The sequence below is a fragment of the Chroicocephalus ridibundus genome, chromosome 7 (assembly GCF_963924245.1).
Source record: "Chroicocephalus ridibundus chromosome 7, bChrRid1.1, whole genome shotgun sequence".
NCBI classification, from domain to species: Eukaryota; Metazoa; Chordata; class Aves; order Charadriiformes; family Laridae; genus Chroicocephalus; species Chroicocephalus ridibundus.
The window spans coordinates 47,257,076-47,500,868 of NC_086290.1; the positions used below are offsets into that span (position 1 = coordinate 47,257,076).

A 243,793-nucleotide genomic window follows, 5' to 3' on the forward strand; every position below is an offset into this window, starting at 1 on the left:
TTGCTGCTTCTGTAGCTCTTCCAGAGGTGAAGAGGTTTGGAAAAGCTGCGGGTGGAAATGGAAAAGTGTAATGAATACAGATCCTAGACGCTCTTGATTTTTATGGCCACAAGCAGTGGAGGGGAAGAAAAGAAAAATGGGTGTATGTTCCTGGCTGGAAACTTCCAAGCTGCAAGTAACAAGGAGGTGTTTGAGGAGATCAGGAAAACCACCATAGCGGTTTGCAAAGCTGTTTTCTGACTTGCTTTAGCGCACAGCCTGTCATTTCAGACAGCTCAGACTCTGGGTCTCGCCAAGAGGAGAGGGGAACAGCTATACAGCACCTGGCATTGACCACAGAGGAGCAGAGTTTCGTTTTCCAACCAAGAGCGAGTATTTGAAGCACGACATGCTGAGGGAGGTGTAGAGAGGGGCTCAGATCAAACGTTCAGACTTCCCTGTAGTGCGTTGGGCTGGATATTGGCACAACCGCATCAATCCACTGGGACACCGGCAACGCTTGGCGCCAGTGCAACGAGCCTCCAGCCGGGATTAACCTTGTGTCATCAGAATGTCAACCTGCATTTAGGTACCTGAAATAAATCACGTCCCTGTAGAGCAGCAGAATGAGAGACAGACCTTTGCAGCTTTTCTTCCTGTTCACATTTGTTCTGGTGTCTCTCCCCTGCGAGTGTCTGATCCAGGTTTGCAGAGGGAGGACAAGCCTTGGAGGAGCACATGTGGGACGCAAATGCTGCAGCTGCGCAACCGATGGTCAAGCTCCCGTGGAAAGAGATTTCCAGAAGCAGGCGCCAGCACTGCTGTCCCCATGGAAAGGGAGAAGGAGGGTGCTCTGGAGCCTTTGACCCCTCTGCTCTACCCAGGCGGGGTGCACAAAGCTGGGCTGGGACCCTGTTACGGTTTGAGGAACTCACAACAATGTATGGTGGTTTAGACAGTTATTCGCTCACCCTCCACACCTGGGAAAGGGAATTGGGAAGAAACAAGGAAACCCAAGGGTTTTAAAAACAGATTTAATAGAATAAGACTAGATAATTAACATTAATAGCAGTAAAGAACCAATATCAATAGCAATACCAATATAAAATACACGAGGACTATGCCCAGCCTGTTCCCCAGCAGGAGCCGTGCACCCCCCGCAGGGACAGCCACTGTGGGACCCTGCGAGCGTGGCGGCTGCGGGAGGAAGGGAAGGGCTCAGGGCTCCGGCACCGGGGTGAGGAGTTCTCTGGACCGCCACCATCAAGGGAGGTGGAGAGAACTCATCAAACTTTATAATTTCTATTGAACGTGCTGTTCATGGTATGAAATGGCAGCTTGGGTCAAGTGCCCAGGTCTCGCTCCTCCTCCTCCCCAACCTGGCAACCCAAAACCTCTGAGACCTTCAAACCCACATGCCATAGCTGGCTATAAAGTAAATATTTTCACAAATTCAGACACTGGAGTCTTCTAAAAGTGCCGTTTTCCCAAGAATTAGAAGACAAATTAGTCCTGTGTTGCTCAAACCAGGTCAGACGCCCAGCTCCCCTGCCAGAACCCATCAGCCTCAGGAAGGGAGGTTTCCCTTGAGGCCTCCTGGGACCAGCACTGGGAAGGGACCATTGCTGATGGCTGGCTGGGAAGCACAACTTCTCCCCCCAGACCTGCTCCTGCGCCCGGGCAGGGGGATGACTGTCTCTGACAGCGTCTTTTTAGGGGTCTGAACTCTTCTCAAGTCCTTCCTCTTATTTTAATATCTTAATAGAAATTATTTCAATTTTTTTTTTGAGCAAAAAACCTTATATTGCCTTGGTAAAGTTAAGACATTCTGGCTCTTTCCTAGCAAACAAAAATTTTTGGAAAAGCAAATCTTTGCCTTTCCGTTTGAGCTCGCACAGGCTCTGCCTGACACAGGCCCTGTCCCTGGGGACATGATGCCTACCAGTACCATGCTGCCCCTGCCTCCACCAGGCTCTGGATATCCCAGAGCTGCCTCACACAGGTACCAGGGGCAGCAATGAAGTGCAGAATGGTTTTACCTTCCCCGGTGCCCCCCACATCCTCTCCACCGTGGTACCTGGGTGCTGCTCCTACGGCCCCGCTGGGTCTGGGTGAGCAGAGTCCCCGCCATCGTCCTCAGTGCTGGTGCCTTTGCTTGTTTTCCTTCCTGATTTTGGTGCTGAGAGCTAAAAATTTTTCGTTTCCCCTCTGGCACAGGACCTCTGTATTTGTGTCTTCAGCTCACAGAGTGTCCTGCTCCCGTTGGGTGATGTTGCATGTACATGCGTCCCACCGGCTCTTCCGCGGTGGTGGGGCGGGGTTGTCTGTGAGCAAAGGTGACACCGTGTGGCTGCCAAGTGTCCCCAGGGACAGGTCAGCTCTGCTGGGGACCACTTGGCGGGGTGGGAGATGCTGGGCCGTCCCAGGCTGGTGCCCCGCTGTCCCAGCCATGTCCCCGCTCGTGCTGCCTGCGGGGCACAAGTTTCTCGGGGCTCCGTGGGAGGTGGGGGCTCTGCAAACGGGAGCGCAGACAGAGCCTGGGGCTGAGAAAAAGGATGGCAAAACACAAGAGAAAACATATCCCCAGCTGCGGCTGCTTCTCCTAATGAAGAGCAGGGCTTTGCCTGAGCCCGAGGGCACGGAGGAAGGGCTGAGCAAAACTCAGTTGGAGAAGCACTCCATGCTGCAGAGCTGGTCCCCGCGTGGGGAGGCTCGTGCTGGGGGGGTCACACTGACAATTTTGATGAGCCCTGGGGACAAGGACCTGCTGGCTGTCGCTCCTCTGAGCCACTTTCCCTAGAAAGCAGAGAGCGATCCAGATGGGCACCATCGGGGGAGAGCTGCCACGGTCTCTGGCCGGGGGGACCGAGGGACGTGCCGCCAGGCCGGGGAGGTCTGATGGGTCTCGCAATTGTTCGAGCTCTGCACCGCTGCCCCCGGCCAACACTCGGGCTCTTCGGAAAGTATTTCTGAATGATTCCCAGCCATCATTCCCATTTTGTTCTGTTTAAATTTTTCCTCCAAGACAATCTTGCTCGTAATTGTTCTCAGATTTAGGAAACTGGCTCTTCCTGAGACCCAGAAAACATTGTTGCTGTTTGGGGCAGTATCCCTCTTGCTCACAGTGAGCTCCCTTGAACCACGTTCGAGCCTCGGGCTACTGCAGCGTCTCAGGCCAGACAGTGACCTCCTTTTTGCTGCCTGTGTGAGGTCCACGCCGCCACCTCCACCCCATGCTGGGCAGAAACGTTTTGGCTTCAGAAGTCAGCTCAGGCTTTTGGAGAGCCACAGGTGTTTCATGGTGGTGGGGGGACCCTGCCGTGCACTTCTGAGCATCTGCGGCACGAGGGTGCTCCTGCGGGTGCTTTGGGGCTCTCTGTTCCTCTCCCCAGGGGCAAAAATACTTCTGCCCTGTGGCTTCCCCGGCAGGAGGGTGACGCAGCAGCGTGCAATAACCTGAGCCTTCAGTAGCCCTAACCTGATCTTCCCAGCCTCTGATTACAACAGGAGCAGCTTTCCTTTAAAAATGCATCCTGCCAATATCTGGCTAGAGGACCTGGGCTAAACCAGCTGTTTAATGCACTGCCTGAGCCCTGAGGGTTGTTTTGCCGCTGCCTTTGGTCTCCCCTTCCCCACACCAACCCAGCCCAGCTCCCTGCTCTTCCCTCAATGGCTCCCATGCTCTGGGACGGGGACCGCTATGAGGGGAGGCTGGACCAGAGGCATCAGTCTCCTTCCAGCCAGCGGATACAGGGAACCAGTCCTCCGCTGTTGGGAGCCCGGTGTCTTCATTAGTGGCTGGGAGCTAGACCTCCTCCATCAGCCCATCTCCAAGACAAGGCACGGTGATGCCCGCTCTCCCTTTGAGCCACAGGACAGCCCGATCCAGGAGGCCCCTCACCCTCCCCAGCAGCGCCGCAGCGACGTGCTTGTTGCATCTGCCTGGGGCTGCTGCCAGGGTTTGTCCATCTGCCCTTCATTTGGCAAAGTGCATGAGAAAGAGCTGCCTGGAAACAGCACGGAAAGGTGGGGAAATGGGCACAGGAGTCGGACCGTGGGATGGGGAGGGGCTGAACAAGGGAGGGCAGCAAGGGGGTGGGCTGAAAGACGAGCTACGGCTCGAAGGCAGATGCTGGAGCTGGTCCTGAGACTAGGTCCTTGCTAATGAAATTTGATGGAGTGCCAAATGCAAAAGCACCGTGGACACAGAGAAGGAGCAAAATAGCCTTGTGGAAAGGCTGGGCCGGGAGAAATGTTAGGGCAAGGTCCAGGTGTTGGCACAGCAGCCCCAAAGCTGTCTATGAAAGTTGAAACGGAAATGGAAGAGCAGTTTGGGAACACAGGAGCCGCCAACGTGGCCTTGGAAAGGACACACGCTGTCAGCAGGGTGCTCGCAGCGGGGACTGGCTTGTACCCACGCCGTCAAGTGGCCATTGCCAAGATCTGACCCGACCCCGGCTCGGGGCACCCGCAGGCGCGATGAAGGGCTCGTCATGGGAAGAGGTGGGACGGGCGGGTGGAAGGAGAGCTGGTTTTATGAGGAGCTTGAAAGTGCTTGTCTTGTTTAGTCTAGGCAAACGAAGGCCGGGAGAGACTTGGCCTATAAATACATCTGGGAGTAAACAGCAGGAGAGAGAAGAGCTATTTAGGCTAGAGGACAGTGCTGGCAGAGCAGCAGATGGCTATCAGCTGGCTGTGAACATGGTTACGCCGCGAGCGAGAGGGACGATCGCCTCCTTGCAAAAGGTGACCCTCCGACAGCCTCTCCTGGGGTCAAGCAGGCGCAAAACCCTCACCTCGATGGAAATCCTTGGCCAAACAGCCTTGTCAAAAATCACACTGCATCTTCATAGCCCTGAACACCTCCGTGCCAGCAGGGTGGCAATGGAAGGGGAGCCCCTTGGTGGGACCAGCCTGGGTGGGTACCTGGCAGGGTCACCCGGGAGCATCACTGGGATGGTACTCGGAGCCCCAGGTGCCATCACAGCCGAGATCCCACCACGCTCGTTGCCGGTGTGAGCCGTGAAGCCGACGGCATGTCAATTCACCGAGCAGCTGTGGGGCTGGGAAGCTTGTGGTTCACCGGAAACTTGAAAAAAACCCAAAACGCTGGTGCGGATCCAGTTTGGCCCCAGCCCAGATTAAAAAAACAAACAAACACGACATTTCTGGTGAACTAGAAACCCTGGCGCCCGGCCAGCGCTGCAAATAGCCCGACTGGTTTCAAGATGGAGCTTGAAAAATTTATGAGGAGGATTACCCGAGCGGTTGCCTGTGGTAGCAGAGGATGGGAATGGGTCCCTCAGGAGTGCTTCCCGGGCCGGCGTTCGACCTGCGGCTGCAGCCCGGCGCGCGAGGACATGGACACGCTGCCGTGGATGGGCTGGGAGCGGTGGCCTGGCCATCCTCCTACGGGTCCGCTCTTCTTCCTCCTGTGATGCTTGGTCCTGCTCCACGGCCGCAGGGAAATCATCCTTTGGAAAGCAGAGGGGGAAAGAACAGGTGTGTGAGACCCGACTGCGCTGCCTGGAAAGGTGAAGCTGCAGGCAGACATTGTAGCTGCTGTAGCTGAAGCTCAGGAGGAGCTCAGGGCTGGTCTCTGCACAGCCATGCTAAGGTGATGCTCAAGGGCACCTTGCATATCGCTCCAACCCTCCTCGGTCCCGTTTTGACCTCCAGCTCCCTCCTCCCATCACTGCTTTGTTGTACCTGGAGCCTCTGCTATCCTGTTTCCCTTCCCAGCATGGTCTGGGATCTGTATTTCCCTTCACCTCCCCTCGACGTGATGACTCGGGGGCTCCCGCAGCATTTCACCACCCAATACCCCCTCACCGCGGCACTGCCTGCGTGCTGGGGGTGCATGGTGCTACCCCCTCACCCCCACCCTGTATCACCCTCCAAGCCCCATTCCCAGGTCTGATGTTCCCCCATCCCACGTGCTCCTTTCCTCTCCTCCCACCACAGCCACGTGCTGATGGGACATTGACAAAAGCCTCAGTGAGGGCAGCCCCCCGCAAGCCCCACTGCCCCATCACCGGGCTGCATCATGGCCGGTCCCTGCCCACAGCGAGCTTCGGGGTAAGGCTGTTGTGCTGAACTCCCGGCTCTCAGCAGGTTTTTGGCGGGGATGCCACGGTCCCAGGTGCTGATTTGTCCCCAAGGGGGTCAGTACCAGCACCGCTGTCTTTCTCAGCCAGCATCAGTGATGCCGCGCACGCTGGCAGAGACACCCTGCACCCGATCCTTGCCCTGGGTCAGGTTCACGGAGCTACCCTTCACTTTTTCTGGGACATCGTTAACCCCGTTCCAGCTTTTTAATGTTTCTCAGGCTTCCTGTAATCCCCTGTCCCCATTGCTCCCTGGGCGCTTGTGGGAAGGTGTCACCCTTCGGTCCTCGCTGCTCAGCGCCCTCAGATGCGCGGTGGGAGAGGAGAGCTGGTCCCTACCCACCGTGACGGCTGACGTGTGGTGTATAACACGACATGCAAACCCATCACAAGCGACGTGTGGCACAACGGGCACTTGCGAGCCCCAGGGAAGGAGCTGCACATCCCCGGCTGTGCCGCCGAGGGGATTCCCACCCATCCTTGACACTCACAGTTTTCTCCGTGTGACCCCATCGCTTCACGTTTCTTATCCATTTCCTCTTCCCTTCCAGTTAATTTGGACGCTGTGTTTTATTTTAACAGCTTGCGCCTTCCCCATCCCTCGAAGCCCAGGGGAAGCAGGAATGAGCTCCGCCAACGCTCGCGGCCGGGCAGTTGTGATGGCTGCAGTGAAGTGTTTTAAAAGAGATTTGAAGCATCCCTTGCACTCGGGGGGCTCAGGGCCTCCTTCCAGCTGGTTGGGCTTAAAGGTCTGGGAAATGGGGCCCTTTCAAAGTGTCAAATACACGGTGCTGTGGCGTTCCCAGAACACGTAAGATATAAACCTGCCACCCGAGCACGGCATACTCCCGTCCCCATAACGTCATCGCTTCCAGACCCCCCAGGGACCCCTCTTTAGGATGGGCCCTGCCTGTCTCGGATTCACCGCTCTGCAGTTCCCAGGCACAAAGATAGAAAGAAAGGTTTTATCTCCCGTGTGGAAATGTAGAAAGATTTTATCTCCCACCAGCGCTCAAGCTGCCAGTGGCCTGTGACTGTGTCCTTCCTTCCCTGGGGGACCTTCAAACGTCCCTGTCCCATGCCTGCATGATGGACTTCAGCTAATACCCAGCCCAGGCAGCAGAGAGCAGGGTGGGAAAGGATCACACACGGGTTTTTGAGTCACCAGCCACTCCTGCCCCTTGCACCAGCAGTGCGCTCCGCAAGCCCTGGCAGGGTGCAGGAGCCCTGACCCTCCATGCAGGGGGACACAGCCACCCTTGGGGGGCACCCAGGCACCCTCAAACCTTTGTGCAGCACCGTGCATCACGGGGCTTTGGCAGTGCCAGCAGCACTGCTGGCTGTCCTGCCCCACAGCACCCATCGCCCAGGTGCCCTCGGCAGTCCTAGCTCCGCCAGGCTCCCGCACACCCAGGAGGGCCCTGGACATCCCAGTCTCGGGGGTTGTCCCAACACTTTTCACACATGGGGATCCATGGGGCGGTATCGCCGTGCTGGGCAGGGTGACCCCCCCACCCCAGGGTGCTGGCCCACCTCCCCCGGCCCTGGGACAGTTGTGTCTGCTCATCCTGGCGCTCTGAGTCACTGCTGTGTTTTGTCTGTCCGAGGCAGCTCTGCTGGATTCAATTAGGGGCCGTGCTGCAACTGGGGCTTGGCCCATTTGGTGTCTGCCGCTTCTCCTCACCGCTTCCCTGGCAGGGTTTCTGCACCAGGGCTGGGCAGGGTGGCTCGAACCGCCCTCCAAGCCACGCAGCCGCAGCGAACACCAGCCAGGGCACTGCCAGGGGAAGCTTGCAGCGTTGGGGACAGGCATGCTCTGTGCAATGGGACACCTCAGGTGGTGGCAAGGGCACAGCCTTGCCCCTGCCCCAGCAGCACCCGCTTCTCCTGCAACAGCTTCAGCCTTTCTCCTGGGTCAACATCCCATGCCACTCGTGACTGGCTTGTCCCGCTGCCCCAAATTTCCTCGGGCTGTGCAGCGGGTACGGGAAGGGCAGCAGTGCCCAGTGCTCGTCTTTGTGCGTGCTCGAGGACCATGGCATCCCCTGGCATGGCTCTCCCTCGGGACAGGGCAGCTCCTGTCCCCGCACGCCCTGCGGTCGGCCATGGGTGCCGCAGGGTGCCATCACCTGCAGCACCCGAAGCCACCGGTGCCTGGGCTGCGCCTGCAACACCTCTCTGCTTGGGGAAGTCGTCTGGCTGCTCCATGCCAACCCCCTTTTGTTATGTGCTAAGATGCAAAATATTTTAATCCATGATTCTCTTTCGTGTTTCTTTTCTTTCCCATGCTAGATTCCTAGAAGACAGGGAATTTATGGTGTGAGTCCGCTCCAGCCGCAGAGAAAGCCCAGCCAAGGTCAACACCACGAGACAGGCAGCTCCTGCCAAGGGGGGAAAGAGCGATCGCTTAGTGCTTGGCGGAGGAGGAAATCAAACCAAAACCCTTCCAAAAAAATCTAGATATAAAACACCCCCCACCCCAAAACCGTTTGGTGGAAAAAGACCAAAAGCCGTAAGGACTGTGCCTGCCCGGTTCCCCCCGCCTGGCCCCAGCGTGGCCCCACTTCGCCTCTGCCCCAGCCCTCTCCCCTGGCACTGCGGCGGGGAGGCCAGCGAGCGGGGATGCAGCCGGTGGCACAGGGACGTCCCTGCCACCGTGCCCAGCTCCATCACTTGCCCGGTGGCCAGGCAGCTAGGCCAGCTTGTAACACCCATTTTCCCGGCTACCTTTTTTATTTAGGGGCCATTCCGGCATGGCAGCAGTGTTTAGCATCGCTCCTCAGCATCCTTCCCTGCATCCTGCCGCGGTGCCTCCGGATGCGACGCTGGGACCTGCCATGTGCGCGGGGGCCAGAGATTTCGTCTCCTTGTGGCACAAAACACTCCCAGCCTGTTCTTGGCAGCCATGGGGAATTCAAGCCATTTCATCGCGTTAGATGACGTGCTTTGGGGTGTTCTCCAGCAAATGCCCTCTGTGCCCTTCCTGGTGTGTGTGCGCGCCTCTGTGAGCACCCACGCCAGGCTCTGCCGCACGGACCCGTGTGCATGCCGGTGAGGCTGCGCGGCAGGACAGATGCCAGGGCACTGCCTGCGCTGCCCACGCTGCCCGCGCTGCCCGCAGCATGGCGAGAAGGAGAGGGGAGAGAGCGTCGGTCCATGGGGTGAGCGGCTCTGGGGAGCAGGATGGGGCTCGCAGAGCCTTGGCAAGGGCAGACGTGCTGGTCCTTTCAAAGACATAAAACAGCTACAGAGGGGAAGGGAACAGTCTGTTCTCCCGGCTCGTGGCAGACAGGATATCAAATGGGCTTAAGTTATAGCGGGGGAAAGTCAGGTTAAACACTGGGAAAAGCTATCTGAGCAAAGCGGCCAGCGTAGCTCTGCTGGTGTGGGAATGCCCGGCCCCGGGGCTGGGGAAGGGTGGGATGGCAGAACACCCAGAAGCCCTCCCGGACACCACGCCACCCCTCTCGCATCGCATGGGCATCCCCGGGCATCGGCATGGGCACCTCTGCCAACCTGGGCCAGGCCACCTGTTCCCTCTCCATGCCTTCTGTTTTGCCCACATTTTTCTGGGCCAGGGAGACACCGGAGATGGCAGGAGGATCCTGTTGCTCATGGGAGGTGATGGTTGGGTGGGATGAGGGGAGGCTGGGGACATGGAGAGGACCACGGCTGGATGAGTGGTGGATGATTCAAAGCAGCGAGGGTCACTGCGCTGGCATCCCGCACTGCTCCCGGCTCCCCTGCCTGTCTTTACCCCTTTGTTGGTGCCAAAGCCTGGATCTCCATCCCAGTCCCAGGCATGACCTACACAGAGGCCACTCTCCAGCTCATGGGAGCTGTTGGGAAGGCAAAGCCTTGCCAAGGCAGGGATGGCGCCAGGTGCTCTGACACCTGGGACGTTTCTTCTGCCTCCCACATCTGCTCACTCACTGCCATTGTCACCATCAGGAGGGACTTGGTCAGGCAGTGCCCGCAGCTTGCTGGCCCGCTGTGTGCCCTCAGCCCTCGGAGGAGATGTGTCTCCAGGAAAGAGGGGCTGAAGACCCCTGCCGGGTGCGTGCTCTGCTCTCCTTCCACATCAGGGCTTCTCCAGGAGTTCTTCGTGGACAAGCCTGGCTTGACTGGCTGGGCAGGATTTCCACAACCTGCCTTGGGACACCAGCTTCAATATTTCATAGAGGTTTTCTGGAAGCCAGAAGACACTGTGCTCTCTCCAACTCTGGTAGGCCATCACCATAGCCTGCCCAAACCAAGTCCCAGGAGCACATGCGGGAAGAGCCCCAGGCTGCCCAGACTTCTGGAGTGCAAGCCCCACTGGGCCAATGACCAGTGCTGGAAGCGTTCTCTGGCCATGGGTCTGCTGAGGGGCAGGGGGACATCTGCGCACATCTGAGCAGATGAAGTTGCAGCAGATGAACAAAGCCATGATCTGGGGTAGCACTTGGGTGCCAATGGTACTGGTCTTCTGTGTGGGTTTTGTGGGTAGGAGAAGGCTGCAGTGGTGGGGTTGACTGCTCGAAGCCCTTCAGGTAGGATGTGCATGCACCCTCAGCCCTGGCAGAAAGCTGACCAGCTGCGATGTATTCCTTCCACCATTGGCAGCCAGACAGCCTCAGAGCTGGGCACCAAACCTAGCCCAGTGGAAGACGTCTGTTGTAAGAGTTGTCCCACGGCGCAGGGGAACCCACCACCTCCAGTGCAGCACATCAGGACCCACGGTGCTAGGCACAAGTCTGCCACTTTCTCCAGCTGGCTCTGACACTTGTATGTGTGCCCTGCACCCAGCAGCACTCAGGACAACCTGTGCCCATGGGCTGGTGCCAACTTCTTCTCTGCACCTTATCCAGGGGAAACGGCGTTTCCTGCGGGTGTCCTGCCCATCAGCTGCCGGCTGCTGCAGTGACTCATGCAGCTGGTTTCCTCTCCCAGCCCCTTGCACCTCCTGGCCTCTCCCACCCTTCCTTGGCAGGGAAGGGTGTGAAATACCCAGCTTATCGCGGCCCTGCTCCCCAGCGATTGCTGTGCTTCTCATGTGCAGGCACCTCCCTGCTCCGCATCGCCCGCATCACAGAAACGGGGGGACCGGAGCAGGCGATGGGTCTCCAGCTTGGCCACAGCCCACCCAAGCATCCTGGGCACCCTGAGCACAGGCATCTACCTCCAGAGAATGGCCTCTTGGGAAGTGCTCCAACCTGGAGCCTCCCTTGGCCGTCTCCTTAGCAAAAGCCCCCTGGCACAGCCCCACACCCGGAGGTGCTCCATGCCTGTGGGGTGGGGATGGAGACTGACCCCCTCAGCTGACAGCTTGGGCACAAAAGGGCAGGTCTGGTGGGCAACCACACACCACCCATCTGGACAAGCGTGCTTGCCTATTCCAGGAGCTACCTTTGGCATCTCGTGGTGACTGCTCATCCCATGCCCAGCAACCGTCTTGGGGAGCCGAGAGGGGGAAGGCAGAAATTTCCAGCAGCAACATTCATGTGGTCTCGACACAACTCATTAAGGGAAGAATGGGGTTTTTTTGTTAAAAGTTTGGTGTCTAAGACATTGGCTTCTGTTCCTGCCTCTGCCATGCTTCACTCCCAGGCAAGTCGCACGAAACCCTCGGGGCTGCTCTGGAGAAAATGCCGTGGAGCAAAACTGCTCCCCACCGCCTTGGTCTGCAACGGGGATGGTTAGTCCAACGCCATCCAAACCGCCCGGCCGTCTGGGGTGACAGAGTCCCTCTACATTTGTCCTAGACCGAGGATGGGACTACTGCCCGTGTTTGCTCCGTTTGACTTCTGAAGCTGACTGATGTCTCCCTGTTCGAGGCCCCCTCAGCTCGGCTCCATTTAAGGGGCTTAGGAAGAATTGAACATTGCTGGAATTCTTCTCTTGCTAACTTTAAACATTCATTACTTTAAATGCTAATCCCCTGGGATTATCCCATTGGAGAAAGCAATGTAAAGCAACGGGGGAGAGAACAGCGCGTCTTCTCGCCCCTTGCACACCAGTTGACGGCTCTTTTGGGGAGGGAAGTGTGAAAATGCCAATACGAGCTTCTCCAAACCTGGCTTGATTTTTACACCTCGGTGTGGACTCTCAAACAAGCCAAGTCTGAAGTCTCTTGCTCCAGCTGGTTTTGAGTTGTACATGTCCAAAGTGTCTCCATGGAGCACAAGGGGGAAATGTGTATTTTTCCATGTGTGTGACTCAGAAATGACTGAACCCAGTCGGTTCCAATTTCTTGAAAAATCTGCTTTTGGCTTGAACCCAAGAGTGGAAATTTTCAACCAAAAAAGAGTTGATTTGAGCTCTAAATAACATTAAAAAAGGCTTAGAAGGGAAACTGGATTTCAACCATTATTATGGCAATCGCTTCTCATGGCCCTCTGACAGCAACAACGGAGCAAGTAGTGAAAGTAATTCCCAAGGAAAATTCACTTGGATTCCACGGGCAGATCGGGATTCGGCTGCAGACGCTTTGTACCGGCCGTTCGCGAGCGGGAGAGAGCTCAGCCCTTGGAACGGCGAAGGAACAGGAGTGCTCAGCTCCAAAACGCGGGGAGGATGGAGGTCAGCCCCGGGCCTTGGCACCGGCCGAGCGCAGGGCAAGTGCTTTCGGACAAAGACACAACCCTGCCTGGGGGGACATTTTTCTCGCCCCCCCCTCTGGGCTGTGCCTTCGCTGCAATACGCCCTGTTCACTTGGGGAAGATTTATTCCCTGAGAAGCGCCTGAATAATTTCAAGCCACAATTAATTAAAGACTGCTGCAATCTGCTTGCAAACAGGAAGCGAGGCAGAGAAAAAGACACAATCTCTAGAAAACCGACGTGTTGTGAATTAGCTCTAATCAGGTTAACAATGATGGATGCACTCCCCCGGTGGCTTTCATCTGAAAGCTTATTACGCTGATCGTTGCGAAGGCCCTGCGCTGGATTAGGATGAGATGGACCAGCTGATAGACTGGGTTTCTCCTGCATGTCGAGGATGCTGGATCTCCGCATGGAGACGCCGTCCAACTTGGCTGTAGTCACACCAGTAAATCAATGGCCGGGCTATAACCGGCAATGTGGCTCCCTGGCTCTGAAGGGAGGCCGGCAGATTTTCCTGAAAAGAGCAGACTGTTTATATTTGGGGAAAAAAAGCTCCATTAATTGGAATAAAAACTGAGACCGTGCGTTGCTCACCAAAGTACGCAGGACATTGTAGTATGGCACAGAGCTGCAGGCTGGGAGGGATCTCTGGTGCCTTCCATCCAACCTCCTCCTCAGAGCAGGGCTAGCTCCCAGGAGAGACCAGGTGGCTTTGGGCTTCCTCCAGGCCAGTCGTGAACATCTCCAAGGAGGATTTTCACCCTCTCTGTGAAAATCTTTTTCTTCACATCATGCCAGATTTTCCCTTGCCGCAGCTTGTGCTGGTTGCCCCTGGATCCTTCTCCGCACACCTCTGAGAAGAGTCTGGCTCTGTCTCCGTAACTCATTAGGCAGCTGGAGACGGCAACTAGAGAGTCCCTTAGCTGAAGAAACCCACTTTTCTCAGCCTCCCCTCATGCCTCGCATGCTCCAGCCCCTTATGATCTTGGCGAGCACTGGACTCACTCCGGCATGTCACTTTTTTATAGTCATCCCAACCCAAATACAATGCTAAGTCCCACCAAGAGCTAATCCGGGCATGGCACAAATTCATGAAGGTACAAATTGCCATGACTCTGCCCCACTGGTGTCACCACCTGATGCCCACAGGTTTCTGCTCTCAGCAAGTGTGGTCAACCAAGAGCCCAGCTCAAGGGGTTGAGAGGATGGGCAGGTGCTCGGGTTAAGGGGAGGACAATACCGGGCTCATCAAGCTATATGAATGAGGCCAAAACCATGGAGAGATGTGTGTGCTGTGGCAGGAGCTCATGTATTTCATGACAGGGCGTCTGGTGTGGGACACGGCTGTGGTGACGGGAGACATGAGGGGGGACACAGCATTAATGGGGGGCACGGGATGACCTCCATGACGGGGAGTGCCATGCAGAGACATAATAATACATCAGTGTGAATATGCCAGAAACCTGCTCAGTTGAAAGGGCTTTGAGGGTTGATGTGGTTGAGGTTTGACTGACTTTGGCTGCAGGCTTTGCTTTGGGAGAAGAAGAAACATCTCCAGGACTATGTAGAGAAACAGGCACCTCCAGAGGACCGTGGATGCCTCCAGATTGGGATCTGCAGCTCGTAAAAAGGAGGCTGTGGACTGAAGCGTTGCATGATCATGGTCGTGCTCAAGCATTTCTGGGTCAACTCAGAGGCTTCCCATGCTGGAGTCGCTGCAGCCACCATGGAGGTAACGTGATGGGTGGGTTGAGGTCCTTGTCTCTGTCCCCCGGGGAGCTGGGGCAGAGTGGAGGGATGCGCTGGCTGAGACATGCTTCTCCTAACACAGGCCCATGGAGCAGGGGCCCAGCACGGTCCGGGGGGCTATTCACATCAGTCATGCTTGAGTCCTTTTTTAGGCACCAGAGCAAGCAGGCTGGATATGCCCCTTAATCACGACTGCTCGTAAATCTTACTGTCACAGTGGGAGCCTTTCACTTCCAGATATAGATTGGAGAGCAAATGCTACCAACTATTCTGGGACGTGGGAGCTGATAGATGGCTCCAGAATTTACTATTTTAGACTTGGTCTTCACTGTTGGGGAGACACGGAAGAAAAGTCGGTTGCAGAACGTGCACGTTGACCGCATAGGTTTCATCTAAGACAAACTGAAGAATAACCTCTGCCAGATCAGCGGTTCAGGTGGAGTACTTCACTTTCCCGTATTGGGAGAAGTTTAGAGACTCAGCCACTGGGCTCAACTGAATTGAAGAGCTCAGAGGCTGAATGTGCCAGAGGATGACAGGGTTTTCAAGGCAAAGGTACAAAACTATTTGGTGCCCCTTGCAATTGTGGCTTGCCCACCAAAAATCACAGCGAGAATGAAGGGAACTTAAAGAGACCAGGCAGATCGTCAGGGAAATGTCGGTCTGAGGGCCTGGAAGTGTCCCATGTAAATGAGAATTGCCAGAAGTCAAGCTGAGCTGGCCCTTGCAAAGGCAGTTCAAACAAATAGAAAAAGACTTTCTAGCTAAGTCAATAAAGAGAAGGGGTCAGTATATGGAGAGACGAGTGAAGATTAATCTCAGGATGGCCCCTGTCCTAAACACATTGCATTTCTTGTGAGGTCAGTGGTGCACCCACTATAGGGTGGCTCATCACGATGTTCCCAGGAAACCAAACCCGGTGTTGGTCTCAGCCCAGGGGACCCCTACCTACCCCAGTCCTACAAGAATCGTCTCCAGCTCAACACAGCTCCCAGGGCAACAGGTCAGTGTGGGCTGGGGAGAGCCAGCAAGGGCAGGGGGCTCATCAGCCACCCACAGCCCTGAGACAGGTCTCCCTGGAGCCCTGGGAGGCTCCCGTCCCTGTCCCTGTGAGGAGGCTTTCTCTGGGATGCAGCTTCTGGAGGTGGGGTGACACTGTGTGGTGCAAAGGACAAAGTCCCGCACTGTGGGACTAACAGGAAGGATTCTGAATACAGGTTATTTTCTCAGTTGTGAAAGAAAATTAGAGGCAAGGCTGGGGCAAGGGAGCAGCATAATGGGATGTTGGCTAATTGCACACGGCTATGAGACAGCAGCAGGCACAGGAGGAGTCGGGACAGAGGGAAACAGCTATGAGTTGTACCAGGGGTTTGTGTGAGCTCTTCGGGAAGGTGTGAGACAAAAGTTCTGTGGTCCAGCAGACACGGATGGGGCCACCAGGAAAGAGATTGCTCCCCTCCAAGACCCAGGGGACTGGAGGAGCATGGCTTATTGCAGAGGGTGGGGGGAAATCAGACTCTGCATGGCAGCGTGGCTCTGCAGCAGCTGAAAGATGCTGCTGGAAGGGGTATAGAAGGGTTCAAACTGGTGAAGGACACTTCTCTGCTGCCTCGGGGCTAGGGGAAGGTAAGGGAAACGGTGGGAATAGGGAGGACCATAAGATAGCGCGTGCTTGGTTTATGAGATACTGATGCTGCTGGGAGGCAGCAAGGTCTGGCCCATGAGATCATGGTATTTATAGTGTGGATACTAAATCCAGAGATACTATAGATTTTAGTAGTGTGGATTTTCCCCATGGGGCTCATGGAGAACATGGAAACACTGACCTGGAGGAGCCATTCTGAAGGAGCTAGCCGGTAATGAATTTTAACTGTTAAGGCAATAAACAGGGATACTTGTACATCCTTGGGAAATTCAGGCACTGCCAGGAGTGAGTATTTTGTAGATGTAGGGAGGAGGAAAGCTCTTATCAGTGTGCAGCAGGAGGCTGAGTCCTTGCTCTAGTCGTAAAGGAGAAGGACCAGGAGGTGCAATCTGTCCCCTCTCCCCTTGGGCCAGGCTCAACTTAGCTCTGTTCCCTGCTCCCAGCTCCGTCCCTTCCAGCACCCCGGCAGGGATTTTCAGTTCAGCAAGACCCTCACTGCTGTCCCACCGCAGCTCTGCCGTGGGACTTGACCCCACAGCCTCCACCCCTTCGCCAAGGGGAGCTTGCACCAGGGTCCAGGCTTGGTCCCATGTGGCCCCTGTGCACATGCACATCGCCTCCAAGGAATGTGCTTTCTGGGTGGAAACTGTGTCATTGGAGAAATATTTCATATTTTCATTCGTTCACATTCCCCAAATGAAAAATGAATCGCGAAGTCTCATAAATAAGGGGCCGAGTTTCTCATTTACATATTTCTGTGGTTGTTGGAGCAGGGGCAGTGGCGGCCCTGCCAACCATGTCCTAAGCCTTCCCCTCGTGCACCTTCGCTCCCGCTGGCAGCCGCCTGCGCTCCCTGGAACACGCTGCCCCGAGACCCGCGCGCTCGGATGGGCTCCGCGTCTCTTAGGTCACCCTGCCTCCTGCCAAGCTCTTCGTGCAGCCACGGGCTGCTGGCACGAGCGTGGCGGGGAACGCGTGGGTAGCCGGGAGTCTCAGAGAAATCCCAGCCCCAAGAAGGTTTTTGGGATTCAAAGAGGGCTTTGCGGACACCAGAAAGGTGTGATGCAGAGGGGAAGCCCCATGGCATGGTCCCGGTCTGGCTCTGGTGACAGGGCGCTGGGGTGAGGACAGGAGGCAGCTGGGGAAGGGGTGGTGGGAGAAGCACATGAGAGATGGAACAAGTGGAAGAGAAGTGGACAGGGAGCCGTAGGGGAGGAGGAGGCGAGTGAAGGGGAGAGGGAAGGAGGGATGGACAGGCACAGCCCAAGGCAGCGGGCAGGTGAACACAGGTTGAGGTGGCTCTGCCTTTGCACTGGAAACATGTGGTTGTCCCATGGCTCCCACCTTGGGCACAGCCAACCACTCTGCCCTTGTTCACCATGTCCCATGCACCACCTCTCCATCTGCCCTCCTCACCCTGACCCTCTCCCCTTGTTCTGTGGACGGGGCCACTTTGCAATTTGCCTTGTCCATCCTGCTCAACTGCCCTGTGGGGACTTCGCACCCTCGGGGTCGAATGCGACACTGCCGCCGAGTGCCTCCTCTGAGGTCCAGCACTTGACACAGGTGGCTGGCAGAAAGGAGCAGGGTCTCTGGGCATCCCCTGTGGATCCCCCAGAAGTGTTTGTGGGGCTTATGTTTTCCTCACAAAAGTTCAGTATGTCTCCAAGGGGCTCCAGTGGGTGCAGGGCAGCAGGGAGCCCTTCTAGGTGCACAGTAAGACCATCCGAGGGCTGGGAGTCCTCCTAGGCTGGAAGATGCTTCCCCCCTTTGGGATACTGCTGACCCCAAGCCATGCAGACCAGCCACCCAACTTTGTCCTGGTGCACGCCTGGGTTTGGGTACAGGGCTTGGCAGGTGGAGATGCAGCACAGACGCCAGCCATGGCCACAGCTGTCCTCCGGGCTTCTTTCTCCCCAGGCCATGCTTGGGGTTTTGGGTGGGCTACCTTCTCCTGGCTCTGCAAGGGGAGGCCAGTTCATGTCATCCAAGGGTTAATGGCTATAAACTGTGCTGCTAAAGCCATCTTCTGGTTTCAATTTAACTTTGCATTTGCGTGTGGATTAGACTCAAGGATGTTCATATTCACTTAATAATCTCCCCACTTAGGCACTGCAGAGATGAGTGCTCGGTTGCCAGAGCCGGAGGAGGAAGGGGAACATTTAACACTTGTCTCCCTGAAAGGTGACCCCCATTTTCCTAGGCTTCAGCAAGCAAGGAAAGCCAGACACCTGGCCGTGAAGCTGTAACGATGTTCAAGAGGTGGACAAGAGCTCAGCAGAGCCCCCTGTGCAAGGTCTTGGAAGAGATGCTCCTCTGAGCTCTCCCCCTTGCACTTCCAAGGGTTCATCAAGAACAAAGGACGTGGGGCAGCCACGGTCTCCCTGTCGTCCATCCAGCAGATCATGATAGGATGCCCTGAGCCCTGGAGATGCTGTGTGCAAGACGGAGATTATCCACCCAAATCTGCCGAGAGAGGATCAAGCCAATGCTGCTAAGCCCAGGGAAGCCCAGCGCCAATATTGCTCGTGCCGTACGCCTGGCCCAGGCACACAGACCCTGGGACCTCGTCTTGGCTTTCACCTGCCCCTCTTGTCAGACTTCAGAATTGTGCAGAAATAAGATGTTTTTGGAGCAGGAGCAAGTGTGTCCTGCAAATTTGTCTAAACATAGCACAAGGAAACAGGAACGCTGGGCAAGGCTGTGAGCACAGCAAAAATAACACGGGGCTCGCTGCTCACAGCTCAGCCTCCTCGCCTTTTTCTGCAGCCAGGTCCCAGGGATGCTGGGCAGGCAGAGCGAGCCAGGGCTGTCCCGGAGCCAAGCAGCATTCTGGGTGCCTGACTGGGCAGGGACGTCGTGTACAGCTCTCCCCAAGCCTCCTCCTGGGGACACCACTCACCCTGGAGACTCAGAAATTCATGTCAAAAGGGGTTGCAACAGCATCAGGAGCGTGCTGGGTCTCTACTGGGCTCCTAGTCTCTCTGCACACGTTTCCAGCAGGGCTGGTGCTGTCACTGAGTCTGTCCCTAGAGGAGGGCAAGGTGCTGAGGCCCTCCCTGCTCAGAGTCCTCCCCAGCAGACCAGTACTGAGGACCTTCTTCCAGCTCATGGTCCTGGTGCCACAGCAAAGAGAAGTCATGGTGCCACTGTGAGTCTCCCACGGGACCAGGACAATTAGCTCCATCAGAGGATGTTGTCCTGTCCTTTCTGAAGTGTCTCAGGCTACAGCTCCTCTCCACTGTCCACCTTAGCAATGGCATCTGGACATGGTCCAAGTCATGGACATGGCCCAATGGACGATGGTCCATGGGCAACTCTCTGTAGGTAACCCTGCCTGAACAGAGGGTTGGATAAGATGACCCTTCCAGCCTCAACCAGACTGTGATACAGTGACTTTCCCTCTCTTCAGCCACAGAACATGATCTTCTCAGTGCTACTCCATCCTCCAAGTCCAGGTTCCTGGTGCATGGACCAGTAGGTTGTTCCTATCTCCCCATCCTTCAGTGCTTGCTCAGAGGACACAGGAGCTACGTGGCCCTTTGCCAAGGTGGCCCTGCCATTCAGCCTGGTGCAGCTGGGCGAGCATACACATTTCCTTGGGGAGCAGCAGACGCACTACTGGGAGGATTTTTCCCCATTCAGATCCCTGTGCACGTGGCTGCCAGGTCCCCTTCCCAGGTGGCCTCCTTGGGCCACACTGTCTCACAATACCGGTGATTCTCCACAAGTCTGGGCTTCCCAGGGCAGCCACATTGGCTTGCAAAGTGCCACAGGCTCTTTCTGCAGCTCCATAGCTTTCCCACTCTTCAGACACACAGAGCCCCCACGGTTCCTTGCCGAGGGCTGTTCTCCATCTCATGTTCAAATTTTGGGTTGATGGCAGCCTGGATGCGCCTTGTGCCAGAAAGGAACTGATCAGATTAGGTGGTCCTCATCAGAGCAGACAGGGTCCTCACCTCCCCGTCTGAGACTCTTTAAAGAAAGCGGAAAGGAGAAAAAGGGAGCTTTTAACATAAAACATCTGGCATGTAGAATAACAAGCCTTGCATACTAGGATGGGAGAGAAATGTGTCCTCCAGGCAGAGGGGAGGAAAGAGGAGGTCTCTGGATACGTACAGTGACTGGCACAAGAGCAGCTGGACCAGCCATCTCCAGGTGCTCACTGCCCCATGCTCCTGTGTCTCCCCGGGACACACTCAAAGCCATAGCTTGGGAATGTGCCCTGCACCCTGCAAGCCCCGGGGAAGAGCAGGCTGCAGGGTCCATGGCCATCTAGAAGAGCCTCAAACCACCTGAAGACCAAAATCAGGGACAGACCCACTGACTGCTGCCGCAAGCCGACGTCAAGCGAGGTCCCAATTTTCCTTTGGGAGACGAAAACTCAGCACCCGGTGCGGGAGGGAGCCAGGAGAGTGAAGCAGGGACAGGCAGGCTGTAGGAGGGTGTTAGAGAACAAACCGTGCCTGGGAGAGAGCTGTAAAATACTTGGTAGTCTCTCCAGCAAGCTGGCAGGAAAGCTAGTTCAGACGGACTCAAACATCGTTTCCACCTGGTCTGAGCGTGGTCCAGAAGAGTGAGGCAGTGCGCGGAGCCGAGCTGAGATCAGAGCCGCGCAGTGACCCAGACTAATGCTCCCTTTTATCACCCGGCTTTAAACACACGCTTTTATGATGTGCGAGAAAGGGGCATATGGTTCTCTAATTAACTCAAGAGTGCTGAGTTGTGAAGTGCTGCGAGGAAAAGCAGCTACAGCGGAGATGGCAGGGCGCATCGTCGGCGCGGCCCGCGCCCGCTGCCAAGCAGCCCCCGCCGCCTCGGGGTTTGGGGCGGGGGGGCAAGATGCCTTCGCCCAAGGGCACCGCCTGCTCCCGGCACCGGGGGCTTGGCCAGCCGTACCCCGGGTGAAATATTTACCCTTGAAAATTTTGAGGGGCTACACCTGAAAAACCCCTGCCTGACGAAAACGATGTTGATGCGGAGGACGTTCGCACGTGGTAGTCCCTGGGGAAGTTTGCAGCGTGGCTGCTGCTTCTTTGCTCTCATTGTGCTGGGACTTTGCTCTTGGCACTTGCATGTGGATGCCCTTTGCATCCAGCGGGATTAACAGCAGCAAGGTGACCATGGCCCCACGGCGTCTGCCTCTCACCCATTGGTGGTGGATGAGACGGTCGGGTGGCCTCAGACCCACCACGTCTGCCCACAGGGGGACATGGGGCTGGTGGGGACCTTCCTGAAACCACCGCAGAAGGAACCGTCCTTTCACCTGCCCAGGCTGGGCCTCCTCCGGGACTGGGAAACACCTTCAGCATTTCCGACAGAGCTAAAAGCCTGGTGTCTCACTGTTTTACCTAAAAATAATATTTCTGTGATTTTTATTTGTGAAATCAAAACTAAATCCCTGATAATTTGTATTCAAAGTGAAATGCTCGTTTCAGTCTAAAACATGACGGCTGGGTTTGCTTTATTTGTTCAGCCATGAAATACAACCCAGTTCCATGCTAGAATGAAAAACCCCCCAAGTTTTGCTTTGGAATAGTGAAATATTCAGTCAATATTCTCTTTGTCTGAACCCTCTTCAGCGAGCACCTCACCTGGCCGGAGGAAACATTCTGTGATAAAAGACATGTTAATTTAATTGAAATATTATCCATGTGCTGGTTACAAATGACATCTTAATTGGCCGAGTTAAGCCAAAGTGTTACTGTGGGCAACAGGATCTGGGTGGCAGAGCAGAGGCGAACTCGAAAGCTGTTCAAGAGCTTCATCCATGCATGTTCCTGATGCAAACGGACCCTGGTTTTGGCACATAGCTGGTGCCAAGGCGCTCACACCACGGGGAGCGGGCGTCCCCAACATCAGCTTGCAGGAGCAGGTGGCAGGAAGAATCGTCTCTGTTCAGTCCCTGCTCCTGGGAATAAATGAGATGAGGACAGCGAAGCCTCTGTTATCTCAGCAGGAACAAAGGAGTTGAGGGATGGAGACACCGTTGCTCCAAGCAACAGGTGGAACTTCGAGGCTGGGAGGAACATTTCGTGATGGTCGTGACCCTGAGCAGGGGGAGATGTGGAGGTAATGGGTTGCTTTTATCTGAAAGGGAGGAAATTCTGGTCCTGGAGATGTGCCCCAAACACCAGGGGCTGGTGAAGGACCCTCGTGAAGGGCCAAACCAGAGACAGCCCAAGCCCTGGAGGAGGAGGGGAGCCGTGTGGCCGGCAGCAGGACCCACCGGCATCAATTCCCACTCCCGTTCGGTGAGGCTTGTCCCCAGCACCGTCCGGCCACCGAACCCAGCCCAGTGCCCCCCGTTACCCCCCGCCTCCCCTGCGCCTGCCTGCGCTCCCAGCTCCTCTCATGTCCTCATCTGACTCCTTTTGGCCAGCCTGCCGGGAGGAAACAGCGTGCGTTGGTGGAGGGCCAGGGCTTCGCTTGTGCTGGAGCTCGCTGCCAGACTGCACGGCGAACGGCTGATCCCTCCCGGGGGGTTGTGTTTTGGGGCTCGCTCCTCAGCGCAGACAGGCCGATGGGAACTGAAGGAGGCTGAGACCTGCCAGGTCTGGGCAGCGGCTCGCAGGGCTCTGCGGGAGGGGAGCCAAAGCCCAACAGACGGACAAAGTCATGGCTACCTCTGGAAAGCTGAGACCTACGGTGGGGTTTGGTGGAAAGAGAGGAGCAATTCAGTCAAACATGCCAAAAATGCAATGCATGCTGACCAAGGGCTCTTGCCAACCTCCTCATCGCCCCAAACCAGGGGTCTAGCAGTGTTTCTCACCTCCCTCTCCAGGAGGACACAGCAAGAAGAGGCTCTGGATTAGCCCTCACACATCCCTGGCAGAGACACAGGGGCAGCTCCTCCATGTGATCCCTCCCGCCAGGTTGGTGGCATGGTCCGGAGACATGGGCGTCTGCAGGCTGATGTCAAAATGGCTGGGGTTCCCCCTCCCTTCCTGTCCTACAGAGCTTGGAAGGAAACATGGGCTGGGGACGTGTCAGGAGGGATGTTTCCAGCACCTCTCACAACGTCTCGTCCTGTCTCATTCCCTCAGTTTCCAGCTCTGAGAGCTGCACCCTTTCATCCCACGTGGTGTTTGACCTCTCCTCTTCATGCTCCCATCTTCATGCTCCCATCGTAGACCGGACCCTTGCAGAGGTGCTGGTGTCACCTCCTCAGTGGTCACCTCCTTGGTGGCTCTGCAACACTGGGCCACCCATCCCTCTCCTCCTCCCTCCATGGTGCTCTCCTTTCCCCATCTTCCCCCTGATTTGGATGCCTGGTTCCCCCTCCTCCTTGTCCCGCTAAATCTCTCCTGCATTGATGACCCCTTTGCTGCTGCAGAGAACCCGACCAGCAGTGCTGGCTGGGTCACACCAGTTGGCTGCTGGCTGCAAGCCCTGCTCCAGCTCTCCGTGACCTGGTCCAGCCACCTTCTCAGCCCAACCCCTGGTCCCCTCCTGGCCCCACACCTGCATGCCTGTGGAAACCCCCCCAACATGGCTGTCCCACAGACCTACAACCTCCTCCATGGCTTCTCTGCGTTCCTCACCGTGTTATTTTGTTAGAGCCATTAAACCCCCACGGTCACATTTCCACTGGCAGAGCCAGGACAGCTGTGGGCCACCACCCCACACCAGTGGGTGCTTCTGCAACGGGAAAAAGAATAGAGAAACTCTGCGTGGGGGGACCGCGGGTCCCTGGGCAGCCTGGAGAGGGTGGCAGAGGGACCCAGCCACCCGCCTGCACGTATGCAGCCAGCTGCAGCCCTGCTGGAAAGCACATTTTTAGCTTTTTGGAGGATTTCTGTCATTTCCCAGCAAGGAAATCGTGAAATGCCAGATCTCAGGATTGTGGGGCTTTCAATCGCACATGTGGTGCCTCTTTGGGAGTCAGACAAGAAGGCTGGAGATTACTGCTGAACCCAATCCCCCCCGGACAAGCGTTTTGGCACAGGGAACTTACCTCAAGGTCACCCCACGGCTGAGCCGGCCCTCCCCATCTCCAGGTCACCTCCAAGCAGGACAGGCCGGTGTCCTCCAGCCTCTGTGGGGAGTTACAGGTCCCCGCAAGGGGACTTTTGGGGAAAGGACATCCCCAGGGCGCTGCCTCTGTGGATCCACAGCCTGGTCACCATTGGTGAATGCATCACTCGCCTTGCAGGTTTTTTAATCCCCATCTCCCGGAGTCAGTGTGCCTGGGGGAGACTCAGGTTTCACTTCACTGAAAGGAAAACGCTAAGCCCTTCTGGACGCATAGAAAAGCTGGAGGCATAAACCTTATGGCTTAAAAAGCAGAACACAAGAAACCATACCCAGCATGTGTGCTTTTTTTTTTTTTCTTCTTTTTTTTTTTAATAATTCTTAATTTGAAGCTCTGCTCTTGCTTTTGGGGCTCTGACTCATGCTCGGGATTATCAGGGCTCTGGGAGCCATCGACTGGCATTTGCAGGGTGCACTGGGAGGGGAGGGAGACAGCCCAGCCCTGCCTGCTCTATGTTTCCCCTCAACACCACAAGGATCTGGCTGTGAGATAATAGAGCTCCACCGCCTTTTCCTTAGGGCCCCTCTGTGCTACAGACACAAACTGGAGCACAGGCAGTGTCTAAAGTTCATGTTCTGGCTGAGTGTTACCAGTTACATCTCTGCGCGCAGTTGCCCACAACTTGCTTCAGTTTTCCCCTCCTGGGTTGATATTTTCCAGCCTCGGTCTCTGCACAAAAGCGATTTGAAAGGAAAGTCTCTTTGAACACGCTTTGGCCATTTCAGGGTACGCGGGCAGTGAAAAGCAATATCTCCATAATAAACATACCCCTTTTTTTTTTTCTTTTTCGTTCGAGAATACAAAACAACCTTCCAATTTTTAAGCGGCTCTACTGCTGAAACTGCTGGGGGTCAGAGCTGACATCTGGCAGGGAATCAGTCCTGACCGAGAACGACCGTGGCGCATTCCAGTAAACACTGTGTTTCAGTTGCTGAAAGCTATATCCACCCAGGCACAGCACGTTTTGCAGCGATGGTACCTTTTAATCAACGCTTGGAAAGCTCGCAAGTCGTCTGGAGAAGGAAGAAAACAGCTACTCCAAAGATCTGCCCAAAGGTCCCCGGCAGTGGGGATGGAGGCGGGCAGAGCAGTGGTTTCATGCCTGAGCTGGGAATGGGGCTACACCACGGCCTGGAGTTACCTAGCGGCAGCAGATGTTCAGCTGTCCTTGAGAAGGACAACGTGAATGAGATGTATGGAGCCAGGACCACTAAATCCCTCCTTGGCCAGCATTGGATTATGAGAGTTCAACGATACATCACTGAAGGCTTCCCAGAACTACATAAATACCAAAGAGAATTCGATATAAATCATGGAAGGATTTAAGTTGGGAGGGATGTCTGGAGGTCTCCAGCCCAGCCCCTGAGCAAATTAGCACTCCAAAGCTGGGTCAGGCTGCTCAGGGCCTTGTCCAGGCATGTTTTGAGCATGTCCAAGGAAGGAGATCCCACCACTGCTGTCCCAGGGCTGCACCACTCACAACACAATCCGAGCCTGACAGGTGCCGCACATCCATGTGTCTTCTCACAGAATTACAGAATGGTCGGGGTTGGAAGGGACCTTCAGAGACCATCTAGTCCAACCCACCTGCCAGAGCAGGGTCACCCAGAGCAGGTGGCACAGGAACGCCTCCAGGCGGGTTTGGAATGTCTCCAGAGACGGAGACTCCACCACTTCTCTGGGCAGCCTGTGCCAGGGCTCTGCCACCCTCACAGCAAAGAAGTTCCTCCTCATGGTTAGGTGGAACTTCCTATGTTCCAGTTTGTGCCCATTGCCCCTTGTCCTGTCCCCGGGCACCACTGAGAAGAGCCTGGCCCCATCCTCCTGACACCCACCCTTTCAGTATTTATAATTGTTGATAAGATCCCACCTCAGCCGTCTTTTTTCCAGACTGAAGAGACCCAAATCCCTCAGCCTTTCTCCATAAGAGAGGTATTCCAGTCCCCTCATCATCTCGGCAGCCCTTTGCTGTCCCCTCTCCAGCAGTTCCCTGTCTTTCTTGAATCGGGGAGCCCAGAACTGGACCCAGTGCTCCAGGTGCGGCCTCCCCAGGGCAGAGCAGAGGGACCAGCACAAGGAGAGCTGGTCATCTGCAGGGGTAGGAGACAGGATGAGAAAGAGAGGCAAAGCCCGCAGAGAAGACACCATCAAAAACATCGCCTGGTTGCTCATGCATGGCAGAAAACAGGAACCTGGGTTAGGTGTCTACCCTAGGGGCTGGGGATGGTGTCTCCCCTTGCTTCCCCGAGGGGACTCCGATGACAAACATTCCCAAGAGACCTCGTGGTCCCTCCATGGCCATGGATGAATGGTGCTATTTCCATTGGTCACACCAAGGAAGAGCATCCCACCACTGCACGCGGCTGCACCTCCAGCACTGGTCCCACCAGGCAGCATCCTTGTGCTGGCAAAACCTCATCCCCATAACACCCGTGGAAAGCGACTGCCAGAGAAAGACGAGGTAATGGAAAGTTAAGGTTGGGTGGGGTACAGCTGGGGTCACAGGAGCCTCGTTAGTTACTCCATCAAACCCAACACACACACGTACAACGGATCCTGCCAGTGGGGGAGGCTGCCTAAGCCCATGCGCTCCCCTGACAGCCCCCACAGCGCTGGAAACACTCTCATGCTTTGAGAAACACCCCTGCACTGAGCATACGTGGGGATAGCTGAGAAGATCCTGCCCACCATGCTGAAACGGGTCCCTGCGGTGGCTTCCAGCCTCGTGCCGGGGACGGTATGGCTCCCTCGGCAGCGCTGGGTGGGTGCCAGGGGGATGTCCGTGGGGCCGTGGTGTGGGCTGCACGCGGGGGGATGTGGCGGGATGCACAGGGGAGTGAGAGATGGACACCCCATCCCTGGACCACGCTCGGAGTAGCCAGCAGTCCTCAAAAGGGGTGTCAGTGATTTAGCACCCAGCCAGCCAGCCAGCCCAGTGCCGACACCAAAGCCGCGGCTCTTGGATGGCTGAGGGGAGCAGGGGTGATGTTCCCCTGCCCCAGAGCTCCTGCCGTGCACCAGCCCAAGGACACACTCCAGCCTGGCCTCCCGCTGCCCTCCCGCCTGGCTGCCCCCCAGCATGCCCGCCCATGGGTTTCTGGCCAGAAAACACTGTAGCTACGTGCTGGGGTGTTGGGTGGTCACCTCCCTGCTGCCCACCGCTCGGAGCCGGCTGCAAATGTCAGAGCTGGGTCAGGAGGGAGCCACGGGGACGACTGCAGGCAGGTGAAAATAGCCCTGAGTGAGGGACTTGACAAGCCTGAAGGTTTCGCTTGCCAAAAATAAGACTGAGCGGAGACTTGACTTGATTCCCAGGTACTACAGAGCCCCGTCCGTGCCTCCAAACCTGCCTCCCCCTCCTGCCCCGTGCCCTGGGAGGCGTTTCTCTGGGACGCTGTAGCAGGCAGACTTACTGAGGTCTACATTTCAGAGAGCAGCTTTATTTTGGAGATTTCTTTTTGTAGCATCTCCAGGGGTGCTAACCTCTTAGTTAGCAGTTAACGGCTGGTGAACAAGGCAGGAAAACATAAGGATGCTCAGCCATGGGAAGAGGCAGCTTCCCTGTCCTTTGGCGCCTTTATGGAAGACACACCGTGGACGCACAAGGAACGTGATGAGTAGAGGGACGAGCAGGTGAAATGCAGATTTTGGCCGACACGGTGCCAGTGAGGCTGGCTGGACCAAACCCACGTATCAGCCTCAGCTTCCCCCAGGCCGTGACAAGGCCACGCTATTTCAGCCCCAGGCAGCAGTGGGGACCTGCAGTGGCTCCACTGTGTCCCCAACCTCTCTCTGCCCCTCAGTCCGTGCAGCTGCTCCCTCCTGGCACAAGAACCAGCTGCCGTGGCTGGTCCCTTGCAGAAACACAGCTGCAGAACGCAAATGTGATGTGTCCTGGTCGTGGCTGTCCACTTTGGGGTGTGCCATCCTCTCTCCTGCAGCTCACCGGGACGTCTGCATCTGTACGCTGGGCCCCTTCTCCACCGTCACCCACACCACAGATCTCATCCCCCAGCCGATGCAGGGCAGGGCTTCCCGTGGGCGCTGCCCTGGGCATTTCAGGATATCCCCAGCTGCAAACACATCTTAGGTCCAGATTGGGAAAATTTCTTCCCCAGGAGGCTGGTGCAGCCCCAGGACAGGTCCCCAGAGAGGTGGGGGATCCCCATCCTTGGAGGATTTGCAGCCACGACCGCCCCGAGTAGTGACGACGCTGCCAGGGAGCCATCACCGGGGCCGGACACCTCGGAGGGCCCCTTCCACCGGTGTTTCTGTGATCTGCCCCTCACACATACCTTTCCTTTGAGCGCATCCCGTGCAGGCACCATAAAGCCCCGTCACACCCCGTTAGCAAGCGCCGTTTCCTATGACAACGTTGTCAACAGCGCGTGGAGCCGGATTCGGGTCCGGGGAGGAGGGGGATGGCAGGTGCGGGGCTCCTCCGTAGCTATGGCGAAGGGGTGTTTACTTCTGTGTTTTGCGTGTCGGCGATACCCCCGGGACTGCTCTCTGTGTGCGACCGCAGGGCAAGGCTGTTTGGCATCCCCCCTAGCAGCTATGTCAGCATTCGGGGGAACCGGCCGCGACCTACACCTGCCAGCCACCGCGACGGGACCCGCATGGGGGACATGAAGCCTCCTCCCCGGAGCTGCCAGGGCTCCCAGCAAAGCCCCCAGCCCTTCACCCACCTCCGTGCTGGTGCAGGCAGGTCCTGGATGCGGTCCCAGGTCCTCCTGCTCCAGCCCTCGCGGCGGGTTCTCTCCCCCAGATGTCGCGCTATGCAGCAAACCCCCTCTTTTTCCTGTGGGAAACATTTTCTGCCTCTCCTCCTTTCTCATCAGACCGTACCCATACTCGTGCCTTCCCGGCGAGGGCCAAATTGCGCAGCTTTTCCCCGACACTTTGCAAACTTCGGGGAATGCTCCCAGCCCTTCCCTGCAGGCAGCTTGTGAAGCACTCGGCTCTGCCCTGGACAAATCGCAAAGGGCTTGGATCCCGTTCCCCGGCACGAGTGCCAGGGGCGGGGAGATCTTGCCTCGCATCTATTCTTTCTAGGTACAAAACACGCTTTCACAAGTCAGAGCCGTTTCACTGGCAAGAGATGGAAGCTGCTAGAGACGGCCAGCTGCCCCAGTTACGATTCCCAGCAAAGGCTACTTTCCCAGCACTGCTCTCTGCGTGTTTTGCAGACACACGCAGCGAGGATGCATCGCCCGGACCCCAGGCCAGCCCCAGCCGGGGGTCTGCATCCCCGCGGGCCACATCGCAGCTCCAAGGCTGCTGGAACCGCCGCGAAGCTGCTCGTTCCCGCATCCATCCGCTCCCGTGTCACCCTTCTAGATCAGCGAGCTCGTGTTTAACGACCGCGTGTGCTTTTGCTCGAGCATTACGTCATTTGGCACCGACAGAGGGGCCAGCCTGGCGGCTCTGCCCCTGCCAATGCTCACCCCCACTCCGCATCGCGGGGTGCTCTGTGCCCCCCAGCCTTTCGCAAGGATGCAGATGAACTGAAAATCAGCATCCATGCAAAGTCCACCGAGGGGCCAGTGACACCTGCACAGTCCATCCCCTCCCCGCATCCCCTTGACGTGTCCCAGTGCCGGGTGTGGAGGGCAAAAACCGCTCCGTAATTTCCACCTCCCGGATTTCCTGCGGCCGTAGCCATCAGCGCTTTCCCTAAAATAAAGTGGGAGCTGAGACAAGCCAGACAGCCAGGCTCCGGAGGGACCGTCCTGAGCATGGATTTAGCTCACACTTCTTTAAGTGGGCGTCCAGGTTCGGGACTTCGCACCTCTTGCAGGCGGAGAGGAACTGGGTGGATTTTCTGATAATTTGCTGCCAATTTCCGCAGCCATGGAAAGAGAGTGGGGAATGTTGGGGGGGGGGGGGGTGGGTCTGCTCTTGGGGAGCCCCGCGGGAAGGGAGGTGCAGACAAGACATTTCCTTGCACGTGCTCTCGCTCCCTGGGACGTGGATTGGGGCTCGTGGGGAGTCAGGTACCGGGATGAGTCGGGTACCGGGATGAGTCGGGTACTGGGATGAGCAGGGCAAAGTGGGGGCCCTGCAGTTTTGGCACGCAGCGCTCCAGCACGGCCAGCGCTTGAGGGCTGCAGGGAGAGGGGTATTTTGCGCTCCTTGCTCTTCGTCCCCCCAGTTTAACTCGCTGCCCTCCCCAGCTGCTCCCCGACACTTGCCCGGAGACCCCCGTGGGGAGGGGGACGAGGTGGCCAGCGGGGACAGGCGGTGCCTGGATTTGCACTCAGAGGTGATGGGGGGTCCGAGCCCGGGTGGCCCCGAATGAACTGGGGCTGGGAAGAGGGGAGCAGCCCCGCTCGTCTGCAAGAACCACCCCCCACCACCTCCACCCCGGCCACCCCGGCGGTGGCCACCACTAGCCACGGCCAGCCCGGTCTGGGCGCTGCGTGTCCCCAGGAGACCCCGGGGCCGGGGAGGGGGCAGCGCTCCGGGGTCCGAGCAGTAAATTTTTCTGCAAACCGCCTGGTTTCACCCTGCGGCGGCCGCCGTCGGACACCCCGCGCCCGCCACCTAACGGCCACCGCCGGGGGTGCCCCGCCGCCGCCGCGCCGGCCCCCCCCCCGCACCCGGCGGCTGCTCGCCTGACACCCCCCCACCTTGCACCCCTGGCCCCCCCCCCCTTCCCCCAGCCGGTCCCCCCTGCCCCCCCACCCCCACCCCCATCATCTGCCCGGTGCCACCCGGGACGCGAGACCCCCCCCCCGGTGCCACCCGGGGCACGAACACCCCCCCGCCACCCCCTCTACCCCCCCACCCCGGTGCCAGCCGGGGACGCGGTGGCCCATCGAGGTGGGCGCAGCTCTCCCCTGTCCCGTCACCCCCCCGCCAACCCCTTCGCCCAGGGCTGCCTTGGCAGCTCCCCCCCCCACTCCGCCTTCCAGCTTTTTTGGCAGAGGCGCGCCCGGATTGGAGAGAGCAGCGAGGGAGAGGAATTAAAAAAAAAAAAAAAAAAAAAAAAAAAAGGGGAAAAGGGAAAAAAAATAAAAAAATAACCAACCAGCCAGCCCAATCGGCTGGAGAGGCTTGTGTGTGTTTGCCCTTTCCTCATGACGTAGTGTCCTGTGCCTCTCTCCCCCTCTCCCTCTCCTTTTCCCCTCCCTCCTTCCAAACCCCCCCCTTCACCCCCCACTCCCCCCCCCGCCCCCTTCCCCTCGCATCCTTGGAAGCAACAATTAAGCAGCTCTGGGATAAAACACACTGCCTGCGGGAGCACGGGGGCATTGCTTCAAGAGATGGCAAAGCAGGCAGCTGCACCCCTCCTTCCCGGAGTCCTCCTCCTCTTCTCCATCCTCCCGGCTTCTCAGCAAGGAGGTAAGGAAAGAAAAGGCTCCTTCCCTTCGCCCCGGCCAGCGCTTTGCCCCGGCTCTGCAGGGACCCTCCGCGGGCACCGGAGCTCGGCTGCTGCCCACCCCCCCCACCCCCCCACCGCCACCACCCCCACCAGCCCCCCGGGCAGCCCCGCGCCTGCCCCGGCTGCGTGTCCCCGAGCAGGGACAGGCAGCCCCCTTTGCCCTGCCTTGGGGACATCGTGGAGGGTGGGAGGGCAGCCCCCCTTGGGTGCTACCTCCCCGGAGGGCTCTTTGCCCCCTAAGCCGGCGGGTGGCATGTGCCATGTCCGGGTGTGGCGGGATGTCGCTGAGGGGGGGTGACACAGGGCAGTCCGGGAACGGCACTGTCGTGCGAGGCACTTGTCGGGGGGAGCTTCGAGGTGCTGCATCCTGGAGAGAGTCTCGGGGACACGAGAGGCTCGGGGACACGCAGGCAGGGCGCAGGGCAGCAGGGGGTGGCTGCCCGTCAGCTCCCCCGGGGACTGCGATTGCGAGGGGCCGGGGGAGCTGGCACCCGTCACCCCCGGGGTGCGATGGCGGGGTGAGCTGGAGGGGCGGTGGGGGGGGTGGGGTGTGCGTGTGTGCATCCCGCAGCCGATGTGTGCGAGCTGCTGCGCAGTGTGTGGCCGCAACACAGCCCGCCGGGCTGCCGAGCAGCTCCACCCGCCCCAGTTGCCCACTCTGGGTGCCCTGGGTGGCCCTTGCATCGTCCTCCTTGCACTTGTGTCCCCAGCGCCGTGGTCATCCCCCAGCGTACGGGACGGGTCATGGCTTGCTGGCTGGCTGGTCCCTGTCCGGGCAGCAGTGGGGGCTGCGTGACACCCCCAGCACACACAGACACACGTGCAGCAAACCCGCTGCCGGGGCAGGGAGGCGAGAGACGCTGCAGCGGGTGAGGTCCCACGGTGGCGTGTGACGAAGCGGTGAGGTCCCACGGTGGCGTGTGATGAAGCCGGCGGCGGCCAGTGCAGCAGGTGCCTGCCTGTGGGACGGCTCTCACGTCTGGTGGTCGGGCCGTGAGCGCACACAGAGAAGCGGGGGGAGCAGCTCCAAGCACAGATTTGTAGCCCCCTGCGAGGGAGAAACTGGGCAAAGGTCTGCGAGGTGGGGCCGGCGGGGTCAGGGATGGGACGACCACCTCCAGAGAGCCAGGTGGTGGTTGCCCCACGTCGTGCCATGGAGAGTGTAATGGGCAGAGCCAGCATCAGCAATGGGGCCAGTGCCAGGGCCATCGCATGGGGCTTCTTGGCCACAGAGGAGGGAGGACCAGAGGAGGGGGAGGGCAGGATCCCACGGGCAGGGGAGGGCAGTGCCAGGGCTGTGTGTGGCAGCTGCCGGCTGGGCCACTCCTTGCCCAGGGCAGAGTCCTCGGGGCCGCTCTCAGCAGCATCATCTGCCAGTGCCCTGCAGCTCCCTGCTCTGCTCTGGCCTGGGGGGGCTCCGGCAGCATGTCCCCCGAGCGGTGCCAAGCCAGGCAGCTGCCTGGAAAGCTGAGCTGCTGGCAGTGCCTGATCCTGGGCAGCTACGTTCGGGGTCAAGGTGCCATCCCTGGTGGGATGGAGCTCAGTCCCGCACACTCTCCACCCCGGACAGTGATGCTCTGCGCTGGCTTGCTGAACCGCGGTGGCTTTGCTCCCCAGCTCTCAAGCGGTGGCCAACTGGGCCGGTCTCAGGAGGACTTTGGCCCCCGGGGTGGGATCCTGCAACAGTTTCTGAGCAGTCTGGGGTTGTTGGCCCCGCTCCAGTCCCTGGTTCAGTCTCCAGGGGTGTTTGCTGGTTTGGGAAGCAGCTCATAGAGGAGGTGGCCCTGGCTCTGGAGGTCATCCCAGTGCTGATGGGGAACACTGGGGAGCGCTTCCCCATGGAGGAGCGACTGGTGTCTCTGCAGCCTGGTGTGCTGCATGGCACCGGGCAGGCTCAACCGTGCTCCCTGCCCTGCCAGCCCTTGGGGACGCAGCTGGGACAGAGGCACGGCCGGTGGCACAGGGTCGGGGGGATGCCAGGGCGCTGTGGGTGCACCCACCAGGAGAGGGCTCAGGGCAGCATCCTCCGGCACCCGCTGCCAGTGCAGCTCCAGACCAGCTTGGCAGGAAAGGGACCCTTGAGGGACCCAGGGTCGAGGGAGAACACAGAGACTGTCCCCATCAGAGCAGTGCCCCTGCCACGGGGCTGAGCCCCGAGCTTGCAGCAGCTGGTGGTACTTGGGAAGCTCCTGGCAGCGGGTCGGGATCAGCCCCTGCTGCTCTGCGCCCGCCGGGGGAGCAGAGTTGTACTGGGCATCGTGGGGACGTGCGTGGCCGGATCAGGCTGCAGTGTGGGGAAGCTGACGTATGTTTCCCTAAAAGATGCCAAGTGCAGCATGTCCCAGTGTTTGGAGAGGGGCATCCGTCTCTCAGTGCTTCCATCCATCCCTCACTGCTTCCCGTGCCAGAGCACAGGGCATCCCCTGGGAATGACACCGCCAGAGAGGGGAGGAAAGAGCCCCCGGGGTGGTCCCAGTCCTGCAGGCTCTGGGACCACGGAGGGGGCAGCTGGGGTGGGTGCAGAGATGCTGGCACCGGCTGTGCTGGCATCCCAGCCTGGGCACCATGGAGACCTTCCAAGGACACACAGAGTCCCCAAGGTGCCCTGGGGGCAGTTGTAGGCCTGAGCTGGCATCTCCCCTTCCCAGCCGGGCACGTCCCCAAGGCACCGACCTGCTGGGGCTGCTCCCTCCGCAAACAACTTGCAGGGTGCAGCGCGTCCGCCAGCGCTCAGAGATGAAAGCTGAAGCCTTGGGGGGCTGGAGAGGAGCCAGGCTGTGGCCAGCAGCTCCCCGCCCCCCAACCCCACTCCCCCCCGAGCTGCTACCAGCGAGCTCGGGCTGGGATGCAACACGGCTTCAAAGTTGCTTGGAGACTGCATGTTTCCAAAACCGATTCTCCCAAGAAAAAGAAAACAGCGGCGTGAGGGAAGAGGGGAAATGTCTGTGGTGGTTACACACTGAGCTTCCTCCAGCAGCGGTCGCCCACAGGCGCGGGGAGGGCGGCGAGGTCCGAGGTTTGGCCGCCCAGTGAGGGGGTGAGCTGGTGTCCTGCGGTGGGTCCTGGTCTCGGGCTCGAAAGCTGTCAAACAGAGAAAACATCTGTATTTCTGGCCTGTAAAGAAAGCCGCAAGCGGTGAGGCAGGTAGAAAGGGCGCAGAGGATACGAACAGTGGTCAATCAGAAACAGCAGAGGTAACGGAATAGTGTGGATATTGCGAATAGCAACCCGTGGTGCAGAGCTACGGAAGAAAAAGTCCGGTTTCTATAAACAAGGCTCCACACCTGAGCATCCTACCACAGGACGCAAACTCTCCTGCCCCTGGCTTGAGAAGACATCCCTGGGGTGGGTGCTGGGATGCTGGGGACCAGCCCCCTGCTCTGCAGGCTTCCAGCCAGCCCCAGCCCAGGAGACAAGCTGGCATTTAGGAGAATCCCCTTCTCCCAGTGTCCCGGCAGGCTCGGAGCGGGGGCAGAGGCAGCGGAGGGCTCCTGCTGTCCTGGGAAGCTGGTGACTCAGTTTCCCCTTCCCCGATGTGCCAAAGGAGGGAGAGGCCAAAGGCGGGGTATGCCATGCCGGGAGGAGGATCCCGAGCTGGGCTATGGGCTCCTGCCGCTGAGGCTGGGGACGGAGGGGGCTGGGGAAGGACAGGGACTGGCCGGAGAGTGGTTTCTGTAGCCGGTGCTGAGCGCGTGGTGCTGCCGATGGCGGGGACTGGTGATGCTGGGGCGAATTTGGCTGCTCGAAGCTGGCTCAGCGACCCCCGTGCCCCCTGGCAGCCCCACACCGGGCACTGCCTCCCCACTGGGATGAGCCCGGCTCTGCTGGCGCCAGGGCAGGGTGTAAAAGAGTTTGAAGAGAAGTGCTGCGCTGGCTGTGTTTGGCAGCAGAGCTGGCCAGGGAGAGCAACGATGGGGAACAGCCTCCTGCGATGCTCCTGAGTGAAAGCCTTGGCTCCCCAAAGCTGTGTGGCATCCCGGCCATCCCGCTGTCCCCTGGTCACCCCGGCTCCTGCCAGGGCTTGTGAACCCTCTCTGCCTCCTGATCTGGGCATGGGGATGGCAGATGAGCCAGCGCATCCCCTGTAATCCTCCGAAAGGTACAGACGTGCCCGGAGCCACCGGGATGGGCACAGCGCCTTGGTGTCTGGGGGGGTGCCCGGGGAGCGGGCAGTGACAGTGGCACCGCAGCAGGACCCCCCTGCCAGGGTCCGCAACACCCAGGAAGGTGACAACGATGAAGGGCTGAGTGTGGCAGCTGTGGCTGCGGGCAGGTGTCACCTGCACCTTTCTAGGGTCCCCAGGGAGGCTGTGAGCCATCCTGCCTTGTCCCAGCTTCCCCGGGGGTCTCTGCCGGGCAGCGCTGGCACAGGGGGACAGAGGGGTGGGGGAGCTCAGCCCCGGGGTGCCCAGCATCACCCCAGCACCAGGGACCCTGCCTGGCTGGGGGTGTCTGAGGCTGGGGGGCACCATCAGGGACCCTCCTGCTTGGTGGGGGACGGTCGCCGGCCCCGGGCATGGGGGTCCCCGGCCGGATCCTGGCCATCCTGCCGACTCTCGCTCCCGGCAGCGGTGGGGCGTCCCCTCCCAGCAGGGTGGGTGAGGGAGGCCGGGCGATGTGTGGACGCTTGGAGTTTGTTTGGAAACAGGCAAGAAGTTGGGATTTGTTTTTCCAAGCTGGGGGGGTTGGGCGGGGGAATGTGCCGGGAAAAGGAGCCGCTCCGTAAAGCCCTGGCCGGCAGCCGGGCCGGGCTGTGCCGTGCCAGAGGGGTGAGCCGGCTGGCTGGAGCGGTGACCGAGCACGTGTCCCCTCCGCTCCAAGGGACATCAGCTGCCCCAGGGCCGGATTTGGCCTCCGGCCCCGGCAGGGTGTTGGGAGGTGGTTTTGGGGGGCACAGGGCTGAGCCCCACTCTGGCATCACTGGAGCACGTGGGGGCTGCGTGACGGGTCCCGGTGAGGGTCCTCCACCTGCGTGTGTGTCCCGGTGGGTCTGCGGGTGTGTGTCCTGCCAGCGCGTGTGTCCCCACATCTCCTGTGCCCGCATGGCCTCACGCCCCTCTTGCACACGTGTGTGTCCTGACACACGTGTGGGTGCACCCCGGTGCCCAGTATCTCTGTGCGGCTGGGCTGGGGGTCCGTCCCAGATGTCCTGGGTGGTTGGGGACACATAAACAGGGCTCAGGGGACACCCTCGTCCCTGCCATGTTGCAGCAGACAGCTGTTGGGGTGAAGCGGGAGGCTATGGGGCACGGGGGGGGCTATGGGGCACAGGGAGGAAGCACCCCCAGAGTTTGCACCACATCTGAGATGGAGAAGAGATGCACAGCACAATGTATCCCCCCACCATGGCGTGCCATCTGTGCCACCTGCCTGCCACCTGCCTGCCACCTGCCTGCACTGGCTACCCTGCCCAGCCCCGGACCACCGTGCAGCCTGTGCTGGTGCTGCCGGGGCTTTGCCGCTGCAGCACCCAGCTCCTGGGGGTGCTGGGTTCCCCCCACCCTGGCTGGGGTGCTGGGGAGGCCACTGCAACCCCAGAGCAGGACAGCAGGTCCTCAGGTCCCAGCCATGCCACCGCAGGGTCCCCAGTGCCCGTCCACCCTGAACTCCATCCCCCCTGCCCAGAGCAGGCAGGAGACCTGGGTGCAGCTTACCATAGTGGTGCTGGCCATGGCAGACCCACGCTTGCCTCCAGCAACCCCCAAATCCTTCTGCCAGCCCCACCACAAGCCCTGCCAGCCATCCTGCAAATCCCACTGCAAACCCCATGGCAACCCACCCCCCCACACACACCTGGGTACCAAAACCATGCTCCAGCCAAAAGCAGAGCATCCCTCTGCGTTGCAGCCGCCTTGTGCCACCAACCCCCCTGCAAAGCCTCCACCCCCCGCCATGGCCCTGCTGGAGCAGGGGGGAGCACCCAGGGGATGGCTGCCTGGTGGCCTGCAGGAGACAGACCTTTGCCAGGGTCCAAACCAGCCAAAAAACCTTTGCTGTGGTGTCTGAGCACGACCTCTGAGCATGATGCCCTGGGAAGTGGGGGGACCTGAGCGCTTATTTCAGCTTCGCAGAGATGGGCAGAGGGATGCGGGTGGTTTCGGTGGGTCTCAGCACAGACTGGTCCAGCCCCCCCCAGGTGCTACTGGCCTGAGGTGGCTCTTCCCGCTGGCAGCTCTCGGCAGGCAGGGCAGGCAGCGTGGGCAGGGGGCAGCCACAGCGCAGCATGCTCAGGCTTGACTGGGACCAGCGTGGGATGAACTGGGACAGCCTCACTCCCCATGCATGACCATGCCTGGCCCTGTGTCCCCAGAGCCACGTGAAGCTGGAGGTGACAGAGACGGTGCTGGTTCAGGACAGGTTTTGAGCTGGGCACTGGCCAGACCCGCTCCATGCCAGCCCTGCGTCCCTCCCTCCCACGCAGGACCGACTCCTGCTGACAACTCCAGCCAAACGCCCTCCCCAGCTCCCAGCTGGGACACCTCCAAGCCCCGCCACCACTGTCACACTGGGGAAACTGAGGTGCGCAAGGAAAAGGGGGGACCTGCCCCTTGAGCCCTCACCCCAGGGCTCCGCATCCCACCATCTCTGCAGGGAGCAGCTCCCTGTCCCAGGAGGTGTCCCCCTGCCCCGACCTGCTGGATACACGTGGATCCTTGGGGGGATTTTAACGAGGGTCTCTTCTTTTGCAGGGGTTCCTGGTGCTATCCCGGGAGGGGGGGTCCCAGGAGGAGCCTTTTTCCCAGGTAAGGGGGTCCAGGCAGCGTTGCAGGGGGGCATCACCCTGCTCGCAGGGATGGGGCTGGTGCCTGGGGGGGTCCCCATGTACCTCTGAGCCAGCACGGAGGGCTGGGGACCTGCCAGCCAGGATCAGGGGACATGGGTACACGCTGTCTGGCCACTCAGCCCTGGGTGGCTGCCCCAGTGCCAGCCCCACCGCGTGGGGACAGGAGTGGGTGGCAGTGCCAGGGTTATCTTGGGGGTCACTAGCCCAGGGCTGGCACCTACAACCTGGCCACAGAAAGCACTCAGAAGCCACAGCCTGTCCCTCCTGTTTCAGCCAAAAGCCTGGGGACATCGCAGAGGGACTGCCCCATCCCCTTTGCACCCTTGTGACCCTCTCTGCCTCCCCGTGGATCCCCAGGAGCCTGGCACGGGCGGGCGGGTGGTGGGTGCTCTCAGGGATGGGTGCTAAGCCTGTGCTCTTGCTTGTAGGTGCTGGAGTTGGAGGTTTGGGAGCAGGTGAGTGCTGGGACCCCTTTGCCCGGGGCGTGCGGGACAGGGAGGGGGGCAGCACCCCCAGCAGAGCTGCCTTGTGGCAAGCAGGGGGGCTGCCATGAGGCTGGCCCCATCCCGCATGGTGTCCCCACCTCGGGGGATGCTCGGAGGAAGGATGGCTCTGACCCCTCTCCGCTCACTCTCCCCTAGGACTCGGGGCTGGAGCAAAACCTCTCAAACCAGGTAAGGCGCCTTTCCTTGGCTCTCTCGCCATCTCCGGCCGTGCTGGTGGCCAGGATATTTCCCAGCCGTGTTTTCTCCCACATGGCCACGGGGACCCCCCGCCCCTGACCCTGGGCACCTCCATGGCCAAGCCACGCAGCAGCTGGCACTTCCCACCCTGCCACACTAACCCCCACTGAGCCCCCCTAGCTGCAAAGGAGCCTTCCTCCCTCATCCCCCGCTTCGGCGCTCTGCCCTCCAGCCCCCCCGGACCGCCCGGTCGGGGTGCTTGCTGCCTGCAAACCTGCGCCAAAGCTCCTCGGGAAGGTGCCAAGCCGGGCAACGTTGGCTCAGCCCTGCCGGGAGCCGGCGCCCGTGGGAAGCTGGCAACACCTCCGCCTGCCTTCGTGGCCGAGCAGCTTTTGCTGGGGCTCCTGCAGCCCACGCTGGGGTTTGTCTGGCCTAGGAATGAAGGGGAGAGAGGGGGCATCACCGGGAGAGAGATGAGATGATGGCAGGAGGATGCCACCGAGCCTGGGGCACGTTGAGGAGGTGCTGGGCACGGCTGGGGGGTGCTGGGGCAGCAGGGACCGAAAGTGCAGGGGGCAAATCTGGTGCCAGTGGAGATGCCCAGTGCCCATGGAAGCCCAGGGAAAGATGCTCTTTCAGATGGAGACCCGGGTCTCCCCTCCCTGCCCACCCCAGGGGTACCCGCGGTGCCCCGGGGCAGGGGCACTCAGCACCCCCGGCCCCCTGAGCCCGCCCGTCTGCGCGGCGGGAGCGCCAGCCCGAGGCGGGGGCCGGCAACCTCCGTTTACTCAGATTTCAGCTCGTGGAAAGAAAAACAAGGCCCTTTATTTCGGCATAATTAAAACCAAACGCGGCGCGGCCGCGAAGCCCCAGCCGGAGCGGTGTCCGCGCCCTGAGCCAAAGGCAGTGGAATTTGCGCCTGGAGGGAGCGAGGGCTGATTAGCCCCAGATGTTGGAAGGCAGCGCTGGCCGGAGCCGGAGGGACTCATTCCTTCAGCCATAAACATTTCGGCTCCGTCCCCTCGTGGCCTGGCGGGGTGGGAGGCGGGCGAGGCAGAAAGGGACGGGATGGGGGACCCGGATGCTGGCGGGCATGTTTGTCACCCGTCCCTGGGGCATCCGCCTGTCCCACAGGGATGGTGCAAGGGGGACGCTCCTGCTCCTCTGGCCCCAGCTGTCCGCCCCCGCCATCCCCACCCCCCCCACCTCACCCCGCTTCTCTTTCCAGGGGTCGGAGGCCTCGGGGGACTCGGCCCACTTGGCCTGCAGCCAGGTGAGCACAGACCACCGGCCACCCCCGCTCCGGACTGTCCCCGGAGCGATGTCCCTAGGGACCCACCCTTGGGGACAGCAGGTGGCTTGTCCCCATGGGGGTGCTCTCCGTAGCCTGCCTGGTGGGTCCCGTCTGGGCTGGGCGCCCTTCCCAGACCTGAGAGACTGGCTGCCACCAACAGGCAGCCCTGTGGTTCCCCAGCATCGTGGCTGGGTGACCCCAAGCAGCGATAGGCGAGGAGGGACCTGGGGTCCCCACAGGGTCTGCAGCAGAGGGACAGTGCCAGTGTGTGTCCTGCTGGCCTGCCCGGGGCCACAGGGGACCCCGGCATGCGCAGCAGCCGGTGACAGCTCAGGGTGCCCCGGGTGGCGTTGTCACAGCTGGTGACGGGTGGGATGTGGACGGGAGCAGGTATGTGTGGGGGATGCAGGGAGAAGCCGGTGCAGGACGGGGCAGTGCCTGCTAACCACCGCCTTGCCCAGCCTAACGCCAGCCCCCCGGCACCGCCGCGCAGCCCCCCATGGCTCCCCACCCCCTGCGCCCACCGCGGGCTGGCGTGGAGGGCAGGACGCCTTCTCGCCGGCTGCTTTTTGGGGATGCTGACGGCGGTGATTCTCCTCCCCGCAGGTGCTGCGGGTCTCTTCCCCGGAGGCGCCTTCCCCGGGGGCGTCTTCCCAGGTGCTGCCTCTGCCGCTGCGCTCAAGGCTGCTGCGAAAGCTGGTGAGTGCCGGGGGTGTCCGAGACCACGCCGGGTCGGGTAACAAGGCAAAGCGGGGGCTCGGGGAGCCCCCGGGGACTCCTGGTGTCCCCTGGGAACCGGGGTTAGGAGAACTTTTTCCCTGGAGCTGGGGGTGCAAGTGGGAGTTGCCGCTCTCGCGGGGATCCTTACCAATTCGGAGGGACCCCGGCACGTCTTGGTGTGCCGGGAAAGGGGCACTGGCCAAACCTGAGCCCCCAGGAGCAGAGAGCACCGAGCTGCCTGGTCCCTGTGCCCAGGTTCAGGGGTCCCATCCCTGATACTGCCTCAGGGTGTCCCCTTCGCCCCCCAAGAGCCCTCCTGAGCTTGCCCCGAGCTTGCCCCTTCCTTTGGCACCGCTCTGGCCACCCGTAACCCAGCGGTGGCACCTCACGCTAGTACACTCCTCTTCCCAATGCCCCCAGGTGCTGGCATTGGTGGCGTGCCAGGAGTCGGTGTTCCTGGTGGCCTCGGGGTCTCCACAGGTAGGAAATACCCCTCGTCCCCAGCGTAGCCCAGCCTTGTCCCCATGCCTGCCAGGGTGGGCAGGAGCCAGTGCCCGGGGCTCAGGGGTCTCTGCCGCCCGCAGGTGCGGTGGTACCGGGCGGGGTGCAGCCCGGGGTTGGCGCGGCAGGGAAACCCCCCAAAGTACCAGGTAGGTGCGCGGCCCCGAAGCCAGGGCCCGGGGCGGGGAACGGCTCCGGCCGGGCGCTCATCCCTGGCCTTTCTCTCGCCCGGCAGGCGCTGGGATTCCTGGAGTTTTCCCGGGCGGCGTGCTCCCCGGCGCAGGTGAGCCAGCAGCACCCCAACCTGCAAAGGGGTCCCTGTCCTTCCAGCAGCACCCCAGCCTCCGAGAGGGTCTCTGCCTGGTGCCAACACCCCGGGTTGAATTGATAGCCTTGTGGCCAGCTGCACCCTGGGCATTACAACCCGGCAGAAGGCTGGGGGCAGCACAATCCTGCCCGCGATTCCCTGCCTGCCCCATCACTGCTGCCTGCGGTTTCCAAACCCTTTCGCTGGGGCCGTAGTGACATTTCCACTGCGCCAAAGGCTGGGCGGACCCGGCGTCTCCGGGGGTCTCATCCCAAGCTCCGTGAGAGCAGACGGCATCAGCACCGGGAGAGGAGCTGGCATGGACATGCCGGGGCCGGCTTGCCCAGCCAAAGGCGGCGTGGGAAGGAGGGGGAGGTGGTGGCGGCGGGGAGAGGAATTCCTCACTGCAAAGTAATTTGGGGGAGGAAAACTTGTGAAAACAAGATGTTTCGACATTGTCAGAAGGAGAAGTGTGTTGCTGGTCAGGAATGTCTTTTCCATGTCTGAAAACGTGTGAGTTATAATGAAAGACATTCGTAAAAGGGGGGAAAAAAAAAAAAACCAAACCAAAAAAAAAAAACAACCCCAACACCGAAAACCCAACCCAAATGACTGCAAGGCCAAAGTGCTGCCTGTTGCCCCTGGAGGATCGGGGCTCAGTGGGCAGGACCCCCCCCACCTCCTGCTCCCCAAAGAGCTTGCATGAAGCCACCGGACACCACCGGCGCAGGGAGCAATGCCCGGGCTTGGCTGTACGATGGCACGGGCGGGTGCTTTGCTGTCACCAGTAGGACCCACTCGTGGGTGCCATGTACCCTGCAGGCCCCCTGAGCTTCTGCGTGGGCAGCCCACCCCCCTCCTCGCCCAAGCACAGGGAACCCCAGGGCTGGAGCAAACCCTTCCCTGGGGGGTGCGGGGAGGATGGCACGGGGGGGAGTCCCAGCAAACCCCCAGGGAATGAGGGTCCCAGGGTCCGAGGGTTAGTGCTGAACCAGAGATGGGTGACAAGGATTCGGGAGCTGGGTCCAGGGGGTCTTGGGTACCAGCAATGCCACGATGTCCCCACTGTGCTCACTGGTCCCTCTGGTCTCTGACGCAGGTGTCCGCTTCCCCGGTGTAGGAGTGCTGCCCGGGGTACCCACTGGTGCTGGCGTCAAGCCGAAAGGTCCAGGTAGGTCCCCTCGATCTGCTGGGGACAGCGGGGTGGAGGGCGGCTCCAGGGCTGGCTCCAGCTCTGCCCTCATCCCCATCCTGCTGGGGCTGGTTCCAGCCCATCCTTTGGGGTCACAGCCCCACAGGGCGCGTGGGCAAGCGAAGCCGACCCCCGGGTGAGCCCACACAGACTAGTTTGGGCCCTGAGGACCGGCCCCGAGGCTCATGTGGTTGCCTTTGTGTTTCTGTCTAGGAGCAGGAGCCTTCGCAGGAATCCCCGGTGAGTGTTCCATCTCTTTCGCCCATCCTTCTCTTCCTTCCCAAGCCTGTTCATCACAGCCGCAGCCTCCCCATGCCAGAAGATGCCTCAGGCCTTTCCAAGCCGCCTGCTCTCCTCTCTTGGGGTGCCCCGGGGCGCTCCCCTCTCGCAAGGACTGGTGGCAGCCTGGGCGCGGGCTCCAGGTGAGAGTCTGCTGTTGGCTTTGCAGGACTGGGAGGTTTTGGAGGTCAGCAGCCCGGTGTCCCTCTGGGGTATCCCATCAAAGCTCCTAAGCTCCCAGGTAAGCTGCCACAGCCAGCGGGGCTGGGGGTGAAGGCACCCCCAGCAGTGCCAGGAGAAGGACCCGCCGTTCCCCAGGGCTGAGCCGTGGTGCCCCCGGGTCCCCTGGACCTGGGGGTGCTGGTGCTGGCCCTGGGACAGGAGGACAGAGCAAGGGGGCGCTGGGCAGGTGAGCCCAGCAGCAGCCCTGCCTGTCGCAGCCCTGGGGGCAGCTGCCTGGATGCTGCTGATGGTCTTACCCCCAGCCCATGAGGACGATGATGTGCCACTATCCAGCTGTTGAAAGGTAGGAAAGAGCATGTTCTGGGGACGTGCTTTGGGCCAGGCCGCCCCGGGCTGTCCCTGCCAGCTCCTCCCGGCATGAGGCGCAGCCCTTGCAGGGACCGTCTGCTTTCTGTGGCTCCTGCGTTGTGCCGGGCACCGCTGAGCATTCGCTTGGGCCGAATGTCCTGGGTCAAGGAGCTCTAGCCAAGGCCACCGACGGCAGGCAGGTGGTGGGGATGGGGCTCTGGGCAGGTCTCCCTCCCCACTGCCTGCCTAGATGAGGCTCAGTCCCAGCCCAGGGAAGCCTGGGGGTGCTCAGCACCCCTTTCCCAGGCTGGGTTGCTCCAGGGACCTCCATCTCCCAGCCCTGTGTCCGGTGCCAGCTTTGCCCATCCCCAGCTGGCCATACTCACACAGGGACAGTGGCGGGACGGGCAGTGCCAGGCGGCCAGTACAGAGTGCTACCCTCCAAGGGTCACGCTGCCAGCTGGCTGGTCCCAAGAGCATCCCTGAGGAGGAGGGCAGCCATGTCCGGCTGGGGACCTGCATCCCTGGGAGGCTGGGGACCCTCATCCCTGGGGTGCTGGGGAGCGAGTAGATCCAGGGGCATTTTCCCACTCGCCAAATAAGTTGCTGCAGGCAGGAAAGCCTTGGCGGGGGGAGCCCACCACGGGGAGCAGGTCCCAGCCCAGCACGGGCGCCAGCCCCGGCAGCACTGCCAGCTTCCCCCCACCGGGGCCCGTCGCCGCAAACGGCGGCAGAAATACTTGGCCCGCTTCGGCTTCCTCCCGCGGAGGCAGAGTTACGCTCGTTAGGGCGACTCGGCCCCGCCGCCATCGGATACCGTCTGGCCTCCCGGCCGCAGCCCGGCCCCAGGCCGCCTTTCATGGGGTGCCCGGTGCGGCAAGCACAGCGCTGGCGCATGGTGCGGCCGTGCCTGGCTCCGTCCCGCTGCGGCCCCGCCAGTGGCCCGCAGCCCGGACGGGACGCCACTGCCGGCTGACCCACTTTACGGGGAGCCTTCGTTAAATAAATCAGGGGAGAACTCCCATCCCCTTGGCCGGGGAGCCCTGTTGGTGCATCACACCTCTCGTGGGGACCAGCAGGACAGGGGTGGTGTCCCCAGCTGCATGACACCCTGGTCCTTCCCAGGAAGCTGAGTGATGCCAGTTTGTCACCTCTGAGGGCTTGGGGCCGGGCAGCGTGGGGACACACTGGGCTGGCCGTCAAGCCTCTCGCTTTGATGCTGTGGATGGACTGAGGGGCTGCCCCACATCCCCGTGTCCCCTGCACTGTCCCAGCTGCAGTAGGTCCGGGTTGAGAGGGGATGAGGGGACAGTGGGGAAAATAACATTTTCAGTGGAAAGTCTCCTTTTTGGATGATTGGCTCAAAAAACCCTAGCCAGCTCCTGCTCTCTGCTGTCCGCGCTCAGGAGGTGGCCCCGGGGCCACCCTGCTCGCTGGGGACTCAGCCTGAAGCTGTGGCTGAAATCAGGGTCCCACCCGAAGCCGTAGGGATGGGGACTGCTCCCCAGTACCTGGCCGCGCCAGGGTGGTGTCGGTCTGGCTTTCAGGGTGCCCATCGGCCCTGAGCCCCACCAGCGGTGCTGATGGCATCCCCGCGCTGGCCAGGATGCCATCTGCCATCTGATGCCATCTGAACACCCCCCGGGCGGGGGCTGTTCATGCATCCAGCTGGGGGTGGTGGGGAGCTGGGCTTGGACCCAGCGAAACCCTCAGAGACCCGTGGGCTTGGACTCTTGAACCTTGGAGTCACATCCATGTGTGTCACGCAGTGCCAGACCCTCCCGCAGCTTTGGGGGGGGTGGGGGGAGGAGCTGATGGAGTGCCCCAGGATGGGCATGGGGGGGTCCCCAAGGTGGGGGATACTCCGTGCAGGTCATGGCTGTTGCAGCCTGGAAAGCCTCTGTGTTCTACGAGGCTGCGCTGGCGCAGGACACAATGGGACAGCCTGCAGGGCGGAGGGAAATCTGGTCCCCACATGCTGGCTGGCGGGAGGGGACGGTGTCCCGCGCTCAAGGAGATGCTTTGCCATGAGCAATCCCGTCCTGGCTGCAGGCAGCCGCATCCCCGCCCTGCCCATGTGGGTGACACACCCTCCACCCGACGTGCTGCTCGAGGTGTCCCCGTGGGGGATGTGGCAGCCCGTTACCCCTCCTCAGGCCGCTGCCAGGGGTGATGGGAGCTCGGTGCTGCCAGCTCTCAAGCACACAGTCCCCGCCGAGCCCCGGGCATCCCTGCGCCATCCCGAGCGGTGGGATCCTGCTCTTTCGCAAGGAGACGTTTCCCCGGCCGCGATGTTCCCGCTCGTAATCCCTCCCCGTCCCTTCGTGCCGACCTCCTAATGAGGTCACGTTTCAGTGGAGGCTCCCAAGCCCTGATTCCAATTAAAACCTTTCATTTGGAGCTGGCTGCGGTGCAGCCATCTGGGTACAGCTCTCGCCGCGGGGCTCCCGGGGGACCCCCTGCCGAAGCGGGGTCACGGGAAGCTCCTGCAAAACCGGCTTCAGGCACTGCAGCCCTCGCCGCGGGGCTGAGAGCGAGCGGCTCTTTTTGGAGCCGCTGCTTCCAAGGTGATGGAGAAGAGCATCTCCTGGCCTGGCTCAGTCATGGGGGGTTGTATCCCGGAGGATTTAGTATCCCAATGGAAGGAGCCCTGAGGGCTGGTGCCACACAGCCGGCTGGCAGAGAGGGGCTACACCGCGGGGCAGAGTGGGCACGGCCACCGGCAGCCAGGTGCTAACCCGCCACCTTCTCTCCTCTCCAGGTGGCTATGGATTGCCCTACAGCACTGGTAAGCTGCCCTACGGTGAGTGCTCGTAGCCCTTGCTCCGCGGTCGTAGCTCCTCGCGGCTCTGCCGGCTGCCACTGTGGCCTTGTGGCCACCAAGCCCTGGGGCGGCATGAAGGGCATCCCGCTCCAAGGGCGAGGTGGCCCCTCAAGGGACATGTGTCTTGCCCTGCCCATGGAGGCTGTGGACCCGGCTGGCAGCAGTCCGGCTCTCCTGGCGTCCCGCGGCGCCAGGGCCGGGAGGTGTTAATCCGCAGGCACGTGGCGGCTCCGGCAGCGGTCGGCTGGCTGGCTGCCTCTCCGCTAGGACACGTCCTGAGCCGCGGCCAGCTGCAGGAAGGGGTGTTTGAACTGGCATCTCAACTGGGGGGATGCTGGCTCCGGCATCCCCCCCTACATCCCTGGACGCCGGCGGGGGGGAGATCCTCTGGGCCGAGGGAGCTGCTCCGTCTGCCTCGTCCCCCTTCCTGGGGCCAGTGCCTGACCTGGCTTTGCCTTTCTGTTTGTGATTGCAGGCTTCGGGCCCGGCGGGATAGGAGCCGGCATCGGGGTAGGAGGAAAGGCAGGGTACCCCACCGGGACAGGTACGCTCCCTTCCCAGGCAGCCGCAGGGTGGGCGACTGGCACGGGCATGGCGGGGAGACCGGGCATCCCAGTCACTTTGCCAGTCCTCGGATGGGATGTTGGGCACTGCCAGGCTCTCTGGTGGCCCCAGGGTGGCAGTGTCACCCCAGGGACCGCCCGGAGGGGTGCATCACCTCCCAAAGGAGAGCAGGGTGGATGCTGACAGGAGGGGCGCGTCCCCAGGGTCCCTGTGGGATGGGGGCACTGAGGTGGGAATGGTCTCGGGACCTGCCCATGTCCTTCCGCAGGAGTCGGAGCACAGGCGGCAGCAGCAAAAGCAGCAGCTAAATTTGGTGAGTTGCCCTCTGTGGCCACATCCATCTCCCCAGTGGGGCAGCTGCTCCCCCCTCCCTCCCAGACGCGGGGGTGGGGGATACGGGTTGTGTCCCTGCATCACCGAACTGACGGTCCCCTTCTCCCCTGTGGCAGGAGCCGGTGTCCTGCCCGGGGCTGGCGGCATCCCAGGGGTCGGTGGAGTGGTGCCCGGTGTCGGTGTTGTCCCAGGAGCTGGAGGTGAGGCGATGGTGGGGCTCGGCACTGGGGCTCGGGGAGGGTCACGTCCCCCCATCCCACACCCCTGACTCTCTCCCGCTACCCCGGCAGTCGGAGGGCCGGCAGCGGCGGCGGCAGCAGCAAAGGCAGCGGCGAAGGCAGGAGCTTTTGGTGAGTTCCCCACTGTCTCGGACAGATCCGGCAGCTGCCGGGCTCACTCTCGGGGTATGGAAGAGCTGTGTGTTGACACTGGGGCTGTCTGGCTTCACCGCCTGCCCCACCACCCCCTGCCCCAGCTCCTGGGGGCCTCTCCCAGCCCCAGCCCCCTGCCCCGGCTCCAGCGGCTGCTTGCCGGAGCCTGGGGCGAGGTGAAGCCACTCTGCTGATCCAGCGGCTTCGGCGGGTGGAAGGCAGCAAGGTGCAAAACCTCCCCCAGGGCTGCCGAGGGGCTTTACCCTCCTGGGGGCAGCTTCCAGCAGCCTCCTGGGAGAGCCGGGCTTAGGCACAGCAAAGCAAAAAGCAGCTTTTTCGGCGGTGGCCGGAGGCCGGCTGGCCACCTCGCGATGCAGCAGCCCAACACGGCGCAGTACGTCCCCATCACGCACGGTTTCTCCATGAGAGATGTGGTTTTGCTGTGCCGGGCTCCGGCGGGGTCTCCGGGGAGATGGTGTCTGTAACGAGCCATCATTCGTTAGCGAAGGGATGCGCTTGGTGACGCAGGTCTTGTGTTCGCTGCTCCCCTCGCCGGCTGTTTTGCTGGAGAAAAGCGGGTAGCAAACAACTGCTCCCTGGAGTGTCCAGAGGAAACACGTCAGCCCGGGGAGCAGCTGGGATTTACAACCACAGCCTTGGAGGGTCTCGGGGCTCCCCAAGCTCCTGGGTGTCTGGGTGGGCGTTGGGTGTAGGGAACTGAAAATCCCAATCCCGGGCACATCCCAGGTCCCCTGAGCAGCTGGTTTGGGAGGTGTGGAGAGCCCACCTCAAGCCCCCTGACACCAGGAGAGACCGCGTCAGTGTCACCATCAGAGGCAGGGGGTGTTTTGGGGGGGGTCTGACTGCTCTGCTTCCCTCCAGGTGCAGGCCTCGTGCCCGGCGTTGGCGGCGTCCCAGGCCTCGTGCCTGGCGTTGGTGGTGTCCCCGGGTTGGTGCCCGGTGTCGGCGGTGTCCCCGGGGTAGCAGGTGACTGTTGCAGGAGCCCTGTCCCCACCACCCGGCTCCGCGGGGAGCGCAGGAGCTGGTGGCTGAGGGTCCCTCTTTCCCTTGTCCCCAGGAGTCGGGGCACCAGCAGCGGCAGCAAAGGCAGCAGCAAAGGCAGCTAAGTACGGTACGTGCTGCGCCGTGCAAGGAGCTCCCAGCAGCTCCTCGGGGACCCCTGCTCACCCTCTCCTCCCGTGGCACTCGGGATGCCCCCAGGCAGGCGGGCGTCCCCTGGGGGTCACTCCTGATGGCTCATTACTGGAGAGCATCCCAGGTCGGGATGCGCCCAGCCCAGCCCCCAGCTGCTGCATCCAGGCTTGGCTTCATCCCCAGGGCAGGACCTTTTCCCTCTCTGGGGTCTCTGCAGGCTGTTTCATGGAGCTGAATGGACCGAACTCATGTCTTTGGACCTTGTCTGAATGCTTGAGTTTTGTGCCAAATCCATTTTTCCAGCAGCAGACCTGACCCGTGGCCTGATGCCTGTGGGCTCAGCCTCGCTGCCCGGGTGGGACCCCTGCCCAGGGTCACCACCTTCCAAAAACTTATGGGGATCCAGCAAGCGCATGCCACTTGGTCTAGCAAGACCCAGGTGCCCAACAGGCATAACCACCCCCAAGGGAGCTCCAGCGAGGAGGAGCACGGAGGGGACGAGGGACATGGCCAAGCAGCAGGGAAGCTGGGAGCCTGGGTGCAGAGAGGAGGCAGAAGTGGCCCCAGGGCTCTGCTCAGTGCTGGGGGATCCATGTCCTGCTCCAAAAGGCAGTGCCAGAGGTTACATGGCCAGATCCCAGGACCTTCTCCTGCATCATCGCTGCAGAGCCCTGGGAGTCCCCTGGGGGCAGCCATGCTCGATGGCAGCTTTCCTTTGAGGGATAAACCGTTGCCGGCCATTTCTTCCATTTCTCTTTCACATCGTGTAGAAAAAAATCCCACCCAACGTGCCCAGGGAAGGATGGGATTTAGGGAGAAATTTGGCAGTGACAAGTTAATGGGCTCTGTCCTGGGGTGCCAGGCACCTACTGAGCAGGGGACCATGAGGACAATGCCTCTGGTGCTCAGCCCTTCCAGAAGTGACCTGATGCTTGTCCCTGTGGCACTAATGAGTGCCAGCGGGTCAAGGCTGTCACTGCCCTGGGCCGCTCCTTAGTCTGGCCAGTGCCCAGGGCACCCAGCCCTTCCAGGCAGCTACTGGGGACCACCAGTTGTCCAACTTCACCGCTGTGGCCTGTTGGCTGCAAGGCTTGATGCTCCCATGATGAGGACCATCTGGAGCTCCCCGTGATGACGGGGATCATCATGGTCCCGTGTGCTGGTGACTTCCCAGCCTCTCTTTTACAACAGCAGATTTACCATCCTCACTGGGGCCACCTGGGAGACACGGGACCAGTCCCTCCCTGTGCATCTCTCCTGGGACAAGGCGGCGGGGTGCTCTCTCCTTGCCTCAGCATGATGACGAGAGCAAACAAGGTCCCACCTTTCAACTGTTGCTGCAATGAGATCTAACTTCCCTCTTGTTGCCTGCAGGAGTTGGTGTTGGCGTTCCTGGCATTGGCGGCGTTCCTGGCGTTCCTGGCGTTCCTGGTGTTCCTGGCGTTCCTGGCGTTCCCGGTGTTCCCGGTGTTCCCGGTGTCCCTGGTGTGCCTGGCGTTCCTGGCGTGGCTGGGGTTCCTGGTGTGGTGCCCGGTGTCGGAGGTGAGCAGATGGGCTGGCGCAAGCCGACAGGGTGATGCTGGCCTCTCCGGTGCCCTGACTCTCTCCCTTCTGTCCCTGCAGTGGGTGCCCCAGATGCCGCGGCGGCCGCGGCAAAGGCTGCAGCAAAAGCTGCGGCAATCGGTGAGTCACCATCATCCTTTCGCAGGGAGGGATGCTTGCAGATGTGGGTGGGGGGCACCCCTGGTGCTGCGGATGGTGGGGAGGTCAGCGGGACCCCTACCTATGGAGCCTGCCCGCTCGGCCACATCCCTGAACCTCTGCAGGAGCAGGGCGCGTGCCCGGTGTCGGTGTGCCCGGTGTTGGTGTGCCGGGAGTTGGTGTGCCAGGTGTCGGCGTGCCCGGTGTCGGCGTGCCTGGAGTTGGTGTGCCCGGAGTCGGCGTGCCCGGTCTGGTGCCCGGTGGCATACCAGGTGAGGTGGTGCCTAAGGGATGCTCGAGACATCCCCAGTGGTGCCGGCTGATGGGTGCCGGTGTGGCCACCATGGCCCATTGCTGCCCCTCACTGTCCCCCTCTCCCCCAGGAGTTGGAGTTCCAGGCGCCGCCGCTGCTGCCAAAGCAGCCGCCAAAGCAGCTAAGTACGGTAAGCTGGGATCTCTCCGGGGTTATCCCACATGTCCTGTCCCCTGCCGTCTCCCCATCCCAGGCTGCTCCCCTTATTGGGGCTGAGGCTCGGCACTGCACAGGGTCCCTGTGGGTCAGGGTGAGGGACGAGCTCTCGGAGGACTCAGGGACTGTACGAGGGATGAGGTCTTGGCTGTCAGGGGGTGCTCTGCAGAGCTGGTCTGCATGGAGGGTCCTAGGTTTACCATCCATACACCTTCTCATGCATTAATCCATCCACCCATCCTTCTACCCACCCATCCACACAACCAGCCAGCTAGCCATCCACCTCAGTATCCGTCTGTCCACTCATCTGTCCATCCATCCGCACCTCCATGCATCCATCCATCCATCCATCCATCCATCCATCCATCCATCCGTCCGTCCACTCCATATCCATCCACAGTATCCAGCCAGCCAGCCACTCTGTATCAATCCATGGTATCCATCCATCCATCCATCCTGACATCCATTTATCCACTCTACATCCATCCAGCCACCCATCCACCCCAGCATCTATCCACCCCACTGTTTATCCATCCATCCATCCATCCATCCATCCATCCATCCATCCATCCATCCATCCGTCCGTCCGTCCATCTGCCCACCCCAGCCTGCCGTGCCTTTTCAGATGGCTCCTTCCACCATCCCTCTTCCTGGACTGAAGCTCCAATCCTTCCCTCTCTCCTTGCAGGAGCAGGTGGCCTGGCTCCTGGTGTAGGTGGTCTAGCTCCTGGCGTGGGTGGCCTTGCTCCTGGAGTGGGTGCCCTGGCCCCCGGCATTGGAGGTGTCCCAGGTGAGGAGGAGAAAGGCAGGTGGTGGTGGCAGCCTTGCTGGTGCGGGGGCAGGTCTGGGACAGGACAGGCGTGAGGAAGACCTCGGTGGTCTCCATCAACTCGTGGCCATCCCTTGGGAGATGCAGACAAGGCGGGAGGGATGGGCTCTGCCCAGCATTGCTGGAGAGGACCCCCCCGGGGGACACTGACCCCCTTCTTGCTGTCTCCACTCAGGGGTCGTAGCTCCAGCCGCAGCAGCAAAAGCAGCAGCGAAGGCAGCCAAATTCGGTGAGTTGGATGGAGAAGCTCATTGCTCATGGCTCAGCCCACAGCAGGCAGCCCTGCCCACTCAGTGGGCATCTGGGGTGTCCCCAATAGCCCTGATGTGGCACAGACTGGTCCAGGGGGAGCTGGGGGCTCTGGGGGTGGGCACCCCATGCTGGGCACATCATCCCCTGAGTGTATGGGGATCACGTGGGGGTCACCCCCGCGCTGCCTCACCCCCTCTCTCCGCAGGTGCTGGGGTCGGTGGGGTGCCAGGCGCAGTGCCCGGCGTCGCAGGAGTGCCAGGAGTGACGCCCGGTGTCGGTGTCGTGCCTGGGGTGGTGCCGGGCGTGGGGGTACCCGGTACCGGCATCCTTCCTGGGGCAGGTATGTCCTTCGTCGCACCCTGGTCGGGGACACGCCTGGGGACAGCACTGGCCGGGGATGCTACAAGCCACCGAGCTACATGGAGGGGTGGCAGAGGGGGATGCAGGCAGGATGGGGGACAGTGGCACATGGGAGGGGTGCAGGGGTGACCATCCTAACCGTGGTGTCCTCCTTCCTTTTGCAGGCATCCCCCAAGTAGGGGTGCAACCTGGTGCTAAACCTCCCAAATTTGGTACGTATTTCTGCCTCCCTGCCCCAGGTCTATCTTGGACCACCACTTGGCACCCTCCTTGTGTGGCCATTTGGGTGCTGGCCTCACTTCATGTCCCCTGTGTGCCCCCTGGTGCCTCAGCAGAGGGTGGCCCAGGCGTGGGAGGTGGTGTGTTGTCACTCATGGGTGCAAAGTGCCACCCATGCCCCCTCCCCTGGACTTGCTGGGGACATTTTTCTCCTGCTCTGCATTGCCTGCAGCAATGCGTCATGCAAGGGGTGACCCCCCCCTCCAGGTCTTCTTGCTCTGGGTGCTGTGAGATGGGTGCTGGGGGTACCTAGGAGGGGTGTCAGGGCCACCCCAGTGGGTTGAGCACTGGCTGGGGTGACCAATCTGCGAGTGCTGGGCTGCAGGGGGTGCAGGGGCTAATGGTTTCTCTCTGGCAGGTGTTCCCGGGGCTGGAGTCCCAGGGGTCGGCGGCATCCCAGGTAGGTGCTGGCAGGAGCTGAGCCCAGGCAGTGGGATGCACGGGCAGAGGGATGTGGGCAGAGGGATGCTCCCCCACAGGGATGCGGGCAGAGGGATGCAGGTAGAGAGATGCTCCCACAGAGCGATGCAGGCAGAGGGATGCTCCCCCAGGGCATGGGGGAGTGGGGCTGCCCGAGGACGGACGGGCACACGTGGGGCTGGGCGAGGAGCGGATCAGACACTGCCCATCCCCACTGGTGCTCACACGGGGTCCCCATCATAGGTGGCCTTGGAGTCGGTGGCCTCGGAGTTGGTGGCCTCGGAGTTGGTGGCCTCGGTGCTGGTGAGTGATGCTGGTCCCTGGCATCGGGGGTCCCCAGGGCTAGGATGAGGGGACCGGAGCGGCAGTGGCATGCTGGCAGAGCGCCGAAAAGGAAAGGGGATGTGTGGGATGCAGGGTCGCTTTTGTCCCCTCCCGGTCCCATGGCATGGTCCCACCCCACGCTGTCCCTGTGCCCTTTCCTGTGTCTGCTGCCTGCCCTGCTTCCAGGGTGCGATCGGAAAGGAATGCCATCCCCGAGCAGGTACCGGGGCCATGGCACCACCATGGGGAGATGCAGGTCCCCATGCCGTGGGGACAGGGGATGGTACTGTATCATGTCGCCAACATGCAGAGATGCATGTCCCTGCCTGGGGACCCTCTGGGCTCATGGCAGGGTCTGGCTGCAGCCCCGGGGGCAGGGAGCCCCGGCGGGGGCTGCGCTGACACCCCTCTCTGACACAGGGCTCTTATATCCAGGAGCTGCTGGGAAACCTCCCAAGCCAGGTAAGGAAGAGGGGCTGCTCCAGGCGGGGGGGGAGGCTGGAGGGGTGACCCCCATCCCTGTCGCCATCCCCGGCCCTGTCCCAATGCTCCCCACCCTCACCAGGACTCTCCCATCCTGCAGGTTTTGGTGTTGGGGGGCTGCAGCCAGGTGAGTGCCACGGTTTGGGGCTGGGGTGGGAGCGTGTCCCCTACCACACCACGCTCGTCACCGCTTGCTGTCCCCACCCTGCTATTCTCCTCCACCGGGCACGCCACTGCCCGGGAGAGCACCTTGAAGCCATGCGGGTGCCGTGATGGGGACAGGGGCTTTTGCAGCCACTCGTGTCCCTGCAGTGAGCCAGGGTGTCCCCAGCCAGGCAGGGTTGGGGTGGCACTGCTGTCACAGGCTGTCACCAGCTGTTGCTTTTTCCCCAGGGGTTGGAGTTCCCGGCTTTGGCGTGTCACCGATATTTCCAGGTACCAGCCCCAGCCCCGGCGCCTTGGCACGCACCCGGGGCACATCTCGATGGCCGGCCAGCTCACGGGGACACGCACAGCCCATGGAGCGCGGGGACACGGCCACGGCATGGGGGAGGGACCCGGGGGACCGGGCTGAGTCGGGGTGGGGGGGTGGGGGGGTGGGGTGGGGCGAGCAATGTGGGTGCCCGGGGGGGTGCTGAGGGCTTCACTCTCCTTTCAGGTGGGGTCGCCGGCCAGCTGGGATTCGGTGGTGAGTGTCCATCCCTCCAGTAGGGCATTTTGGGGGGGGGGGGGGGGTGCATATCACCCCCCCCGCACCCATCAGCCGAGCGGGCTGGGGGTCCCGCTCACCCCGCTCTGCCTCCTTCCCCCCCCTCTCCCCGCAGGGAAGCCCCCCAAGGCCTTCGGAGGAGCCCTCGGTGCTCTGGGCTTCAGAGGTGAGCGCTGCTGGGTGACACCCCCGGCTCCTGCCTCCCCCTGCCCTCCTCCCAGCCCGACCCCCCCCGGGGGTCTGGGGGGTGCAGGGCGGGCGGGGGCGCTCACCCTCTGCATCCCCCCCCCTCCTTCAGGCGGCGTGGGCTGCGCACAAGGGAAGTACTGCGGGAGGAAGCGGAAGTAACCGCCCGCCGTCACTGATGACCTCATGAACTTTGGTGCTACTGCATGGTCCAGAATGTAAATCCCAAGCAAAGCTGAGACAACACCCCCCCCACCACCACCCCCCAAAAAAATCCGGACACCCCCACCCACCCCCCCACTTTCTTCATGCCGGGGCCATCCCCGGTCCCACGTTCCCAGGAGGGACCCGACGCCTCCGGCAGGGCCTGTCCCCATCCAACCCCTCTGTCCCGGCAGGGAGCGCGGAATAAACTGCGGGGAGCAGCCGTCCCCCTTGGTGCTATCGCTCCCTGCGGGATTTGGCGGGGGGGGGAGGGGGGGCGGGGGTGTGTGTCTTGGGGTGTCACCCCCCCCCCCGCCCCAGCCCCAGAGCTGACCCCACGGGGGGTGGGGGGGGGGGAGTAGGGCAGGATGAGGGGCACCCCACATCGGAGGGAGGGAAGGGGGTCCCGGTGGCGGGGGGGCTGCGTGGGAGGGGGATGTCCCCGTCGGCCTGGGCCCCCCCCCAAGTCCCTGCGCTCCCCCCGGCCCAGGGGGGGCCGTGGGTGGGAGGGGCTCGGTCCCTTCATGTTACTCACTTTGCTATAACTGGGTGGGACGCCCTATACAGCGGGACTCGCTTCCGACAGACTAATAAAGGACAAGTTTTTAAAGGACTCTGGCTCCATCCCGTCTCCCTGTCCCCCTCCCTGCGGTGGTGGTGGTGGTGATGGGTGTCACTGTCCTGTTGTCTTGTGCCCATGGCTCTGCCCAAGCCTGGGGACATACCGTATCCTTGGTCCCAGGATGCTGTTTGCCCCACTTCCCTGTGTCCAGGGAGACAGGGACGAGCGAGGGGACAGCCTGAGGACCCAGGGGGGGTGCCCGTGCCCTGTCCCGCAGTGACAGCCCAGGGACCCAAGGGGATGTCTGTGCCCTATCCCACAGTGACAGCATGGGGGATGAGGGGGACATTCATGCCCTGTCCCGTGGTGACAGCCTAGGGACCCAGGAGGAGGTCCATGCCCTGGGGCATGCGGGGAGACGTCCATGCCCCGACCCATGGTGACAACCTGAGGACCAAGAGGGGTACCTATGCCCTGCTCTTGGGGACAGCCCAGGGGACGAGGGACACATCTGTGTGCTGTCCCATGGTGACAGCCCGGGGCATAAGGGGAACATCCATGCAGTGCCCCACGGTGACAAACCAAGGGATGATGGGGATGTCCATGCCCTGTCCCACAGTGGCAGCCCAGGGACCCAGTGGGTCATCCATGAACTGACTGATGGTGACAGCCCAGGGGATGATGGGAACACCCATGCTCTGCCCATGGCGACAGCCCACGGTAGCTGGGGACACCCACATCCTGCCTACGGCTATGGCCAGGGGTAGATGGGGACACCCTTGCCCTGACAACAATGACACCAGGGGTAGATGGGGACACCCACCCCCTGTCCATGGCGACACCCAGGGTAGATAGGGACACCTGTGTCCTACCTGTGGTGACACCAGGGTGGCTGGGGACACCCGTGCCATCCTCACAGCAACAGCCCGGGGTGGTGGGGGACATCCATGCCCTGCCCACGGCGACAGACCAGGGTAGTTGCGGAAACCCTTGCCCTGCCAACAGTGACATCTGGGGTAGATGGGGACACCCGCCCCCTGTCCACAGTGACACCCGGGTAGATGGGGACACCTGTGTTGTACCCACAGTGACACCTGGGGTGGTTGGGGACCCCTGTGCTGTCCCCACAATGATACCAGGGGTGGCTGGGGACACCGATGTGCTCACCATGGCGACACCCAGAGTAGCTGGGGATACTCGTGTCTTGCCCATGGTGACACTGGGGTGGTGGGGGACACCTGTGCGCTCCCCACAGTGACACCCAGGGTGGTTGGGGACCCCCATGTTGTCCCCACAATGACACCCAGGGTGGCTCGGGACACCCATGTGCTCCCCACGGTGACACTAGGATGGTTGGGGACAGCCATGTGCTCCCGACAGTGACACCCAGGGCGGTTGGGGATACTCATGTCCTGCCCACGGGGACACCGGGGTGGCTGGGGACACCCATGTGCTCCCCACGGTGACACACAGGGTTGTTGGGGACACCCATGTTGTCCCTGATGTGACACCTGGGATAGCTGGGGACACCCATGTGCTCCCCATGGTGACAACAGGGTGGTTGGGGACACCCATGTTCTCCCCATGGTGACACCCAGAGTAGTTGGGGATACTCGTGTCCTACCCATGGTCACACCAGGGTGGCAGGAGACACCAATGTTCTCCCCATGGTGACACTAGGGTGGTTGGGAACACCCGTGTGCTCCCCACGATGACACCCGTGATGACTGGGGACATCTGTGTCCTACCCACGGTGACACCCAGAGTAGCTGGGGATACCCGTGTCCTGCCCACGGCGACACCGGGGTGGTGGGGGACACCCGTGTCCTGCCCACGGCGACACCCAGGGTGGCTGGGGACACCCGTGTGGTCCCCGCCGTGACAATGGGGTGGCTGGGGACACCCGTGTGCTCCCCACGGTGACACCCAGGGTGGTTGGGGACCCCCGTGCCGTCCCCACGGCGAGAGAGGGCTGTCGGGGGACACCCCCCTCCGTCCCCGCGGCCCCGCCCTCCCCCCGGAGCCCCGCCCCCGGCCCCGCCCCCGGCCGCGCGCCGGCGCCCTGCTCCCGCCGGGCCGTCGCCGCGCGCCGGCGGAGCCGCAGCGGCAGGGCCGGGCCGGGCCGGGCCGGGCTGGGCTGGGCTTGCGGGGGGGGGACCGGGGCCTGGCGCGGGGAGCGGGGCGGGGACAGGGCCTGGCGCGGCGCCGGGTCAGCGCGGCTGCATGAGGTTGATGCTGCTGTGCTGCACCTGGAGGGACGAGCCTATGGGAGAGGACGAAGGTGCGTTACCCCCCCCCGCCTCCGTCTGCCCCCCCCCCCCCGCCCCCTTCTTCGCCTGACTCAGCGCTTCCGCCGCCGCTGGGGCCCTGCGACCCTCCCCCGGCTCACCCGCGCCCCCCGGCCGGCCTGCAGCCCCTCTGCACACCCCGCATCCTCCCCGCAGCCCCAAATCCCCCTCTGCGCCCCCCAGCCAGCCTGCAGTCCCCCCGCATCCCCCCCCTGCACCCCTACATCCCCCCCACATTCTCCCCTGCACCCCCACATCCCCCCTTGCACCCTTACATCCCCACTGCACCTTTACATCCCCCTGCACCCTCATCCTGCCTGCATCCTTCCCACATCTCCCCCTGAACCCGTACGTGCTCCTCTGCACCCCCCATCCAGCTTGTATCCCCCCCACATCCCCCCCCCACTCCCCAGCCAGCCAGCATCCCCCCCTGCACCCCCACGTCACCCCCTGCACCCCTCACCAAGCTCACATCACCCCCTGCATCCTCCACTGCACCCTCCTTCTAGCCTGCATCCCTGTTGCACCCCCACATCTCCCCCTGCACCCCCTGTCCAGTCTGCATCTCCTCCCTGCAGCCCCCACTGCATCCCCCCCAACTTCACATCCAGCCTGCATCCCCCCTGCGCCCCCACATCCCCCCTGCAGCCCTCATCCAGCCCACATCACCCCCTGCATCTCCCCTGCACCCCCAATCTCCCCGTGCACCCCCTGTTCGGCTTGCATCCCGCTACATCCCCCCCGCACTGCCATCCAGCCTGCATCCCCCCTGCACCCCCAAATCTCCTTCTATACCCCCTGTCCTGCCCGCATTCCTGCCTGCACCCTCCCTGCCACCCCCACATCCCCCTCTGCACCCTCATCCAGCCCGCAACCCTGCCTGCACCCCCACATCCCTCCCTGCACCCCCTGTCTAGCTTGCATCCCCTCCTTCCTCCCTGCCTGCATCCCCCCTGCACCCCACATCGCTCCTGCACCCCTCATCAAGCTCGCATCACCCCCTGCGTCCCTTCTGCACCCCCCTTCCCGCCTGCATCTCCCCTGCACCCCCAATCTCCCCTTGCACCCCGTGTTCCGCTTGCATCCCCCCTACATCCTGCCCCTGCACTGCTGTCCAGCCTGCATCCCCCTTGCACTCCCAAATCTCCCCCTGCACCCCCGTCCAGCCCCTATCCCTGCCTGCACCCCCACGGCCCCCCCTGCACCCCCTGTTTAGATTGCATTCCCTCCTGCATCCCTGCCTGCGCTCCCCTTCCAGCCTGCATCCCCCTTGCACCCCCACATCCCCCTTCTGCACCCGCAACGCTCCCACATCTCCCCCTGCCCCCCCACATGTCCCCCTGCTGCACCCCATCTGGCCTGCAGCCCCTCTGCACCCCCGTCCAGCCCGCATCACTGCCTGCACCCCCACATCCCCCCCTGCACCCCCTGTCTAGCTTGCATCCCCTCCTGCATCCCTGCCCGCACCCCACAAACACCCGCACATCCCTCCCTGCACCCCGATATCTCCTCCCCCCATGCCTCCTGCCTCCTTCCCTGCACCCCCACATCCCTACTGTGCCTCCCACCCACTCTGCACCCCCAGACCCCTCATCCCTCCCTGCACCCCCAGGACCTCTGCAGCCACCCTGCCTCCCTCGTCTTCCTCCCTGCAACCCCCATATCCCCCCGCCGCACCCCCTGCGTGCCCTGGCACCCCTTTCCGTCCTGCAGTCCCCCATCCAAAACTCATCCTGCACCCCTCCGTGCCCCCTGCGTCCCCCAGCACCCATCCTGCACCCCTCTGTGTCCCTGCACTGCTCCTGTACTCCATCCGTGCTGCATCTCCCAGCACCTTCCGTGTCCCAGCGCCCATCCTGCACCCCTCTGTGTCCCCCCGTGCACCCTGCGTCCCCAGCACCCATCCTGCACCCCTCTGTGTCCCCCCGTGCACCCTGCGTCCCCAGCACCCATCCTGCACCCCTCTGTGTCCCCCCGTGCACCCTGCGTCCCCAGCACCCATCCTGCACCCCTCTGTGTCCCCCCGTGCACCCTGCGTCCCCAGCGCCCATCCTGCACCCTTCTGTGTCCCTCCATGTGTTTTATGTCCCACTGGATCCCTCCTTTACACCCCCCACACCCATCCTGCGCCCCTTCATACCCCCTGTATCCCCCCTTGCACCCCTTCATCCCCCCTGCACCCTCTGCTCCCATCCTGCACCCCTCTGTATCCCCCCCATGCACCCTGCAACCCCCAGCACCCACCCTGCACCCTTCTGTATCCCTCCATGCGCTTTATGTCCCACTGGATCCCTCCTTTACACCCCTTCCATCCTGCACCCCCCCCCCGCATTCTGCGCCCCTTCATCTCCCCTGCATCCTCCCTGCACCCCTCTGTATTCCTCCATGTGCTCTGCATCCCCCTGCACCCATCCTGTACCCCTTCAACCCCCCCCTGCACCCATCCTCCAACACCTTCAACCCCCTGCGCCCATCCTGTGTGCCGCCTTCCCCCCCGGCACGCTCTGCACCCGTCCTGTATCCCTCCATACACCCTTCAACCCCCCCAGCACCCGTCCCGCACCCCTTCAACCCCTCCGCACCCATGTTGCACCCCTTCACCCCCCCTTCACCCTCTACCCCATCCTGTACCACTTGCACCCCCGTAGCCCTCCCCTGCACCCATCCTTCACCCCATCACCCCCCCACCTCCATCAGTGTGTGCCCCCCCATCCCACTCCTCCGGAGCACTCAGGCACCCCTCCATCCCCAGCATCTCTGCACCCCCAAACATCTGTCCCGCTGTTCTGCGCCCCCCCAAACATCTGTCCTGCCGCTCAGCACCCTGCTGTGTCCCCAGCCCCCCCATCCCCCCTGCACCCCCCAACCTGCCTGTCCCCTGTGCTGGCTGGGCCCTGCGCCCCCTCCAGCACCTCCACGGGACATCCTGGGTCCCCAGCGCTACCCCCTGCCGCCCACAGCCTCCCTGTGTCCCCCCACCCCCGCGGGCACCCAGCACCCCCTGGTGACGGTCACGGTAGTGTTCCCACGGGACAGGGGCTCTGGAGGTGGCTTGGCACAATGAGAGCCCCTGCCCTGTCCCCAGCCTCAGGGACATCAGTGCCATGACCTTGTCCCCATTCCAAGGGGGAGTTCGTCACCCTGGGCAGAGGGACTTAATCCCGGGGGATGTGCCTGGGTGCTGCTGCGGGGAAGATGGGGACAGCCGGCAGGGTGACGCTGTCCCTCTTGTGTGTCCCCCCTCCATCTAGGGACCGACCTGCCGGTGTGTGCGAGCTGCGGGCAGGGCATCTACGATGGGCAGTACCTGCAGGCGCTGAACGCCGACTGGCACGCCGACTGCTTCAGGTGGGAGCCCGCGGTCCCGCCGGGATGGCACTGGGGACACCGGGATGGCATCGGGGACACCGGGATGTGCCTTGGGGTTGGGGACAGCGGACCCCTGACCGTGGCTGCGTGGGGCAGCACAGGCAGTGGGGTGCAGGCAGGACTCAGTGGGTGATGGCGAGCCTGCTGGAGGGTGCCTGTACCCCGCTGTCCCCCCACGCTGTCCCTTCCTGCCCGGTGACAGTGACGGGGCGCACGGGGCTGATGTCACCCGGCCCCCACCCGCCCTGTTTCCTCTTTCACTCGCGCCCTCCCGGCAGCTCAAGCAGTGGGAGCCCCGAGGAGGAGGAGGAGGAAGGTCCCGGGTCGGGGGGCGCAAGGGGTGGCCGGGACGTGGTGGGGGTCACCGTGTGGTTGGGAGTGCCGAGCGTGGCGGGGGACCGGGGTGGTGACCCCCCTGTCCTGCGGAGGATGCTGGCGGCGGTGCTGAGGAAGAGCCGCGTCCTGAGCGTCGGAGCCAAGTGAGTGGGAGTGGGTCGGGCCGGACTCTGCACCCCAATTCCCCCCCCCCCCCCCAGCCACCCGGGGTGCTCTGCCTGTGTTATCTCCCCCACACTCCCCCGGCCAGGGGTGCTCTGCCTGTGTCGCCCTCCCCGCGCTCCCTGGGCCATCAGCCCCAGCCAAACCACTGCGGGGGCCACAGCTGGATCCGGGCCCCCCCCCGCCCCCCCGAGTCTGGCTTCCGGCAGCCCTGGCCTCGCTGGTGCAAAAGCCTTCCTCTATCCGCCCTCCCCCTCTACCCCCCCCCTTGCAGCCGTGGAAGGAGCGTGGCCCTCACTCCGGTCACGCGTGGGGGGGGAGGGAGGAGGAGGAGGAGGAGGAGGAGGAGGAGGAGGAGGGATGCGGCCGCCCCCTGGGGGCGCCGTGGGGCGGAGGGGGTTAAGGGGGCGGGGCCGCGCGGTCGCCGTCGTCCCCTCCCTTTCCACACACACACACACACCCCCCCCCTCCCTCCCCCAACAAACCCCGGGGAGGCTTCGGGCTGCGGAGTCCTCGCGCGGTGACGTCATGGGGTGGGGAAATTCCGCGCCGTGACGTCACGCCTCTTTGGTATTCCACCTGCGCGCGGCGCCCGCCCCCGGCGTGGGGATGGTGGGGGGGAAAGGGGCACTGCGGCAGTGCCCGTGCACCCCCCCAGCAACCCCCCCCTGCAGCACCCAACTTGCAGCCGTCCCGTTCCCCCCCCCCGGCACCCTGCTACGGAGCACCCCCTGCACCTGCCTGTGCACCCCCAGACCCCACAGCCCCCCACACCCCCTCGCGCCCCCCCATCTGCCTGCACCACCACCACCACCACCCCCCCCCCGTCTCCCCACCCCGGTGCAGCTCCACGCACCCCGCGCAGCAGGTCCATCCCCCTGCGCCCTGTTTGCAGCACCCAGGGCTTTGCACCCCCGAGGCTGGCATGTCTGTGACCAGGCTGGCGCGTCCCTCTATGTGTCTGTGACCAGGCTGGCACGTCCCTCTGTCTGTGACCAGACTGGCACATCCATGACGAGGGTGACACATTTGTGACCATGCTGGCATGTCCCTCTATGTGTCTGTAACCAAGGCGGCATGTCCCTGAGAGTGTCTGTGACCAGGGTGGCATGTCCCTCCATGTGCCAATACCAGGGTGGCATGTCCCTCTGTGTGTCTGTCTGTGACCAGGGTGGTATGTCCCTTCATGTGTCCATGACCAGGGTGGCAAATCCCTGTGTGTGTCCATCTGTGTGTCTGTGACCAGACTGGCACATCTGTGACTAGGGTGACACATTTGTGACCAGGGTGGCACGTCCCTCTGTGTGTCTGTGACCAGGCTGGCACGTCCCTCTGTCTGTGACCAGACTGGCACATCTGTGACAAGGGCAACACATTTGTGACCATGCTGGCATGTCCCTCTATGTGTCTGTGACCAGGGTGGCGTGTCTGTGACCAGACTGGCACATCCATGACTAGAGTGACACATTTGTGACCAGGGTGGCACGTCCCTCTATGTGTCTGTGACCAGACTGGCATGTCCCTCTGTGTTTCTGTGACCAGGGTGGCACATCCCTCTGTCTGTGACCAGACTGGCACATCCATGACTAGGGTGACACATTTGTGACCAGGCTGGCATGTTCCTCTGTGTGCCCATGACCAGGCTGGCGTGTCCATGCAGAGCTGGCATCTCCCTCCCCATGCTTGTCCCTGCCCTGTGTCCCTTACCCTGTCCACTCTTGTGTCCCTGCATGTCCCCACACCGCCAGCCTGCACTGCCACCCTGGGGATGGTGACATACGGATGCGGTGGCCCTGCGGCGGGGTAGGGAACAGGGGAAGGAGCTTGCACAGAGAGCCGTGGGATGGATGGGCACTGGCTGCCCCCCGGGGTGATGATGGGGACAGGGTGACGATGGTGACGTAGTGACAAGGGGGTCCCTGTCCCCTGCCACAGGTGCTGCGAGTGCGGGGCCTCCCTGTCCCACCAGTACTACGAGAAGGATGGGCGCCTCTACTGCAAGAAGGATTACTGGGCGCGCTTCGGGGAGCTCTGCCACGGCTGCTCCGAGCAGATCACCAAGGGGCTGGTCATGGTGAGCGCCGGGTGGGGGGGGTCCCCAAGGGTCCCCGGGGTGGGGACACATGGAGCACTGACCCACGGCTGAGCTCTTTGGAAAGGGGGCGAGGTGGGGAGAGGGTGCAGGTCCCCTGCACAGGTTGGGCTCTGGGGGTGGCAGGGGTGTCCTCTGCATTTTAGGGGGACGGCTGGTGGGTGGTGTGCCCCCATGTTGGGACTGGGGGATGCAGGAGGGAGGCTCAGGGTGGTGGGATGTCCCCGCAGCCATCCCCAGCCTGGTGGCATGACTGTCCCCCCCACCCCGCCGTGGCTCAGCCTGCCCTTCCTTTGGCCCCGGTGCACCCATGGGTGCTCCCAGCACCATCCGAGCCCCAGGCGTCTGGGTCCCCGGGGCTGATGGCATCTGCCCGCAGGTGGCCGGGGAGCAAAAGTACCACCCCGAGTGCTTCAGCTGCCTCAACTGCCGCACGTTCATCGGGGACGGGGACACCTACGCGCTGGTGGAGCGCTCCAAGCTCTACTGGTACGTCCCAGCCTGGGTGGATGGCGGTGGGGGACACGTCCCCTGGCACCCCCCCACCCACCCATCTTCTCCCGGCCCCGCAGCGGGCACTGCTATTACCAGATGGTGGTGACGCCGGTCATTGAGCAGATCCTGCCGGATTCACCGGCTTCCCGCATCCCGCACACCGTCACGCTCGTCTCCATCCCCGCCTGCTCCGACGGCAAACGCGGCTTCTCCGTCTCCATCGACCAGGGCTGCGGCACCGAGCACCCCCGCACTGTCCGCGTCCGAGAGTGCGTCTGTGTCCCCTCTGCCACCGTCCCCCTCCCCGGGGCCGGGGGCATCCCGCACCCGTTCTGCTGCTGGGATCCACTCGACAGATGCTTTTTGGGGCGGGAGAGTGAGAGGGTGGGGCTGGTGTGTCCCCATCAGCTGGGGGTGGCCAGAAGGGACTGTGGTGGCATGTCCCCAGCTGCTGGGGGGTGGTTTTTGGGGACTGTGCTGGCGTGTCCCCGTGGGATGCTTGGATTGGTTCGTGGATACTGTGCCAGCATGTCCCCATCCCGGAGTGACTCGTGGGCAGTGTGCCTGTATGTCCCCATCTGGCAGGGGTGACCCATGGGCAGTGTGCCTGTGTGTCCCCAACCAGCAGGGGTGACCTGTGGGTATCATGCCTGCTTCTCCCCAACTAGCAGGGGTGACTCATGGATAGCATGACCGTGTGTCCCCATCCCGAAGGGGTGACTCGTGGGTACCATGACAGCATGTCCCCGTCAAGCAGGGGTGGCTTGTGGGCAGCTTGCCTGCACGTCCCCAAACTAGCAAGGGTGACATGTGGGCACCCAGTCCAACAAGGGCAGCGTGCCTCCATGTCACCTTCTGGTAGAGGTGGCCCGTGGGCAGCGTGCCTCCATGTCCCCATGTCACAGGAGTGACTCGTAGGTACCGTGACAGCATGTCTCCATCTCCAAGGTGACTTGCAGGGGAGGTGACAGCCTGTCCCCATTGGCTGGGGGTGGCTCGTGGGCTGTGTCCCGGCACATCCCCACCCATGAGGGTGTCGGGGCTCGGGGAGTGACCCCTGCTGCCTGCCGGCCCTGCAGGGTAGATCCAGACTGCATCAGCCCTGACATGAAGAACTCCATCCACGTGGGTGACCGCATCCTGGAGATCAACGGCACCCCCATCGGCCACGTCCCCCTGGATGAGGTACGTTTTCCCCCGGGGTGCCCCCCGAACCAGCACCACACCCCTTTCCCCTCCCCAAAACCGCCCCTGCCATACTTTTTTGCCCCCAGATCGACCTGCTGATCCAGGAGACCAGCCGCCTGCTCCAGCTGACCATCGAGCACGACCCCCACGAGCCCCTTGCGCGTGAGCCAGGGCTCGCCTGCAGCCCCCTGCCCGCCTCCTGCAGCCCCTTGTGCTCCCCGGCCCCCCTGTCCTGCGCGGAGCCCAGCGCCATGCGCCAGCGGACCGTCACGTAAGGCCACCAGGTCACCTGCCTCTCCTGTTGGGGTCCCTCCCTGAGGTTGACCTTCTGTCCGTCTGTCCGCAGGAGGAGTTGCAGCACGGACAAGTCTCCGGGCTCCGGCTCGGTGGGCTCGCCCGCGTCCCAGCGCAAGGACATCGGTCGCTCCGAGTCATTGCGCGTCGTCTCCCGTGCCCATCGCATCTTCCGCCCTTCCGACCTGATCCACGGCGAGGTGCTGGGCAAGGGCTGCTTCGGCCAGGCAATCAAGGTGGGGCTGGGCGGCCGCAAGTGTCGCAAGCATGATGGTCTCAGCTCCCTGGGATGGAGGGGGGGGTATTGTCTTACCCGCGGTGTCCCCAGAGGTGGGGTGTCAGCAGGGAGCCACCAATGGCTCAGTCCCTGCCCTCCCTGCCAGGTGACGCATCGGGAGACCGGTGAGGTGATGGTCATGAAGGAGTTGATCCGCTTCGATGAGGAGACACAGAGGACCTTCCTCAAAGAGGTGAGCATCCCCTTTCTTTGATCTCCCTGACTTGGGGGGGACACGAGGGATGGGACTGTCCCATCCTGTCCTCCGCCCTAAAATGGGAAGCTGGGCATGGCACCTGGAGTGGGGGGGGCCAGGCACCAGGGGGTTCAGGCAGCCCTGCCTGTTTAATAGAGAACATGCGGGCAGCAGGTCTGCCTGGATGGGTGCTGGGTGGCTCAGGGTGTCATGGGCACGGGGCTGGGGGGGTCCTGCAGGTGAAGGTGATGCGCTGCCTGGAGCACCCCAACGTGCTGAAGTTCATCGGGGTGCTGTACAAGGAGAAGAGGCTCAACTTCATCACAGAGTACATCAAGGGGGGCACTTTGAGGAGCCTCATCAAGAGCATGGTGAGTGCTGGGGGGGCAGGTCGGCCCCAGTGGGTAGCCCTCTCCTCTCTCCTCTTCTCTGGCAAATCCCCTCTCCTGCCCCCAGGACAGCCACTACCCCTGGAGCCAGCGGGTCAGCTTCGCCAAGGACATCGCTGCTGGCATGGTGGGTGCTGCCAGGGGATGGGTGGGGGGATGGGTGCTGGTGGGTGGGGGACTGTGGGGTTGGGGTGCCCCCTGCTCTCAGCCCATCCTTCCCTCAGGCCTACCTCCATTCCATGAACATCATCCACCGTGACCTCAACTCTCACAACTGCCTCGTGCGGGAGGTGAGTCCCACCTCGGTGGTGTCCGCCCTGGCCCGGGTGGGGGTCTCAGCCCCTCGTGTGGCTCCCTCACGCCTCTCCATCCACCCAGAACAAGAGCGTGGTGGTGGCTGATTTTGGGTTGGCGCGGCTGATGGTGGATGAGAAGAACCAGCCCGAACATCTCAAGAACCTGAAGAAACCGGACCGCAAGAAGCGGTATACGGTGGTGGGGAACCCCTACTGGATGGCCCCCGAGATGATCAATGGTGAGCCCGGTTGCGGTGCCAGGGGTGGGGACGTGGCCAGATGGGGCTCTGTCCCCACAGAGGGAACACTTGGTGTGGAAGGGACAAGACATGCTGCATGACCTTACTCATCTCTCCCTGCAGGGAGGAGCTATGATGAGAAGGTGGACATCTTCTCCTTCGGCATCGTCCTGTGCGAGGCAAGTAACGTTGGGGTTGGGGTCTCCCCTTAGAGATGGGGTCCTCATTGGGGTTGAGGCCTTCAGTTGAGGTCGCCCCATTGGGGTTGGGGTCTCCCCATGGGTTGAGGCATCCAGTTGAGATCTCCCCTTTGGGGTTGGGGTCTCCCCATGGGTTGAGGCCTCCAGCTGAGCTCTCCCCATTGGGGTTGGGGTCTTCCATTGGGGTCGGGGTCCTCATTGGGGTTGATGTTTCCCATTGGGGTTGGGGCCCTCATTGGGTTTTGGTTTCCCCCTTGGGGCTGAGCCTGCTCCTCCCTCCTGCTTTCCCCCAGATCATCGGCCGGGTGAGTGCTGACCCTGACTACCTGCCCCGCACCACCGACTTCGGCCTCAATGTCAGGGGCTTCCTGGACCGCTACTGCCCCCCCACCTGCCCCCCCAGCTTCTTCCCCATTGCCGTCTGCTGCTGCGACCTGGACCCTGAGAAGCGGTGAGTGGTTGGGGTCCCTCCCGAGGGACCACTGGGGCTGGTGGGGGGGCTGCTATGGAACCGGGGGGACATGGGGCCAGCGGAGCTGCTATGTGTCCCCCCCTTTTCGCTCAGGCCGTCCTTCAGCAAGCTGGAGCAGTGGCTGGAAACCCTCCGCATGCACCTGGAGATCCACCTGCCGCTGAGCTCCCAGCTGGAGCAGCTGGACCGAACCTTCCGAGAGACGCACCGGTGGGGCGAGGGCGGGCTGCCTGCACCCCCCCGATAGAGCCCACCCAGCCGCACCCCCTCTGAAGCTGCAGGAGAAGGAGCCGCACCCGCCGCCAGCATCTCCTCTGGCTGCCACCACCACCCCCGGGGCTGGATCCCGGGGGTTCCCCGAACGAGCCCCCCACCCCGTCTCCTCTGCACGGGCTGCCCACACCCTCCCTGGGAGCTGGCTCTCCCCTGTGCATCCCCACCCCCCCCCACCATAGCTCGACAAGCCCGGCTGGCCACACCATGGGGACTGTCCCCGTGTCCCCAAGTCCCCCCCGCCCCGGCTCGCTTCGCCTTTGCACGCCCCGGGGGCTGCGCGGCCGCCGCACCCCCACGAGCCCCGGGGGCTCCCCCCGTACAGAGCCGCAGCCTCGCGGCGGTGCCTTGGCTTTCCGTGAACTTGCACTGCGACACAGGAGGGACAACCCGGTTCCTTTTGGGGGACAAGGGGGGGTACACAGCCCCTGGCCCCCCCAGGGGAACACGGGTCCCAGGGCAGCCTCATAGCAACGCCCTCATCCTCGGCCGGACCCTCTCACGCTGCTTCTACCGGCACCCCAGGCTCAGGGGCTGCCGGCACCCTCGGCCGAGCGAGGGGTCCATGGTGGGGACACACACACCCCCGTGGCGTGGGGACAAGTACGTAGCGGTCCCTGCTGCCCCCCATGTCCCCACTGCCCATGCTAAGCCGTGACTGCGCATCCCTAGGGACAGCGCCGGGTGGTCCAGAGGGATGCGGGGATGCGACTCGTCTTGGTCCCCTTGACCCAGGGGGGTTGGGGGGGGGTTGCGCCACGCGGTGCTTTTCATGCTCTTTATTCAGGTTCATTTTTCTGTAAGATATTTAAAGAGAAGAGTTTGTATTATTTTTTCATACGATGTAGCGTTTGCCATTTGTCACTGCCTCGGTTCTGCTTTCCCGAAGGGATGAAACTGTGAAGCCTCTCCGCGCACTTTTGCCCGGGAAGTCCAAGGCGACGTCCTCTCCGGAGGCGGGAAGGGAGCTCAAACTGTGATGTACCCCGAGCCGTGAGTCAATAAATCCTTCCCTGCTCGCTGCCCGGCCTGCTTGGGAATCGCTCGCCTCCCCCGGGGTGGGGGGGGTGGGGGGGGGCCTGGCAGCTCTTGGGGAAACTGAGGCAGGAGGGGCTGGACTCTGTGCTGGGGGCGGTGCGGTGGTACTGGGCTCGGTGGCATCCCCCTGTCTCAGTCACCCCCATGGTGGCAGCGCTGTTGTCCCCCTTTGTGCTGTTCCCACCCCATCGTGGGTGTGCCCCCCTGATGCCACCATTCCTGCCTGCACCGCCTGGCCGGGCCCCCAGACCCCCACGCCCCATGTGCCCTCCCCGCCTGGCCACGGCCACTGTCACCCCACGCGATGGCAGAGCCCACGGTGGTGACAGGCTGGTTATGGAGCTCCGTGACCCTGGGTGCCGTGGAGCAGCTTTGCCTTCCAGGTAAAACAAGCCCCAGGGGACACCAAGGTGGCCTGTGTCCCACGCGGTGGCAGCCTGCGGCCATCCCATGCTGTCCCTCTGTCCTCGTCACCTTCCTAAACCAAATTAAGGTCCCCAAGGTGGGGAATCTCCATCCTCAGAGAGGTTTGAGCTTTGGCTAGAGAAAACTTGGGCCCCAAGGAGCTTGGGAGGGGGGAGGGAGGTGACAGGGAAGGGACTGGGGGACATCCCCAAGGATGTCCCCAGGGATGCTGCAGTTGGGTGAGGAGGGGAGAGCGCAGCCCAAAGGGGTCCTGGGATCCAGGCTGGACCCCCCTACCAGGAAAACCTCATGGTTTATTGCTCCAGGGATGCTTGGCCTTAGTGTGGCGGGGACTGGGGAGGTTGGGGAGGTGACAGTGACTCTGTCCCCCTCTGGGGGGTAGCTCCTTCGTCTGACTGCCTGTACCGCATCACCCCGGTGAAGGAACAAGGGCAAACACCCTGCCAGGGTCACGGTGCCGTCATGGCACCCTTGGTGACATCACACCATGCCAGTTCTTTGCTCCGGGAGCAGGACACCATCGCTCCCCAGGAACATCGGGGTGGCGGGGGATCCGTTGCTGCTGTCACCCCTGGGAAACACCATGGTCCCCAAGTCCCCGCCGCCATGGGAGAGCAGGACCTCGGGAGACCCCCAGCCTGGCAGCGGGAGCCCCACATCCCTGCAGGACCCCCAGTTGCCCTGCAGCTCCTCACCCAGCTGCATGGAGCTGCTGAGCGGGTTGTGGCTGGTGCAGCCAGTGCCACCGGGCCACTTGCTGGTGGCCCTGCAGAGGACCCTCGGTGCCGGGCAGGGGAAGAGCCAGGCTAGAGCTGGCAGCCGGCCACAGCAGGGCCAAAGCATTGGCAGCTCGGTCACCCCCATGACCAGCGACTCATCCCAGAACGAGCCACCAGCTGACACCCGCCCCCCACCAGGCAGGGAGGTGGCCCTGACACAGCCCCAGTGGCCCCACGCCACGGCTGTCACCCAGCCGAAGCCCCCCCATAGGGGTATGCAGCACCCCGTGTCTAAATCCAGCCACCGGCGTGTGCGGCACCCGGCAACAGCCTGGCAGGGCTCCTGGCCGCCATGTCCCCTCCCAGCCCAGCCTGACACCGGGGTGAGGGGCTCAACACCCCTGCTCCCAGCAGCCACCTGTCCCCTCCAGCCGTCACCTCCCAGCAGGGACAAGGGCACTCAGACCAAGCCACAGGCCACTGAGAGCTGCCCCCACGCCACCTGTCCCCGCCAGGGTCCCACTGTGTCCCCTTCCGAGGTGGTCCCCAGTGATGTCCCCAGCAGGGCTCTGCCCAAGCTCAGCCCCAGCTCAGCACGGTGGCCCTTGCTGCAGGCTGGTAGCCAGGTGTCCACAAGTCCCAGGTCCCCCCGGGTGGGCCAGCAGCCAAGTGCCGCCGAGGTGGTGGCCAAAGGCACCAGTGGCTCTGGCAAGGACATGTCTGAGCTAGTGCTGCTCGGCAGAGCCTCCCCCACTGTCCTCCCGCACAAGGCCCAGACCGAGAGCTCCAGCTGCGATGATGGAGACGAGCCATCACCCACCGGGTTTATCACCTTCTTCGTGGGTAAGTTTGGGTGACGGGGTGGGAGGGAGAGTGCGGCTTCCCCCAGCATCTCAGCAGGGAGGGCACTGGTGCTGCTGGGACCCTCCTGGGGGGGCAGTGGCTGCCTGAGGGAAGGGGGGTGGATGGGCAGTAGGGTCCTCGTGAGGCTTGAGGAGATGTGCAAAGAGAGGAGGTGCTAGGGTCCCGTGAGGGCACCCAGCTCCATAGGGATGTCCGGAGCTGGAGAGAAGGGTGCTGGGATCCCACCAGAGTGCCCAGCTTCACAGGGACACGGGGAGCTAGAGAGGGGTCACTGGGGTCCAGCAAGGTGCCCAGCTCTGTAGGGACATGGGGAGCTGGAGAGGGGCCACTGGGGTCCAGTGGGGTGCCCAGCTCCATAGGGACATAGGGAGCTGGAAAGGGGCCACTGGGGTCCAGCGAGGTCACCCAGCTCCATAGGGATGTGGGGAACTGGAGAAGGATTGCTGGAGTCCCACCAGAGTTCCCAGCTCCACAGAGACATGGGGAGCTGGAGAGGGGCCACTGGGGTCCAGCGAGGTCACCCAGCTCCACAGGGATGTGGGGAGCTTGAGAAGGGTCATTGGGATCCGGACAGGGTGTCCACTGGGACAGGTCCCCATCCTTGGCTGCAGGAAGGCTCACCCACACTGGAGGATTTTCCAGCAGTGAGCGGGAGGTGGCAGTGAGGACCTCTGGAGCCATTTCCACCAGTGTTTCTGTGGCTCTGCCCATCCCTGCTTTGAGCAGAGGCTGGACTAGAGCTGACCTGAGATCTCTCCTGTCCTAGACCCCTCTGATCCACCATCCTACGCCTGACGTCTGGCTCTGCAGGGTCTCTGTCATGGTTGGCACTGTCCCCAGAGCAGCCATTTGTGCCCTGAGCACAGCGTCCATCCTTCCAGCTCAGGCTGGGGACTTTTCACGGTCCAGGGGGAGAGCTCGAGCCCTTCTTCTGTGGTCAGAAGTCCAAGTGACCCGCTTGGTGGCTGAGGGACAGGCCGTGGATGATGTTTACCTGGACTTCAGTAAGGCCTTTTGATACAGTTTCCCACGACATCCTCCTGGAGAAACTGGCTGACCGTGGCCTGGACGGGAGTACTCTTCGCTGGGTTAGAAACTGGTTGGAGGGCTAGGCCCAGAGAGTCATGGGGAATGGAGCTAACTCCAGTTGGCGGCCGGTCACGAGTGGTGTTCCCCAGGGCTTGGTATTGGGGCCAATTCCATTTAATATCTTTATCAATAACCTGGAGGAGAGGATCAAGTGCACCCGCAGTAAGTCCGCAGAGGACACCAAGTTGATCTGCTGGAGGGCAGGAAGGCTCTACAGAGGGGTCTGGCCAGGCTGGGTCAATGGGCCGAGGCCAATGGTGTGAGGTTCACCAAGGCCAAGTGCCAGGTCCTGCCCTTGGGTCACCACAACCCCATGGACGCTCTGGGCCGGGGGCAGAGTGGCTGGAGAGCTGCCCGGGGGAAAAGGACCTGGGGGTGTTGGTCAACAGCAACTGAATACGAGCCAGCAGTGTGCCCAGGGGGGCAAGAAGGCCAACAGCATCCTGGCCTGTATCAGGGACAGTGTGGCCAGCAGGACTGGGTCAGTGATGGTCCCCCTGTACTGGGCACTGGTGAGGCCCCACCTCGAGGGCTGTGTCCAGTTTTGGGCCCCTCACCACAAAAAAGACATTGAGGTGCTGGAGCGGGTCCAGAGAAGGGCAACGGAGCTGGTGAGGGGTCTGGAGCACAAGTCCTGTGAGGAGCAGCTGAGGGAGCTGGGGGTGTTCAGCCTGGAGAAGAGGAGGCTGAGGGGAGACCTTCTCGCTCTCTGGAGCTCCCTGAAAGGAGGGGGTAGCCAGGGGGGATCGGTCTCTTCTCCCAAGGAACAGGCGATGGGACAAGAAGAAACAGCCTCAAATTGTGCCAGGGGAGGTTTAGGATGGATATTAGGAAAAATTTGGACACTGAAAGGGTTTTAAGCATTGGAAGAGGCTTCCCAGGGAAGGGGTTGAGGCACCATCCTTGGAGGGACTTAAAAGATGGGCAGACGTGGTGCTGAGGGACGTGGTTTAGTGGTGGCTTTTGTCAGAGTCAGGTCAATGGTTGGACTCGATGATCTGAAGGGTCCCGTCCAACCTGGGCGGTTCTATGATTCTGTGATTTGGGCAGAGGGGTGTCACTATCACAGCCCCATGTCCCCCCTGCCGCCGCAGCCTGGGCTGGGACAGGAGCCACCTCCTTGGGTCACGCATGTCGTCGGGACCTGGTGGCTCGATGGGGCGAATCCAGATCCAAGAAATCCCCTTGGGCACAGAGGCTGATGTAGCAGGTCGGTACCCGCCTGCCTCAGTTTCCCCTCTTGCCGGGGTGTGGGACAGGGGTGCTGGACGTGAGGATGGGAAGAAGGGGATGTTTCTGCAGCTCCCTGTCCCCCCCCAGAGGGGGCTGATGAGCGGCCGATGTCCTCTGGTCCCTGAAGGGTGAGGCTGGCCCTGGGTGAAGCCGGGCAGGGGAATCCCGGGGGCCACGCGCTGCCCCCTCACTCGCTGGTGGGTTTTGTAGGGTCTACATAAACATGGCATTTTTAAACCCAGCACCGGGGATGCTGCTCTCCCGTGCTTCCCTGCGGCACCACCTCCTTCTCCCATCACCCATCCCTCCCTGTCCCTCTCTGCCCTCTGGGGACATGTGGGTCCCATCCCTGACCAGGGTGGTGGGCCTGGGGTGGGGGACACAGGGACATGGCGGGGGGGGACAGCTAGGGCTTAGCTGGGGCGGGGATGGGGGTGGTGCTGGAAAACCTCAGTCGCTTCTGATGGGAAACCTTGTTTCTCCTTGGTCCCGCTGCCGTCTTCCACCGGCTCCGGTGCAAACCCCTTCCTGGACGCTGTTCCAGAGGAGGTAAGCGAAGGGCTGGGGCTGCGGGGTGGGAGCTTGGGGTGACACCGGGGTGCTCCTAATTTCCCCAGTGCCACCAGGTCCCCAGGCCTGGCACCAGAGACGGGCACCACTTGTGTGGTGCATCCTTTGCAAAGGGTTTGCTGGGGCTGGTGACGTGTGATGAGTTGTGGGAGGGCTCAGCGGGGGGAGGGCCCACAGGCAGGAGATCTGCGTGGCTGTGGCTTGGGGTGGGACCTCCTGGGCTTGTGGGCTTGGATGGCTGTGACTCTCCGCCCCCATTGCTGTGCCACCATCCCACGGGGCTCACCCTGTGAGGGGCTGGCATTGGTCAGACACAGGGGATGGTGGCCCCCGACAGCCCCCAGACCCCCCAGTACCCTGACCGGAGACTGGAGCTGCCTGGAGAGAGACAGCCTAGGGGGCTTAGGGCAAGCATGGGGTGACCATGGCACATGGGTCTGGGGGACTGGGAGACTCTGGCATTCGGGGTTAGAATTTGGGGGACCCCAGCACATCCATCTGGGGCTATTTGCTGCCCTGCAGGGGGCTGGCACAGGGACCAAGCCAGGCACCGGCAGCCCTTCCAGGCTCCAATCACAGGAAAGAAGGCAAAAGGCAGGAATTGAAGTCCAGGCTTTCAGGGTGCTACCCTGAGCACAGAACTCGGGGGGCACCACGGGGTGCACGATGTGACTTTATCCTCTCCCTGCTGGGAAAAATGAGGCTGCTTCAGAGAACGGGAAAGCGCAGCCTCCCTGGCTGGCTGCTGCCTCTGCCTGACCTTCGGGTGGCTTTTAGGATGGACCCTGTGGGGCTTTGTCCCCTGGGATGTTTTATTTGGGGCAGCGGTGAGGTGCTCCGCTCTGGCCAGCATTCCTCAGCCCAGCCCCCGCACTGGGAAGGCCCCAAAACTGGACCCGTTGCAACAGAAAGACCTAAAAATAGCAGTTCTCACGGCGGATGCAGAAAAGCATCCGAATATGCGGCCTCTGAACCTGCCAGCAGCCGAGGACGGTGCCGACCCCTCAGCCTCATCCCATGCCTGGCAGCCACTCCGTGGCCTCTACGACCCCAAATCTTCCCAACTGACCCCCCCTTTTGAGATCCCCCTCCCCCATGCAACCAAAGCCACCAGGACCCGCCTTGACGTTGGGGCGATGTGGGTGCAGGCTGGGAGGGGGGGCGGGATACAGGCAGCCCGCGGGGTGCAGGCAGCGAGGAGGCAAGGGGTTAACCTCCCCCTCCCACCCGCCGGATGCAGCGTCCTGGGCTGGGCTCTTTCCATCTTGTTTTGGTTTGGAGGAATAAAAGCTTTGGCAGCATCGTCCGCCGCTTCCCAAAATAACTCAGCCTCCTATGGTAATTATAGAGCTCTGGTCCCCGGTAGCTGCTCGCGGTGGCTTGTCAGCCCTGCCGTGCTGTGCCGGGGCCTGATAACGCTGCTGCCAGCCCGGGGCGAGGGAGACCAGGGTGCCTCGGGGACCTCCGGGACCTCTCGAGCTGCGCCACCCTCCCTCAGCGTCACCGTCGCTCCCCTTGCGTCATCCCCCAGCCAAGAAAAATACAGCCCCTTGCATCCCCCCCGCCTCCGCCTACTACCCAGCTGATCCCTTCAGCTTTTAATGCTCTATTTAAAGCCCGGGCTGCAGCTCGCCCGGCCTCGCTGGGCACCGGGCTACTGGAGCGAGGCCATGACGAGCCAGCAGCTTCTCCAGGCTGTGCCTGTCGGCACGGCTGAGAACTTGCAGCTCATCACAGCAGTGCCCGGCCTGCCCTCCCGCCTCACCCTGTGGGGCTCAACGCTGCTCCTTGAAGGGCAGGGAGAGCCGGGGCTGAGCTCCTGGAGCCTCCGAGCCTGTAATCCCCAGTAATCTCGGAGGAAAGCGCTCAATGTGAGGATTAGAGATGCAAACAGCCACCCTCACCTGCCTGCTCCCTGCCTGCTGCCCTGCCTGCAGCCCTCTGGCCAGCAGTGGGCAAGGAAGGGCTGCCAGGCAAGTGGGCTCGCTGCCCGGCTACCCCAGACGGACGGGGTCTGGGGGGCTGTTGGTCTGCCCCCTCCCCGCCACCAGATTGATCCTGTGTTGGTTATTTATGGGAATAAAGGGAATGCGGAATGCCTAGTCCCCGTAACATGGGAGGGGACAGCACCCTGGGAAGTGACAAGGTTTGGGGACAAGGCCAGGGCACAGCCACCGCTGGCCAAGACCCCCCCCCAGCCCCATTCATGGCTGGGAACACAAGCGCCCCATGCCACCCCGGCCGGCTGTGCCAGCGTCCTCCCCTGCCCTCGGCGGGGACCAGGGGGGACACAGCCACGTGCTGCTGCCACTCACTGCCTTTGAAAGCCTGGGCATGGGGCCGGGGGCATCCCGGGAAGGGGCTGCAACCCCTGACACAGGATGGGGACAGGGACAGGGACACAGCCCGTGGGGCTGTTGGCTCCCCCTGCCAGGTCTCCAGCTGCCAGTCAGTCGCAGCCGAGCCAAGGCAGGGCTGGGGGCAGGATCGGCCACCATCAGCCCCGGGAAAGGCTCCGGGAGGGGGAGGCAGGCTGGGATTTTGCAGAGGGAGCACTGGGGAAAGAAGAAATCCGGTGTCCCATGCCTGGTTGAGTCACTTGTACCTGGCATGCGGTGCCCGATGGCTGCTGTGTGATGCTCAGCGCCCGGTATGTGGTTTCCAGTACCCAACACCTGCTAACTGGTGTCCGGTACGCAGTGGCTGGTGTGCCCAGTGCCTCCTGCCCAGTACCCAGTACCTGCTGAGCAATGCCTGATACTGGTGCCCGCTGCCGGGGGGTCAATGCCTGGTGCTGGGGCCTTGTACCCACCGCCCGCTGCCTGCTCCCTGGGCTGGGACCCTGCGCCTGGAGCACGGTGCTGGTGCCCTGTACCCAGTACCAGTGCCCTGTATCTGGTACCCAGTGCCAATGACCAGTACCTCTGCCCTGTACCTGGTGCAGGTGTCCTGTTCCTGGTACCCACTTCCCTGCTCCAAGGCCCTGGTGCCCCCTACCCCGTGCTTGGTCCGGGTGCCCCGGTGCCGATGCTGGCACCCTGTGCCTGGTGCTGCTGACTCGTGCCAGTGCCCCGTGCCCACTGTGCAGTGCCTGGTGCCGGTATTGGGTGCTGATGCCGGTGCCCCGTGTATAGCACCTGGTCCCAGTGTGCTCGGTGCCTGATGCCAGTGCTGGGTGCTGGTACCCGGTGCTGATGCCAGTTCCCGGTGAGGTGCCAGGGCCTGGTGCTGATGCCGGTTTTTGGTGCGGTGGCAGGTGCTGATGCCAGTGCCCCGTGCCGATGCCGGGTGCTGATGCCGGTGCCTGGTGTGATGCCCGGTGCTGGTGTCCGTACCCCGTGCTGCTGCCGATGCCAGTGCCCAGTGTGATGCCTGGTGCTGATGTTGGTGCCCGGTGCTGATGCCGGTGTCTGGTGTGATGCCCACTGCTGATGCTAGTGCCCAGTGCCAATGCTGGGCGCTGATGCCGGTGCCCGGTGTGATGCCGGTGCTGGTGTCAGTACCCCATGCCGGTGCTGATGCCAGTGCCCAGTGTAACACCCGGTGCTAGTGTCAGTGCCCAGTGCCCATGCTGGGCGCTGATGCCGGTGCCCGGTGTGATGCCCCGTGCCGGTGTCGGTACCCCGTGCCGGTGCCGGTGCCGGTGCCGGTGCCCGGTGCCGAGCGGCCGCCCCCGCCCCGCCCGCCGCCCGCCCCGCCCCGGGCCGCCCCCGCCCCCGCCGGCTGCTATTTCTGCTAATCCCGGCGGCGGGGCCCGGCCGTGCCGCTCGGCAGCCGCCGCTCCCGGACGGCGCCCGGCGCCGCAGCCATGGTAAGGCCGGCGGCGGGTGGTGGTGGGGCAGCCGGGCTGCACGGCACCGGCACCGCACCGGCGGCCGGGCCCGTTCCCGCAGCCCGGTGCCCTCCGTGAAGGTGACGGTGCGGCGGGGGCGGAGCGGGCCGGGGCCGCCGGTGCCGCAGCGGGGCGGGCAGATAAAGGGGGGGGGACACGGGCGACGAGGCAGCACCTGCCCCTTCTGCCCCCCCCGCCTCCGGCGGGCAGCGTCCCGGGACCAGCCTTGGAGGAGATGGCCGGGGGGGGACACGACGCAATGAGACTCCCTGCCCGCCGCCCCTCACCGTGACATCGGGGGGAAGGCGACGCTGTCACTGAGCGGCACCTGCGCATCCCCGCAACCTGCGACACCCCCGGGGTGTCCCTGTGTGGGCGGGGTTGGGGGGGGAGCAGTGTGTGCTTTCGGGTGGCTCCGAGCGGAGCATCGGTCACCCAGCCGTGTCTTTGGCAGGTCCCCCCGGCTGCGGTCCCGGTGGCGCTGCCAGGCTGGCCGGGCCCTCCTGCGGGGACCGTCATGCACGCCTGCAGCCTGGCTGCGCTTCGGAACCATCTCTGCAGTTACCGGCAAGGTCCGGAGCAGCCAACGGCCTTCCCGGTTCGGGGGGAGCCTGTCCTGCGTCACCTGTCCTGCCTCACCCTTCTTTGGCGGTGGCAGGTCCCCAGGAGTTGCTTGTCAGGGCCACGTCCCCACAGGGACCTCGAGGCTCTGGCCATGCCCAGGGTGGGGATGGAGATGGAGGGTTGTGGCTGTGGCTCGTGTGGCAGCAGGGTTGCGGCAACCGGGACAGTCGCCCTTGGTGGGAACCATCGTGGCCGTCCTTCCCCGGCAGCCGCCGTGGGAACGGGACCGGCACATTCCTCCGGAGCGGGAGGCAGTGAAACCAGAGAGGAGGGCGGCTGGCGGAGCGTGTCGCAACCGGCGCCGGCGAATGCCTTCCCCGAAAAGGCTCCAAACTGTGGCTTTGGGGATGGACAGATCCAGGCTTGGAAACATCTTGTGGGGGGAGGACAACAGCGGCAGCTGTGTACCGGAGAGGAGCTGGGTTCGTTTGGCCGCAGATGTGGGGTGAGCTGGGGCTGGAGGTGGCTGTGGACACATCCAGAAGGACCTGTGGAGGTGGAGCTGGTGTCCGCTGACACTGGTGCCACATCCCTCTGTCCCCAGAGTGGTCCAAGGCCCACTCTGAGAAGCAGGATGAGCAACAGTCCCCCTCAACCTCTGCTCCTGGCTCTTAGTGGTCTGGTTCTTCTCACTTGTCCCCACGTGCTGAGACGCCGCCTTGTTTCCAGCCCAGACAGGCCCCGCTGTCACTTGTCGGCTCGCAGGGAGCCGTCGCGCATGGTCCCATCCTGGGGTCCTTGCTCAGGCGCTTGTAGGTCCCTTGAGCTTTAGGGTTCCCTGCAGGAAAGGGGCTGGAGCTGCTGCACTGGGGGATGTGTGGGAAAGGCTCTCATCCCGCATGCTCACCCGCCTGGTGCTGACACCCTGCCCGGCCGGGGACCTGTGCTGCTGCCTGCCTTTGTGTCCATCAAGCTGTTAAAGCTGGTGGTAGACTCAGTTTCCCAACTGGGGTGTTGCTGATGGGATGGGAGGGGAGAGCTGGGGGTGAGACACTCGGTTACAGCACGCCGGCAGGAGCGTCCCGTGCATCCGGAGGCAGCCCAGGTGTTGCCTGCCCCGGGGAAGAGCGAAGCTGGTCCCGGCAGAGCTGGGCTTTGGTGGGGGCCACCGTGCCCTTGTCCCATGTGGAGCTTGTGCCTTTGGGACAGGGTGTTTGTGCCTGGGATGCTCAGCTGTGGTGGAGCGGTGGGTGCTGTGCCGTGGGTGGCACATCTGGATGTCACCTTTGGCTGGACTGGGGGCACCTCGTCCAGCCTGGCTGCAGGGACAGCATCTCACTGGGACCTTCCCTTCCTTTCCCTGCAGAAACAGGCTGGGAAAATGCATCCCATGGGAATGTGGTGCCAGGCAGAAAGATGCAAAGGGGCAGCCGGAGGCTTTCCCAGCTGGGGCTTTGCCTGCTGCCCCAGTGCCCCCCTCTGCCGTGGCCTCTGGCTGTCACCGCGAGGGGAAGGTGTGATGCAGTGTGACAGGCGGGGACGCGGCAGAGCGAGTGCCACCTTCGCTGGAGCTGCTGGGCCGGTGACAGCCCCGTCGCCAAGAGCCGGCTCGCAGGCAGCTGGGCGCGTAATCCGCTTATGGGGACACCGGCGCTGCCCCAGGCTCTCGCTGCAGTAAATCCCTGCTCCTGCCGGGAGTGGGACGGTTGGAAAGTGGTGGGTGTTGTAGGAAAACTTTGCTACACCCGGCAGGGGGGGTCTGGGGGGAGAGGGGCACCGCTGATAGGGTGCAGAGCCTGGCTGGGGTGGTAGTGGGGTGCTGCAGCCTGCGATGGTGGGGGGAAAAAGGGCTGCAAAACAATCGGGGAGGTGCAGTGTCAGCCAGGGATGGTGGGAGCGGGCTGAGCAGGGATGGCTGAGGCCAGGAGGGGATGGTGGCATCTCTGCCACCGGGGTTGAGTGGCCTCAAAGCTGGGTGGGGGGAGAGCCCAGGGTTGCTGGGGTCCGGCACAAGAGCATTCAGGGCCCACTCTGCACCCGCCGACTCGCGGCTCCTGGCGCCTGTCCCAGCCCCAGCTGATGCTTTGGGGTTTTTCAGCACTTTCCTGGAGAACGAAGCCCTTCTGTGGCCGAGTGACCCCGCGCCTGAGCTGCTCTGATGCATCTTGACATGCATCAAGGTGAATCACCATCCCGGGTGACCCCCCACAGTGACAGCTCAGGTGCCCTCCCTCGGCTCCTCCCGGGGCACTGTTAACCCTTTACCTCCCCAAGGATGAGCCAGGGAAGCTGAGGCAGGACCTCTGGAGCTTCTGCCAGAGATCCCTGTGGTGGGCATCATCCCTCCTTCTCCCAGCCAGACCCAGCAGGCATAGCTGGAGCAGCAACTTGGAGCTGTGTGGGTTGTCAGGCACAAAAGTGTTTGAGTTTTCAAGCTGTCTTTTATGGAAAATTGGGTTTCTCTCCTCAAAGAGGGCTGGGGGCCTGCCAGGATGGCTGCGGGTTACTCCAGGGTGGGGAGTGGGAGAGGATCTGGTGTGCACTGGGATGGAGGAGGTTTTTGTCCTGGGATGGAGGTGATTGCCAGGGCTGAACGTCCTCCTGGGCTGTAGCCAAGCTGTGTGCTCAGCCCAGGGGTGCTGGTGGTCATGCAGTCCCCCAGGACCTGCCTTGCCGCCTCTCTGGCTAACGATGCTTTGCGGGTCCTTCACGTCTCCACAACTGGGCAGGAGCTGGCCTTGGCTCTCCCTGTCTGTGCCCACCCCCCGCTGGTCCTGCCCCCCAGCACCCAAGAGGGGCCGTGCCTGGCTGCTGGGTGCCGTGGGCGCCCCAGCCCTGGTGCCTGCCTGGGGTGGAGTTATGCTAATGCTGCTCCCCATCCCTCAGCTCAGCCGTGCCGCTCGGCATCCTCTCCAGGACGCGGGCGACACCGGCTCTGCCATGGCCACCTGCCCCGAGCTGCAGCCTGGGCAAGAGGTACGGGGGCAGCAATCCTCCCCGGCAGGGCGAGAGAGGGGGCAGGTGGAGATGGGGGACGCGGAGCACCCCGCTGCTGCGGGGAGGTGCCACAGCTGATGCTCTGTCCCCGGGACAGCCTTGCTGGGGGATGCGCTTGCTGCGGGACCCCCGAGGATGCGGTGCAAACCCACCCCATGGCACAGCATCACCGAGGCCATCGCTTTCTCTGGGGAGGGGGAGCCCCGAAGGGCTGGAGCCCCCATGGGATGGAGCGGCAGCGGGGCCGGGAGCCCTTGGCAGTGGTGGCATCGTCTCGCATCCCTGTGCAGCCCCCAGTCGGGCTGTGCTGTGGTGGGGGCTGGTGCTGAGCCCCCACCCCAGGTCAAGGACGGTGAGGAAGAGGATGCTGCAGTGACACAGACCCACTGAATGCTATCGACCTGCTGGGGGAGAGGGGAGTGTGGGGCCCCCACAGCCTCTGCCATGAGGGCACCCGCTGCCCCCCGCAGTCCCTGCCACCGAGCACCATGCTGGTGGCTGCAGGGGTACCGGGGAGCTGGGGGCAGGCATGCGAGTGCGCAGCCCCGGCAGCGCCGTGACCTTGTTTCCAGCCCGCTAATTCGGTGCATCTCGCCTTGCCGCCGGCACGGCTGCCCTCCCCGCCGATGGAGTGGGGACAAGGGACAGGGGAGGATGCGTGTCCCCATGGAGGACTCTTGCCTTGAGGCTCCCACCCCGGGGGTGCGGGGCACTGACCCCCAGGTGTGAGTCTGCAGAGTCGGGGGCTCCCCCTGACCCTGTGTGCCCCCCATTTGGGGGTCTCCCTACCCACGGACCTGAGGTGTCATGCCAGTTGTCGTAGCGGGGTATAGGGGACCCGAGTGCCTGCTGGCAGAAGGGCTTGGTTCCGCGGGAGCTGCTGCCGGACATGCCCTTGGGAACGCGTCTCCTCCCGCCAGCGCTTGTAAACAGGATGTGGAGCCGTCCCAGTCCCGCCGTCCCTCATCTCAGCCCCACCACCCCGCGGGGTCACCGGCTCGGGGGCCACTGTGCCTGGCCCCCCCCCACCCCCCCGCCCCCCCCATCCCTGCCTGGGGCTGCTGCCTGCACTGGCTCCGGGATGGGCAGAGGCAGGAGAAGGGGGTGTCGGGGTCCCAGTGCATGTGAGGACACGGCCTGAGTGTGGCCATGGGGTTTGTAGCCCCTTTGCCCGGCAGGTTCCGCTGCCCTGAGCCCTTTGCCTGTGGGGTTGGTGATGGCTGCAGGTCGGGTCCCCCGGGGCTGCAGGGATGGGACCCCCTTGTGCCATCACCCACGCTGAGACCCTGCGAGCGGGCAGGCAGGGGGGGCATAGGCAGACCCCTGCCCACCCTCCGCTGCCCCCCTGGGTCTGGCCCCCCCGCCAGCTCCTCCACTGCTGCTGTTCATCTCTTCTTGGTGTCTCTTCCTCCTCCCTGTCCTCCCGGCAGGCCATGGGGTGTGTGGGGGTCCTGGCCACCTCAGAAGACCCCGAGGAGCGGCGGGGTGCCCAGGGGGAAGGTCCCCATCCCTGTCCCCTGGAGCACCAGGAGCCAGCTGCCATCCCCGCACCGCCAGCTGTAAGCGCCTAGGGGGCATAGGACCATGGCCGTCCCCACTGCCATCCCCATGGCTGTCCCCAGGGTGGTGGCCTGTCCCCTGGGGTGGACATGTCCTCCCTCTCCTCCCATCTCTGCTATCCTTGGGGTGCATGTGTCTGGCTGCTGTGGCTGAGGGGCTTGTGACGCTGAGTCGGGCAATGCCACCTCAGGCTGGCACTGCCACCATTTCTGTCCCTTCCTGTTTTGGTCCCCAGATAAAGCGTTTCCTGAAGGAGGACTCGGAGGAGGCTGAGTTGACCCAGTTCCTACGGGATTGCCCACCGGCTGACAGCCCCAGGAAGGTGGAGCCCCCGGAGAGCCGGCGGGAGCCCGGCCACCCCCTCTGCGGCGTGGGCAGGGTCCCCCCTGACGAACCTGCCGACGAGAGGGACGCCAGGATCTTCTCCCGGTCTCGGCCCTCGGAATTCCAGCAGCACATCGCCGCCCCCCCACCCCCCAGCCCCAACCGCCCGCGGAGCCCCTGGGGGCAGCTGGACCCCTACGACTCCTCCGAGGTGCAGGATGTGTCTGTGGGGAGGGGACGTGGGGCGAGGGGCTGCAGGAGTCGCTGTGGAGGCCATTCCCACCCTCCCAACCCAAGGGGTTTGGGCAGGCTTTGGCCACATCCTGCAGCGCTCTGACCCTGCAGGACCACTTTGGGGGGGTGCAGGCAAGGGGGTGGCCTGCCAGGATGAGGGGACGGGGTGGGATGGTGGCGATCCCTGTGCCATGTCCCCTCTGCCCACAGGATGACAAGGAGTACGTGGGCTTCGCCACGCTGCCCAACCAGGTCCATCGGAAGTCGGTGAAGAAGGGCTTCGATTTCACCCTCATGGTGGCAGGTATGGAGGGGGCGGGGGGTGAGCCTGGCACAGAGGATGCTGACCCCCCCCCCCCGGATCCCAAAAGTCATGGAGCGGGGGGCGGGTAGCGGCTGCCCCCTCCTCACCTTTGTCGCTTTGTCCCAGGGGAATCTGGGCTGGGCAAGTCCACCCTGGTCAACAGCCTCTTCCTGACGGACATGTACAGGGACCGCAAGCTGCTGAACGCTGAAGGTGAGGGGATGGTCCCAGTGGGGGGGTGTCCTGGAGGCGGGGGGGGTGGGGGGTGGGGTGGTGGCAGAGATCCTGGGGGGCTGCATCCCCTCTCCCTGCCCAGCCGGGTTCCTCCGGGTCTCCAAAGCCACATGTGGCGCGTTGCCAGCTGCCTGCTGGCACTGGGGACTGCTCCAAGGCAGCGGGGGGACCCCCCCCCCCCGCCCCCCCGCCCCCCCTGCCTGGCACCGGGACCCCCCACAGGGTCTTTGTGCCCACTGGGAAAACAAGCCCCAGCTTGTTGAGGATCAGCTGGATCCAAGAGGCTGCGGCCAGTCGGGGTCCAGGGCACAGTGCTGGTTCAGCTGCGGCCAGTTTGTGAATTTAAAATCGCCCAAACTTGCCCAAATCCCCAGGGGCTTGAGGCATTTGCTTGATTTGTTTTGAGGAGGTTATTTGATTTGTTTCCGTTGCTCGGAGCAAAAGCCAAAACGCCCGTGGCTGCGTGCACGGGAGGCAGCGGGAGCATCCTTGAGGATGCGGGGACGTGGAGGGGTCCTGGGGGCAAAGGGGCAAGCACAGTGCCGGAGCCGTGGGGCCACACGGAGCCAGAAATGCTCCCGCAGTGATGCCTGGGCCCAGCAGACCCTGTGATGCCGGAGCCAGGCTGTCACAGGGTGGCGATGGCACAGCCACCGAGGGAGGGGCGCATATCCGTGTTGGGATGCGGGCGTTTGCGGCACAGAGCATCCTGTCTTGGTGCTGGACCCTGGCACTCGTGGGGGCTGATCCTGCAAAGCCACCCCAGCCCTCCAAGGTGGAGGGTGACACCTGGGGGTTGCAGCATCTCCCTGTGTCACCCCCATTGTCACTCGCCTGGCATGTCCCCCGCCATCTCCGTGTCTCCTGCTGCTGCAGAGCGTATCACGCAGACGGTGGAGATCACCAAGCACGTGGTGGACATTGAGGAGAAGGGTGTCAAGCTGCGCCTGACCATCGTGGACACGCCAGGCTTTGGTGATGCTGTCAACAACACTGAGTGGTGCGTCCCATGGGTGGGGGGGTCTCCCCGGGTCTGGGCAGTGCCACCACGGGTGCCAGTGGCTCCTTGGGGTGGGATGCCCATGGCCCCTCGGGATGGGATGCTGAGCCATGGGAGGCGTTGAGCTGCGGATCCAGGGAAAGCCGGGGGGTCCTGCAGGGGGGACTCTGATGGTCACCTCCCTGTCCTTACAGCTGGAAGCCGGTGGCCGACTACATCGACCAGCAGTTTGAGCAGTATTTCCGTGATGAAAGTGGCCTCAACAGGAAAAACATCCAGGACAACCGCGTCCACTGCTGCATTTACTTCATCTCGCCCTTCGGCCACGGGTACGGGCAGCCCCTGCCTGCGCTGCCGGGATGGAGGGGGGCTGCGGAAGGGGCTTGGTAGGACAGTGCTCACTGGGCTTCCCCCACAGGCTCCGGCCCATGGATGTGGAGTTCATGAGAGCCCTGCACCAGCGGGTGAACATCGTGCCTGTGCTGGCCAAGGCTGACGCCCTGACCCCCGCCGAGGTGGAGCGAATGAAGAACAAGGTAAAGGGAGGTTGGTCCAGCCTGGAGCCATCCCAGCAGGTCCCTGGGGATGGGGGTGCCCTGGGGGCTGGTGTCCCCACTCAGCTGGGGACTCTCTCCATCCCCTGCCCAGAGTTTGTCATGTTCGCAGCACTGCGGAGTACCATGTTGCCCACATGGCCACCAAGGACACATCTTCCCTGGTGCTCAGCTGGGGGCTGGAAGGGTCTGGAGGGGCGTCCGTGACACTTATTCTTGGGGGGGGCGGGGACAGGCTTTTGTGGGTCCTTGGGGAACACCAGCGCTGTGTGGTGCTTCCCACCCCATTTCCAAGGGCTAGAGTCCTGCCCTCAGTGGGGCTGTCTGCCTCCAGATCCGGGAGGAGATCGACCACTACGGCATCCGCATCTACCAGTTCCCTGAGTGCGACTCAGATGAGGATGAGGAGTTCAAGCTGCAGGACCAGGCGTTGAAGGTGGGTCTGGCTCCTCCAGCTCCGTCCTTGGAGGAGCAGGGCCCCATGGCCAGGAGGACATGTCATCCTGGAGTACCCTTGGGACTCTTTGGGGCCACACAAGCCCTCTGGCATCCCCAGCATGGTGGGGTTGGTACATATCGCACTCCCCAGATGCATCACCAAGACCCCCCCAAGTGCCACCTGCAGCTTGGTGGGATGGGGCCGGGGTGGAGAAACCCATGCAGTGACTGCTGCCATCCCACCTGGGGCTCTCTGAAGCCCGGGGAGGCTTGGGAATATCTTGGCAAATGGTGCTGGATCCAGCCGAAGAGATACATGTGGAGGGATGTGGGCTGGGTGGGCAGGACCGAGCCCTGCTAACCCCCCTGTCCTCTTGCAGGAGAGCATCCCTTTCGCTGTCATCGGCAGCAACACAGTTGTGGAGGCCAAAGGCCGGCGTGTCCGCGGGCGCCTCTACCCCTGGGGCATTGTGGAAGGTAACGCTGGGCTGTGTCCCTGGTGTCCCACCAGCCCTGGTGGGATGGGGATATCGCATGCCCCACCTCCACGCTGCTCAGCTTCTGGGGGGCACTCAGGGGGATGTGGGGGGCTGGCTGTGGCTCCCTGACCCCGGGCTCCCCCACAGTGGAGAACCTGTCCCACTGCGACTTCGTGAAGCTGCGGACGATGCTGGTGAGGACCCACATGCAGGACCTCAAGGACGTGACGCGGGAAACCCACTACGAGAACTACCGCACGCAGTGCATTCAGAGCATGACCCGCATGGTGGTGAAAGAGAGGAACCGCAAGTATGGGGCTGGGAGCGGGGTGCCAGGCTGGGGGGTGTGCAGGGGGTGGTGGTGGTGGGGGGTGTCTCTCCTCTCTTTGGGGTGACCCAGCAAGTGGTGATCTCAGGGGCGGGGCGGGGTTGGGGTTGTGTGAGGGTCCATGCTGGGCAGCGTGGTGGGCTGGGGAAGGAAGCCTCGGTGATGCGATGGGGAGGCACAATGTGGTGGGGGACCGACCGTTCCTTTGCCATTGGGGGGGCTGGGGTGGGCGCTGCTCTGGCAGCGATGGGGAAGACCCTGTTGTCCCCCCAGGGCTGGGTCTGTCTTAGGGGGGGCCGCACCAGCAGCGAGAGGGACCCTGTGTCCCCCCAGGGCTGGGAGTGTGTGTGTGTGTGTGTGCACTGGCAATGATGGGGGGGACCTTAACATCCCCCCAGGGCTGGGGCTGGCCCTGGGGAGGGATGCTCCAGCAGCAAGGGGAACCCTGTGTCCCCCCAGGGCTGGCCGGGGCGGGGATGCACCAGCAGCAAGGACCCTGCATCCCCACCCCCGCCTCAGCTGGATGTGTCTCGGGGGATGCTTTGGCAATGAGGGAGACCCCCCGCATCCTCCTGGGACTGGCTGGGGGGGGGATGCTCAAGCAGTGGGGGGGGACCCTGCATCCCTGCGGGCTCTGGGGCCAGAGCAGGAGCCAAGCAAGCAGCCGCTGCTGGGGCGCAGTTGCCAGTACCAGCTGGATTCATGGCACCCGCATCCCATTTAGCCCCCCACCCCAAAGATGCTGGGGGAAGCCTCCCCAGTGGGACTCTCCATGCAGGGGCATGGAGCGGTGCAGGAGCAAGCAGAGGCTGGGGAGGGGTGGGGAGACAACAAAGCAGCAGTGCTGGCGGGGGGCTGGCGGTGGCTGTAGGTTCCTCTAAGCTGGTCTCTCCATACGTGCCGCCGGCGAAGGCGGCATCCCTCTGCGCTGAGGCTGTGCTGCGCCGACTGCTCCGCCGACTGAGCCAGGACCTGGCCGGGGCCGTGCTTGGCCCCCGCCGTCCTCTTCCCCCTGCCCGTCCCCCGGAGCCCTACATAAAGAACTTGCTGGTATCCAACCCTGTCTCGGTCCTTCTGTGCCCAGGCAAGGGCCGGGCAGCCTCTCTCGGGGAGAGCCAGCCCCGTGGCCACCCACCACCCGTTGTCCCCACAAGTTGCCCTTGGGGTGCCGGCGCCACTGGCGGTGCCGGGAGGACACTGTGTGCTGGCGACATCGCCCCGGCTCCCCCAGGCAAGGTGGGGTTGGAGGGATGTGTCAACGTTTGGTGGCACCCAGCTTTTCCCAGTGGAGGGCTGCCCAAGGGAAGGGATACAGGGCGGGGGCACCCCCATCATCCTGCCATCCCAGGGGGATGCGATTTTTGGGGTGCAGGAGGCAGCGATGGACAGTCTTTCCTGGACTGGTGAAGCTGCTCGCCCCATTGCCAGTGCCCGGCTCAAGCCTGGTCTTGCTGCCAGGGCTAGAAGGAGCTCAGTGCTCCCCCCACACCGGGCCCCCCTACGGCAGGGAGCCGTGACAACGGGCAGTGACTTCCAAAGCGGCTCAAAACACGGCCAAACCCCCTCCCTTGCCATGGCACGCTGGCACAGCCCCCCCGCCCCGGCACAAGGGGACCCTGCAGGGCAGGGGTGACCCAGCCCCCATGCAACATCCGCCGTGTCCATCACCCCTTTACGTGGGAGGGGCTGCACCGGCAGTGGCACGTTCCAGTGACACGTGGCGGCACGCGTGACACCTGCCAGCCATGGTGGCGGTGTCCCATCCATGTCGTCACCAGCTGGGGTGGCACGTGGCATCCACAGGGACCCGGCTGGGAGAGCTGGTCCCTCCCCATTGCCGTTGGCATGGGAGAAGCCATCGATTCAGTTGGCTGCGATCCTTCGTGGTGGGGCGGCCCCAGGGATGCCTCCGGCTCCCCCCAGCAGGGATGGGCTTGAGTGGGAGCCGATGCTCGGGAAAAGGGGTGCGGGAGCATCCCTGGGGCTGGCCGGGCAGCGGGGTGCCCAGGGACCCCATCCTGCAGCGGGTCTGGGGCCATGGGAGAGAAGGCAGATGCTGAATTTAAGATGTTTTTAAAGCAGCAGAGGAAAATATTGGGCTCGGGGGGGATGCCGGCTCTGAGCATCCAGTGGGATGGTTCCCAAAATGGGAGAGCGTGGAGAAAGGCAGGCAGGACTCTGCACCCTGGTGGAGGGTTCCCTGGTACCCCTTGCTCTGGTGGTGCCTCCCTGGGTCCCCCCCAAACTGGTGCATGGCAGGTTGGGGGGAGGTGGGGGGGTGAGGTTTGGAGGGATGCTCGGAGCTGGTCCTATGTCCCCCGCCTGGAAAAAAGCCCAGAGTGATGCTGGCTCAGGGTCTGTGCTGGTGGGTGTTGGGTACCTGCAAGGTTTGGGGTCTCTGAGGCTGCAACACCCCTGGGGGACTGTCCCCTGGTGGGGAGGGGGGGGTGGCAGGGCTGTGACAGCATCCTCACCTCCTCTCTCTGCCCGCAGCAAGCTGACCCGGGAGAGCGGGACGGATTTCCCCATCCCTGTCATCCCCCCGGTGCCGGATGCGGAGACAGAGAAGCTCATCCGGGAAAAGGACGAGGAGGTGAGTGGGGGGGAGGGCTGAGCCCCGGCCCCGATCACCCCCTCAACCACGTCCCCGTCCCCAGCGCTGGCACAGCCGCTTGGGGCCACCCTTCCTTGCCCCATCCCGGAGGCTGCTGCCCCTCAGGCCAGGGTGAGGAGGTGTCAGAGGGGCAGCAGAGGGGTTCCCCCCCCACCAGCCCGCAGTTCTCGGGGATCCCAGTCCGTTTGGGATGCTTGACCCAAATACGTTTGCAAGGGAGCTCGGGTGGCTGGGGGGTGCCAGCCCCTCCCCGCCCATGATCCCTGCTCTGTTCCCTTCCAGCTGCGGCGGATGCAGGAGATGCTCCAGAAGATCCAGAAGCAGATGAAAGACTCGCACTAGCCCCCTCCTCCTCCTCCTGCCCACCCCCCCCCCATCCCCCAGATCAGAAATGTTTACATCACGCTCCATCCTGCCCCGGCCCCGCTGTGAGACTCGGTACCAACACCGCACCCGCCACCTTAAGCTGCTGTGGTATCGCCTTATCCAACCGGGACAGCGAGGGGACAGGCACCGGGTCCTGGAGTCCCCTGCACCCTGTCCTGGCTGGGTGCCTCCTCAGCTCCCCCCCACCCCCCCAGGCTGGGCACAGCTTTGTCCCCTCAGCTTTGGCTTTCTCTGTTTGGCTCTGGGGAGGGCCACGGGCCAGCTCTCCACATTGTGTCCCTTGTCCCCGTGTCACCTCGGGCTGCCTGCTTACAGCTGCTGTACTCCGCTTGGCCCTTGCTTAAGGCAAGAGGAAAGGGGGGGGATTGGTCCCAGCCCCCCCGCTCCGCCACAAGCCCCCAGCTACCCTGCTGTGGGGGACAAGTTGCCCCCCCCCCAGCACTTGGCTGGCACGGAGGGACAGCAGCTCCTGGGGACCACAGGTGACCGAGGGGATGTAGGGGTCGCCAGTGTCCCTGCCAGGGTGACAGTGAGCACCTGGGCCCTTGGCCGCCTTCATGCCAACACTGATGTGAGGAGGGACTGAAGCTCGGCGGCGTCCAGCCCTGTGTCCTCCGCAGGGTCCCTGTCCCCACCAAGTGTCGCCCCTTGGGAGCACCCCATGTCCCCGGGCGATGGGGAGAGCCATGGCATGGGGAGCACTGGGGAATCACAGTCCCTGGACAAAGTCCTTTGAACCCCAAATCAGAGGCCGGGTCCCCAGCCTGGCCTGCCCTTGGTGTTGGCCCTGTAAAGCAATAACGACTGTCCTGCCGCCCGCGGTGCCTCCTGACCCACGGCAACAGCATCATCCCTCGCTGGTGTTTTGGCCGCTGCTGCCACTCGCTTGTCTGTGGTGTCCCTGTGTGTCCGCAGGATGTCCCTGTCCCTGCTGCTTCCAGGCAGAGCATCGCTGCGTCCCCCCCAAGGATCTCGCCACCCGTGTTGCTTCCCAGTGTTCCCGTGATGTCCCCGGCGGTGTTGCTGCCCTGCAGAGCACTGCAGCGTGTCCCGCCCCAAGGCTGTCCCCGTCTGTGTTGCTTTCCCCCGAAGTACTATGTCATGTCCCTGTGTTCTCCCAGGATGTCCCCATCCATGTTGCTTCCCAGCAAAGCACCTTTGTGTGTCCCTGGGGCGAGCCCTGGCCTGCACCTCCTGGCCAGCAGGCACAGGGCATCCCTGGGGAGAGGGACCCAAACCCCCCCCCCCGCAGCTCCCTGCTCCCTTCTGGGCATGGGCGAAGACAAAAGGGGATGGCGAGGCTGCAGGGTGGAGGCAGAACTGGGGAGCAGTGGGGTCACCGGGAGCTTTCTGGCATGGGGACGCGTCCCCTCCCTGGCAGGACCACTCAAAACGGGGTCCCCCGGGCGGGTTCACCCCCGGGCGAGGGTTTGCATCCAGGCGGCTTGGCTGGCGGGGGCCGCGTGCGGCCGAGGCGTGGGGTGGGTGCTGAGGGGTGCTGGGGCAGCCTCCGGCACGTGCCACCCGCGTCCCCACACCAGCCAGAGGGTCCCCTGGCCCCCCCCGGGCAGGGACCCCCTGGGCAGGGCCCCGCAGGGTGTATTAGCGCTTTCCTTTTTTTAATCTTGCTATTTTCTTACAGAAGTACCTACCTTCGCATGACGGTCATAGAGGCATTTATTAAAGGATAAGCAGAGTATAGGTTTATAAATTCTTATAGAGCTAGTGGAAATATTTTTATCCCTCCACAACTGTTCTCAATAAATATGGCTGACCCGGCTTGTCTGCAACCCCGAGTTGTTTCCGCATGGGCACTGGGTCCCCATGTCCCCGGGCAGGCGAGGAGAGGGGCTGAGGGTGGCCGGTCCCGTGGCCTCATGCTCCTGGCTCCCATTTTTCCTGCAAAGGCTCAAAATGGATACTGGGGTGGGGTGGGGTGGGTGTGTTTGTGCTGCACCCACAGGGGCACCCAGCTTGGGGTGGGGTGGGAGAGCCCCATGGCACCCAGCTCTGGGGCTGAGGTGGGGCACAAGGAGCAGGTCCCCCCCTGCCTGCTGCTGGCTCATGTCCCCCTCCTGCGCTGCCTTGGGGTCCCATTGCCCCCGGGCGCTGCTGGTGTCGGGGTTGGGATGGGAACTGGGGGGGCAGAGCGGGGAGCCCGAGCCAGGGGATGGAACTGCCCTCCACCTGCTGCCCCCCGGGCATCCTTGCACCACCCCCCCACGGTGGGGTGAGCCCTGCTGGGAGACACGGCGGGTGCTCGGCATGGCTGGGCCTCCTCTGCGAGTGCCAAGGCCCAGTTACCCCAGTTTGGCTTCACCAGGAGCTGGCGGGGTGAAGCGATAGGAGTCGGGGGGGGCGGCAGAGTGGCAGCGGGACGGATGAGAGCTGTGCTTCTACCTGCCTTCCAGAGGGCATCGTCCCCCCGCACACAGCTATCCCCCCCTGCACACCGCTGTCCCCCCCTGCACCCTGCTGTCCCCCCCTGCACCCTGCTATCCCCCTGCTGTCCCCCCCTGCACCCTGCTGTCCCCCCCTGCACCCTGCTATCCCCCCGCTGTCCCCTCCCTGCACCCTGCTGTCCCCCCCTGCACCCTGCTATCCCCCCGCTGTCCCCTCCCTGCACCCTGCTGTCCCCCCCTGCACCCTGCTATCCCCCCACTGTCCCCCCCTGCACCCTGCTGTCCCCCCCTGCACCCTGCTATCCCCCCGCTGTCCCCTCCCTGCACCCTGCTGTCCCCCCCTGCACCCTGCTATCCCCCCGCTGTCCCCTCCCTGCACCCTGCTGTCCCCCCCTGCACCCTGCTATCCCCCCGCTGTCCCCCCCTGCACCCTGCTATCCTCCCTGCTGCTCCCTTCTATCCTCCTCTGCAACCTGCTCTCCTCTCCTGCACCCCACTATCCTCCTCCCTACATCCTGCCATCTCCCCACTATTCCCCCTGCCCCCCCCCCAACTTTCCCCTTGCCCCCCACTATCCCCCCCGCCCCCCACTCTCCTCCGCACTGTGCTGTTTGGGCTGATCCCAGCACAGGGATGTGCCCGACAGTTCTCCCCAGACCCCACCCCCAGCCGAACCCCGCTGTGACCCAGCAGACCCCGGCACAGCCCAGCCCCACTGTGCCTGGCTGGGGGTGGCAGCAAGTGGGGTGTGCACAGGAGCGGCGTTGTGGGGGGGCAGCAGTTTGGGAGGGAGCCCACGCTTGTGTAGGCCTGGCTCCAGGGATGGGTCTGGGTCCCTTGCTGTGACACCCAGCAGCAGCCATCATGCATGTGGCATGGGGCTGTACCTGTCCCCCTGCAGCCTGCAGAGCTGCGATGTGGGGTGCTGAGGAGAAACACATTCCCAGGCATCCCCCAAGCCCTCAGAGCCCCCCACCACATCCTTCCAACCATCCTTCCCTCCCTCCCTCCCTCCATCCACTCATCTATCCATTCTATCTATATATCTATTCATTCTATCCCTCCCTCCATCCATCCATCCATCCATCCATCCATCCATCCATCCATCCACTCATCTATCTATTCTATCTATCTATGTATTCATTCTATCTATCCCTCCCTCCCTCCATCCATCCCCCCCTCCATCCCCCCCACCACATCCCTGCAATCATCCCTTCCTCCTCCCTCCCTCCATCCATCCAGTCATCTATCTATCTCTCTATCTATCTATATCTGTCCCTCCATCCATCCATCCATCCACTCATCTATCTATCTGTCCCTCCATCCATCCATCCATCCACCCGTCCATCACCCCCACCACATCCCTCCAATCAGCCCTTCCTCCCTCCCTCCCTCTATCCACTCATCTATCTGTTCTTTCTATCTATCCCTCCACCCATCCCTCCATCCATCCCACCCTCCATCCCCCCTCCATCCACTCATCTATTCTATCTTTCTATCTATCTATCCATCCATCCATCCACTCATCTATTCTCTTTCTATCTATCTTTCTGTCTGTCTGTCTATCTATCCATCCATCCACCCATCCAACCATCCACTCATCTGTCTGTCTATCTATCTATCTATCTATCCATCCATCCATCCATCCATCCATCCACTCATCTATTATATCTATCTTTCCATCCATCCATCCATCCATCCATCCATCCATCCATCCATCCATCCATCCATCCACTCATCTATTCTATCTGTCTGTCTGTCTGTCTATCTATCTATCTATCTATCCCTCCATCCATCCCCCCCACCCATGGACATCCCTGCCCCTGATGCCTTGATCACCTTCACCATCCTCACCTGCCCGCACCCACACCCTTGACACCCCGTTTGGGCTCAGCAGCAGCACCCAGCCCCTGTGCCGTGGGCGTGCTTGGCCCAGCCCTGTTCCCTGCAGCCCCCTTGCTTACGGGGCTTCCCCATAGGTGGTGTTTTACTTCCATCCCATGGGCGCTGGACGCGTGGTGGGACCTGCTGCTGCCACAGCCCTGCTTGCTGCCCTGGGACGGCGGGTGCCAGGGCCATCTGCAGCTCCCGGCTTGTCCCCTCTGTGCAGAGCACCCTGCGCTCGCTGCTGTTCCCCACACGGGCAGGAAACCTGGTGACGGGGCTGGAAAACCAGCCTTTCCCCACCCTGGGGGGCACCCCCGGTCCCCTGTGCCCCCCGTCTCTGGGCGGTAGGTTCTCCCCATCCCTCATCCCCTGCACATCTTCCCTCCAGTCCCTCTGATCCTAAATATCACCATCTCCTGTGCTCCCCTTTGCTGGCACTCACCCCTGCCTTGGCTCCCCCCAGTCCGCCCCCATCCCTCTTTGCCCCCACACCCCAGCCAGCTCCATCCCCTCTGCAGGGCTTTGCTCCTGTCCTATGCTCCAGCACCTCTGCCCACAACCAAACACCTCCAGCACAGCTCTGGTCCCCTCCCTGCTCACTTGTGTCCTTCATGACACCCCCTGCACCCTCTGATCCCCTTCCCCCTCCCTGGATCCCCCCGGGCCCCTTCGCTTGCTGCCTCCAAGACTTTCTCTGGGTCTGCTCCCTCCAGGGCCATCCAGACTCCTCTGCCCCTTCCTCCGCTGCCCATGCAGCCTGCGAGGGCAACGAGAGCTCGGGCAGGCTCTGCCCCCCATGTCCCCCACAGATGGGACCCTGCCCCATGGTCCGACAGGGAAAGGAGCCCGCAAAGGGGCTCCGCTTTCAGCTGCTCCTGGTCGCTGGCAGCACGGCCGGGCTGGGATGAGCAGCAGCTGCCTCCTTCCCGAGGTAGGATGGAGCCAATCGGGTCAGCGCGGGGGTTTCAGCAGTGACTCTCCTCCTCGCTCCTGTTCTTCAGAGGAGCTGAATCACAGGCAGCAAAATGCCTCCCATCAGTATCCCCCCAAACAGACACCGGTGTCAGAACCAGGGAGATCCTGAGCAAGAGCTGTGCCATCCCCACACCATCCCTTGTCCCCGTGGGGAAGGCAAACCCCTGCCGAGTGTATGGTTGTATTATTTTTCTCTGCTAAAGCGGCTGAAGCATCTCAAAGGGGTTCCCCAGACGTCCTTGGCAGAGAGCTAAGGCCAGGCTCCGTGTTCCTCTGGTCTCTGCATCACTCAAGACAGACTAATTTTGGTTTTCCACCGAGCTGAGCGGGGCAGTCGACATGCTGGAGGGAAGGGGTGGCATCCAGAGGGACCCAGACAGGCTGGAGGAGTGGGTCCATGTGAACCTCGTGAAGTTCAACCAGGACAAGTGCAGGGTTCTGCACCCGGGTGGGGGCAACCCCCAGTACCAGCACAGACTGGAGGAGGGACGGAGGGATGGAGGGATGGAGGGATGGATGGATGGAGGGATGGAGGGATGGATGGATGGATGGATGGATGGAAGGATGGACGGATGGATGAAGAGCACCCTGCAGAGAAGGACTAGGAGATACTGGCAGGTGACAAATGGGACATCAGCCGGCAATGTGCGCTTGCAGCCCAGAAAGCCAAGTGTCTCCTGGGCTGCATCCCCAGCAGCGTGGCCAGCAGGGCCAGGGAGGGGATGCTCCCCCTCTGCTCTGCTCTCCTCATCCCCCCCAGGAGCCTCCAGCTCTGGGGTCCCCACGACAAGGCAGACACGGACCTGGCAGAGACGAGACGCTCCACAGGAGCCACCAACATGGTCCGAGGGCTGGAACGCCTCTGCTCTGGAGAAAAGCTGCCTGCTGAGGAGCTGTCAGCCCCATCCACCGCCTGCTGCAACTTCTCCTCTTGCCGTGGGTTGGAGCTGGGTCAGGAAACCACCCCTATGGGGTCCTTCCCTCCTTCCCTGCTTCGGTCCCACCTTGCTCCCTCCATTTTACAAAGATGCTGAAACCCACCTCTGGACAGTGGTGCCAAAATAGGCTATTTATTGGGCCCAAACCCACAACATTAACCCTCTTAACATCAATGTGGAAAAATGTTTGTCCTTCCTCACGGGGAAGAAGCTCTTGCTCCAAAGGCCGGGATGTATGACCCTGCCTCCTCCTGCATCCCACCCTTGCAGGTCCCAGCGCTCCAAGGTGGACCCCTGCACTGGGGGCCCTGCCGGCCTCTCCTTTCCCGGAACACCCAACAGAGCCTCTTGTGTTGGGCTCCAAACCAGCTGATTTAGCCTGGTCCCCCTTCTCCCCGGAGGATAAAACCCAGTGCTGAAGCTCCGGCGACAGTCTCAGCCTGTGCCTACCCTTCCTTGCGCTTCACTGCATGTGATTTTTGATAACATCTTTAAAAATAAAAAAAAGAAAATAAAAAAAATAAAAAAAAACCCCAAAGCCAAACCCACTCAAACCCAGCCTTTCCAGGGCAGAGATATTTCCACACGGCAAACGCTCCAATGTGAATTCTCCGATGCCCTATTTTAGGTTTCTCACCAGCTGCAGACGCCTGTGCTGGAGCTCCTGGCGAGCCCTCGGCCATGAGCGCAGTGGAAGGAATGAAGGGTTCATCAGGGCAGAAAAGGAGATCTCTGCCCTCCTTCCTTGGGCTGTGCTACCCCACGCCTGCCCCTAACGAAACCCCAACCGGCTCCTTCCCTTCCTTCCCTCCCTCCCCTGTGTTTATCCATTTATTCCTTATATTAATTCTATCATCCCCTATTGGAGAGCACCAGGCAACCCCACCTCTTTTCCCAGCATTTGGGGATGTGTGCACGGGGTGAGCCCCAGCTTGGGGTCCCCCCCGCGTGGCTCTCCTGCCCCACAGCCTCCGTGGGGCGGGGGCAGCGCCCTGCCATGCTCCGTGCTGCTCCCCTGCCCGTTGCAGGCGGTGGCGGGGGGCGTCCCATATGGCTCAGGGGTCGCTTTGGCAGGAGGACACCCGGGTGCTGCTCCGAACCCCGCGCCGCCCTCCTGAGGCACCCATGGTTGAGTGGTTTGTTTAAATCCAGGCACCAAGGCGCTGCCTCTGGTTTCTTCCCTCTCTCTCTTGCACTTCTTGGCCGCTTGTCACATCCATTTCCAAGGCCGCCTCTCCCGGGCGCAGGCAGGGCAGCAGCAGTCAGTCCGATTGCACCCAGCGCCGTCCGCCCGGTCGGGAGCACGCTGCCTGGCTGGGAGCTGCGGGGTGAAAATGCCTTCTCCTCGCCTTGCAGACGTGACGAGGATTTGGGATGCTGCGTCTGAACGCATTCAGCGAATGCTCTTGATGAATCAGGTAGGCTTTGTGTCTCCAGTAGACCTGAAACCACCAGGGCATTGCGTGCTGCGGCTCTTCCCCTCTTTTAATGGCAGCTAAATCCAGTTGGCAGCTGGTCACAAGCAGTGATCTTAAAGGTCTTTTCCGACTTAGAGGATTCTATTATTCTATGACTCTAAAATATCCCAGAATTACCTTGCAGCTGGCAAATGGGCCACAGACCCGATTCTCCACAAATAGAGACTGAAAAAGTGCAGCTCTAGCAGACAGAAGTCTTCAACACATTTTGCGGCTTCTCTGGTCCCCACAGCCAGAGTGGAAAGACCAGACCAAGAGCTGGAAGCATTTTTTTCAGGGTTTATCCCAAACGATGGGAAGCCCCCGGCCTAGCTGAGGGATGTTGGCTCTGCTCCTCACCGAATACTTTTTAGAGGCTGGACAGGAAACTTCTCAGCATACGGAGGTCTTCCCCAAAGCTTTCCCGTCTCTTCTTGCTCCTCAGTACATCAAGGCAGAAGGGACAAAGCACCACCACCATGCTCTAAAAAGTCATCCTTCACTTCTACCAGCCACAAAACACTTATTATTTGCTCCTTCTCTTCTCCTCGGCCTTCAGGCTATCAGAATACCTGGAACTGGGAATCGTTGACCGAGAGACCCCGGATCTTCGGCTTGGTGATGTCACTGCCGAGAGGTGGGTTTCTCCACTGAGACTTTGGCAGATCTTTGTGGGGTCATCGCTGCTCAGGCCAGCATTCTTGGTAAGAGGAGAGATGAAACCTGTGACTTCCCCTTGCAGCGCCTGTGGGGTGCACGCTCGTTTCTGCATCACCAGGAAGGAAAGGGAACTGTTCAGAAGGCCCTGAGGACGTCACAAGAGGAAACCACCCCCAACATAGCCAGGTGTATAAAGCTAGAGTCTCTCTTTGGTTTATCAACCGGCTTCAAACCACTCATATTTATTCAGTGGTGCGGTGCTGCTGTCTAAGAGACATGTCCTGGAGCTGCTGCTTCTAAGCCCATTGAGACAAAAATTGATCCTCCATAGTTCTGCTGTGCCAGACCATGTAAAGGCAAACACCAGAGTTCATGCCAGCTCCTACAGCTTTGTCATAGGCAAAACTGTTTTGGCAGCAGCTGCAGACAGTGCCAAAAATGACCCCCCACCAGTCTTTCAGCCACCTCTCCACCTTCATTGCCCTCAGCACAAGAAGGACATGGACCTGTTGGAGTGGGACCAGAGGAGGGCCACGAAGACGATTCGAGGGCTGGAGCCCCTCTGCTGTGAGGACAGGCTGAGAGAGCTGGGGGGGTTCAGCCTGGAGAAGAGAAGGCTCCGGGGGGACCTTATAGTGACCTTCCAGTCCCTAAAGGGCCTACAGGAAAGCTGGGGAGGGGCTGTTTGCAAGGGCATGGAGCCATAGGACAAGGGGCAATGGTTTAAACTAGAGCAGGGCAGGTTTAGATGAGCCATTAGGAAGAAGTTCTTTACACTGAGGGTGGTGAGACACTGGCCCAGGTTGCCCAGAGCAGTGGTGGAGGCCCCATCCCTGGAGACATTCAAGGCCAGGCTGGATGAGGCTCTGAGCAACCTGATCTAGTTGAAGATGTCCCTGCTGACTGCAGGGGAGTTGGACTAGATGGCCTTTAGAGGTCCCTGCCAACCCAACACATTCTGTGATTGTATGAAAAGAGAGAGGGGATGGATGGTCTGTACAAAAGCCTGTGGACAGGCAGATATTCCATGATTTCTGGTCAATACTGGGCCTCCCTGCAACCGTGTCTCCCCAGGGTGCCAGGAGGGCACCAAGGGCCTGGGGTACACGAATGTCTACATCAGCCTGGTGGCTCTCTGCATCTAAAGCAGGGATGTCTTCTGCTCTAGTCAGCTAGAAGGGTGGTCACAGTTGCCTTACGTGGCATTGTGCAGGTATTTTGCTTCTTAAGGACAGCTGTTTGGGCATAGCCTACTCAACGTGGCCCGGCTGTTCCTTCAGACTCTGGGTGTGTTGAGAGGCCCAGCCCCATCCACCCATGCTGTCCACTTGCCCCCCTGGTTTGCAGGGTATTTTCAGATCGCTGCTGCCAGGACTGGGCGGCTCCTGGCAGCTGAGGACTGCCTGGCCCAGACCCCAGCCCACACCCTGGCTGTGGTGGGCACATGAGAACAGGACAGGGACAGGAGACGGATGGATGTAATTATAGTGTGGTCTTTAATTGAAGAAGACCCCACCTATATGGCTATTGGTTCTGGGAAGCTCCATCAGATGACGTCACTGGCACATAACGCTATTTCTGGAGCTTCCTTTAAAAGACACAAGTTGCACTGTATTTTGGCAATGTGTTCCCCCATACCTGTAGTCTCACAAAACCCACCGAGACCATTTGGTGTGACCTGCCAGTCTGCTGGGAGGCTTGGCAGAAACAGCCATTCGTCCCCTGCATGACGATGTCACAAGTGATGTCAGCATGAAGTACAGGGACCAAGTAGAAATGACAGTGAAACCTTGGTCTGATGCTGATGTCCTCCTGCGACATACCTGAGGTGCGACTCTCCTGGGTCTCCAGCCAGGACTACAGGAACCTGGCAGAAGCCCTCAGTGTTGGTTGTGCTTGGAGAAACAGCACCATCTATTTGCGGCATTGTTTTATGAGTGCCTTTGTAGAGAAGACGACGTGGCCTCTGTGGTTGGATGTCCATGACCCACCAGCAGGGCTGGGGATCCATCCCCAAGCCACAAGCTTGGCTGTAGCATCCTCTGCTGTCCTAGGTCACGTTGGGTTAGACCCTGCAGCCCTAAGGTAGTGCCTGACTTCTTTGAGTTGAGGGTTGTGAGTATGAGTTGCACAACGTGCGTGCAGGCACCAGGGGAGGGAAGAGGCACGAAGGGTCCGCAGGCAGGTCAGACAGTCCCAGGTCCCCAGCTGCATCCCAGATTTGCCCCTCCCATTCCAAGGCAGGGTCTGCCCCTCTGCTCCCACGCATGGACACCCACCCTGAGGTCCGATCCCCCTACAGGTCTCAGCCCCTGCCCCACATTTCCCCACAGCTGCCTTGGAAACATGCCAGCCCACTGGGGTCCAGAGCTGTCTGGGGGGCAGAAGTCCCAGGAAGGTGTTGACCCCACAGGACCAAGGGGGAGAAAGCCAGCCTGCCCCCAGCTTTGCTCTGGCCAGGAAAAGCTGTCCCCACCCCAGCTGATCCCCACATCTGTGGGAAGAGCAGCTGGGCCAGGGGCAGGGGGACAAGGCATGGGGATGGGGCTGCCTGCAAACCCAGCTCAGCACCCCTCAGGGTTTGTCCCCCTTGTGTCCCGGGTGGCACATGTAATCTAGGACCCCCCGATCCAGCTTTACCACAGGCTTGGGAGGAATGAAAAAGATCTGCTCTATTAAACCTGCTGGAAAAAAGGGTACAAGGGGTGGTGTGGGGCATCCAAAGCACAACAAGTGGTCTGGGGCATCCAAAGGTCTCGTGGAGCATCCTCTACTTCTTCTTGCTGGCTTTCTTCTTGCTTTCGATCAGGTGCAGCCCCTGCTTCTTGATGTCTTCCCGGGTGAGGACAAGGCCATGGTCTTTGTCAGCAAAATCAAAGGGGTCTGGAGGAGAGAGTGGAGAGTAGCAGGCTGAGGAGAGGCTGTGGAGACACCTCCACTTTGCCCATGTCCCTTGGGTGAGCTGGCACATTTTGGAGGGCTGGTGGCATCACGGTGAGATTCCTCATGCCGAGCCCTCCAGTACAGGCGCTACTGACTGGCTTTTCCACCCCAGCATCCCAGGGTGACCTGCAGGGCCTGGCAATGCCACTGCTGTGACCCATTTCCAACACTGCTGGGGCTTCCCATAAAGGTCTGGAGCCCTGGATGGTGGAGCCATGTGGTGGGCACAGCTTTCACTTCATTAAAAAAAGGTGGTAAGCTGCCAAAAGCTCAGTGGTTCCTCCAAGAGCATCCAGCAGGAGGTGGCCACAGACAGACCCAAGCACTCGTTATTCTTCACAACCAGGTGATTTTAAAGACAAGGGTCTCCCTTCTTGCCCCATGGCATCTCTCCCTGTTCCTGCTGTGGTTTGACGCCCCCCACTCCACTGGCTGCCTTCGTTCTCCCACATCCCCACCTAAAATCACACTCAAAGCCTTGGAGACAGCCAAGGTCAGCCCTAAGGTGCGGAGACAACTCATGGGTTGGGGTCTGCTGGGGCAGTGGGAGACAGGCAAGGATGCCCAGAAACCCCCGGAGGCAGGGGCTGGGACAGTCGCTGTGGGACGCATCCCCACTGTGCTTCCCTACCTTGGATGCTGCTGCCTATGTCATCCAAGGAAATCTTCAGGTTCTGTGGATCATTCGCAGTTGTTTTCTCCAGAAAATTCCTGACCTTCACAAAAGTCTATGAAAGACACCCTGGGTTAACTGCTGAAGGGGAGGTGGGTGTTACAACCCAAGGGGTGTCCCCACCTTGATGTCCCCCTGGGGGGGGACACCCTGCAGTGCTCCAGTGCCACCTGGGGCTGAGCTGCTCGGTGGCTCTTCCCTGGGGCTACCTCCATCCTCCCAGCTGGGAGGATATCTTAGGATGGGCCATCCAGGAGAACCCCATGTGGCTCCCCAGAGACCACAGCAGGGACGGAGTCCCCACACACCTCGTTGTTCTCATCGGGGCTGTGGCTCTCGGGGGGCAAGTCAGCCACCCGCTGCAACAGGTACTGCAGCTTCTGCTCACAGTGCCGGAGCTTGTCCTCCACCCCGCTGGCCTTGACAGAATCATCCTGGAGTCAGAGAGAGAAGAACCTTGGTGGGGAAAATGAGCCACTTGGGGTGACGGTGGCTGCACCAAGTGTGACTGGACTGTACCATCGCACCCCCTGGGGCTGCGCTCACCCCAGAGCCACACGGGTACCTGGTCGGGCACGGTGATGCCATGCAGACGGACGAAGAGGTTGTCAATGCCATTTTCAAACTCAACCAGGAGCTCCTGGTTCCTCAGCATCTGGGCTCGCATCTGCTCCAGCCGAGCCTTTTCCAGCTGCAGGTTCATCCTCAGCTGCTCCTCCAGCACCCTGGAACCAACCACATTCACATCCACACTAATGCACAGGGGTGCAGAGACACCCCAAATCTGCTGAAAAACCTGCCCAGGTTGCCCCCTCCCCAATGGACTTCAGAGCAGAGATGCTGCCTGTGACCCAGCTCCATGCTGGTCCCACTTCCCAGGCCAGGCAAGGAGCAAGGGTCCTCCTGCTCCCCCAGCAGGACCTTTGGGTGCTCTGCCAGGACCAGAGCCAGGGGAGCACCCCGCTCGGAAAACCTCCCGCTGCAGGAGCAGTGGGTGGCTGCAGTGGGATGAAGGGGTGCCCTGCTGGGACACCCGTGATGCACACGTGTCCTCCTCAAGGGTGGTGGCCTTGTTGACACAGTTGTCCCGAGGCCAGCAGCACCTGGTTGTGTTGGGGGGCTGGCGAAACTTCAGCTCAGCCTGCTTCAGCTCCAGCTCCTTCAGCTTCTCCTTCAGTGCCTGCTGCTTCTCCTTGCACTCGTTGACATACTGCTCCAGGTCCACCGAGGACTTCTGCTGCGCCAGGAGCCTGCTGGGGATGTCCTGGCCAGGGGAGAGCACAAGGACTCAGCACACGGTGCTCCTGCAGGGTACAGGATCTGGGCCGTGGCCTGGGGGAGGTTTCTGCACCATGGACTGCTGCAAGCTCATGGCATGGAGAAAAGCAGCTCCCTCTCTGCCCACACAAGAGGGGCGTTGAGGGGCTCCAGGGGCAGAGGAGAGCAGATAACCCTGCAATGAAACAAGGTGAGCAGAGAGGTCTTGGCTCCCCGTGGCTCGAGCAGCCCAGGGTTTTACCAGAGATGGGTTTTTACGTTACCCAGAGGCGAGAGCACTGCACCGCAGCCTTGGCCTTCTCCATCTTCTCGGTCACCCAGGCCTCGCGCTCCATCTGGGACTTGGTGGCCTTCAGTTTGGTGTCTAGGATGGGAGGGAAGCAGTAGGGAAGGATGCCTGCGGCTGCGCCCCTGTCCCACTCCCCTGCACCCCACCGGGCACTCACCCTCCACCGGGTCCTGCAAGTGCAGGTTCAAGTCCATGGCGAGGTCGTACCTGGCTTGCTGCAAGGATGTTCATCGTCACCCCTCCAGCTGCTGGCACCCTGGGGGAGCTGACCCTGCAGCTCCCCACCCATGGGGGGCTTGGCACTGATGCCCGCCATCTGCCTGCAGCCCTGCCTGCCCCGGGCCCCCCCAGCTCACCGCTTTCAGATGTTTTTCGCTTGCTTCCTTGAGCCAGAGCCTGTCGATGGGCACATTCTGGGCAGCCAGGGAGCGGTACCGGAGCTCTCGCTCCGCACGGAACTGGGTTTCCATCTTGGTCATTTCCTCCTGGAGCATATCAGAGAAGGGAGAAGCAGTTGCCAAAGCTGGGATGGACCTTTGTGAGCCAGCTGAGCTACTGGGATGGCCAGTGCCAAAAATGACCCCCCACCATGTAAATAGGCTAGGAAGGAAACTGGGCAAGGAGGGCTGAAAGGTGGAGCATGCTGCCTTCACCATGGGTGGTGCTTCGGGAAGGCTGTCCCCAGCCCACCTGGCCCAAGAGCAAGATGCGGGAGCAGCTATGGAGGCATCTAGGTGCTGGTGGGCAAGCCCAGCTCAGTCTTTATCGCAGGAAGACTCACCATACTGGGTATGTGGGGCTGTCTGTGGACTCTGGAGGGTGGGAGAGGGCCCCAAGGTGCCCCAGACCATCTCACCTTGGTTACATCAGCAGCTTTGAGGGCACTCAAGGCCATTAGCTCCATGTCTTCCAGCTCCCAATGGTACCGCTCAGTCATCCCATACAGGAGGTCCAAGTGCAGAGGCAGGTGGTCCAGTTCCTGGGACACAGGGAGCCACAGCGTGTCACTCCGCCGAGCCCCGGGTGTCTCCTGTGTGCTGTGACAGGGGATGGTGGGGAGCAGGAGGACCTCACCAAGCCAGGAGTGTGTCCCACCAGCACAGCTCCTGGGGCACTTCGTTGCCTTTGCAGGGGGAGTGGGTGGGACAGTGGCACAGTGAGGAGGAGCTCACCTTCTTCAGGACATTCCTCACCGCCAGGTACAGGGTGGTCACCTTCTGTCCAGCGTGGACTTTCATGAGCATCTTCTCAATGTTGTTCTCCAGCTGGCGAATCACCTGGGGCAGAGACGGGAGCAGGGGACATGGGGTGACACCGCATGCCGAGCCCAGCACCCACCCAGGGAATGAAGGTTGGATTAAAATCCCCAGTGGGTGCTGCCACCCCAGGAAGGGGTCCTGGGTACCTGCACCTGTGCCTGGTGTCGCTTGTCATTCATCTGGACATCCTGCAACTGCTGCAGCTGCCTCTGCAGCTCGCCCAAGGCTCGGCTCCGCTGCCTCAGCTGGTACAGCAGCATGTTGCACTTGTTCACCCGTTCATAGATTTTGGCCCGGAGCTTCTCCTGGGCCACCTGGATGGGCATGCGAGAGTTCACCAGGCTGCAGGCAAGGTTCGCTGGGCAACCGTAGAAGGGGGTCCTGCCTGGAAAACTCCCCCCAGGGTAGAGCCAAGGATGCTGGGACGTTGCTCCAGGACATTGTCACTCCCTTGGCAGGAGGGGGTCTGGAAAGCTTCGTTGTGGGGGCTCTGGGGTAGGGCAGAGGTGGGCATCTGCTGATGGCAGCGGTGGGTCACGCTTAGGGGCTCTGCATAATGCAGACCCGGGGTGGGTGTCAATAAAATCGATCGGTGCCCCAGATGCAGATGATGGCAGAGAGCGGTGGCACCGCTCTGTCCCTGCAAGAGGCCCCCAGGCAACAGCAGCTCCGCGAGGCCAGTGCCTCCATCCATCTCCATGGGCTTGTAACCAGGTCATAACCTTGGGACAGGCAGCGAAGGGCAGAGACAGCATCTCTCTCCTAGGGATGCAGCTGCAGCCTGCAGGAACCCGGGCAGCCCCGGGGATGAGCAGGGTGGGATGGGCAGCAGCTCAGCTGGGGCAAAGGATCTGCTCAGGGAGCTAAAGGAGGACCTGCCCGGATGCGTCCCGCGGTGGAAAGGGGCCCTGTGGGACCACTTGTGAATGCCCCATGTCTCGCCGCACCAGCCCCATGTCCTTGTGCTGGCCCCAGGTCCCTCTGCTGTGCACCCCGTTCATCCGAGCGTCCCCGGAGCCCCAAGCCCCCTGTGAGCAGCCTGTGCCCGCCAGACCCTGCCCTTACCTCCACTGTCTTCCTGGCCAAAGCAATGCCCAAGGGCTTCTGCGCTCTACAAGCCTCGGCGACAGTGAACCTGTACTGTGGGCAGGAGAGGGGCAGAGAGAACGTCACCGTCAGCCTGGGGACGGTCACATCCTACTGCTGCCCTGCGCTGCCTGCTCCGGGAGAGACACGGTGGAGGAGCTGGCTCTGCAGGGCCAGCAGCAGGCAGGGGTGCCGCAGATGGGACCTGCCGGTACCTTCTGGACAAGGTCCAGGGCATGGATGTCCTCCTTCACCGCCTCACGCAGGCGGGGGAGCAGCTGCCTGTTCTGACCGAGCTTTTCCTCACATGACAGCGTGAAAATCTTCCTCCCTTGCTCTGGAGGACATTAAGGTGATGTTGGTACCATGCAGGACGATGCGGGGGAACTAAGAGCCCCCCCGGCTTGCCCTGGGACGGCCCCATGAAGCCCAAGGGGCAGCACCTTGTAAGGTGATGACGGTGCGCAGCTCCTGGACACGCTGGCTGAGGCTTGCCTTCAGGCCCGGCCCGGTGCCAGTGCTCCTGCCACGGCCCTCCAGCCCTGCTGCCTGCATGGTGGCCATGGTGGCTCCACTGGTCCCCAGGGTGTCACCAGGGATGGAGCCAAGCTCCTTGTGCCCACGGAACCGTTGGCGTGGCACCTCCAACTGCTGCACACCACGCTCCTGCTCCGCCATGGCCGCTCACAGCCCCTTTCTCTCTGTTTCTGCGGGCAACAGATTAATTAATAACCAATTACTGAGCTCCCTGAGGTAGCCAAAGGCTGGCCGGGAGTGGGGATCCCAGTTGTGTTTCCCATCACCGTGGTTACAGCGGTTGCACCCCGCCCAGCCGGGGGACACACCAAGTCTCACTAGAAACGGGGTGAGGACAATTTTGTACACCCAACCACACTCCCAGCGCCCTCTTGGAACCTGCCAGCTTATTTCCCATGGCAAGAGGAGTCTATTACTACCTAGATATGTACCTTTGGAAATTTCAGTTAATTAGGAAACGCCACAAAACTTCAGTTAATTACTGCAGGGAGTTACACTCCTATTGAAATGGGGAAAAACAAACCAGCTACCAATACTGATATTTATTTCGATGCTTACCATACATTCTTGCTGAACTACAAATACGACAAGAAACGCAAGCATGTACATTTATTTGTTGATAAATTAAAAGAAGCTCCCTCTACCAGAGAAAATCCTTAACGCTTGATTCACAGAAAAAGACTCCAATAAGGAAATTGCCTTCCTAGCGCCAAGCTCGTAAATCAGCTTGGATTGTTTCTGTAACTCAAGATCTTTAACCTGCAGCCATCCTGTTGTGCTCTAGGTGTTGACCATAGAAAACAAAGCAATTACAGGATTGTGGAATCAAGTATTACCGACAGCAACATCAACTGAGGCTCTCACTCAGTGTCTCATTTGCAGATTTATGAGTTGCATGTTAGCGCTAACAGCCTGCGACAAGCTAAATATTAACATAATAATCTTCAGTGCTTCACAAAGTATGCATGGAGAGATGGCCGTCTGAAAGACAAGGGCTTGTAGACACAAGGCATCTTGCCAGTCTGTCCATGCAGAGATCTCCACGTTGGGCCTGCATCCACACGGCAAGTATCTAATTATGCCGCTAAACCTTCCTAGGCAGAATTTAAACGCCATGGAAGATCACCTTGAGAGCAAGGGAAAGCATTTCAAATTGGATAAAATGCTTCAAGAATCTCCGTTTCACTAGCCCTCAGCAAAACGCAGACTCTACAGTGGCAGGTCCTTCCAAAATGTTACTGAAGAAATTTAACCCAACCTTGCACAAGCTCATGCCAATAGACTGATGCAGAAATCAGCTTCCAAGAGGAAGCCTTCAACTAAGGATCTAGTGCTACAGGCCCTCTGCACCCCACAGGTCAAACCTCTCCCTGTCCAGCTGATTTCAACTCTCCCGGCAAAAATTCTAGAAAATTCACAATGTGTTAATGGTACAAAGGAAAAGGTTATGTCAGAGTACAAACCAGAGCTCTGTCTAATCATCATCTAACAGGCAGAGTCACGCACACAGCAAACAATGAACACAACACACGCTCATCCGGGAGAGAGCCGTCCTTGGCTGGCCCACAGCTCCTGACTCGCTGCCTGCTATCAGCATGGAAACAGGGACGTAATACCGAAGGCTCCTTAATTCCTGCTGCTTTAGCTTTTAGTCACCCAAGGATATATGCTTTCCCTGGTGGTATGTATTTTTACTATCTCCTTCTCCAGTTGTTGTCCTCTCTTCCCCTCTTCTTTGAAATACGCAAGTTCAACTTAAAAAGCATTTGTTTAACACAGCTGAAACAAGATTTAACAGAATTATCAAGAACTGTGCACCGTGCCTCAGAAGCTGGCTGGAAATTCTGTGCATGTATTAGAAAGCAGCATAAAAACCCCAGAGGATAAAGGACAGCTGCCAGAATTGTTCTCTATCGCATTAAAGAGAAAAGGGGCACATACAAACAGTTACCGCTAGGGAATTACGGCCCAACAAAAGCCTGTCTGCCTCAATGGCCAGAGGCCACCGCTGCCGGTTCGAGATTCACTTTATCACGCGAATGAGAACAGCTCATGAGCGCAGGCTACCCCCCTTCATCCTACAAAGCATCGCCACGGCCAGAGATACCTCCTATACTATTAACAAAAATAATTATTTTCTTTCTTTCTGTATCTGTAATATATAAATAGATGATAGTTCATTTGTATTAAATGTAGCTAAATATATTTTACGAATAAGTTATTTGGAGAACATTTTTTCTAATTCAGCAAGTACTGTTATATCCAGTGAAGGAAATCTGTAAGAATGGTCCTTTAAAGTACTCTAATTATCAAGCAGCCAATTATGGAAGTCTAAGTCAGTTTTTATGCTGCCAAGAGATCACTTTAGACACGGATCCACACTTTGCACCTGTTTAGAAGTGAAAATGCAGCTTCCCTTTTCTTCAGGTTCCTCTCCTCGCATACAAAACTCACCCCTCAGTGACCTCTGGAATCTTCCACTCAACACTGACAACTTAGAGCAAAACTGATTGGCACCGTACCAGCCAAACACTCTTCAACAGCAACCCTTAAACTAAACCAAAGCTCGAGTAACTTCCGCACCCGGTCTTAACTCAATCCTCATTAGTGCAACTCTGACACAAAACGTTCCTACAGGCAAACCCATTTGTAAACCAAGCAAGTGTAAAATGATAAAAAAAAGACCCACACTGCATGGAAAAATCCCAAAGGATTAGTGTCAGAAAATATTTGGCAGCAAGAGATTGGAAAAAACATGAAGGCCTAACAAAAGAGAGTGGCTAATGCCAGTCATTTCGTTGGACGTTGTTAAAGTAGAATCGCTCCAGGAAGGTTGCTGTTGTTATTCAAGCTTTTCATCTCCTTCCTCCACATCTTTCAGGCTGAGCACTTCCAGCGTTCCTTTCCCTTTTGTCTCACTCCGGATCAGCTCATCAATCTCCCTGAAGCAGCCCGGGTCAATAAGGCACACCTGAAATATTTCACATTTCATCAGTCAAGCAATAATATTTAATTTTTATTAGCCCCCTTTCAAGGTGGCAGCGTTGGGTTAACAGTTGGACTCAATGATCTCAAAGCTCTTTTCTAACCTAAATGATTCTATGATTCTAAGGTCCAACACTAATTTTTGTTTAAAAAAATTACCGTTTAGTTACTGAGAAGGACTTTGCAGAGTTGACAAGCGATTTCTGTCATGTCATCTTTCCACAGAAGTTCTGCAGTTCCATTTACCCATGCTGGACATGTCCTTTGACAGTTGGGATTACTAGATTCTAATCTCCTCTCAGAAAGATTTTCACCAATACCAAATTTTGCTTTACCACATACTAGTTTTTAAAAACCTAATTAACCACTGTCAAAATACAGGCCTGACCCACCAAATAAATAAAAGTAACATGCCATACTTGCAGAGAAACTTATCAGTGTTGTGGAAGAGTCACTGCCAGGAGACATTACATTGTGCCTCTCTGCTTGAAGCAGCAAACTGTTTAATAAAGGCTACTTCCAAGCTTTCATCACTAGAATTGTGTGAAATTAAAAACTACAAACTACACCTCTAATTCAGAATCTCTGGTAAACTTGCAGGTTATCAAAACCACTTCCATATATTAATTAATCTTCTAGTAAACTGTACATGTGTAGTCAAATCAAGCAGGAAACCCAAGGACTGCTTTATCACTTACAATTTCCAGCTGCTCCTGGAAGTCTTCATTCTCAATAACTTTAATCAGTGGCTTGAGCTTCTCTTTCAGTTTCTTCCCCTCTTTTGCTGGAAGAATAAATCGCAGCCTCATGTGAGCACGTTCAATTTGCATGGTCTCCTTTAGCTGTCTGATCACTTCCAGTGCCTGTAACGGCATCAAGAAAGAGCGTTTACACACCTGCTTAAAAAACACCGCACAGATCAAAATTTCAAATCCTTTGCATTAGTTTCAGACACATTTCTCAGTACTGATCACTGCCACTCTGCTGCAGGGAGTTTGCTGTTAGGCTATTTTGATAGATTAATAAGAAAAGGCAGAGTTCTTGCAGTTTGAAATTACTTCAAATACTAAAAAAAACTGGCCGAAATACTGGTAAGTAACAGTTGTACTGTAGAACAACCGAAACCCACGTGGCTCAGACGCAAAGCCTGAGTTACTGCCTCAATTTAAAATAAGCCATAAAACTTTTATTTCTGTTCCAGGCATATCACTGTTGCTGCTTTAATGAGTTTCTTTCTTTCTCTCTTCCCTGAATGGTTAGAAAACAAAGTGCACAAGTTTCAGAGGCTGCTCATATCCAGCACTCAACTGCCCGCCAGCTGAGTAATCATTCCGCACGCTTTAGGCCACGGGGCTTTGTTGATCCCACTGTGACTGCTACCAGAGAAATTACACTTGAAGACAACACCTCTGAGCAGAAGCTGATTTTGCAAGAAAACTAACCTGCTGTTTTGTGCTCTTGTGTGGTTTGACGGAGTAGTGAATATCCTTCATGGCTCTTTCGATAAGGATTACTGTGTATGGCCTTTTCGTTTCAGGATTCACACATTTGTCAGCCACAATAGTCGCGATGTCTCTAAACATCTGCTCCAGCTGCGTGTGTCGTTCTTTGTCCGATACCTGCAGCTCCCCTTTTGACAAGATCTGCACAGTAAAAATCAAAAGAAAACAGTTAATAAACACCACATATTTGACTAAAGAGTGAAAACTCTAGTAACTTCGTTAAATTTAACAATTGCTTGAATGCTTTTGTTAGACGTGAAATGCAGAAAAACAATAATTATGACAGGCAACACTGGAAAGACTTCAGAGAAAAAAACCACCATCACCATCGAAACACTAAACTACAGAAAGAGAAGTGCAGATTTACTTGAATTCTCACCACTCACAACAAGTCCATAGTTCATACCTTAACAAGAAGGACTAAGAAATTAGATCCATTCTTAAAATGTAATTGCATTGCCCCAAAAAAGCAACTGTCCTCTTCCTTTCCATGCATCCTTCAGAACATATCTTAGGTGGGAAACTCTTCAGTGCTGGTTAACCTTTTTTCCTTGTCCAAAGGCATCAGTGCATAGAGGCTGTATGTTACACAGCACACTCAGAACTCCGTTCAGCAAGAAGCAAATATAAAATTTAAGACCTACGCCACAGAGTTACCACTCTTTTCTACCCATTTCTAAACAAAAAACCCAATCCTTTTGGCACCTATTGGTGCTGGATTCTATGAAAACTTTCCAGTAAAAAAGCAACCTACCATGTCTGTGTGACTCTTACGTAAACCCTTTGGAAAGTTTTCTCCAAGCTTTTAAAAGGCAAAGTGGTTGAAACCTACCATTTTACAGATTTCCGTTTGGTCATCCGTCCCAAATGCTTTAACAAGATCTTCCTTCTTTGCCACCTGGCCTTTGGAAACATTGACAAACACCGTGTGTGTCTGCAGGACCTCATCGAGATCTTTCTCCCTAGAGATTAGGACAGGGTTAGAAAATCCATGAAGTCAGCAACACAAGAGTGCAAGAGATTTTAGCGAGGAGGAACAAAAGTCTGCCAAGGACTGAATCAGTGGTGCCTGGGAACTTCTATTGCGCTAATGTCACTCCCCAGGGAATGGATGAGGCACGGCACAGGGTCTGGGGCGCTCCCACACAGGACTCGCCATCCCTCCACGCTTCATAGTTGTACACCATGCAAGCTCTACGTCCGGACCCCATGCGGTTCTGCCCCTCCCTGATTCCATACCCGGGCCCCACGCAGGTCTGCCCCTCCCAGGCTCCACGGACGAGCCCCACGCAGGTCAGCTCCTCCCGGGCTCCACGGACGAGCCCCACGCAGGTCTCCCCGTTCCGGGCTCCACGGATGAGCCTCACGCAGGTCTCCCCGTCCTGGGCTCCCTGGCTAGGCCCCACGCAGGTCTCCCCGTTCAGGGCTCCACAGCTGGGCCACACGCAGGTCTCCCCATCCCGGGCCCTACGGCCGGGCCCCACGCAGGTCTCCCCATCCCACGCTCCACGGATGAGCCCCACGCAGGTCTCCCCATTCTGGGCTCCACGGCCGGGCCCCACGCAAGTCTCCCCGTTCCAGGCCCTACGGCCGGGCCCCACGCAAGTCTCCCCGTCCCGGGCTCCACGGCCGGGCCCCACGCAGATCTTCCCTTCCCGGGCCCCACGCAGGTCTCCCCGTCCCGGGCTCCACAGCCGGGCCCCACTCAGGTCTCCCCGTCCCGGGCTCCACAGCCGGGTCCCACGCGGGTCTCCCCCCACCACAATCAGGCTTCACACGGGCCTCTCCCTCACACTGTCCCGTCCCCCCAGCCCCGGCGGCGGCGGCGGCGGCGGCGGCGACGACCCGGCACTCACGCTCCGCTGCGCCACCCCATGACCTTGTTGCGGTAGCAGGCGATCTCGAAGCGCTTGCCGCCGCGGCGCGCCCGCACCACGGCCACGTTGGTGAGGCGGATCTGGTTGGTGGGGGTGAAGATGGACATGGCGGCCGCCGCTCCTTCCCCGCCGCCGGGCGCGCGCGGGGCCAGGGGGGCGGGGTCGCCCCGCGATGCCTTCTCATTGGCCGCCGCAGCGCCCCGCCCGCCCCCCGTCGCGCCGGTGAAAACTGTCCGGGGGGAAACCGGGGCAGGCGGCAGGAAGGGGCGGGCGGTGGTGCGTGGTCTGAGGCGTGGGGTGCCGGGGAGTACTGGCGTCGGGGTCGGTCGGTGAGGGCCGGGGTGATGGCTGTGAGGGGGGAGCGTGTGTGCGCGCGCGGGGTAATGAGCGGGGGCGGGGGGGTGGTATGAGCCGTGAGGGGGGTATGTGTGGCGGTTATAGCCGTGAGGGGAGAGAGTGAGTGAGTGAGTGTGTGTGGGGATAATAACCCTGAGGGAGAGAGGGCGTATGTGGGAGTCGGGTCATAACCCTCAGGGTGTGTGTAATAACTCCGGGGGGGTGGGGGGGTCCTGTGTGTGTGGCGGGGAATAATCCTCAGGGGCGTGTGTATGTAGAGTAATAACCCGGGGGGGGGTATGTGGGGGTTAAAAACCGTGAGGGGGGCTAATAACCGTGAAGGAGCTGGGGGATGTTTGTAGGATCTGTGACGGGGCAGGTAATAACCGTGAGGGTTGTGTGTGGCTAGTAACCATGGGGGGGGGGGGGGTAGTAACCATGAGGGGCCCGTGGAGGGGAGGGGGGGGTAAGAGCTACGAGGGAGGTGTAGTGTGTGGGGGTGAGAATTGTGTTGGGAGGGTAAGAACCATGAGGGGGTAAGAACATGGGTGTAGGGGGTTAATAACTGTGTGTGTTGGGGTGTTTATAACTGTGAGGTGGTTACTGGGTGGGTGGGGGGATATGGGAGGCCTGTGTGACAGGGGTGGGGGCGAGTACAGATGAAGAATTAAATGGGGTGGGTGCAGGGGGGCAGGCACTAGGGTGAGGGATGGGGGGAAGGTCCAGTGGGGCGTCAGGCCTGGGGGATGGGTGCCATGGGGTGATGGCAGGGGTGGGTACAGGGGGTGAGGAGCAGCAGGGTACCCAGGCTGCAGTGGGTTTGTGAAGCCCCCTTGAGGGGTGTTTGCTGCTTATGTGGGCCATCAGCACTGGGGTCCTGACACAATGGCAAGCACTCTCTGCTTTTTTTTTTTTTTTGGGGGGGGGGGGGTGTTCAGTGTTGCTGCTGGAGGGGTGACGAGGATCCCCTCCAGCTTTTGATCTGGTACTGTAAGTAACAGCCCAGGAGAAAAGTGAGATAACAAAGTTTCCAGCCTCTTGGAAGTACTCTGTTTCAGAAAGAATACAATACAATAGAGTATTTCAGTTGGAAGGGACCTACAACGATCATTTAGTCTAACTGTGTGACCACTTCAGGGCTCACCAAAAGTTAAAGCAAGTTTCTAAGGGCATTGTCCAAATGCCTCTTCAACACTGACAGGCGTGGGGCTTGGATGATAAGGATCTGCTAACATTCAGGATTTCCTCCCCCCAGAAGACTACTGCCTTACTACTAAATTAGAAATGAAGATTTTAATTTAGAAGATTAAGATTTTAATTTAGTTTCTGTGCTCTTTTCTGATATCTGCAAAAACAAGATCCAGGAGGGCTGTAAATAACAGTAGGAGGGTGTCATTTGTGTTTCTCTGTCAATAAGCGTCACAAACAAGCCTTGTTTAAGCTTCTGAATGTTTCACATGAGATAAGTAATCACAGGCACCGGCATCGTGCAAGTGTGCTCCTGGCTACAACATTATGTTCTGAACCAACCTGAAATTCAGGGTACAATCTCAGTTGTCCTGAATCAAACATCACCCACGTGATGGAATTCTGAAAAAGCACTTTCAGTTGAATCTAGGTTTCAGTGTGGCCTTGACACTCTGGGTCAAAGCTCTCGTAACCAGAGTGGCGTTTAATGTGTACAAGCAAGGGTTCTGTTCTGCAGCAAGCTCTGTGGAGATGATTTCCCCCTTGAGATGGTGATTTTTAGCTGCAGAGATCTGCATGTGTAGGGTCTCTGGAAAACTAAGACCAGTACAATACAGTGGATGTTTCACAAGGGCTTTTTACTTTCAGATGCTTGCACAGCGCAAGTATTTTTCTGCTTTCCTTTATAACAGAACCTGGCTGCCCTATCTTAAGGAAAACCCAGAGTTTGCATATGACAGTCTAAAAAATTAGCTTGGGTATACAGATGAAATTCAGTTTACACACCTCTCAGGAGGTGAAGTCTCCATGATTCAACTGATTTAAAGCTGTTTTCTTCAGAGACCGGGAATGTCATGAGTCTGTGGGTCCTGTATGATTATTTTCTGGTGTGCTTATTCTAAATTCATACTGTATGAATCTGATCTTGCTAGATCTGTGCTTTATTCTAGATTTAAATGTCTCAATGGATACGTGGAACTTTTCCTATACTTGCCTGGTGTCCTTATGGCTGCACAGATTTTACATCTATTCTGTTGTTGCTTTTGGGATCAGCATTTGGATCATCATTCAGTTCTTCACCACCAAAACCAAAAAGAAGGTAACTGAACCCATAAGCACTTTTGTCTGAGAAGGCCCCAAAATCTGTGTGTGGAAGTGAGTAGTTGCAGGGTGAAGGTACCCCCTTGGTGCAGTGAAATGTGCTGCTTCACTGTGAGCCCACCTAGGTGGTTGCAAATCCCAAATGTGCTCGTTTGATGGTTATAATCCTCAGTCTGGATTGTCTTATGTTGGTGGGTAATTAAACATCCTCGTTGCTCTGATATTAGAGCAGATCTCAGCTGAACTATTCTCACTTTGTTACTAAGGACGTTTCAGCCTGGGTTGCTCTGTTGCTTCAAGTAAATCCACTCTGCTTGTGCCCGGTGTTTCCAGTAAAGTTATTGATGAGGCTGGACTGGTTTTAGGTTGGGAGTGGGATTAGAACATTCAGAAAGTTAAAACCTCCGTGTGTGGGTGAGTAAATTTCTGCTGCACGATTTAGGAGGTTCTTAGGTTCAGCTGTGGATCCAGTTATCTCCCAGGTGTGTGAGATGAGTTTATTGTAGCATGGCCTAGTTCAGAGAAATAGTTACTTGTGTGTCTCTCGATGTGTGAGGAGCTAAAATGCTTTGACTGTTGCATTTGTGTGGTGCCGAGAGTCTGGTCATGGGATTTGTATTTTAAGTGTCCTTGGGATTTTCCCAAGGGGTTAAAATCACTTTGAATGAAACACCGCGCTCTTTTCCTAGGGTGAAAAATCCAATGGGAATCCAGCTGCTTCTGAAGGAATAAAAGACAAACTAGTAAATGGATATGCCACCCTGCAGGCAAAGGAGGTCTATGTCGCTGGGGTAAAGATTTTCTATGGGTCCCAGACGGGCACAGCAAAGGTATAAGTTACTTTTTTCATGTGCCTGAAGTTGATTTTAAATAATGTTTTGATTCAAGTATGTTGCTTGCCTTAGAAATACTACACTGAAAGTTCATCAGAAAGTTCATTAGAAGTCACTGCCTAACATGAAAGATAAGTGAAAACTATATAAAAAATAAATATTATTCTACTTACTTCATTTAAGTGGAACATACAGTAGAGACATTGATTATGAAACATAAAATTTATTCTTGCAATATACTTTTAATTTGCTAGCAGGTCTTGTTAGAGGGAACTGATGATTTAGATGCTTTATTTCTTAAAAAGAAATTTAATTTTTGTGCCTGTAAAATCATTAGTCATGAAAATTCATGTAACTCTCTTCTTTCAGCCAATGTACTTCACTTTTTAAATGTGAGGGATTATAGGTCCAGTGTCCAATTCTTGTGTGTCATTGTTCTTCCCATGGTGGGGGGCATCTCAGGATAGCAGGCTCCAACCTTAATATAGTTGGGTTGAAGTAATTTATAACTTTCTGCATTTCTTTTTTTTTTTTTTTCAGAAATTTGCCAAAAGTCTGGCTGAAGCAGTTATTTCCCTTAATTTGCCTGTGGAAGTCATTAGTATGGGGGATTATGATCCAGATGATTGTTTAGCAGAGGAGGTAGGTACTGTATAAACATGAATAGTAAATACAAGTTCTTCTTGGGATTGTGAAGGCTCTTTTCTTCTTTCTTGTATTTCTTTCTTGTTATCCTGGAAATCCCCAAAGCTGTGTGTTGAAAATTGCTTCCCTTCTTTCTATATAAGCAAGTATGGCCCATCAGTCCTTGTCAGAAAGTACCTGAATTTTGAAAATTACTAGGAGGATCATGTAGAATATTTTGATACTGACGGTGATTTTGTTTGAGCTACTTCAAGTGGGAGTTAAGTGAGAGTGGCTGCACTGGGTCCCCCGATCTGTCTCTTGACAGTGTACACCTGGGGAAGGGTTCAAAACCGGAACAAGTAGATGGTGATACTTCTGCAGCCTTCAAAGACTTACAAGTTAAGCTTTTTGGGAGCTGTGTTTATATTGAGTAATCAGTGATGGATTTTTCTTCCATGAATATTGATAGTTGCTTGTTGAATCCATGGGAGACTTTATTGCTGCAAGAGTCTCTTCAAGACGCTGTTGATTGGGGTAGGGAGGGTAGGCGTCCAGTTGTGTTTTACCACCATGTCTCTGTTAGGTAGGGGAAGACAGCTCGATGTCCCTTGGCTAGTTTAAGATGGCTTTGCAGGGAGGAGGGCCATTCACCACCATTGGGTTTATTACCTGCAGCACCCACACCAAAGATTCTTAACCCACTTAGCAAAAATCTTGTCTTTGACTTCTTGCAACTGTCCATGTGTTCCAGCTGTCTTCCTGATGTAAAGAGTTCTGCAAACTGCAGTGATCTCTTCTGTTCTCTTCTCTTCATGTTTTCAGACAACCAGCAGGAACATTTGTGTGTTCTTGGTAGCTACGTACACAGATGGACAGCCAACTGAGAGTGCAGCCTGGTTCTGTAAGTGGTTAGGAGAGGCTGTGAATGACTTCCGCTTTGGGAAAACGTATCTGAAAGGCCTGAGATACGCTGTGTTTGGCCTGGGAAACTCAGTTTATGTTGATCATTACAACACAGTAAGTATCTCCGGTGCACCTTTCTTTGATTTCAGTGTCTCTGAAAGGCTAAGCCTTCTTAAATGCTACAAAACCGAATGATACTGGTAGTTTGTGTGAGAATTGCAGTCACTGTGAGGACTTGATTAGAGACTGGGTTTAGGGCATAGGCAGTGCAGCTTTGAAGCAATTGTGCTGCCCTTTTAAGTGGGAAAGGAGTCCCGTAAGCACTGCATTAATCTGGAAGGTATGAGAATGCATTTGGTAAATCCTTACTGCATTAATTTCCCAGCTTTGAAAGCTTTCTATCGGTGCATGAGGGTACAGTACTGTAAACCTTGCTGTCTTTTAGTCTAGGGCGCTTTTCTCTATCTTATGTACTTTGCTGTATTGTGTGGGTTTTAGCTTTCTTTCCTGATGCAAAATATGATAACGTCTTAGCCTGGTAGTCAGATTCACCTCAGTCAGAAAAATGGCATGGCTTGTCCCCAGGTTGTTACGTTTGTATAGCTGGGGACATAAGAAACGTGTTACACATGTGGGCATTTTGACCAACAAGAATTGCATGAAGAAGCTTGTTCCCAGAGCTCATCTCTTATCACATCAGTGTGATAGCAGAGGTATTTTCAGATGTGAGCCTGGGATGTGTGGGTGGAATAATTACTAAAATGATCAAAAATACAGCACTGTTCACACATTAAGGAAAGGTATAAAATCAGAAAGTTTCTAGGGTAGAATACAGCTGCAGCTGGTATGCGAAGAATCCACTACATCTGCGATTCCCTATACAATATTGCTTGCAAAGCAACACGGGGGACAGAGCGGAATGGACCTTCCACGGCCCTGCCCTGTGATAATACAGCAGATATGGGAACGAGATGGTCCTATGGAACTGATAAACTGCATACTTGCTACCCTGAGCCAACAGTCTGTCGAATTTTGACGAAATGCTGTCCTTTGTGAGAACTTTGCTCATTATCATGTCATTATAATGCCAAAACACACCTCCATCCCAAAGGCTACCCGCCTCCAAGGTGCAACCACTCCTCCTTGAGTCTGCGGCCTGAATTTTTTGTAAACTCTACCTTTAAATGTGAAGTGAGAGAATTTTACACCAATCGTAATGAAGGTATTTATGACTAAAGTCACTCAAACTCCACCTTGAGGGTAAAAAATAGTATAAAAATAGCCCAAGAAAGGGCAGATATCAAGGAAGACACCCTCGTGAACAAGTCAGTGAGGACTCCATCACAGACTGCCTTTGACTTCTGGGACCAGTCAACAGGCTGAGCCTTTCTTCCCCCCCGTAGGGATGCCTTTGGGTAAGACTTAGACTATACCGAGGGCTTCCTCAGGAAACTTAGAAATCTCTCTAGAGAGTCTCTTTCCTATATTTATAGCCAGGCTGTATTCTTTATAACTTTATCGCGCGTCTGTATAATTAACGAGACTTTTATTTGCACATGCTTTGCAGACAGTGTATTTATCACTGGCAATCCTAAAGAACCTATATATCTGTTGCTTAAATAAACTGCACTGTTTAAGTAGCTAGTTGTTCCGGTTTCTTATTGAACACGACCAAAGACTTGAGAGAGGCCGTGCTAGTTTATGAGCACGACTAGACTGAAGGTGCAGTCCACTGTTAGTGTGTCCGGAATCGTAACAGTTTAATATATTAAATGCAACTGGACTGATAGTGCTGAACTGGGCATCCCTCAGAATTTAAACCTATGTGCACCTAGCCTCCCACCTTGGTGAGGAGTGTTAGAACGCAAGGGGGTTTATTTTCTGCCAAAACCGTTTTGCCCCTTAATGCAATAGTGTGATGGTGTTCAGGCTGACCTGTGGCCATGCTCTGAGTCAGCAGGTGAGAGGCAGTCCAGAGGTCCCTGCCATGCAGTGCTGTGTGGCTCACTAGCTCCGTTTCCAGGCTTGATCCTCACTTTCTTAACTGCCTGCTTTGTTTAACTTGGCTTCATTTAATTTGCTTCTGACTTTCATCCTGCCCTAGGTTGGAAGAAATATTGACAGGTGGCTGTGGATGCTCAGTGCCAGCCGTATCATGACTCGTGCTGAGGGGGACTGCAACGTGGCCCAGAGCAAGCATGGCAGTATTGAGGCCGACTTTGAAGCCTGGAAAGTCAAGTTCCTCAGTCGGCTCCAGGCGCTCTGCAGAGGGGAGAAGAAGCCCTGCAGTGGGAAGTGCAAGAAAGGGAAGTGCAAATCTTCAAGGAAGCAGAGCAAAGAGAGCTCAGATCATGAACACGGGGCATCAGAACATGAGAATACTGAGGTAGAGCCAAAATCCGCGTGGCCTCGTTTCTGGTTTAGTGCCCCTTGGAGCGCTATTTGACTTCTCTCCTCCCTCCTACAGCCCAGAGGGCTGCTGTGGGAGCTTGATATTTCCTTGTTGTGGAGCAGAGGGGGAAGAGGGATGAGATCCCGTGGTGGTTAACAGGTAGAATAAGCCATCCAAGAAGAAGGACGAAAGCATTAGTGATGGACCTAGGCTAGATAGCATTTATAGCATTTATATGATGCTATATATGCATATATTTATATGATGCAGTCTTCCTTCTGAATATGGCGAGGTATATGTTGTGACAGATGCTCCAGGGAGTCAGTCTGGGTTCTCATCAGAGTCTTTGCTTTGTCTCATGGCCAAGTGAAGCATTTAGTTCTCTGTGAGCGGTTAATCTGCTTCCGCTTCAACTTGTTGAAGCTTAGGTGCTTTGCCCGCATCCCAAGGTTTTTCCAAAGACAGTTGGGAGAGTGTTATCTGAGCAAGTCCTGTACTTCCTCTGAATGTGTCTGTAATCATCTGTGTGCCTTCTGGAGTGTTGACTGCAGGTTTTGAATAGAAATCCCCTCTCTTGCTCTACAATGCAAGACCCAGAGCTGCTATGGCACTTTAATCCTCCCTGCAAGCCATTTATTGTGGATTTGAAATGATTGCAATGGCCATATTGAATTTTGGAGGAAAATCGGGGCTTTTCTGGCTGAGTGAATTTGAGAGTGCTGTCCACTGCAGGAACAAGAGGACTAAATCTTGCTGTTACACCAGTGCTGCTGTTCTGTATCTTGGCTGTGTACAGAAAGGGAGATGAGTCTTCTGCTCTGTGAAGAGGTTGACTTGGAAAGCAGATCTCTCACTCCCTGTGCATTCAGAAGGGGGCACCTGCAGGAGTTAAAGGGTTTTAGGCTTCCAGATCCTTGTAGTATGCAGTGGGAGCTGGGCTCCTCTGTATTGCCTCTCGTGATCGGCTAGGCATGTGAGGAAAACAGAGCAATCTGGAGGCAGGATATCTGGACTGAGTTTCAGGCAGTCTGTGTGCTCTGAACTCTTAAAAATACACACTGATAAAAGCCCCAAGTTTAAATGCATCTCATATACATTGTACAGGGTATTGGTAGACTATTCCTTGTTTTTCAGTAGTCTTGTTGATTTCGCTGGTTAGCATATATGAAGGTCTTATGTTTAACGTTCAGATACATTCCTTTTTTTTTTTTTTTTCTCTCTGATCTCTTACCTAGGCAGAGGAGTTGTTTGAAACCAGTAGCGAAGAGGAGGCTGATGCTGAGGAAGCTGGAGGCACAAATGCTGTCGTCGATGTTGAAGATCTCGGCAATATCATGAGCCACATGAAGAAAGCAAAGGTACTGCTGTTAGAATGAGTATAGGACTGTCCGGTCTCTGTCACTGATCAGTTGAATTGATTAAAATATGACCTGCTGGATTTGAATCTGTAGGGTCTAGTTAAAGGGAGAATAAAATATGAGCTATTGGAGAACCTGTCCCAGAAGAACATACTTGGAGGTGTGTTGGATCTAGTTACGGGCTAACCAGCTTGTTCACTGAGCAAATGCTGCAATGGAAACCTATTATTTTCAGTCTGAGAAATAACTTCCACAACTAACATTCAGATCTGAATGTATGTCTCTGCCACTGTGATTCGCAGTCTGGTGTCTAAACATGAATCCTGTTCCAGTATCTGCCCGTGGGTATGTCAGCTGAAATGCAGGCATGTGTTGTGCTGGTATGTTGTGATGGGGAGCAAAGCTGCAGGTGAAGTGGTAACACATTGCTGCAAGACCTTCTGTGCCTTGCTGGCTGCCGCCCTAAGGTGAGGTGCTATGCTGGCAGAGCAAGCCCGTGAGCTTGATCTAACCTGTGCTGAGGCTGTCAAGGACAATCGTAATTCCTGATTTATTTCAGGGTGTTACTATCCCTCTTTCTGTGCGGTTCTGTTCATGTTTCTTTTCTCGTGTTCAGTCTGCAAGCAGGAAACCAAACTCATTTATTTGGCTAGCACACAAAAAGGAGTGAGGATCTAAATAGCTGCTAGGCTAAGCCTTGGTGTGCTCCCCACACTTTGCTGGCCGGGCAGCTGGCAGTCGGGATGGGAAAGGTTGGCGCCAGGATGCACCTGTGATGTGCTGTGTTGCCATCTGTGGACTCTTCTTTGTCCCTTAGTGACTTTCCATGGTGGTGTCTTTCCTCGTGAACCCTTGAGCTGCTATCCATCCCCCCTCAACAAGCCCACCTCTGTCTGCAATTACACCTTCCTTATCTTGCGTGCCTCTATGGTGTGGACTTCTCTGAGCCTTTTCCCAAAGCTTAACAATTTCCTCAGCAGTTTGAGCTGAGATGGCACCACTGGGCCGCAGCAACCCAGGCTGTGGATTATGGGAGGCTGCGTGCTTAGGAGGGAAGGGGGTTACAAGGGAAGCGTGGGGATCTGCGTTCATCACCTTGGGGAGGGGGAAGGAGGAGAACACTTTGGCTGCTTGTAACACTGACGCTAGGAGAGTGGCTCTGTGGACTTGGGGACAAGGCACACTGCTGTGTGGGTACTGCTGTCCCTGAGCTTGTATTGACTTGTGTGCTGCAGCTTGCAAGAGAAGGGTGGATGTACTGTTAAGCTTTCCTTTGGGAGGGAGAAAGAATGATCCTTTCTCCCTGTGTAACTGCTGTGAGGTGGTCCTCTCCCTCCTCTCCTGCATGTGCTCACCGCTAGAGGTCAGTGACTAAAAGGGAACTGCATTTTCTGTAGCAGCCCTGCCCTGGGAGGTGATTTAGAGCAGGGAAGGGAGGTGGTGTTGTCCAGCAGTTTTATGAGAAATTAGGCATTGAGTTTTCACTGACTGACAAAATATGGCAACACCATGATCAAGGTGTAGTGTAAACCAGGAAAACAATGTATCACAGTCCAGTTTATGAATAAAAAGTGAGCACAGTAATAAAATACTTCTGCTCATAGCTTCTTGTGCCCATTGTTCTGGTAGCAAGCATGGCTGAAGTCACTATGGTATGGTTTTATACATAGGCAGTGAAAATTCATAGCTATCTACGATTTTGGCTGATGCATGATTCAAATTGACTGCTTTCTCCTTAGCTTTCTTGTTGCTGTGCTTGAGCAGTGAGAGGCCTGTACATTGTATGTACGAGTTAATACAGAAGTGTAAGTATCTGTGTAGATTAGGTTCTTGTGGCTCTGACCTAAGTAGCCTCTCTGATCTGAGCGGCAGCTTCTGTCTGAGCACAGATGCTCATCTGGAGTTGTAAGCTGTGGTTTTTTGATCTGCTGCCTTTTCCTCAGAGGAGGTGGCAAACAGTTGTTCTGCCGTGACAGCTGAATGCTGCCCTCTTGCCTCTGCAAATAGTTAAATCCTGAGAGTGCAAGTGTCGGTGTGGGACTGGAATTATACTTGTACTGTGCATGGAAGTGTGCTGGCCCTTTTGAATATGAGCTGTTGTCGGCTGATGAGCCAGGAGGCCCTAAAACGTTGGATCAGCCTTTCTTGATTGCTGCTGCCACTGAACTGTGCTGCCATAGTCATGTCCCAGGTTTTTGGGTTAATTCTGAAACCTTGAACAATGTATTTCTCATTGCTGGCCCCTTTACTCCTGTTCTGCATGGTTGATGCATGTAGCTGCAATTTACGTTTCTGGTTTCATGCTCCTGTAACCAGAGCAGGTAATGGAGAAAGGGTCCTCAGCGGTGACTTCGATGTAAATCCTCAGCTCTCTTGAACGTGGTGTCGTTTCCAGAGCAGGGGCAGGATATAGCTGTGTAAATATTTCCTGAGGGAGCCTGAACCCATGGCTATCCCTGTCATTAGCTGGGAGAAAGAATGACTTTGTCTCGGTGGTGAATCTCCTGGGGACTGTGCGCATTGCCTTGCAACAGGTTTATGCAAACACTTGAATTGTAAAATGATCCCGTAGGTGCAGTTATTTACTATAACAAAAATAAATGCTGAAGACTTGATATCAAAGAGCAGGAAGATCTGCATTTATGAAAGTAATTTATCGTGACCAGACTCTCTTGCTCCCAGGCAGGAAGATTTAGTTGTTTAAATCCAGTGCATCTTGGATTAAGTCACATCCTCACTTTAGCGGCTATGAGTTTGTACAATGAGAAGTTTTCTTTTTCAAATGAGTTGTGTTGTCCCTTTCACCACTTTTTCTCTCGCAGAATGCCGAACTGTGTAAAATTGCAGTAATCCTTACCAACACAGGCAAACGCTTTGGGTTTTTGTAGCTGAACTATCCATATATAAGCTAGCAAGTTTGGAGAAAACTTGGGTTTTTCAGGGTTATATCACCGTCACCTCTTCATATGCAGAGTTGCTTGGATTTGAAATGTGCTTAACAGTTTTTAGCATGGGTTTTGTGCATGTCAGTGTTGTGTATTAACCCCTCTGCATATGGGAGAGCGAAGAGCAGGTTCTGCCTTGTGCAGTATAGTTAATTTGAAACGTTTTCGGGTCCGTCTTTGATCTCCCTTGCAGGCATGTATTGCCTCTTGTGAGAATCACTAGCAGATAAGACAGATGTGCAGTCACAGACAGTCATAATTCCTTGTCCTGCCTTTTATGGGAAAGGCAGAGGGAGGCTGTGGAGGCGACTGTATCTAATAAATGTTTGCTCACATCTCTGCAGGTGATCTTAATTTAATTTTGTATCCATCTTCTGTTGCTTGACTTGATGGGAATCAAGGCTGAGTTTTGTTTTACAGCTTTTTTCTCCCCATATGCTGCAGTTTCATTGCGCTTTACAAGATACTGTCAAAGGGTTTGAGACAGGTACTGGATTCTTGCAGTCATTTGGGTTAGGCAGGTGGATTCAGGACTTCAAGGTGAATGCCAGAACCTCTCTTCCTGGTAGAGTTGTAGCTATTATGTACTCTTCCTTGGAAAAGAGATGGATTTTTAAAGAGCTGCTGAGGATAAAGGTACATGGTTCAAGGTGATGGTACGCTGAATCTGAGCACCAAAATTGGCACAGGGTTGGATGGCAACAGGATTGAAATGTATTAAATGATGGTGTATACAAAGGCAAATTCCACACTTTGTTTACCGAATCTCATGCTATATGGTGATAACTACTTCATAGCTGCTAAAATCCAGCCCTTTTTTCCTGATGATTTAGATTTTTGGAACTAGTTGCAGGTGATACTTATTTGGGTCCTGAACTGGAATTAAACCTTTGCATCAGCACAGGTAACACTTAGGCTTTCACAAACCAAGTTGCTAGGCTTGAAAAGCCCAACAGTGCGTAATTCGACCATGGCCTGGAGGGCTGGGGAGGTCTGAGGCTGCTTCTCTCAGGTACCTGATGACCCAAGGCTGTGGTGCTGTGACGTACAGCTTAGGTGGGTTAAGGTCTGGGATTTCTCTGCATTTACTACCCTTCCACCTGTTTATTTTTAGGCTGAGAACCTGTGCCTGTTCTCCAAATTGCTTTTAAGCAGCAGCAGAAGGCAGTGGTGGTTCTTAGGGGATTTAATAACTAAGCGAACTTTTACAATTGTGGCACGCTTTCCTTGTCCTCCAAAGTTACTCCCCCGAAATGCATGTATCAGATAAAATGTGAAATCTGATGGGTGTTTTTGTGGCCTGCAAAACTGCTATTAATCATAGGGACACCATTTCTTAATGTAGATTATCTCCCGCAGCTGGGAGATTGTGATAAACTGGAAAGACAGATCAATCTTGACTTGTTCCCAGGGAATGAACTGGCTTTATTAACCTTCATATTTATAAACTGCAGGCATGAGTAATGGTAATAATAATATCCTAATTTTTTTTGGATGGGTTGCGAAGTAATCAAACAGGCATATTTTGTTGACACAACTTTGAGATTAATGTTCTTGTTTTCTAAAACAAGAAGTTTAATGATGCTGATAGTCAGATTTGCAATGTAAATACAGAGGAGGGGTGTGTGTGAGAGAGCACGACTGAGACCGGGTTTAGGGGAAACAACGTGTGTCCCAGAGACCACGTTCAAGAAGCTTCTGTTTACTTCTATGTCCGTTTGCCCCAGGAGAGGTTTCCTGATCCCCTTTGGCACTCTTCCCTAAAAAGTCATCCTACGTTAGCCATTTTACCACCCCTGGGACTGTAAATCACGCTACTCGCAATGTTTCCCTAACAGCCTTTTGTGAGCATATGGCTGCTATGGAAGACCAGACCTTGCTGACGCTGGGTGAAGAAACTTCTAATGAAGTTGGCTGGAGTTTTATTTGAAATGGGAGAGTGAGTTTTAAGATTTATAAATTTAAGGTATAATGTTTGTAGACTAAGCCTTACTGCAGAAACTTTTAGAGCATGCAAGAATTGTTAGCTGTACTTTAGCTGAACTGAATAAGGCTGGGGTACTTAACTGTCAGATTTAGAAATGGCTAAAAATGATGTGCGCGTTTAGAGTTCACTGAAAATTTTCTCTGACATTTAATGGGTGAAAGATTCCTATAGGAAAAATGTGCTCTTATCTGCAACAGCTCGGTCTCTGGGCTAGATTTCGACCTCCGCTCCTCTGGCGCAGAATCCAGCGTGATCCTACGTTTTAAAATAAGCTTTAAGAAATATAATTTAACTGCTTGGGGACTACTTCTAGCATTAAAGTTTGGATTTGTCACAGGGAAGCTTCACCCTTCCCCTTTCCTATCTTCAAATCTTTCTTCTCTAAACCTTGGCTATTGAAAGAGGCTTGCCTTTTCCATGTAGGATTTGGGAGTACCCAAGGAAAAAGAGGAAAAAAAGAAAAAATTACTTTAAAGATAACCTCTGGCTGGACGTTCTGCCTTTGACATGTATGATTCTGGCTTCCTTGACAAGCCTTTGTAAAGGGCTTTGAGATCTATGAATGAAGACTCTTATTTTTTGCCCTGGGTGGTAGATCTGATATCCCCTGCTCTTCTTTAGTCTCTTGTAAATCAGTCAGTAAATGAGTAGTGAAGCAGAGCTGATACATACCAAAAAATTCTGGAAGTCTGAAGTCCCTCTGAGTATTTGGCTTCCTTTTTTTTTTTCTTTTTTCTTTTTTGCAACCCTTTCTTGACCACATCTGTTGTTGGAGCTGATCAGGGTTTAGCCTGCAGCAGTCCAGCCCATCTGCTTCCTATTTCTCACAGACTTTGTGCTGCATTTCTCAGGTGTTTATTTTTTCTGTGCATTTTTTTTTGAGGTTCTTGCCAGCCAAATAACACAGTTGAATGGAAGTCCACAAATCAATGCACAGACAGTAATTATCTGCTGATGGCAATTACTGGGAGAAGCATGGAGGAAGCAGCCTGTTGAATTCGTTGCTGTATCTGAGGAGAGAGTAGCACAAGGCTGTCCTGTGGGAGAGCACCAAATAAATACATTGTTTGGATAAGGTGTTATGAGATAGAGTAAATGCGTCCATGTTCCACTAGACAAACGCTGCGGATCGGTCATTCAGCAGAGCAGCTGGCAGTGAGCCTGTCCACACTGAGTCTCCAAGCAAACCTTATTTGCTGTGGCTGCCCAGCGGTCGGTATAGTTTGTAAGAGGCTCTCAACTGCAAATTTTGCATCTTCGAATTGCTCAGTGTCCTGCCCCTCTGTGTAGAGGGCAGCACCACTTATGGGCAGTGGGAGCTGCTTTTTCTTTCCTGTTACGAGCCACAATTTTGCTTCCTTTGCTGATACTTGGGCTGTCAAAGCAGGCAAAGTATCTACCCTGTTCACATCAGAGCTGAGATTCTGACATCTCTCTCTTGCTGTTGGTTGCAGAGGCTTGGCATGAGATGAGGACTGCGTTTTGCTAGGTGGTGTGTATATGCAGGTGTGATGGAGCATAAAAAAAGCCTTCTCAACAGAAGAGCATGGCATAAGAGAATGGAAGTAGCGTTATCTCAGCTCTACAGGAGCAGCAGGACACTACAATGTGGCATTAAGTGGGTTTTGAATCGCACAGAGCACTTAAACATGTGCCAAACTATGCTGTAGATTTGTCATGTAATAGTGCGGTTAAGCTTTTGCATGAGAAAACGATGTTTCTTTTTGCCGCTGGCACGGCCGGACCCTCTGTGCCAGTGCTTCATGGCAAGGCAATCTGGGTCTATCTGTGCGAGTAAGTGATCCCTGTGTAGGGGGTCATTCTGACCCTGCTCACCTGGGCTGGGCCCCTGTGATGATCAGCACTATCGAAACAACTACCAGTAGTTTTTAAAAGAGGAGTGCTGTTATGTATCATCTACTGTAAGCAAGCACGCAGAAGAGACTCAGGTGTGAAGCACAAGGCTTTGCTGGAAAAGCAGCTTCTGTGGTTGTGTGCATGGAGCTGTGCTGCGTGTGCCTTGAGAGGATGAAGCACCAAGTCATTTCTGACTCTTCTTTTGCCTGTAATTTTGGAAAGTGGGGCTTTGGATCTCAAGGGATGCTCTGCAGGGCTCTTGGATATCTGTCTTGTTTTCCTAATTGACTAGTTTACATTATCTTACAGTCAATGAAGATGGATTATGGTAGAAACCAGGCAATTTCCTTTTGACTTTAATATTGTATTCTTATGATAATCTTGTGGCCTGTCATCTACTCATTCTGAAAAGCTGGACGATGCATATCATTGAATGGGCTACAGACCAAAACTGTTAATTTGGGTGCTTGGAAGACTTGTATGCAGCTCCTGTTCAGGAATATACGGCTTGTCTGCTGCTCTCCGGTTAGCGCTGACTTCTGCTGATTATGAGCTTTGCACGTAGCCTTTGGCAAAATGGTCTTCCTGGGAAGACTGACCCAAGTGGGGAGTTGTGCTCAGGACTCTCGTGGTCTTAGGAAAAGCGTCTCTCTGCTCAACAGTCTCTACAACTCCCTGAAAGGAGGTTGTAGGGAGGTGGGGGTTGGTCTCTTCTCCCAAGTAACAGGCAAGAAGACAAGAGGAAACAGCCTCAAGTTGCGCCAGGGGAGGTTTAGACTGGATAATAGGAAAAAATTTTACACTGAAAGGGTTATCAAGCATTGGAACGGGCTGCCCAGGGAAGTGGTGGAGTCACCATCCCTGGAGATACTTAAAAGACGGATAAATGTAGTGCTTAGAGATACTGTTTAGTGATAATTTTTTTTTTTCCGGAGTTAGGTTGGTGGCTAGACTGGATGATCTTGAAGATCTCTTCCAACCTAGGCAGTTGTATGATTCTATAACCTGTGTTAACATTTTATGGCTTTAATGCATTACAAAAATTCTGCAGACGGGTGAAAGCTAAGGCAGATATGAGAACCGGCTGCTGCTTGCTGAGGTCTGAGTTGTGTCGGTGAACTGGATGCCTTCCGTTCTATGGAAGGCATTCAGGGTTTCTAATACAAAATAGTTGTCTGCAGTCCAACCAGCTTTGTTGCTCACAAGGGCTGGCTTTTCCACAAGAGATGCTGCTACTGAGAAATACACCCCTAGTTGGTACTAGCTCAGTTTGACTGGAGGCTTCTTCAAACACAGCAAATTACTGTAGAAGCAAAATTCATCGCACTTTCTTTTTTTTTTTTTTCTTTTTAAATGTGTGCATGGCGTTTTGACCACTTGAAAGATTGGAGTTGAAATGAAATGCCCTTTTAGTCCTAAACTGTAAGGAAAAGAAAGAAATGATGGAGTGGAAAAGTCAGAGCCATTTTAAAAAAAAAAATCTGCAAAATATGGCAAGGTGTTGTGAAAGGATGTGTGCTGCACGCTCTGCGTGTGAGAAAGCGGAATAGGCTGAAGTGGAAAATCTTACTGGTTTTAGGCTGGGCATTTCGGGACACTTGTTAAATCATGTTACCTGAATTTTAGTTCTGATTATTGTAGCACAGAGGAAAGGAATAAAAATGTGAATATATGGCCCAATTTTCAACTATAAGCTAGTCACTTTTGGGTGGAGACAGACACATTTTTAGTTCTGATTCTCGTTTCCTTTGAAAATCAGTCTTCTGCATGGTGTGTCCAAGGAAGTTTCCCAAATCAAACAAATGTCGACAGACTCATGCAGCAGTATGTGAAATGGAGTTGTGGTTTAATGACACCTTGTAAAATCCTTCCCTACAGCAGAGCGGGGAAGTTATAGCGCAGTGAAGCAATCCTAACCCCCCCTGGAGCCATGCAGATGTATTTTTAGAGTTGCGATCTGGGAATTTTTTTTGTCTTTGAGGATTCTGGCCAATGTTGAACCTACGAGAAAATGGACGTTGGTGGGATCATTTATCCTTCCACATTTTCACAGAAGATGCACAGTGCCCTTTCAGACTGATTCAGTTGGATGGCAGCATAAGTCTTCTGTCATTACTTGTCTGCATGAGTTTGGGTTTTAAAATGATGTTGTATACGTCCAAAAAATCTCAGCGTTGACTTTTTAGACAAAAGGAAAAAAAGATTGCCTCTGTGGGGGCTGAGCTGCAGGTCTGTCTGAATAGCATCCTTCAGATGGCAGCTCAGCTAGTACCTGCTGCCTGAGAATAGCACAAGGGACCTTCTGTTATTCTGCAGCAGAGTAAGGTAGAAGTGAATGGAGACTTCCATCTAGCTTGTCATTGAACATTCACAAAGGTTTCTATTCTAGGAGAAAAAAAAAATCTTGCCTTTGAGTGTGTTTTTTTTTTTCCCCTGTTTGGTTGTTTGTTTTTTCATTTACTTCTGGTTTCAGTCAGAACTTCTCAGGGGTTTTCCCCATTTCAGGGACACTTCTTGGAAACGCATGCCAAGATTTTTGCTTTTGATGAAGCCACCCCTTATTTCAGTAGTGGCAAGGTAATGGATTGCCACGTTCCCCATCTCTCAGCTGTCGTGCTTTCCAGCCTTGTCTGCTTTTTGCTTCAGTTCAGGCTTTTGCGCTTAGCTGGGCAGCGATGTATGGGGTGGGCACGTAGCCTGTGATTATGTAGACTCTAGTAGCTATTTTTAATAAGATTTTCTTGCTGTTGGAGTGTTTGCTGGTTCACCGATTACTTGATCCAGGTTTCTAGCGTTCGTCTTGGTGCTCACTTGCAAATGCTCAAAGCTATTTTTATTGGTGACTGACAGTAGTTGGGTATCCCGTGTCGCTGTGAGATTGGCAGGGTGTTTCAGCCGTGGACTGAGCAAATTGCAGTTCCGTCTCCATTTGTTACGGTTGGGTTGTGACAGCCAGAGCTTTGTACCTGGGGCAGGAAGGTCCCCACAGTGCCCTAGCAGTCTTCTGCTCCTCTTCCTTGTGTTCAAAAGTATCTTTGTGGAAGCCAGTTCCCTGTCCTGTTCTGTTTTTTCATGTGTTTTAGTCTTGCAGGAAGGCAGTTTGTAAGGAAACGAGTGACGGGCTGCCTGATGTCTAATCAACTTTCAAAAAACCCCCACGTGGCTCTTCCCTGTGGTGGCATTGACAGCTGAGCCTGAACTGGGGGAAAAGTTGTCAGCTTTTCTCGCTGTCCTCTTGCCACTGGAGCCTTGCTTCAGAGCTCTGCTTGGTGTGAACTTTCACTCTTCATTCATGTAATTCATGAACTTTAATACTTCATTTAACGACTCCCCAGGGAAAGTTTTGCTAATATTTCTTGCTGCCAGGCAGTCTTTTCCTGATAGTCTTGCCAACATTTTCCCTTAACGCTGATTCTGTTAGTCCTGGCTCCAGCCCCTGATGTATTACTGTTTTCTTAATGTTTGTGCCTTTCATTTGTTAGAAGATCCTGGAGCCTTTTGATGGATGAGGCTGTAAATCATGACAAGGCCAGGGGTTCCCTTTTGTTTGACCACTGGGAGGTTAAGTAGGAAAGAAGTTTAGTCAAAACTGGGATATTTTTTTTTTTGGTGTCATTTTCCTTCTGGGAGTAAAAACTTCTTGGGGAGCATGGCGGGGTTTTTTTCAGTTTGTATGTTTTGTTTTTTTTCCTCAGCCATGGCACATCAATAAATTGAGCCAGGAGGCTAAAAATGCTAAATTAAGTTAATTTAGGGAATGCTTCTTTGCATGGAGTTTAGCTTTCCTCTTTTCTTCTGTTTTTCTCACCCCTGTAGTAGTAGTTTGGAGAGCGTTTGATGTAATAAAATGGAAAACACGGGGGTATATCGGGCACCTTGACATCCTGGAGAGAGCACTTCAAAGAGGAGAAGCAGCGGTAGGATGTCCTGTTGGTCATATTTGGATGTGGCTGTGGATGAGTTTGGTAGGCATATTTTTAGGAAATCCTTTGAAACGCTTGAACTGTGATTTGTCACTGGGGCAGTGGCACCTCTGCCTTGGCACAGGGAATGCTGAGCCCTGTCTCATGTCTGTGCCCTGTCTCAATACTCTGTGCTCTTGACCTATCAAAAATGGGCTTCTGCCTGCCCAAAAAGTGTGTGCTGGCTGTTGTGCTGCCTGCATGGCAATAAAAGGGAAGAGATAAAGAGATTTTTTTTTTTTTTTTTTTGCCTTCACCTGTAGAGGAGGTCATCCTAAGTCCTCACAGCTGTGGTTTGATTGCTTTTTTTCAGGTCTGCTTCAATGGCAGTAACAAAAAAAACCCTATCAGGCTGCAGCAGGAGCTGTGCTGAGCCTTGTGGTGCCAAGAAATTGGGGGGTACCCCTAGGTCTTCTCATCTGTGGGTCCTCTTCTTTGTGAACACAGACCAGAGGATGACTCTTCAGTTTTTTTTTTTCAGCAGTGAAGTATTTCAAGGGCAGGAAAAGCTGACTCTTGTCACTACTTGCTTGATTTGTTATGGAAAGACAGTAATTTGCCTTAGATTTACTACAGGGCTTTCTGCTAAATCACCAGAACTTGAGAAGTTTGCTCAGTGCAAAGTTAACTTTGTTCTCTCTGCTCAAACTCTAAATAATAGATATGAAAGGTTTATTAAGCAAATAAGTAAAACTCCCAGGGCTGTGAATTCTATTTCCCCGCAAGAAATATCTGAAGCCAATCACCTGCCAAACCGAACAAGTCAGGTATTGCAGTTCAGAGAAAAACAAATGATTATTTTGTTTATACACTTTCACATCAGGATGGAGGAGGGGGGATATTATTATCTCTGTGAGGGGAAAAATGATTATTGAAATAAATGTTTCTGCCCTGCCAGTAAGGCAGTTTTATTTGTTCTTCTTATGTTTATGTACTTCCCTCACATATTGCAGTAATAGGCACAGGAAGCGGGTAGAAATGGAAGCCCTCTAAATTCAGAAGGACTTTTTCTGTATCTGAAGACTGTCTTGGATGGGATATCTCATTTGTACTGAAGTCAGCTGATGCATTTTTTAATATTATGATGTGCTCCATAATGCATATTTAGTTCTTCTGGGAGAATTAATTTGGCATGAGATTGTAGAGCTTGATAGGCCAGCATGTGTCCACTTGTAAATCCTGCGTAGCGTTTTGCTTCGAGTAGCTGAGAAATGTGTGCTGAGATGGTGCCTTTCCTTTGTAATTGGACAACTGGGCCTAGTTTGGGGTTAAATGAGAGCTTGTGGGAGGAGAAGCTCTTTGTTTAAGACTTAATAGTTAAAAGATGAGGATTTTAGCCCCTTCCTTCCTTATGCATGAGGGTTTTCCAGTGAGATTAATATTTTACTGTTGAGGAAGCATCTTGCTGATGAATGAAGGTCAAGTCTCAAGAAATGAGCTTTTATACTCAACAAACGCTGAGTACTTAATAGAGCTAGCCTTTCAGGGAAGTTTTGGTGCGTTACAGAAACCAAATAATTCTGCCTAAAAACTCAGCAAAGGGAGTGAAAGGAAGTAGAAGATGGAAACGCCTTTCCTTAAGTAAGGACCACGCTGTGTTACTGGTCACTAGAAAATACCTTTGTTGGACAACCTCACCGAAACCGAGCAAAGGTTTATTCAAAATGAGTAGGAAAGGTGGTAAACTCTGCCCCTAAATGTTTCACTTTCCTCTTCCAATCTTAAGCGCTTATTAGGAACTCTGTCCTTGAAACTCTGAGTCTGTGTGGGTTTTTTTTTTAAGTGGGTTGGTTTTGTATTTTTCTGTTTTTTTTTTTTTTTTTTTTTTTTTCTTTCTGAGGCACCTTTAATTTCTGAAATTTTGCTCAGGTACAAAAGAAATCTGTCTGTGTCTGCTTTCCCTGTTTGTGAAGCACACGGTTTGGCAAGTCAAGAGCACTGGTTTCCTCAGGGATGCGAACAGTTGGTGGGTAGACTCAAACTGGAAGTGCTTGTATGAACTTCTTGATGTCTTTGGCACAAAAGTGGCTTGGATGTGAAATAGCCAGAATTTTGTGAAAACAGAACGTCCTCTGGTTTTTGTTTGTTGTTTATCCATAACTCCTCTAATATTTCAAAAAAAGCCGTAAAGAACTGACAGCTTATAAGTTGTATGAAATATCAAAGGTAATTATTTACACTTTCATGCTTCTTAGTGCAGGCATGAAACAATAAATACCCATAAAGTCTCAGCAGTGGCACTTATACAGCGGAGGATTCACAATTTCTTCTGTGCTTATGTTTCTCCTGCTTGTAACTTTATGCTACTCCGTGATACTCCTGCATTTGGTTTTAAGGAAGCCCCAAGGGCTGAACCATGTCCTGTAAAGCAGCATTTGGTGGAAGGTAAAGGTCGGTGGGATGCTGCAGCTCGTGTGTCTGGAGTTGGCTGTGGGGTAGGGGGAAACAGCCTTTTCTTGCAGGGCCTTTGGTGATCACCGAATTTTGGTGGTGGACTTGTCTGCCTCTTTAGGTGACTTTTGGAGGCCGCGGCTTCTACTCTGGAAACTCCTGGGCTGTCTAACTCCTTGTAGTGATGCAGCTTTCTTCCCTGACCTGTCCCAAATAATTAGGACAACAGCTGCTTGTCACTCCAGGCAATTGCGTGTCAGGCACAAAATGATTTGTTCCCTTCGCTTTGTGCTTGGCGGAGAGATGAGGTTATTGTGCAATCGTGGAACGCTTGGGCTTAAACCCTGAGTCCCTCTCGCTCTCAGATGAGATTCAAACACCTTGTTTCTTAAAATGTCCTAGAGAATTTTATTGCTGTGCTAGTGGAACAAATCTAGTGTGTTGTGGGTTTTCTTCTTTTTTAAATTTAGTGTCCTGGATTACCAGAGGGTCAGAGTCTGATGGGAAGAGGGATAAAATGCAGGATTACACGAACGCAAGAATTCATGTGTGGGCACTTGTGTCAGTTTTAAGTTTAGCAGATCCATGGCTGAACTGTGCCACAGTGTTTAAAACATGATGCTTGAATCTAAACGGCTGTAACTTACTGTCTTTAAACAGAGAGAACGTGAGCTCGAGGAAGATGTTGGAATGAGCTTGACTCGAGAGAACGCTGGGAGGAAGGAGGAGGGTGAAAAGAGAGAGATGATTACGCCGGCTCTGAGGGAAGCACTCACAAAACAAGGTGAGGTTCTGCAAAGACCAGATGGTGGAGCAGGCTTTGAAGTTTTAGGGGTAGACTTCTAACAGAGCAAGCGAAAGATGGTGTTCTTTATGTTAAAGACACTACTCTGGATCCTCAGTCATGGGGAGGCTCTAACCAGAGGCAGGGGCTGTTTGTATCCCGTTGTTGCGGGGGCAGACTGTAAAGCTGGGTAATGCACCTCAGCGTGATGCACGCTATAGTGTGTGGAGAGTGTATCAGGGTTCACAGGGCTTCATGCATCTGCTAAGGCAACTTGAGAGAGAAGATGACAGTCCCACGTGCTTCTAGCTCCCATAGTGTAGGTTTCTCAAAGAATATTTAAAGATCAGCTTTGCATCTCTGTTTTGCATCTTAGTTCTTTTATTTCAAACTCTGATCTTGTTACTGCAAGTTTATTTCCAGAAAAGGAAGTAGTTCAAACTAACTTTAACAATCTACTAGATGACTAGATTAGTAGCTCTCCTGTGAGCTGTAGGGAAGAGTTTTGATGAACTTAATGCATTTTTTAAAACAAAGGGGAAGCATGAGAAGAGCCGGGCTGACAGCCTTGCAGTTTGAAAGCCTCGGTTCTGAGTGGCAGAGCCAGGAGAAGGGTGATGGGAGCTTCCCTATGCCGCTCAGCTGAGACTAAAGGGGGTTTAGTCTAATTTCTTTTATCTCTTAGGATAAGAGTGTGTTCAGTTTTCTTCCTTGCTAAATTAATAGTATTTCTCCTGATGCTTCTGAGAACACACTTCTGGTTATCGCATGCGGTGCAAGGCACCTTGCTGCAGAGCTGGGCTCTGAAGTTCCAGCTGTGTTCTGTGTGAGTCCAGCAGCTGTGGGATCCCAAAACCTTTTCTCTCCAGGATCTCAGCTGTTCTTCAGCCTGAGCTTTTCCAGGTGACTGGTGTTGTGTCCTGCCCATCAGGTATCTGATGTGTTTGGTCATTAGGTTTTTGCATTAGCCTTAGCACAGCTACAAAGTAAAGAGCCATTCTTTAAGTACATACTCTGAAGGAATGAAGTAAAGCCTTAGCAAGGAGTGGCAGTGACTTTGCCTCCTTCATGTCCGTAGTGGTGCCGCTGGCTGGGACCAGCGGAGGGATTGTAGGAGCCTGGTTTGATACTTGTTTTCAGCTTCAATTCTGCAGGCTGTAGTGTGGTGGCAGTTACACTGCAGCTTGCTGCAGAGGAGCTGGAGCACTCTTAGGGCCTTTTATTTTTATTTATTCATTTATTTAGTTACTACTGCTTGTGTTTGATCCAGAAGTCTAATTGTTCTGTCGGCCTGCAAAGGTGTTTGGAGGACAGGTGGATTTGGCTAGCAGGGCTGGGGCAGTGGGCTGCTGGAGAAGTGGTTGTCTAGAAATGGGCAGCAGGGAGGTGAGCATGCTTGTCTGCTGCAAGTCCCCGGTTTGGAGAGGTTAGAGGGGCCGCTGACTCCATGGAAGGCTGCGCCAAGTTCCCCAGACATCTCAGGATTTGCTTTAGGGCACAGGAACCCTAGTAGGGCTGTGGAGACTGCCTGGGGTCCTGACTTGCCCAGGCTTCTTTGTGGCGCATTGCTCTCGCCGTGCTGTGGTAGTGGCAGGAGTGGTTCACACTGGCTCACAGTCTCTATTGGTTCAGGTTTGGGGAGCGACTGAATGGTGCCTTTCTAATGATTCATAAAAAGTGGTCATTTGAAAAAATGAAAGCAGTGCGGGAGGGAAGGTCACCTTCCTACCGTAATTTTTTTGACACAAAGGCAAGCTCCCCAGAGAACTCAGATTTCCTTGTGATGTTCCAGGGACAAGAATTCATTATCCAGATAAGTAGGCATGTATTTCTCCCTGCCTTCGACATTCGGGGAAGTGCCAGCATTGGATCAACTAGTAGCATCCACTTACTTAAATCTGCAGTTTCAAAGACTTGAAACCATTGTGTCTGTATCCTTACAGCTACGACTGCCTCTGACTGGCACAACCCTCCCCTCCTTTCCTCTGCTACTTAATTCTTTAATGGTCACTCACCACTGAAGAACAGAAGGTGCCTTTCTTTTTTCACATGCCATATAACACTCTTTCCCATCGCCCCCCCACCCCCCACCGCAAATAACACCCTAAGAAAGGCTTATGTGGCTATAAAAATAAAACCACTCCCTCCTTCCCTCAGCACCATTCCCCCCAAAATAACAAGTGCAATGTAGTCAAAAGATAATCTAATTTATTTAGCAACAACTGCTTGCTTTGCGTGTAGGTTCAGTGTCTTTTCAAGATTATCCCTGAGGGCATAATTAGCCCAAGAGAAGGAAAAACTAGTACTAGTGATTCAGGAGAAAGCTGTTCTTTTAAACTGTAGTTGTGTAACAGAAGTTTGCCTTTGAACAGCATCTCTTCAGCCTACTGTAATGCCAACCCTTTATTTTGATTCACCTTCAGACAAATTTACTTTCCTGCAGGTAAAGTGAATATTGCTTAAGCAATGGTTTTATTTTAGCACCGGGGTTGAATCTCAGCTAAATACAGCCTCGCCTATTGGGTTGTATAGGTGTAAGCCCTTGTAGTTGCCTAGTTGCAAATACGTTTATAAAAGATGCTCTGTAATAGTTGCTTTTTAAAGTCGTAGCCAATCTTGTGTTGTGGGAAAACGCTGATTCCCTTTCAGTGTTCAGTCTTGCATAAAATACAAATACAGCACAAACTATTTAGTGCCTCCAAATGACAAATATAGCTGGGGAGAGGCTGACGGTTGGAGTATTTGGCTGTGTGTTATATTTGCAGTGGTAGCATTTTGCTGTGTTAATGCTTTAGTAACTTCATCTGTTTAGGTAGATGACATGAAATAAACTGAAAATAGAAGGAAAGTTTTCATATTAATGTTTCCTGGGCTGATTAGTAGATACAGCGTAACGTGTTCTCATTTGCTTTGTGCAGTTGCTTGTAGGTTCTTGAAATAATCCCTGCCGGGCTGGAAGTTTTTTTTTCTTGGCCTGGGTACCAGGAAGATTCTGTATGTGGTGAAGTTTGCCTTTCCAGAGCTGCTGATTTTTCAGGAAGTGAATTTAAATCCTTCTTTAGCTTTAGAGGGAGTCTCAAGCTGCTGTTTTAATAGGAAAGGTGACTGTGGAAAAAAAAAAAAACACAACACGCAAACATTGTGAATCTGTGGGTGTTCCTTCAGCATCCCCTGTGTCAGCTGTGCTTATTTCAGGAGTACAAAATATTGACCATCTTTTACATTTTCCTGCTGCTGTAAAGTCAGTACAGCATTAGCGCAAAGACCTGTGCTCTGGTTGGGGTGTTAACCGTCACTAGTCTTAACTGTTCTTTGATTTGCCAAATGTTTTCTTGTTAGTGATGTTCAGCCTGAAAGGCAAACAAATTGTTATGCCAAATACGAAAGCAAAGGCCGGTCGTTTCGGGAATCATGGTTTTACTGCAGCCGACCTCTTGAAATATTTGGAGGTCAACCATAATGTCGCACACTGACAGCCAGTTTCATTGTCCTTATCAAGTTACAGTTGTATTTAGTGGTGCTTCAGGTCTTCTTTGATGTCCTTCTCTTAAATGTGCAGGAATAAAACAGAGAAAACCAAACTCAAACCCCTGAAGAGGTGATTGTTTACTTAGGAGATTCCAAGGACCTGGATTTCTTAAGCTGCTCATACTGTGTATTTCCAACGTGTTCTTTGCTTTGTTCTTTTCTGCTGTAGCACTTCTAAATGCAGCTGTGCCTTTCATGGTAGGCAACACAATGGCAATGGATTAATGATGCCCAAAGCCTGACCCCGCTGACATTGTACAAATTATTCTGTTGTGTCTCTGCTACCACAGGTACAGTTTTGCTGCAGTCCAGTTGGATTGTTCTGCCTTTACTGGTTAAGTGAGCCTGCAGTTTAGCACCAGGGTGTCCCGGATACCTCTATTTTACTTGTATCCAAAGGCAAGTGATTATTAGGAGGCACCTTGTATCTGAAATAGTGTGGACTGCTTGGTTTTCATACTTTAACTTCATGGTTGGTATAAAGATATACTTTGATCTATGTTTTTAAGCTTGTATGGGCAATCGAGAGGCTGAGGCACTTTTCAAGTGCTTACCAGCCTTGCTTGAGATGAGGTTTTTCTTAAAATATTTGGTGGCTTTTGCTGTCCATTCTTGGGCTGAGGTTTCCGGTGCTGGCAGCACTGAGCATTTCCGACCATCTCAGCGTGGCTCACTGGGCTGAATTTTTTGAGCGTCCAGGCTTTGGAAGTGAGAGTGTTGCGCAGAGGTTGGTGCTGCTGGATGTGTGCTTTTACAGGCTGTGCGCTGAAAATGTTTGCAAGTGTCTTTGGGGTTCGGTGTGCTTTATGTATAGCTGTTAAACTCCAGGTGGCACTAGCAGCTCGCAGCTAGGTCAGGGATTAGTAACACTGATGCAGTCCCTGAAATGTACCACAGAATTCAAATACTGGCCATGGGAAGATTAAAAATTAGTTTTTGCAATTGATATTTGCAAAATATCAAACTATTCTTAGTAAGGTGAATAAATACAATGACCAAAAGCAGGCCAAGTGAAGTCTCCTAAACTTTCTTGCAGTTCCTTAGAAAATGTCTGTGTAAATAAACAGCGAATACACGGTTAAAGGGGAAGAATCCAGGAAGCAGAAGATGCTGAAGTCCTACAGCGTGGAAGCTGCCAAGAGCTGGTGGCGAGCTGACTGCAATACTAATTTGCTGGTGCAGATGTAGCAGCTTATCAGGAGCAGAGTAGATGGTGAAAGCTCGCTTTTGCGGGCCTGATTCTTCCCTCATGTGTAGCTGGTGGAGCTGGTGGAATTACCCCAAGTATAATAGAGAAAAACAAGCATAAATGCATTTATATTTGAAGTGCATCCGTTTGTTGGTTTTTTTAGGTTTTGGAAGGGCTTTGGGGAGTATTGGTGTTTGAAATTAAGTCTATTAAGCTGGAACAAAATACGAGATATATTCAGGCAAGGATAAAATTTGCTGTCCTTTCTTTATAACATGACACTCTCCACAGGCACAGGGATGGTTCATACAAATGGAAATGTGGCGAAGGAAATGGGCCTGGAATGACTGAAAAAGAGAGACGCAATGCAACAAAAACAAACAAACAAAAAAGTCTTGTCTGTAGCAACTTGTAGTTCTGTCTCTGACTCTCTATGTATTTGTTCTGGGTACTCAAAAGAAGAAAGTTGTGTAGGCTGGCTGCCTCCTTCCACTAGAGACTTTTCAGCCAAAGTTGACACTGATATACAGCTCTTAAAGACATTGAGTTCCTGCAGATTTCTTGAGAATTTTCGTATGAAAAAAGAGAAGGGGCTTGAGGTTCTGTCGTGGTTTGGACGGGCTCTTTTCCCCCTCACTGAATGACGTGACCTCTGAGTTGTAACCCGTGCTGTTTGGCCAGCTGGTTACTGCTGGTTGGCGCAGATGAGATTCCAGGCCAGGCATGCATCTGCTGCCTCCTGCCCAGCCATCGGGCCAGCCACAGCAGGTAGAAGATGTGATGGGAGCTGGAGCTATGGGGCAGGGCTACAGAAGGCACTGGAGGAGACCCAAAGGTCCCCCGGGGGAGAGTAGGTGAGTGTGAGGGGAAAGGCCGGGGTCCTGACAACGGAGCTGTTGCTCTGGCCCTCAAGGGGAACTGAAGCAGTGCAGGGCATGTGTTTGTGGGAAACTGGTTCTTCTGTGGGACAGCCTGGTCAAGAGTCCCATCATGTTTTCTCTTTTCCTGCTTGCTTTGCAGCCTGAATGTGGATTGCATGTGCTCTAGTCCTCAGTGGAGCTTCTGTCTTCCCAACCTCCCAGACAGGGGCGTAAGGAGCCTTCTGCTATTTGGAACACTGGGGAGGCTTTCTCTTGGGGGGCTTTATCTTGGATGCAGTGTCTGAGAGCAGTTGGAAGGTGACTACTGGAGATGGCTGATTAGTTTTGCTTTGTTGGGATTGTTCTGGTGGATGGTGATGGATGTTTGGTTGCCAAGCCTCAAAAGTCCCTTTTTGGGAGTAATGGAGCAGCTGTTCTCTTGGGATGGCAAAGCCAACGTGGGAGTTAGTGAAACTGCTTGGCCTGAAGGATGGACATCTTTTCTTCATCTCAGCTTGGGCACGAGGAGGTCTCAAGAACTTACAGTTGATTTGGGAGATTAAAATGGGATGGGCTGCCATGTTGTTGATGTCCTTGGCCTCACTTCTGTAAGGTGTGCTTTGCTACTAGTTGAGGTAGCAAACTACTTGTTGCAAACTAGTAGCAAACAACTACTTGTTGCCACTAGTAGAGGTCACCAACATGACGCGTTCATGGCAGACCTTTTGCAACAGCTCAGCAAATGGTCTAGCTTGCCACCTTGCCCTCTGTCAAAGGTGCCAGGTACAGAAGGCTTTTCCTTTGGCTTTTCTTCAGTACCGGTTGATGTGGGTGAAAATATCAGTGGTCTCTGGGGCTGTTTTTGTCCAAGGCATAATTTGACAAGAAATGATGCATTTGAGTATTGGAGGTTTTATATTCCTATTGCCTGGGCGGTTCTGTGCTGCAAAGGAAAAGGTGCTCTTGGATTAAAAGGGACATCTGTGTTTAAGTGAAAAGCCAGATTTTAGGAATTTTTTACTCTTTTTATGATCTGCTGTTGAGGCTGGAATTTATTATAGCTACTGGCATTCCCGCCCTTGAACTTTGCCAGTCTCATTTTCTTGATACTTGGTTAGGCTTGGTTTGTCTGCTGAAGCAGCTGTATTTGTTTCACTAACCTTTAGTAGGCTTTTACTACGTGTTTAGAAATGTTCAAGATGTTCTTTGTTTTGTGTATGACGAGAAGGATCTGAAGCAGCATTTCAATGGAGCTCCACCAGAAGACCCAGCTTTCTCTCCACTTCGGAACTCCAGCATTTTTGCATGGGAGGTACAGGCCTGTAATCCTTTCTCGTGTTCTCACTCCTGCTTTGAGTTCATGGAAGCAAGCCCTGCCACAAATCTGAAGCCTTTTGTACTTCTTAAAAGCACTTTCTTTTTCAAAAAAAGAGAAAACCTACAGAATAGATCTTGATGGGCTTGGCAAGGGTTTCTAGATGACTGAGCAGTGCTGGGAATGAAACTGGAGGTTTCTCCTAGCGTGCTGGGGCAGTCTGAAAAATTCCACTGTCCAGATTCCACTTCTTTCTGTATTTGTATGAAATACTGATATAACTTGAACAGGTTCCTTTCACCAGTCATGTTTCTCAGGTTTTTTTCTTACTGACTTTCTAGCTTTAGTCAGAACGTGGTTTTCTGGGTGCTGGCTCAAGTGCAGCCATAGTGTTATGACTTCCAAAATGGTCCTTAAAATGGTGGTGAGGGATTACTGCTGTGTTGCTCACCTTCAGCTCTGGCCCTTTGAAACTGCACTCTTGCAAAACAGCAGGAAATTGGAAACTCTTCCCCCCTCCTGTAAACATTCTCCTAGTGTGAAGTTCCCCTTTCTGTGCCGAGTTTCAGCTTTACCAGATAATCATTGCTTCAGACCAGAGGGCTTTCATTTATGGTGTTCGCGTGACAGAACCAGACTGATTTGCTAGCTGGATGTTGCCTTTCTCGGAAGAAAAGCCTTCTGAAAGTCGTTTGAGTTTGCGAAGCACAATGAGACATCGCATTGGCTTTTACCAAGCTTACAGTGACTGCGCTCTTCGAGAAGGATGGCTAAGTCTTTTTTCTTGTACCTTTTGGGGATTTTCCCACCACGGACCTACTTCATTCTTTCGTAATTAAATCTTCTTTTGCTTTGTGCTTTCAAAATCTTCTGATGAAGCAAGCTTTTGGTGTAGAGATCTGTACTGGAGGGTGTCTGTGGGTTTTCTTCTAGATGGTTCGCCACATTGGGATATTCAGCAGCCTTTGAAAGCTGTTCAGTATGGCTGTCTTACAGAAGCGTTTTTTCAGAGTGTGCAGATATCATGATACCGCTTCTGGTATGGACAGCTGTAGAAATTTGGTTTGTCTTAACTGTATCTGTTCTGCTTTCAAAATTAAGAAGACATAATTACTCATATATGCACATAATTCATCCAGGTTCATGAGCTTGGAAACACTTGTTGTGTGTATGGTGCTGGTAAACTAGCAAAGCCACAACGAGAATACCTTCCTCTCCTGGAACCATGACATAAGTGTGTAGAGAGCAGCGTCCTGTCTCAGTGACTTGAGAGCTCAGTAGGCTCCCTCAATGAATTCTTTGAATTTCGAGAATGGACTTTTAAAACTATTTATTTACGTGATGGAGTTGAAATGCTGCAATGTAGTTTTAAATGGCTGCAGAACAGTTTTGCCCCAGACAACGGAGCAGTGACCAGCTGTGCCGCCGGCCATCTCTTCGGTTAAAACTGTCCGTGGTCTGCCAAACTCCGGTTGGATTGTCAGGGTGAGCAATCGCCAAATCTTTATCAGCCTAGTGTTACTGCCTGATAACATTCAATTCGCCCAAAAGCTTGTTTAAAAGCTTATTTCATTTCTTATTATAGTAAAAAATGACAATTTCTGGGAAGTTTGGCAGGCTTCTAGGACATCCAGAATTTATCATCTAGAGCAGGATCAGCTAATACACAGACTTCAGATTGGATGTTCTTGTGTCTTCAGTTAGGAGTTGAGCTGATTACTTTGAGCCTGCTTAGTATTTAAGGAATCCTTTGAATATTAGGCTGTAGAAATAATAAATGGATTGGTTTTGTTCAGCCTCAGTATCTGAAGATCCACACGGACTGAGCAGAGTCCCACCAAGACGTCACACTCTTATTGTTTGGAAGGTGGTGTATCCAAATATTCACGTACAGTTGTTGCTCACAAGTAGTAGCTCTTATGAGCAAAGAAGTGCACGTGTTCACAGTGAGCCCTGGTGTATGTAGGTGAGAATTTCTGGGCCATCGATCAGATTTGGTTCAAGAACCATTTGCCTTGGCAGGGCCACAGAGAAGCTGTGGCAGAGCTGATGGGCAGAGAGGAGCCAGCCTGTGCTTTCGGAAGGGTGTTCAGCAGAAGCTGTGATGTGGAAACGGCACTGAGAAGACCCTCAGACTGGTTCTCGAACATGTTTTCTCCCATATTTGCTTTGAAACTCGGCGCTGCTTAGTACAAAGGGTTAAGCAAGAACCTTCTTTTAGCCTGAACTGGTTTGCTGCCGGGGTTACTAGCCAGCAGTAAAGCAAAAGCTTGAAGAAGCAGGCTTTACAGAGGTGGAAGGACCCCGCTCACCTAGAGTAGATGCGTAAGGAGTGTTTGGCCTTCATCACTGATAGTTTATCTAATTTCCAAGTGTGAAAAAGCATGGCACAGCCAGTGCGCACTGCGATGCCTTAGCAGGGTAACCACATTTCCTACTAGGCTTACCTACGCGTCGAAGACCTGAGTTCAGCAGGTTCGTACAGAGCTTTTAGGAAGTTCTGCAAGTACGTGCTGTTTCTTGTAACCATAGCTGTGACTCCTGGCAGCAGCAAACGGGATGAGTAAACCCCGTCTCATCACTAAAGCTGGCTGAAGTTTGTAAGACTCTGTTTTGATGTTGAACGTGTACAATTTTCTTGGCCTTTATAGGAAGCTGTGGGCGCTCCACATGGTGGAAGTTGATTTAAGTAACTTAAGAGAAAATGCCGCAGCTTTGGGCTCCGGAGCTTGGCACCTTGCTCAGTTTAGCTGCTTCCTCTCTTCCCTCAAACAACTCAGTAGCAGATCTGGGCAAGCATCTTCTATTTCCAATTAAATTTTAATCTAAAACCCATTTTAAAGCAGCCATATTACGTCTCTGTGAGAGAATAATCATACATGAATGCTATTGCTGGATTCCGAAAAATGGGAAAAATATGTTTAGGGCTGTGCTGGTTGACATCAGCAAAGAGTCTGGCTTGGACAGTCATATTAGAGGCAGGAGAAATGTATCACCCTTTTCCACGCTCATCAAGAAATCCTGTAAGGACTTGAATTCTAGCAGCGCAGGGAGGTCTCCGCCGAGATTAGACCTTGCTGGACAAGCCTGTTTGCAAAGAAATGCAGAAGAAATGGGCAGGACGGACCCAGGGTGGGAGGAGATGGTGTGATGCAGCCAAAGGCAGTTGTGAGTACTTGGCTGTGCCTCCGACAAGTGTCAGTCAGAAGCTGCCACAAGATCATCTGGGTCTCATCCAGTCCTGGATAAAGGTGTCCCCAATACTGCATGTGGCTTTGCAGACTGTCAGTTCCATGTCGGAAGTGCTGATCAGGGTTGCAGTGATGCCTTTCTCCAGGAAAGGATTGGATGATCTGCGGTGTGAAATACCAAGATTTACAGAAATTTGTTTTTCCTTGCTATATTGGCTTAACCCTGAAAATGCATGTGAACCTTGGAGTTTTTCATTTAGGGAGGGAAAGGTTGAAATATTGACCATTCCCACTGAGCTGGAGGGGGGAGAGGGAGTGCAGGACGTGGGAGCAGCCTGATATTGAAGTCACCAAAGCCTCACTTAGTCTAGCAATTGGCCCCTTTGCCGTCTAACCGGAGGTCCCCACTGCTTGCTTCTGCCAGCCACCTCCCCTGTGCTGGCCCAAGTGTTCCTACGGTTTTCTGGAGAGTCACCTCAGGGAACAGAGGAGGCTAAAATGTCATATGTCCTAATCCCCAGCAAGGTTAGAGCAGTGGGAGGAGGCAGGAACAAACATGAGGTCAAGAAGAAAGAGGACCCTGGGTAGATCTCTGCTGGATTTAAGTGGCAGAGTAACTACAGCAGTGTGTTCTTGGTGCTGTAGGATTCCTTGTTAGCCTTCACAAGGTTTGATTGTTTGTTTGTTGTTTTTCTTTAGCTGGTGCAGCTGTTGTGGAACCTACTGTCACTGTAGTTCCTGGCTGGCTTGGTGTCCTTGGGGGCAGAGGGGATGTAGGGCAGTGCCACTGTGCCCCAGGGGTCTTGCTGTGCAAGAGGCTCACGGTGACAAATGAGCAGGGCAGGGTAATTGTGCCACCTTTCATTGTAGGAGGTGAAGGCCAGTTCTTCTGCCGAACAGAAGGCTTTTCTCCTTGTGAAGTTCATGCTGGTTGGCAGGACGGAGACTTCATACCTAAAATTTGATCTCCCTTGCAAGGGTTAATATAAACATCAGCCTAAAGTGGCTGGTTGAGATGTGTTGGGTTTGGGGACAACCAGGCCATTGACGTATAAACGCTACTGTGTGAATGACACAGTGAGGCTCCTCAAATCCCTCTTATTTTTATGCTGATTTTTGAAGTGACTTTTAATCCTTCAGACATATTGGTCTCTAAGCACTTTTTTCAAAGAGGAAAATAACCCAACTCAAGCAGTTTGGGTAATAATAGTACTTAGTGCTTAACGAACGTTGTGGAATTAATCCTTCTGGACCAATAAATTTAAATGAAATTGTGTTGATCTTGGCTGGGGAGCAGGGAAGCAATGTGAAATTGGCTTTCCTCGGGGCACGGAGGAGCGGCTCCCTCAGTGTGGCTTCACCACAGCCAGTGGAGATGGAATTAGTGAAACTGGTGAACCTGTGAAGTTTGGGTTCAAGCTGAGCCCTGCATTTTGGTTCTCTTCCTCCACTCTCACAACTGTGCCATGAGCGGTTTTCCAGGCTTGGTCCGACCTGCTGAGGAGCTCTGGGAGTGGGTCTCCTTGGTCCTGGGGAAGGGTCAGTCCTGGGGTGACCACTTAGGGCTGGGGAGATCCTTCTGGTTCCCTGTCCTGCTCCCTCCCACATGTTGTCCCTGGCGGTCAGTGCAGATGTCCCACATTGCTGGGCTAAACCTGCGAATCTGCCGTCCTGTTATGGAAAAGTCTTGTGGCCACCCTTTGTCGATTCAAACAAGATGGAGGAATATAAAGAAATCTCCCATTAAGAGAAATGGGTTCAAGTTGGCCACAGTCCCTTGGTGGCCATGGCCTTTGCTGTGGGGTGCAGGCCCCCAGAATTAAATGGGGAGTGCTGTGGGTGGATGCTGGCGTCCTGTTGGTAGTGTGGCCCTTGGGCCAGCAGGGAGGAGCAGCATCGAGACGGTGATGCTTAATAACTTTGTGTACCAATTGATAAGCTTTGTGTATCAATTATTGTAAGTGAAAATCGATAGTTTGATTTATTTCTTGTTTTCAGGATACAAGCTGATTGGGAGCCATTCTGGGGTGAAGCTCTGCCGGTGGACGAAGGTATGCTCTCTTTCTCATTTCAGAAATAAAAAAAAAATAATTAAAAAAAAGCCAGAGACTTATTACAATTTCCAGGTGAAATATCTTTAAAAATGTGATATTACTTTGCACAAAACCAAATTTCATCTTCCAAGGTGTAGTTTTGCATTTCAAGCTATTAAAATCCCACTGGGAAGAGTGAGGATGCGACTGTGGCAAAGAGCTGGGAACGTCACTTTCTGTTGGTTTGGTTTTTTTTCCCCTGTTATTCTGCTGTCTGCTAAAATATCTCCCGCCTACTGAAATATATGGCAGGAGCAGAACACTGTGGAGAAAAGTGGGAAGGTTATGTCAGTGGTGTGAGGTCTTCTGAAACAAAGATCCCACCGTCGGTCATTTCGCTTGGATGGGCACACAAGGGCGTTGGAGCCGGTTGTGCTGCGACTGATACAGCTGGGTTGCCACAGTCGGTGCTCCTCCACTGGCTTTCAGCATTTGTCAAGTAAAACGTAGATAACCAGATATCTGGTGCTTGCTAATGCTGGGACTTCTTAGAAATTACTCTGTGGGCGTGCCTGTATGTGTATATAGTTGTGAGCAACGTGTCTGTGTACAGATGTGTGTGTATGTACACATCTATATGGAAAAGTCATCCTCCAAGCCCTACAGTTGGCGTGGTTTAGCCTATCTAAACCAGTCGCTTTTTAAGTAGTTTATTTGCAGACTTAAAAATGTTCCCAGTGGGGAGGCACGGAGCCCTGTAGAACAAACTTCAGCCTCTTCAATAGGTTTATCGTTTTGGCTTTCCTTTGCAGGTCCCTGAGCAGCTCAGAAGTTGAAAGCTGATCTGTAACGCTGTACATTTGGGGAGTAACATTGACAGAACATACTAAAGCCTTCAGCATTCACGGGGTGATAGACTATGGGAATCATCACCTCATTAAAATGCCAGCCCATCTCTAATTCTTGCACGGTGGCAGTGATCAGTTCCTTGGTCTCTCAGCTCTCTTTTGCTGCATGATTAACTTTGTTTATTTTTGAAAAGAGCTCTTTGAATGGCAATCACCAAAGTGGGTGGCTGCAGTGAGGATTTTCTTCTTGAAATGCCTGGTATCAATGAACCTTTTCATCAAAAGACTTGTTCTTGGGAACAGTTCAAAGAGCCCACTGCTGTATTGTCATGAATATTTGTGAGACGTGCTGATCCCACTGATGCTTCTGCTGTTTACGCTTACTAATATTTCTCTCTTCTGTCATTTTTAGCATCAGAGGGGACTATGAAATGTTTAAAGAAAAACTTGTCAAACTTCAGTGCTGCGACTGAGAAAACCGGAGAACCTATTTTTGTTAAAGAACAGGAATTTAATGCAGCACTGTAAAACCATTTCACAAAGTAAATAGCAGCTATGTGTGCTTAGATAGGACCATACTATTTTTAGCTTAAGCAGGAATTGAACGTAAAGTGTTCTAATAAATTGAGCTGAAATTGGTTACAGGCAGTGGCCTTGACTCGGATTCGTGCCAATATGTGAATATCTTCAGGGGGCTTGTTTGAGATTTGTATCAGCAGAAAGCAGGAGCAGGGCTAGAAGGATTAGTATTAAGTAGAGTTTCATAGCGATATCGTAGATTAAAATGACTGTGTTCTGTCATGTTCTGGAAAAGAGCATAAAACCTGCAAAGTTTAGGAAGAATCTGTTGATTTCGACTGTCTTATGAAACCCAAAATATAACTTGCTCTCCTAGGATTTGTGAGTCTCCTAAAATCTCTGTTGTTTGAAGGGTGGGTAGAATAAAGAGCGTTTTCCACTTTGTTTAATGTCCCTGCTGTATACCAAGGCTGTGCGTGTGTTAGGGGTTACCTGTATGTGTTTTCCCTGCTGCTGAGGGGAAACTTTCTCTTGGATCACCAGGACCCTTCAGGGTAGAGGAAGGTAGCTTAAAAGTTACTATGTCATATCTTGCATTTTCTCTTGAGAGTAGTAAAGATTCTTTCTCATTTATTATTATTTAACTGAGATAATGAAAGACAGGCTTTGCTCCAAGCAACTTGCGGGCTGAATAGAAGATAAATCCTGGTGGGAAGGCTGCTGTGGTTCCACTGGGAAGGAAAGTGCAGCGTCCTGCTGGTGCCAGTGAGGGTTTGTAAGGTCAGGGTATTTATTTAATTTAGTGCTAGAAGAAATACTCTACCAGACCAATGAAAAGAATTGAGTGTTCAGTAGCGCAGCCTTGAAATTGATCCTTGTTACTCTTTAGTGGGCTTTTACAATAATATTTCTTGCAGCTTAAGTGGCTTCACCCGCTTGCTTTTGTTGGCTGAAGCGGTTAAAAGCTTTAGTAGAGCGCATTGTTATGCTGCGGTGTTGCAAGTGAGAAGTTATCGATTATGTTAAAGTTTCTCTCCTCTAAACCAGTTGTAAAGTTGACATAGTAGATGCCTTGTTTCTGTAAGGAGGTATATAAGCAATCAGACTGTATGCTGCTCTGCCTGCTATGAATTTCTTTCCGCATCTGCCATTATTCAGACTTGCTCCGCAGCCGTGACCTCGCTCGCAGTGTGTCACAGGTGACTCTGAACACTGACGCTACTGGTGACTGAAAACTGCAAATACGCCCAGGGAGCAGATTTCAGACTTTTCCACTCCCTTTGGTTACAGATGTTGTGTTTTAACTTTCTTGGTGTTTGTTTGTGTCTTTCTCTGCTGTTAGTCGATGCTTCGAGGCCGAGGCGGCTGCTACAAACACACGTTTTACGGGATTGAGAGCCACCGCTGCATGGAGGCCACGCCAAGCCTGGCCTGCGCCAACAAATGCGTCTTTTGCTGGAGGTAAAATACTGCTGCAGTTTTACTTTGGGATGGGGGCTCTGTTCTACTCTGCCCTGTTCCTCAAAGCTAGGGCAGTGTTACTTGCGTGCCCTTTTCACTTGGGACTTGCGGGAGGAAGGGTTTGGAAGGGAGCAGCGTTGCTCCCCTTCCTGCCTGTATTCCTTCCCCTCTGAGAGCTATGGCAGAGGGTGAGCTGGGTGGGCAGGCTCCACATTTTAGAGGCTGAAGAGGATCTGAGGGCTCCCCAGTGCCACCTCCCCTCCTGCTGTGTCCTGTGCAGCCAGGTCTGGGGCCCCAGCAAGTTCAGCCCAGGTGGGGACCAGTGGAAGGAGGGATCAGAGAGGCAGAAGACAGACACCTCTCCATCTACCACCCTGCAATGCCCACTGCTGCCTGCGCTGAGCACTTGGTGGAGGTTCGGTTCCCTCTGGAGATCACTGTCTGGGACTCCCGTGGCTCCTGGTGCTCTGGAGATCGTGGTCTGGCTCGTGTTGTGCAAAGCCACCGAGGTGCTAAGTGCTGCGAGTATCTTTGTTTTGAGATTGGACCATTTTTCTTATTTCAAGTACCTTCACCCCTACTGATTCAATTGCATTTGCAGTGAGTGAAAAGTGATGACTTAGTAACTGTTGCCTTCCTAAAACAGTAGCTAATAAATGACTTTCCATTTTAGTCAGTAAAGTGACCCTTTTTCTCAGAGGAATTACTTTGTTGTTAATTCTCTGAAGGAAATGAGCTTTGCCTGGATCGGAAGGGTGAGCTGCTGCAGCGCTGCTTACTCACTGAAACGCCTGGATTTCCGAGGGAGGACTTTGCCAGGCTGGGGGAGTGCGGGATGGGATCGGTGAGAGAGACTGAGAGGCTCGGCAGAAATAAAAGCAGTGACGTGAAAGTGTACTGAGTGGGAGGACGTGGAGGTTATTCTTTGAGCTCTTTTGTCTTCTACCTTGCTAGCTAATTCAGGCCACGGGGGCTGCGCTGCCTTGGATATTTATGCCTGCCCTGGGGGGCTGGCTGCCAATAACACCCATTCCATCCCTGAGCCTGGGTGTCCAACATCCCAGTATTTTCATGCAAAACCAGCAAATTCCTCCGAGTACCATTTTCTGTCTTTCATAGGCTCTTCAAGTTTTAATAATGCAAATATTTCATGAGAATATTTAAATGCCAGCAGCGGTGCAGGAGGACTGCTGTAGCTTTGAAGGCCCTTTGAAGCCGTCTCTCATGTTAGTGTTAAGTATAAGTGTTAGACACTGGTTGTTCTGTTAAGTTTGCATTTGGGAGTCTATACCAAAATGTTAATTGGTGCTCTTGATGGGCTTTCATCATATCCTGGCTTGAAAGGACATGGCAAATGACATGTTTAACGTGCAAATTTCGCTGCTTTTCTTGAGAGCAATCTAATGACTGGGGAGAAAAATGTATTGCTACTGCTCATTTCTTGTTTCCACCGTATCAGCTAGCAATGGTGCATTTAATTCTGAGTGGTGGCTGTAGTGGTAGGAAGAAGATTGCCATGCATATTATCCCTCTGTCCCTACGCAGAAGGTACATAAACACCAAATAGAAAGCAATAACATCGCCAGAATGAGGCATTTTGTTCCTAGTATTGCACCGCAGACCATTTAACTCTGCTCCTCTTCAGAATGACCCAACTCGGTATTTCGCAGCAGCAGCCTGCGTCTGGAGTATGGGTCTGAATCAGGGAAGTCAAAGAAGTGTAAATTGAAAAGTGCAGTAATTGGGATAAATTGCCATGTGTGGTACCTTCCGTGTGCTTCTAACTTGTCATCCTGTAGCTGTCATTTGTCACCTCTAAGAGGAATCCTGGAAACAGTAGCCCTAATGATAACAAATGCTAGAATGCTTATTTTACTAATGATAACAACCCGAATGCAAGGAAGCGGGTTTTCAGGGGACTGTGCTGAAAAATGTTCTCACTTACCTTCTGTGGCTGAAATGGGTTGTGGTTGTTGGACTCCTCCACATGGACCGCAGCTGTCTGTCTTCCAACTCAGTAGAGGTTTGAGAAGAGAAGACTTAAGGCTCAGTTTGAGACTCGTCGCAAGGCTCACGTTATGTCCACCTTCAGCTTGACATAAAGCAGAACTGAAAGAAGCTTTCTCTGCTTTGGTTGCTTTTTCAGGCCCTGTGCTTGGGCTGTTACAGCCTTTGTGTGATTGTGAGCTGTGCCAGGTCAGGTTAATTTGGTGCAGGAAGAGGAGACTTCCGTACCCACTCTCCTCCCTACCAGTTGCACGTCAGCACGGTTCACAAACCCTGCAGGCAGGACTATCTATACATAACTTTTTTTGTTATTATTATTTTAAACCCACCGTGCCTTTGCGGATTCTTAATCATGTGAGACTAAACATAGAATCACAGGCAGCGGTGGCTGGGTAGGGTAAGCATGTTACCTTCTTATTAGCAGTTACCATCTGTGCGTTTGGAGACATATGAAGTGCTAGTTTTGATCTGCTGTTGGCAAGATGTTTTCAATACAGGTTTTATGCCTTGCTGGTCTTGTCATGCAGCTCTGCGCGCTAACTTGCAGATAAGACAGCTGTGATTCTTTTTTTTTTTTTCTTGATCTCTTCTTTCAGGATTTTGACATTTGTAGAGTCTGCCAACATTTCCAACTGCATAACCACTGCAGCTCTCCCGGGATTGCTGAGGAAAAGGCCAAGGAGCCTGTTTGTTTTCCTTTTCTCGCTTTGGCAAGAAATGCTGTAGTTCAGCCACTTTCCCTGGGAATTGGATGTCATCGTAGTTGGCTGGTTGTGACTGATGCATTTTGGCCCCGAACCAGGAATCACGGGTGGAGCCAGCATCCAAACACACTCAAAGTTAGGGGTTTTCGTAAAAAATATAGCTTGACTCTGCACTGGAGACCTTCCTTCTCCTCCGTGTCCCTGGAAGCGGTACGTCCCAGGTAGATATCCAGCCCTGCCAGTGTCCCCTTACAGCGTGACCGCTGGCTTGTGCTTCCCTGCCTCTGCCCATCAGAGACCCGGCTGAGAGCTTGGTGATGCACGTTTATGACGTGGCAGCTTCTTTGGAGGGCAGGAAAAGCAAATTGCTCCTGCCGTGAGGCAGCAGTCGTGCTGTGTTCAACTCCTGAGGCTTTTGCATCAAGAGTCGAGGAGGGGGGGTGGGAAAAGAAACACCTTAATTACTGCAACAGCCCAAAGTCATAATTCTTCCTCCCTATCACTATCCATTATTGCTCTTAGCTGGTCGTGCTGTGTTTGTGGTGTCTCTTTAGCTTAATTGTCTAAATGGAAATGTGCAAGTGACCAAATCTTTTAATCAATTAGAGCAAGTGTGGGGACCGAGGCTTTCTGACACTGTGTATTGCGGCACAATCACCAGGCAAACCTGATTTGATTATGTTTTCTGGCAGAGTGTCTAAAGCCCAATCAATTATTGAGGAGAGACGGAACAGCTAAATAAGATTTAAATTAATAGGGTTTATTATTTTTGCATCTGAGGAGGAGGCAAACCAGACAGAGTGAAATATCCCATAAAGAAATTGGTTCATATTTCTTCTTCTGTAACTTTATGGTGTTTATACCTGTACTTGAAGGTTTCAGCTTTAATTTGTACAGTAGACAACAGCTGAAGTTCTGTTCAGACGATCTAAATAAGTGCGTGGCCAAAAGCCAGCGATCACAGTAAGCCCTGCAAAATGTGATTATTGATCTCCCATAGGAGAGGTACTTAATCAGGTCTTCAAAAAAATTAAGAAGAAACTGAAAACATAGATTAAAACAAAAGCTGCTTCTTGTTAAGTGACTTGACTCCAGAGGCTAAATTATTCAGGGAAATGTGAAATGATATGATATCAAAGGAGTTGACACAGCAGGTTTGTGAAACTTGGAACCTGCGCCTGAAAGCTCAGCGAGTCTCTCTGCATCTCCAGCCTCCCGTCCTTGTTCCTCTAAGTCAATACTCTCTTCTTCCAGTGTTTCACAATATATTGTGACCCATGGTTCATCACGTTCTTCAGATTTGATTCTTCACTGGTTTGTTGTCCTTTGGGCCTGTCTGTCTTTTAGGAATAACCATATAAACGGGGTGGGGGACAGGACATCACAGAATACAGCCCCTCTCAGTGGTGGTGGGGGGGAAAGTCTTGGTGTCTTTGTGCTCCTCTGCCAGCACTGTAATAATCCGAGGCCTTAATATCAGTGTAATCTCTGCTTTTCATTTTGTAGCAGTGCGCGGTCTTGGACTTCAAGGCCTTTGTAGTTGTCATTATTAGCTTACATATTTATGGTATCAGTAGTGAATATAAGCAGGTTATTGGCTACGAAATGCTCACGTGTGTCTCAATAGTTATTGCAGGTGGTTGGTGACTTGGTACCCGGTTATAGTAATCAGTAATGCGATGGAGTGATTACGACCCTTGAAAGCAAACTTGTACATCTTGCCATTCAGGTTAGTTTTGAAACAGCCTTTGAGACCGTGCTGAGCATGGTGCTGCTGGGAAGGAGTGAAATACAAGCACAGGGCAGACTTTTGGGAGGTACTCAGCATTGCCTGCCCTCCTAGTAACTGTCCTTCTTTTAAAAAAAAAAAAAAAAGTGAGTATTTCTTAGATCTGGGAGGTCATCCTCCCCCTCTACCCTGCCCTGGGGAGGTCGCATCTGGAGCACTGTGTCCAGTTCTGTGCTCCCCGGTTCAAGAAGGACAGGGAACTGCTGGAGAGGGGACAGCAAAGGGCTACCGAGATGCTGAGGGGACTGGAACACCTCTCTTATGGAGAAAGGCTGAGGGATTTGGGTCTCTTCAGTCTGGAAAAAAGACGGCTGAGGGGGGACCGTATCAACACTTATAAATACTGAAAGGGTGGGTGTCAGGAGGATGGGGCCAGGCTCTTTTCAGTGGTGCCCAGGGACAGGACAAGAGGTAACAGGCACAAACTTGAGCATAGGAAGTTCCGCCTAAACATGAGGAGGAACTTCTTTGCTGTGAGGATGGCAGAGCCCTGGCACAGGCTGCCCAGAGAGGTGGTGGAGTCTCCGTCTCTGGAGACATTCCAACCCCGCCTGGACGCGTTCCTGTGCCACCTGCTCTGGGTGACCCTGCTGTGGCCGGGGGTTGGACCAGATGATCTTGGGAGGTCCCTTCCCACCCCTATCATTCTGTCATTCTGTGATGTAGTCTTTCAGCATGGGGCATCTTCCATCCTTCAGATTTCAGAAGTGTGAGTTAAAAAAGAATCAAAGAATCATTTAGATTGTAGATGACCTTTAAGTCCATAGAGTCCAGCCATGAACCTCACGCTGCCAAGGCCACCACTAACCCATGTCCCTCAGCACCACGTCTACCCGTCTTTTAAATCCCTCCAGGGATGGTGACTCCACCCCTTCCCTGGGCAGCCTCTTCCAATGCTTGATAACCCTTTCGGTGAAGAAATTTTTCCTAATATCCATCCTAAATCTACCCCGGCACAACTTGAGGCTGTTTCCTCTTGTCCTATCGCCTGTTCCTTGGGAGAAGAGCCTGACCCCCCCTGGCTACCCCCTCCTTTCAGGGAGCTGCAGAGAGCGAGAAGGTCTCCCCTCAGCCTCCTTTTCTCCAGGCTGAACACCCCCAGCTCCCTCAGCTGCTTCTCACAAGACTTGTGCTCCAGAGCCCTCACCAGCTCCATTGCCCTTCTCTGGACATGCTCCAGCACCTCAATGTCCTTCTTGAGGGGCCCAAAACTGGACACAGCACTCAAGGTGGGGCCTCTCACAGAATCACAGAAACTTCAGAGTTGGAAGAGACCTCTAGAGATCATCTAGTCCAACTCCCCTGCTAGAGCAGGATTGCCTAGAGCACATCACTCAGGACTGCATCCAGGCGAGCCTTGAAAATCTCCAGAGAAGGGGGCTCCACAACCTCCCTGGGCAGCCTGTTCCAGTCCTCTGTCACCCTCACTGTAAAGAAGTTTTTCCGTGTATTTGAATGGAACTTCCTATGTTCTAACTTGTGCCCGTTGCCCCTCGTCCTGTCACTGGGAACCAATGAAAAGTCTGGCACCATCCTCCTTCAGCCCACCCTTTAGATACTTGTATGCCATAATAAGGTCTCCCCTCAGCCTTCTCTTCTCCAGGCTAAAGAGTCCCAGCTCTCTCAGCCTTTCCTCATAAGGGAGATGCTCCAGTCCCTCAGTCATCTTAGTTGCCCTACACTGGACCCGCTCCAGTAGTTCCCTGTCCCTCTTGAACTGGGGAGCCCAAAACTGGACGCAGTATTCCAGTTGTGGCCTCACCAGTGCAGAGTAGAAGGGGAGAATGATCTCCTTCGACCTACTGGCCACACTCTTCCCTATGCAGCCCAGGATTCCATTGGCCTTTTTGGCAACAAGGGCACATTGTTGGCTCATGGATAATTTACTGTCTACCAGGACCCCCAGATCCTTCTCCTCAGAACTACTTCCCAGCAGGTCCACCCCTAACCTATACTGGTGCTTAGCATTCTTCCTCCCCAGGTGGAGGACCTTGCACTTGCTTTTGTTGAACCTCATTAGGTTCTTCTCTGCCCAGCTCTTCAGCCTGTCCAGGTCACGCTGGATGGCAGCACGGCCCTCTGGAGTGTCAGCCACCGCTCCCAGTTTGGTATCATCAGTGAACTTGCTGAGGATACACTCTGTCCCATCATCCAAGTCATTAATGAATATAGTGAACAAAAAGGGATCGAGTATTGACCCCTGGGGGACACCACTGGTTACAGGCCTCCAAGTAGACTCTATGCCGCTGATCACAACCCTCTGAGTTCTGTCACACAGCCAGCTCTCAATCCACCTCACCGTCACCTCATCTAGCCCATACTTCCTCAGCTTCCTAATGAGGATGTTATGGGAGACAGTCTCAAGTATCCATCCCAGTACCAGCAGTGGGTTTCAGTCCTCTTAGTTCAGAGGAACTGGCAAAACCAGCCTGGTCTGAAGTCCTCACTGTTGGTACTCTCATGAGTTGCTGCCGGGTGTTGTTATGTGACCAGGTAGTCTCACAAAGAGAAGACTAAATTTATCCTGATTGAGCAGCTGATGTGAAAAGCCTTAGGAAGTTAGGGAGGGTTCAGCTGCAATGCACTCCTAGTGAAAATGTGGAAGTTATGGGTTGATTTATTTTGTTTAATCTAAAATTCATCAATTAATTTTGGGCTCTTTCATCTGTCTCTGACAAACCTTTTTATTTGATTTGATTTTAAAACATGAGAAGAGTCCAAATTTTCTTTTGAAAATACTGAATATTTTGTCACTTTAAAAGCGAGAGTTCTCTTTGGGTGATCAGACATCCAAACATTTGACTTCAGCCTTATTTGCCCAACTTTTTCTCCTCTAAAATTGTTTAAAATTATCAGCATTTAGGAATAATACCATCCCTCTTGAAAAGCTTTTTTTCTCTTCCTGAATTTATTCATAACAAACCATTATTTTTCTCATTCCTGCCGCTAACAAAAGATTGCTCAGAGCAACATGAGAGATAATTGTCTGTTATTTAACAGGAAATTTCTATAGAAACATTGTGTTCCTCTTCCTCAGACAGCAGTCTAGATAGGGATTTTTTTAATTGTTGTTCCTATCAAAACTTCATTTTCTTTTTAAAGTGAGCGTCATCCGATTTGAGACAGTAAGTCTGAGAGACCTGAAGTGTCTCTACTTGATTGAAGTCTTTACTTTATCCCCCCCACCAGGCAGTTTGCAGTCAAATGCAAATTATGGCTATGTAATGCCATCAACGTGGTGATCTTTTTAATTGCACGTGGTCCTCCCTGAGTTTTCATCTCCAGCCAGGTTGGTTCCACCTCAGATGTGGCCTCCTTGAGCCATCATTCAACTCCTGCGAGCTGCTGTATAGGACCGGGACAGACCAGGACACAGCCCTGCAGATGCCTCTAGGGATCGATCTAGTGTCCTGCTGGTAACTAAAGGATTCAAGTTTTCCGCCTTGATTTGTGCTCTCTAACAAAACAGCGCTACTTACTGAGCATTTCTTTGGGCACATTATGAGAATATTGGATAAGATGGTGTCAACCTCTTTCCCTTTGCCTGCAAGGACCAGTGGTGGTCTTGGCATGAAACGTTCTCAGCAAGTTCGTGTTGGCTGTTCTGCATTCTGGGGCTTACCAAACACTTATTTAATCCAGTATGTCCCAAGGAACTGGAAGTTAAGAGGGGCTGGTATAGAAATCTTTGGTTCCTGCTAAAATGGGCATTGAATTTGCATTTTTCAGGTGTGTTTTAAATCACTTTTACATGCTCCTCACAGACTTACAGCTTATTGCTAGTGACACTGGTACTGTCAGCCAATTCATCCAACATTAACCATCCTAGTGAAAACACTTCATTTAGGTTAGGTATCTCTAACCTGTTCTCTTCCTAGTCCACTCTGGGCTCTTCCCATCGCTGTCGGGAGAAAGTAGAAGAAAAAGTTTCTTCTCATCACGGAAGAACATTAGATGTTGTTTCCTTGCACACTGGACAAGCGCTTTCCTTGGTCTTCCTCTTACTCCTCACATCATTATAGGGAAAGTCTTTCTTGTTAGCTTTTCGTATCTCCTGTGCTAGTTGTGTCTGATTTTCTGCCTTGACCTTTCTGATTCTGACCCTGTGTTCTTGTGCTCTTCCTCTTATTTTCAGCTGGAGGATCGCGAGGTTGCTGAAGAACCTGTGGTTCTGCCAGATTTGGTTTCCTGTTACTCTTCATATTTTTGCCTTTTATTGCCACAGTTTGCACTTCTGCCTTAATAGGGTTTAAAAAAAGCTATCGGTTCTCCTGAACTCCTTTGCCCTTAAACTCTTCTCCTCTGGGGTCTCACCCGCCGGTTCCCAGGGTTCACTGAAGGCTGCTTTCTTGGCTTTCTTCTGCTGTTTCCTCCCTGTCCCTTCCTGGGAGCCACGTGCTCTGTCCTTTCGGGATCGCTGCCCGCAGCATTTCCTTGCCTTTGTGTTCCCCACCAGGTATCGACATCACTGGAGTAAAATGATACTTTATACCTGTGCTGCATTTTTTCCCCTCAAAGTTTCTTGAAAGACTTCGCAATAGGAAGCATTGCTTACAGAAGAGAGCGACCGTTTTAAAAGAGGCTATCAAACAAAAGCTGATTTATTAAAGTAACGCACAAGTGATCAGGGAGGGGGATGCGCTGCCCACTGAAGAATACACCTTCACAGAGGCCAGGGGACGCTTTGGTAAGTTGGGAGACCACAGGTCTGATGACGAAATGCAAATAAAGCTGGGTTGGAGGCAGCCCTGTTACCCAGGAGAGAGCTCCGAGCTGGCAGCTCCCCGTCACCTTCTGCGCAGCCTTGGCGGTGGGGCGCTGTGGCGGTGACGGCTTGTCTCTGAAGTATCAAATCAAACCTGTTTCACACCTGGAATCTTGAATAAAATAAGGGTTTTCTCGTGTGTGTGGTTTTGAGTTTTGAGTGAGGGTTGTTTTTTTTTTTTTTTTTTTTTTTCCCTGGTGTTATTTTTGGAAGGGAAGGAACATCACACACGACTACCTGCTCAAGCCTGGAGTGGCTGGTGAGGCAGATGATGCAGGGTGTCACCGAGCCTGTGGGGGCATGGGAAGGCGACAGGGAAATTCTCTCTGTGCCAGGGACTGTGAAACAGTCTCATCAGCCAGAAGACCTTGCTTCCCCATCCCCCCCCACCATTAGAAACAAAAATGCTTTCTGCCAAATGAGCTGCTTTGTAGACATGACCTGGTATGTTTATTAAACAGTTAGAATGTGTAAAAATTCAAGGACTGTTAGACGCTAATAATTAATAGCTGTCCAGAGCCTATTGATTTTCTGCCAACTTGCCCTATTAAATATACAAGGTACAAGTTATGTAGTTAAACATGTAAGAGTTTTATAAATACCTCTTGTAGTTGGCATTCGGAAAACTTTCCATGTTGGCAGACTTGGGGAAAAAAAAAAAAAAAAGAGAGAGAAATTCAGAAAGCAAAGCTGTTTTAGCTTAAAGGATCTCTGAGACAGCAAAGCATTTTGAGAGCATTGTTTGAATCTTTGCTCTTGAAGTGGATGAAGCAATGTTTGGACCAAAGGGCTGGTTTTATTGATGCTGGGTCTAGAATTTGTGTGTTTTAGCGCTGTCAAAGTGTGGAGCTGCGGGTCTTTGTCACTTGGAGAAGTCAGTGGGAGTCATTTGATTGTCTTCAGTAGGCACTGGACGGGCCACTTCCTTCTGAGAAAGTGCTTCCCTCTGTCTTTTCTCCTCTAGTTAAATGCTGGGCATCGTGTCCTGATGCCTGTGTGGCTGGAAGGCTGAGTACAGCAGGTAACCTCTGTTGTCGCCATGGCTGACTCCCAGGGATGAGGGAGAGTGGAGAGGAAACGGAGATCAGCTGGTCGGAAAACAGAATTTCAGGAGTCTATACTGCTTGATCTTGTTTTCTTCTCCAGGGCTGTGTTAATCCAGTAGTGCTATTTTGAAAGACGCTCAAAATGTGCTACTCTCCTATTAATAAATTATTCTATGAGCTGCAGTAGAATCGATAGGGGAAAAGTATAGAATCTGTTGTAGCATATTTTGGAAAAAAGCAGGTGAAGGTGGAGAGAGAAGGAGGAGGTGAAAGCACAGAAATCCATTGATTTTTCTTAGGGTGAATTATCCCTGTTTGATACCAGTCTAAGTGCAGCGGGGCTACTGGGAGGTGCCTTTCAGCAGGGAGAGGGCTGTGCCCTCCAACAGGCGCTCTCTGGGTTGTGTGTGTCCGGGTGTGAGCATGGCGGGTACCACACCAGTCGCTTCTAATATTACATTTGTTTGTCAGAATGCATTTTTTTCCAGACGACTTTCAACGGCTTTGTAACATCCTCCCATGCTGATGAAATAGGGAATGGGGAGAAACTCCACGTATCTTTCCAGGCAAATCCACCCAAGCACCTGGTAGGCTTTTTCTGGTTTTGAAGAGAACAAACTATGGGTACAGTCATCCTTTCTGGGTAGGCAAGGTGTTGGCTTCCTAACCCGATGTAACACAAGCTGTCCTTCAGATGGAAGATCAGTAATTTTATTATTTTTTTTTTTTAATCTGCTATCTGCTTGTCTCAGAGAAATTAATGTTTGGGGTTTTTTTCAGTTTTTGCATTTGGGTTTCGGTAACGTCGTAGCTAGCAGATCTCAGAAGTGATGAGAAGCCCCTGTTGAGTAAATTTGGGAGATTAACCAGATCCCACAGCAATGCATCTCCAACATGCTGCAGACTTCCTAGTCCCTTTGGAGTTTGAAGTGGTCTGCCCTCATCTGTCTTGTTACTAGAGCAGTACACAAACACTGGGTTAGAGACAAATTCTGTCCTCCTCAGGGTGGCAGTTGGTACCTTCATAATGGAACTAAAAGTGACTTAGGACCTTCTCTTTCTAGTGCTTTGAGCAGTGGTGGTCAGAAGAGGAGGTAGAACCAGTTTTCCTTTCTTCACAGAGGTCTTTCTGGCTGCAGACCATCACTTTAGCTTAGAAACCTTTTACCTGTGATTCAAAATAGGTACGTTAATTTTAATATAAACTGCAAGGTCCGCTCTTCCTTCTGGGGAGACCAGAGCATGGAAGGAGAAGGGTAGGAGAATGGTGTTCACAGATGACATCTGAAAGTTGTCAGAAGCAGGATATTGCTGAGAATTTCTTACTGCTTTTAATATTATTAAACAATGCCAAAGTCCTCAGGGCGACAGATGGCTTCTTACATGTATTGTTACAAATGACAGCGAATAACTCTGTCTCTTTTTTCCTTCAGACATCATACAAATCCAGTGGGCACAGAGTGGCGATGGAAGATGGACCAACCTGAAATGATCTTGCAGGAGGCTATTGAGAACCATCAGAATATGATCAAGCAGTTCAAAGGTAACTTCTACCACTTCTTCCTTGTTAACGATGCTTTTGGAAGAGATAACCATCAGTAGCATCTTCAAACTTCTGGTTGTCTGGGAAATACTGTGGAGGAGGCATGAGACTTATAATATCAGAGAGGTGGGGAAGCGAGAAGAAACTTTTGTGGCACACTTACTGTTTTCTGAGATGTTCTGCTTTGTTTTTGACACTAGAACATGAGTCAGTCTTTGAGTATTTACTGCTGCCTTGAGGGAGTAGAGTGGAGAGTTGCCTCTTGTGCATCTCAGTAGTTGTCAGAGCCTTTTCCTTGGTGGGCACAGAGGTTTCAGCAGTGGTTAAAGCTGGCCTTGGGTGATGAGGGATCTTGATCCTTATGCAAAAGTGAGGGCAGGTAGAAGGCAAAAGGAATCAGCCTCTCTACCTGATGGGAAATAAACTGCCCAGGCATAATTCCCTGGGAGTTTTTGTCTTGGCTCTGAAACTTCTCGTTAATGAGCGAGCAGCAGCATTCAGGGTATTATTATTTTCAGGAACTATTCAGTACATCTGTTTGTGATTGAAGCTGCAGTTACACAGCACCTCTGAAAACTACTGTATTTTGTTTCCCGTAGGAGCTCCTTGCAAGTTTGTTATTTATGCAGGATGTATCTATATCTATATATATAGAGATGGTTGGGTTTTTTTTTTTTTCCTTTTTCCCAAATGTGATAAACTTCGTTACCTGCCAAGGTCAGCTTTGTGTGCTGGGAGGGCTGGTCAGCTTGGCAGGACAGGTCTAAGGACTCGGCTCTTCCTAACTGGCAGCGGAGGCTGTGCGAGCAGCAGGAGTGGAATGAAGCAACCATAAAATGTGTAAGATGAGCCTTAGTCTTGGCTGTCATTTTGGGAACCCGTTTGTTTATGTTGGCTGTGTGCAGAGAGAACCCAATGGATTAAAAATGTGTCAAGCAAAAAACCCTTCTGTCAGCAGAGCAGAGTTGCTCTGTCTTGATCACTGGAGTTATAGAATAGGCGGAAAAATAACTCAAGTTTTAGGGCCTCATGAGCTTCATTTTCATCAAGTGGCTGGTTTGAGTCATCTTGCGCTCTCGGACCAGCAGCTTCAGGGAATCCAGTTCCCTGGGAGCTGCTGTGCTGAACTGGGAGGGGAGCAGCCAAAATAACCAGACCTGGCCGCGCTCTGCCTGTTGCACTTGCGTGGTCCCATGGGCTGGATCACAGCTCTAGAGCTCCACCAGGGGAAGGCAGAGAAGGTGCGGTAGTGGGATAGGGGAAAAACAGTGTTAATTTGGTAGGGGAAGCTTTCCTTGGGGAAGAGGTAGCGACATGAGTCAGTGGAGGAGGCAGTTGGTGTCAGTGCTTCAGACTAAGCACAGCGCAGCGGAGCTCGAGGCAGGACCCTCTGTACGGAAATGCAGGTCTCGTTCTCTTGCCTTGGTGCTTCTTTTGCACCGCAGCCATGGGGCAGCGTGGGGCGAGTGCTGAGTGAAGGCAGGATGCCTGCAGCAGTGCTGCCTGCCTGGCCGGGCAGAGCTGCTGCAGGGTTCTGAGGCTGCCTGTTAACTCAGCTGGTGGGATGCAGTGCCAGTGCAGCAGGAGTTTGGGTACAGTGGTTTGCATGAGCAAAGAGCACGTGGGATGTCAAATTTTGTCTGGAAGGTTCTAACAACCGTAGAGGACTGTTACAGCTATAAACAAGAGCGTTCACGTTTAACACTTAAGGCACTGAGCACTTCTTAAACTCTACTCTTATTTGGTCTATTCTGGATGGCCAGGCTCTTAGATGAGTTGAAATAAAGGATTGTGATCGATAGCTCGAGGTCAGTTGGGTGGCTGATAACAAGCAGGGTGCTTCGGGGGTTGGTCCAGGAACCTGTTGTACGTCTCCATCAACAGACGATGGGGCTGATGATACTGAATGCACCCTCAGCAGCTTTGAAGGCAATATGAAGTTAGGGAGGGTGGCAAGCGCACTCAATGGCACAGCTTTACTTCAGTGGGACCTTGAGAAACATGATTATTGGGCCAGTAGATGCACGTGGAGTCCAGCAGGAAGTGGAAGGTTCTGTACAAGAGTGTTATAACCCCATGTCAGTCCATGCTGCCGTGGTAGAATCAGGGACAACAGACTTGGGTTTCTGTTTGGAAGGTTCAAGTTGGACATCAAAATAAGCTTGTTCAGCCCAAGTGGTGCTCGGAGAGGTGGAGGTGGTTGGAGGACCCTCCAACTGTGGAGGCTTTGAAGTCTTTTCAGTCAAGTCACTATCACCTTGGTCCAGTGTTGGCAACCGTCCTTTATGAGCAGGAGGCTGGACTAGAGCCCTGCAGGAGACCCTTCTAACCAGTAGTTCTATGGCTTTTGTTGTGATTGTTAATGAATAACAGTAAAGACCCCCCTCCTTTTTATGAGGCAGGACCTGACTCAAAATAGTCCTTTAAATTTGCTTAGGAAGAAGCTGCGTGTTTCAAGGAATGGCTAGATTTGCACGCAGGTGCTGGTGGGGCGTGCAGGGTATGCTCACGAGGGCAGGGATTGCTCTCGAGCTGTGTGGTGCTGGTGCAGGGTGATGGAAGTGTTGCCCCTCTATGGCAGGAATGTCTCTTATTTGCACTAAAGAAAGGTGAAAAGCAAAAGTTGCTTTGCAGATGCTCAAAAGCTTCTGGAAGACGAGTGCAGGAATCTGTTTAAACCCAACTTCAGACTAAGGAATAACCCTCTCCTTCCCTTACTACCCCCGGTGTCTTCCCAAACAGGGCTGGGGAGAGGGAAAGGTTATAGATGGACTTGCCAGCATCTGAAAATATTCCCAAAGCGTCGAGAGGCCTGTAAGGATGTCCCAATTCTTTCTTTTTGGAGCTTATTAAACAAATTCATAAATGTTCCCTGAAACTTCCACATGCATCTCAGCAGAGTTACCCTTGGCTTGGAACTGTGAAAGGAGAAAGACCCAAAAAAAAAAAGGCGGCTCCGGACTAGAACTGTGCTGCAAAGTGGAAAAAGAAAAGATGTGTTACTTTTTCAGAGTGATAGATGGCAACATGCTTCCTGTCTTGGGAGCCTAAAAGCAGAAGGTTTATTAAGGAGAAGAAAAATCAGTTAAGAAAAGCCCCGTAGCTCACCGTTAGATTTTGTGGATTTTACATTGTCGCTTCCCTGAGGTGCGTGTGAAAATATTGTTAGAGTAGAATCGGTGAAAGCCAAATTGAGTTGAAACGCTGTGCGGTGAGCTGAAGCCAGGGAGATTTAAAAGCTGCGCAGTGTCTTGCAGGATGAACGTCCCCTGCGTGCCGTGCCAGAGCCGTGCTCTGCCCGGCTTGGAAGTGCCTCAGGCAGAAAACATGACTGTCTACTTCCAGCAAACTTCTCAGCACTCTGCAAAGAGTAGGCTGGATTTTATTATGATTGATTCTGAAAGGAAAAAAAAAAAACAACACCAAACCCCACCAACCACCCCAAGCTTGGACAGCGGGATGGCGGGGTGCTGTGTCGAAGGGGGAAGCCAGGCTGGAGCTGGGCTTGGCTGGGCAGTGCCAGGGGCTCCGGAGGGGTTTCCAGCAGGGAGCTGCGCGCGTCTGCGGGATGTTTGAACGCTGACCCCCAGCGTAGAGCAGACCAGACTGTTCGGGCTACTGGAGAAGAAAAGCATGGGGAGAAGATGTCTTGGCTAGAGAGCCCTCAAGGCTCTCGAGTGTCTGGTAATGCTGCTCAGATAATACCCAAAACTGTTGGAATAAATTTGTGCTCTTTCTAAGTACCACAGCTTTGTGTTCGGGTACGCACATACAGACATCTCCGTGAGCCAAAGGAAATGGTGAGCTAATCTGATGCTTTAGTAATTCCACCCACTCTAGTAAAAATGAGATCTTCCTTGAAGGACCAAAAGAATTCCTGGGGACCTTCCATCCTATAGGCTATCCTAGAGAATGGCCCTCTGTCCTTAGGAGTCCCTGTGCATGCTCTTAGAGATGATGATATGTCATCTTCTCTTTTATTATTGCCATAGTTTGTACTGATTTTGAAGACCATAGATGTTACTTAACGTCACATAACTCTCTTTTAGAGTAACTGATGGAGACATCTTACCGATAGGGAGCTAAGGTGCGAAGGTGGGAAGTAGTTTGTTTGATGGATACATTTTCTAGGCAGCGACTAATAAATCTCTGCGCCCTTGTGAAGGGCACACACAGAATGGAAACATAATTCAAAACTTGGAGTCTCTGATAATACAACTTAGGGAAAAATGAACAAACAAAAAAATGCATGACCTGAACTAGGAAATCCTAAGACTACCTGTGTGTCTTGCTGTAAGAGCGGGTAAAACGGGTTCCTTGTCCCCCCAGTCACGAGGCACTTGTGATGACTGGTGTAGAGGTACTTACAGAGGGGTACCCGAAGTCAACAACGGCCTCTCTAGGGTGACGTGCCAGATGCTGCTTTTCTTTCCCAAATTGAAGTGCACCACTAAGAGAGCGGCTGGAATCAGCTTTCCAAAGGGGATGTGTTGATCAAAGGGGGCTTGGCTGCGTGCTCTGCTGAGCACTGGCGATGAAAGCTGTTCGCCGCTGCCTCTTGCAGAGGCTCCTCAAGGCCCTACGGCTCCGAGCTCCTGCACTTGCGTTGGACCTGCTGTATGCCATACGAAACCTGCCCCGGCTCTGACTTTGCTCAAGTTCATTGACTGAAGACAGGAGCAGAGGTTGAGCGCTGTAGCGATATGGCAGCCCAAAGTGCAGGAGAGTGCGTGCGCTCCCTGGAATACCCGCTAATCCTGTTTAGTTTATCCCCGTCTAACGGGTGATTTACACGATCAAATGATTGCGTACGAAACCTCTACCCTCCTCTGGAGTGTATTTACTACATGCCAGATTTGATGTAAACTGTTTTGAGAAAGTTACTCTCAAATTTTACGTGATGTTGGAATTTTTTTCTGTCTGCTTATAAAGCTGGCACAGTAATTACCGTAGTCCAATTGTGAGATGCTGAGGGAAATTAATTAATTCCAAAAATGACTTACAGTAGCTTTAGGAATACAAAAGTTAGTCCTTTAATCTCAGTGTGTGGTTTAGGTGCTTCTTTCTTTTCAAATAAAGTTCTCATTTAGCACTGTCAGGTTTCTGCGGAATAACCATTAGTCCTGTCACTTCTTCAGGACTCAGCCTGGCTGGTTTCAAATGTGCTAAGCTTCGCTCTGATCGCTAACCAGCTTTTCTACGTGCAGCTGAAGCAATATCCACCAACACCTCTTTTTATCTTGGCTTTGCAGCATAGCATGTAATTTTCTGTACTGCTTGAGCTCCAGCGTCTAGGCAACCAGAGGTGAGCTGAGGACCTGGTTTCAAACTCAAGTCTTTGGTGTGTGGTGGTTTGTTTTTTTTTTTTTTTTTTTTTTAAGCAGACCAGCCCCCAGTATAAAACCTCAGATATTATTCGAGTACATCAAGGCACGTCAAGGAAATGTGAAGTGACATATTTGGAACAAAAGCTTGTTTGTAGTCAGAGGATTCCGTACTGGATCCTGAGCACTTGGTCAGATACGGGTGGGCTGGAAGAGAATTCACCTCTCCCCTGCTCTCCCGTGGGTAGAATAAATGTGACTCGGGTTGGTTGAACCTGCAGGAAGCGTTTTCACATGTTGAGCTCCTTGTGTTTTCCTCTTGGTGCTGAAATGTCTCTCGCCGTCCAGGACTGTGTCATGTGTTGGGTTTTCTTTTTAAATGCATCCTCTGTGGAGTTGCGTTTCGTGTGGTGGCCAACGTGGATTCAGACCTGGTTGTTGGTGCTGCGCTCGGGGAAGGGTGCCCAGCTCTTCTGGGGAGCTAGTCTTCATGAGGCTGGGGGGCCACGGGGGGGTCAGCAGCGGAGACAGACATAACCAGGTCGTCTTTTTTTTAAGATACCTGCTTGAGATGGCATTTAACTGGCTCTTGTGTTTCTGTCTCAGCATTCAGGCAGCATCATTGAGCTCTTAGCAACAGAAAGCTTGGCTCAAACGTTGCTAGAAGATGGCTTGCGGTAGCGAACAGGGCACCCACAGCCCCAGGCTCCACGGGTCCGGGCGGATGCTGTTCTGTGCATCCCTGCGGAGCTGGCTGAGTGGGCGCTGGCTGCGGCCTGGTGTCCCCTGTGGTTCAGGAGGGCTCCGGCTGGTTTTGCTCAGTCTTCCCTTTGTGCCAGGGTGTATTCTAGATACAGGATGTTTTCCCTCTTTTTGCAGGCGTGTCAGGAGTGAAAGCAGATCGGTTCGAGGAAGCGATGACAGCAAAGCACTGCGCGCTCTCACTGGTGGGAGAGCCCATCATGTACCCAGAGATCAACCGGTTTGTGAAGCTCCTGCACCAGCACAGCATCTCTAGTTTCCTGGTTACAAATGCCCAGTTCCCAGATGAGATTAGGTAAGAGCCGGACAAAATATCTCCCTACTAAAACATTTGAGTGCTGACCTGTGTTTTAATTCCATTTTATCGCTCGTCAGAGCCAGCTCTGCGTGAGCACTGACAAAGAAAAAGTCCACTTGGCATCTATCTGTTTTTAACCTTTATCTCCCCGTGCTCTTTCTCATCTCTTTCTCTCTCCCAGTTTGATTTTCTTTTCTGCGACTCCTAAACAAAGTGTGATTACTTCTGAAAGTGAAGAGAATGTAATACAGTACCTCCCGGAGGTGCAAGGGAAGGAGAGCGGCGAGTGAGCTGAGTTTCGTGCCTGGGGACAGGGATAACTGGTGTGAATGTTTCTGACAGCTAGAGCAGGAGACTGAACTCATAAATTGACTTTTTGGCTTGTGCGCTTCTCTTGCAGTCTGATCTTCGTTCTAAATCCGTAAGACCAGCCGTAAGGGCTCAGACCAAACATCTGTACACCCCAGTGTCTCCAGCGGGACCCCGAGTGTGGGATAAGAAAAGGCACCAAGTGCCTACGCGTCTGCAAAAGTGGGATCAGTGCTGTTTAACCTCCCACTCAAAGGGACCTAGGCTAAACATTCAAAACATCTTAACGAACTCTGAAAGGGCCTGTACAAATGCAAAGGATCCCTGTTTCTGATGTTCTTGAGCAGCTGGGATGCTCTTAACAAAATCCGAAGTGATGTAGCAAGGGAGCGCAGCAAGTGGTGTGAGCTGCGGGGTGGTTGGGAGCTCGTCGGAATATTGTCAGCTTGATAACGCTGACAAAGTCCAGCCCCGGAGTTACGCGAGCGCGTCAGCGGAGCTGCACGCAGGGTGGCTTTGGTATGTCACTTGTCATTTCAGCTCACGGACTCTCTGTGTGAGCGCTTTCTGCTAAGAGCTTCCTTTTCGCTTCCTTCTCCTGGTCTGAATATGGCAGTGAGGGGGGAGGGCATGCAATTTTTGAGTGAGTAATTATACACTACAAAGGCATTCCAAACGATTGAATAATTGTGTAATCAAGTTACTTTAAGTCATGTATTATGTGCCTGATAGACAGAAATTGCTCTTTCCTAAAAATAGCATTTTAAAAAGAGCGCACAGACTATATTTTAAAGCTTGCATTTCTTCGGATCCGCTGACTGTTTTTAAAAAGAAACAAAAAAGAAAGCGATAAAATGCTAGTCTTGCTGTCTTAAAAATTGCAGCTGATCTTTGGCTCATCAAAGCAAACTATTTGCTTAATATGGGAACTGAAGTATGCACCAAACTCACTTTTTCGTTGTCAGCAGAGGGGAGCTGTAGTTTAAAAGTTTGTCCTAAAATAGGCAACATGATCTCTGGCGTCCCAAAGTGCAAACGGGGAGCGTGGCCTGGGTTTAGGGCCCTGCGGGACCCCCCTGTCTGGGTCTCCAGCACGGTGCTGCCTCTGCCTTCCTCTCTCCTCTCTTCCTCCTCTTGTATTTGGACCGCAGGTCCGTCTGCCACCAGGCACACACGTGTTTCCATGAAGGGAAGGAGGTTTTATAGCCCATGAGCTCGCATGGAGCAGTTACCTGCCTCTTGGCCTCTTCTCCCTCTTGTTTCTGGTTAATGACTGTGAACAAGAACCCTTGTGTATGTGTTTGCATTTATGAGCGTCAATAATAATAATAGTGAGCAGATGCTTATTATTGCTCATAAGAAAATGCTTATTTTTATGATATTGCTGGTTCTGGTCTTTGTATCATTGACTTAGGCTGTGTCCTGTCTGGCTCGTGAAATCCCCTCATGGCTGGTGGCCTGGAGTCGATTTATTGCGCTTGAGTTGTGCTGTGCTGCTCGGCTGTGATTTCTGCCCAAGTTTGTATGTGGTAAATGCCATCAGTTTGATCTCCTGGATGCGATCGCAGCTGTCTAAGCTAGCTTGGAAATTACAACCAAAAAATTAAGGATGAACACTGGAAAATCCATCCTAGTACCATGCAGCTAAATTTCCTGTTAATTATGAAATGTAGCTGTGTTTCGGGAATGCCAGTCTGTGCTCTGCTTCTCCCTGGTGCTGGCTGGACCCATGACTCCTTGTTCCCCTTCGGCACAGCGCGCACGAGGCTGTCCTGGCTCCAGTCCTGGCCACGGCAGAGCCCTGGGACCGCTCTGTTTTGGAGCAACGTGGGGCAGAAATCCCTCCCTGAGATCTCTTCTAATTCCTTAATTTTCTCCAGTATAACAGTGAGTCTGGCTCTTGCCTGTCCTTAAGACTGAGATCCGCAGAGAAATGATTTTTCTCAGCTCGTGTTTTGAAAAAAAACACTCGCTCTGTTTTCAGTGGGGCCCATTTTCATTAGGCAAATGCAGCATTAAGTAAAGACAAGAGTTTTTGGCTATGTTCTTTGAAACTGAACACTTCAATCCACTTACACCTAGAACATTTGGTTGTTTTTGGAGATCGTGGCTTTGGGCTGCCAGTCCAGACAACCTTGTTTGCAGGGTTTTTTTTTTTAACCTAAAATATTAAATTTTAACCTAAAATATTAAATTTGTTCTGGGCTATTTTGTACCTCTGTCTAAATAAGTACAGAGAGAATATGTTTCGATAGGTTGTTTGAGTGTCCACATTAAGTGGATTTTTCTGGACAGTAACACCCTGGAGGGCGGGGGGGGTGGGGGTGGTGTATTTTTAGGTGGCACTGTTTGGCAGCTGAACAATAGTTTCTAATTTCTTCTCATCTCCTATAAAGAACCAAATCAAGCCGGGACGTTCGTAGCCTGTTCGTTAACAGACTTCACCAAAAAAAAAAAAAACCAAACCACTTGCAAAATGTTGTCCTAAAAGTGTTAAGAGCGAAAGAGTTACGCGATGCAATTAGGATGCTGCCACCTCCGATACTTCATCTCAGAGACACCGGGGTGGAAGATGCTCCGAGGGGTGGATGTCTGTTACGCTCACTGGCTTTACCAGTTTTGCCTGTGACAAGGGAACTCATTTTAGGTTCTTCCTCTTAATGCCCTTCATTATCCCTTTGCTAATGGACTGCAGCCTTGCTGCTTCTCCTTTATACCCTTGGGCTTTGTGGAAGGGATTAGACTCAACCCAGGCTCTTCACGCGGCAGAGCAGGTTTAATCTTTTGAGAAGTTACCGGTGTTGGGCTCACAGAGGCTGTGCTCACCGGCGTTATGTGACCAGAAAGACTATATTGCAGGATTTATATGAGATAAGAGCCTTGGAAGTGGAGGGAGAACGCGGTGGGGGATTGTGCTTGGTTTTATCTTCTAAACAGCTTTGATTTCCCTTCAAAAACTTATTTGACTGATGATGCCAGCTGCAGGCCAGGTAAGTTCAACGTGTCCAGCGGTAGAAACTGGCTGAATTATGGCTGTACTTCTGTTGAATGGGGTTATTTTTCCATGGGCCAGGGCAAATGCAACTTGAGGAAGGGACTGAGCTTCATGATTTTTAGCCATGGGGGCTGTGGTGAGAAGCAGAGCCCTTCAGTGCCTCGCGTGAACCGCTGGCAGCCTGCTTCGGGAAGCCTTTCTGCATGTGGTTACAGCCACAGTGGAGCGAGATGTGTTCCAGTTCAGTGAGGAAAAGATAATTAAAAGTTCAACCAAGGCCCCTGTATGAGACGTTCTTACCTTTGGGGGGGTGTTATTTGTTGAAAGTAGGTTGTAACGTCTCGCTATTAAGGTGATGGTCACTTGGCAGAGATGAACCGCTGGACTTTGATAGCTTTCCCTGTGAATACTGTCTAGTTCCTGTCACTACCGGACCAGCAGAACAGCTTGTTCGGAGCTACTGTATTTTAGGTGTGCTTTGGTAGGAAACCACAAATTCAGCTATCGGTAATGGCTGTGAAAACAACAGTTCCCTTTTTATTTCCAAGGAACCTTGAGCCAGTAACGCAGCTGTACGTCAGCGTGGACGCGAGCACCAAAGAGAGCCTGAAGAGAATCGATCGCCCCCTCTTCAAGGATTTCTGGCAGAGGTTTCTTGACAGTTTAAAGGCCTTGTCTGAAAAGGTACCCACTTAAGAATGTATTTTTAGATATTTTTTTTCTTCCTTCTGCACTTTACCTACTCAGGACAAAAGTAGAAGACTTGAGAGGTTGAAGATGGGCCATGGAGTGGGTTCTGGGTGCGTTGGGAGCATACTTACATGTTTTGTACGTCAAGGTGTGTAAAGTCCAGCAGGTTTGATGAGTTTTCCACATGGGCAGAAACTGAATGACAGAAGGGGAGCAGAACATGTGTCCAATGAGATGGTAACCTCTGCTGTGAGTATAAGATGCTATAAGAGATAAAGAGATTATAAAATAATAAAATATTTCCTAATGAAGCGTTTACACCCAAAGCAGGCTGCTGAAGGAAAACTGTGAGTTCAGGGAGCCTAGGAAGAGTCGTAAATCCCCGTGTGGCACTTGGCACTGGTTCTCAAGGGTTCCCTTGAATTTGCAGTGCCTAAAGGACATTAAAATGCACGTGCTGGAGTTTACTAGCTCTAGTCACCCTCCTGCTACGTAGAAATCTGCTTATTTCTGGGAGATTTATCCAAACCAGTAGATCTGAGCATAATTGACCCTTTCACCCTGTCAGTGGTTTGTAGTAGTTTGTGTCCGTGAGACAGCGGAACAGTGACCTGAGGGCCCATGGGATCGTGTCTGCTGCTGTCAGCTCAGAACTTAGTCTACCGTGTAACAGCCTTTGTAGTAGTTAATGAAGCACTTGTGGTCCCAGCATCACATGAATTAATAAGAATAGTGCTTTGTGAGCATGTCTTCCCTCTCATTTACCGATCCTGTGCTCTGAAGGAAGCAAGTACTTCTGTTTACCCATTTGGCAGAAGTTGACGTGTTACCTGCTGAGACGAACAGACAAGAGAGACTGTTTCATTTGAATAATGAGTTTTTCTGCCTTCTGCGATGACAGTGTTGGACCATTTTCTGCCACACGTACTTACGTTAGTAGATCTGGGAGGCTCAGTGTAATTGAGTGACAATTTCTCCCGCAAAGGCACGTGCGGAGCTTTATCAAGCTGCTTGCGTGCAGCCGTACCGGCTGAGCTTGTAAGCAACATCTCAGGCCAAACTCTGAGCTTACTGGAGTCAGGTACAAACTTACCACGTCCTCTGTGTGAGTAGAGGAGGCCATTGAAAGAAGGGGAGCTAAAATATCGAAGGAAAAAATATTGGAAAAAGTCTTTTGGGAACTTGGCTTTTGCCCATCACTTAACTTCCCTTCTGCCTCTCTTGACCCTGGATAGATGCGGTTCGTTCGTTGCTGTGTGTTGTCAGAAATTTGCTTGCGAAGAATTGAAGGTGAAAGTATTGGCAAGTCTGTCCATACAGCTAAAAATACTCTGGTCAAGGTGAAGAGGAGAGGAAAAAGCAGCTCAACTAGCAGGTGCATTTTCTCCTCGAAGCAACTGCACTTTGAAGGGTCCTTGAAACGCTGATAACACAAGAGCCAATTAATAGTTGCTCCAGTTGGTAATACACTGTTCTGCCAGCCCCCGCTCAGCTGCAGAGTGCATCATCGCACGTAGGGGACAGCAAGAAGTCTTGCGGAAGCTGTTTTTTTGTTTTTTTTCTCGTAATGTTAAACATGGTTCTGGTACCCCAGAATTATCTTGAACTACTTCTGGGCAGAAGCACCTTCCCGTTTTCCTTCTGAGCGCGGTGCTTGGTGTTCAGGTGTGGCGTCGAGCACCGCTCCGTAGGACTGCCATGAAGGAGAGGTGGTGAAAGCTAATGCACCTGCTGGTTCTCGAGAGGTACAGCTCCTGTTTCAGAGTAGGTGGGGAAGCGCTGATGCACTGCATTGGGAAAGTGGATGCTAATTTATCTGGAAACAAAATACAAGTCCCATATTTTTCACACTGCCTGACAAACCAGCCAGGCTTATTCAGCTCTCCTGAGGCTGAGACAAGCTGGCATTGCAGCTGATGTGAGTCACTGCTAATAAGAGTCATGGATAGGTTTGATCTCTGCACATTCAAAAAATAAAAATGGGCGAAGGGAGTTTTTAAAACCACAAGTTGTACCTTGCTGTGCTTGCTGTTGTTGTTCGGCAGGTGCTGTTCCTGCGCCCTTACCCTGCTGGCTGCGGTGTCTGACAGCTGCCCCAGCGCTCGGTGCCACGGGGATGCGTAGTTAGAGACAGGTCCTGCTGCAAAATATTGATGATCCGAATAGACGAGTGGGAGAAAGGAAGAGGAGAGGACATGGTCCTAGGTGACAAAGCAGTGAGGATGTCCTTCTTGGCTGTCACAGCCAAAAAGCAGGCTGATTCTTGTGAAAAATAGAAACGGAAGGGCCCGAACGAAAATGTGTGTTTCAAATCTGTTGCCTTAGTGAGGTAGTTATGCTGATAACGGGTTTCATGATTTTAACTGAAGTTCTGCACAAAGTTCTTGAGCCCCTAATAAAGGAGTGAATTTAATAATGAGTTCTTCCCAGTATGGTTTGACAGCCATATACAGCGTGTTAGTGATTCGTTGCTAGGGCATTTCCAATGCAAGTTCAGGAATAAAAAATAAAAATCTTGTGTGGTATTTCTTTCTGCAGCAAAGAGCAAGAAACCCCCTCTTTGTCCACTATTGTTTGGAGCAAGTTTTATCCTTTCTAGAGTGATTCTCATTGAGATTATCTTCATGTTGAATTTTCTATGCTAAGAAATGGGGTTTTTTTTGAGGAGTTTGTTAAACAGCAGGTTGACTCCCAGAAGGCTCCATTTGTTTCTTGTCGTGTGTCTTCTGCCCTCCAAATTAAATTGAGAAGAAAAAGACAGACGTTAACGTGTGCAATTTAGACTGTGCCCTTTCCAAACATCACATTTGAGAAGTCTTGTAGTCTCGTCCTCTGACAGCCTTGAGTTCATAAGAATGATTGAGAGGTGGCTTGACTTGATAGACAAGCGCTTGGAGGAAGCGCTGAGGGTGTGAATCTTTATTCTTATCCCGAGGATCTCTGTTCAGTGGTTGAAAGGCATTTCCTTCAGCCACTGCTGCTTCATAATGCTGTATGCAAATGAGAAATGATGTACAAATTAATGATGAGGGCTCAAAAGCTCAGGAGGGAACAAGTAGATTTTCCATCCCCTGAAGTTTTGTGATCCAGCTGTTGCTTTTTTCAAAAATACCGTTAAACAAACGTGTGCTGTCTGAGTGAGAAAATAAGGAAGCGATGTTCTGTGAGCTCTCATCCACCAGCCGTCAGACTCATGATCCATTTGCGTTTTGGCTTCGTGCTCTATTTCCCTCATTGTTCCTTTACCAGATCCTGTAGGCTGAGAAACTTTGCAAACTGTTGTTCTTGTGGTTGTCATCCATAAATCACCAAGCGTTTTCTCAAGCAATAGGGATGCTGACTGAGACAAATGCAAATCCCCTGCTGAATGGCTGAGAAATGAAGTGGGGATGCAGTGACCTGGCGCAGCAAAAGTGCTCGCAGATTTCTCCCCAAGCGCTCTGGCAGTAACTGGAGAAGAGATGGCAATGGATGTACCAGCGGAACATGCCCCGCTTGTGGATCAACACTACAGTATCGATATCTAAAGGGCGGGGGGCAAGAGGATGGGGCCAGGCTCTTCTCAGTGGTGCCCGGGGACAGGACAAGGGGCAACAGGCACAAACTGGAACACGGGAAATTCCATCTCAACATGAGGAGGAACTTCTTGCCTGTGAGGGTGGCAGAGCCCTGGCACAGGCTGCCCAGAGAGGTGGTGGAGTCTCCATCTCTGGAGACATTCCAAACCCACCTGGACGCGTTCCTGTGCCACCTGCTCTGGATGACCCTGCTCTGGCAGGGGGCTGGACTGGATGGTCTCTGAAGGTCCCTTCTAACCCCTGTGATTCTGTGATTGCAACATCTCTGAGCGTGCTTTTTTTCACCTGTTGAGAGAGTAAGACAACTCTTGAAGGAAGTGGCTGCTGGTCCGTGGGCGTTCATGGGTTTGATGAGTGCTGGGAAGAAGGTCCCTGGTGTCACCTGCTCTGAGGAGCACTCATCCAACCTTGACGTGGTGTCACCTCTTCCGTCTGTGTCTTCTTGACTTAATCATGATAAATCCTGTCCAATCTGCTTGATACGCTGTCCCTCACAGTACTTGCTGTGCTGCCAGCCACCAAGTAGGCATTGCTGAACTGCTTTAACTTTCAGGGGACAGGTGCCAATGTTCTCTCAAACAGATTGGAGCCACGCACAAAGCAAACAGGGGAAAAAACCCTTTAGGTTAATAGATGTTATGGCACTGCAGGAACTGATGATGAAGCAAAACCTTATCCTTCCTGTCCTTCCAGGAGAGTCACAAAAAGCAAAAGATGCAGCTTATTGGCACTTTCTGGAGTTCAGTTAGACTTGTGTCTTTAGACATCATACCAACTCTTGCTTTAGACCTCGAGTGAAACTTTGCCCTCAATCTTTGTCTTCTTCAAGTGAAGTAAGATTTCATAGAGAAACCGGGTCGTGGCTCTTGGGGGTGAGGTGTAGCAAGTGTATTTTTTTTTCTTTTTCAATAAAGGACCACAAAGGGAAATTCTTAGCTCTACGTGCCCTAGGATATCACATATTTGGCGCCTGTGGCGCTCTGCTTCTTGCTGGCAGGTGCTAGAGATGGTTTGTACAGAGAAAGGCATGAAATATAAAAACATCTCCTATTACCGTCTTCCAGCTCTGCATTTCCACGCTGCTTCCAGGTACTTCCTTCAACATTTCTGGGTGATGAGGACGCCAGTTTGCATATTTAAACATTTTCAGGCTTGCAGCTGGCGCTGTTTACTTTAGTATTTTTTTTTTTCTCCAGTGTGATCCTTTCTTCAGAGTTACCCTTGGCTTCTGTGTGATTATAAATGTAGTGTAAATACATCAAGTTACACCTTAAGCACGTTTTAGTGCTTGTTATGTTATATGACAGTAACAATTGCTTTTATGAAAAGAGCACATTTGATTTGCCTGGAGATTATTGATGTGGTCGCTGGGGGAGGGGAACTGGTTTGTAGCGCCTAGCCTGATGTTTCTGAGCTTAAGTGACTTTTTAAGGAGAATTTAAATGTGAAATTTGCAACAGATGTAAGAATCGGTAATCAATTTTGCCACTGTAAATTTAGAAAAATTTGACTCTTCTGCACAGTAAATGCTCTCCGCCAGCTGTGTGCTTGTTTTAATAGTTTTGCTAATGAGACTTCTGGTGTAAGCCTTTTGAAATGCAATATCATGAGTGTTACAAAGGTACGATGTTTAATATTAAGTTATTGTAGCTGAAATACATCATTTCCTTTCAGTTTAGCTTACAGCAAGCAGCAATCCAAATGCGGCTTCAGCGAGATTCTTGGCTGCAGAGGGAGTGAAATCTTATTTCTTCTGTCTGTTCCAGTACCTCTTGGTTTGCTTGCGGGCAAGAAAAGGGGGAAAAATGTTCATGTATGCACTCTGCAGTCAAAATGATGTGTTATTCCAAGCTGCTGGCTGTGACTGTGTGTCTTCTGAAGACAAGATAGTGAGGCTGGGGGGGAGGCAAGGTGTCTCTGACCACCCCGTGAGCCTCAGCCAGAGGTGGGGGGTAAAATCCGTGTTGCCTTAGTCCTTGTCCAATGTTTTGTCCGTTATCCCACATCAGTCCCCTTCTCCTCATTATTGGCTGGTGCTTTGGGGTAGCCAGGCCTTGTTCTTGCCAAGGGAGCAGTTAGGGCTATAAGAGGCTGCCCAGCTGCCACCCTCACTGTTTGGAGGAACTTCTCCCGCTTCCCATATCTTCTGGAAATGGGCTCTGACCTATGAGGTGTAAATGGGAGAAACAGAGAGTCCTCCTCCTCCCCTTCCAAGTTCGCTTCTCTTTCGCTCCCTGAGTAGCACACATTATTTAGCTTGCCTAGCTTTCCTGCTACTTAACATTTCAGAAGCATTTGCTGTTCTTACTCTTTATTAAACATGACGTTTCTTTTGCCTTGAGCTCTTCCTTAGAGACTGCATGAGAGATGCCAGACTTGGCTTTTGGAGCTAAACCAGTCTCTATTTCCCCCTTCCAGCCCTTCTGTTATTTATTAACCCAATCGCTAGCAAAGGGGCTGCTCTGATTCCTGGGGCTTGGCTTTGGGAGCCAGAACTCCCAGCTACCCCAGCAGGCTCCATGGTCTTGGGAAACATCTTCTCACTTTTTCATTCTTTAGCTGTGAAATAGAGCAGGAGTCTTCACGTAAAAGCACCCTGAGAAGACGGAGCATGTGTGTGGGTTTATGTGAACTCTTAAAAAAGGAAAGAGCCAGCCTAAAATTCTGCTTGTGGCAACTAGGCAAAGGAAACTTGTATCTGCACTTTATTTTAAAGCATGTTTTTATTTAAGCCTATAAAGTTGAAGTAACTGGGCCGAATGCCGCGGATTGGGCTTGTGCAGAGCATTGCATAATACCCTATTCTGCTAAACGCATTAGCTCTTGGATTTCTCTGCTCGCTGACCGATTATCGATGGCTCTAGCATGATGATTCAGATTAGAAGCATTTATTGGGTTTGTTGAATCTATTCGTTTGACATTTCAGGAAAGATGAGTTGACAAAGCATCTGCAAGATTGTCTCGGATGGTGAGTGTATAAATGAGGCAAAATAACTGCAAACAAGAAAATGGATTTTATGGGAACGTGGTAAGGGTTGTGCTGGTGCTCCTCCGAAGCAGAGGGAATGTACTCATGGATTCGTGCAAGGCAAATAAAATCAGGAAGACTTACTGCTTTGGAGGGGGTGAGAACCCCTCTCGTAAGGGGTTGGCTACAATGGGCTGAGCTGGGCCGGTGTGTTTGGATGACGTAGGCTGGGCTGCTGGCCCCAGCCTTGCAGAAGGAGCTGGAGTGAGACGTGGACTCAGCGCCCCAGGGGTATTCAGCGCTGCGTGTGGTCTGGTGGCGTGGCCTCTGGGAAGGCTCTCCTCTGCTCGGTGGGATCAGCAGGCTTGGCTCAAACTGCTGCTGAAGGTGATTTGACCTAATTCAGTTAGTTTGGGGCTGAAGCAGCTGAAGAGTGCTCCATCTCTTCCTCTGGTTCTCCATTAGGGCAGGATCCTGCAGCAGGTAGGTGGCAGTAGAGCTCAAGGAACGGTCATGTCTTCAGTGCTCTGCTTGTCAGTAATCTTCTTCCTCAGCTCCCATTTCAGCTTCTTTGGGTTACCTGAATGCTTCTTTGGGTTACCTGAAGCGAGAGCAGAATCTGACCCTAAACTTCCTTTGTCAGATTGACATTTAGCGAGAAACCAGCTCATGCAAAGAAGTGCTGTTTCTCCTTGTTGCATGTGGATGTTTGTGCCTTGGCCCTGTTCCTTTTTGTGGCACTCTGCCTTTAAAAATCCAAAGGGAGCTGATGGCACGAGTTGGGTATTTGTACCTTTGGCCACTTGCTGGTGGGGGTAAATGATGGCTGTGGTCAGTGGGGTGGTCTGTGACCTCCCAAAGCACGTGCCCCATCCGTCGCTTCCAGAGCTGCTGGAGTAACCCATCTGGAGCCTCGTTGACTTGCAAGTTGTGGGCTTGAGAGCCAAGTCCTGCCTTTTCTCCTTGGATGAAAATGCTGTTGGATTTGCCAATGTAAGAAATGCAGGAACCACAACATGCGGATTCAGTGTCTCCTCTGAAGCTGCTGAACTGCTGGAGCATCTTTCATACAAATTTGTGGAGTTTATTGTCTTGTACGTACTTGAATACAGGAAGCCAGTAATTAATAACAGTGACAAAAGTTCAAAGCAAACTGGCAAATCAAAGGTGATTTATTTTTCATTTTTTACACAATTAAGGCCTTTGTGATGGCTGAGATCAGCTTCTGTCAAACTTGTTCAGCAATTTCTAAGTGCAATAGTCGGGTGCAATTACTGTGCTGGCTAATTTGGGGATCTCCCGTTCTCGTTATCCCAGAAGAATGCTTGGCTGCTCATAAATCTGTTTGGTGGAGGAACTGGTATTAGATGCACAGTAAATGATCTCCTCTGACTGCTTAGCTCTAAAACCAGAGGAGCACAGAGAGTATAGGTGGTGGTGAGCCCTGGAACTGCAGAGCTGATGATTCGTGGTGCTGATGCAACTGTTTATGGGCCTGTAAAAATGTGCATCTGCTTCACTGCCTTCATTTCATTCTGGCATTGTGTTGAAACTTGCATAACAGTCTTGGGGAGCCTTATCTCCCTCTGGGGCTCTTCTGAAGAGCCCAACTTTGTGTGAAAGTAGGAGGATCTGAAGGCTTTTCATGGAGACTAGGTCTCTAAAAGTGTGGTTTAATTTGAGATGTCAGAGTTTCAGGTAATATCAAGCACGTACCCACCAAGGCAGGCTCCTCAAATGGGAGAAGAAGTTGTACTGCGCATCCAGAGACAGTTTGGACTTGGTTAAACCCTTTGTGGTACACTTTTTTTTTTTTTAAAGAAGCAATGTAACTTTTCAATCTGTATATCATACTCCTGGATACCTTTGAAATGTGCAAGACAGTTATTCTGTTACAGATTGGGCTCAGACTCCTTTACAGAAGGTGAAGACTGCGTAGCATCTTCTTCACCCGGTGCTGGCTAGGCAGCCTTCCGGCCAAAGGCTCTGCCCATGCCGGCCATTGACCCAAATAGAAAGTTGCCGTTTCTCTTCAGGCTGCCAGAGAGGCAGATCCCCACCTTCCACACCCGTAACATAATTTAGCAGATGAACGTGTGCCTCAGTGAAACCGGATGAGGAGGTGGTGCTCAGCAGCAGCCGCGAGTGGTGCCTCGCGCCCAAGATTTGCGCTCAGGCGAGTTCGTGAAGTTCGCTGCTCCCCCGCTGCTCTGCAGGAATGGGACGTGGCATTTAGACCCTGACGCTAGCCCTGGTTCTTGCCATGACTTTGGTTTACTTCTGCAGTATGCGTTAAGGGGTTAATTCTCTTTCCTCCTTCACCCAGCCTCTGTTGCATTGAGCAAAGCCTTCCGATTCTGCTCTAAATACTCCGTTTTCATTCATTGCTTCTGTTGCAGTGGTCTGCAGGGAACCGACTTACAAATCTGATGGAGCAATACCACACTTGGAGTGAGGTGGGGACAGCAGGATGCTGCACGGTGGCAAGCGAGAGCTTTAATGTGCTATGTGACGCTTCAGGAGCGTCCCATCTGGTAGCTTTCAGCGATGCCCAGTTACTTCATGCTTATGTCTCTGCACTTGAGAGCACATCACACGCGGGAGCGGGACTGAGAAGAGGTGAACCTTGCCCATGACTGTCCCCTTTAGAGGGGGGTACATGGGGATGTCCCTCCAGTAGGTATAAGCAGTCCAGATCGGGCGTGCAGTCTGTGATGGTCACCCAGTGGTCCTGGGGCACGTGAAAGAGCTTGTGTCCTGGTTAGAGGTAAAACAGAACCAACTTTCTGTTCAGTAATTTTACTTCTTAGCGAGGCCTCTTCTCACTCTGGGACATTAACAGCATGTTGTGCTGAAAACGGTTTGTTCAGAGTGATAGGACCAATGTTTACAGTTCGTGCCAAAGAATGGTACGCAGAGAGGCTCTTGCTTACGCTCCCTGCTGTAACAACCAAGGTCAGCTAATTTTGTTATTTGCCCCGTTGGAGGGTCGGAAGCGGAAAAGCGTAGAGGGGTCCCACCTTTGGGAGAAGCGGACAGGACGGGTGACCCAAAATTGACCAACAGGGTATTCCATCCCATCTGCCCCATGCTCAGTGTAAAAGCTGAGGGATCAAAGGGTCAACGCTCTTCCTTTAATGGCCGACATCCGAGGAGGACCCTGTCTGTTCATCTGCCTTTGATCCCGATCCATGTGTTCTAACTCCAGCTCTGGAACACAGTTCCCACCCGTCGCCGAGTCCAGTCTGGGACTTCCCCAGTGCCTGCCGGTGACATCATCCTGGGAGCTTAATAGGGTTTTGTATATACTGTAATCTATTTAATGATTTTCCTTTTTATTTTATTATTAATATTTCATTAGTTTAGTTTCTTCTAAACTCGTAAATCTCTTTATCTCTCCTCCTCCTCTCCGTGCACGAGAGGTTGGAGGGGGGGAGCATCTGTCGCTGGCCATTGGCCAATTTGGCCAAAACTATGACAGCTTGTAGTGGGTTTCAGCACGCTGAGATAGGAGAGGCAGTTGCCTGCAGTGGATTGCTGGATGCACCTTCATGTGGCTGCAAGGGGACCGGGGTGCCGCACAGAAGGGTAGTGGCAGTTCCTCGGCCAGCAGAAATGATTCTCGCTTGTGAGCTGCCGGGCTGTAGGGTCTCCAGACGCCGCTCTGTGATGCTGCCCTAGCGGTGGGACTGGGGCAGCCAGGAGGAAGCTCTCGGCAGACGGAAATGGTGGGGTGAGGGCTGAGGAGCTCAAGTATCACTCCCTGCTCTGAAGCGGTGATGGCTACGAATTTTCCTAGAGTATATCTGTAGGGAGCAGTCCTGTAAACCAGTGGGAGCTTGAAAGGAGTCCAGGTCCTCGAGGCTAAAGCTCAGAGGGTCACAACTCAAAACAAAGAGCCAGATACAAAGCCTGTGGGAGCTGCTAAAAGGCTCCCAGTGCTGCATCTGAACGCTTGGGTAATGCTGGTGGGAAAGGGTTTGGAGGGGGGCGATGGTGGCGACCGGCAAACAGCGGTTTTGCTGCAGCAGGATTGATCTCCAGACCCCGAGCGTGTTGCAGAGTGCTGTTCAGGGGCTGCTTGTACAAGCCTGCCCATGCGGAGCATCATTCCCGTGCAGAGCGTTGTTCCCATGCGTGCTCGATGGGGAATGTCCACTCTCCACGCGACGCCTCCTGGCATGTCTGGCTGTGGCCCAGCGCCGGGTAGGAGTGCTCTCAGTCCCCAGCTCAAGCTGGAGCTCGGCTATTCAATAGGATGGGCAGTTAAAACGTTGAAAGCTTATTTACCTTTCCATCATGTTTGTTACTTTAGAGTCTAACTCCTAAGTTAGGGCTTTACAAGAGCGGTAGGCTTGCAAGGATTGCTTAATTAATAAAAAAGAAATTTATTTCAGACTCCTTGTTTATGTTGTGCTTTGTCAAACGAAATGGGCAGGATTTTCAGCAAATCGTGGTTGGGCTTTCAGATCTATTTTTAGGTGGTTTGGACAAAACCCAGAAGACAAATATTATAAATCCTTTGCTTCGCAGACTGCGAGAGTGATTTTTAACGAGGCAATTATGTTTTTATGGTGGATTAAACTCTGCTTTCATCACTTGACTCTTGAAGTTGCATTGCTGGTTTGTTGTTTCCTGAGATAACGAGTGTCAGTTCATTCTGTGATTCTCTTAAATACAGTAGCCCCTTCCCAGGCTGCGGTGGAGCCGCCGTGCCGTGCCATACCATGTCATTAGCCACGCACCCGTCCCTCTGCAGCGCTGGCTGCTGCTCTCTGTGAGTTACACCCATCGAAGGGCTGCCGTTTTGTCAAATCACAGATTCTCTTTTCACCTTACTGACGCGATGCCTCTTTGTTTTTCATTATCCTGCAATCGCTCGCTTAAACCATCCTTGCTTAAACCATCATTAGTACAGGATTATTTAAAATGCAGATTATTCTTCCATCCTGTATCCCCCCTTGCTGAACAAAAAGCACTGGTTTTGAGGAATATCCTTTTAGAGCCCTGCAAAATTTCAGTGGGATGTTGTTTTCCTGGCTAAGATTTCCAACTACAGAGGTCTGTAAGGAAGCGTCCAAATCTTTGGCTGGATGTATAAATAACTGCGGGGGTAGCTTAAAAATCCTGAGCACCTGGGAGCTGACGTGGGGGAGGCTGGGTTCCTCCGCTGGATCCAAAGTCACTTTGGTGGATGTTCAATTCATTCTTCAGCCAGGAGCGTTTGACTAAAGTTGGGCCCTGTTTTCAAACTGCTTTTATCCTTCGCTTTCTTTTTTTTTTGTGCATACAAATGCCATTCAGGCTTTCTCTTTCAGTTCTTCAATCTGTGTGTTAAGATACTTGGCACATTGTTGTTCGAGGCGAACTTTCCTCCTTGTTGCCCTCTCTGGGGCTCCCCTCCTTCTCTGTAGTTTGGTCATAATTGTCCTTCTCTTGTCTTCCTGTCCTGGTTTGAGCGACACAGGACTAATTTCTAATGCCTGGGAAAAACGCACTTTTAGAAGACTCTAGTGTCTGAATTCTTGAAAATACTTCTTTTATAGCCAGCTATGGTATGTGGGATTCAAGGTCTCGGTGTTTTTGGGTTGCCACATTGGGGATGAGGAGGAGCGAGACCCAGGCACTTGACCGAAGCTGCCAACGGGATTATTTCATACCATGAATGTCACTTTCACTAGAAATCAGAAAGTTTGATGAGAAGTTTTCTCTCTCTCCCTTGATGGTGGTGGTCCAGAGAACTTGTTGCCCCGGTGCCGGAGCCCTGAGCCCTTCCCTTCCTCCCGCAGCCGCCGCGCTCGCAGGGTCCCACAGTGGCTGTCCCTGTGGGGAGCGCATGGCTGAGTATAATCCTCATATATTTCATATTGGTGTTGGGGTCGATATTGTTTCTTTAGTATTATTGTTAATTATTTAGCCTTATCCTATGAAATCTCTTTATATTTCAACCCTTGGGTTTCTTTGTTTTCCCTGATTCCCCTTCCCGGGTGAGGAGGGGTCATCAGGTGAGAGAAAAAGTGTCTCAACCACAACAAATTTTTATGGGTTTTTCAAACTTCCTTGCACTGCTGGGGTTACAGCGGGGCACTAGGAAGTGAGGTGTTTGGAATGGTGCCTCTCCAGCAGTGCCGTACCAGGTGCCGCAGGCTGCCCTCCTCTTTGGCCAAGCATTCCAGCTGGAGACATCAGGTCCTGGAGCCAGAGGGACCTGGCAGCGTGCAGCTGTAGCTGGGACGCTCTGGGGAATGTGAAACAAAAGGGGGCTGTAGGAAGTCCCAGAGTTCTTTCAGCACTTCCCCATCCCAAGTCTGGCTCTAGATGCCTCTTCTTTCCCACATGTGACCAGACACAAGTGTCTGCCCCATCCCAGAATCACCACAGAATGGTTTGGGTTGGAAGGGGGACCTTAAAGATCATCTAGTTCCAATGCCCCGCCATGGGCAGGGACACCTCCCACTGGAGGTCCGTCCTGTGACGTCGCATGCAAAGTGCTGGCCCAGGGGAAAGTCGAGGTGTCTACTCAGCTTGAATAGAAATCATTTTTATGGTCAGATCAAAGCAAATCGGTGATTCTCCTGGATTTTGACCCTCTTTGGCGAAGGGGCTGTTTTGCAGATGGGATGGAGCCAAGATGGCCAAGCGGGTTGGCTCGTGGCCGAGCTCCTGCGCTCGTCCTCACTTTGTGTTGAAGAGCAGCAGCTGGAGCGGGACAAAGAGCTTGTCACTCGGTGCCTGCGTGGCAGGTCCCCGCTGCTGCGGCAGCTGCTGCTCGACCCCTGGGGCTGCTGCTGTGCTCCGTTGGAAGACGCCCATGCGGAAAAGGTCCTGATCTCGCCTACGTTTGGGAGCCTTCACAAGAGCAGCCCCTGTCAAGCTACTGGTTTAAGTCCTTTCAAAGTCAGCGGGACCTGGGCACAAACTCGGAGGGTTGCTGGAGGCTTTTATCCTGGTGAAAGCGCTTTTTTTTTTTTTTGAGTTTCACGAATTTGCTTTCTGCTCAGATTTGAGCCTGTCTTGGGTTGCGCTACCTCTTTGGCGCAGGGCTCGGTGGGAGCGCCACCCGGGCTCCTGCTAATGCTTTTGCTGGCTGTTTGGTGTTAAACATACTCTGTTTCCCCAGGAAATGAAATATCATCGGGCTGTGTGGTCTGTTTAACAGCAAGCTTGAAGTGTTTTTTTGCTGATGATTTGATATGATGTGTTTTAATGCTGTTCTTCTATTTTAAGTTACATTGCGTTGGACATTTTCCCCTTGGTATAAATGTTACATGATAATTCCTTGAAACTGCCCTAGAAATATTGAAAAGAAAGAGAGAATCACTGGAATGCTGTTGGTGCTGATTTACAAGAGTAAGTGTATTAAAAACGAGTCCATGAAAAATGGATAAGGAGCAGTTGTGGTTCTGGATTTACTTAAGAAAAATGTTTTTAGGGCTCAGAACAAAGCTGTTGCTCTATTTTGTTTTATTTCTAGAGATTTTTAACTAAATAAACTGATTAATTTCTGCTGAAGTGTGAAGCAATAAAGTAGATTACAAGGAATAGGTGGCGAGTACAGGAAGAATGATTACAGAGGGGGTTGTGATTTAGGATGCTGGTTTAGGAAGGTAAGATAATGAAATCTGATTTATTTTCTCCTTGGTTTCCAGTCCAGATCGCTTATTCTTGTGCTTCATACATCAGCAGGGCTGAGGGGCTTTTCTGGCTTAAAGTTTTGGCTTGGGAATTAAGAGCTGATGTGCTTGTCTCACTCCAGGATTGTCTTTTTATTTTGAGACAGAATTTCAAAGCTGGTCAGTACAAACCGATTTTGTATGATATGAGAACAGTCATCACACTGACTGATTTCTGTCTTAAAAAACAAACAAACAAACAAACCACAACCTTGTGCAAACCAAACGTCCAGCTTTCATATTTCTGCAATTATTAATCGTGCCCTTTTTTTTCATCTTTTTTTCAAGGCTCTAGAAGAATAAGAAATTTCGTGTGGCTTTCAGACTTGCCACCTCAGAACAATAATACTTCCCAGAGAGAATTTTGTTTCTTACACGAGTGTATTAAAACAGAAGGAATTACGGTCTGCTTTGCTCCTTGGCCTCGTCTAAGGGGACTGACTTGGCACCCCGGTGTCAAGACGAGATCCAGTCCCTCTTTTGGATGCGTGCACCTTGTCATGGGTTTTGTTGCCTGATTCTCTTGCAAGGAGCAGGAATGGCTTTTGCATGAAAAGGTCATACCAAGTTGGTGGGGGCATTTTTAAAAGATTGGTGTTTCTTTTTTAAAAAAAAAAACAACCTCCTAGTTTCTTGGGCGTTAGAACTTGGCTGCTGAGCTGGAGCTGGTGCAGGGTCTTTGTTTTGCTGCTTTAAAAAGAGGGGGGGTGGTGATGAGGTTGGTTTTCTCCCCCGTCCTGGGGATGACGTGGGGACAACTCTTGCGCTGGGAAATCCTGGGCAAAGACCCAGGGCTTCGGTGCTGATCTGCAGGTGAATGCCGGGATTGAGCGTGCTCGCTTTCCTGGCAGTAAAATCCAAGTTCTGAGCTTTGCTCTGGTTTTCCAGCGGGGTAGCTAATGTCTTAATTATCCTATGGTAATAGGCACCTTTTTTAGCAATGAAGACAAAGCCTCCACTTGCTTTAAACTGGTGTATTAATAGCAAATGCTTGAACAATGTGTGTTTTTAGTAGGTACCTACGCAGCATAACCTATTCAGGTTTTTTGCGTTAATGACTGTATTAGCCTGAAGAAAGGAAGCTGAAAACTTTAGTTCTCTGTGTTGAGTTAATCTTTGAAAGGAAAAAAAAAACCACCCTCCTCTGCTGTGCAAATCTGCCCAGGAGAATGCTCTCAGGTGTTTGCAATGTGACTTTTAGGAGGACGTCATCTCTCCCGTGCCCGTGTGCAGGGCTGGTTGTGTAGTGATAGATGAGCCCGAATGAAGTGATGAGCCTTTTATTTAAGGGGAGGGTCCTGGTTGCCAAAAAAATAGATTAATCTGCTGTCCTTTCAAGGGCACTGAGGCTCGCCCTGACGGTGTTCTCCTGGCACCCGATGGGTGCCCCGGCTCTGCTGCAGAGCTCCTGGGAGCCTGGAGGCTCAGCAGGGCTGGATTCGGGAGAGGTAAAGTGACCTCCAGTCCTCTCGGAGAGACTCTGTCTCCAGGCTGAACGAGAAGGGCTTGGAAAGCTGTGAAATTTGGGGTGTGTTGGCATTCGAGAGTTCCTTCTGCTGTGTTTCGGATCTTTTATCCTTCTCGGGGTTTTATGCATAAAGATGCGTGTTATTGAATATGGTGAATAGATACTTGGCTGCAGGGTTGGGGTTTTTTTTTCTGATCACATCCCTGTGACGAGTAATTTCCAAGCGTGGAAATTGCTTTGATATCTTTATTCAGGACTCGCTCACTTTGTGAGACGTTGCATAACCCGACGGCGGGAACCGCATCGAGTCTTCGCGGAGGGTGGCTTCTCCCTTCGCAGGGGCTGTGGCCGGGAGCCTGCCAAGAGCAGCAGCGCTGCGCCGGGATGGCACACGCCATTCAGGTTTTTAGGCTGGTTCAGTATCACGGTCAGAGTGGGTCCTCGCCAGCTGGGAAGCTCTCAAAATGTGTCACGAAGTCAGTTTGCAAGCCGAGCCTGTCGTTGAAGGGAATAAGAAATATTAATGAAACTAAGGAGCTGGCTTTTGAAGTGGCTTCCTGCTCATCATCTGGTACCTGCAGAGGATTTGTGAAGTTGTGTGAAAGAAAGAGCAGTTTTTGCTTAGAGTCTGCGCTGTAATTTCTTCTCCTCCAAGAGCGCTGTTTCCATTTAAGCAGAGCAGTGTTTCTATTGACAATTTTGGTTTTGTTACTTCAGTTGCGTTAGCTGCAAAATATGGATGTGCATTGAGTTGTGTGTGAATGAGATGTCATTTTTCTAGCAATAAAATTGTTTTATCTATATCCAAGGAAAGGCATGTGAGCGTTCAGAATATCTGGCTTTAAGCCAGCGAGTAGAAATCTGGGTTTTGTTGTGTTTATTTCCAAACAGTAGGACGCTGTAACTCAAAAGAGTGAGTTCAAGTGACAAAATCCAAGGTGAGGGTCTTGTGGGACCTCAGTGCACGGTTTGGAGGAGGAGGTTCGTCTCCTCTCTGCTCTTTGCAGTCCCATGAGGTCCAGTCCTGCTCCCACTGCCCCCCTGCCCCAGCCGAGCTCGTCTCCGTCCGTCAATCCAGTGACTTGCTCTTCGCAGCACGGCTGATGTGTTCCCCCCTCTCTCTTCCTCCTGAGATTAGACCTGAGATGTTTTATGAAGAATAATTATATTTGATCTACGAGAAGATGAATGTTGAGGAGGAGGGAATTAGAAAGAAATGATAAAAAAAAAAAAAAGCCTCAATCCCTCTTGGTTATTGAAGCAAGAAGGGAGCACTTTGTCAAACTGACAAGTGAATCCTTTATTAACATCTCCTGGGCCAGCAGATGCTGGGAGAGCAGTGTCACCTCCCGGGCTCCGTCTCGGTCCGAGGTGTGTTCGGTGCTTTGGCCGTCGGCAAAATATGCGCATGCAGAAAATGCTCATTTGCAACTGTTACAGGACTAGGAAAATTTTAGGATGTTTTCAAAGGAAAGCGTAACCACCCTGGCAATGGGCAGAAACGTCAGTGCTGTGGTGCTGCTGCGAGGGCTGGGCTTCAAGGTGGGGACATCACCCCGCTGCGCACCCGCCCGATGGGGTGTTTGAGGGTGAGCTGCTGGAGGGGTGCAGGCTGCAGCACCCTGGAGACTCGTCCAAGGTTCACCCAAGTCTCGGCCACCATGCAGGAGACGGAAGGAAGGAGCCGTATCCCCGTCTGCTGGCCCCGATCGTGAGTTTGAGCTCTGGCCACGGGGTGCTGCTGTTGCTGGGACCAGGGCGTGAGACATTCTTGAGACAAAAATTTTGATCTCTTTGTCAGCTGAGTGAGGCACCAGGATCTCAGGTCTGCTTAACGAAATGTATTTGATAGTAAGTATCCTTCCCTCGTCCCATTCAGGTCTGTTTTCCCTTGTGCCCTCTTCTGGCATTGAGGAGATGCAATGCTTTTTGGGGTGGCTTGGAAAGACTTTTAGCAAGCGTTGCCTAAAGTGAAAATGCTGCTTTTCCCCAGGTTGGTTCTTCGTTCCTTTGTCCTCACGTCTACTTTGTCTTCAGGTGTTGGAGGAACAGAAGGCTGAGCTGGCCCCTGTTGTATTGCATTTTTGGCGCCCCATTATAAAAGGGTGACAGCTGCTATATAGTTTTCAGGACGCAACGAGAGAGAGAGCGCGATATCTCTGTTTCTTGAGCGTGCTGCCAACACTGATGTGGTTTGTCTCCTCCAAAGAGTAAGATCTGAAAGACTTTGGAGGAACAGGTCATGGTGTGGTATGTGCCAAAGTAGTTCTCAATGTTTTTCCTCCTTTTAAGATATTTTTCCTTCTTTTAAGATATTTCTTGGACAATATTTGGTATGAAGGTGCCTTTAATGGACCAACCACCACAAAAAGTCCCAAAGAAACCACATGTGCTATATTTTAGAAAAGTCTGCTATGATAACCTGAGCAAAGGTTTGGGAAGGCGAGGGGTATTTGTATAAAACTGCTCAGTTTCTACCCATATGCTCAGTGTCCTGTGCGGGCAAAAGCACCTCATTAACTGCTTTTTATACCTGGTTTTGTGGGTTGAGAGGTGGAGAAGTTCATCAGAACTGGGTAGGATCACAGAAACGTGTTGTCTCTTCTCCTGGGTGCGGTACACTGGCCTGAAGGAACATCTCCCAACATGAAGGACTCACAGGACCTGGTGCTTCTTGTCCTTAAGCAGCAGCACAGGCCCTTTCTGATGCTATTTTGGCAGCTTTTAAGGGTTGGCTTCGTGCTTCTGCCCTGTGTTGTGATCCGTGCTCATTGCTGTTATGATGATGTGCTCTGTCAGAGTCACATCTCCTCCAAGTCAAGTGATTTACCAGCAGTAAAAGCATTGCTGACCCCTGAGCTTTGTGACAGAGAGGGGATTTCCTGGTAGAGAAGGGCAGTCCTGTAGGGATGCTGCTTTCTGGGGCATGGAGCACGTGTGGGTGCCTGGAGGAACCCAACGATGATGCTACTTAACCTCTTTGGGAGGCTGCTGAGGTTTTCGGCAGGGCTGGACTCCCCTGTCCTTAGCCCTCCCGGCTACATGGTGAATGCGGTGTGACCTGCAGCCATGCAACAGTTTTGTGTGCCTTGCAGGGACAGAGAGGTGACCTCTTTTCCCCCGCTCAGCTGCAGATGGGAGCAGAAGCGTCAGGATGTCCAGTGCAATGTTCTGCTGCAGCCCCGTGAGGAGACTGATTGGGCCTGGAGTGCAGCCAAGGAGGCTTCATTTGCCTTTTGAGTGTTCGTAACTGCAAAAATAACCCTTTAATAGTCGGTTACTCTGTTTCTGAGATCAGCTCTTTGTGGAGCATGCTCTTCAGTCATGATCTCAATCGGGAAAAAGCTGGAGATTGCTGCTGAATGCTCTCCTTCTGCCTGGGCTGGATGTATGTCCTCGGCGCTCAGAGCAGTGGATTACGTTGGAGCGAGGACACATCCCGTCCGGACGCTTTCCGTGGAGGTCTGCAGGTGTTGTGCCATAAAACTGCTCTGATGACTCTCTGCTTTTCCTAGTATCACTTTAAAAGTTATCCTGATGTCGCGGATAGAAATATTTGACATGGTTATGATTAACAGCGATTCAAAATTTAATAATGATTTGAGGTAGATCAAGAGGTTGAATTTTAGCAGCGCTTAACCATTAACTGATTTAAAGGTGTACAAAGTGATTTAACAAAATAATTGAACAGTGACTTAATTACAGATTTGAAGATGACAAGATTCACACTGACTTATAAGGTATCCCAAATCAATACATACACATGTAAGCAAAATCACAGATCTCAAATTAATTCGTATACATCTAAGCAAAAGCATATAAACACATACACACGGGGCTCTGCTGGAATCAAAATCTGTTAGTAGCGGTGACTAATGAGCCAATGGGTACCCCTTTTAACTCCTACACATGCATGGACAAACGAAAGAACATCCATATCTGTAAAAGCTAACATGAATATTGGATGCATAGAATCACAGAATGTGTTGGGTTGGAAGGGACCTCTAAAGGCCATCTAGTCCAGCCCCCCTGCAGTCAGCAGGGACATCTTCAACCAGATCAGGTTGCTCAGAGCCTCATCCAGCCTGGCCTTGAACGTCTCCAGGGATGGGGCCTCCACCACCTCTCTGGGGCAACCTGGGCCAGTGTCTCACCCCCCTCAGTGTAAAGAACTTCTTCCTAATGGCTCATCTAAACCTGCCCTGCTCTAGTTTAAACCATTGCCCCTCGTCCTATGGCTCCATGCCCTTGCAAACAGCCCCTCCCCAGCTTTCCTGTAGGCCCTTTAGGGACTGGAAGGTCACTATAAGGTCTCCCCGGAGCCTTCTCTTCTCCAGGCTGAACCCCCCCAGCTCTCTCAGCCTGTCCTCACAGCAGAGGGGCTCCAGCCCTCGAATCATCTTCGTGGCCTCCTCTGGTCCCTCTCCCAACAGCTCCGTGTCCTTCTTGTGCTGAGGGCAGTAAAGGTGGAGAGGTCGCTGAAAGAGAGACAAGCCTACAGTTTAAAAACTTCCCTTTTCATGAGTTTAGAGTCCAGCTCAGACAATGGGATATTCTGGTACTTTCCACCAGAATTTGCTAGATCTTGGGGTCCTGGTATCCCCCCTCTGCGGCTGCAATCCGTATGTTGTCAGGAGTGATTGTCTGTAGTTATTATTTTCAAATGGTAGGAGTGAGAGGAGCCGGGCACGCTAAGGGGTTGCCGTAGTGTGGTGGTCCGTTGCTCTCCACCTTTGCTTTCTTTCATTTTGGACCATTATATGATGCTCTGCTTCCTTTGTGTCATTATGTGGCCCAGGTGGGGTGGAAATGAAGGCCTGATGGAGGGGGGGGCTGCACCCCCACACCTGACTTCCCCGGCCTTGGCTAGGTTTGCCTCAGCATGCTCAACTACTCTGCTCTGTGTTCCCAGTTCTTCAATAAGGTCCGTAATTGCTGGTTATTTCATCTCCCTTGCTGACGACCTGATGGGCGGTAGGGCTCCCGCGCCAGCTGTAATTAAGCTGCGGCCTGCGCTGCCTGGTGCCCTCCCAAATCGTTGCTTTGTGCCGGTGCTCGCCCCGTCTAATGGAATCTTCTCTAAAAGCAGCTGCTTGTGATCCTTCCTCGTGGAGCCACTCTGCGTGCTGCCCTTGGTTTTCCTCCTGAAAGGCGCCTGCGAAAAACCTCTGACTCCTGGAAGGGCAGGACGGGAGCTGTTGAGGTGGGATGGCCCCTCTGGCACCGCCTCGGCCAACCCTTCTGCTCAAAGCAGGACCAGCTCGATGGGTTGGATGTGAATATCTCCAATCCTGGAGACTTCTCAACCTCTCTGGAAACCCCTTCTGGTGTTCAGTCGCCCTCCTTGTAGAAATTTCACTTCAAAATGCAATTTTCTCTGCTTCAGCCTGTGCCCGTTGTCCTTTCCCTGGGCATCGCTGGGAAGAGTCTGTCTCCATCTGCTTTATTCCCCCCACCAGGTATTAATGGTATTTATTTACAAGGACATGTTCTCTTGGTTTCTTTCCCATCTCTTCTTTTCCTTTGCCACCCGATGGGTATTCGTGGTCCTGCCAGGCTCCAGAGCTGCCCCTTCCTGGGAGGTCGATCATCTGCGTAAAGAGCTTTTGGGCGTTAAATAGATGCGGTTCCACATCCTCAACTTTCACCCCTTCGAAAGGCTCGTTATCGTGTTAGCTTTTTCTTTTCTGCTAATGTTATTCTGATGGCTGTCTGAAGTGAAATAATGGTTGCTTTTCCTGGAAACGCGGGGCGTAAAGCATTGCAGTCTGGTTTTATATCCTGATGGTTTAGATCGTTAAATTCTCAGGGCTCAAGCTCTTATTTCTTGTTTTTCAGAGCTTATAGGAGGATCTCCTGGGGCCCTATTGTACAACCAAATACAAATAATACATTAATAAAACAGGATTGTGTATTTGTACTGCTGGCAGTCTGTAAGGATTACTTGTATATAACGTTTTGCGGTGTTAGGCCCTAAGTCATTTTGATCCGTCCCTTCTACCGCTTTAAAAAAGTGACTTTTCTCTCTGCTCAGACAACGCTCGAGAGTTGTTGCCCTCTGGAAAGAGGTTTCTTCAGTCCCGATATTAATTTCTGCTATTTCTACCTTTTCTCTGGATCCCTTTGGCACAGTGTTTTGGTTTCTTTTACCTGTTTCTTTAGTGATTAGTTAATACAGTTTTTGTGATAGTTCAGTTATTGCAGTGATGGATAACACACGTGGGCTGCAGTTAGTGCCTGTCAGTTAGTGCTGCCCTGTGGGGGGAGAAGCCCTTTTAATGTGCTTGTAGCAGTTTTGGTTTTATGAAGTACTTGAACTTTAAAGTTAGACTTCTAAAATGATCTAGGATGTATATTAGAGAATGTTTAAAAACGAGATTTAAACAGGGGAAAACCTCTCCCTTCCTGCAGAGCTTCATTGCCGTGAGAAGAAATGCTCACTGAAGCGTTGTACTCAATGTACGTTAGAAAATGTTGCGATAAAAGTTAAATGATGAGGTTTCATCCTCTCCGCAGAACTGGTCTTGCAGTATTGCCTTTGCTCGGCTCTGCCAGCACTCCTCCTGCGTTCAGCCTGAGCTTCCAACCATTTTTTGGTGGCATTTTATGTTTGCTCCCTCTGCAGAATGAGTGCAAAATGAATAAATACTTTAATTTTTTTTTCAGGAAAAGCGTTTGCATGTCTCAGCCCAGTTCCAAAGTGGGAGAGAGAACGGATTGTTAAGAGCTCCGAGAACAATGCACGGACAGCGATTGGGGATTAGCTCCTAAAAACTATCTTTTAGATAATAGAAGGAAGAAGTGAGCTGGTCGCAGCACTTGCAGGCATGGCGATGTTGGGCAGAGGGTGTCCCCTCTCACCCTGGCTTGCAAGGTGACAAGTGACTGGACTTCAGACACCAGAGGGGAGGCTGGCAGACTGCTTGATGGTCATCACTGCACATGGATATCCTCTGCCAACATAGGAAATGGTTGTATTTTTGCTGGTCCCGTTGGGTTACGGTCACGTCTACCTGAGAGCGTGTCCGCCTGCTGCGAGCCAGAAGCAGCTGTTGGTGGCTGCGTGCCTTCACACCAGCTTTCACATCACAACCTCCCTTTGTACTGGTGGCAGCTACTGGGAAGCAGGGGCAGCTCTTCCAGTTGCTGCCAGTATTTCGTGGCCTTCCCTGGACCTGCCCCATCTGCTCTGGCAGCTGCAGGGGCCATTTGGGGAACAACCAGACGTGCGTAAGAGAAGTCGATGAGTGCTGGAGGCCGTCCCTGTGATCCCAGGCAGAAGCAGGGCTCTGTAGGGTCAGACCCATGTCTAGGAACCCCTGGGAATCCCTCTCCTCTGTGTCAGCAGAGGACTGGGCCACATGTGTAAAGAAAAGCAAGGAACCTTCCTTTGTGCAGCCTCCTGGAGAGCCGTCCCAGGGAGTGAGGTCCCAGTGATGGCTCTAAGTGTAGGGCTGAGGACTGGAGAATAAGAACTTGTTTCCTCTTTAATAACGGTGTATGTTAATATTTGCAGCCTGATTTCATCCATTTTTAATAGAATAGACTTGGATTTTTTAAAAATATGCTGCTTCCACGAGATTTTGGCAAGAAACATGAGCTGCAGGCGGTCCCCTCCAGTGTGGTCTCCTCTGGGGTGTAGATGTTTGGCACACTCCTCTGCCAGCAGGGATGGCGGCAGGAACCAGTGTGGCCCCCCCTTCCCCCCCAAAACGGAGAGTGGTTCTCTGAAATCACAGCATGGCACTCCCTGAGTCGCCTCCTTCTCTGATCAGTTGACTTGCTCCTGGATGCCGTTCATTTTTTATTGCTGCGAGCGGTCCTTAGGTCCTTCCCAGCCCTTAGTAAATGGTTTCTGCCCTTTTGGAGATCTCATAAAGGAAATGAACTTTGGGAGAACACTTGGTGGCATTTTCTAAGCTTGCTCCGAGCAATGTGGCAGTACCGTCGGTGACACTTGTCACATGTATTCCCCAGGGTAGTAGGTGCCCTTCTGAACTGCCAGCACTTAGTTACCTAAAGCTCTTGCCCTCACTGCTCAGCGGAGGTGACGTGCAAAGCTCTAGTTGGTCCGCTTCGCGCTTGGGCTAGGTATAAATACTTCTAATTAGTCTATAGGAGCTTTCCATACATATATTGATGTTATTTTTTTTTCCCTTAAGTCCAGCACTTGAAACCAGTTTCTGCCTGGTTTCTGCCTGGTCCAGTCTCTTATCTGTATGCCATGTTCAAACTCCCTAAATAGTGCCTATCTGCTGTCTGAAGACTAAGTAGATTTTCGAAGACTTTCATCCCACCACCCACAAATGGATTCCCAGTGTTTTACGTCTCCGTGTTACTAAGGCTGAGAGGTTTTCTTTTTTTTTTTTTCCCCTTTTTTACGTTCTCCGCTGCTGCAGGCTCTCCCGCCGGCAGCAGGGATGCTGCTGGTGCTGGATTTCAGAGGCTGCACTGTCCCGCTCGCTGCGTGCACGTTGCCAAGCCACGTTTCCGAAGCGCGACAGCGACGACCAGAAGTCTGCTCTTAATTTTAGCACAAGGCCACCCTGCCAAAAAAAGGGACAGGCCTAAAGGCTTCACTTCATGGGGGATTCCCCGCTCTGATGAGTGCACTGGGGACCCAACCTCCCAGTCTGAGGATGGGGTCTGGATCAACAGCCTTCGGTAGGGGCTGGTATTAAAAATATCATTTTTATTTACTGTTGCCTTGAAGCTGCCTGCGTTTGTTTACCACTGTGAGCTGACCTTTGGGGAGACATTTCTTGATTAATTGGGTATCTAATCGCTGCAGACGATTGACAGGCGTGCGCGTAGCCGAGTTTTTCGTCTTGTTAGATATTTTCCCTCTGGTTTCTTCTTTCCCTGTTACACGGCAAATGATGTGTTTATTTTTTTTTATTAGTTCCTCCATTGTTTTTTTCTCATAATTAACTGTTGACTTCATACTTGCCTGTTGTCTCTTGGCCTGAACCTTTCTTTGACCAGTACATTCAAATTGTAGAAGCTGTAGTCTCTTGTTCTTAAGTTTGTGCTTCTAAGCGCTGTATAAAGGCCAGATATTTTAATTCTTGTAATATTTGGCCTTCAATAATCATTGTCTTAATAATTCTTTAAAGTTCTCTTCACAGACTTTTTTTAAAAAAACCTCCGCCTCTAACTTACTTTCTTAACACACTGACTCCTTGTAGGTATCGAATCGAATCCTCCCTTGTGTTTATCCACTGGAGAATTTTGCAGGTTTACCTGGTGCTGTAGGTTCCCAAGACGCTGGGCAGTGAGGGCATCGGGGCACTTCTGCCTGCTCTGGGTTTAGTTCTTAGAACCATAGAATGGTTTGGGTTGTAAGAGATCTTGAAGACCACCCAGTGCCACCCCCTGCCCTGGGCAGGGACACCTCCCACCAGCCCAGGTTGCTCCAAGCCCCATCCAACCTGGCCTTGAACCCCTCCAGGGCTGGGGCAGCCGCAGCTTCTCTGGGCAACCTGGGCCAGGGGCTCACCACCCTCACAGCCAAGAATTTCTTCACAATATCTCATCTAAATCTCCCCTCTTTCAGTTTAAAACCCTTCCCCCTCGTCCCATGGCTCCCCTCCCTGATCCAGAGTCCCTCCCCAGCTTTCCTGGAGCCCCTTGAGGGACTGGAAGGGGCTCGAAGGTCTCCCCGGAGCCTTCTCTTCTCCAGGCTGAACCCCCCCAGCTCTCTCAGCCTGTCCTCACAGCAGAGGGGCTCCAGCCCTCCCAGCATCTCCGGGGCCTCCTCTGGCCCCGCTCCAACAGCTCCGTGTCCTTCTGCTGTTGGTGGCCAGACCTGGACATACCTATGTATGTAGGTACATAAAGGCCTGCCCCCTGCTTTGTTGGGACTTTAGCTGGAGGTGGAAGCTATTCCTGGTTTTTGTTTGTTTGTCCTTCAGTTATTTGTTAGTAATAATTTGGAATGCTTCCACTGCAAACCAGTATAGAAAATATTTTTTTTTTCTTGTGGGAAACATGAATGTGTTGGTTTAGGTAAGTGATGTTTTGATTTTTATACTGAGGACAGAGTTCATTTACGTGCCGTGTAGATCAGAGGCACTGAAGAAGTAAACCCTGGCTAGATGGGGGATTGGTACTGGGGCGTATCGGTTTTATCTGGGGAAGGGTAAGAGCACGAACTTTTTAATAGCCTTGGGCTGGGACTTGGGGTGCTGGGACCTGTCCCTGCTTTGCTCCTGACCAGTGGGTGCTGTGGGAGGTATCGCAGTGGGAAACGGTCTTAGTTTCAGTGATGGAAAGCTCAATTCGGTAGCGGATCTCCTTATTAGCTTATCGTTCTGTATTGAAAAGTGTAATAAACGGAGTAGTGTGCATGCTTCCCACACGTGGTAACCTTGGGCTATGGGCACGTTATGCAGGAGGGAGAATCTCTTAACTCATCCTGAGTCTAAACCTGGACGTTCCGGAGCAGGAGAACTCGATCCCAACCCTTTGCTGCTCTGCAAAGTCCCAGCCATGGTATAAGCCTGGCCACCGCCGGGGAGCCTGGGGTTGCCGTGGATTTGTTACAGTGCTCCTTCACTCTGGCTAAACTGGTGCTTTTGTCACGTTTCACAGTCCACAGCATGCCAAGGAAGGAAAAGGAGCTAATTCAAAAAAACAATTTTGCTGGAAGATTGCTCTATAAATAAATTCCAGAGATAAGAGAAATAAAATGTTAGGGGAAGATGAAGGGAAGGAGAGGGGAAAGATGGAAGCGAGCAGATGTGAGCGGTGAGACTGGACTTGTTCCGTGGCCAAGTGCTTATAGTGACAGTAGAAGTCCTTTTGTCACCAGTAACTTCTTTGGTGGGCAGCCCTTGGAGGGAAAATCAGAATAACTCCAGGGAAAGATGTCCTCAAGTTCTGTCTGCCACTGGGCACGGGAATGCTTCAGGTCTGGGCATCCCAGAGAGGCAGCGGTGTGGCGAGGAGCTGTGGGATGGAAAAGGACGGGTCTGTGCAGGGACGCTGCCCGGCAGAAATGGGGCTGCCCTGCTGCGGAGGGTACCGAGGGGAGGATGCTGCTCCTGGAGTCCTTAGCGCTGCAGCCACCGCGTTTGTTCCTAATGGTTTGCACCACGCTTTTTATAAGGCTAGGTCATAAGCAGGGTGTTTTCACTGTTTCCCGGTTGTGATTTTAATTGTCACTTTGTGCTTCCAATAAAATGTTCTGCGTAACTGATGGCAGGAGAGCCTTCTCTCCACGATATCGTACCTCGTGTGCTGGAAGAGTTTGCAGACAGGGGCAGGCCGTGGTCTGTCTGTTCTTCTTCCTCCTGTCCAAGAGTCACCAATGCCAGATGATCCAGCTGGAGAAAATAAAATATCTGTATAGCAACTAATGGTGAAATTTTATGCCTGGGGAAGCAAATCAAAAGAGAGAGAAACTTCCTGTTTATTTTCCCATTAAATTAAAGCTCCTGTAAAGGCAAAGTGCCCGGGATAGGGAAGATAAGTCTTCGTACGGCCAAAGGTGGCTCAGCTCATGGATGCTGCAAGTAGCTTTCTTGAAACGTGTGAGGTGGCTCCAGGTTTGGGTCTGGTTTGTTTTAGTCCCTGGGTTCTTGGAATAAATTAATGATTTTTTTTTTCTTTTTTTCCTGTTTGAAGCTGCGTGGAAGGCTAGAACGTCCTCCCTGTGTCGGAATGTCTTGCTAATGTAAATTTTCCTTTATTCCAGCAACAGCGCACTGTTTATAGGCTGACACTGGTGAAAGCTTGGAACGTGGATGAACTGAAAGCCTATGCTGACCTGATAGCCCTCGGTAAACCAGACTTCGTCGAGGTCAAGGTGAGCTGCATGGAGCTATGTTTTGGGTTTTTTTTCCATCGGTATTTTACTTTTTTCTTTCCCATTTCCTGTCCCCTCCCAGTCTTAAGCTTACACAAGTAAATGCGATTCTTCCAGAGATTTCAGTGATGAATAAGGAACTTATCTCTTGCTTTTAAAGTTAGGCAGCCGGGTTTCTAATATTTTATGTGTGCATTTGGAGTAGTGCTCGCTGTTATGCACGACAAGCTTTGTACCAGCCAGCATCAGTTTCTGCCCAACGGAATCATAACCCTCTGGTCTCTTTTTGTATTTCTCGTGAAAGCAGAGACTGATAAATAGATATTCCTTCTTTTATGTCAACCAACGTTTTAAACAAAATATTCTAGGAGAAGCTGATAGTTTGTGGTATTATTCTTCCCATCCTGGCCTTGAATTCTGCCAGGGGAAAGGGTGATGATGTCTGGCTTACTGATGTGGTATTTGTCAGGCTGCACAAAACGGGGAAAATATTACCCTCGGGGAGTGGAAGAGCTCCGAACAGGAGCGTGTGAGTTACAGCAGGGCAGGAGGTGCTTTATGTTGGGATTAATCAATTTAGTGTATAGAGAATGTAAAAAAAGGCACATTACAAAGTGTTCTGTAAAGAACCACTATCGGCATTTTCATGCAGCATCTCCCCTGCAGACCGGCACATTTACCTCAGGTCTGTATTTTTGCAGCTCTATTACTTCTGAACTTTCTTTCTCTTTTCTCTTTCCTTTCTCTTTCCTTTTTTTTTTTAACCTTTATTTACTGCTGCTTTGAAGAAAAAAACTGGAGTTTGCTGCAATTTCCTTATGAAACAAAACCCAAAGGTTTTGATACTGTCAGTATTGAGAGGTCTCTTTCTCTCTGAATGTGCTGCTGAAGTTGATAGCTTAATAGAAAATCAGATTTTGAGTACGGTTTGGGGAAAAAGCCTCAGTTTTACAATGTGTATCAGACTGTTTTATATTCCTCGGGTAAAACCAAGCAGGAGGAGTGCTCCTATGGGACCCTTCCCACCTTGCATCTCCTGACTCTTACTGCAGCCTGGCAGTACCAGATCCTTTTCTCCAGCGTGTGAGGAGGCAGAGGTGAGCGTGCACGACAGTGTGGAGTATGAGGCTGTCAGTGTACGTGCCACTTAGGCTGCTCTGTCATGTGTAGCGACTTTAATTAGTAAAATGAATCAGGTGTAAGTTAATCAATGTTTCTGAACGCTCTCCAGGGCGAACATCTGTCTCTTCCAAGGTAGAGGGCTGCCGTTCCCTTTGCCTGGAGAAGGGTTCAGCCTTGCAGTCGTGGTTTCCCAGCAGTGTGGAGCTCAGCTCTACCAGGGAAAATCATGCCTCGGACTGCCAGGGAAATAGGCAAGAAGAGGTGGTTGTAGAGGTGGTCCCAGGGTGGTCCTAGATGTACTCCCAACTCTTCCAGCTGGGACGGGCTCCTGCCCGCGCTGCTTCAGTTGAAAATGTCGTCTTTGCACTCCGAGTACTTCAAAGTGCTTGTCGGGACTCAACCAGCGAGGACATTCTCTGAGGAAGGAACAGGTATCGAGCACTTTGCCATGCTTGCGAAAGTACCTGAGGCAGAGAGGGGCTGTGTGACGTTCTCAAAAGCCACGTAGGGCGGTAGCGTGGCTGGGGCTTCAGCATCGCTCCTGTACCTGCCAGCTGCTGCAGAGGGTTCAAAGGGGTTGCAAGGCAAGGAAGGCGGGGGGGTGCTCCTGGTGCCTGATGGCTACGTGCCATTTGGGTGGGCTTTGGGTCTTTTCATGGACTGATATAAGTGCAAGTTTGCAGTTTGGTTGGTTTTGTTGTTTGTTTTTTTTTTAATATAAAGATGTATGCTGCTTAATGTTACTTAATTAAATTTGCAAGCGGGATGCTTTGATCTAGATGTCAGTTGTTCAGAAATATTCCAGCAGGTCAGTGGAGTTCTGCGAGCGCTGGGGACAGAATTGTCTACTGCGGTGCTGATCCTTGCCACATCAAGCTATGGGCCAGAATGTCTCATGCTGGAGTTTCTGCTTCTGTGAATGGTTTAGCATTGTGCCTATGCTATGGCCACAAAAGTGGTCTGTAGTTGGCATGTGGAAGGTCTCTTGTCTTTCCGGGCCCAAGAGCAGTACGCGGGGACACAGGGAAACTCAAGCTTAAGCCTTTTCAAAGGATGCAGCGTTGCTCTCCCTTGTGTCTGCTTGTTGCTGGACTTAGGCTGGGAGCGATGGGAAAGTCTTTCCTTCCCTGGTTACAGCTCTCATTGAAAACCTCAGTGCAATGTTTCATGGCCTCAGATTCAGTTGTCACAACTTCACAAATACAGATTGCAATCTGTATAGTCAAAGCCCAAAAAAAGTCTTCTACAGCTTGTTCTTCATTTCCAGTCTAGTGGAGGGAGGGCGATTTTCCAAAGCTCTGAAAACTGTACAGCAAGTCTGACAGCTGCTAAGCCCCACAAGGCAGAAGCGAGAGGCTGAGTACAAGAAAACACACTAATTCCTTTTCAGCTCTGGCAGCAGAAATGAGTTGTCAGGGTGCTGCTCCACCTCGTTCACCAGCGGGCTCTGAGATCGTCTCCATTTTTTTTCCATTTAATTGAGCTTTTAAATAGAGCTGTGCTGTCCTGTTATCTTAATTTTGAAGACAGGAAAGCAGGGTTCATGTCCTTGGAAGTATGAAGCACGCCGTTGTGAGCAGCGGTGCTGGTAGCGCCCATTTGCAGTCGGAGTTCAACTGATGTTGTCTGTGTCTGAAACGGATGGTGCAAATCTATGCTGATGCAACTTTTTGGGGTTTAAATGGCACTTCCATCCCTTTTAAAAGTCACAAATTGTTGTGATGTCTTCTCTGGAGCAGTGGATTTGCTTGGCATTACATTGTGTTTAATAGGCCCAAAGTTGGACGAAAGGTCTTGCTCACCGGCTGTTACATGGGATGTCTTTATGTGAGAGCAGGGGGTTTTTCAACACAGTTGCCTCTTCTTCCTCGCCTTTTTGGAGGTAATGTTCCATAAGGTGGGCACTTGGTGCTCTGCAGAGGGCAGGTAGCTCACACTACATACAGTATTACCCAGTCAGTGGCCTTATTTGTTTCGCATAGTTTTATCTGCCAGTTCCTGCTGAACAGCAGAGTTTTGAAAGTGTGGGAGATGTGGCTCAGTGGGGAGGTGCAATGGCTGTCTCCTCTTTGCCACGCTCTCTCTGTGACTTTCAAATGTGAGGGGATTACATGGCTTCTCACCTCAAGCGTGGAACCAATTTTTCCCTTTTCTTGGTCAGAAGGAGGAAGCGGCGTGTTCTGCAGTGGCTGATGGACAACGAGTTGGGATGCTGTGGAGTAGCGAGAGAGTCTGGCCAAGTACCAACAGAAGTGTCTGGCAGAGGGGATGTCACCTTATGGATGGCTTCCTTACTTGGCTGTCCTTCTCTGAAGCGTGGAGTGGTTGCTGGTGGGGTGGCGTGCCCCCCACGCTGCTGGAGACCATTGTCTTTATTGTGTCCAGTTCTGGGCTCCCCAGTTCAAGAAGAACAGGGAACTACTGGAGAGAGTCCAGTGGAGGGCTGTGAAGATGGTGAGGGGCTGGAGCATCTCTGTGCTGAGGAAAGGCCAAGAGCCCTGGGGCTGTTCAGCTGGAGAGGAGCAGACTGAGAGGGGAGATCTCATCAATGCTCAGCAATAGCCAAAGGGCGGGGGGCAAGAGGATGGGGCCAGGCTCTTCTCAGTGGTGCTCGGGGACAGGACAAGGGGCAACGGGCACAAACTGGAACACGGGAAATTCCATCTCAACATGAGGAGGAACTTCTTTGCTGTGAGGGTGTCAGAGCCCTGGCACAGGCTGCCCCAAGAGGTGGTGGAGTCTCCGTCTCTGGAGGCATTCCAACCCTGCCTGGATGCATTCCTTTGCCACCTGCTCTGGGTGACCCTGCTCTGGCAGGGGGTTGGACTGGGTGATCTCTGAAAGTCCCTTCCAACCCCTGTGATTGTGTGTTGCTGCTGTGCCTGCACTTGGACCCTTACCCCGTGCTCTGACCTAACTAAAGGAGCAGGTTACTCTCCTTTACGTTCAGCTCCGCAGCCAGCTTGTTCTCATCTGATCATCTTCAATCCTGGCTAGCAAAGCTCTTGTCCAACACCCTGTCCATGAGATCGGCCTTCCCTTACAGCAGCACCACTGGTGCAGATGGACGCTGCAGTGGTTTCGGAGGCATCTGAGCCACGTTGTTGAGCAAACAGTAGTTGAGAAGGCTTCAAGGTGCTTTGTTGCTTCTGCCTCTGTGCCTGCAGGATGAAGCAAAGAGCTGGGCTCTCTGTCCCTGCGATGTTTGACTGCTCTGGACTAAAAGGTGAACAACAATCTCCTCCTCAGCAGAGGAGGATGGCAGAAGAGGGGCTGCATCGTACCCCCCAAAGCCTGGGGTTTTGCGGTTGCGTAGGCAAAGTGTACATAAACGGAATCATCATGTAGATACAATCCCACAGCATTCAAAGTGATGCTTGATACAATAGGACAAGAAATTGGGAGTTAAATTCAGACCCAAAGGAAGACAGGCAGGATTGAGGTGGGTTCAAGTCATTCCTTATTGCTGTCGGTATTCCCTTTCATTTCTCCACTTGGACAAAAACTCCTGCCGGTGTGTAACTGGCCTTTAGTCTAGCCCAAGCAGTTGTGGTGTTCACACAGCATTTGTGACCTGGGAATTTTCCCCAAAAGACTTGATATTTTTCATTAAAAGTAATTTCTTGCGTTCATTTGAGAATTAAGTGCATTGAAGAATCTGCTTGGCATGTGGATAGGGCTCACTTTTTTTTTTTTTGGTTGGTTTTTTTTCAAAACCCCAGTGTGTTGGGTTGAAAAGGCAAGGACCAGGTCCTGCTCAGAGCACATAAACAAAAAAATATTACAAGATGCTGCAAAGCGTCTGCCAGAAAATGAGGCTCATCTCGGCGGGGTTTCCTGGTTAAATGCTTGAGATAAATGACGTTCATTTAAAATGAATGTAGCTAATCCCCTGTTGCTCCGGAGAGGCTCGTGGGGTGGAGTGGATAGAGATTTAGATTCTTGCAGGGCTTAATACTTGTTCTCATTTACATGAGTATCTTACAGCCGTGTAACTCTGTGGGACCCTATTCTCTTATTTAAGCCAATGGAAATTAGCCTTGATTACCCTTGTGTAAAACCCAAGTCAAGGGAGAATCACTCATGTGGTTATTAAATACGCATCAATTTTATTTATTGCCTTAGTCTGTTTTAATGCCATAATGTCACCATCAACAGTTGTCTGAAGTTGTTTCTTATATTTAAGATCTAGAATGTGCAGCTCCTCTTTTTGCTATGATACCCTCTTTGTGTTTTGAAAGCCAGGCGCTTGTGTTGACGGGCGGTATTTTGCCATTCGTAGCCCTTCTGAAACTGAAGGGGCAAAAGGGTGTTGAAGAGAAAAGTAAGTCGGTGCGAAAGGACTCGTTCAGACCTACTGGAGTGGAGCGTGCTGCAGGGTCCCCTTAGTGCAGGGCCGGGTGAGCGTGCAGAAATCTGGAACCTTTGGTCGCTGCAGACAGACCATGGAGCAGCTGGGCACACGAGCGCCTTTAATTGTGGCTGTGCCCACGCATCTGTCGCGGGTGGAGCGATGCACTTCACTCCTAGAGAGAAGCAGCGATACGTTTATTGATAGCGATAGGGATTTAACAAAGTTTCGTAGTAAATGTGACAGTGGTTTAGTAAGGATCGATGGCAAGGCACACCTGGTTATTTACTGCACAGAGGGCAGGGTCAGAGCAAGCTGTCAGGGAGACCCTCCCGTTGAGTCGAGGTTCAGAAAGGACCCCCTGGCTTCTAAACTCCTCAGAGGAGTTTAGATCCAATGCTAGTCCCAGACTTGGTCAGCAGTTTATGTCTAAAGGATTATATACGCACAATCAATCCTTTATATATATATATATATATATATGGGCTGTTCACTATTTATGGGGGTGAGACGATTGACTTATAGTCGTATTTGCATGTTGACCACAGTACCCGCATTGCTCATGTCAGCCCTTGGCAATTGTGTTATCTGTCTCCCCAAAACCACCTTTGAGCCAGGGGTAGCCATCACGACCAGATGCACCTATGATGACCGTCATGGGTGGTTATGGCTTGGGCAGGGTTACAGGAGAGAAAGACCAGGTTGGCGCCTCGGCGGGGGGAGCACACAGTCATGGCATCCTCTCCACACTGCCAGGAGCTTTAAGGTGCGAATCACAGAATGATAGGGTTGGAAGGGTCCTCTGGAGATCATCCAGTCCAACCCCCTGCCAGAGCAGGGTCACCCAGAGCAGGTGGCACAGGAACGCCTCCAGGCGGGGTTGGAATGTCTCCAGAGACGGAGACTCCACCACCTCTCTGGGCAGCCTGTGCCAGGGCTCTGACACCCTCACAGCAAAGAAGTTCCTCCTCATGTTTAGGTAGGAATTCCTATGCTCAAGTTTGTGCCTGTTACCTCTTGTCCTGTCGCCGGGCACCAATGAGAAGAGCCTGGCCCCATCCTCCTGACACCCACCCTTTCAGTATTTATAAGTGTTGATAAGATCCCCCCTCAGCCGTCTTTTTTCCAGACTGAAGAGACCCAAATCCCTCAGCCTTTCTCCATAAGAGAGGTGTTCCAGTCCCCTCAGCATCTTGGTAGCCCTTTGCTGTCCCCTCTCCAGCAGTTCCCTGTCCTCCTTGAACCGGGGAGTCCAGAACTGGACGCAGTGCTCCAGGTGCGGCCTCCCCAGGACAGAGCAGAGGGGGAGGATGACCTCCCTCCACCTGCTGGCCACCCTATTCTTGATGCCCCCCCAGGATGCCATTGGCCTTCTTGGCCACCAGGGCACATCACTGGCTCATGGTCATCCTGTTGTCCACCAGGACTCCCAGGTCTCTTTCAGCTGAGCTGCTCTCCAGCAGGTCAGCCCCAACCTGTCCTGGTGCGGGGGGTTATTCCTCCCAAGGTGTAGCACCCTACACTTGCCCTTGTTGAATTTCATGAGGTTCCTCTCTGCCCAGCTCTCCAGCCTGTCCAGGTCTCTCTGTATGGCGGCACAGCCTTCTGGTGTGTCAGCCACCCCCCCCAGCTTTTGTCATTGGCAAACCAGCTGAGGGTGCGCTCTGTCCCCTCATCCAGGTCATTGATGAATGCAAGCGGGCATGTCAAGGGTTCAGCCTCGCAAACCGAACTTTGTGTTTCAGGGCTGCTTGTGCAATGGTGAGGGAGATCTGGTTGCTCTAGTCAGAGCTGCGAGTGGAAGGACATCCCCGGGGAATTGGTCTGTACTTGCTAAAACGAAGCTTCATCTCGCAGCTCTCGATGGCAGTGTGGCTTCCTGCCCAAGCAGAGCCTTGCTGCTTCTCTCCATCCATTTTCAATTTAAGGAGAATGGAAAAAAATAAGCCTGCCTGGCTTCTCCTTTTTTGGGGGACTGTTCATACCATGGTGCTCGCTGAGGGCAGGACCAGGGCAGAGCAGAGATGGGTCATGGCACTGCACAGAGTTTCCTCAAGCCTTCGGGAAATCAGTTTCCAGCCACTTGAAAGCACTTGTCCCTGATGATTATTGTGCAGCTCCGGCACCAGCACAGCACCCTCGCACTGAGCTCCTAAGGGTGGGTGGGCTCGGTGTCCGGTGGAGCGAAGGACGATGTTCTGGGACTGCAGGTCCTGCTCCTGGCATCTGAAGCTTTGCTACGAAATTAAAATGAACAAGTAAGTGTCTGGAGGGAAGGACCAGAGGGAGGCATCTGTCCCAGTCTGCTCAGTCTTGTCATATTAAACAGTAAAGATTATTTAAGTGCTTAAAATAATGAGGAAAATGAGCTCTGCTTTAATGAGTTTTTAATTGCATGCAGCAAGAGGCGATTGCCCCCACCTGTCAAAAAGCTATTCAGTCTTGCTGCCATTCCAATCTGCATTTAGATGAAGAGAAGGTGAAGTTTAAAAAATCTTCTGTCCTAGTGCCTGCTATAAAATAAGCTCGAACAATGTATAATTTCCATGCCTGAAAAAAAAAAAATTGACCACTTAATGTCCTTCAAACTGCGAGCATTGTGTCCGAGGGCGAGACACAAGGCATGGATGGTCCAGGGGGGCAGCAGCGGGGCTGCAGCACCTCCCCATCCTGCTGGGGAGCTGCAGGGCAGTCGGGCACCTAGAATCACAGAATGGCTGGGGTTGGAAGGGACCTCTGGAGATCATCCAGTCCAACCCCCTGCCAGAGCAGGGTCACCCAGAGCAGGTGGCAAAGGAACGCATCCAGGCGGGGTTGGAATGTCTCCAGAGACGGAGACTCCACCACCTCTCTGGGCAGCCTGTGCCAGGGCTCTGCCACCCCCACGGGAAAGAAGTTTTTCCTCATGTTGAGATGGAATTTCCCATGTTCCAGTTTGTGCCCGTTGCCCCTTGTCCTGTCCCCGGGCATCACTGAGAAGAGCCTCGTCCCATCCTCTTGCCCCCCGCCCTTTGGCTATTGCTGAGCATTGATGAGATCCCTCTCAGTCTGCTCCTCTCCAGCTGAACAGCCCTAGGGCTCTCGGCCTTTCCTCAGCACAGAGTTACTCCAGGCCCTTGATCATCCGCTGTCCCCTCTCCAGCAGTTCCCTGTTCTTCCTGAACCGGGGAGCCCAGAACTGCACCCAGTGCTCCAGATGCAGCCTCCCCAGGGCAGAGCAGAGGGGGAGGATGACCTCCCTCCACCTGCTGGCCACACTCTTCTTGATGCACCCCAGAAGACCATTGGTCCCATAGACTGATGTACGTCTAGGTGCAGAAGCAGATCATTGACTACTTCCTCCTGGATTATGGGTTTGTTGTTCTGCTCTCCATCCTTATCCTCCAGCTCAGGAGGCTGAGCACCCTGGCGATAGCTGGTCTGACTATTGAAGACGGAGGCAAAGAAGACATTAAGTATCTCAGCCTTCTCGTCCTTGGTTGCAACTTTCCCCCCCGCATCCAGTAAGGGATGGAGATTCTCCCTGGCTTTCTTTTTGTTGATGTACTTACAAAAACTTTTTGTTATCCTTAATATTAGTGGCCAAGTTGAGCTCCAGCTGGGCTTTTGCCTTCGTAATTTTCTCTCTGTATAACCTAACAAGATTTCTGTACTCCTCCTGAGTTGCCTGTCCCTTCTTCCAAAGGTGGTAAACCCTCCTTTTATTCCTAAGTCCTGTGCAAAGTTCCTTATTCATCCATGCACAAATACAGACTGGGCAGAGAATGGCTTGAGAGCAGCCCTGAGGAGAAAGCTGTTGGTGGATGAGAAGCTCAACACAAGCTGGCAATGTGTGCTGGCAGCCTAGAAACCCCCAGCACCCTGAGCTGCATCCCCAACAGCGTGGGCAGCAGGGCGAGGTGGGGGGGGATTCTTCCCCTCTGCTCCGCTCTGTGAGACCCCCCTGCAGTGCTGCCTCCAGCTCTGGGGCACCAACAGCAGAAGGAGACAGAGCTGTCGGAGCAGGGCCAGAGGAGGCCCCAGAGATGCTGGGAGGGCTGGAGCCCCTCTGCTGTGAGGACAGGCTGAGAGAGCTGGGGGGTTCAGCCTGGGGAAGAGAAGGCTCCGGGGAGACCTTAGAGCCCCTTCCAGTCCCTCAAGGGGCTCCAGGAAAGCTGGGGAGGGACTCTGGATCAGGGAGGGGAGCCATGGGACAAGGGGGAAGGGTTTTAAACTGAAAGAGGGGAGATTTAGATGAGATATTGTGAAGAAATTCTTGGCTGTGAGGGTGGTGAGCCCCTGGCCCAGGTTGCCCAGAGAAGCTGTGGCTGCCCCATCCCTGGAGGGGTTCAAGGCCAGGTTGGGCGGGGCTTGGAGCAACCTGGGCTGGTGGGAGGTGTTCCTGCCCAGGGCAGGGGGTGGAACAAGATGATCTTTAAGGTCCCTTCCAACCCAAACCATTCTATGATTCCCTCCTCCCTCTTTGCAATCTCTCTTCAACAGGGCATAAGGAGCAGGGGGGTGAGTGATTTAGCAGCGGCCGTGTCTCTCTCGGTATCTTTATGGCTCATTTTGAAGAGCTGGAATGAAAGGTTGTGTCCGCGTTTCAGAGTTTAGCTTTTCCAGGAGGAGTTCCTTTGCCTTCAAGGGAGTCGCTGAAGATTTATGAGCTGCTGTAGCACCGACCTGCATGTAGCCATACGCGTGGTGCATCTGGAGAGCTGGTGTTAAGGACTGGGGTTATGCTGCATAAACTAACCATTTCCATTCCTGCTTTTCAGTTTTCACTGTCACAAATAAACCCACGTCCTTTGTTAAATCAACTTGAAAGCGATTATTAAAAACAACCAACGAGCCTGAATCCACTCCAGCGAGGAGCAGACGTGCATGAGAGCTTGTGTGTATAATTTGGACAATGCCGATGCTCAGATCATAAGCGTTTTTATTGCAGGGAGTGTGATCTATCAACGCGTCATTTGAGGCTTTTTATATTTGTCTTGGGTCCAGGCTGCCCCAGTTCTTGAACAGTGGCTCTGTCACTCAGCAGCTTGGCCGACACTGTGTTCTTCTGTTAATTCACACGAGCCTCAATTAAACAAATTTATAATTTGCCGTCTAGGAGTTAAGAGAATTTTCTTGTTCAGTAATTAAGTTGGGAAGCCTGGAGTTTCAGAGTTGAGAAACAAAGCGCTGTCATACTTAGTTCTCCAGTAATCTTTCCTTCATGGCCCTGCAGATTAAAATGATTGCTGGCTGTCGAGATCTCCGTCGAGGAGCCAGGTCGCGGCGGAAGAAACGGGCTTCTTGTGCCCCGCGCTGCAGCGATAATCCTCTTGGCACGAGGCGTTGCTTAAATCCAGTTGTGCTCGCCCGGCTCCGTTACAGCGGCGCGGAAATGCAGAGCACGGCCGGCACGCTGGCTCGGGATCCGCACTGGCATAACCGAGAACAGCCGAGATGCTCTTCAAAAGGCTGCCGCGTTTCAAGGTATTTGGCCAAAGCTGCGTGGCATGATTAGGATGCTAAAAGCGCCCTTATTAAAGGCTAATTAAGAGGCGGCATCACTGATGCTGCTACTGCAGGGAAGTTGGTGTAAGAGCTTAGGGCGTACAATAGAATGGTTTCCTTTTTTGATACTTGATGTCTTAATAACTGTCTTCGTGCATTACGGAAAAATATAACATGACCGCCCTAATCAACTGTTCACATTTTTTAAGTGGTATCAGCTCCGTTAATTAACTCAAGTTTTAAGAAGTTGAGGAAGTTGAAAGCTGACGTGCTTTCATTCGGTGTGCTGCTAAGCTGATTTTCATTGATTTGTGCCTGTGAATTAATCAGCCATCCGAGCACTTAGTTATTCCATTTGCCTCTGCGCTTTCTTTGCTTGTAAATGATATCTTTGAAGTTTATTAAAAGAATGAGTCATGTTGTAGCTTCCTAAGAATTTTCCCCCTCTGTAGTCATACATTTTTCATGCTGCTCAAATCATAATCTGTATAATGAACGTGGGGAAAATATTGCTCTATGGAGCTGCATCTATACAGCTGAACTCGGGAGATACAGATCCTATTACTTGCGTGGTTGGCTGCTCTAATATAAGAACGTTTAAAATCTTTTTTCAGACTTTCAGAGCCGGGCTAAAAAATTAATGTACTTCCCTTTTTAGCACTCCCCCGACTTGTCTGCGGTTGTGCGCAGTCAACCCGGTTCCTCGCCGGCTCGGAGTTACGCTGCGCGGCTCCAATATCCTTTGCTTGGGCAGATTAATTGGGGGAGGTCCCTCATAAATTTACCAGTAAGAAAGTAATTGCTTCCAAAACTTGTACAGTTTCTAATTAGCGTGAGTCTGTTTCTTTTGTAGCCCTATTTAAGCCCTGTATGGTTCACCTTGCTCTAATTTCAAGTGTTTGCAAAGGATCTGTCTCTGTTTATTGCTGGATGCGACACGTTCAACTTTAATGGAGCTGAAATAGGTCTTGGGGGTGCAGCGTGGGCACCGTAAACATAGCGCGGATGCAAATGCCATTTAAAAGAAGTAGAAGTGTTCTTCACAGAGGAAAAACATGAGAAGGCAAAACATAATCATCCATAAAATTGTGTGCGCTCTGTTTTAAAGACCGGTGCTTGATGGGATTTTTGTGACTGGAATAAAATAGCTCCGCCGAAGAGCAAAGGTGGTGGAACCACCTAGAGAGGTAGAGAAGGAGTTGGGCTTTTGTCTAGAAGAAAAGCCAAGTTTCGTGTGTGAAATTGCCATTTTGGGTGCCGGTGGGTTTGTGACCTGTGTTGTGATACCACAGGTTAAACCAGCTGGATGAGCCTTTAATGAATTTTATCTGGAAAGAAAGAAATAAGCAAAAATAAATCTCAGTAAGCCACATACTGCTGAGCTAATTTATGAGAATTTTACTAACGCAATTAAAGACGGAGCAAGGCAGTAGTGAAACCAAGGTCACAGCTAAGGCTAAATCAGTAAATCAGGAGGTTCAAGTGATCAAATCCTCAAATTATGAGCAGCTGGTCTCAAAACGATGAGGCTGAAGTTGGTTGGAGTGGGGTGTAGGAGAACTTCGAGGGGCTGCACTCCCTGGTGGGTGTGGTTGCAGTGCAGGGAGCTGGCTGCTGCAGGGGGGTGGCTGTTGCGGTGACCCAGAGCACCTCAGCTCCTGGTCCCAGTAAATCACCCAAACCAGCAGCGCTGGCATCGTGGCTTTGGGTAGGGCACAGCAGGAACGTGTGTCCCAACTCTGACGTTCCCTCCTTCTGTCCCTTTGCTGTATTGGGTGGTTGGGAAGGGAGCTGGAGCAAGAACCTTAACGAGTCTACAATTGCATCTGAGATGAAGGTGTTTTATGAACAATCCCACTTCTAAATTAGTGAGTAATTTTGTGCGTGCTTCCAGAAAATGATCAGAAAAGCTGTTTCCCCAAAGACTGCTGCTCCTGCCTGTTCACACGAGTGAGCTACAGAGCTTTGCAGACCCACGTGTGTTGGGAAACGTCTCTCCGTGCTCTGCCCAGGGGATGCTCGTAGTGCTGGTCACAGCACCCTGCACGTGCTGGCTACTTCCCACCCTGGGGACTAGAGGGGTTTTTGGGTGCAGATACACCGTGCCAGCACTGCGTGACCTTTACTAATGCCAAGTCAGGGGAGATGAGGAGCGATGGTGCTGGCCTTTCGGCTGGCAGACCGCAGCAGGTGGGAGATCCACAATCAGCGCAGATCCATCCCATAAAAAAAAAAAATCCCTCGATATTTCCTGCAGATGTTCATTCTGGGGGATTACTTCGTCTCTCACTGTTGCACAAAGCAGCACGGACTCTTCAGGCAGCGGTAGCATTATAGAAATTCCTCAATTGTTCAGGTGGCCTTTGACCAAAACACCATGAGCTGCTTTTTAATGTCATCAAGTCACTTCCTACTCCTCAGTAAACAACAAGAGGTTCTACAGCACCAGCTTAAACTGGATTTTCACCCTCCCTCTGCGCGTGCGGGAGATACAGTCAGAGATGGACTATTTTCCGAACAGTTCTCAGTATTTACTGAATTAATTTAAGCAAAAGATAGTAAGAGTGAGATGAGCTGGATGGAGTTCTTATAAATACCTTTATATTTTGGGGTGCTTACTTGCGTACTCACCCCTGAAAAATAACCTGTCTGTTTACTGGTTGTGTTTGCTCTGGCTTTACTGCGCCAGCGTTAATTTTGTATCTAGCTCATGGCCCTCAATATCCAGGGGGGATCTTGAGTTTGGACAAGTGACTCCCATCTCTATTTCTTTATTTTTTTAACAAGGGTCTGGATCACTGAGTGCCCAGTGGTCACTGTAGCCGTCTTCTCCCACAGGTGAGGTCTGGAGGGAAAAGCAGGGAGGAAGGTGCTCAATGTCTTCCTTAAAATGCTCCCCTCAACCCCATGGCGGGCACTGGGCGAGCAGCCGGCAGAGCTGAGGCCAGCAGAGCTGCCCCCACCAGGCCAGAGAATTGCAGAAGAATCCTGGAAGCTGGTGACTTGTGTTTCTTTAGCTAGGTGGAGGAGGTTGAGCAGAGTTCTCCACCCACTTTCTAGAAGCACTTGGCCACCTGAGGCTTCGTGTTCATCCTTTCACACCAGCGTTGAGGGTCTTAGCGGGACCTTGAATCGCCGAAGGTAGCGGCACAGCTGGGGCAGGGCTAGCAGCAAAACAGCTCTCGTGGTCTGCGCCGTGGTCACCTCTAAACTGCAAGCAAGGTGCTTCTGGCTCCCACCGACAGGATGAAAAACAAAGCAACACCTTCCTCTAGCCTTGGAATTTTCTTACAGGTTTTTGAAGTCTTGTGCTAACTGAGAGTTGGAGGAGCGGTACTGCTGGAGAGGAGCAGATGAGGTTTTGGCAGTGCCATGATGCTGTCCAGAGTGGCTGTCCTTCCTCCCGTCCTTCCTCCCCCGCAGCTTCCCCCGTGGCCCTGTACAAATCTTTGTCTCCCTTTTTTCCAGGCTGTAAAAAGAGGATTAGAACACGTCCCTCTCTCCCAGAGGTGCACACTTGCTGGCTTCCTTCAGGATGGTTAGGTGCTTGGCCACTGCAGAAAAACATCCCTGTTTTCACTGGGGGAACTCTGGTTTTGCCCCCAGTGAAGATGCTTTCGTCCCCGTGGAGTTGCTTCTCTTTGCCAAACGTCAAGGTTTAGCAAAGACCTTGGAGAAGGGAATGGGCGATGTGGCACTGGACCGTGCAAATTCACCATTTCTCCACCTTTAAAGTGCAATTCCATCCCTCTGCTTTGAACCTAAAATTAGCTTTTGTCTTCAGAAGACCTCAAGGTTCACAAACATCCTCTGCTTTGTTCCAGTTTTGCGCTATTTATTTTTTTTAAGGCTCTCGAGAATCACACACTTGGTGCATGTGCAGGAGGGAAGCATGATTTGCACGCTGACAGATACTGTTTTTTCCCCTCCTTTTCTTTGGGAGGAAAGGTGTTTAAAAGAAATCTGTTTCCCTAGGCTCACGCTGCTGCTACCTTGCCAGCATCTGCATCTACGCCTTTCTCCTAGCGGGCCACATCTCTGCCGGTGCTGGGTTTGGATGCTGCTGCCCGGTGAGGCTCTGCCCAGCCCATCAGCGCATGGATGCATCATGCTTTGCATTTCTTCCACCAACATGGGGAGGATCCTGTTTTTTTACTATAAAATGACCGGTAGTTGGGAAGAACCTTGAGATCTCAAGATCCAAACAATCATGTGAAGAGAAGTGAGCATTTTACTCCAAATCTCCAATATTACTGATATTCCTTGTGCCCCAGGTTACGGTTACCTGGGTCTCATGGCATGGGCACCACAGGGAAGCCAGAAAATGGGTTTTGGAGTGCAGGGGCCGTCTCTTCTTCTTGGGTGCCAAAATGGTGCAGTTACAGCAATCGTCTACAGCTAAAATAGATGGTTTTAATTCTCTTGGAGTTAAATTGAACAGCTGGAAGCAGGGAGAGACACCACTCTATGGCTGAGGGAGGTTCCGCAGGCATGGGAGTTCTGCAGGCACAGTTAGGGAGGAGGACACGTAGGATGGTTTTTACAAGGGGCTGGAGCGAGATCTGTATGGATAATGGAGGACAGTGGCAGAAATCACAGCCACCTTGGAAGGACAGTCATCTCTAGAAGTGTCACGCTGACTTATTGCATTGGTTGTTCGCAAGACTTTCTTCCAGGCATATCACGCTTCAAAGCAAAGTGACCTGCTCGAAGGTCCCTTAGTAGCTCAGGGGCACGAGAACCATCCGTTTGAATGTTTTTAAAGCCATTTTTCCAGGATAAAGACTAACCTGTGCTTTACTGCCGGGGAAGCCTGGGCACACAGTGGTTTGGTGATGTGTCGCTGAGGGAGAGCCCATTTTGGACGCCTTCTCCAAATTTGTTGCCTTTCCGTGAGATACCGTGTGAAGCGGGAGCAAACCAGACCGTCTCGGGGGTTTGCTGGGGCTGACGTGCCGGCGCTGCCCTGAGCTCGTGGAAGGGTTAAGCTGATGGTGACTGTTTCCATGTTTCTTCTCAGGGCGTGACGTACTGCGGCGAAAGCTCGGCCAGCAACCTCACCATGGCCAACGTCCCCTGGCACGAGGAGGTGGTGCGCTTCGTCCAGGAGCTGGCTGACCTCGTCCCCGACTATGAGATCGCGTGTGAGCACGAACACTCGAACTGCCTCCTGATGGCTCACAAGAAGGTGAGACTGCACCAGGGTCGGAGACCAGGCACTGTATCTTCTCCTTGGAAGTGTTGCACAACTGCCTAGTCCCAACACATGTCCTCTCTAGAGTTAGCCGGATGCTTTTTGGGGAAAAAAAAAACAAACGTGTGTTACTGAGGTCACTGCAGGTTGCGGTTGGTGGTGATAACTCGCAGCACTGCCGCGGCAATCCAGGCAAGAAGCTTTTAACGGCTCCAGGAGGTGCTCAGTGCAATATCTCCTGGGCTTTGCATTTTTGAGAAAGACAAGAACAAATCATGGTGAGGCGGCTCAGCTGGTTTTGTCTTGTTTCTGTTTTTTCATGATGGGTCTCAGCGGCTGTCACATGCCGCTCTCAGGAAGGAGTGGGGTAAGTGACTTCAGATTTGTAAATTCGCAACGGCGCGGACTAAGGTGAAATAAATCTCCAGGTCCATATAGAAACATTCATTAGCTGCCCAAAACGGTTAGTATAGGTCTTAACGAGTCCACGATAATTGGTTAGGTATATAACAAATTATGGCAAATGGTGAGGTATGCGTTGTGTTTACGTAACGACAGGTATAGGACAACTTACGGCAAGCGGTACTTCAGGTCATTACTTGGCAACTCTAACCGTTACTTAACTCTAAGAGAAAAGAGAACTGAGGGATAGAGAAAGGAAAAGACAGAGAAAAAGACAGAGATAAAGAGAACGGAGGTCCTGGTTCCAGCGTCTTTTTCAGGGAATCTTCCCAGGCATAATCTTCTTAGTTCTTGGAAAAATCTTCCCAGGTATGGTCTTCTTTCTTGGGAGGAATCTTCGCAGGCACAACCTTCTTCTTTTGTTTCTTCTTTGTTCCCCCCTAGGGGCACTTATTTTCCCCTTTTATGTTTGCTGAATTAGCAGGGTCCACCTCCCTTGCTGAGGACAGCCTCGTCTCAGGTGTCTCCCTTCTCCCAGGTGACGTGTGGCATGATTTGGGTGGAGAGACGAGTGCCATGGTCATACGTGTTTAGCACGAGCTCTATAATCTTCATTAGCATATGCAGGGTGTGCGCTTTCATATGCATTTCGCAGATAATGAAGCAAAGGTCACTCATGGGACACAAAGGCCTTGAGAATTGAGAACTAGCAAGCTCACCACATGAGTGGCAGAACTAGCTTGTCTTCACAAGATGGTTCTCCCACACCTTCAGGTGTCAAAAGTGTGAGCCTTATCAGTTCTTTGAAGGCCAGGCCTGCATTATATTTATTTCCTTGCGAGCGTTCGAGGCGTTCCATTGAAGGCTTGGAGGGCCTCCTGCCCCCCGGCAGAGAATTTACAGTCCGTCTCTTACAGTGGCATATACAGCTCAGGAAGGAAGTTACACCAGAACAGGCCAGGGTTGTGGTATTCCTCTTCTGGATCTTTGAGATACCTACCAAAACTGTAGACCTTCCTTTCAAGCAGAGTTGAAATAATGTATTTTTCTTCCTTTGGAGAAATCATTTTGGCAAGAGACATTGATAGGCAGATGTTAACAGAGGATGCTTTCCTTTTGACCTGGAGCTGCCTTTCTGCATCTGTCCTGTTTTGCGGGACAAACGGAGCAGCTGGAACAATGACACGCATTCTCCATCCTAGCGATGGGGCAGAGGTGGTGGCGCTGCCTTCTGACACCAGTCCGGCATCCCTCGCTCTGTTGGAGTGCTCCGCAGGCCAAGCGTGTCTCGGCAGCCTCCGTGTGTGTAGAACGGTTTGTTTGAAACTTGGGTTCCTTCATAAATACCATCAGCACAATTTGAAATACAATCGGCGTGCCCAAAAGAAATGATGAATTTTGAAGGAAGCGGGATATGAGAAATATCAAGTACAATTTGGCTTTCTGAGCTCCAGAAAAGTTTAATAGAAAGATAATAAAAATGTATAATAATGTGCTAGCGAGGCAACAGGTGGAGCGGCTGCTTATTATGCTAATTGTGATGATTTTGCTCTTTGCATATCCTTGGCTTTTATTTGCTGAAGTCACGAGCGCTCTCGCGGCCCTCGCTTCAACGGGAGCTGGGGCTTCCCGTGCGAGGTGCTTCCCGGTCCCCACAGGGAACAACCGGTTAAAATCGAAAGATCAGAAATGCTTTTAAATCCGCGTTTGACAGTGATTAGAAACTCATCGTCGAAAACTTTTGCGCGGTTGCAAAAGCGTTGCGCCCTTTTGCCATTGGCAGTTTTACAGGAGCAAAGGGAAGCGGGATACCTGGCACTATTTTCATTTAACTCACCTTAAACTTTCCTTTATTTACGGTCTCAATCTCGGCCATTGCCACTGGCAACGGGGCCCGAGCAAATCCTTGAGTGCAAAATATTCTTTTTCCGTTCTAAGGTGAAGGGCCCCGGGAAGGAAAAGAAACAGATTGCCACCTAACTTATTGATGTATAATTTTAGTAACACCGTTAGTAACAAGAATAGATTGATACCGGCCCGGGAGGAATTCAACAGCTGCTTTGCTTTCCAAAGCCATTAGAAGAGGGCGTCTTTTGGAAACAATCTATACTCGGTACTAAAATAGGTAATAAAAAATAAATTTATTTCTATTACATTTAATTCTGAATTTCAGGCTCCGGCGGAGAATAAAATTTGTCAGTGTACATTATTTTGCAGAAAAACCTGTGCTCTGGGAACAATCAAACCGGAGCGAGTAATTGCAAAATCAAAGGTATCTTTAAAAAGTTAAGGAGTTGCAGGCAGGCGGTAATAAAGATCATTAAGAAAAGTGGTTTATTTCATTGTGTTCGGCTAGGTCTGAGTTTTAAGGTGTTCAAAAAGTGCTTAAAATTAATAATTTTAAGCGCCAGCATTGAAATCCCAGCCTGTATGAAAAGTCTGGATACGTCAGAGAAATAACACGTCTTGCTTGTCGCCTCTGCTCCTTGATTTATGGAGAATCGCTGATTGGCACCTGTTCACTTGATGAATAATAGGACATAGGCTCTGAAGCCTCTTCAGGCCAGGGTTTTAAGTAGAAAAAGGGATTTTAGGTAGAGGAAACTGCAGTTTGTACGTGCGGTGTTATTTTATTTTCTTGGGAAATCAAGAGGTGATACAGGGATAGGGACTGCCGCATTTAGGGGTACTTTGGTATCTTGAAAATCTCCCGTTGGGGTTCCAAGTCTCTTCCCACACACACACACCCCTTGTTTTGTTGGGTTTTTTTGTTGTTTTTTTTTTCATTCCTGATGACCAGAAGTGGTTCTGGGTGTCTGAGTGTCTGCCATGACAGGTGGGTGTTGGGCAAGGAGATGCGCTTCGCCTCGGAGAGCTTTGGATCGGGCACTCCTCCACTATTCAAGGGCAGCGTCAAAAAGTCTCATAGGCTTAAGCCTTGCAGCAAAATGTTTGTTTTCCAGTTACCCTTCACAGAGCCCTAAAAAATAATGCGGAGAATGCCTGCGCCCCACTCACCATGACCTGAAAAACCACTGGTTACTGGTATTTCTGGTATACTGGCTTCCCAGTTCAAGAAGGACAGGGAACTGCTGGAGAGGGGACAGCAAAGGGCTACCAAGATGCTGAGGGGACTGGAACACCTCTCTTATGGAGAAAGGCTTCCCTCCCTCTTATGGAGGGATTTGGGTCTCTTCAGTCTGGAAAAAAGACGGCTGAGGGGGGATCTTATCAATAAATCTGAAAGGGTGGGTGTCAGGAGGATGGGGCCAGGCTCTTTTCAGTGGTGCCCAGGGACAGGACAAGAGGTAACGGGCACAAACTTGAGCATAGGAAGTTCCACCTAACCATGAGGAGGAACTTCTTTGCTGTGAGGGTGGCAGAGCCCTGGCACAGGCTGCCCCGAGAGGTGGTGGAGTCTCCGTCTCTGGAGACATTCCAACCCCGCCTGGAGGCGTTCCTGTGCCACCTGCTCTGGGTGACCCTGCTCTGGCAGGGGGTTAGACCGGATGATCTCCAGAGGTCCCTTCCCACCCCCACCGTTCTGTGATTCTGTGATTTCCACTTTTTCTTGGGTTTGGCTGGTTATTGGCTACTTAAGCCTGGAGGAGAAGCGGGCACAGGCAGCCCTCCCTTGGGCTGGAGGAGCTCCCCGTCCCTCTCTCTTCTGCACCCCTCTCCCAGCTTTCCAGTCCCCTCACCTGCTGGTTTCCATCTCTCCTTAGGTGCCCGGTGTGTTTTGGCTCCATCCTCTTTGATTCTTTTAGCAATAGTACAAAATTCTTGAGCAATTATATTTGCTTTGTAGCAAATCCTATAAACACCATGGTGCAGAAAAATCCAATTTATTACAGTGCTTTTGAACTAATTGGCTGAGATATTGAGACAGCAGCAACTTTATAATTCAACAGTTAATTCAAGTAACCTTTTTCAGAGAGAGACCTTAGGCGGCTGCTTTTCCTGGGTTGTAACGATAAATGCAGCCTCGAGACGACCGTAACAAGGGCCTAAGAAGGGGGAAGGTGCGGCAGCTGCCTTGCAGCAAAGGGTTTTTTTTGAATGAAAGGTAGCATATTGGTAATTTCTAGAATAAAACCCTCTGTCCCGCTTTGTTGAATTTGCTTCACGCGTGTATTTACCACCCACTCGGTTGTGTCGGAATGCTTGCCTGCCAATTATCTCCTACTACCTTCATTTAAATATCTACCTCGCTTTCCCAAGTGGGATGTTTTCCAGCCGCGTTCTCCCTCTTGCTTTCCAGTCGTGAGTTTCCCGTTAGTGCAATTTGTATCGCGTGCTGCTGCTTGGTCTGGTCCTAGTGTGAGCATCCCTGCCTCATCCCTGGGATGCCGGGATTGATTTCCGTGTCAATGAGCCATGCATAGCACAGGGAATAGTCCTCAAATCCCGGCCCTTTTTGCTCTCTCTGGAGATCTCAGTTAAGAAGGTGAAATGAATGGCCAGTGAGCTTAGCAAAGTGGCTCTCATTATCCTTTTTTTCCTTAACAAATGGATACACCTGACTTCCACAAGCCGATGCGAGTCTGTACCCTGGATCTAGATGTTCCCCGCTGGTGTAGCTGCAGTCCTGCGCCCCGGACTTCCCCAGTCTCACCAGTTGGAGTATTTCCCTGGTGGCTGTGGTCTGGGTTAGCGTTGTGTTCTCCGATGCGGCAGGCTGAACCTGGCATCCACAAAATGACCCAAAGCGACTGTTTTGAGGAAGGTCCCTGTAATCATTCCATTTCCCATAGCCAAAATGTGGGGCTGAGCGTACGCAGGTACCACCCAGGCGGGGTCATGGGGTGTTGGAACTGAAATGAGTTGGGGGGAGATAGCAGCCCTGGTCAAAAGTGCTCATTGCTCTCCATCAGCCAAGAAATCTTCCCAGCGAAGAGGGAATTGGCCTTTTTCTTCCCTCTGGGTTTTCCAGCATCGCCCGTCTCTGCACCGTGGGGGTTTGGGGGGGCTGTGAAGGCTTCACGTGCGTCCCGCCTGCGCTTGCAGAAGGCTTGAGAGGTTGGGTGAAAGGCGCTGAAGTTGTTCCATGCTGAGCGTTTCATCTATATTTAGGGAGGAAAAGGAAGCACTTAACTACCAGCTGCAGATCGACGAACAAGGGTTATATTAGAGAAAAATAGTCCATCACGTTTTATTTCCTTCCTGCCTCGCAAATCCCGTGGAGAGCGTAAGCTGTCCTTGCGGCCCAGCATCTCGTGTCCAGAATTTGGACCACGGTCTCCGCTTGTTCGTCCGTCAAGAGTTACCCCGTACCTGCGACAGCGTTGCAGCGTGACGGGGAAAATAAACTTGGGTTGCTGCTTCGTGTCAGAAGGTCACCAAAAAGGTGCAATGTCCCCGTGTCTGCAGCAGACGCGGGGGCCGGGGTCACCCCCAGCTGAGCGTGAGGTGTCTCAGTCGCCAAAGAACAGACCCAGTGCCGTCGTCAGCATGAGATGTTATGTTTCTTGAAGGGTTTTAGTTTTTCTTTTCCATTGTCTCCTTCCAAATAGGAAGGTGGCTCTGCTGTGCTTGATCCGTTAGTTATTAAAAGAAGATCACAGTGGTGCTAAAGTAATCCATTTTTCATCCATCGGAATTAAAACTGTCTGGATGTAGCCCTGGCTTAATTGGCAGACGAGATGTTCTGCTCTGCAGTGGGTAAGGATTGAAAAAAAAACTAAAATAAAATCGGCAATAATGAATCTTTTCTTCAGAACAACTTGCGCAAGACGGGATGTGATGATGAGAAGGTAACGAGCTGCGGAGGAGCGGTGCCGTGGGCCGCACAGCGCTGGTCGCCCAGCAGCGCCTGGCACGGGGCAGCCTGGCTTCCGTGCCGCCTTTTTATTTCACTCCTGGAAAACACGAGAGCAGATCCCATTTCCAGGCATTCTAGTTGCCGGCTTTAGAAGGTGTTTCATTTACTGTAACGTGTCTGATTGCTAATGAGCGTTTATTTAAGCACTGAATGTGTAACTGCAGGGCTATTTTTTGTTTCCGTCTAAAATGATGGAAACTTTTGGGACTGTTAACTGGGCAGAGATACTGCCTGCAAAGCTGCCGAGGGGTTTAGAGCTCGGTTATCCCCAGGGCTCGGTGACCCTCTGCAGATTTTTGTTCAGCCCCACGGCCATGGGATGTGGTGAGACTCCGGCTTCTGCGTGCCCCGTGTCCTGTGTCGCTGATAATTACCTTGTGTTGCACGCATTTGTAACTTAATAACCAGCTTAATCTTCATTTCTTCCCCCTAAAGCCTGAGGTTACAACTGGTAATTAAAAAGAAAAGTTTTTTAGCTTTTTAACAAGCAGTATGATCCTGGTAAGATAAATTAATCTACGATATTTCTTCTTTTCCTGAGTGACTCCAGTTCAGTCGCTTCCACCGTTGAACAAAGGGAGCCTTAAATCATTGTGAGCCTTAATTAGACGAGAAACTGTGTGTAATAATTCAATGAATTATTTGTTTGACTTGGAGCGCTTTATACTGGCAGGTGGCGAAAATAGTCATAGCAATTGCGTAATGTCAGTGCTTTGCACTCCCGTTATAGATGGTCTGTTTTAATAATCTGTGGGAAAGTGTAAAAGCTGTTTTGTTTATTGCAGTGATGGGCTGTCTCCAAATTTAAATCAAGGAGCTCCAGATTGGAGCTATCAAGATCCTTTTTCCAGCTGCCTTTTTGATGTTGGGCTCAGAGAAGCGGCTGATGGTGGAGGCCAGTGGTAGAAAACCAGTAGCTGAAAGCTGCTGTGTTGCAAATCTGGAGTGGTGACTAATTCCCAAATAACACATTTGCCGTGGCATTACCCTCGGCTCAGCCGTCTCCTGTTGTGGGCACCAGTGGTCTTAAACGTTTCGAAGCCAAGTGCCCGTGGGAAGAGGTGATTTTATTTTTCGGAAGGGGGATGGTAAAGGTACGGACTCACAAGTCAGAGCGGGATAAACTTACCCATGTGGCTTCTCGCGGGGCATCGGCTGCCGTGATATTTGAACTCCTGCTGCCTGGGGGAGCCCAGCCACACCGTCGCGGCAGCTCGTGGCCCGTGTAGAAAATCCAGCGGCGTACGTTACCCCCCGACTACGTGGATGCGCTTCACAGAGAGGTTCTCTGCGGGCTTTGGGCTCTTCCTTCAGGGCCGATACACTGCAACAGACCTGGGGTCTCTAAAGCATCCCCCAGTCTCTTTGGTGACAATGGAAATGTAAGAGGAAATAAACGGGATGATGGGTGTTGGGCTCCTGCCCAGCCGCGTGGCCAGGGTAAAAAGTAGCTGGGAAGGATTGATTTTTGTATTCTGAGACATTTGAATGAAACTTGCGGTCTTTCGATGCTGCTGAATTGTTCCAGCTGCTGCCGGGGGTGCTAAGGAGAAGAGCGGATTGTGCCGTGGATTCTTTTTTCTCAAAATACTCTTAATACAAGCCATGTGGGGACAAGTGTCTTCAGTCACCCCATGAGCTCACTCGGCCTGGGATGCACCGGCTGCACGGCTGGCAGGAGGCTGCAGGGTGCTTGAAAGCAAGTTTTTGATTCTCGGGACCGTAGATATGTAAGCGTGGAATGAAAAATAAATACATCTGCCTGAGACTTGTGTGCAAAGCCACACTCCATCTCCGCCCGAACAATGCTTTTCCTTCATAGCAAAAGAATATATTTAAGCTCGGCAAAGAAAGTATCTCAAGGAAAGCCACTGGAAAACATTGAGGATATCCTGCCTGCTTCTCCAAAGATAATTCAAAGATAGGTTTTCTCAGGAAAGAATATAAATGCAGTGTCGTAGTGGGGGTTTTGTAAATTCCTCGGTGCGTTTAACTGCTCAGGCAGTGCAGGGACTGTCATGTTTGCAGGCTCCGATTGCATTGCTTCCCTTAAAAAAAAAAAAAAAAAAAAAAAAAAAATCTTTGTACGTGAAATGATTTCATTATTTTTATTTTTTTTATATTTTTTTGGAAAGCAGAGCCTGCAACACCGAATGCGTCTTGCAGCCCTGGTCACTAAAGGCGCGGGCAGCAGTGTTGGGGTGGGCTTGAGGGTGGTTTGGGGGTGATTTGGGGGTGGTGTGGGGGTGGGGTTGGGGTTGGTTTGGGGGTGGCAGCCAGGACGGGGCTGTGCAGATGGTGCTGGATCTGGTGGCTCCGCTGGGAGAGGAGCCGGGCATGGGGGCGCCCGGCAGCACAGAGTCCCTGCGCGAGCTCCCAGCTGGTATCGCTTGGCTGGGATTGTAACGCTCCGGCAGGGAGAAAACTTGATAATTTCTGAATGTCAAAGAGCAGAGGTGGCACTTGGGTTTAATTTGTTTTTCGGGATGGGAAGCATCGGACTTGCTGGCCTTGTAAAAGCTGAGTTGCTGAGACTTGCTTTTGCAAAATGTTCTTTTAATGTCGCACCCTGTGTGCAAACCAAAATAAGTGTCGACTGAAACATTTGGCAAAACGGGGTTTTAAAAAGCTGGAAATCGTGACTAGAAGCGCCATCAGAGGAGCAGCGGGCTCTCCCTGCCCTCCTGTTCCACGCACGCCAGCTTCTGTGCCTCCCCGCCACTGAAGCACGCGCTGGTTTCCCTGTTACCCCTGATTGATTTATTTGTGTGTGTGTGTGTGGTCTTTAAAACTCTGCATAAAACTGCTGTATTTAACCGTTAGACCCTGACCATCTGCCGGGGCAAGAATCCATTTGTTGGACTCCTAAATCTTCCCAACCTCAAGCACTAAAAGAGCAGCTGCTGCAGGACCCGAAGCTCCGCTTTCTTCTCCCTGGGCGCCGTGGGGAGGGCATGGGGCAGCACGGCCCAGCGGAGGGAGCATTCCTGGGGGTGCTCTCCCCATCGGGGACGGACTCTGTCCTTCCAGCCTGGGGTTTGCTCTGCAAGGAGGAAGCGCGGCAGGCTTTGCGGCATCGCTCTTCTTTATTCTCTTATGCTGCCCACACTATTGAGTCCTTTCCTGAAGGTACGTTAATTTAAATTTTTTTTTGGAGAGACAGAGCAGAGTGAATGGGTGAAGAGGAGCCTCCTCATTTCAGTGTGTTTTTATGTGAAGAAAATATAACATTACCCTTGTTATAACAAACTTAATTGATTTTTGGCTGACTTCCATGTTTCGGTGGTAGCGTTTCATGTGTCGCCATCTCTGCCTCTCTTCTGTATTTCATCCCTTCAGATATAAACCCAGTGTTTATTTCTCGGCAATTATGCATGTCTGGAGGAATGTAGTAAATCGTACTACTATATTGTCCTCAATATATGCATATGTTTTTACCCCCCCCCCAAAAAATCGCTTATGCAAATAGGTTGAGAGGAAAAGAAATACATAGTGTTGTGGCTCTTCTCCTTCATGAATGTTGATGGGTTTCTGTAGCAAGAAGCTTCTCTCTGCAGTCGGAGCAGCTGTAAACTTATTGCAAGGGATAATTTAAAGAAATTTCCTGTTCATAGCCGCTCCTGTGAGTGATAAGAGAAAAGAAGGGTGTTAGCCACGCTCTGTTGATGCTCCCATCGTTTTAGCCCTGGCTCCTGATCGTCTTTGCTGTACGTGTATTAATTTTGTTATAGAGTGTTTGAGGGACTGCCCGTGTCCATGGGCACAACCCCCCGCAGGCAGCTCCATCCTTGTACCCCCTTGCCCCGGGGCTCCCCTTGACCCTGACCACTCCAGCTGCACCATTCCTGTCCAGCTCTGTAACCCTTTGACAAATGCCCTCAGTGGCCCAGTGGCATCCCTCGATCTGCTTTTCTGGGCTTGAAGGCCATTATGAGTTCCCCCTCGTCGTTTCCTTTGCCTCTCATTTTCATAGAACCATAGAATCATTCAGGTTGGAAAAGACCCTTGGGATCATCGAGTCTAACCATCAACCCCACTCTGCAAAGTTCTCCCCTCCACCATATCCCCCAGCACCACATCTAAACGACTCGTAAACACATTCAGGGATGGTGACTCCACCACCTCCCTGGGCAGCCTGTTCCAGGGTCTGACCACTCTCTCAGTGAAGAATTTTTTCCTAATGTCCAGCCTAAACCTACCCTGTTGCAGCTTGAAGCCATTCCCTCTTGTTCTATCACTAATTACCTGTGAGAAGAGACCAGCCCCAACCTCTCGACAATGTCCTTTCAAGTAGTTGTAGAAAGCGATGAGGTCTTTCCTCAGCCTCCTCTTCCTCAAATTAAACAGTCCCAGCTCCTTCAATCGCTCCTCATAAGATTTATTCTGCAGGCCCTTCACCAGCTTCATTGCCCTCCTCTGCACTCGCTCCAGCACCTCGATATCTCTCTCGCATTGAGGTGCCCAGAACTGGACACAATACTCAAGGTGTGGCCTCACCAGTGCTGAGCACAGGGGGACAGTCACTGCTGGTCACGCTGTTTCTGATACAAGCCAGGATGCCATTGGCCTTTCTTGGCCACCTGGGCTCACTGCTGGCTCATGTTCAGCCGCTTGTCAATTAGAACCCCCAGGCCCTTTTCTGAAAAAATTTTCCCGGCATTAACATCTGCTCGGGGCAGATCTGCAAAAACCAGGGAAGTTTTACATTGCTGTGCCCCCGTACTGCGTCCGCAGGAGGCCATGGGTGGTGGGACCATGGGGACTGTTGCTCGGGGACCCTGGGAGCGGAGCTGTGAGGAGAAGGCGGGGGCTGGCTCCTGGGTCATCTCGTGGTCGAGCAAAGCCCTCGGGAGGAGGATTTTGCCTTTCCAGACAACACAGCCTGGCTTCAGAGCCGGCTGAAGGAGCTTTATTACTTGTTTTTTATGATGCTAGCTTGAAATAAAAACAAACAAGGGAAGGGTTTCAGCTGTTTGTCTTTTTCCGATGTATTTATCACCTTAAAAGACTTAACCAGGTAGTGAAAAATTCAATAAAAAACCTGACCGCATCAGTCTGAAGTAACACTGATGTTCAGCGTTGGCTCGCCTGTTATATGGATGCTGTGAAACTATTTGGAGTCTTAAATCTTTTGTTATCTATGGAATAATCACAAAAGTGTTAAAATCTGATCTGTAAATCTTGTGGGCCATTGAGGCTGTTCTCCCCCATCCCATGTTTGTCTGGTTTTCATTCCTCACCAGAAGTAATTGCTTTCCATGACACACTTAAAGGATTGCTCCCATTCCTTCATGTTTTATAGCTGTGCTATTGCAGCACTAAAAATATTTAATATTATTTAATCTGCTTTTGTAATGAATCCCAGACAGCCTTCATTTGGTTGTTCTGCTGGCAACAGTAGCGTCACCTTCGTCTGCAGCAGACGGCTCCCAGCCTTAATAGCTCCGTTGTGTCCGGAGCTGCATGCTCAGGTGGAGTCAAAATTAAATAGCTTTAAAAATATCACTTTGATCCAGCCAAAGCTCAGGACACACAGCAACGCAAGTGGTTTGTGCGGGCCTGGGGGGAGGGGTTGGCTCGGCTGCTTCCAGCCGCCACCTCGCACACCAAGGAAAGGTCCACCCCCTGTGAGATCTGCTGGGGCTCGTGCAGATCCATCACGCTCCGTCACGCAGCTGGTGGGGGTCCAGCCATCAGCTTGGTGTGATGGAACCGCAGCTCCAGCAAGGGAGTGGGTTTGTCCCCGGGAAAGCACAGGCTTTATGCTCCGGGGAGCGAGCGATGAGGGGAGGAGAGGACAGAGGTCCCTTCCTGCCACTCTCCAAGCCACCTCTCGGCATCCCACCTTGCTCAGGAGCGCATCCCAGCAGCCGGTGGGTCTGGGCACGCTGAGACCTCCCTCACTCCGCTGGGCCCTTCCTCCGGTGGCCTCTGAAAGCTTTGCTGCCTGACTCTGGGCGATGGGGACTTCTTGGGACTGGTGTTGGGAGATCTTCGGTTTTATCCCCTTCTGCCGCTAGCCTCACCGAAGGCCATTAACTCCATGGACAGACAGCTGATGTGGTGAGAAACAGCCATGATACGGAGGGGAAAAACAATAGTTTGCTTCTAAAAAGAGAGAAACCATCTAATTGTGTCCCAGAAGCTCACGTCAGACTCTCATCCCTCTATCAGAGATCACCTCTGCCCTCAGCTGGGCAGTGACAGTGTCATACGGGTGCTCAGGCTGCTGCGGGTGATGACAGCACCAGCACTGGCACCAGCCCGTTCATAGGATGCTGGTTCTTTTACCCACCCATTGCCAGTTCAACTGGGAGCGAGGGCGGCTGCGTTACCATTGACTGGCTCGGCAGAGCAATAGTCTGAGCAGGCCTTCTTCTAGAAATAGCCTAGAAATAGTTCTCAGTATCTCCTGCAGGTAATAGTACGCTGTTTTCGTGCCATTTCCAGCTTTAAGATTCTGGAAATGCAGATCTCTGCGTTGGTGTTGGGTTGGGGTGGTGGCTGTGGTCCTCGTTTCAGCTGGCCTCGGTGGCACCAGTATCTCCTGGGGCTTTGGTGTTCTTGCTGAGCCACTCTTGACCCCAGGGTCACCGGCTGGTTGCAAGCTCCCCCTTTCCTCCTGAGATTAGAGCAAACCGCTGGTTTTCAAGGAAACGGGCTTTACCGAATTACCCATTCAAGTCAGGTTCAAGTCTCGGAAGCTTTGTGTTCTTTATGGCGCTCGGTTTCTCTTAGTCGGCCTCAAGTCTGTCTAGGGACCCTTTTGACATGTCAGAAGTGCTCCCTACCCATCGTGGAAACAAGCCTGGCAGCTCCTTGTGTGCTAAACACCTCTCCAGTAAAGGCTTTGCTGGAGCCTGTGGGTTGAGGGGCGGGTTTTTTTTGCCCTTAATTAGTGTGCGAATTTGCTGATGAGTGTTAGTCAATCAAGCTTGGAGGGGCAGGGAGTCTTACGCACGGTATGAAGTTGTCACCCAGCACCTCCCCACGCGTTGGGAGGGAAGTTCAGGTCTCCTGAGCCTGGAGCCTGTTTGGGACCTGCTGCTTTACAGGCAGCGCCTTCCCTCCCCCGCTGTCGCTTTACTTGCGGCCACGCACACCGGAGGGGACGTGTCACCTGGGTGGAACGTGGCCTCCGCGGGAGCGTATGAAGAATGAGCCTTGGGCGAGTTTATTTATGGAGAGACTCATTCCCCGCTGTTATGACTGTGCAGTCTCCCGTCTCCGCTCCGTGCAGAGGATGACTCCTGCAAGAATTCGCTGTAATTACGCAGGCAGCAATAGATTAGCACTAGCAGTGTTTGATTGCAAAATTTTGCCCGTGTCAGCAGTTTTGCTGACCAAAAAAGCTTTTAGCTCTTGGGCGGAAAGTCAAGTGCCATTTTAAATGCATAGCCATCAGGTTTCTGAAAAAAACAGGGAGTCAGTCTGTTTTCCCTCTTTTTTTTTCTTTTTTTTTTTTTTTTGGATGAAGTGCATAATAAGCTCTTAGCTCAGATAAATCCTAATTGAGGATTCAGTCAAGGCTGTTGCTAAATTAGCAGAGCAGGTCTGCTAGACAAATGCAGCTTCAGCTTGTCAAAATAAGCAATTCTTAAAATTCTCACACGGAAAGAGGATTCATGTCACTAAAGCTTTTTATCTTCCCCCATTCCCGAACACAACTCTTTTGCCCCTTTCAAGAATCACCCGAATCCATCCCAGTCACCAAAGCACACGGCTCTGGTGTTGCTCCCGTAGCGTTTTGCCAGGCGGTGGCTGCCCTGGAGCTGGTGTCACACACTCCGGAGAGGAGCTTTGGTTGACCTTGGAAAGGTCCCGTCGTCGAGGGGTACCTGGGCATCGCTCTCAAATGTACATGTTTCCTCCAGGGCTCTTCCAGTTCCCCAAACCAAGGTCTTTCAGGTATATGTGACACCTGGGAAGGCTTTGGGACGCACCGTGGAAGTGTTCCTTCTGGCAAAGTGGGGCTAAACTGGTGGTAGGATCCCGTCCTTTGGAGGGTCCAGCAAACGACCCAACAGTCAAACCCTCACGGAGATTATCTGATGGGAAATGATTAATGCCTTAAGAAGAATGGCCATCCTGTGTCTGTGTGTGTTGCCAAACCTCGGGGGGGAAGCGTGGCTCAGAAACAGTAAGATCTGGATAGTTGTCCACCTGATTTTTTTTCTCCTGTTAAAGCAGCTACTCTGCCTTAGTTTCTGGATGGCCTCACCCTGGACCTTAATGTGGCCAGAAAATTAAAAAAGACTGCAGCTGGGTGACCAATTTAACGTGCACCTAACTTGTGACGTACACGTGGTATTTGGTGCTTCCCATTGCTCCCTGCCTTGGTAACACGTGTCTTCTCCCTCCAGTTCAAGGTGGACGGCGAGTGGTGCACCTGGATCAACTACGGCCGCTTCCAGGAGCTGGTGCGAGAGCACGAGAGGAGCGGCGGGGCCAAGACATTCACAGCAGCCGATTACGCAGCCAAAACTCCTCGCTGGGCGCTGTTTGGGTCCAGAGAAAGGGGATTCGATCCCTTGGACGTAAGATACCAGCGGAAGAACAAAGCGAGAGACATCTCTGGGTGCTGAGGTCAGGTTGGGGCTTGCCGAACTCTGGGCTGGCTGCTGAGTTTTGGTCTCTGTTTCTAGGCTAACGCCAATCAATTCACCTAGATTTTTCTGACGTTTGATATTGAGAAGGAGGGTAAAGCCTTTATTTAACCCTTCCCTCCTGTTTTTAGAGCTTCTTGGATGAAAAAGTTTATAACGCTCTCTATCTCAAGATAAATCACAAATGGTGCGTGCCAGCGATTTATCCTAAGTGGCAGCGGGAGGCGGGAGGCAGCGGTTGGAGTCTCCGCAGCGGAGAGCGTTGGGAGTTGGATTTCTGTGCCCTGCTGCAAGGAGAGCAGGGCACGTGCTGGCACCCAGCTCGGCAGCAAAACGTTCCGTGTCCATACGGATAAGCACCAAGGGGACTTCAATGCCACAGGCTGGTTGGATCTGTGCAGGTAGGACTGTGGAAGGATGTGGATCTAAAAGCCTGGTGGAAGTATCATTGTACAGACGGTAACAAAGATTTATGTATTTTAAACACTGGTGCCAATTCCTATAAAGACCCCAATCCCGAGAAGCTGAAGCTTGGGAAAAGTAGAAGTAACGGCACCGCTCTTAATGTCGTCTGCGACTTCTGATATCTCTCCAAATGTTTTCCAACTTCATGGGTTTGGCAGTGAATATTTCCCAAGTAGTTTTATCCCACTCCCCCGGCAGCCCTAAACAATACAGATAATTCTTAAAAGCCCCGTGTGTGTCCAGTGTCCTGCTGATGGTGAGGATGATGATGGTGCTGCGGGGACCCGGCAGCATTAGACAGCAGCTTCCTTCGCTCCACGTAGGCAAGTCGCCAGCGTCGCTGCTGGTTTGGGTGGAGGTGGGAATCTGATGGAAATGAAAACCGGACCTGTTGGAGGTCTCTTGGGTCAAGAAACCAACTCTAGTCTAGAGAGGTGACATCTAGTCCAGTGACACGTCCCCGGGCGTTGCTCTCGGCGACCCTGGGCTGTGCCTGGCGCTCTGTTTGGAGGTACCGCAGCCTGGCTGGAAAATCGCTTTTCAATGAGAGGGAGGGGGGTTGTTTTCTGTTGGGGAAATCCCCACTTTCACCTGAGGAAAGCCTTTCCCTTTCTGTTTGTGCAACCTCCGCGCCAGCTGCAGTCCCGACGAGTTGCCGGGGCTCGGTGTGCAAACACCCGGCACACCCCGCTGTCCAGCTCTGCCTGCGGGTGCCGAATGGCTGAACTGGGCTGCGACGCTCCCGCTTCCCGGCCAGCCTCCCCCACCTCTGCCCGGGGCTTCCACCCTTTGGTAGCCCCGAGGCACGTGCCCAGCCAGCCTTTTGGAGTGCGCGGGCAGCAGACAACCGGGCTCCCCCATTGCCTCGTGGTGGCTTGACCTGCTCCAGCCGAAGCCCTTTGGCTGAGGAACCTGACCGAACCAGCTGCAGAAAGAGCTTTCGTTTAGACCCAGAGGTGTCAGCTGGTGGTGGGAAGAGAAACACAGTCATGGCCGAGTGGTTTTGCTCTGCTGAATTCCAGGAGCACAGATCAGAGATGTTCACAACGCTCCCACCTTAACAGTGAGGTCCGTAAGCCTGCGATGCCCTGTGGCAGCACTGTGGATAGGACTGTTCCTGAGATTGTGATTCTTTTTTAAAAAAGAACCTCATTTCTTAGACTATGAGAAGTGTTTCTGAAGAAGAAAGAAAATAAAGTAATTTTCTCTGGAGCACCTTTGTTGTCCTTGCTGGATGAGACTTTGTAAGAGGGGATGCTGAAGGGATTTTAAGGAGATCAAAAGCGCAAACGTTGCTGAGTATCTTCTTTTTTCTTGATAGCACTTGGAGTGGAAGGGAGAGCATCTGTGTATCCGTGCACGATGGAGAGGGCTTGGCTGATGGCAGGCTGCTCTGACAGGTCAGTCACCTGGCTCCTCTCCCCAAGGCACTGAACGGGGAGGTTGGAGGTGGTGAGAAGTCACCGTGCTTCCTCAGGCCAATGCCAAGCACGTGGCAACAGCAAGCCCTGGGGAGGGACAGGACATTTTCAAGCCATCTGTCCATCTTCCTGCCACAGAAACCTGACACGATGACATTGCTGCCGTGTGTGCGTTGCAGCCAGCTGTGGGACTCTCAACCCGAGGTGTCCACGCCGTGTGATTGTGTCTGGCTGGAGGCTGAGCTCGGTGTGCCCATCGTCCCAGCCAGGCTGGTGAGACCCTGTGCCCAGGCCACTATGTGTCATGGCCTGTCATGAAAGCTGCTGTCAGGGTGAGCCAGGCCATGGTCGTGGTGAGATCTGATCTTCTGGGCTGCTAGTGCTGCTTCCGAGCTCAGGCATGTCCATGTCCATGTGTTTCATCCTTTACAGCCCCATTCATGGGAGCTGGCGAGTACCAAGCTGAGCTGGGATGGGACTTGCTTGTTGCCTTCTTCCACCATAAAATGTTTTTTTTTGTGTTCTTGGTGATGCACTTCACTGTTCAGTGAACGTTGGCGGAAAGACACAAATTTATTGAGACACTGAAAACTCTGGGTGAGGATCTTTGTGTATTGGGGTCAGTGGTGGCATCTCTCTTCAAGCATGGTCTCCAAAATGACTTTTTTTTCCTTTCCTGACAATGTTTTCAAAAAATACCTCCTAAATCCTCATTTAGGTTAGTGTCAGGGACTTGATTTCCTTAAGAAACAGGGTAGAGACAGGATGCTCTGCTTTCCCCTTCGGGAGAAGGATTTGTCCTGTTGCCACAACGGCTTCACCAGGGGCAATCCCATCTTCTCCTCAGTCTCTCCTTTGTTTTCTTGGTCACATTTGACAGCGTTTAACTCCCATCTGGGCTTTGGGGTGAAGGTTAGTGGCACTGGAAAGCCCAGATGCTCCGTGCTAAAAGACTTTAAGCTGTTAATAGGAAAAAAATACTTTTTTTTTTTTCAGTTTACTAGTGAGGCCTGTACTCTGACTCCTGCTTCCAATGGGAGGGATGCTGGGTGGAGAAGGTGACTTCTCAGCAATTCCCAGTGTCGGACCATGTTTGAGTGAAAAGCTATTCTTTTCTGGGCTTATTTTGCAGAACTAATGCAGTTTGAGTACAAATACGAGGGGTGAGATGCAGCTGCCTGAACACAGATGCTTAGTAGGTGCAGAGACCTCTCCAGCTACCAGCTCTGCTCTGCAAGACTTAGAGGACCCGGGTCACATCTACCAGCCCAGGCCGTTGTCCCAGGGCATCTCCCATGTGTGTTTAGGTAGTGGTCTTCCCTGTTTTCTCGTCAGCTGTGGGATTACAGTCAGCCTCGTTCCTCTGTGTGACCTCTTGTAAAGGTAGAGCATGGGGAGACCTTCCCGTAGCCAAGCCCAAGGGAAGGGAAGTTCTTTGTGCCATAAGAAATAAAGGTCCGTAAGTATTTCACTGTCTCTTCATCTCCAGCCTCCTGTGGGTTCAGGTTAACTGAGGTCAGCGGCAGCTTAGGCAAGGCATGAGCTTCCTGTGGGACTCTTGTTAACTCTGGAGCATCAGTTCGTGTGGGCACAGCTGGAGGTTTGGGCTGGCATGTTTGGTGTCCACCATAACCCACCATATTCCCCTCAGTGGATGCCAGCTCTCCTGCACCTATTCCTCCTTCCTGGGCCGGACACTTACCCCTGTGCCCACCTCCTGGACAGATGAAGCGGCCGTAAATCACCAGTTCACCCCAGTCCGTTGCTGGTCTGTAGCCCTGGTAGCAGCTGGTGCTGCCCCGGGAGAGGTGCTGGAGGAGCCCTGGGCTGCCGCCCTCAACGGCTGCCGTGGTGCTTGGCACTTTGTGTAAAATGCTCCATAAAACCCCACCAGTCCCTTCCCTTGGAAACCCTGGGGGAGCCCTAAAGAAAACTCTGTGCTTTCTCTGCTGTGGCGTCAGCACTATTTCTTCTCCCAGGCCCCCTTGGGACACACAAATTGCTGCCGTCCCCGTCACACAGTGCCTCTCCATGGGCCATTGGGCTCAGTTGAAATAACTCGTTGCTGCTGTGAGAGGCCTCTCGCCGATCCTCCCCGTGTCCCCACATTGCCTCCATCCTTCTTCCTGACCCTCCTGTATCCCCATGCTCCCTCCATCCTTCTCCTTCATCCTCCCTGTTTCCCCACACTCCCTTCTGCCTTATCTTCCCCATGCTCCCTCCATCCTTCTCCTGACCTTCCCTGTATCCTCACAATCCCTCCATCCTTCTCCCTCATCCTCTGTCCTTATGCTCCCTCCATCCTTCTCCCTGATCTTCCCGTATCCCTATGCTCCCTCCATTCTTCTCCTGATCTTCCCTGTGTCCCCGTGCTCCCCCCATCCTTCTTCCTTGTCTTCCCTACGCTGCCTCCATCCTTCTCCTGATCTTCCCTGTATCCTCACGCTCCCTCCATCCTTCTCCCTGACCTTCCATGTCTTCATGCTGCCTCCATCCTTCTCCTGATCTTCCCTGTGTCCCCACGCTCCTTCCATCCTTATCCCTCAACCTCCCTGTGTCCCCACACTGCCCTCATCCTTCTTCGTTGTCTTCCCTGTGCTCCCTCCATCCTTCTCCCTGATCTTCCCTGTGTCCTCACACTCCCCCCACCCTTCTCCCTGATCCTTCTGCATCCTCGTGCTCCCTCCCTCCTTCTCCCTCGTCCTCCCCACTGTTCTCTGGGACAACTCTGTCCTGGGCGAGTGCCGGTGGCTGGTTTGCGGCCCTGGAGATGGGGCTGACGGGGCCACCACCGTCGGGGCTTGGAGGAGAGGACAACGGAGAGGGAGGAGGCGGGTGGTCTGCACTGAGGCCAACGCTGCAGCGTCTACATGAGGTGTCTCAGGACAATCATGATTTCTCTGCTCAGCAGCTAGGGGGAAACGGCCCCCGAAACCCAGGCAAGGATGGCAACCAGGCCGCGTCCTGCCCACCTGTCCCTCCCGGGGTCCAGCTGACATCTGGAAGCTGCTCTGAGAGCAATTTGGGCAGGATTCACTCCTGCAGTTACACTTGGATTGCCTTGGGCTCAAAGCAAATCTTTCAGCGTACGTATCCGAAAGCAATCCTCTTACACAAGCAGCTTCCAATGGTACAACTCAATCCCAATCGCCATCTCTCGCCGTTCCGGGACCGCGCGAAAGGGCAGCCCCAGCCCGTGGGGGTTCTGCCGTGGCCTCGGACGGCTACGGGCGGCCGTGGGGATGGGGATCGTGCTCCAGGTGTTCTGGGCCTGGGGAGCTTTGCTTCTGCTGTGAAGGGTATTTTTTACCTGCTCTCCCAACAACAGCATTTCATGCCTCACCTGAAATGGCTTCTTTTAGATTTAAAATTGATTGCCACTCCCCGGGATGCTCCTGCAGGCTGGAGGCTGTGGGGTTTTTTTTCACGAGTAAGCTTTAACGGGGTGGGATGGACTCTGAAAGAAAAGTGATCTTTAGTTAAATGAGGTCTTTACTATTCTGCCGGAGATGGGTGAAATATCCCAGTCTGGGAAAAACCTCTCCAAAGTGACGATTTCAGGATCAGCCCATGCTCTTGCCACGGTGATGCTCTGTCTCTGGATATGTTTGACTGAATAACTGGGTAATGCCAGCCCTTTTTCCATAGGTTTCGATCTAGACCAGAGCCACCCTCCGGCACCACATGCCTGTGGTACTGCTGGGACGCGGAGCGGGGGGAGGGTCTCCATCCTCCTCACTGCCCCCAGGGCTGCCCAGGACCCCCCCAAATCACTGCCCTCCCTCCGGTTTGGGAGGTTTTGGCCCAAAGCTGGGACACGATCTGCTTCCCGGGCAAAGAAGGACTTGTCGTTTCAAGAGCCGAACTGGAGGGCTCGGGACGTTCCAACCTAAAGGCAAAATGGGCAAAAATTTTTTTAACCACTTAAAGCCAGGGAGCATTTGAGGAACCTGTGCCCCGGCTCCTTTGCGTGGTCCGGCTCATCCTTGCGTGGCGCGGGCCGGCATCCCTCCTTGCCGCGCTGCCGTTGTGCCCTGACTCACAGGGTGACTCACTCGGGATGGGGGTCGCGTTTCGGTTTTGCATGAGGACAAATATATTTGTTTCCAAAAATCTCCGGCAGGAAAACATCCCCCAAAACAGAGAACCGTCATCCGTCAGCTTTGTCTTCATCTGGCTCCGCTCCTAAATCATTTATGATGTTAGAGCTGCTATTTGTGCCTCCAGGGGAAAGGAAGAAGAAATCTGAATTAATTGGAGGAAGGGCATCGTTTTCATTTCGTCAACTGCAAACTGAGCCAAGAGCTGGCGGAGGCCGCGGGCCCCGCGGGAGGGGACCCGGCCTGGCAGCGAGAACATGTGCGGCTCGAGCAGCTCGCTGCGACGAAGGGCAGGCAATTAATCCTGGGGAAATATTTCAAAGGAAGCCCTTGCTTCTCTGGAGCTGAGCTTTCTCGGAGGTGGGAGCTCACCCGTTCCTTCCCCTCCTCCTCCTCGGCTCCCTCTCAGCTCCTCCCCTCCCCCGCCAAGCGGGACCCGACCAGCGACCGCTGTCTACGGCAGGGCTGGAGGTGGCAGGAGCAGTCTTGGGTCTCACTTCCAGCAGGGATGGGACATTTAGGAGGAGGCAGAGAACCCAGGCCAGGCATCACCCGGCTCCTTCAGCCAGCCCGAATCTTCGCTCCCAAAACCTGGGGCGCGGCAGCACGATTGACGCCAATGAGAGCACGAAGCGGGGGTGATTTTGTGGCTGTCACCATCCACCGCTCCATCCCCGGTGCCCACGTCCCCCTTCCAGCTTGGGGCACAAGCCCACGTGGCTGTGTCCTCCAGCTTCCCGGAGCAGGGCCGCCACGTCTCCCCGGTGCTTAGAGAAATCCCGGCTCTCCCTTCATCCCAACGTCTTCACTCTATTATTACTTGGAAAAAACTGAGGAAGAAAAAGTCTTTCTGCCGTTTGCACAGCCCTGGTGGCCCCATGTCACGAGCAATCCTCACAAAGGCAATGCTGAGATGATCTCCCATCCCTGGAGACGCTGGGGAAGGCTCGCAGAAAGATGGCAGAGGTGGGATGACCGCCTCCGAGAGCAAATCGCTGCTTTAAATTAATTACCAGCATCTTCCGCAAGTGGAGAAGCCCCAGGTGGAGCGAGGACAGAGGAGGGAGCGGGCAGGGGGTGCCCTGGGGGGGACCTGGGCAGGGAAGGGCTCCTGGCATCCCGCAGCCGCTGGTGCCGAGGGCGGCTGGAGGCGCAGCAGGGCCCTGAGGATGCGGAGAGGCGGATGCCGGGAACAGTTATATTTAGTCTGGTGATTTAAAGCATTTTTTCCCCAGAAGCTGCTGTTCGTGTCAGACTGGAAATAATTTACTGTCACAGCAGGCTTTCTATTAGTTCTACTATTTGTTCTTTCTTTTTTTTTTTTTTTTTTTTTTTTTTTTTTTTTTTTTTTTTAGCAAAAGCCTGCTCTGTGTCTGTGCTCTCGGTGCTGTCCCTGAGTCCCGTACAGCCGGCTGCGGCTCTCCCGGCTTCCCGGCCAACCCGCTGCCTTCTCCCCAGGGGCTGGAGGAGCCGGAGCTCCCTCTGCCGCCTTTCGCAGCCCGGGGGGGACCCGGCGTGCGTGTCCCCGATGGGATATCGCTGTTCCTGACCCGGTCTTTTCCTTTTATACCTCTAAAAACCTGACGTGGTGGCTTGGAAGTGCCACTCGGTAATGCCTGTCTGGGGGATGCTCGCCTGGATGCAGCGCCCAGACCCGGGGACACCCAAGCCCAGGGACACCCCATCCCAGGGACACCCCATCCCGGGGCTGGAGCATCCTCTCTCTCTGTCTCCCAGCCTTTCTGTCTTCAGGCTGCCCAGGCCACGGCTCCATACATGATTCTCCCCCTCTGCTCTGCTCTCGTGAGACCCCACCTGGAGCACTGCGTCCAGCTCCGGAGCCCTCAGCACAAGAAGGACACGGACCTGTTGGAGCAGGGCCAGAGGAGGCCACAAAGATGATCCGAGGGCTGGAGCCCCTCTGCTGTGAGGACAGGCTGAGAGAGCTGGGGGGGTTCAGCCTGGAGAAGAGAAGGCTCCGGGGAGACCTTCCAGTCCCTGAAGGGGGCCTACAGGAAAGCTGGGGAGGGGCTGTTTGCAAGGGCATGGAGCCATAGGACGAGGGGCAATGGTTTAAACTAGAGCAGGGCAGGTTTAGATGAGCCATTGGGAAGAAGTTCTTTACACTGAGGGTGGTGAGACACTGGCCCAGGTTGCCCCAGAGAGGTGGTGGAGGCCCCATCCCTGGAGACATTCAAGGCCAGGCTGGATGAGGCTCTGAGCAACCTGATCTAGTTGAAGATGTCCCTGCTGACTGCAGGGGAGTTGGACTAGACGGCCTTTAGAGGTCCCTTCCAACCCAACACGCTCTGTGATTCTGTGATTCTACGAAGGATGCTGCGGAGGTGGTGAAGCTGCAGCACTGTGGTGGGGTGGTTTTCCCGCACAGGACTCCCCACTGCCACTGGGTAATTTAGCAGAGGAAGCAAGACGGCAGATTCCAAAAATTGCAGGATCTCTGGTACAAGAGGGTTTGTTACAGCAGGAAGAAGCTACAGCAGCTAATCCCTCCTCCCGGCTGTATTGGTGTTGGTTCTTTAGTGCTATTGATGTTAATGATCTATTATTCTATTAAATGTGTTTATATTTCAGCGCTCGGGTGTCCTTGTTTTTCCCTGATTCCCCTTCCCAGGTGGGGAGAGGTCATTGGGTGAGAGAGTAATTGTCTAAATGACAATAAATCGCTGTGGGTTTCTCAAACCGTAACACCCGGCCTGCCTAAGCCTGAGCCGCTTCAGCTCCCTAAACCAGTCCCGCGTTTACAGGGAGTGCAGGAAGCCCTCGGCCATCCCGGCCAGGTGGCCACGAGGGACAAGGACGTGTCCGTTCGCCTCCTACAAACACCTGCACCCGCGCCGGGGCCGGCTCCATCACCTCCGTCCTGCCACCGCGTCGCCGCGCGCCGTTCCTATCGCCGGGATTTTTTAGGGATGGTGATAATAACATAATCCTCACCTCTGGGGCGGCCATCTGGGAGCTTAAACCGCCGCTGCCTCTCTGAGTTTCATCGGCTTTGCCAGGGGCTCAGATTAGATCAGCTGTTTAAATCATCTTAGCTCTAAATACGTGTTATTTGGAAAACAGAGAGAAAGCATCAAAGGCATGAATAATTAGCTGTTAAATGCCTTGCCCCAGGAAATGTGAAGCCGCTTGTCAAATTAGCCGCAGGGCTGCGGCTGGGCTGGGGCGGGGAGGGGGCACTACAGGTGAGACCCCGCTGGGGGGTTGGTTTGCCCCGTCGCAGAATCGAACAATCACAGAATGTGTTGGGTTGGAAGGGACCTCTAAAGGCCATCTAGTCCAACCCCCCTGCAGTGAGCAGGGACATCTTCAGCTAGATCAGGTTGCTCAGAGCCTCATCCAGCCTGGCCGTGAATGTCTCCAGGGATGGGGCCTCCACCACCTCTCTGGGGCAACCTGGGCCAGTGTCTCACCACCCTCAGTGTAAAGAACTTCTTCCTAATGGCTCACCTAAACCTGCCCTGCTCTAGTTTAAACCATTGCCCCTCGTCCTATGGCTCCATGCCCTTGCAAACAGCCCCTCCCCAGCTTTCCTGTAGGCCCTTTAGGGACTGGAAGGGGCTGGAAGGTCTCCAGGCAAGAAGTCATCATGAAGCTGGCACCTGGCTGTGGGGTTTCCCAGCGAAATGGGCTTGTTGCAGCCTCTGCTGTGGCTACGTCCCGGCCATGGAGCTCTACAAGGGGTCTGTAGTGGGGTGGGGGGGGAATGACGCCTTTAGGCAGCTGGTGGGTCACATGGAGCATCTCACACCCTGGCTGGAGCCGGCAGAGAGGCGGCGCTGCTTCGCTCCCCTGGCCTTGCCATCAGTATTGCCATTTCTTACTCCAAAACCCAAAAAGCCCCCCCGTGCCGGGGGGTGCAGAGCCCGCAGGGAGGTCTGACAGAGCTGCCTGCACCCTGTGTTCCTGCCCAGTTCCTGCCTCCCCTTAATACGTGATAGAACACACACCCGCTGGCTGCTAAATGTTTGCTTCGTCGGGATTTTACTCGTTCCCACCCCAAAGCCGTTCTGTTCCTCTCTGGCTGTATTTGGCTCCGCTGTTTTGGCAGTCCCGGGAGGGACAGGGTGTCCCAGACATCCAGGAGGTCACCAGGCTTGTAAATGCAGAAATTTCAGCCTTTTTTTTTTTTTTTCTTTTTTTTTGTTGGTGGGGGGAGGTCAGGTCCTGTGGTCCTGCTGGAAAAGCTCCTGGTGCCCCCCAGCTCCGCACCCTGCCGCCGCCGCCATGTCCCGCGCACCCAGACGGTCCCCGAGGGGGAGCAGCTTTAGGGCTTTCAGAAAGATATTCCTTTGGGGTTTATTTTCAATAAAAGGCAAGATCTGTAGGAATCCACGCCAGAAACACAGAACCAGCCCCACCAGCACTTTTATTTCATTGAGGCACACGTGCTTAGCGCGGGCGAGGGTGCCCTCAGTAACTCTGTGTTTGTTCCGTCCCTCAAAATCATGCTTACGAGCAGCACGATTCAACCCAAAACCCCCCGATTTAAAAGCGATATTTGCTAATTGCCCCCTTTCCTTGCAGCAAGCCGCGTGGGAAGAGGCATTCCATCCTGAGCTGGGGGGGTGGCAGGCGACGTCCCCCATCCCCCCGGGCCCCTCCGCTGCCCGGCCGCCGGTGAGGGATGGCATTTACAACAGGGCATGGAGGCTGCTGCGAGTGCAAGTGACATAACTCGCCTCGACTGTTTTGTGATTTATTTTTTTTAAATAACAGCTACAGCGGCAATGGTTTGAGGTCAAACAGAACCCCTTTTCTGTCCCGCGGTTTTCCTTTTCAGTTAAGCCTCTTCTAAGGGATTGAACGCTCGGCAACTGACAGCGTATTGTTCAGAGCCGCTTCGCTCCCAGAGCGATAAGACCTGATTGTTTCTAATTTACGCCAAGGGATGGCGTGTGGATGGTCCCGCATATACTTACGCTTGTTGCTATAAGTATATAGATATAATAAAATATGTATAAGTACATATATATATATATTATACTTCTCACTATAACAACCAAGGCCAGATAACATTGTTATTTGCCCCGTTGGAGGGTGGGAAGTGAAGAAACGTAGAGGGGTGGCACCTTTGGGGAGGAGGGGGACGGGACAGAGGGCCCCAAACTGACCAACAGGGTATTCCATCCCATCTGCCCCGTGCTCCGTATAAAAGCTGAGGGATCAAAGGGGTCAGCTCACTTTTCCTCAATGGCCGACGTCTGAGGAGGACTCTGTTCATCTGCTTTTGATCCCAATCCACGCATTTTTGAATCCAGGTCCGGAATCCAGTTCACCTCTGTCGCTGAGTCCAGTCTGGGACTTCCCCAGTGCTGCTGGTGACGTGATCGTCATCCTGGGAACTCCATAGAGGTGTATATATTGTATATATTTCATTATTTCCTTTTTATTATTTTATTAATATTTTCGTTAAAGTGGTTTAGTGTCTTTTAAACTCGTAAGTCTCTCTTCTCACTCTTTTCCCCCCTCCCTCCGAAGGGAGAGAGGTCAGAGAACACCTGTGATTCATTTCCAGTCCGGCCCAAACCACAGAAACAGGTTATGTATCGTTTAATGAGATCCCGCAAGTCCTTTTTTAATGTGAAAACAGGCTAATTAACAACAATAATACAATAAAACAATCAATCATAAAACCGTAATAACAAAGAGGATTATTTGTGGCGTACACTTTGTGTTTGCCACTGCGGGACAAGTCTTTGGCTTCAGATTCTGCTCTCCCCTTCCCCTTGGGGGACGGGCACGGGCGGCACATCGAGGTGCCCTTTGGGTTTTGGGGAGCCGGGGGCTCCCATCCTCGCTCCAGTCCCTCTGGACTGGGGACGGCTCTTCCCAGGGATCCGTCACCAGCTCTAATCTCTCTGGGGCTGCAAACCAGAGATGTGAAGACACCTTTTTTTTGAGCCTGGGGGGGTTTAACTTGGACATTTCTCCTTTTTGGTTTGTATCTGCTGCTCCTTGCCCAGGTGCAGGCTGGGCACGTAAAGCCTTGACCCGATTTTCTGATTCACACCCAGCCTCTGCCCGTGACCCGCTGCCTGCCAAGGTCTGCTTTTCCCCCTGGCCACGGTCAAACCTCCCCAGGGGCTGGTGGGGCATCCGCCAGCATGGGCTGCGCTTGCCGCGTCGGCTGATACGGCTTATAACGGAATTGTCCTCTCCAGCACGTGGTGACGGTGGGTTTGTCGCCCTGAGGCTGCGCGGTCCTTGCCAGGGAGCTAATAAATAAGAATCCACCCGGGTACCTTCGCTGTGGATTGACGCCGTGTGGCATATTTCAACGTGGGGTTCCCAGAGGGACTTTTCTCCTGCTTCGGCCTCCTCCAGCAGACCACCCCGTGAACGGTATAATATATCCTCCACGTATTGTGGAAATCTACCCTCCAGATTCATGCAGAAGACAAACTGGCGGTGAGCTCTCTGCAGGCAGGAGCCGAGGCTGCGAAACGTCGGATCGTGGCATTATAATAAATTGTTCTTCGGCGGCAGGCTTACAGCATTACAAGGAAAGCCGCTCTGAGCTCTGCTCAGCTTACGCGGGAAGCGCCGAGATACCTGCGCTGC

At 54.0% G+C, this 243,793-nt stretch overlaps 6 protein-coding genes across 30 annotated transcripts; 4 read left to right on the forward strand and 2 right to left on the reverse strand.

Annotated features, from left to right (window-relative positions):
- The first annotated feature begins 31,281 nt into the window (after positions 1-31,281).
- On the forward strand, positions 31,282-55,606 carry ELN (elastin). Of its 13 annotated transcripts, XM_063341745.1 has the most exons (35): positions 31,282-31,445; positions 38,175-38,228; positions 38,698-38,724; positions 38,911-38,943; positions 40,181-40,225; positions 40,853-40,945; positions 41,387-41,446; positions 41,551-41,616; positions 41,703-41,750; positions 42,874-42,945; positions 43,180-43,206; positions 43,415-43,486; positions 46,538-46,579; positions 47,076-47,144; positions 47,433-47,477; positions 47,614-47,697; positions 47,788-47,847; positions 48,751-48,855; positions 48,947-49,000; positions 50,398-50,565; positions 50,647-50,706; positions 50,850-50,996; positions 51,108-51,167; positions 51,882-51,983; positions 52,198-52,251; positions 52,480-52,614; positions 52,799-52,846; positions 53,272-53,313; positions 53,577-53,636; positions 54,078-54,119; positions 54,241-54,267; positions 54,534-54,575; positions 54,799-54,828; positions 54,965-55,015; positions 55,148-55,582. In XM_063341745.1, the coding sequence occupies exons 1-35, from the start codon at positions 31,367-31,369 to the stop codon at positions 55,195-55,197; spliced, it is 2,253 nt and encodes a 750-aa protein (XP_063197815.1). In that variant the 5' UTR covers positions 31,282-31,366; the 3' UTR covers positions 55,198-55,582. The 13 variants fall into 13 exon arrangements, with proteins under 13 accessions (XP_063197815.1, XP_063197812.1, XP_063197810.1 ...); XM_063341742.1 differs by having other exon boundaries at positions 46,538-46,564; positions 50,850-51,167; positions 54,093-54,119; positions 55,148-55,606; XM_063341740.1 differs by having other exon boundaries at positions 50,850-51,167; positions 55,148-55,605.
- Positions 55,607-57,888: 2,282 nt separating this feature from the next.
- LIMK1 (LIM domain kinase 1) lies at positions 57,889-69,390 on the forward strand. 3 transcript variants are annotated; one of them, XM_063342064.1, is made up of 17 exons: positions 57,889-58,082; positions 61,341-61,437; positions 61,737-61,937; positions 63,892-64,030; positions 64,428-64,537; positions 64,621-64,812; positions 65,623-65,728; positions 65,818-66,002; positions 66,078-66,261; positions 66,409-66,495; positions 66,738-66,869; positions 66,955-67,014; positions 67,112-67,177; positions 67,266-67,422; positions 67,546-67,601; positions 67,916-68,073; positions 68,188-69,390. In XM_063342064.1, exons 1-17 carry the CDS (start codon positions 58,025-58,027, stop codon positions 68,339-68,341), a joined length of 2,142 nt encoding a protein of 713 aa, XP_063198134.1. In that variant the 5' UTR covers positions 57,889-58,024; the 3' UTR covers positions 68,342-69,390. The 3 variants fall into 3 exon arrangements, with proteins under 3 accessions (XP_063198134.1, XP_063198133.1, XP_063198132.1); XM_063342063.1 differs by lacking the exon at positions 61,737-61,937 and having other exon boundaries at positions 57,890-58,082; XM_063342062.1 differs by lacking the exons at positions 57,889-58,082; positions 61,341-61,437 and having other exon boundaries at positions 61,458-61,937.
- An 8,614-nt stretch (positions 69,391-78,004) lies between these two features.
- SEPTIN4 (septin 4) lies at positions 78,005-90,188 on the forward strand. 7 transcript variants are annotated; one of them, XM_063341479.1, is made up of 14 exons: positions 80,696-81,678; positions 81,797-82,051; positions 83,130-83,258; positions 83,495-83,794; positions 84,028-84,121; positions 84,248-84,334; positions 85,232-85,355; positions 85,550-85,684; positions 85,774-85,891; positions 86,244-86,345; positions 86,728-86,824; positions 86,974-87,136; positions 89,648-89,747; positions 90,051-90,188. In XM_063341479.1, the coding sequence occupies exons 1-14, from the start codon at positions 81,394-81,396 to the stop codon at positions 90,108-90,110; spliced, it is 2,049 nt and encodes a 682-aa protein (XP_063197549.1). In that variant the 5' UTR covers positions 80,696-81,393; the 3' UTR covers positions 90,111-90,188. The 7 variants fall into 7 exon arrangements, with proteins under 7 accessions (XP_063197556.1, XP_063197553.1, XP_063197555.1 ...); XM_063341483.1 differs by lacking the exons at positions 80,696-81,678; positions 81,797-82,051 and adding an exon at positions 78,028-78,117; XM_063341485.1 differs by lacking the exons at positions 80,696-81,678; positions 81,797-82,051 and adding an exon at positions 78,609-78,710.
- Positions 90,189-101,149: 10,961 nt separating this feature from the next.
- CCDC183 (coiled-coil domain containing 183) lies at positions 101,150-107,009 on the reverse strand. Its single transcript, XM_063341896.1, has 14 exons — positions 106,446-107,009; positions 106,218-106,339; positions 105,982-106,056; positions 105,063-105,230; positions 104,830-104,934; positions 104,514-104,636; positions 104,014-104,142; positions 103,815-103,872; positions 103,632-103,732; positions 103,194-103,354; positions 102,656-102,815; positions 102,399-102,524; positions 102,049-102,145; positions 101,150-101,357 (listed from the first exon to the last, which is right to left on the reverse strand). Exons 1-14 carry the CDS (start codon positions 106,678-106,680, stop codon positions 101,245-101,247), a joined length of 1,773 nt encoding a protein of 590 aa, XP_063197966.1. The 5' UTR covers positions 106,681-107,009; the 3' UTR covers positions 101,150-101,244.
- Positions 107,010-107,135: 126 nt separating this feature from the next.
- Positions 107,136-113,068, reverse strand: SBDS (SBDS ribosome maturation factor). The gene is made up of 5 exons (XM_063341897.1): positions 112,883-113,068; positions 111,859-111,988; positions 110,967-111,167; positions 110,223-110,387; positions 107,136-109,510 (listed from the first exon to the last, which is right to left on the reverse strand). The coding sequence occupies exons 1-5, from the start codon at positions 113,008-113,010 to the stop codon at positions 109,382-109,384; spliced, it is 753 nt and encodes a 250-aa protein (XP_063197967.1). The 5' UTR covers positions 113,011-113,068; the 3' UTR covers positions 107,136-109,381.
- A 72-nt stretch (positions 113,069-113,140) lies between these two features.
- Positions 113,141-232,867, forward strand: LOC134518781 (S-adenosyl-L-methionine-dependent tRNA 4-demethylwyosine synthase TYW1-like). 5 transcript variants are annotated; one of them, XM_063341979.1, is made up of 16 exons: positions 113,141-113,232; positions 115,378-115,526; positions 116,218-116,358; positions 116,902-117,003; positions 117,811-118,005; positions 119,996-120,277; positions 121,519-121,641; positions 135,444-135,567; positions 147,649-147,701; positions 150,393-150,511; positions 162,256-162,365; positions 168,569-168,746; positions 172,602-172,737; positions 200,129-200,239; positions 216,220-216,387; positions 230,980-232,867. In XM_063341979.1, the coding sequence occupies exons 2-16, from the start codon at positions 115,392-115,394 to the stop codon at positions 231,199-231,201; spliced, it is 2,199 nt and encodes a 732-aa protein (XP_063198049.1). In that variant the 5' UTR covers positions 113,141-113,232; positions 115,378-115,391; the 3' UTR covers positions 231,202-232,867. The 5 variants fall into 5 exon arrangements, with proteins under 5 accessions (XP_063198049.1, XP_063198052.1, XP_063198053.1 ...); XM_063341982.1 differs by lacking the exon at positions 230,980-232,867 and adding an exon at positions 210,928-211,178 and having other exon boundaries at positions 216,220-216,339; XM_063341981.1 differs by having other exon boundaries at positions 113,204-113,224.
- Positions 232,868-243,793: the final 10,926 nt, after the last annotated feature.

Coding starts and splice junctions, on each gene's coding strand:
- CCDC183 (XM_063341896.1), bottom strand. CDS start 106,680: ATGGCGGAGCAGGAGCGTGGTGTGCAGCAGTTGGAGGTGCCACGCCAA. Junction 104,935..105,062: donor GACACCAGGCACAGGTGCAG/GTACCCAGGACC, acceptor TCTCTGCCCCAG/GTGATTCGCCAGCTGGAGAA. Junction 102,146..102,398: donor GCCCCGATGAGAACAACGAG/GTGTGTGGGGAC, acceptor TGTCTTTCATAG/ACTTTTGTGAAGGTCAGGAA.
- LIMK1 (XM_063342062.1), top strand. CDS start 61,462: ATGGCACTGGGGACACCGGGATGGCATCGGGGACACCGGGATGTGCCT. Junction 66,262..66,408: donor GCTTCGGCCAGGCAATCAAG/GTGGGGCTGGGC, acceptor CCTCCCTGCCAG/GTGACGCATCGGGAGACCGG. Junction 67,423..67,545: donor GGCCCCCGAGATGATCAATG/GTGAGCCCGGTT, acceptor CTCTCCCTGCAG/GGAGGAGCTATGATGAGAAG.
- SBDS (XM_063341897.1), bottom strand. CDS start 113,010: ATGTCCATCTTCACCCCCACCAACCAGATCCGCCTCACCAACGTGGCC. Junction 111,989..112,882: donor ATGGGGTGGCGCAGCGGAGC/GTGAGTGCCGGG, acceptor CCTAATCTCTAG/GGAGAAAGATCTCGATGAGG. Junction 110,388..110,966: donor ACAAGAGCACAAAACAGCAG/GTTAGTTTTCTT, acceptor ATGCCGTTACAG/GCACTGGAAGTGATCAGACA.
- ELN (XM_063341740.1), top strand. CDS start 31,367: ATGGCAAAGCAGGCAGCTGCACCCCTCCTTCCCGGAGTCCTCCTCCTC. Junction 31,446..38,174: donor CCCGGCTTCTCAGCAAGGAG/GTAAGGAAAGAA, acceptor CTTCTTTTGCAG/GGGTTCCTGGTGCTATCCCG. Junction 38,229..38,697: donor AGGAGGAGCCTTTTTCCCAG/GTAAGGGGGTCC, acceptor TCTTGCTTGTAG/GTGCTGGAGTTGGAGGTTTG.
- LOC134518781 (XM_063341979.1), top strand. CDS start 115,392: ATGGATACGTGGAACTTTTCCTATACTTGCCTGGTGTCCTTATGGCTG. Junction 162,366..168,568: donor TATGATCAAGCAGTTCAAAG/GTAACTTCTACC, acceptor CTCTTTTTGCAG/GCGTGTCAGGAGTGAAAGCA. Junction 200,240..216,219: donor CAGACTTCGTCGAGGTCAAG/GTGAGCTGCATG, acceptor GTTTCTTCTCAG/GGCGTGACGTACTGCGGCGA.
- SEPTIN4 (XM_063341479.1), top strand. CDS start 81,394: ATGCTTTGCGGGTCCTTCACGTCTCCACAACTGGGCAGGAGCTGGCCT. Junction 85,356..85,549: donor GCTGTCAACAACACTGAGTG/GTGCGTCCCATG, acceptor CTGTCCTTACAG/CTGGAAGCCGGTGGCCGACT. Junction 85,685..85,773: donor ATCTCGCCCTTCGGCCACGG/GTACGGGCAGCC, acceptor CTTCCCCCACAG/GCTCCGGCCCATGGATGTGG.